This window comes from Ahaetulla prasina, chromosome 1 (assembly GCF_028640845.1).
Source record: "Ahaetulla prasina isolate Xishuangbanna chromosome 1, ASM2864084v1, whole genome shotgun sequence".
NCBI classification, from domain to species: Eukaryota; Metazoa; Chordata; class Lepidosauria; order Squamata; family Colubridae; genus Ahaetulla; species Ahaetulla prasina.
This window is the reverse complement of record NC_080539.1, coordinates 29,410,784-29,669,209: the sequence shown is the minus strand read 5'-3', so window position 1 is coordinate 29,669,209 and position 258,426 is coordinate 29,410,784. Positions and strand designations below refer to the sequence as shown.

At 41.8% G+C, this 258,426-nt stretch overlaps 13 protein-coding genes across 29 annotated transcripts; 6 read left to right on the top strand and 7 right to left on the bottom strand.

Moving 5' to 3' along the window:
• Window positions 1–2,634: 2,634 nt before the first annotated feature.
• Window positions 2,635–34,713, bottom strand: SLC5A6 (solute carrier family 5 member 6). 4 transcript variants are annotated; one of them, XM_058164662.1, is made up of 17 exons: window positions 34,573–34,682; window positions 34,273–34,385; window positions 26,021–26,630; window positions 22,924–22,989; window positions 21,675–21,726; window positions 21,369–21,436; window positions 21,039–21,193; window positions 20,481–20,621; window positions 20,135–20,264; window positions 19,628–19,716; window positions 19,409–19,521; window positions 19,237–19,304; window positions 16,769–16,855; window positions 15,780–15,952; window positions 11,067–11,170; window positions 10,108–10,229; window positions 2,635–6,472 (listed from the first exon to the last, which is right to left on the bottom strand). In XM_058164662.1, exons 3-17 carry the CDS (start codon window positions 26,348–26,350, stop codon window positions 6,296–6,298), a joined length of 1,875 nt encoding a protein of 624 aa, XP_058020645.1. In that variant the 5' UTR covers window positions 26,351–26,630; window positions 34,273–34,385; window positions 34,573–34,682; the 3' UTR covers window positions 2,635–6,295. The 4 variants fall into 4 exon arrangements, with proteins under 4 accessions (XP_058020645.1, XP_058020642.1, XP_058020644.1 ...); XM_058164659.1 differs by lacking the exon at window positions 34,273–34,385 and having other exon boundaries at window positions 34,573–34,713; XM_058164661.1 differs by lacking the exons at window positions 34,273–34,385; window positions 34,573–34,682 and adding an exon at window positions 34,422–34,566.
• A 5,588-nt stretch (window positions 34,714–40,301) lies between these two features.
• On the top strand, window positions 40,302–46,976 carry ATRAID (all-trans retinoic acid induced differentiation factor). Its single transcript, XM_058164658.1, has 7 exons — window positions 40,302–40,437; window positions 40,517–40,641; window positions 42,562–42,633; window positions 43,577–43,648; window positions 44,197–44,318; window positions 45,457–45,557; window positions 46,188–46,976. The coding sequence occupies exons 1-7, from the start codon at window positions 40,345–40,347 to the stop codon at window positions 46,290–46,292; spliced, it is 690 nt and encodes a 229-aa protein (XP_058020641.1). The 5' UTR covers window positions 40,302–40,344; the 3' UTR covers window positions 46,293–46,976.
• Window positions 46,977–55,054: 8,078 nt separating this feature from the next.
• Window positions 55,055–103,041, top strand: CAD (carbamoyl-phosphate synthetase 2, aspartate transcarbamylase, and dihydroorotase). Its single transcript, XM_058164657.1, has 44 exons — window positions 55,055–55,290; window positions 57,820–57,959; window positions 58,676–58,805; window positions 61,698–61,840; window positions 62,503–62,644; window positions 63,800–63,971; window positions 65,356–65,541; window positions 67,301–67,413; window positions 67,627–67,769; window positions 68,967–69,098; window positions 69,692–69,925; window positions 70,311–70,532; window positions 71,399–71,587; window positions 71,953–72,077; window positions 72,493–72,626; window positions 73,665–73,777; window positions 73,902–74,155; window positions 81,384–81,630; window positions 82,614–82,712; window positions 84,246–84,470; window positions 84,911–85,093; window positions 85,353–85,571; window positions 86,364–86,531; window positions 87,131–87,313; window positions 87,725–87,829; window positions 88,845–89,096; window positions 89,288–89,369; window positions 93,092–93,258; window positions 93,897–94,061; window positions 94,313–94,444; window positions 94,672–94,873; window positions 95,098–95,288; window positions 95,922–96,062; window positions 96,348–96,434; window positions 96,589–96,730; window positions 96,853–96,897; window positions 97,860–98,014; window positions 98,128–98,202; window positions 98,293–98,505; window positions 99,307–99,432; window positions 99,523–99,678; window positions 99,777–99,878; window positions 101,053–101,147; window positions 101,567–103,041. The coding sequence occupies exons 1-44, from the start codon at window positions 55,206–55,208 to the stop codon at window positions 101,667–101,669; spliced, it is 6,717 nt and encodes a 2,238-aa protein (XP_058020640.1). The 5' UTR covers window positions 55,055–55,205; the 3' UTR covers window positions 101,670–103,041.
• Window positions 103,042–107,167: 4,126 nt separating this feature from the next.
• MPV17 (mitochondrial inner membrane protein MPV17) lies at window positions 107,168–120,072 on the top strand. Of its 2 annotated transcripts, XM_058164655.1 has the most exons (8): window positions 107,173–107,474; window positions 108,649–108,738; window positions 113,045–113,160; window positions 113,392–113,484; window positions 114,333–114,428; window positions 117,723–117,755; window positions 118,040–118,092; window positions 118,220–120,072. In XM_058164655.1, the coding sequence occupies exons 2-8, from the start codon at window positions 108,666–108,668 to the stop codon at window positions 118,287–118,289; spliced, it is 534 nt and encodes a 177-aa protein (XP_058020638.1). In that variant the 5' UTR covers window positions 107,173–107,474; window positions 108,649–108,665; the 3' UTR covers window positions 118,290–120,072. The 2 variants fall into 2 exon arrangements, with proteins under 2 accessions (XP_058020639.1, XP_058020638.1); XM_058164656.1 differs by lacking the exon at window positions 113,392–113,484 and having other exon boundaries at window positions 107,168–107,474.
• Window positions 120,073–123,625: 3,553 nt separating this feature from the next.
• UCN (urocortin) lies at window positions 123,626–124,126 on the top strand. Its single transcript, XM_058174510.1, has one exon. The coding sequence runs from the start codon at window positions 123,716–123,718 to the stop codon at window positions 124,124–124,126; it is 411 nt and encodes a 136-aa protein (XP_058030493.1). The 5' UTR covers window positions 123,626–123,715.
• A 1,016-nt stretch (window positions 124,127–125,142) lies between these two features.
• TRIM54 (tripartite motif containing 54) lies at window positions 125,143–146,818 on the bottom strand. The gene is made up of 10 exons (XM_058164648.1): window positions 145,893–146,818; window positions 139,641–139,813; window positions 132,448–132,619; window positions 131,461–131,556; window positions 130,697–130,930; window positions 130,443–130,465; window positions 129,018–129,142; window positions 127,753–127,860; window positions 127,268–127,321; window positions 125,143–126,567 (listed from the first exon to the last, which is right to left on the bottom strand). Exons 1-10 carry the CDS (start codon window positions 146,058–146,060, stop codon window positions 126,557–126,559), a joined length of 1,164 nt encoding a protein of 387 aa, XP_058020631.1. The 5' UTR covers window positions 146,061–146,818; the 3' UTR covers window positions 125,143–126,556.
• A 670-nt stretch (window positions 146,819–147,488) lies between these two features.
• Window positions 147,489–159,285, bottom strand: DNAJC5G (DnaJ heat shock protein family (Hsp40) member C5 gamma). 4 transcript variants are annotated; one of them, XM_058164654.1, is made up of 6 exons: window positions 159,154–159,285; window positions 155,020–155,138; window positions 154,077–154,290; window positions 153,774–153,927; window positions 152,008–152,112; window positions 147,489–150,720 (listed from the first exon to the last, which is right to left on the bottom strand). In XM_058164654.1, the coding sequence occupies exons 2-5, from the start codon at window positions 155,130–155,132 to the stop codon at window positions 152,033–152,035; spliced, it is 561 nt and encodes a 186-aa protein (XP_058020637.1). In that variant the 5' UTR covers window positions 155,133–155,138; window positions 159,154–159,285; the 3' UTR covers window positions 147,489–150,720; window positions 152,008–152,032. The 4 variants fall into 4 exon arrangements, with proteins under 4 accessions (XP_058020637.1, XP_058020634.1, XP_058020636.1 ...); XM_058164651.1 differs by having other exon boundaries at window positions 152,029–152,112; window positions 159,154–159,282; XM_058164653.1 differs by having other exon boundaries at window positions 152,029–152,112; window positions 159,150–159,226.
• Window positions 159,286–163,210: 3,925 nt separating this feature from the next.
• LOC131188952 (uridine-cytidine kinase-like 1) lies at window positions 163,211–173,296 on the bottom strand. 5 transcript variants are annotated; one of them, XM_058164650.1, is made up of 13 exons: window positions 172,585–172,757; window positions 171,615–171,785; window positions 169,607–169,678; window positions 169,201–169,390; window positions 168,608–168,669; window positions 168,163–168,179; window positions 166,808–166,906; window positions 166,455–166,548; window positions 166,177–166,239; window positions 165,170–165,292; window positions 164,957–165,064; window positions 164,567–164,723; window positions 163,211–164,307 (listed from the first exon to the last, which is right to left on the bottom strand). In XM_058164650.1, the coding sequence occupies exons 4-13, from the start codon at window positions 169,379–169,381 to the stop codon at window positions 164,234–164,236; spliced, it is 978 nt and encodes a 325-aa protein (XP_058020633.1). In that variant the 5' UTR covers window positions 169,382–169,390; window positions 169,607–169,678; window positions 171,615–171,785; window positions 172,585–172,757; the 3' UTR covers window positions 163,211–164,233. The 5 variants fall into 5 exon arrangements, 2 of the variants coding, with proteins under 2 accessions (XP_058020633.1, XP_058020632.1); XR_009152872.1 differs by lacking the exons at window positions 163,211–164,307; window positions 164,567–164,723; window positions 164,957–165,064; window positions 165,170–165,292 and adding exons at window positions 171,948–172,054; window positions 173,142–173,296 and having other exon boundaries at window positions 166,171–166,239; window positions 166,808–166,901; window positions 172,585–172,784; XR_009152873.1 differs by lacking the exons at window positions 163,211–164,307; window positions 164,567–164,723; window positions 164,957–165,064; window positions 165,170–165,292 and adding exons at window positions 171,948–172,054; window positions 173,142–173,296 and having other exon boundaries at window positions 166,193–166,327; window positions 166,808–166,901; window positions 172,585–172,784.
• A 22,815-nt stretch (window positions 173,297–196,111) lies between these two features.
• SLC30A3 (solute carrier family 30 member 3) lies at window positions 196,112–205,903 on the top strand. Its single transcript, XM_058163789.1, has 7 exons — window positions 196,112–196,309; window positions 196,612–196,758; window positions 200,341–200,494; window positions 201,310–201,514; window positions 202,521–202,626; window positions 204,861–204,995; window positions 205,593–205,903. Exons 1-7 carry the CDS (start codon window positions 196,159–196,161, stop codon window positions 205,736–205,738), a joined length of 1,044 nt encoding a protein of 347 aa, XP_058019772.1. The 5' UTR covers window positions 196,112–196,158; the 3' UTR covers window positions 205,739–205,903.
• A 2,455-nt stretch (window positions 205,904–208,358) lies between these two features.
• On the bottom strand, window positions 208,359–227,762 carry GTF3C2 (general transcription factor IIIC subunit 2). 2 transcript variants are annotated; one of them, XM_058164646.1, is made up of 19 exons: window positions 227,661–227,762; window positions 223,950–224,353; window positions 222,917–223,289; window positions 221,674–221,953; window positions 221,382–221,476; window positions 219,388–219,465; window positions 218,675–218,773; window positions 218,117–218,344; window positions 217,136–217,247; window positions 216,391–216,508; window positions 214,145–214,176; window positions 213,548–213,677; window positions 213,299–213,443; window positions 212,848–213,009; window positions 211,455–211,542; window positions 211,219–211,347; window positions 210,400–210,546; window positions 209,871–209,975; window positions 208,359–209,679 (listed from the first exon to the last, which is right to left on the bottom strand). In XM_058164646.1, the coding sequence occupies exons 2-19, from the start codon at window positions 224,293–224,295 to the stop codon at window positions 209,464–209,466; spliced, it is 2,883 nt and encodes a 960-aa protein (XP_058020629.1). In that variant the 5' UTR covers window positions 224,296–224,353; window positions 227,661–227,762; the 3' UTR covers window positions 208,359–209,463. The 2 variants fall into 2 exon arrangements, with proteins under 2 accessions (XP_058020629.1, XP_058020630.1); XM_058164647.1 differs by having other exon boundaries at window positions 222,917–223,286.
• A 3,307-nt stretch (window positions 227,763–231,069) lies between these two features.
• EIF2B4 (eukaryotic translation initiation factor 2B subunit delta) lies at window positions 231,070–237,680 on the bottom strand. 2 transcript variants are annotated; one of them, XM_058164645.1, is made up of 12 exons: window positions 237,585–237,680; window positions 237,316–237,463; window positions 236,955–237,158; window positions 236,788–236,870; window positions 236,393–236,484; window positions 235,748–235,862; window positions 234,716–234,792; window positions 234,525–234,627; window positions 233,909–234,036; window positions 233,030–233,204; window positions 231,940–232,143; window positions 231,070–231,302 (listed from the first exon to the last, which is right to left on the bottom strand). In XM_058164645.1, the coding sequence occupies exons 1-12, from the start codon at window positions 237,624–237,626 to the stop codon at window positions 231,285–231,287; spliced, it is 1,389 nt and encodes a 462-aa protein (XP_058020628.1). In that variant the 5' UTR covers window positions 237,627–237,680; the 3' UTR covers window positions 231,070–231,284. The 2 variants fall into 2 exon arrangements, with proteins under 2 accessions (XP_058020628.1, XP_058020627.1); XM_058164644.1 differs by having other exon boundaries at window positions 231,963–232,143.
• Window positions 237,681–239,187: 1,507 nt separating this feature from the next.
• Window positions 239,188–245,222, top strand: SNX17 (sorting nexin 17). 3 transcript variants are annotated; one of them, XM_058164642.1, is made up of 15 exons: window positions 239,188–239,374; window positions 241,205–241,279; window positions 241,684–241,801; window positions 242,065–242,129; window positions 242,206–242,316; window positions 242,560–242,650; window positions 242,804–242,891; window positions 243,007–243,049; window positions 243,172–243,264; window positions 243,400–243,603; window positions 243,827–243,949; window positions 244,281–244,358; window positions 244,479–244,553; window positions 244,636–244,677; window positions 244,769–245,222. In XM_058164642.1, exons 1-15 carry the CDS (start codon window positions 239,309–239,311, stop codon window positions 244,886–244,888), a joined length of 1,392 nt encoding a protein of 463 aa, XP_058020625.1. In that variant the 5' UTR covers window positions 239,188–239,308; the 3' UTR covers window positions 244,889–245,222. The 3 variants fall into 3 exon arrangements, with proteins under 3 accessions (XP_058020625.1, XP_058020624.1, XP_058020626.1); XM_058164641.1 differs by having other exon boundaries at window positions 243,007–243,076; XM_058164643.1 differs by having other exon boundaries at window positions 239,191–239,296; window positions 243,007–243,076.
• A 279-nt stretch (window positions 245,223–245,501) lies between these two features.
• Window positions 245,502–249,084, bottom strand: ZNF513 (zinc finger protein 513). Of its 2 annotated transcripts, none has more exons than XM_058164638.1 (4): window positions 248,618–249,084; window positions 248,074–248,223; window positions 247,023–247,604; window positions 245,502–246,563 (listed from the first exon to the last, which is right to left on the bottom strand). In XM_058164638.1, exons 1-4 carry the CDS (start codon window positions 248,946–248,948, stop codon window positions 245,911–245,913), a joined length of 1,716 nt encoding a protein of 571 aa, XP_058020621.1. In that variant the 5' UTR covers window positions 248,949–249,084; the 3' UTR covers window positions 245,502–245,910. The 2 variants fall into 2 exon arrangements, with proteins under 2 accessions (XP_058020621.1, XP_058020622.1); XM_058164639.1 differs by having other exon boundaries at window positions 247,023–247,672; window positions 248,618–248,899.
• Between the last annotated feature and the right edge of the window lie 9,342 nt (window positions 249,085–258,426).

Below are 258,426 nucleotides of genomic sequence, written 5' to 3'. Positions count from 1 at the left end.
TAGCAAATATACTCATTTATTCCCAAATTTAACTGAGAAGAAATTACCAATTTTTGATCTTTGTTAAAAAGATAAAAGTATCTGTCATGTCCAACTCTGGGGTGTGGTGCTCATCTCCGTTTTTTGGCTGAAGGAACCAGCATTGACTCGACATTTTTCATGGCCGTGTGGTCAGCATGGCTATACGTTAAAGATATACTGAACTGTTTTTTGTATCGTCTTTATTATTTTTCACAAATAACTGAAGGCAGCAAACCTTCCACCTCCTACTTTCCTCACAACAACCTTGTGAGGTGGCTTGGTGTGAGACAGTGTGACTGACCCAAAGTCACCCAGCTGGCTTTCATGGCTAAGATGGAAGTTGAACTCAGGGTCTCCTGTTTTGTGGTCTGTGCCTTAACCACTAAACCAAACTGGCAAACCGAATAAATTGGTTTTTCACCCACAGCCGTCTGTCCCTTCCCAATACAAAAGCAGCTCCCTCCCTAAGCATATGATGGTATTAGATTGTTGGGATTCCATTTCTGCCCTACAATTAGTTTATCTTTTACAGAAATAGCCCATGGAGGTCCAGTCTTTTTTGGAGAACTTTTCTTAAAAGCTACGTGGCCTCACCAGTTTCCTTGGTCAACTTCCTCCAGGCCAGGTGTCTCCAACCTTTCGGACCTCAGGGACCACTAAATTCATAATTTTAAATCCTGCAGACCACTAACATGATCTGCTTAATGACCGGCTGGGTGGGCATGGCTAGGTGGTTATGTGATTGGTTGGGTGTGGACAACTCGCTGTCACTCACATCAAACGGCGGCTCGCTGGCTTCTACTAGCCCCTCCCCTCCCAGCCACTCCTCGCCTGCCCGCCTGGGCTCCTTAGGGCTCCAACAGGAAGCATTTGCTGGAGCTAAGCAGCCACCACAAGAAAGAGTTGGCAAAACAGCCAGCTCAGTTCAAATTGGGTCTGTCAGAGAAGGAGGCTCAGCAGAAACACCTCACTGAGGACTATGAGCATAGGCTTTCCAAGCAGAGGGAAGACCTGCGGGAGTGTAAGGTACTGTTGCCTGGAGGCTCAGCAGGCTGAGATGGCAGCCAGTTCCAGGCCATGACACAGTCCCACTGGAACAAGGCCCTCAGGCTCTTCGCCGCCAGCAGCACTTTCCTCCGGCCTTCGCCCAAAGCCCCCCTCCGACCCGCACAAAAAGACCCTGAAGGGGAAGACTCTCTGCAGTAACACAAACGTTCATTGCACATATCTGTCCCAGGGGCTGTACATATCTGTCCCAGGGGCTGTAGTTTGAGGACCCCTAATTTGGTGCAATATAAAATATGTAAATAATTTTTCTGTGCACCACCAAAATTTTCTCCCGGACCACCAGTGGTCCACAGACCACCAGTTGATGACCGCTGCTCCAGGCAGTATCAGCCATGGAAGGTCTGATAGTCGGGAAGCAGAAATCATTGCTTTTCAAGACAGACAAAATGATTATGTAAACATTTAAAAAGAATAACCAAGCATCTGCTGGTGTGTGTAGCCATATACTTCCTGGATTTTGCAGTAGGTACATCTGCATCTATAGGACTTTTTCATTTCTGTAATAAAGTAACTGATTCAGCCATATCAAGTCTTTGAAATTTCTTCTGTAGCTGAATACGAGGGGTTAAGAGATACTAGACAGTTTATACTTATCACATGTTTGGTAAGTCTGAATGGCCATGTAGCTTGGACATTAGCTCATATGCCTGGAATTATTTGCCTCGGTGAAGCACTTTGCTGTCATCATCCAAATGGCACATAGGAATAATCTGAATGAATAAAAACTACTGGAGAGTCAAGATGCAAGCAATCTGATTGTTTATCCAGCTGTTCATCAGTTATAAGAATGTGATGGGGAAATGAATGGCAACCAAATTTATTTTGACGGTATCAGAGGCACAGAATCCCTTTAGATATACAAGTGCCCTGATTTGCTGTAAGAAAACATCTGTGGTTGTTCATACCCAACAATTGAACATGTTTTCATATGTATATTCAGTATTATCAATGGGTTATATATACCTAATGGTTATATCTCATTATTATTTCATACAGCAATTTCAATTCTCTAAACCGGCACAACAAACCCCAAATTAAAAAGTTTCATTAAAATAAGATATGCTGATTGGCTTATTTGATGGTTTCTGGACTTTTTTATCCCTGTGTTTGAAAATAGATGTTTTTCTCCAGAATATAAGAGCAAGATCAGACACTGTAATTAAACTCTATTGGTTCTTAGTCTATTTCAGGATTCAATTAAAATTGTTGATTTTTTTAAAAAAAATATGTATCCTAAATGAACAGTATTTTCCACATATTCCTAATATTCATCATCCTGTGATAATTGCTGAATGCAAATCCAGATTACTAGGCAGCTATTAGAAATGGAAGCTTTTCAATGAAATACTGTTTTCAAAGATTGAATCCATGTATCTGTTTTTAGTTCTAGGCAAATAATTTCCCCAGTTTTGTGTAATATACGGCAACCTTAGATTTGTTTAAGATATTATTTGTCTGTTTTTATTTTACTAAAATTATTTTGCCTTTTAAATTTTGAAAGACTTTATAATGCATACTACAATTATAAAATGTGTTATTTCAGTATTTTTTATTTCTCTGATTTGGGAACTTGTAAAATAGCTCAAAGAATTTCAATTCCTACATAGTATAAAAATACAGTTCATTTAATCTAAATCATGCTAATAGACTTACATAAAATTCTCCCCTGCAAATCATAAAATATTAAAAAAATATCAACATGTTTATTTATTATTTATTTATTTATTATTTAAATTTTTATACCGCCCTTCTCCCGAATGACTATTTCTCAAAGATAGTTTATTAATGAGTTTTTCAAACCTTTTCAGGCTGTGAAATGAAACCTGCTTGTTTAAAAAATATATCCTGGATTCCCTGATTAAATATGGTGAATGTCTGATTAAATATTCTGAATGTCAGCTAACATCTCTGTTCTTTCTTCTCTACCTTAGTGACCAAGAGGAAAGAAACATCTGCAAGGGACAAAGACTGGGACCCTCATAGAGAGATGTATCTTCCCCCACAGTCTCACAGAACTCTAGTGACTATTCCTAACCAATATATGAAAAGTCATGCTTTCCAACCTGGCACTATCTCATCACACTGCTTAATTAGATGTATGAGACACAAGCAGAATATGAATACTGCATTGCACTGTTTGTGTCCCAGCTGCCTCCAACAGTATAGATAACATACAGGTAGTTCTCGACTTACAACCATTTGTTTAGTGACTGTTCAAAGTGACAACAGCACTGGAAAAAATTGTGTTATACTGTTTTTACACTTACAACCATTGCAGCATCACCATGGCCACGTGTTCAAAATTTGGACACTGGGAAGCTGGCATGTATTTATGACAGTTGCAGTGTCCCAAGTTACCTTTTGTTACCTCCTGACAAACAAAGGTTTATGGGGAAGCCAGATTCACTTAACAACCATGTTACTAACTTAACAACTGCAGTGATTTGCTTAACAACTGTGGCAAGGAAGGTGTAAAACGGGGCAAAACTCACTTAATAACTGTCTTGCTTAGCAGTGGAAATGGGCTCATTTGTGGTCATAAGTCTGTGACTACCTGTATTCTTCTGCATGAGTTTGCCTAATCCTGTTTTGAAGGCCACAACTTAATAATATCCATCATTTAGCATAATTAAATGGTCCCAACTTCTAAGATACAGAAAAAAGAATCCTCACTTTTCCCTACAATTCTCAATGATTTTGGCCTCAAAATCTGAGGGATACTGGCTCTCCCCATATCTTTCAATAATCATCACCTTAGAAAATTAATATTTGTAGCTTTTTTCACTTAAGTGAATTGTTTTGGATTCTTGATAATTCTGGTTGTCATGTTTTCCTTGGTTTTCTGAGAAAAAACAACCAGCCCTCTCACCTTTCCTTTATTCAGATGTGGAGAAAAAAGGATGAAGAACTAATAATGGAGCATCTTTGGAAAAGGAGCTGCAGCCAAAGCTGTATTTGTAAATCCATTTTGGGCTGCACAACAGTCTGTTACAGCACTAACAAGCTAACCTCACTGAGGTGCAGACAAAACCTTTTGTAGGGAGTGGAACTCCATCCCTGCTGTATTTCAATATTCCATCCTTGCATTCTAAGGTTATTTTAAAGGATTAAATCACCTTTTACTTTCTCATACGTTTGTCAAGTCACTCTTATTCATGGGACTGTGGAATGAGTGAAGAAGAAATGGTTCTACAGGGGCAGGCTAGAGGCCTGAAGCTTTGCTGAATAAATTAAATTGTTGTGATAGTTGAAAGCTAGGATAGAATAATTCAGAAACGTTGTTTTAGGCCACTAAATCCAGTGTTCTGCTCCATGCAAGAATCTAAATTAAAATGCTGAATATAGCTGAAGTTGGACGGCTAATAAATAGGATTCTCTTTTCTGGCATGTTTCCTTTACTTCTCAGTTTAATCTGTAGTCCTGATATTTCCTGATTGTATTCCACTGAAGTATTAAACAGGTCTGACTCCAGGTAGCTTTCCAAAATCAGCCAGGATCTACTGAAGCTGAAACACTGAAACTAAACTTCTGAAGAGCATTTGATAATGAAGAAGCATTAGCAGCTTCAGGTCCTCTAGGTATCGATACAGAAGTCTGGAGCATCCTGTTGAAAGTACTTTAGAGCACACAATCACTCATGTACAGGATTATGACCTTCCCATTGCCTACAGCAATAGAAAGGTCAGCAAAAAGACCATCTGTTGACTTCATTTAATTGGAACAGATAACATTTATCCAAGTTTCTTCACTGCTTTTCACCCAATTCAAAGACTAGGTTTCTATATCGTGCTAAGTTAGACTAAGCCATAGGAACTTAGTCATGCTGTGTATAAATTAGGCCATCATTTAAAAGCCATAATATGGTTTGTTATATATAAAATTGGGTTTTGTTAGGATTTAGTGTATAAAGTGGTCCTGGGGTACATTCATAGCAATGCAAAAAGTGGGCAGAAGGACAACTCTTCAACTAACTACAACAGCACCAGAGAATGAAGTCTCAGTAGAAGGCATGGCGTCTGGAAGATGCAGCATTCCCGATGTCCTTCCTCCTTGAAATAGATCCATCCAAAATTCTCACTGCTTTGCCTTTTCTTAGAAATTCTGCCTAGGAAGCTTCTCCCCATTGCAATGGATGCCACTAATTCAGTGCAGAGCTTCAAAAAGATATCTCTTACCAGGAGATAAAATATGTGTGATGAATAAAAATGAGTGCAATAGTAGAACCTCACTTGCAGCCCTTCATTGCAGTATTTATTAAGCACAGTGACTCCTCCCCCTAAGATGGAAAAGGGGGGATTGAGAAAGCTGGGGGCAAGTGAGATGACAAACTCTGCAAACTGCAAATATGAAGCAACAAACATAAACAATACTCGTTTTTACTAACCGCAAAAATAATCGATGAGTATCAGAAAGACAACTATTAGGAAAATAGACATTTCTCACAGACATAAACTACAGAGTACAGAAACAGAACAAACTGGCTTTCAGGCAAAGCCTTAAAGACGAGAGGAGTCACATTTTTTGTGACAAGAAACACCAGGAACATATTAATGTCTGTGCTCCCAAAATACCCCCACAAGTGCTAGACTTAGGAATGGATCCATGTGGGCTCTCCTGTCCCTGCTGGTTGGACTTGTGGAGAGCCTGTGTTGGCTAGATCCATCCCTTCCTTTGGTAGCTTGATGCTGCAAGACATTTCAAGGGACAGAGGGATGGGACTGGGATCCCAATAGCAGCTTGATCCTATTTTAAGGTCAAATGGCTTTTTTTTTGGTGAGCCCCACTTTACACCTGACAAAAAGTATAAATACAGGTAGAAAAAAAGAGATCTAAACTTTAAGGATAATAGAAGAGGCAATAAACCATGGAAATGCCACCCGTGGCTCATTGGACATGAAGTGTCCAATGGAAGAAGTACCTAGCCATCTCTCAGAGAAATTGGCACATGCACATGAGATGAAAAGAGCAGGAGAAAAAGCTTGGAAAAAACATTCCACAAACAGGAGAGGACATTGTCCAAAAGAGATAGACTGACTGGCCTGACAACCATCCAAGGTTCTATAAGAGAACCTAGGATTCAGTAGATGATATGCCAAGATGACAAGGAGTTGGAATGTTTTTAGTACCAGGAATTCTGGGATTCCTCACCTGGATCAGAACAGATCCCTGCTGTGCCTCCCCCACTAGTCTCTTTGTTCCATACAGTTCACAGGGTAGTCTCCTGAAAGACATAAGTATGAGTTCCATCTACCCGGGGGAATCCTTCAGATGCTTCAACTTCTTCTGTATTGACTCCGGAAGGCAGGCCTTTTGGCAATCCATTTGCCACACCATTGTTGATTTTCTCCACTCCCAAAGAGGTTGGCTCTGAGCAACTAGCATCCTTTTAAAAAAAATTAGAAAGCAAAGGTCAACTATCCTCAAGGCTTCTGGAACACTGCTTTTTAACACACTAGTATCATAACTTTCCCACTGCACTATCATACCCCATCCTTCAACTTGTACAAAACTATTTTAAAAATCCCTGCTATAGGAATTGATCAAATATGAAGAAACAAGGCTAAAGAGGTCCAGCCGCTCCGAATCCGACCGAACACTAGTAAGGTCTTATATTCAGACCTATCTAGTGGCGATAAGAACGGCAAAACGTAATTATTTTTCCGCTCTTATTGCATCGGCAGATAATCACCCAGCCACCCTGTTTAGGGTGACCCGCTCCTTCTCATGCAGGGGGCTCGGGAAGATCCCTTGCAGGGTCGTGCTGAGGATTTTGTACAGTATCTGTCCGATAAAATCGCTCGGATCCAGGACGGACTGGACGCTGATTGGGTAGATTCAGGCGGGATGACGGGAATGGGTCTTGTGGATATTACCTGGGCTGAGTTCGATCCTGTGACTCTCGAGGACATGGACAGGTTGTTGGGTAGGCTGAATCCCACCACATGTTTATTGGACCCGTGTCCCTCCTGGTTGGTACTGGCCACACGGGAGGTTACACGAGGCTGGCTCCTGGGAGTTATCAACGCTTCTTTGTTGGGGGGCATTTTCCCCACCACCTTGAAAGAGGCAGTGGTGAGGCCCCTCCTCAAGAAGCCTTCCCTGGACCCAGCTGTATTGGCAAACTATCTCCAGTCTCCAACCTTCGCTTTTTGGTGAAGGTTGTTGAGAGTGTGGTGGCATATCAGCTTCCCCAATACCTGGAGGAAACTGTCTATCTAGACCCGTTTCAGTCCGGCTTCAGACCTGGATACAGCACGGAGACGGCTTTGGTCGCATTGGTGGATGATCTCTGGAGGGCTCGGGACAGGGGGTGTTCCTCTGTTCTGGTCCTTTTAGATCTCTCAGCGGCTTTTGATACCATCGACCATGGTATCCTGCTGCGACGGTTGGAGGGATTGGGGGTGGGGGGCACCGTTTAACGGTGGTTCTCCTCCTATCTCTCGGACCGTTCGCAGACGGTGTTGGCAGGGGGGCAGAGATCGACCTCGAGGCGTCTCACTTGTGGGGTGCCACAGGGGTCGGTTCTCTCGCCTCTCCTGTTCAACATCTATATGAAGCCGCTGGGTGAGGTTATCCGTGGTTTCGGAGTGGAGTGCCATCTGTACGCTGATGATACTCAGCTGTACATCTCCACCCCAAGCCACCCCAACGAAGCCGTCGAGGTGATGACTTGGTGTCTTGAAGCCATGCGGGTCTGGATGGGGAAGAACAGGCTCCAGCTCAACCCCTCCAAGACAGAGTGGCTGTGGGTGCCGGCATCCCGGTACAGTCAGTTTACGCCATCGCTGACTGTTGGGGGTGAATTATTGGCCCCCAGGGGAAGGGTGCGCAACTTGGGCGTTCTCCTGGACGACTGGCTGTCCTTAGAGGAACATCTGACGGCCGTCGCCAGGGGAGCATTTTATCAGGTTCGCCTGATTCGCCAGTTGCGTCCCTTCCTAGACCGGGACTTCTTACGCACGGTCACTCACGCCCCTGTCACTTCCCATCTGGACTATTGCAATGCTCTCTACATGGGGCTCCCCTTGAAGAGCACCAGGAGGCTCCAGCTAGTCCAGAATGCGGCTACGCGGGTGATAGAGGGAGCACCACGTTGCTCCTATATAACACCTATCCTGCGCGGCCTGCAGGTAGCCTTCCGGGTGCAATTCAAGGTGCTGGTTATCACCTTTAAAGCGCTCCATGGCTTAGGACTGGGCTATTTATGAGACCACCTTCTGCCACCGATAGCCTCCCATCGACCTGTGTGCTCCCACAGGGTGGGCCTTCTCAGGGTGCCGTCGACCAAACAATGTCGGTTGGCGGCCCCCAGGGGGAGAGCCTTCTCTGTGGCGGCACCAGCCCTTCGGAATGAGCTGCCTCCGGGGTTGCGCCAACTCCCCGACCTCCGGACCTTCAAACGCGAACTTAAGACCTTATTATTTCATCGCGCGGGACTGGCCTAAGCGAAATTTTAAATGGAAATTTTAAAACGGTCTATGACCGTTTTAGTTTGATTTGGCCTATTGTAAACATTTGGTTTTAATTTTGCTTTTAAATTTGTTGCTTGTACTCTGTGTTGGTTTAATATGGCTGTAAACCGCCCTGAGTCCTTCGGGAGAAGGGCGGTATAGAAATTAAATTATAAATAAAATAAATAAATAAATAAATAAAAGACAAGCAGAGACTAACCAATGAGATATGCAGCCACTAAATCAAGAGGTTACGGGATCTGAAAAGGGTTTGCTGAAAAGAAGGAGGCTCTGAGGAGATAGGAATTGCTGGAGGATTCAAGAGAAGAGTTTTCTGGGATGGGTGGAGGGAGGAAATGATCTAAATTTAATGAGTTAATTGGAGTTAGTTGGAATTTTATTGGTCTGAAAGTGAACTTTAACCTGTGCATGCCAAGAGGAAGTTTAAAAAAAGATGTATTAGAATGTTTTAATTTTGGATATGTTTTTTTTAAAAAGCCTAGTGTTTTAAAATGGATGCAAAATATTTTCCCTTTAAGGTTAAAGAATCTGAAAGAATACAGTGAATTTTGTTAATATAAATGGTGATAATTTATAGATTATTAAGTGCAAATAGAAACACATATTAATTCAACAGCAAGGAAGATAAAGCAGTAACGGTTAAATTGATTGTTCTATTCAAAGAGGAGAATATACTGTTTTTATTTGAATATCACTTCTGGACTTTGTGCTTGTGATGAAAAAACAGTGAAACTTGGTTTTGCTGATTAGATAGATTTGATGTTATAGAAATGGCCATTTATATACTAATGTGTAAAAGTAAAAAGCTGAGGTAGTAATATTATCATACTGTGCTAAATAGAGTCGAAAGTCAATCCCTTTTTCTTTCTTCCCTTGTACCTCATATTTTCTTTCCCCCTTTTTCCTTTCCTTAATTTCCTATTTTTCTTTGTATTTTATACATTGTTTAAAAAAAAAAGTTGCCAAAAACTGCCAAATATTGCAAAGCTGGCTGAGGAATTCTGGGAGTTGAAGTCCACAAGTCTTAAAGTTGGCAAGATTGGAGACCCCTGCTCTAAAGCTTTTCGGCAATGAGTGCTGTCCACTAACAGGGTCATGTGGAAGAAAAACATTGCATTGTATTCAGGACTCCAAAGGAGATGACATCCCAGGCACATCACTTCAACAGCCCACATTCTGATAAATTGATGCTTTGTAATTATTTCATTTCCTAGTAGGGAAACCCAAATGACAGCCATTTTGTGGGAGCACCCCCAGTATGTTTTCAAAATTCCAAATGTATTCATCAGCACAACAAATGCCTGGGTCCCTGAGCCTAATTTTAATCAAGTCTCTGCTCAATGCAACATCTGAAATTTCAGAATCCTCATTAGTGGCCATCCAGCCTCTGCTTAAATACTTTCTCAGTGAAGGAAAGCTCTCCCTTTGCTTGGACTGCCAAATTGTGCTTAAATGATAGGACGTTTCTCTTAATGTGGAACTAAGATTTGCTCCTCCATAATGGCCACTGTTCCTCGTCTTCTGGGTTAACAAACTTAAATCTCACCTCTGCAGGGTCACGTACTCCACAACGGAGCATTTCGTGGTACTTTGCAGGCAAACAGCAAAGTAATCGTGGCAGCACTGGAAAAATCGTTTTGGGATTTACATCCCTCCCACGTGTTGGACCTGTGAGAGAAAGAAGATGGCGTTAGCAAGGGAAGTGAAGGGAAGCAGAAACCTTGTAGGACAGTTCATCTGCCTGCTGAGTCCAGGAGTAGCATTAGTAAGGTTATCAGGAATGGAGAGCAACTCTTCGCAGAACTTAGATTTACATCTCCTAGCAAGGAAAACAAAGAACCCTAATATTCCTGGTGTCAACTCGTAAAGCATTCCAGGCCTGCTCTTGAGTTGCAATAGGCCTCATAACCTCACCTGGGTAAGGACTAAATAGAATGCTATCCCAAAGCAATCTAACATTGTAAGACAAGATTTAGGCAACCTAGTTTCCCTTGATGTTTTGGATTTTTATTCCCGTCAGATTCAATGACATGACCAGTGATAACAATTTGTGGGAGTTGTAGACCAGCTAGGTGGAAGATACTAGCTTTCCTATAACAAGGTGTACTGACTGGAAGACCAAACACTTCTTCCTTGCGTTTTAAGCCATCTCTTAGCACTGCAAACATTCAACTCCGATCTTTACCAATATCAAAACCTGATTTTATTCACTTTATTTATTCCTGACATTTGCATCCTTTATTTATCATAAGTAGTTGTGGCATGGAAATAAAAGGAGATACTTCCTCACTCTTTTCAGGTTCTCCACTCTGCAGATATAATGATACTGTGGTAAACGATGGCAAGCTATGTTTGAATATCCAAGATCAATTTCCCAGCAAGACCTACTCTTGATGGCCTCGCCATGCAAAATGCATGGATATACATATAGCCATATATATTTGGGGCTTGTTTTATGTTCTGGATGGTAGTTCTAGATCCTATGTATTTAAACATGTTACGTACCAGTGAGAAGACTGACTAGCAGTCCTACCACAATAACTGTGGTAGAGTTGTGTGCGCTGTACCACATGTATGATAAATTGTAAAACTTCCGCAACCCTGTCAGCCTAGAAAGAATTCAAAGAGATACATGTCAAGAGCTATTCCATTTAAACATCTCCTCAGGCTAAGAGGTGGAACAAAGCCAGAATCCCAAAGAGGCAATTCCACAACCTTCTTTTAGCTTCTACAGCAATCACTGCATTCCCTCAGTTCCATTGCAGTCCCTGGTTTTCTGTCTCTCAAGAATTAATGTCCCAAAGCAAACATTTGAGCAGCAATTAGCTCAAAGAAGGCAGATTGATTTCGAAATGCAGTAGGGGAGCAAAAACAACATGCTCAATGAAAGTCACACATATTTAACAAAAAAATGAGAAAGAAGCTCAAAAGGAACAGATCTATCAGTGTCTGTTAGCTAAAGTGATAGATGCAGTCTCCAAGTTGAAAAATGTTTTGAATCCAGTTATTGCAGAGCAAATACACGAGAGAGCGCTGGTCCACCTTATCATTGAACTTTTCTCAGTTGGTGATTGTGAAAAACAAGATGGTGGATTAGATGACTCTTTAATCTGGTCCAACTGCAACTTTTAATAACATGTTCCAATTCTTAAAATGACCTTATAAAATTGGCATTTCTAAGACTTATATATTACAAGAAAAGCAGTCAAAGGCTTCCTTCCCTCCATAAAGTTTGATCAATGCAATTCTCTTCCAGATTTCCTCATTTGATTCTGGCCTCTCAAGCCTGAGGGTAAGTGGATAGTAATTATGATAAAGATGGTAAAAGAGACGCTTAACCCTAATTCATGGTAACATAACATAACATAACATAACATAACATCAGAGTTGGAAGGGACCTTGGAGGCCTTCTAGTCCAACCCCCTGCCCAGGCAGGAAACCCTACACCATCTCAGTCAGATGGTTATCCAACATTTTCTTAAAAATTTCCAGTGTTGGAGCATTCACAACTTCTGAAGGCAAGTCGTTCCACTTATTAATTGTTCTAACTGTCAGGAAATTTCTCCTTAGTTCTAAGTTGCTTCTTTCTTTGATCAGTTTCCACCCATTGCTTCTTGTTCTACCCTCAGGTGCTTTGGAGAACAGCCCGACTCCCTCTTCTTTGTGGCAGCCCCTGAGATATTGGAACACAGCTATCATGTCTCCCCTAGTCCTTCTTTTTGTTAAACTAGACATACCCAGATCCTGCAACCGTTCTTCATATGTTTTAGCCTCCAGTCCACTAATCATCTTTGTTGCTCTTCTCTGCACTCTTTCTAGAGTCTCAACATCTTTTTTACATCGTGGCGACCAAAACTGGATGCAATATTCCAAGTGTGGCCTTATCAAGGCATTATAAAGTGGTACTAACACTTCACGTGATCTTGATTCTATCCCTCTGTTTATGCAGCCCAGAACTGTGTTGGCTTTTTTAACAGCTGCTGCACACTGATACTTTCACATGAGCCAGCAGTGTGCAGCAGCTGTTAAAAGCCAACACAGTTCTGGGCTGCTCAGAGGATAGAATCAAGATCACGTGAAGTGCTGAGTGGTGGAGAACAGCCCGACTCCCTCTTCTTTGTGGCAGCCCCTGAGATATTGGAACACAGCTATCATGTCTCCCCTAGTCCTTCTTTTGTTAAACAAACATTGGATAATGTTCTGAACTGTAAATAAGTCAACAATTGAAATACCTGCTAAAAAGAATCAGGGCAAGGTGAGAACTTTTCTCAGTTGGTGATTGTGAAAAACAAGATGGTGGATTAGATGACTCTTTAATCTGGTCCAACTGCAACTTTTAATAACATGTTCCAATTCTTAAAATGACCTTATAAAATTGGCATTTCTAAGACTTATATATTACAAGAAAAGCAGTCAAAGGCTTCCTTCCTCCATAAAGTTTGATCAATGCAATTCTCTTCCAGATTTCCTCATTTGATTCTGGCCTCTCAAGCCTGAGGTAAGTGGATAGTAATTATGATAAAGATGGTAAAGAGATGCTTAACCCTAATTCATGGTAACATAACATAACATCAGAGTTGGAAGGGACCTTGGAGGCCTTCTAGTCCAAGCCCCTGCCCAGGCAGGAAACCCTACACCATCTCAGTCAGATGGTTATCCAACATTTTCTTAAAAATTTCCAGTGTTGGAGCATTCACAACTTCTGAAGGCAAGTCGTTCCACTTATTAATTGTTCTAACTGTCAGGAAATTTCTCCTTAGTTCTAAGTTGCTTCTTTCTTTGATCAGTTTCCACCCATTGCTTCTTGTTCTACCCTCAGGTGCTTTGGAGAACAGCCCAACTCCCTCTTCTTTGTGGCAGCCCCTGAGATATTGGAACACAGCTATCATGTCTCCCCTAGTCCTTCTTTTTGTTAAACTAGACATACCCAGCTCCTGCAACCGTTCTTCATATGTTTTATCCTCCAGTCCCCTAATCATCTTTGTTGCTCTTCTCTGCACTCTTTCTAGAGTCTCAACATCTTTTTTACATCGTGGCGACCAAAACTGGATGCAATATTCCAAGTGTGGCCTTATCAAGGCATTATAAAGTGGTACTAACACTTCACGTGATCTTGATTCTATCCCTCTGTTTATGCAGCCCAGAACTGTGTTGGCTTTTTTAACAGCTGCTGCACACTGATACTTTCACATGAGCCAGCGGTGTGCAGCAGCTGTTAAAAGCCAACACAGTTCTGGGCTGCTCAGAGGATAGAATCAAGATCACGTGAAGTGCTGAGTGGTGGAGAACAGCCCGACTCCCTCTTCTTTGTGGCAGCCCCTGAGATATTGGAACACAGCTATCATGTCTCCCCTAGTCCTTCTTTTGTTAAACAAACATTGGATAATGTTCTGAACTGTAAATAAGTCAACAATTGAAATACCTGCTAAAAAAGAATCAGGGCAAGGTGAGAACTTTCTCCTGGAGAAAGATCAAAAGGCAAGTAGGTTCAGGCTGTGACCTTTGATGAAACTTAAGAAATTGAGTAACATTTTGGAGAGGAATTTCCTCCCTACATGCCATAAACATTTGCTTCTCAGGCAAGGCTTCTTCTGTTACCACTATCTTAACAAAACAATATAGACATCTTCTCATCCGAGAAGCGAAACATCTTCAATGTTTGTTAAACAAACATTGGATAATGTTCTGAACTGTAAATAAGTCAACAATTGAAATACCTGCAAAAAAAAGAATCAGGGCAAGGTGAGAACTTTCTCCTGGAGAAAGATCAAAAGGCAACTAGGTTCAGGCTGTCACCTTTGATGAAACTTAAGAAATTGAGTAACATTTTGGAGAGGAATTTCCTCCCTACATGCCATAAACATTTGCTTCTCAGGCAAGGCTTCTTCTGTTACCACTATCTTAACAAAACAATATAGACATCTTCTCATCCGAGAAGCGAAACATCTTCAATGTTTCGGTTAAACAAACATTGGATAATGTTCTGAACTGTAAATAAGTCAACAATTGAAATACCTGCTAAAAAAAGAATCAGGGCAAGGTGAGAACTTTCTCCTGGAGAAAGATCAAAAGGCAAGTAGGTTCAGGCTGTGACCTTTGATGAAACTTAAGAAATTGAGTAACATTTTGGAGAGGAATTTCCTCCCTACATGCCATAAACATTTGCTTCTCAGGCAAGGCTTCTTCTGTTACCACTATCTTAACAAAACAATATAGACATCTTCTCATCCGAGAAGCGAAACATCTTCAATGTTTGTTAAACAAACATTGGATAATGTTCTGAACTGTAAATAAGTCAACAATTGAAATACCTGCTAAAAAAAGAATCAGGGCAAGGTGAGAACTTTCTCCTGGAGAAAGATCAAAAGGCAAGTAGGTTCAGGCTGTGACCTTTGATGAAACTTAAGAAATTGAGTAACATTTTGGAGAGGAATTTCCTCCCTACATGCCATAAACATTTGCTTCTCAGGCAAGGCTTCTTCTGTTACCACTATCTTAACAAAACAATATAGACATCTTCTCATCCGAGAAGCGAAACATCTTCAATGTTTCGGTTAAACAAACATTGGATAATGTTCTGAACTGTAAATAAGTCAACAATTGAAATACCTGCTAAAAAAAGAATCAGGGCAAGGTGAGAACTTTCTCCTGGAGAAAGATCAAAAGGCAAGTAGGTTCAGGCTGTGACCTTTGATGAAACTTAAGAAATTGAGTAACATTTTGGAGAGGAATTTCCTCCCTACATGCCATAAACATTTGCTTCTCAGGCAAGGCTTCTTCTGTTACCACTATCTTAACAAAACAATATAGACATCTTCTCATCCGAGAAGCGAAACATCTTCAAAAGAAAAAACAAGAAAGTCCAGAGCACCTTTGGGACAACTATGACCAGGATCAGGGGTCTCCAGCCCTGGCAACGTTAAGACTTGTGGACTTCAACTCCCAGAGTTCCTCAGCCAGCAAAGCTAGCTGAGAAACTCTGGGAGTTGAAGTCCACAAGTCTTAAAGTTGCCAGGGTTGGAGACCCCTGACCTGGATGACTGAAAATCTCTATAGACTTAGCTAAAACAATATAGAATTTTGCAGTGAACCACTTAAGATTTCTGGAGTCAGGCATAACCTACTTGACAAGGAATTGAGTATGAAAGTTGGACTTTACAGCATGTTCCCAACCTGTTAATTCAGCCCAGATGTTGGAACACAGAACACCTGTTTTACCTTTCTGGAGCTGTTGTTGAGGTCAACAATGTTGTCATGACCGCAGTAGTTAGATTCCCATCAGTTGCTAAAACAGTAGGATCAGGAGACACAGACTGGTAGTTGATAACCATGCTCCCAATGCCCACCCAAAATGCCATGGCCAGCCCAGCAATTAATCCAACTACAGCACCCTGTGGAGAAACAAGGAGTAAAGTATGAGGGGCTTTCCCACATGCAAAAAAAGGCTTTTTCCCCAAAAGGTCTGAACATAAACTGGCTGGGTTCACCCAACATGGCAGGTTGAATCTACTGCAATCCCTAAATAAGTCCTACGAAACAGTGGCAGATGATCAAAAGAATTAAAAATTGCCCTTATTAAATAGGAGGCAGCCATTTTCACCAGTTTCTTTGAGGAGACTGGGGAAGTCTTGGTTTATTTTTTAAAATTAAAAAAACTAAAAATAATCACCAATGATAACCAAATCAGATAGCAGAAGACATTCGCCTTCTGTCTTCTTTTCTCCCTTCAGGAACTGAAAACAAACAAAAAATAATAGAATGTTCCCAGACAAGCTCTATTTTATAGGGCTTCGCTAGGCTCTTGCCTCTGTGATCAGCAGCTGGGACAGAAGGTGAACATCCTCTGTAAAGACGACACAGATCATTGAGACAGGGCAGTTTCATCCAAGCCAACTCCAGCTAGATGAATACTGATCTTCTCTTGCCCCATTGCTGACTCAGCCTTTTTTCTTTCCATCACATGCTAACTTCATTCTTAAGTAGTAGCAAACAGGTTCCCTGAGTATACCAGTTATGCGTAATACACACCAAAGTCAGCACTTCTGTAAGCTTGTTTCTTTGGCAATACTATTAGAAACCTGTCTTGCCACTATCCTCCATCAGATGTATGTCCAGGTGAAGGGTGTATGTGCGTGCGTGTGTATGCCGAATCTGACATTGGGCATAAGTATGAGGATCTGCCCAGCCACTGGGGTAGCAACACTTACCACAGAGTTGGCACAAGGAAAGAACATGCCCAGGCAGAATAGTCCCAGCAGTGGTCCTCCCACCATGCCAAAGATGCTGATGGCAGCCTTAGAAGAGGGGAAAAAAAGGAGGAGTCTGATTTGGGGGTTTTCCTATGAAAAACTGCCTCTGCTGAATCAGATAATTCGTCTATCTAGTGCTCCTTATTGAATCTGGGACTTCCATGAAAAACAGATAGCTGAACTACAGCTTCCCTTTACTGCTTATCCTCAGTAAATATGATAAGGTATCTGAAGTACAAAAATGCTATACTTTTGTTAAAATAAGCAAATCCAGTCTGGCCCACAGGTTCCAGAAAAATTGAGCCAGAAAAATTGTTCAATGCACAATGTTTTGATAGGGCATCAGGAAAGATAAATTCCCCCATTACCTCCTGAAAATTCTGGCAACTAATATCACTGGAGAACTGTATTTGATTAAGATGCATTTGGTGCATTTGATGTCACCTATGGTCCATACAGCAACCTTCCCCGAGTTAGGGTGCCCTCCAAATATACAGAACTTCAATTTTTAGAACTCTCAAGCATGGCCCTGCTGGTTAAGGGTTACACCTAACAAATTCTGGGAAATCATCTTTATATAGTGGCAGCTACATAGACAGAGAAGGCACAATTATAATTCTCCAGGTAAAATATCAATTTGGCGCACTGAGCACAAATGTAATTAATTTGTGGTGACTGCACTGAAAAAAGTATGTAATGTAATTTGTAAAATATTACATTTGCTACACTTGCATTATATCTTTGGGATAGAATCCTCCATACCTTTAATTGCCACAGATTTTGCAAGCACTTGCTATGTGGCAATAGGCTCATGCTGCTGTAGTTCTTTCCCAAAGTTGCAAGAAAGTAGATTGTAAAGATGTGGTTGGGCAATTCAGGGAATAGCAACAGAGGAGGAGGGGAAAAAAGATGAAGAGCATCAAGTAGCTGGCCAGTTGTTCAGCCCCTAGGTCCTTCATGTCAACTCAAAAAGGGCCGGGGGTGGTGGTGGAAGGCAAAGAATAGCAAGACTAAAAGTAAAAGAGAATGAAAAAAATAAAAAAACAAGTAACAAAGAAGGCAAAAGAAAAGAAGAAATATGGGAGGGAGGGGCAAGAATTATTCTGAGTAGAAAAAGTGGGCCTGGAAGATTGACTTGCTACTTTGACAAGATATTGCCTATCAGCATTCCAAGTGGAAAATCAGTGAAGAATATATTATTAAAAAAGCAGATGATAAGGCTAAAATGCTTCTCTCCTTTCTGGGATAATGATCTGGGACTGCATTACAATAAAATCTTCTTGATGAAGAAGCCGGAGTTTAGTTTGATTCTGCACTGCAGATGATATCACCAACAATAGAAGGCCAACAGAGAAAAAACATCATACTCTTTGACAGATGCCTAAAACTGAAAGTGATTCTTTCCAAACACAGTTTCCATGGTTCTCTTTACCAAGATTTCTTAAAAAGACGAAAAGATTAGGATTACAATAATCCTATTATTTGGAGAACAAATTTATCCATATGTACATTAAGGTAAAGATGTTTTAATTTTATTTCTACACCTTATGATCCAATGAGGAGACAGGTCTTTTCAATTATAATGGGAGTTATGTTAATTAACAAAGATAGATTATGGGGATAGAGTGCAAGTTGCTATAGAAGAAACACATCCTTTAAAATTATAAGAGCAAGCTGGCTCTCCAAAGGGGCATTATCTACTGTTGAGTTAGTTAATTTTATCATTTGTTAACAGAGACTCCACCCTGTTATGAGGATTTAATTTGCTTTATATTATTAGGTTGGAACTTTAACAGTCTAAAAATGAGCTACCACAAAGAAAAACGCTATCAATTTTACATTTTTGTATCTATGAAAAAAATATGCCTTTCATATTGTTTTATATCTTTTTGCCGTGTATGATTGGTCACTGACTGCAATGAAGTATATACTTATTGATAATGGAGAATTTTGCAGGTGGCTGATTATGTAACCTTTATCAGTCTGCAAACAATAATTACAAAAGGCTTCCTTCACTCACAAAAAAGAAAACTACAGAAAATCTCATATCCCAGGGAAAGAACCACATTTCTATAACACCTTCAAAGCAATGAGCTGCTTTGAAGCCATTGAGATGACCTTGGAGAAGGCATCCAGAAGCCATTAGAACAACAAGAGCAGAAAAAGCAGGTGTTAAAGGTGGGTGGGGGGAGAAAGTATTTTAAAAAAGACTGGGTCCCTCCTGACTTCCTGGATTACAACAAGGAGAGAGGCGAAAACAGAGGCAGACTTGCATGAATCTGTTATTGTAGCCTAATCTCAGTAAAGCATAGTTCTAGTCTTCCTGATCGGGTTTATCTTGTAAAGCTGACAATTCATAATGCCACATATCTTTTGGGGAGACACCTCTTCTCCACATGCTTTCCTGTCTAATGATCACTCCTTACCTGTAGCACTGGACCCATCATGGAGGAGATATAAGCCATGCCCAGGCAGAGAAGTCCATAGCCCAGAGCTGGGAAGAGAAAATGTCAAGACAGTAGAGCCAAACTGAATGCTGGCAGGTAGAGGATGCCCTAAAACTGCATTTGACCACAAACTTTGACAGGCATCACTCACCTAACAATTTGGAGTAGAGTGTGGCACGTCTCTCAGGAATGTTGGCCACATATGGGCGAATCAGGTCTTCCATGGTCACTGTTGCCAGTGAATTGAAGGCTGAAGAGATGGTGCTGTTATGATGAGAGGATTGAGAAAAATAGGAGGACTATGTACAGTAAACCAGGCCCCCTTACATCAAGCCCAGATTCTAGGTCCAAAAAGGAAAGGAAGGTTTACCTTAGGGAGCCACTGAAGAGACAAGCTACAAAGAGACCAGGCAAGCCAGGCACTTCTTGAAGCACATCCATCACAAAGTAGAGGACCATCTGCAAAAAGGAGGATGTGGGGTAAGAAAAAAAGATGAAAGGACAGAGGATCAGATCGGTGCAAAGGACTGCCACAGGCACTGTGTGATGCAAAGCAAGCAAGCAAGCAAAATGTTTCCAGGAGCGCACACAAGAGAAAGGACATTGCAAAGTACCTGAAGATATCACTGTTACCCATCATCAGATTTCAGGGTGAACACATTCACTTTTCATCATGCATGGATTTCTGCCAGTCTCTGTGAAACAAGACATTTTCTCTTACCCACTAGGCTGGAGGTTGCATGCGCATGTGTGAATATGGGAATGGAAGGAAGACACCCTTCAGCAAGTGCAGAGAAGAAGGCTTGAGTAAGAGAACAATGGAAGCTTTGTCCCACATGCTAGCTCCAAATTGTGCACATGTAAGAATTTGGTCAACCTGATCAGGTGAAGCGTTGAGCTGCTCCTGTGTCAATTGATGGTCTTGGTAGTAGGCAAACATGACTAAGCCAGTGAGGCAGCTGAGGCAGAGCACAATTTGCTGGCAGGGAAACACTGCATAGCAGGACCTAAAAGGAACAAGAAAAGAAGGAACAGTGCTAAATTAACTAGTTACACTTTTCAACCACCTGCTTTCTCTTAGCTAAATGTATCATCTTCCCAGCCCAAGTCCTTCGCTTGGCTGAGCATACTCAGCCAAGCGAGTATGCATCTATAGAGCTTCTTGAGATACCCAGCACTGTAATTCCCCAACCCTCCCAGTAGCCCACAAGTGTCACACTCACAACACAGCCTGGCGCTCTGAACGGGAGCTTAGATACCGTTGGACCTGAGCCTGGTTTACCCCATAGAGAGCCAACATCATGAATACGCCCCCAAAAGCCAGAGTCCAAAAGGTGTGTCGTTCATAAGGGTCAGGATTCAGACTATTGAAGAGAAAAGTCAAGGGTCACAGGGACATCAGGCATGTGTATGCACATGAACTAAATTGCTTGCAGCTAGGGGAGCACAAATATGAGTGCTGAGAGGGAGATCTTCAGTTACTATTTTTTTTTTTTGTTTACATTTATACCCCGCCCTTCTCCGAAGACTCAGGGCAGCTTACAGTGTATAAGGCAATAGTCTCATTCTATTTGTATATTTTTACAAAGTCAACTTATTGCCCCCCCAACAATCTGGGTCCTCATTTTACCTACCTTATAAAGGATGGAAGGCTGAGTCAACCTTGGGCCGGGCTTGAACCTGCAGTAATTGCAGGCTTTGTGTTCTTAATAACAGGCCTTACCAGCCTGAGCTATCCGGCCCCTTCTGTAAAGAGGAAAGAAAACTCGTTCCTCACTTACTCAATGCCTGATATCTTGCCTTTCTCAGCAGCCAGCTGCCAAACACGACCTATGCCGCCAACCTTAATAGTACCCACTACAATCACAGCCACCTGGCCTGCAAACATGACAAATGTCTGGAACACGTCTGTCCAGATCACAGCTTTGAGTCCACCCTACAAAGAGAAAGTATCTGCTGTCAATAAGGGTAGGTAGCAAGATGAAAATAGTGAGAATCTGGAATCCTCACAAGAAAAGAAGCTGGATTTCCATCAAGAATAAATAGCAAGGATTTGGGGTGATATAAGGGGGAAAACTGTCCCATCCCTTTTTCTTCAAGAGATTACTCACCAGGGCTGTATAGAGGGTACAGACTATGCCTATGGTCAGCACTGAAGCCCAGATGTCAAATTTGGTCACTGCAACCAAGAAAGAACTGTCAGGGAAGGGCCTAATTGCTGAAAGCCTCTTCCCAGCAAGCTAGAAATGTTCCTCATCTGTTCACTTTGAGGCCAAACCAGGCTTTTGGGTCAACGAGTGCTAGCTTTCTTTGAGCAGATCTTTGTCCCCCATTCGTAGCTCAGAAGAAAATTCCCATTGTGAAAATGGATCATCATGTTCCTCATTGGACCCTCAAGAATGTGGCACTTTACTCACCTGCATTGAGAGCCAAGGCTGGGGCATAGAGGACCACTCCCATGTATATCACCTATGGGGATAAAATCAGTACCAATGTTGGTGGGCCACAGCTGGCTCTATGACCCTCTGGTCAGAGGAAAGTAGAAGAAAAGACAAATAAGGAGACCCATGTCTATTGCCTTCTCCTTCCAATACCTACATAAGTTCAAATAAGATTTCAATATTATTCAAATAATATTCAAGGTATATCTTCCCCTGAGATTTAGAGACAGGAGAGGGAAAAACAGACCTCAGGGACCGTTTAAAATATATTATTATGTAATGCACTTTAATGCAACTTTTCCATCAAATAGTCTAACTTTTTGCCTTCACAAGAGCTATGCAATTATTTGACTGAGAAAGTGACTTGCCCTAGAATTTTAGTGAGAGATTTCAGGAGTTGTTAAATTATGCTACGTTGGATTTTCTATGCAATGTTTACTTACTCTCTACCTCAAAATGTCAGAAAATGGTTGTCATTTCTTAACAATTATACTTTGAACGTTCTTCAAATGCCATACAAGAGAGATTTTTAAAAAACATATGCTGCACTACAGTTACAAGTTAGCAATAGCAATACCACTTAGATTTATATACCAGCCCATAGTGTTTTACAGCACTCTCTGAGCTGTCTACAGAATCAGCCTATTGCCTCCAACAGTCTGGATCCTCATTTTACCAACCTCGGAAGGATGGAAGGCTGAGTCAACCTTAAACCGGTCAGGATTGAACTCCTGGCTGTGGGCAGAGTTAACCTCCAATTCTGTATTCTAATCACTGCACCACCACAGCTCCTTTTATTTGTTACTCACCTCTGTTTATTTGTAAAAATAATGAAGGTTGGTTATAAATAAAATAAACAAACTGACCTTCACAGCAAGGCAGATTTGAATCCACATATTCCCTATACTGTGGAGCATAAGACAACAGGAAGAGGATGAGGCCTTGGTACTCCAGAAAGAGTTTAATAAAGCCAAAAATGTCACGAGGAAATAAAGTTTGGTATCTGGACTCGAAAAATGCACAGGATTTGAATAGGATAGGAAGTCTATCCTTGGCTAGAGATGCAAATGAATTTACAAAGCGAAGAGAGAAATAAGAAACGAAGAGATGAGGGGGGAAAAGCCAAAACACAGACTTAGGCAGGAAATCTAGCACCTAGATCAAAAAAGGAGGAAAATATTATTTTCATTACCCAAAAAACAATGTAGATAATTTCTGTACTTACCATCTGGAAGATGAAGGTGGCTGTTCCACATAGTCTCACCACCTTGTTGAAACGCAGCTCCAGATACTGGGTGGGCAAACAGAACAGGCAAAATGATGGGGTTGTGGAAAGACAGGTAGATGCAAACCTAATAAACTTTTCTTGCTCGAGACTTTGGCTCCATGGAAAACAAGGTAAGATCAAAACACAGGTGCTCATCAGTGTTCAAATGCCTAAACTTCTTGGGGTGGGGGGAGGCATATAACTATATCTCCTGATATTCCTCCTAGCCCATGCTAAAATTTTGCCATTTGGTGTAGCTACTATTGCCCCATATTTGTCTTCCAACCCAAATGACAGTTTACTTCTTCTGATATTCCTACCTAGAGGGAGAGGGAGATGGGATAGAATAATAGGATGAGCTGCAAGAGTATCTATATTTGGATTGGGTTTGTGAAGATGGGAAGGGGGGTAAGTTTGTCTTTAGACATACAGCCCATGGCATCCTTCCCCAGGCTGAATTTTGCTTTCAGTCTAAAAACAATGTTTTCAACCAAGATTTCAGTTATTTTAAAGATTTTCTGTTATCATGGTCTCCAAAGCAAATGGAAAAGTACAAAAGCTATGCAACTTAAAAAGCTATGTGCAAATGAATTTATTTCCTGTTTGGGGAAAATTAAATTAGTAGTGTTCAATTTAGAACAGATTGCAAGGAAAAGACTAGAACTGAAAGGTTTTTTACACTGCTGCTTTTATACTATCTATAATTTTCAATTTTTCCCTTTTGTAAGGTACACTATCCAGAGTCACAAACTGTGAGAGGCAGTTTAATAAATCATTTAATTACGGTAGGTACAGTTTTGATTACCCGTATCTGTCATCAAGCCAGTGTCGATTCTTATTAACCATACAGATAGACTTTCAAATAATTAATTAAATAACTTCCTACAAGCCTGTTCAGATCAAGAGGTCAAATAGCAAAATGTACAAACACTGAGTACGAAGATGAGTTCTTAAATAATAAACTCAACCCCAAACCTGCCCACATTTGTTTTCTTTTTCCTTTTGAACTGCTTTGACAAGAGGGATAAAGAAAACTCCATTGCAAATAGGGAACCTGCAGCATTTGGCCTGGAACCTGCTATTCCACAGGAAAACTGGAGGAGCTGCTGGTGCTTTTCTTGGTTTTAAGAACCAGTTGTGCTTCTTTAATATTAGGCACAGTAACATCCGAGGTAGCAATCTTCAAATTAGTGGGATCTCCTTTTTTTCAAAAAAATGAAGAATACCGAGTTCCACCAGCCAAAGAACACAACTGGATACAAAATAATGGCTCAGGGATCAGAGTCTCGCCTCACACTTAATGAATTTCAGGAGTCATTTATAAGATGAGCAGGATTCTCAAGCAAATCTGATTGTCTAACTCTAATACAAAAGTCCAAAAACGATCATAACCATTTTAAAAGCAGCCAACTTATATTCTTATTCTCATTGATAATTATGGCAAACATATTATAGGTATAGTATTATTATTATTATTATTATTATTATTTATTCAATTTTTATACCGCCCTTCTCCCGAAGGACTCAGGGTGGTGTACAGCCAGGTAAAACAAACAATATAATATACAATTAAAATACGAATTAAAAAACTTATTACATAATTGGCCTAAAATTTTGGAACATGAAAACTAAAACCCACTAAAAATTACTAGTAAAAAATTTAAAACCAATAAAATTTAAAACCAATAAAATTTAAGCCCCGCGCGAATAAATAAGTGTGTTTTTAAAAGTAGTTCTAGGAAGAAGCAAATTGTCATCATTTTTAAGAATAAAGACCCATTTTATAACTTGGCAGCTTTCACATGTAATTTGGCCATAAAACGGAATAAATTTATGGTACTTGTCATTGCTATATTAAATAAATCTTGCCATAGATGCTTCAGAGCATGCCAAGTCTGAATGCAGGACATTATCTATTTGAAACTCCTTAAAACTCCTCTAAACATATATTTTCTCAGGATCACAAAGCAACTACTTTTGATCTCAGAAAAGTACATGGATACTATAGGGAGTTACTGAAAAGCACTATGTTGACATCTCCAGGCAGTCCCAAAACCCTTTTTGCCTTCAAAGCCAAAGCCAAAGCCAAAGCGAAGTACAGTCCCCCTGGGAGCTATTTGCATATCAAACAAACAAATGGTTTTATACCTAACAAAAGGGCTAGTATTGCCAAAGACTAGAAAGTACAGGGTTCAAGAAGGAGGGTAAACAAAGATAGGTAACAAGCAGCAGATTTTTCCAAATAATTTCAAGGCTGAAACATTCATTCCATCCCTGAAATAAAGGTTAGTATAATCTGTTTTAGATATCCGATCCCTTCTGCCAAAGTAAAGGTAGAACATTTTGTGTTGGAATATTTTGCCCACCTCTAAAACATGGTTATGCTTATTATTTATTAATGTATTTATTTCAATTTATATAGCCATCCATCTTACTTAGATAACATTGGGCAACTCACAAGTTAAAATAACAGACTCATATAAATAAAAACAATCAACCAAAAAATTAAAAATGAAGAAAATGCCACCCTACAATGTATGGACAATGCCACCATCTTGCAGTCTGCCCACATCCATGGGATTCCCAGGTCTGATAGCACTACCAGATCCTTCAGGGAATTTCTAAATGCCATCCCAGCAAAAGGATGGGAGTTAGAGCAAAGATGAGCAATTATGAGCAGTACACAGTACGTATCAACAGAATTGCACCCCATACTTCATTTAACCTCCAAACCTCCACAAATGTATCCTTGTTCTGTTTTAATGAGTTTGTAACAGTAGATGTTGCCAACTAAGCCACAAGCATTGATTATCTTTTAAGCATTTTCACTCTAGGAGAAAACACAGAGTAAGCTATCGATGACTCTAATCCATTGTGCAGTATTTTTATGCATTTAATTTGTATGTTACCCTTTTCAAACATTTTTCTCCCTGAGGCAGCTTATAATACTCTAAAAATATTATTTGTTTCTGTAAAGCTAAAAAATACAATATATTAAACATGCTGGTGCCAATTCTCATATTCTATGTCCATAGAATCTATGCCCAACACTTACCTCGTATGTACTGGTAAGTCGTAGGCGATAGAAGATTGGGATGAAGACATGAGCTGGGATAAGAAGACCCAAAAAATAGGAGCAACCAAGGAACCAGTATTCAGTCCCAAAGCGATAGATTTCAGAGGGGACACCAAGAATGGCCACAGCTGACTGGAAAGTGGCAAGTAATGAAAAAGCCAGAGGTAAGAAGGTCATGCTACGATTGGCCAGTAGAAATTCTTGGACAGTGCGCTGCTTCCCACCACTCAGTGCATAGAAGAGTCCTATCCCTGCAGAGAAGACTAGCAGCAGCACAAAAATAGCATAGTCTGCCACAGTAAACTTCATTGTTGGTGTTGGTGTACAATTGCTGACACCTTTGAAAAAGTAGTGGCTGGTGGAAACCGTTGGCGAGTCCAGCTGTTGGAGAGTCCAGCTTGTTAATAACTCTTGTTCATAATGTAGAAGCACCCATCATGGGTAGAATGGCTAAGCTGAATTTTACCAGAGCACCAGGCTCTGCTTTGTCCACTGCTGGAAATGCAGACAGCAGCCCATTACCAAAGTGCCAAGCAAGTACTTTACACCCAGGATCCTGTTGAGGCTGGCATGATCAAGAATAGCCAATCTGGAGGAAAGAAAAGAAAATGCAAGTGAATAGAATGCCAGAGCATACAATGTCCAAGGAGACATTCATTTCAAATTCCAAAAAAAGCTCAGCTTACGCACTCTTCTGACCTTCATTCAGTCACCTCAGAGTCTCAAGGCCCAGGACTGAGCAAGGAAAGTTTTCTTGACCCAGCAAGGGTTGGCAGGCTTCCAAGCAGGGTAAATGCTGGCAACCAGCTGTAACCCCTTCAAACCAAAAACACTTTTGGCCTTTTGCACAAAGGTCCATCCATCTCCTAACAACAAAGGCAGGGTGGAGTTGACAACTTGCACACCAGGGGTGAAGGCGTCAGAGCAAAGTACTCAGTCTGGACAAGCCAAAAACAGCAGTCAGAAGAGTCAGCAGGAGATACATTCAACAAATTTTTCCTAATAAAATATGCCAGGGCACACACCAAGGCAGCCAACTATGACACTAGCAACCGAGATGCTAAAAGAAAGATCCAGCGGAACAATTAATAGACAACTGGTATTTTGGCGTACCATTTAGTTGTACATGTGAGGTAACTATCTTTAAATTATAACCCTATCAAATCAAGGCTCCCTACCCTAGAATGTTTTTTTTTCTCCTTCCTTCCTTCCTTCCTTCTTTCCTTCTCTCTCTCTCTCTCTCTCACACACACACACAATTCTCAAGCCTCATTCACACAAGCAGAGGAAACAGTCTCTCCCCCTGAACTATAGCACTTTGAAATGCATATTTGAGTTTGCATTACAAAATATTCTTTCCTACAATGAACCCCCCTCTCCATTAGAAAAAAGGAGTTACAGGTATGAAGAATAAACTAGGACAGTGTTGGTGAACCTTTAGTGTTCTCACATGACGGCCCGCATGCTGGAAGTGGCACGCGAAACTGTCCCATGCCGAATGCGTGGCCTTGCCGGCTCCCGTCACATTCCTACACACAAACATGCCCCGGTCACCTGGCAGTCACGCGCACAATGCCGCTGACTCCGAAAGTGCGGCGGTCCATCACGCATGCGCATGATGCCAACCCAGAAAGCCGGGTGCCGGCTCACGCATGCACAATGGACCACCGCACTTCCGGGGACCGCCGACACTGCGCACGCGACGGTCAGCTGAGCGGCGCACGTCTAAGTGCAGGAATGCGATGAGGAGCCGGTGAGGCCGCACATTTGGCACGGGGCGGTTTCACGTGTTACTTCCGGCACGTGTGCCATAAGTTCGCCAACACTGAACTAGGACTTCTATTCCTGACAGATTAATTTTCTGTGTGCGGAGTTTAGGTGAGGTCATCTAGAAATGGAGGAAGTTATATTATATATCCTTTATTCAGAAGATCAATTAATTATAAGCAATTAAAACAAGTTCAGCAATAATGCTGTAGGCAAAGTTAGCAAAGGATAAAAATTATTTCTAGTTTAGAGGCAGATGAATAAATGTCTTCTAAGTCTTTAATATAGAAAGGTTGGCATAAGAAACATGAATGCTGTTCCTTTCTTTTCTACAGTTTACACAACTTATCTTTTTGTGTTTCCTTTTCTCCTTTGTCCACATCTATGGTTTGTAGTCACCTGCTGTGATTATGTTGAACTGAGTTTTGAATATTGGTTTTAAAATGGCTGTATGCTTGCTGTTTCTATTTTAATATTTTAATTGTTTTGGTTGCTTTTAATTTTTGCAAACTATGCAGAATCACATATGTGAGAAGAACAAATCAAATAAATAAAAATGTGTTAATTGCCTCTCTCTTCTGGTAATCCCTCCATACTCTTAGTTTTCTGAATACTTTCCTTGTAAGCAAAAAAAAAAAATCCAATTCAGTTTTACTAGCGTTAATAGATTGTGTATAAGCCTACTGCATCAATAAATATGAATAAATATTAAATTATGGGAGCCTCCATCTTCAATCTGTATAGCCGTGACACACAATTATCACTTCATCTGAGAAATTCCCGAGAAAGAGATGTCAAAAACTTTTTATATGCATACTGTATGACAAAAGAAGCTGGGCTTTTTTTATAATTACAAAAAAAATATCCTATGTGTAAAAAATTACAAAAATGTAATTGCCCTGTTTGAAAAACCTTCTGACAATTTGTCTCTAGCTTTTATCACTGAGGGACATATGATTGACCTCAGAGGTGTACAAAACATTTCATCATCCATCATTCCAGTTTCAAAGCAGATAAGCACAGTGCTGTAATTTGGAGCCTACAAAATACTTTCCTTGGAAAGAGAAGCTATGGCAATTAATGCTTTGAAATTACTCTGATGGAGAAAGATGAATAGGCCTTCAGATGGCTCAGCGTTTACAACAGGCAGGAAAATTGAACATTCTCTTCCATACTGCTTCTTCTATGAATCCCATCAGAAAAACTTCTTTTGAATTATTCTGTGAGTCCAGATAGCAGGAGATTTTCTGAAGCCATTCTCCAAAGCCTATTCTTCAGCCAACTTTCACCTGATAGTTCATTAATATGGAAGAGATTTCAACCTCATGAAATAAATGAAACATCCAGAGATTTTTTAAAAAGCCTTCAGCAGAATCAGGATAGAAAAACTGTGATGGCAGGTAGCCTGGATTCCCAGGAAGGAGGGGGTGCATTCCAGAGGACAAAGAGGCAGGGTTGGCAGAAAAAGGGTTAAAACAATTCCTCTTTAGCGCTTCCTAGTGTATATCTGTAGTTATTCAGAGTTGCTTTAGTCTGGCAAAATTCTGTCATTAAAATAAAGGACACTATTCTAAAGTAACTTGTGTCATTTATGGCTCTTGGGGCCTACGAAAAAACCAGGCAACTTTCTCTCACCCATTAGCAATCCCTCAGCATCAATGAAGAAATACGCAGTCAAAAGGAACCCAAGGAAGAAACCCTTGATGCGCTGAGGAATGACATGCAACATTATTGAGACAGAAGCATGGCCTGATCCAGGTTTAGACAAGAGCTGCTGAAGGAAACTAGATTGATAAAAGAGACAGTGAAAAAAATGACTTTGAGGCAGGAAAAAGTGTAAAACAAAGATGGGAAAGCAGTATTTCCCATCTAAATATAGGGCTTAACCTATAACCCAAATTTCCTTCTCAGATAATGTGAGAAAGACCAGGAGAAACAAGAGCTCAGTGTAAATGGAATACAGGTAGTCCTTGATTTACGACCATAATGGAGCCCAAAATATATGTTGTTAAGTGAGCTTTGCACCATTTTACAACCTTTCTTGCCACAGTTAACTGAATCACTGCAGCTGTTAAGTTAGTAACACAGTTATTAAGTGAATCTGACTTCCCTATTGACTTTGCTTGTCAGAAGGTGATCACATGACCCCTGGACACTGCAACCATCATAAATATGAACCAGCTGCCAAACATCCAAATTTTGATCATGGGGAATACTGCAACAGTCATAATTGTGAAAACCCATCATAAGTCCCTTTTTTCAGTGCTGTTGTAACTTTCAACAGTCACTAAACCAGAGGTGAAATCCAACAGGTTCTGACAGGTTCTGGAGAACTGGTAGCAGAAATTTTGAGTAGTTTGGAGAACCGACAAATACCACCTCTGGCTGATTGCCAGAGTGTGGTGGGAATGGAGATTTTGCAATATCCTTCCTCTGGAGTGGGGTAGGAATGGAGATTTTGCAGTATCCTTCTCCTGGAGTGGGGTGGGAATGAAGATTTTGCAATATCCTTCCCCTGGAGTGGGGTGGGCATGGAGATTTTGCAGTATCCTTCCCCTGGAGTGGGGTGGGAATGGAGATTTTGCAGTATTCTTCCTCTGCCACGTCCACCAAGCCAAGCCCACCAAACCATACCACACCCACAGAACCGGTAGTAAAAAAAATTGGATTTCACCACTACACTAAACCAACTGTTGTAAGTCAAGGACTACCTGTAATTGCCATCCTTTGAAATCACAGCCTCTGCCCATTTATTATAAGACAATTGCCTTAGCAATTCTGAGCCCCAAATGGTACAGCAGTCCAAACATGGCAGAGACAGACTGCAGATTTCTTTTGTATAACCACATTGTGAAGAACATCACAGGTTCCTTGTATGGGAGAGAATCTGTGGCTTCCATGGTCGGACTGCAGCACATTTAAGGACACCAGACAAAATTTGCCAGCCAGCTATTGTTCTACCAGTCTCTATCAGTAGAAAACAAGCTTGCCCAGTGTGGATGTTAAGAATCATAGCGAATTGATTGCAGAACTAATAGATACCATCCTATACAGAGGTGGGTTTCAGCAGGTTCTGACCAGTTCTGGAGAACTGGTAGCAGAAATTTTGAGTAGTTCAGAAAACTGGTAGTAAAAATTCTGACTGGCCCCGCCTCCATCTATTCTCTGTCTCCCGACCCAGCTGATGGGGAGGAAATGTAGATTTTACAGTAATCTTCCCTTGGATTGGGGAGGGAATGGTTATTTTACAGTATCCTTCCCCTGGAGTGGGGTGGGAATGAAGATTTTACAGTATCCTTCCCCTGCCACGCTCACCAAGCCACACCCACCAAGCCATGCCAACCCACCAAACCACAGAACCAGATGGGGGAAGGAGGGAGGGGGAGGGAAAGGGTTAGGGTTGTGGGGAGGGGAGGGGAGGGGAGGATGTATGGGGGGGGAAATTTTGTATTATTATTTTTCAATAATAATAATAATAAAAATTTTTGAAACCCACCACTGATCCTATCCTTTGTGGAAAACCACAAATAGTGGCTCCTCTCCCTGACCCTGAAGCCTCCCCATAGCAATGATAAAATGAAGAAAAACATAACCATATTGTTCCAATATAGTTAATATTTATGTAGCCTGGTCTATTTTAGAATATGAACCAAGTGTTAACAGCTAACTGAATCTTTTGTTATTTTGGCCTTTGGTTACATTCTCATCTAGGCATGATTAATAATTGTTAAGTAAACTGAGTTAGGCCTGACCCAACAGGCATACAATCTATAATAACAAAAGGGGGAGAAAAGAAAGTAGAACCATAATATGCTAGTAACAGAGAAAAAAATCCAAGTAAATGGAAACGGCTTAGTAGCTTGAAAAATGTTAGGTCCAAATCGCCTCAGTGAGCTAGAAGTTCAAGTTTAGCCAAAAATAGGCTCCCTTGGAAAGTAATGAAGAGTCAGAAAGACTGCAGAGAAATAGATTTATTCTGTAAAGGGCTTTACTTTGTGCAATCAAGATCTCTTAAATGAGCAAGACCTTTAAAGAAGACAAAAAGAAAATTAGCTTACACAACTAATTTAACTTCTCTTTATATGAAAGTATCAGCAGGCTTTGATGCTGCAAACAAAATTGGGGAGGGAAAATATCATGAAGGAAAGTATTCTAAACAGAGAACAAGAAGTCTGGAAAATAAGCAGGATCAGTAGCTAATTCTGGCTAGGGATATTGAATGCTTAGTTAATGGGATTAAGGCAATTGCAAAATAGGCAGTGGCTTGTTAAGGGTTGCCAACCAAAGACTGAAAGTTTGAGGATCAAGGAAAAAGTACCAAGGAAGGATCCTACAAAGAATACAGAGTCATAGGGTGGAAGGGACATCAGAGATCTTCTAGTCCAACCCTCTGCTCAAGGCATGAGACTTAATACCATCCTGTTCAAATGGTTGTCCAGTATTTTTGAAAACCTCCAGTGATGGGATATGGTGGCACAGTGGTTAGAATGCAGTATTGCAGGCTAATTCTGGTGACTGCCGACTGTCAGCAATTTGCCAGTTTAATTCTCACCGGCTTCAATGTTGACAATCTTCCATCCTTCCGAGATGAGTAAAATGAGGACCCAGATTGTTGGGGGCAATATGCTGGCTCTTTAAACCGCTTTGAGAAGGCTGTAAAGCACTGTGAAACAGTATATAAGTCTAAGTACTATTGCTAGCATAACCCTGGAAGGCAAGCTATTCCATTGATTAATTGTTCTGTCATAATATTTCTCCTTACTTCTAGGTTGGAACTCTTTTTAACAAGCTTCCATCCACTACTTCTTGTCCTGTCCTCTGGTACTACGGAGAATGAGTCAATCCCCTTTTGTTGGTGGCAGCCCCTCAAGTACAAGTTGAATCCCCTACACTAAATAAGTTGCTTCAAGAAATTCCTAGATCATTTTGCTCTCTATTAAATTACATATTCTGAGATGGAGAACTGGTTTTCTTCCAAAGACAGCTCGTGGCCAGATACATAGCCAATTGTTTTTGTGCAGTTGAAGAATTTCAAGGCAAATGCTCCAGATTGCCTGTCTCAGTAGACTGACCTTCATCCAAGAAAACCCAATTTTTAATCTCACAGCTATAAACACTATTTTAGATTAATACCAAACCTGTGCCCACTCACACGGCTATAAGTCCACTACACTAGCAGTAGCCACATCCTTTTTTAATGTCACATAGCGTCTCCAATATTACTGTATATTAATTGCCTTGATAACCATCGAATTAAGTTCATAGGTTACTTTCACCCATTCTAAGGATAACATAGGCCAAAAAACAGAACTTCAACTGGAGACAAGCTGCAAGTTCTTAGTCAAGGGCACTCTGCACAAAACTTTCCATCTACACTAAACATGTCAACAAAGTAGGGCATGAGATATGTAGGCTTCTCTTGAGAAATCTCTATCATTTGCTGACTTAGATAAGAGTGTCCCTTCTCAGAGATTCACTCTCATAATTGCCCTCTGACCAGGAAGCGTCATCTTGCAAGCTCCAAATCGCATATAAAGAGGATAGTAACTCATTGGGGAGGATACCAAAGCTCCCTTTTGTTTGTCAAAATTAGGCTACAAGTCTAGCCACCAAATCCAAATCTGGCTCAGCTATATCTCAAGATTTGCAAGATTCTAGGCATTTCATATCAAATGCAATAATTCCAGGCTGATTGCTGGAAGCATTAACAATGAAACTAAAGGTTAAATATTTTGGACACACAATCTGAAGTTTGGGATCAGGGGAGAAGATCATGATTTCAGAAAAATATCAGAAATAATTGTCAGAGATAAGTAGCTAGATCTTATTGATGACACAAACATGAGCTTACAAGAATTCAAAGAAGCAATTACTAACAGGCAATTCTAACAAACTGAAGTTGATCCAGTCACAAAGAGTCACACATGATTGAACACAAACATCATAGAGCTTCTCCTCTTTAGAGTTTGAAAAAACTTGCTGGCCAGTGAAACCTGAATCTCAATCAACTTCTCCCCTACAAGTTCACTGGATGACCTTGGTTTACTGTATATCCTTCTCTAAAATTAAATTATTATAAAGATATTGCAAGAAAAATATGTCAAGGTTTTCAAGAGAATGTCCTGAATGCGGTTCAGAGCACTTTGAACAAAAACCTTCAGGAGCAGCCTGTGACCTTAGCAAATGTGGAAATCTCCTTCTGTGCTCATTTCAAAAGAAATTACACCTGTTGACAAAATTATAGGGACAAAAAGTTACAGATGTAGCAGAGACAATCGGAGCTAATCAGAATATGTCAAGTGTATTTTATATGTGTCTTAGGAAAAGTTTGGCATACCAACAGTCTCACCCCATACGCACCCAGCCAGAAAAGGCAGATTATCCATAGTACGGGAATGACATATGTTCTGTAGCCTCAGGGGCTCCAGGCAATTGCATAGATTCTCACTTAGGGTGCACAGTACCTTCAGCAAAACGACCTGCTACCCAACTTTGCCTGGGGCGCCTTGTACTTGAACGGAAAAACAATACCTCCCATCTAGATGGAATTCCCAACCTCACCTCTCCGTGGCTCTACCTGTGGCAGGAAGCAAAAGGTAGGGGAGGCACTTACCTAGATTTCCTGCTCGTGAGAAACGCTCAAAGAAAAACAGCCCTAAACACGTGTAGCATCTTTGCCTATAATCCGGGAAGTAGCGGGGAAAGCCTTTTGTTTTAACACTAGAAAAGCAGCTTCTGGCCGGGGAGGTGTTCCTCCTACTTACCACGAGGCCAGCGATGGATGAGAGGTAACTGCAGTTAATCTCTCCGCAGTTCGGCGGTGTACCCACGTGCAGCTCTGCTGCCGCCGACACTTCGGGTCTCACCGCTGGGCTGACATTCCCAAGGACAAGCGCCGCCCACTTCGCGCATCAGGATGACATCAAGCCGCCCATGCCGCCTACCGCCATGTTAATATCTGGCACTGGCTGCGTTATTACTGCAGGCATGCGAAACTACGGCTTAGCTTCATTCTACAACAATAGGATACAATCCGGCATGTTACGAAAACCCAACCAGCGCCGTTGCTTTATAGTTGCATGACCCGTCTACACTCAGAGAATGTATTAATTCCTAAACTGTTAACCGTGGACAAACGTATCGTGAAACGCAGCCAAGCAAACAGAGCTTGCTTAACCTCTTTGCTAAATGAGCTCATTTTTTACATAAGCAAAATACGCTGAAAAGCCAACGAATCAAACGAGACGAGTTTGCGAAACAGACTAAGCCATAACCAAGTTTAACAGTAACCATTTAAGAAACTTGATTCAGTACATTGTGCAAACCTTAACGATGTCTTTTCAGCCCAACAGGTTCTCAGGGCGAAGCAGGGTCTTTCTCAGCCAAGTACAGTGAAATACCATAGCTGAGATGTATTTATACCCCAACTTTCAAGTTACAAAACGTTCAGGTTAATAACCATTTACAACAGGTGAGCAATCAGATATTGCTCCGTGAGATATTTGCTAATTCACATTACTGAACCATGTCAGATTTCTAAAAACAGATGGAAACTAAGTACAATTGGTTCACTCATTCTAGACCAGTGTTTCTCAAACTTTAGCAATTTTAAGATGTGTGGACTTCCTCTAGCTAGGCTATGGAGCCACTAGGAACATTAAGATCCTTTTTTCCATAGAAATTGATAATTGCTTTTTAATTCCAAGAGGAAAAGGGCTGCACTTGAGGAGACACTGTTTTTTAATAACTTCATTCCTTAAAATGAATTCCCAGCCTTTTATGCTGGGCATGATGGCTTTGGGTCTTCATACGGAGTATCCAAGACAGCTCATGGCATTTAATCCAGGTCCTTGTGAAACTCAAAGTTTGACTTTCACTTTCTTCCTGTTTATATACACAAAAGAATGGGTGGCTTGCTAATATAAGCTAAATAAACTGTATTTAGCCGATATTACAACTAATTGCTGAATGTTAAATGAACTGGTATGGCTTGTGGAAACTGATATTCATCTTTTTCCCCCCTACTCATTTAAAAAGGCAAGAGATTTAGCAGTTGCTCGCCCAAAATACAGTCTGTTTTATTCCCAGTAGTACTAAAGAAACCCTTCCCCAGAATTGTCCAAACTGGTATTTCAACAATACATCGTTGACCCTAAAAACAATGGTTTGTAGGAGTTCATTAGCACTATAGAACTTCACTATTAATAAGGAATCACAATCTTATTAAGGCTTTTTACATCATTAGAAAATTGGAAATAAAATCTGGACTTGGGCTGCACTCTTAGTGATTGAGTCTATAAGAGGTTGCAACCAGGGAAATATAGAAGAAGGTGGCTGGCTTAATTCCAAATTGAAACAGAAGACAACAGCGAGTGGAGTTAACAGAAAATTCAAAAGCTGATTAAAAGCTAGTTTCATCTAAGAGGGCTTGATATTTTTTATTTTTGGACTATCTTTTTTAAAGGGTAAGATAAAATTCAGATGATGACATGTAGTTAGCTTTTGCAAAAATGGTTGAACTATTAGTTTTATCAGAGTTATTTCTATTAAACTGGAAATATGCTGAATTTAGATCATGGGTACTGCCAGAACCAATTACTGTTCTGTAATTGGTCATTTAGGGCACGTCAAAATTTTCAACTTTCAATTTCCAAACATTAGGGGTGCTCAAAAGTTGTAACCTGCCTTGGGAACTGTAAGTATATTTTGGTTATTTTAATATAATTTAGATGTGCTTGATAAGTAACTACATAAATGTCATAACTTTTTAACATTTTGTTTCATTTGCCATTCCAAAGTAGATGGATTGTGCCAATACATTTATTAAGAACAATGTTGGAATGGTCTTAGAAACAGTGTGGTTAGTTAGGTTAGATGTTTTTAGTCTACAGTTGACTAGCATGAGGTTGGGCAGGTTGTAGTTCACTGTGTTGTGAGAACCTAATCATTGACTTAGACTTATCAACTAGGCTATCACATTGAGCCATAACAGGATTAAGTTTTATTTAATTTTTTATCACTTCATTTATACATTTTCTCTAAAATAATTAATAAAATGTATTAATTGAAAAATAAAGCATTTCAGACAAGTGGCTATCTTTAACATATTTCCATATATTTAACATATTTTCATCTCTGAGTTGTTTTGTGAAATGTCAAACTGTTTTTATGTTTTTCAAATCCAGTGATGGCTGATTTAACCATTCTTTCCTCCATGTTTTCATCCTGAAGATGAATGTAAAAATCATCTACTTGAATTACAGTCCAAACTGCTGAATCCTTTAAAACTGAGATTTTTTATTCATTTTCAGTGTCAACTTCTAGATTTATTTTATAGCTTGATTGCAGCAAATTTCTACAGGATCAAATTTACTGCTGAATTTCAATCTAGATTACAAGTATAAGTGATAGCAATTTCTTAGACTTCAAATATCACAAGAGCAAGTGGATGGCTTAACACAGTAAACAAAAGCATGAGACACCAATTAACATTATTCATAAATCTGCTGTGATTTCTGAGATGAAATGATGAATTGATATCAGATGCACTTTAGTCTGGACTTAGTCTGGACTTAGTGTCAAAGTATATTGGTGCAATTATGTGTCTTTAACAGTTTATTATACAGGCATTCAAGGTCAAGGCAATAAAATGGAGTGGCTTTTAAGAGAGGCAGAAATCCTTGGAAAAATGATTATCAGTCCACTAGTTTATTCTCTGAAAACAACAAACAGCCTGGTTAACCTTGTACATTAAAATGTAATTTTGATTTCAGTGAATAAGAATGGTTTGTTCTTATCAAATTCAATTTAACCATGATGTATTGAATAAATCTAAAGCTAAGTTCACATAAAATACTAAGCTATAAACTGTCATTTACAAATCACAAAGGCTGGGTTTATATAATTTACTGAGTCTAAACCAAACAATCTATTATGATTTTAAAAATTGTATGAGTAAGTGCTGGGGCTAATTAGTATTTTATACTTTATGCTTTATTCACATTCTTTCCAAGGAGATAGTTACAATTTTCTTGGAAATAATATATGGTTTGCTTCATGCATTTAACCTCATGTCTCAAATATGACACGCAAGTTTGCGACACAATTTTTTTATAACACTCAACTCTACGTACACAAGAGCTTGAAGTCTCCATTCAGAAGGTTTTAAAAGAGGGATTATATGAATGTCCTTCAGAGTCATAAAAAGCAACCAGCTGTGTGGAGGAGGGGGAATCCTAAAATCCATAGCTATGTAATATTAAAACCAACCCATTTTTTTTCAAAAGGATATGAAAGTTCTTCAAAGCAAGTAATCAGAAAATACGTTACAATTAATAGGCTTGTGAAGAAGCAAGAAAGCCAAAAATACGAGCTTAATGTTCAAGACCTAGGGTCTGCAGCACTGGTGGGTTTCAAAATTTTTTTACTACTGGTTCTGTGGGTGTGGCTTGGTGGGCGTGGCAGGGAAAGGATACTATAAAATCTCCATTCCCACCCCACTCCAGGGGAAGGATACTGTAAAATCTCCATTCCCTCCCCAATCCAGGGGAAGATTACTGCAAAATCCCCATGTCCTCCTGATCAGCTGGGACTTGGGAGACAGAGAATAGATGGGGGTGGGGCCAATCAGAATTTTTACTACCGGTTCTCCGAACTACTCAAAATTTCTGCTACCGGTTCTCCAGAACTGGTCAGAACCTGCTGAAACCCACCTCTGGTCTGCAGTTCATGAAAATGTTATAGACAGAATGCAGACCATTAACCATCAAGCAAAATAAGCAAAAGCTTGGGGTACCAAGGGAAAGGGAGTACTACAGAGTTGTTTGTTTCCCCCATGGCCTGGAATAAAGCTGAATTTTTAATGTCTTATTTCACTTTCAGCACTTATTGAGTGAATCTTTACGGCTTGAGTTAACCAATGGAAAGGCGAAGAGATACCATTGTGGTGCTTAGGGCATCTTGCCCTGTGCCATGAGGGAAGCCAGAAAAAGAAAAGTTCAAAAAACGGGCTAAATTAGAGAAAAATGCAGACGAGATGAGATTCATCCGATTATTCATAATCAGTCCCATTTCCTAGTGTAAAAGAGCGGTAGATCTGTCCCCATATTCAGAAAGCATGTTTCTCTCCTCCAGCTTTGTTCTACACCCAGGCAGAGAGCTTCAGTGGCCAATCAGACACACAGGTCTGGTCACATGTCACGGACTACATTTCCCATAATGCAATCTCTGCCTACATCTCCCACAATGCAATTTCTTAAGGAGACAGCTCTTAATTCTTAAAGTAACTAATTTACTGTCTAAGCCAGGGGCCTCCAACCTTGGTCCCTTTAAGACTTGTGGACTTCAATTCCCAGAGTCAGCAAAGCTGGCTGAGGAACTCGGAGTTGAAGTCCACAAGTCTTAACTACCTGACTCTGTGGTCTCTTCTCAAAATCCCCAAAGCTTTAACCAAAAACTGTCTACTATTGATCTCACCCCATTCCTAAGAGGTCCGTAAGGGGCGTGCATAAGAGCGCAAACGTGCCTACCGTTCCTGTCCTATTGTTTTCTTTCCTTATATCCAATCAATATAGTTATTACATACTTATGCTTATATATATATGCTTTTTTTTAATTTTGTCACAACAGTATATACAATCATCAACATAAAAATAACTCATCATGAGAGAAAAGTATATATAAGTAAAAGTATAAGTAAAAGTATGCATATAATATTATAATGAAGAGAACAATAGGACAGGAATGGTAGGCACTTTTGTGCTCTTATGCACGCCCCTTATAGTCCTCTTAGGAATGGGGTGAGGTCAATAGTAGACAGTTTTTGGTTGAAGATTTTGGGGTTTTGAGTAGAGACTATAGAGTCAGGTAGTGCGTTCCAAGCGTTAACAACTCTGTTACAAAAGTCGTATTTTCTGCAATCAAGTCTGAAGCGGTTGACATTAAGTTTGAATCTATTGTTTGCTCTTGTATTGTTGCGATTGAAGCTGAAGTAGTCTTTTACAGGAAGGATATTACAATAGATGATTCTGTGTGTTAAACACAGATCATGTCGGAGTCGGCGGAGTTCTAAGTTTTCTAAACCCAGAATTTCAAGCCTGGTGGTATAAGGTATTTTGTTGATTTCGGAGGAGCAAAGAACTCTTCTAGTAAAATATTTTTGGACGCGTTCGATAGTATTAATGTCAGAGATGTGGTATGGGTTCCAGACGGATGAGCTGTATTCAAGAATAGGTCTGGCAAATGTTTTGTAAGGTCTCTCTATATATAGATATATACATATAACTATATGTATATAGTTACTTTCATCCTTACGCTTATATATACTGTTGTGACAAAATAAATAAATAAAATAAAATAAAAAATAAAAATAAATAAAAGTCTTAAAGGGACCAAGGTTGGAGACCCCTGGTCTAAGCAGCACATGGGGACAGTATCATTATTGTGTCTCTTTCTCTCAAGGGACGGACTAAAATGCTGTTCGGAGTTGTTTTTTTATACAGATTCACGTGACTAAGATTGCGATCATGTGACACATCATGGCTGCGCCCAGCTGGCTCTGGGTTCCCCAGCTGTACCTGTATTTGGTAGTCCCTTCCTTTGCAGGGTTCCTGGTAGACACGTTAGAGCAGGTAAAGCGGCAGGAGGCTTGTCCGGGAGGGGGGAGATTTATGAGCGGGTCTTTCACAGTTTCCATCGACCTTCTTTCAGGTCTGCGGCTGCTGTGCTGGGCCCATGCGAAATGAGTCCGCAGCAGCCGTTTTCTGCGGTTCCCGGGTGGGTACGATTCGGCGGGGCCGTTGCTGCTTAGAGAGGGACAAGAAGATTGTTTTGGGGTGAGTCGATTCGAGCCGACATGATCAGTTTCTTACCTTTATTCGGGCTCCTCCCCGCTTGGGGTTAGCCAGGTTACACCCCGGAATTGCAACGCGCGGATGGCTCAGGCTTTTTTCCCCTTTCGCTTAGGGGGAAAATAATTCAGCGCCTGACGCAAGCTGGAAACTTAACAAAATACGTTCTGTAATACAGCACTTGACGCCAAGTACGTTATCTTTTGCTTAATTGCGGTAACAAGGCAGTCCAAATGTAGCCCTTGGCATCTGATATCTGATATCTGGTTTTGGATTCCAAGATGCGTTGTCTAGGAATGTATTTTAAATGTGCCATTGCCCTGAAGAGATCGTGATCTGATTAAGGAGGCTTAATTTGTTTTGTTTTTTAAAATAACCCAAAAGTATATTATGAGAACGAATAAAATGAGCTTTCCAAAAAATAATATTGTTGCTGTTTTCAAAATCTTTGTTTCCTTCCTTCTTTCTATCTTTTCTTCCTTCTTTCTTTCTCAGTGGTGAGAACAGTGACATAGCTAGATATTATTTAAACAAGAGAAAATATGACAACATTGCAAAAATTCTCCCAGGAAGTAAGGGGTGTAAAATAGAAGGCAGGTCCTCCTTTTCTATGGAAAATGCTGCCTTAAATGTATTTGCAGTTCTGGCATTACATTTATATGGGTATTTAGTTTTAATTTAACTTTAAAATTATAGTGGAGTGAGGTTGATGGGATTTTAATTGTTTTATGTTAAGGTTTACTGAGAGTTGAGTCTTGTGAATGTATGTTGTTATACTTCTGTAAAATAAAGTAAATATACTTTGGTTACTGAGAGTTCTAAATATATGGTTATTGAATTTGTATGCTAATTTTATTTTTCCTGAATTGCTCGGCATTTCATTATGCATGATTCCTAGGACAGTAATCTGAAAAATACTAATTAGAAAATCTGTGTATTATTATAACCTGAATGATAATTTCCACATTCTCTTAGTATTGGCTATGATGACAGGGTAATTTGAGTTGTTTTTTTTATTTATTTATTTACATTTATATCCCACCCTTCTCCGAAGACTCAGGGCGGCTTACAGTGTGTAAGGCAATAGTCTCATTCTATTTGTATATTTACAAAGTCAACTTATTGCCCCCCCAACAATCTGGGTCCTCATTTTACCTACCTTATAAAGGATGGAAGGCTGAGTCAACCTTGGACCTGGTGGGACTAGAACCTTCAGTAATTGCAGGCAGCTGTGTTTTAATAACTGGCTTCTTACAGCCTGAACCACACCGCGGCTCAGGCTGTAAGAAGCCGAGTTGAAGTTAAATGTTAAGTAGTGTAGCTTTTATTTATTACTTCATTTTCCCAATACATTAATGTATGAATGAATTTTATGGTACAGTATCATCCTGAAATATTTTTTCTCCAACATCATTCATTGGATAAAACTTAGGATCAGAAATTTGGTGAAAGATAAAACTGGGGGGCTAGCTGCCATGAGACATAAAGAACATTGTGATATTTCCTCCTTTATGCTGGGAGTATAAAGAACATTGATATATTTCCCCTATATCCTGCTCAACAGCCAACCTTTACGAGCAATTTGATATGTCACCCAATATCCAGATTTGTGCAGCATGTTAGGATTGTTAAACTCAGTGGTTGTTTTTTTTCTTTGTTCCATTTTAATTAATAAAGGTACCAAAAGAATAAAAAATGTTGTGGGAATTCAGTCAACAAATGTAATTAACTACTGCATCTGTTCAAAAAATTTTATACCAACAGAAATATAATATTCCATAACTGATAAATCTTGTAATAAGTCTTACCTAGCTATTGTGAAATACGTTTTCTATTACTCCCCAATATAAAAATAACATTAGCCAGTCCTTTACGCTAGAAGTAAGTATCTCTCTTCATCTATAGGTTGGATTATGGGAACTGCTCATTGCATCAGCTGTGCTCTGGTTTCCAGGAAGTGAATACAGCTTTTGTCATGTAAGTTTAATTTGTTGGACCTGTCACAGTTTAAACCTCTAATTAGAAATGATCCTTGGCTCCATTTGTTGAGAAAGGTGTAGTTTATTTGTATTGTAGTAAAGCAAAGCCAGGACTGAAAATCACATTCCAAAATCCCCAAGTTCTATTCTTCCCTCCCTTAACTGTCTCTCATTGCTCCCCCCAGTATAACCAATCTGGTTCAGGCAAGATATTTTCTTAAGTCAGTTCAAGCACAGATTAGTGTGCAGCCCCCTCCTTTCTCCAGCTGGGTAACCTTGAGGCAGCATATTGTGGAGATACTGCACTTAATTTCGTTTCCCAAAGCATTCTCCCCCCCATCTCCCCTCAGCTCAACTCATGGCAGTCTGTCACAACAGTGAAGCACAAGCAAGCATAAGGTGGCAACTGACAGAATTACTGGTACCATCATGTTCATAATTCCCCATACAAGACATAGAACTGAAAGACTTTTTTTTAATAGTAGAGCTCTTTTGGGTTCTTATTCACTCTGAACACTGAGCCTAGGGGAGACAAAAGACAGGCTTGTCGGTTCTGGCTTCCCTTTCTGAAATACCAGCAATAATTGTGAGTAATTTGTGCTCAGATGCTTGTTAATGGTTTATGTGTGAGTCTTTGATACATACAGACATGACATTTGTTATGTAAACAGCCATGGAATCTCTCTTCTTTGTCTATGAGCAGCTGTTGGAGAGTGCTTGAATTCTGCATTTGGGCATTTGAATGGCACAAGTAATATCTGTCTTCAAGCTGGAAAGAAGGAAAACCTCGAGATTGAGATACTTGTTTTTAAATGTGAATTGTCCCACTATAGCAGACATGGCATCAGAGTGATGTACTACACTAATCATCATTCACAGCATAGAGGAAGCACAACATTGGCCTTGAATGTATTCTCTTCATTATCTTGTTCTTAATGTAGTGATCTAACTGACAATCCACTGGAAAGTCTCCCTGAAGACCGCTTCCGAGGATTCATTCAGCTGCAGACCCTGTGAGTATTGTAAATGATTACAGATGCAGAATGAGTGGATGCTGCTGACTTGAGTTCATTTATCAAATTTATATCTACCTCACAAGAAGTGATTCTGGCTAGCATATAGCGTAAAAGTATAAAAACATGTCAAACCAAAAGACATAAAACACATAAACACACCCACATACCCAATGAGATTTGATCAGCAACAGAGCCACCTCAAGATCTCATTGGTGCTCTTGAGGGACTTTCAGAAAATAAGGAGGAATGAAACTGACTCTTAAGGGGAAAATGTTCCATAAGGTGTGGGCATCACAACAGAGAAGGCCTACTTCCTGGAGCCCATCAAGAGAGGTTTACCAGGAGATAGAAACTGCAGGATAACCTTGCCTATTATGCCACATTCTCATTAAAAGGATTCAGTAGAGATCCAAAGTTTTTCTTGGTTGTTTTCACAACATTACACATTTGGGATGTAGTTTTGAGACTTTATTCATTTGGGGGGACGGGGACCCTATTGAATCTGCCTCTCACCTGTTTCTGATGTAATTTATGTTAATCCCCAGTGCTTTGCCTCAGAAGCTGGATTGTCCTGGAGGCAGTGAAGTATGGAAAAATATCACCATCCAAGGGAACAATCGTATCTGTCAAGACCAGAAGAGCTCCTGCAATGGCTCATTGGGACTTGGTATGGATATAGTTAGGCAAGATCTTGTGTGCCTGGGCTGTAGACACCTAAGAAGAGGTAGAGAAAGGTGGGGATTGGTAACGAGGACCCTAAAAGTAAATTGTTTACCTCCAAACTCCAACAAAATTATCTTCAGTCTTATGAAAAAACAGTAAAGAAGAGTGGCTGCCTGTTGGACCTCTGGGGCTGAGGTGTTCCACAGGATTGAGGACCCTCAGAGAATGGTTGTCTCCAGGGCTAGACTTCCTGAAACTCTATCAGGAATGGGGCCATTAATATTCAGTTCCTGGAAGAGCATGAGAGACAGCCACAATCATATTGGAGGAGGTGGTACTAAAAGGTCAAAACCAGAAGATTGATTTGGAAGCTTCTTAGCAGCCAATGTGGTAACTGAAGAATAGGAGTTAATTCTACAGTAATGGTTCGTATCTGCTAAAAACCTACTCTATATTTTGACCCACTGCAGTTTGGGTCATGTTCAAAGGCAGCTCCATAGGCTACTACATTGCAGTAGCCTAGCCATCAATTAGTAAAGGTGTGAGTCACTCTTACCACTGTAAGTATTGCTGCAGTCTGCAAACGTAGAAAAAAGTCTAGAATTTCCCTTAATAATTTTTGGGCAATTCTGTTAAGGGCAGCAAAGGATTATCCAGCAGGAAGTTCTTTTGCGTTCTTGCTTAGCTATTATTTCTGAAATTTATTTTTCAAAAATGAACTACAGCTGGGGAAAGAGATGGGTTTTCTACACATTTCTCCAGTGGAATCTACTTCTGATTTTAGCATTAGCATTTTATGGGCTAGTCTTAGTCCTGAGTAGATAGAGCAAAATATTTGCTATATGAAACACCTGTACAAAAAGATAACATCAGTAGTAATAGGAAGCAAAAGACCTGAAGTGAGAGCAGCAAGATCCTCATGTCCCAAATCTTAGGAAGATAAAAATAGGTGGTTTTGGCAGAAAGGATCAAGGTGGGCAGAATAAGGTCAGCTCTGCAAATGGAAGGCACAGTATTAATGGTGTGGAAGAGACTGAAAGAAAACTAAAGACAAGAAGCTGTGAGTTGTGCTGTTTGTGGAATGAGATTTGAAAAGTGAGAGGATATCCTCACTCTTTCCCCTCCACTCTCTTTCTCTACAGTTTGGGTATGCCCAGAGGGATCGCTTTGTACTTCTGATGGACCCGGTTTGTCCCAGTGCCTCTGTGTAGATCCATACCATGGCTATAAATGTTTGCGCCAGGTAAGTTGATCTTTGATTACAATGGGATTTGTGCTTCTCCTCTGGTACAAGGAGATGGGTCTCTTGGGCATGATGGGATGGAAAATCCAAAATAAAAGCTCTTAAATTAAATAGATCAGGGGTGTCAAACTCGATTTCATTGAGGGCTGCATCAGGGTTGTGTTTGACCTGGGGTGGCTTGGCCAGCTCAATGTCACTCATGTTGGGGGCGCCTGTGGCATGCTCCGTGTTCGGCTGTGATGGCCTCCTGCAACCCTCTGCCAGTGAAAACAGAGCTCGGGAGGGCCACCCACAGCCCTCCTGAGTTCCGTTTTTGCTGGCAGAAGCATCATGGGCCAGTCATTCACTGTTTCCAGGGCAGCCCCACGGGCCAGATCCAGCCCCCGGGACTTGAGTTTGACACCACTGAAATAGATTATTTCAACCGGGAATAATCCTTACATTATGTGTTAGGTCTGCCGCCTTCTCACTGAGGATGTTGGAAACTAATATCCAACAGCATTCGAGGACTTCAGTTTGGTAAAAGCTGCGCTAGAGCACATTTGTTTCAAGCCTTTGAGGCTAATGAAAAGGAAACTTTGTGAGCTAATCAAATTAGAAGAAGCCTTCTAATTTACCTTTACCTTTCAGGGCGATTTTCCATACCTGCTGTTCTTCGGAACTTTGGGAGCCATCACTATCACTCTCTCCACCTTCCTTTGGATCACCCAGCGGCACAAAGCCAAAACCGTTTAGTGGCCTCTCCATTCTCCAGGCCCACCAACACTACACAAAGGAGGTGCTAGTTTACAAGTCTCGTCTGCTGTCTGTTGTTAGTTACCTTTGTTTTTGGAACTGGAAGTTCCCAATTTTTCTGGGGGAAATAATTTTTGGATTAGAGCCTGTCAGAGTGGTTACACTCCATTACCTGTTTGGGAGAACACTGCAGCAGTTATTGTACAGGAACACATTATTTTCAATTGGTTGCTTTGCCAATGCATGGAAATTGGGACTATCAATAAAATAAAATATAAAAAGAGAAGTGTGGAAAATTAATGTCTAATTGGATGTTAGATATTCTTTGGAGTGTACATTTAATTTCTAATAAAGTAAATACAAGTAATCAGGGTTGTGTCTGGATATGATGAAAACCAGTGCTTGTGTGATTCCTGATTCCTTAGAGCTTAATACAGATTTCTTTCTTCTACTATTAGAAGCAGGGAGCCTGAGAAAAAGTGCTAGTTAGAAGCAGTATATGGGTGCTCTTTTTCAGGGGAAGTTTTTCTGGGTCTGGAACGTTTAAAAGAGAGTTTATGAGACACTCATCCCCATCCTTACTCCTGTTACTTCAGGACACCTCTTGGATTCTACCATTAATGGACCCTGTTGTTTTCCTGCCTTAAAATGTAAAGGTTTATTTGAATAAATAACTGAAGCCTATTTCTTTCTCTAGCCTTTATTCTTTTCTGGGACCTGATTACTCCAAAACCCCATTTCCCCCCATGCCTATTACAGAAAGCTTGCAAGTTTGCCTTTTCTTTCTTTCTTCAAATGCCTTCTACAAATCATGAAGCCATTGGAAAAACTATCTGTCTGCATTCCAGGCCAAAGTTGAACTAGTAATGTGATTCTGTGTTTGAACAATACTCATCCTTGAACGCTTTGCTTCTTTCTCTCCTTCATTGTTAAAAGACTGATATTTATTCAGCCCACTGTCCTCTGTTCATGCAAGATTCCCTAAGCCTTTAAATCACCTCAATGCTGTATACTAAGTATTTGAAAAGGACCCAATGTGATTATTTTAAACCATTGTTTTCATTAAACAATTATTCATTTAGTAACTATTGATTATTTAAATTAAAGCATTAGCTTATCAATTTAATAACTGATTTAAACTGTGTTTTTTAAAAAAAATCAAATTTCCTTAAGATATATATTTTTGGGACACAATGTTCCAAGGATTTGATCCATGTCTACTTCCCATTTACAAAAATAAATAAATCCAAGCTTGGCTCTCTGGAGATTGTTAAATTAGGCAGAAATGTATATACCGTATATACTCGAGTATAAGCCGATCCGAATATAAGCCGAGGTACCTAATTTTACCACAAAAACTGGGAAAAACTATTGACTCGAGTATAAGCCGAGGGTGGGAAATGAGGCAGCTACTGGTCAATGTAAAAAATAAAGATAGAGCCAAGTAAAATAACATGAATATTTATTTGAACGAAAAACAATAAAAGTGCAAAAGGGGGTCCCCAAAAAGAATATGGTATCAAAAATACAGTATCTTTAAAAGTAACAGCAACCAAGCTAACGAGAGCTAAAATCCCTCAAAACTGGAGTTCTCCTCCTCATCATCTGTTTGTCCAAACAGAGCTTCAGCTACTTCAGCTTCTGTGATGTTATCCGCCTATCGTTGTCGTCATCACTGAGTTCACAGTCGCCATCATCACTGCTGTCACTCTCATACAATGCGCTGTCTTCACTGCCATCCATAGCATTACTAATGCCACATTTCTTGAAGGCACGTTGCACCATGTCCTCTGGAATATCTTCCCATGCATCACGAACCCACTGTGCTATTAGTTCTATGTCTGGCTTTCTCAGATTTCCAACTTTTGTCAGACGAGCTTGACCAGATGTCATCCATTCATGCCACATCCTTCGCACATGGTCCTTGAAAGGTTTATTTAAACTGACATCTAGGGGCTGCAATACAGATGTAAGCCCACCTGGAATAACGGCCAAAGTGACTTGAGATGACTTTGCCAATTTTTTTATGTCATCAGATGTGTGGGCTCTGAACATATCCCAAACTAACAGTGATCTTCTAGTCCAGTCCCCACTCCTCAAGCAAGAGATCCTATACTGTTTCAGACAAAGGATTGTCCAGTCTGTTCTTTAAAAACCCTCCAGGAATGAAGTGTCCAATAAGGTTCAAATTGCAAGTACCGGTAGTCCTCAATTTAAGACTGCAATTGAGCCCAAAACATTGTTTTGTTATTTTCCCTAACTGTATGTATCCCCTGCCCCCATTTTACGCCAGGCTGCCATCAAAGTAACGGCTGAATATTATTATTATTATTATTATTATTATTATTATTATTATTATTATTATTATTATTATTATTATCATTATCATCATCATCATCATCATTATTATTATTATTATTATCATTATCATCATCATTATTATTATTATCATTATCATTATCATCATCATTATCATTATTATCATTATTATTATTATCATTATCATCATCATCATTATTATTATTATTATTATCATTATCATTATTATCATTATCATCATTATTATTATTATTATTATCATTATCATTATTATCATTATCATCATTATTATTATTATTATTATTATCATTATTATTATTATTATTATATGATGATGATGATTTTTTTGCATTGGACAGAGCGAGCTTCAGTTTACCAAACTTTGTATCTTTTAATGAAACGTGTTAGTCTGGAAGGGACTGTTTGAACTCACAAAACACTTGCAACTTTTAGTTCCGTGCTGAGGATTTTTGGAAAGCAGCCCAGCAATATTTATTTATTGCTCGGACTGCTCTTATTTTCACTCCCCCTTTTCTTTTCTTTTCCTTCCTCCTCCTCCTTCTCTGCCTCTCTTCGTCCCCCACCTCCCGGGATCCTTGCGGGTCGAAGGTTCTGCCCTGCCTTACACCAGCCGCCCACCCATGCCAAGGTCTCCTGGCTCTTTCGCCTCTGTAAGCAGCGGCTCGGCAGCGCCGCCCCTCCCTCCATGGATCGGCTCCTTCCCCAGCACTGAAGGCATCCTTAGGAATACACCTCCACCTCCAGGAAAATAAAAGAGGCAGAGAAGGTAAATCGCCCGCCTGCTCGGAAAGGAAGGAGAGGACTCCAATGGAAGAAGGAGAGGAGAATTACCAATAACAAACACAAAGCGCTGGGTTAGAGGTGCCTTGTCATGTACAAGGAGATCAGAGAGGGCAACCACCATGAAACAATAATCAGACTCAAAACGGGCTGCTTATTTGCCATTTGCTCTGGGTAGAACGGGTTTTTTTTTTAAAAAATTGGTTTGGAGAAGGAAAGCTAATTTGCTGATCTGCGCGAGGGTCGGTTTCTTTTGCCTCCTTCTTCTTCCTCCTCCTTCTTCCCACCCTAGCTTGCAATGCCCCATCTCTCCTCCTCCTCCTCCTCCTGCCCCCTCTCGGGGAGAAATTGTTTTGTTCTTGCCGTATTTCTCCGCTTTCCAAGAGGCTTTTCTTTTCACCTCTTTCTCCCCACCTCCCCAATTTCCATAGGGGAAAACCCTGGGGAAAACTTGGCAAAAATAAAATAAAATAAAAAGTACTGAGTGCAAATGTTTTTTTTATACTGTAGTTGGAGTTTTCCACGTTTCTTTTCACATTCAAGGCAGCATTCTCCCCCATCCTCGCTGCTTTTCCAAAACATGCTTTGAAACCTTTGCATTTTATTGGGATGTATTCAGGACAACGCCTCCGCCTCCGAGGCGAGAGGAGGACGAGTAAGAGGAGGCGAGAGTGACAAACAAATAAAGAGAGTTCTTCTCGCCTTGGCGTTTGACACACTCGCCGTCCTCTCCGAAAAGCCGAAATTGAGTGCGGCGGCAGTGGGGTGGGTGGGTGGGTGGGGAGGCCGCCGTGAAGTGCCGGCTGGGGAGCCCGGATTGAAGTGCCGGCATGCTTTGCCAGCTCGGCCGGCTCGTTTTGGGCGCGGCTGGCCTCGGCGTTTTCTTCCGCCGCTTTTGATGGCGGCGGCGGTGGTCGGCGGAGGGGCGTTGACATTTTCGCCTCTCACTCGTCCTCCTCTTGCCCGCGGTGGGGCGGAGGCGTTGTCACCTCGCCCTCCTCTCCGAAAAGCCGAAATTGAGTGCGAAGCGGCAGGGGGGGGGAGGCCGCCGTGAAGTGCCGGCTGGGGGAGCCCAGGAGCCAATCCCGGGCTCCCCAGCCGGCACTTCACGGCGGCCTCCCCACCCCACCGCCGCCGCACTCAATTTCGCCGGAGAGGAGGGCGAGGGTGACAAACGCCAAGGCGAAGAACTCTATTTGTTTGTCACTCGCCCTCCTCTTGCCCGCGGTGGGGCGGAGGCGTTGTCACTCGCCCCCCTCTCCGAAAAGCCGAAATTGAGTGCGAAGCGGCAGTGGGGGGGGGGGGAGGCCGCCGTGAAGTGCCGGCTGGGGGAGCCCGGGATTGGCTCCGGCCCCCAGCCGGCACTTCACGGCGGCCTCCCCACCCACCCACCCCCACTGCCGCCGCACTCAATTTCGCCGGAGAGGAGGGCGAGGGTGACAAACGCCAAGGCGAGAAGAACTCTATTTGTTTGTCACTCGCCCTCCTCTCCGAAAAGCCGAAATTGAGTGCGGCGGCAGTGGGGTGGGTGGGTGGGGAGGCCGCCGTGAAGTGCCGGCTGGGGAGCCGGGATTGGCTCGGGCTCCCCAGCCGGCACTCACGGCGGCCTCCCCACCCACCCACCCACCCACCCCCACTGCCGCTCGCACTCAATTTCGGCTGGAGAGGAGGGCGAGGTGACAACGCCTCCGCCCCCACCGCTGGCAAGAGGAGGACGAGTGAGAGGGGCGAAATGTCGAACGCCCCTCCGCCCCGCCTCCGCCGACCACCGCCGCCGCCATCAAAAGCGGCGGAAGAAAACGCCGAGGCCAGCCGCCGCCCAAAACGAGCTGGCCGAGCTGGCAAAGCATGCCGGCAGCATTTGGGCTCGTCCTGCCGGCCCAGCTGTTCCCGAGGGCAAAAAACCCTCTCCCTGGGTCGGCTCTGCAAGGGTAGACTCGAGTATAAGCCGAGGGGGCGTTTTTCAGCACAAAAAACGTGCCGAAAAACTCGGCTTATACTCGAGTATATACGGTAATCAAGGCAGCAGCTCTGTAAGGAAGAATCAGCTTCAGTTAATCAATAAATTAGAGAAGATTTCATAGCATTTCTGCTCTTGATTGTTTTACATTCCATCCGCTCAGTTATGAGGCTTAGGAATGTGCTCAGATAAACAAGAAATTTGGTTTCACTGAGTATGTACAAAGGTGGTCAGATGTACAATGTAGTTAATTTTGAAAAGTCAACAAGAAAGAAATATAACAAAACAACCATGTCAAATTATGGCAAGAAATCAAACCCTGAAGATGGAAGAATTTAATGGTATCTTGGGTAAGATCAATTACAATTATGAAAATGAATATAGTTCTTTATTTTATTTATTTATTTATTTATTTATTTAAATTTTTATAAACAACCAACAACCATGGCGGAATGAAGAGCCAGCAAATAGATCCTCCTTATGAGGAGACTTCAACACAAAGTCTTCTGCTGGTTTAGACCTCTGGGACAGGGGTCTCCAACCTTGACAACTTTAAGCCTGGCGGACTTCAACTCCCAGAATTCTCCAGCCAACAAAGCAAAGCTGGCTGGGGAATTCTGGGAGTTGAAGTCCACCAGGTTTAAAGTTGCCAAGGTTGGAGACACCTGCTCTGGGAGACCATCTTGTTCAAACCATGGATGGTGCCTTTAAAGAACACCAGGTTTATATACTTCATTTTACTAATCATTTTCAGAAATTGGTTAATTGCTTTTCAGCTATTAGGAACATTTTGGATGTACTTTGAAATCAAACTTTTCTTAAAAGACATATAACAAAACTCCAACAAGAAACAATTTGATGAGATATAAGCTCACAGCAGTAAGAATAAATTTTGACCAAAATTTATTAGAAAGAAGATATAATCTTGACAATATTTAATTGGGAATTTAAACTTAGAGAATATGCAGTAATGATAAAATTAGCAGCATAACAGAATTTAAATTTAAAGAAGAATTGCTTCCATCCATGCAATATATCACACAGCATGGTAAATATAATTACAGTCTGGCTTCTAAATATTTACAAATGCTGTAAAGTAATTGATAGGGAAAGTACAAAAACAGAAAAGCTAGTGATCTAATTTTCCCCACTTTTTTCTTTATTGACATTCTAATTATTAAGACAGTCAGTTTGGTATAGTGGTAAAAGAACCAGTACACAAATCGGGAGATTGTGAAATGATGGGTCTTTCTAGGCAATGAATAAGTAATGTAGGTATTTTTTGGATCCACAGTTCGCTGTCTCCTTGCCTTGTTATTACTGCTTGGTTGTTATTGTTCCATAACTAATATGGAGTTATATAAATAAAAGTAAGAATTGGAAAAAAATTGAAATGAAATATTTTCTGTAATACAGCACACACACACCCCAATTTCAAAAGCAACAGTACATGAATCCTTTGCAAAAATACAAAGTTCTTGCTAGGCCACAAGATGGTGCTGGAGTGCTATAATTTGTGTTGAGGGACACTGTATTTAAATTATGAATTTACATTTAAACAGAGATATAAAAATCAGATGGCTTTTAATACACATAAAACAAAATAAACATCTAATAAAGATTCCTAGCTAAAAACGTTTATTTATATACAAATAATTTGAATCTTGAAACAAAATATTTTCTGCAGATCTGCCCTAGTCTCTGGGGGCTAAATTCAAACATTACTTTTAGCTTTATATCATTTATCCCAGATTAGGCATAGCAACTTCTAGTCTGCATCTCCAGGATTCTGCCCTTTGTCTTTATATAAGACAAAGCTTTTTCCCAGCTAGAAAAATGGATTACAGGGAACCTCTTTATGTTTATAGGCCCAAAATTCAGCCTTATCTTTGTGAATGTATGATTCAACTCAGATATTGGTTGGCTGCAAACATGGCCAGGCTCAGAATCTACCTCTGAACAGAAGGCAATTGATCCAATCTGTATTGGGACATCACGAGGTAAACTCTAATCTAAACCTTACATACTTGATGAAACTGGGCCATCTCTAATCATGTAGCTTATTTAAGCAGCAGTGTTTCACATACTAATGCAATTTTAATTTCAACTGAGTGTAAAACACTGAACTCTGAATGGGTTTCCTCCTGGATATCAAAACCAGGAGCCCCGAGTTCTAGTCCTACTTTAGGCATGAAAAACTAACTGGATGACTTTGGCCCAGTCACTCTCTCAGCTCAACTCACCTCACAAGGTTGTTGTTGAAGGGGAAGATAGGAGAAAGGAATATTAATGTGTTATTAATAATGTGTTCTGGCCCACTCATTTGTAAAAATAATAAAGGTATTAAATAAAATCTAGAAGGAAAACATGATTTCTGATCCCAAATTCAAACCTATTTGTTCATCATTGGCAGCTTTGAAAGCCTACTATTTTAAAAAGGTCATATTTCCATTTTATATATACACGAGCACACAGTAGATACAAGCTTAAGGTTAACTGCTCCAAACTCAACTGCAGAAAATATGACTTCAGCAACAGAGTTTTTAAAACCTGGAATGCACTACCAGACTCTGTGGTCTCATCCCAAAACCCCCAAAACTTTAACCTAAGACTGTCTACTCTTGACCTCACCCCATTCCTAAGAGGTCTGTAAGGGGCGTGTATAAGAACACCAGCATGCCTACCGTCCCTGTCCTAATGTTCCCTTTAATGGTATTCATTTTATGTATTCAGTTCATGCTTATACTTATATATATTAGCTAATATGTACTCGACAAAATAAAATAAATAAAATAAATAAATAGTCCCATCCCAAGAACATTCTTACAAAGTAAGGCAGACTGGCTCATCCAATCACAAAAGGCAGCATCAATTGGAAAACAGATCAAGGTGCTACTTTTGAGATTCTGTTCTTTGTTGCCAAAAAACTTCCTAAGGAAGAGGAAAGCCACTGCATGGAAGCCACCAAGACTGGGCACCTTTTTCCTGTGTGTGTGTGTGGGGAGGGGGTCCTTGGTGCTCTCTGAGGTTGGTTGTTTTCTTGCAAACATTTCACCCCCATGAAGGGGGAGGGCGTATTGTTTTTTATTCCTTTATATTGGACTTTTATTCTTTGTAAGCAACCCAGAGTCACTGAGAGTGAATGGGCAGCCATATAAATCTTCTAAATAAAATAAAATAAATAAAATAACCAAACCAGGTAACATCAGAGTTAGCATGAGTGCTTACCTTACGGTTTGATAATGAAATCTCTTGCAAGAAACCAAGCGAGAGCATCAAGGACCCCGCAGTTCAACCCCGAGCTTACAAACATTCTCCTCTTATCGGTAGCTTTTATCCTCCCGCAATTACTATTTGAGTGCGCCAAAGGCAACCGGCCCGCTGTCAAAAAATCTGCCCAAGGAATGCATTTTTGTTTTGTTTTTGCAAGCGCCTTTCTTCTACAGCACGTGCCGACCGGGCCTGGCGAGGCGTAGGTACGATACAACCGTAAAGGGAATCGACGGCAGAAGAATCCCACCAGGGCGGAGCTTGGGAAAAAAAAACGTGCCCGGCTCGGTTCGTGCTGCGCCGCCTCTCGACAGGTCATTTCCTTCCTCCGCTCGGCTCCGCCTCCCACTAATGCGCTTTTCATCGCTTCGGCCACATCACCTCCCCCGCGTGCGTCCGGCGCCGGCCGCATCCTCTGCTTCCCCCCCTTCCTCCTCCTCCTCCTGCTCTTGTCTCCCGGTGTCTCTCTGTCGCTCTCTTCCCACCCCACTCCACCCCCGCCGCCGGCGGGAATTCTGACCCATCCCATCCCGCCGTCGTCCTCCACGTGCTAAAAGCCAGCTATGGGCAGCCTAGTGCTGGAGGATGGGACGGTGTTGCGCGGGCGTCCCTTTGGACTCGTGGGGACTCCAGTTGCGGGTGAAGTCGGTGAGTTTCTATGCAGGACCCTTCCACTCTGTTGAACTGATCTGGAAGCTCTTTGCTTGACCGGGCGCACTTCTGCCTTTCCGGCAAACGGAAGGATGGCGGTGCCGCCCCCCCTCCTTCTAATGTGTTGGGGGGAGTCGAGATATGGTCCTGCCTTCTGTCGTTATGACCCTTTGCTCAGCAGGCGCCTTTGACCGTTGTTGGATTTCCAAATGTGCCTAAGGCTACTTATAGAAGAGTGCCTTTGAAACATGCACAGGCTTGGTAGCACAGCTGTCTGTGGTAGACCTGATAAGACCACATCTGTTCTTGCCTGGTCAGGCCTCTAGACTTTCTCCCGCTTGTTACATTGCTGATCTTGGAACTAGATCAGGCTCATTCCCAGTTCAGGTAAATTAGAAAGTATCCTGTCTAGGGTCATCATTCTGCTTGCCTACACCAGTAGTTCCCAAGGTGTTTTTAAAACATGATCACCCGAAAGGTTGCAAAAGAGCAAATAAGGAATTATCACTCCTTATTCTACGCCCTACGATGATGATGGCCCTCCAGGGAAAAAAATCTATTTTTTTTTTAGAATAGAGAAGTGCTAATTCATGAAGACCAAGGCTCTTTGCTGCAGGTCTTCAGCAGGTTCTAACCAGTTCTGGAGAACCGGTAGCGGAAATTTTGAGTAGTTCAGAGAACCGGTAGTAAAAATTCTGACTGGCCCCATCCCATCTATTCTCTGCCTCCCAAGTCCCAGCTGATTGGGAGGAAATGGGGATTTTGCAGTAACCTTCCCCTGGAGTGGGGTGGGCATGGAGATTTTACAGTATCCTTTCCCTGCCATGCCCACCAAGCCATGCCCACCAAGCCATGCTATGCCCACCAAGCCACACCCACAGAACCGGTAGTAAAAAAAATTGAAACCTACCACTGCTTTGCTGGCTTTCGGAATAGTGGCAACATACACCTCTTGGTGCCATATGATGAATAACACAAGGGAAATGTGCTGTTGTGTCAGACTTTTAGAAGATATTGAATCAGCTAGTTGGCTATTTTGAGGACAGGCTGCTGGACAGAACAGATCAATGTTCTCATCCAATAGAAGGGTTCTTCTATTGCTGAGTGTAGCCACATCTGGTTTGCTGATTGCTAAAAAGTATAAAGTATCTTGCCGAGGCCAGTGAATCAAAGTGGATCTTCCCATCATACCCTTTCTATTGAAGAAGACAAGTTCAGAATCTGACAACATGTCACTACCAAGAAGATAAGCCAAGCTTTCATAGGACTCAGCAATAATAAGAACAGAACAACAATAATACACATTTGTGTACTAGTTTTGAGTGGTCAGAGCACATCAAATGCTTTATTTAGTTGCAAGTCTTGCATGGATGAATTTAGAAACCTGAAGCCCTTGAATGTTGATCTACAATCATGATCTAGCCAATGTTTATATTGGCTAAAAATTCAGCACTATCTGGGACACAGATTGCTCACTTCTGCTGTAAGAATAATCAATATTGGTACCCATAGAGAATAAGATTTAGTTAGGCCTTTAGTTTAATCCAGCTGCAGCGCCTCCCATGTACCACTATCTTATTAATAAAAAGCTATAGCATGGAGAACATTTTCTCCTGGGAAGGCGACAGCTGTACTGGTAGTAGAAAGCTCATATCAGGAATATGATGAGGAAAAAGCAGACATGATAGAAGAGTGTGCCAAATGGTAAGAGGTGCTTTGAGAAGGCTGTGTATCCTACAAGATCTTACAATCATGAGAATTCAGCTTATTCAGTGGGAAAAAAAATTTGTGCTAAACAGGAACAGCAGCATTCTTAATGCTTCTGTAATAGTGTGTTCCTCCATTTTTGAAAAGTCCATGGCACTAGAAACCTGATATTGAATTGCTCCATGTGATAGACGTGACTGGAGTTCAAGCAATGTGTGTTCAAGATGGGTTTTCTGGATGTGGAAATTCTGAGAATGGGGCAGTTGCTGATAATTGTTTATCTTGGCTCTGCCTTTTTTATGTTAGGAATATTGTGCAGCTGTAGAAGTGAATATAGAATAGAATAGAATAGAATAGAATAGAATAGAATAGAATAGAATAGAATAGAATAGAATAGAATAGAATAGAATTTTATTGGTGAAGTGTGATTGGACACACAAGGAATTTGTCTTATACAGATATGGTCTGGGATTCCACACTGCGTAAACTGCAAACAGGGATAAAAAGGTGACAAGCTCAGTACATCGATCCCTGCATTTGCTTTGATGTTTCCTAGAGAAATTTGGACAGGTCAGCAGTCCACTCTATCCAGTCTTCTGGAAAGGCTGCTGATGTCGCATCTGATTTCTTTCCCTTAAATGCTCCTTTTGCCAGATGCAGCAGAGCGCTAAAGGACTGTAGTAACAGCTACGAATGGGCTGGAGAAAGATTACTCAATTCTTAGGCCTGGTTTGCAGGAGAGAGAGTCATTTGCCAAAACCAATATGGTTTTTTGCCAGGGTCACTAATTCAATTTGTATCATTTCTTGGAATCTACAGTGTTCCAGACTGGCATGGTGGGTTATCCTGAAGCTCTGACAGATCCCTCCTATAAATCCCAGATCTTGGTACTGACTTACCCACTGATCGGGAATTATGGTGTTCCTCCAGATGAGTTGGATGAGTATGATCTCAGCCGGGTAAGTATAGCATTGGCAGAAAGAAACCCATTCTTACATGTTGCAATAAACATTTCAGATGGCTTAGCATTGAGATTTGATTTCTGAATGCCTGGAGATCCAAGTGCCAGAAATTATCCTGGCCTAGTTGAAGAGTTCTAGGAATTTCTGGCATAGCCAGCCTGGTGTTCACATACTTCAACTGCTCTGTCAGTGCAATGCTATAAAATTGACAGACAGCATATCTAAATGTGGATTATTTGCATCTTAGAGGTAGAGATTTGATTTGATTCATATTTGATAAGATTAGATTGTTTTCTAAAATAATCCAGTGTCTTGAATTAGATTGATGATTCATACCAAATAATCAAAACACATTGGATACCTTTGAATTGATTGGATGAAATGAACTGGATTAGAAGTTCATGCACTTCTAATCTGCTTGCTGAATTAGTTCAGTTTGTAGTCTTTCTTAACTACCGTATATCCTTGAAGTTGTGAAGAGTTTCTAAGAAAAGGAGAGAAACATATTTTTTCTCTCTGGGAATGACAGCTGAAAGTCAGCTGCAGAATTTCTTCTAGTGAGATTGTTGACACAAATGATGGATATAAATATATATAATGTACATATTTCAAATAAATAAATAAAATGTTTTGGGGACTTGAAAAGAAGGCGATTAGAAAATTCTTGTGATGATGAGATATGTTTCTTTATTAATTCTTTGCTTCCCCTCTAGTGGTTTGAATCTAGTGGCATTCATATAGCTGCACTGATTGTCGATGAATGCTCTAGAAATCCCAGCCACTGGAGTGCTACACGCTCACTGGATCATTGGCTGAAAGAAAAGGGGATTCCTGGTTTGGAAGGTAAGCACTTCCTATCATAAAGTCTTGTGCTAGGGTATGCCTCTAGAGGACTTGGTTGCAAGTTGAGTTGCAATATCTCTCTTATGTGCTCCTTGAAAGCCATAGTGGGGTGCCGCAAGGCTCAGTCCTTTTTCCTTTCCCATTTAATATCTACATGAGAATAGAATATAGAATAGAATAGAGTAGAGTAGAATAGAATTGAATCAAATCGAATCGAATCGAATCGAATTGAATCCTTTATTGGCCAAATGTGATTGGACACACAAGGAATTAGTCTTGTGTACATAAAAGAAAAGAAAAGATTCGTTCATCAAGAATCATAAGGTACAACACTTAATGATAGTCATAAGGTACAAATAAGCAATTGAATCATTAGGAAACAGTCAACTTAAGTTGTAAGGATACCAGCAACAAGTTTACAGTCATAAGTGGAGGAGATGGGTGATAGGAACGATGACAAGATTAATAGTAATAGCAGTGCAGATTTAGTAAATAGTTTGACAGTGTTGAGGGAATTATTTGTTTAGCAGAGTGATGGCGTTCGGGAAGAAACTGTTCTTCCCGAAACTGTTCTAGTTGTTCTGGTGTGCAGTTCTCTATAGCGTCATTTTGAGGGTAGGAGTTGAAACAGTTTATGTCCAGGATGTGAGGGGTCTGTAAATATTTTCAAGCCCTCTTTTTGACTCGTGCAGTATAAGGTCCTCAATGGAAGGCAGGTTGGTAGCAATTGCTTTTTCCGCAGTTCTACAGTTCTGCAGAATGGGCATGCTCTGGGTCCCGCCAAGGAATGCTGGCTGGCAGTCAAACAAAGTGTGTGAGTGAGTGAGTGAACAAACTCTTCATTATGCAATCACTGATTACATTCCCATAATATTTTCACTCGATTACTGGATCTCTCACTTTTTTTTAGTTCACGCATTGCACTGAACCATGAACTAAACAAATTGGGTTCCCACAATGAATTTTCAAGGAAGTTAGAAAAGATAACACTATTCAGTACATCCAGGAATCTAAAATCTAAAATTCTGTTTTGTGAATAATTGCAAACTTAACTTAAGAGTCCAAGAGTGGACAGACTGATTCTTTTAGCCATTTGCCCCTTGGCTGGAGGCATTCTGGCATTTGGCAGGTTCATAGCTTTTTAGAAGTGGATGCAGTTTGAGAAATCTTCCTCCTTCTAGTTCAGTGAATTAGAGAGCCTTCTGTTTGAATTGCTTCCAGATGTTATCTGGTTGTTCTGGACTTAACATTACTTCAGCCCCTTTTGTCTTGGCAACAGCTTCTGCACATATCCATTAAGGTAATCTTCCAGTCTCTCTACACAGACAAAAAATTATCTGCAACAACAATCTGGGGAGGTAGGTTACTCTGAAAGATTGTAGGAGAAGTTGTGTCACTCTGTACAGGTGGCCTTGACTTATGACCACAATTGGGCCCAAAATTTCTGTTACATAGTGAGACATTTAATTGAATTTTGCCTCATTTTATGCCTTTTCTTGCCATAGTTGTTAAGTGAATCACTGCAGTTGTTAAGTTATGACATGGTTGTTAAGTGAATCAGGCTTCACCATTGAGATTACTTGTCAAAAGGTCACAAAAGGTGATCACAAGACTTCAGAACACTGCAACCGTCATAAATATGAGTCACTTTTCACTTGTGAAAAATGTTCCTGTCACTTTTTCAATTCTGTTGTAACTTTGAATGGTCACTATATGAGGTGTTGTATATCGAGAAATATCTGTACTAACAAAAATCAGAACCAGTACGATAGCACCTTTTCTGATTACCAGCATCTATTAAAAAACATAAGCTTTTCTGACATCAGATAGGACTTGATCGATATAGGATTTAAATTGGGAGGAGAAGACAAGTTGGCTCTGTGGATGCAGCTTACATGAGAGATAGATTACCTGCATCCATGAAGTCACTCTGCAGTGAAGTGAGATGCAGCTCATGAAAGCTTATGGCTTTTAATAACATCTGTTATTTGGAAAAGGTACTATCAGTTTCTTCCTGATTTTTTTTTTTGCTGGGAATAAGAGTAACTGACCCAAAGTTATCCACTGAACTCCATGACTAAGTGAAGTCTTAAACTGGATCACCTTGCTTGACATCTAACAGATTAGATGGAACACTTGGCCACATAACTGTATTTCATCAGAAATGCAGGGAAGCAAAATTGTGATAGAATCAATATTATTGATAACTGTCAGAATATGAAGATAGTTCGCTTGTTCCAAAGTTCCCAAGGTTGTCTCAGCATAGATAGAAATGGAGATTATCCTGTCTGTGAATTCTCCTGGTGATCGCAGAACCACATAGTCTACTGATACAGTCTGTCGTGTCCCACTCCTCCGCTGACGGCTGGGTCAGGGAAATCCGAATCAGGCTTGCCTCTGCAGCTCTGCCCAAAGTCCTAGCAAAGTCCTCAGAGCAGGCAGGAGACCAGAAAGTGACTTCAGCAAGATAAGTTCGACTTTGCCTGACTCAGAGACTGCCAGAAAGCAGATCCTTTATATAGGCCCTGGGGTGTGGCTCCATGACTCAGCACTCATTAAGGCCTGCCCCTCCCTTCCTTCTGTTGCCTCCGCCTATCCAGTCTTCTGATGCGAGGGTCACACCAATCAGCAGCTGTTGGAAATAAACTTTCCTCAGGCTCACATGCTGTGGAGGAGGGGGAGGGGTCTAGCTGCTTTGTTTGCCTGGGCATGGAGCCAGGGCTGGGGCCGGGGGATGCTCCCTCCTCTGCAGCCTGCTTGGGCATGGAGCCAAGGCTGGGGCCGGGAGGACATTCTTCAGCGTTCGGAAGCAGATAAGCAGACCCCGGCTGCGGTGAGAGCGGGCAAGACACAACACAGTCCATCCTTTCTAACAGTTCATTTCTCGTGCAGGAATTGATACACGAGCATTAACCAAGCGGATCCGGGAAAAAGGAAGCATGCTGGGAAAACTGATACCAGAGAGTGTCCATAATTCACAGCAGCCATTTGATGATCCAAACACACGGAACTTGGTGAAGGAAGTCTCGCTGAAAGTAGGTTGGAAGGGAAGAGACAATGTGGGCTAAGCAAATTGGAAGGGGCAAGCAGCAGCAGCAATGGATATACTGTATAACATTCAGAATAGGAGAGGGGTTTCTTTAACTATTGCATTAACACATGGTTTGGGAAAAAAATAAGTCCATTTAAGATCTTATTTGTAATGAATTATTTTGAGACGCAGTTCTCTGATTCAGTGCTCCCTCCTTCTGCCTAAAAATATGCACCCTACCGCTTCCAAGTGGCTCAATTTTTTTATAGAACCTTTCTGCACCAAAAAAGTTACTATGTTATAAGGTTTCTATAGACGCATAACTTATATGGCATAACCTTGGGTGGCTCACAACAGTAATAAAAGCAGTTAAAAGCATAAAGACCAATCAGTTTTGTTATTGTTGCAGGATTCCACCTCTGCTTTGTACCAATACTTGGGCAGGAATTTAAATTAGATATGCAAATTGTTTGGGGGAAAGCCATGCATGACTGCAGCAGTTTAAGGAGGAAGGGGATTATCCCAAGAGTTTACAATCTTCCAAACCATCACTCATTGCTTGCTTGGTCTGTATCATTAACAATAGAGGTATAGGATTAAGTGTGATTTATTGGCCATTGTGCTATAAACTTCAGCATACCTGCTTTCTCCCTTACGACTCCATAGAAACCCCGCTTATTCAACCCTGGTGGGTCTGTGAGAATCACAGCAATTGACTGTGGCCTGAAATACAACCAGATCCGGTGCCTGTGTGCTCGTGGGGCAGCTGTTACTGTGGTGCCCTGGGATCATCACCTGGATAGTACAGGTAAGCATAACTGAGTGATGAGTATGGAGTTCACAGCTCCAGATAGGTGGCTTGTTTCAGCTTGGGAAAAAATAATAGTCCATTTAAGATCTTATTTGTAATGAATTATTTTGAGACGCAGTTCTCTGATTCAGTGCTCCCTCCTTCTGCCTAAAAATATGCACCCCACCGCTTCCAAGTGGCTCAATTTTTTTATAGAACCTTTCTGCACCAAAAAAGTTATTATGTTATAAGGTTTCTATAGACACATAACTTATATGGCATAACCTTGGGTGGCTCACAACAGTAATAAAAGCAGTTAAAAGCATAAAGACCAATCAGTTTTGTTATTGTTGCAGGATTCCACCTCTGCTTTGTACCAATACTTGGGCAGGAATTTAAATTAGATATGCAAATTGTTTGGGGGAAAGCCATGCATGACTGCAGCAGTTTAAGGAGGAAGGGGATTATCCCAAGAGTTTACAATCTTCCAAACCATCACTCATTGCTTGCTTGGTCTGTATCATTAACAATAGAGGTATAGGATTAAGTGTGATTTATTGGCCATTGTGCTATAAACTTCAGCATACCTGCTTTCTCCCTTACGACTCCATAGAAACCCCGCTTATTCAACCCTGGTGGGTCTGTGAGAATCACAGCAATTGACTGTGGCCTGAAATACAACCAGATCCGGTGCCTGTGTGCTCGTGGGGCAGCTGTTACTGTGGTGCCCTGGGATCATCACCTGGATAGTACAGGTAAGCATAACTGAGTGATGAGTATGGAGTTCACAGCTCCAGATAGGTGGCTTGTTTCAGCTTGGGAAAAAATAACGTTCATTCTTGTGCAGCCCAAGTGGCTAGTTCAAGAGGAAAAGTAATAATAGTTAAGGTCATAAAGAGAGCCAGTGAGGTCTGGTGGTTAAGGTGCTGCTTTAGAAACCGGGAGACTGTGAGTTCTAGTTTCATCTTACGCGGGAAAGCCAACTGGCTGAATTTGGGCCAATCACGCTCAGCACAACCCACCACACAGGGTTGTTGTCGTGTGGAAAAAGAGGAGGAAGAAGGAGGGTTACATATGTCCACCATCTTGAATTACTTATAAAGTAATAAAGGCAGGATAAAAATGAAATAGATAAATGGATAATGCCTTCTGATACCTCATTTCTTCCCCCAGAATTTGATGGGTTGTTTGTTAGCAATGGTCCTGGAGATCCACAATTCTGCCAAGAAACTATTTCCAGTCTGCACCGTGTGCTGGAATTGCCAACTCCAAAGCCCATCTTTGGCATCTGCTTGGGTCATCAGCTGCTGGCTTTGGCCATTGGAGCTAAGACTTACAAGATGAAGTAAGTGTTTGTGTGGATATTTGAAATAGCAATAGCACTTAGGTATATACTGCTCCATAGTGCTTTACAGCAGGGGTCTCCAACCTTGGCAACTTGAAGACTTATGGACTTCAACTCACAGAGTTCCTCAGCCAGCAAAGCTGGCTGAGGAACTCTGTGAGTTGAAGTCCACAAGTCTTCAAGTTGCCAAGGTTGGAGGCCCCTGCTGTAAAGCACTCTCTGAGCAGTTTATAGTATCAGCATATTACCTCCACAATCTGTGTCCTCATGTTACAGACCTCAGAAGGAAGGAAGGCTGAGTCAACTTTGAGCCCATCAGGATCAAATTGCAGGCTGTGGGCAGAGTTAGCCAACAATACTGCATTCTAACCACTCGCCATCACAGCTCTTTAAATAACCAATAGATTCCTCTACAATGATGTTGAGCAGTCTTATTCTTTAGTACTATAGTAAATGTCAGGTAGTCATTAATTTATTTATTTTTTGTTTACATTTATATCCCGCCCTTCTCCGAAGACTCAGGGCGGCTTACAGTGTATAAGGCAATAGTCTCATTCTATTTGTATATTTTTACAAAGTCAACTTATTGCCCCCCCAACAATCTGGGTCCTCATTTTACCTACCTTATAAAGGATGGAAGGCTGAGTCAACCTTGGGCCGGGCTTGAACCTGCAATAATTGCAGGCTACTGTGTTCTAATAACAGGCTCTAACAGCCTGAGCTATTCCGGCCTATAATTTATGACTGGTCATTTAACATTAATTTATGACTGGTCATTTAACATAAAGCATGTCTGGCTGTTGTAAAATATCATGCCAGTGCACCTATTGCCCCAGTCACATGATCACGCATCTGGCAGACCAATTTTATTGAATTTATTGAAAACACTGGTGTTTGCTAGTGTTTTCCCCTCCAGCAACATTAAATGCTAGCGAATGCCAGCATTCTGAAAGGCTGAGAATGCTGCCATTTCCTGGCATTTTCCCCTCCAGAGGGACAGAAACATTTGCACTCAGAAAGGCTCCTCCAGAAATTCCTTGGCACACTGGAGGAATGGATCTCAGATCTTGTGAAAATGTTAGCAAACATCATCATTCTCACAATTGTTCTGCCTATCCCTACCATGCCCAAGAGGCCCAGGCCCTCTCCCCAGCATCCTTCCACTTAATGATTGACATGGTTGCTTAATGACTGCAACTGGGAGAGCCAGGATGGCAGTCATTGAGTGAAAAAGTCATGTGATTCTCACTTAACAATCACTTCGATCAACAACTGAGATTCTGGGCCCAGTTGTGGTTGTATATGGAGGACTACCTGTAGCTTGAAACAGAAGATTTTTTTTCCTCCTGAGTTAAACCTTATTCCCCTTCGAATTCCTCCTCAGATACGGAAACCGTGGACACAACCAGCCTTGCCTGCATGAGGGATCCCAGCGCTGCTTTATCACATCGCAGAACCATGGCTTTGCAGTAGATCCAGATAGCTTGCCATCTGGCTGGACTCCTCTCTTTACCAATGCAAACGATCACTCTAACGAGGGACTTGTGCATGAATCAAAGCCATTTTTCAGGTAAGGACAAGCAAGAGAAAAGGAAGTTAAACAAGTGAGTTGGGGCGCCCTTCTTTATTCTGATTTGATGGACCCATCCAAAAGACCTAAGAAGAGCCTTTTGGATCATCTCAAGGGTCTGTTTCTTCCAGGCTTCTGTATTGTATAGTGACCAAGCTGGTGCATTCAGCAAGCTCCAAGCATTATGAGGAATGTGATACTCTTCTCCACTGTTGCATCCCAAAATTTGATATTTGAGATGTCCTGGTTATGATTTGTGTGTGTGTTGTCAAGTTCTCCTAGTAACTACATGCAGTTTTAAAGGCAATGTTTTCAAAAGCGGTTTGCCATTGTCTTTCTATGGCTGAGTGAGAGTGACAGGCCCAAAGTCACCCAGCTGGCTTATGTGCAGGACTAGAACTCAGTTTTCCCTATTCTTTTAGCATCTTAATCACTAGCTCAAAGACAGGAAGTAGCTATCAGATCTAGTTGCCGATAGTAGCCCAGTCTTCCATCAGTTTCTCCAGTCTAAGACCATCTCCCTATCAGATGGCAAAGAATTCCAGGTTCTTTTATCAGCCAAAAATCCTCCTTCATTTACTTTTGTTGAGACTTGGAATTCTCACCTTGTGTTCTGTTTCCCTTCCCCCAATACTCCCAGCAAAGAGTCAGTCAGAGGCCTCCTTTTCTGATTTATTTACATATATATAAATGTCCTGGCTACGTCTACCCACGGGCCTGCCAAGTTTCTGGAGATAACAAGGAAATTACAGATAAGGCCAGAATTACTCACGAATATATTCTTCCCTCCGTTGATACAGATTGCCCGCCCAAATTCATTACTTTGTCCAAGACAAAAAACCAGGAAGTCCCGCCTCCTATTTATAGTCTCTGCAGATGTCACTGCATGACAATTATGACTTGGCTTTGTCCCAACTCTTCCGCTGCTGCGCACGCCGATCAAGTCTATGTAACCTTGCATCACTCCAAAACTGTTCTTGGGGCATTGCCAAATCAGAAGGAGGCTCCATGGAATCAGGCTTTGCCGGCCCCTCCTCCTCCCTTTGAGTGGGTGCCAGGGAGGGAAAGGGCTCAAGAGAAGCAGGGCTGGCCAGGTCTTCTCCCTCACTTTCTGAATCATCCAAGTCCAGGAGTCCGGGTCCAGGAACCTGGGTCACAACACCTTGGGGTCATAATGTGCACACTTCTGTATTCCTTGCATCATGTTTCCACTTATCTGCCTTTGTTCTAAATAAACAGTCCCAACTGCTATAGGTTTTTGTTACAGGAGAGCTGCTCTAAGAATTTTGATAGACTACTAGAAAGTGGTAAGATAAAGGTAAAAGTAAAGGTTCCTCTTGCACATATATGCTAGTCGTTTCCGACTCTAGGGGGTGTTGCTCATCTCTGTTTCAAAGCCGAAGAGCCAGAGCTGTCCGAAGACATCTCTGTGGTCATGTGGCCAGCATGACGAAACACTAAAGGTGATGGAAAGCTGTTACCTTCCCACCAAAGGTGGTCCCTATTTTTCTACTTGCATTTTTTTACATGTTTTCGAACTGCTAGGTTGGCAGAAGCTGGGACAAGTAATGGGAGCTCACCCCGTTACGCAACATTAGGGTTTCAAACCGCTGAATTGCCGACCTTTTGATCAACAAGCTCAGTATCTTAGCCATTGAACCACCTTTGAAGAGAGTGGCATTGCATTGCATTGTCTCAAGGGGCTTGGATTGCAGCCATAACGTTTCCCTTCTTGTTTTCTCCCCCTGTCTGATCCCAGTGTGCAATTCCACCCAGAGCACAATGCGGGGCCGATGGATCTTGAATGTCTTTTTGATGTCTTCCTGGAGACAGTGCAGGACACCCTTGCTGGAGGGCAGAGCCCTAAAACAGGTGGGAGCTCTGTGACTGAGTTGGCTTCTACAAGCCTGGAGATATAGGCCTGGCTTTACCTCCATGCTGCCCCATATAGTCAGCAGGTTGGGCCCCTTCTATAGGGTGCTTGCTAGTCTTCTGGCAGGGTTGAAGCTTCGGTGAGTCCACATATGGGCTGTAATTACTGCAGTGATCATCCGGGCATCCCTTTCTCTTCTCTCCCACCTCTAGTGCGTAAACGGCTGCAGGACTGCCTGCACGATTCAAAAGTCCTGCCTGCCATCAACCTGCCCCGCCCTCACAAGGTGCTCATCCTGGGCTCTGGGGGCCTTTCTATAGGGCAGGCAGGTGAGTTTGACTACTCTGGCTCCCAGGTGAGTGAGTGAGGAAATGGAAAGTCAAAAAGGCAGTGGGGAAAATTGCAAAGGGGGTTGGGGTTGGGTGGAATACACACAAGCAAAAAGAACTGAGGGCTTTTGTCGATGGTAAAGTCACTAGTGTGCTTCAGGTATTTTTGGTATGGAGGAATCATTTCTTTTGTACTGATACAGGGCAACAGCTGATCTCAGTTCACCTTGGGCTGCATCGTAGAGAAGCAAGGATTATTATGGTTGGTTGCACAGTCAGCCAGATGGCTGGATCTGACATTTTTATCCATCTTTTGAGTCCTTCCCAAGGATCTGGGATAGGCAGAAGTTATTTTGATGGTATTAAAGGTATCATAGCAGGATGTAAGCTGTTCCGCGTAAATCTATCTTTTGTAATTGACTGATGGCGATTTTGTCAGTGCTGATGGTTTTCCAAGATATTTGGGGATTGCACCCAAGTCATCCATTACTATTAGTACTATTTTTGCTTTCTTTTATCATTATTATGGTTGGTCATACAGGTTTTACACAGGACTTGGCTTTTTTAATCCACCTATTGAATCAGTATTGTTTTAATGTATATGTTTCATAACTCCCAGTAACTTCAGATGGTTTACAAATTGTTAAAAACTTTTTTAAAAAGTAACAATACAAGAAGCACAAAACAAAGATGGCAGAGAAAACAATGAGAACAAGGAAAGGGAAGAAAATGAGATGGTAGACAGTAACAATTTGGTGGCATTTGTTGTCCATTCATATCATAAAAATGAAAAAAATATATAGAGAAGGCAATGGGTCAGGATTAATCATGGTTTATTTCAGCAAATTATTTTCCCAAAGAAGAAAAATGTCTTCATTCTAAAACTTTATTCTCACATTTATCTTGACTACTGAATTCACAAGAGTTAATTTCCTGGTTTTGCATAATATATTTAGCCATAAATTAACTGTAAAGGAACCAAATGGACTGAGTTTGCCCAACACGCTGGGCCCAAATTCACATTAGCCAAATTTTCCATGGTGTGCCAATTCAACTGCTAACTCTTTAATAGACCTGGTTAATACATTTTTTTGTTTTGACGGTGTTGCCTTGTGAGTGGTTTTACTACATTGTCAGGCCTACGTGCAGATTTTGACATGGCTGGTGTTGTGTTGCAAGGATGACAATTTATTCAGTCATAATCTCACTTCCCACTCTTCCAGGCCATCAAAGCTCTGAGAGAAGAGAACATCCAGACGGTGCTCATCAACGCAAATATTGCCACTGTTCAGACCTCCAAAGGTTTGGCTGACAAGGTCTACTTCTTGCCCATTACTCCTGACTATGTTACCCAGGTGAATTTACTATTTCTTTCCCCCAGATTCCTTGTTGCTCATCTGCCGCTTAACATTCCTATTCTATTTGGAAACCATGAATGTCCTAACATACAGGTAGCCCTCAACTTATAGCCTTTTGTTGAGTAACCACTTGAAGTTACAGCTTCATTGAAAAAAAAAAGTGATTTATGACTGATTTTCACACTTATGATCGTTGCAGCATGTCCCCATGGTCACATGATCAAAATCCGACATTGGCATGTATTATGACCACTGCACTGTCCTGGGGTCATGTGATCATCATTTGTAACTTTCCCAGCTGGCTTCCAACAAGCAAAGTCACGGGGGGAAGCCAGATTTTTCTTAATGACCACATGATTTGCTTAACAACTGTGGCAAAAGCATCATAAAACGGGGGCAAAATTCACTTAGCTGTCTTGTTTAAGCAATGAAAATTTTGGGCTCAGTTGTGGTTGTAAGTCAAGGACTACCTGAACGGTTAAGGGGATTGGGGAACCTCTCTACTTCCCTTACCAAATTCAGGGGTGGGATATGACTGGAATTGAGTGAGGGGGACATTCTCAGTCTTCCACCTTCTTCTCTATGGTCAGGTGATAAAGAACGAGCGCCCGGATGGGATCTTGCTGACATTTGGAGGACAGACAGCACTCAACTGTGGTGTGGAGCTGACTAAGGCTGGAGTGCTGGAGCGCTACAATGTGCGTGTGCTGGGCACTCCCGTGGCCTCTATTGAGATGACAGAGGACCGCAAAGTCTTTGTGGAGAAGATGGAGGAGATAGGAGAACATGTGGCACCTAGTGAGGCTGCCTGCTCCATTGAACAAGTATGTCATTCTGCTTAATTATAGCCATACCTCTTTTGGGGGGAACCCAAGACAGTGGAGGGAGAGTTCTCCTTCAGGTTCCAGTGGACCCAGCTCTTGAGTAAAACATCCTCTTAAACATGGTGTTTCTTTTCCAACAATAGAAGAATCCATGCAAGAATATATGGGAAGAGGACTGGATTTGCAGGGTAGAATCAGTGATTCATTTTTCTATGAAACATGGATAGGAACTTTCTCTGACTGACAGAGAAAAGAAATTGGGCTTTCTGAAGTGAACCTCATATTGGCCACTTGGATCTGCCAGAATTGCTGGCCAAAGGCATGAAATGTCTTCTGATAACCACCACTAGGGATAATGGATTTCCTAAATGCTGTCTCCCAACAGGCACAGGTTGCTGCAGAACGACTTGGCTACCCAGTGCTTGTGCGCTCAGCCTATGCATTGGGTGGGCTGGGCTCTGGGTTTGCCAATGGGCGGGAAGAGCTGATGGCACTGGTGAGCCAGGCCTTTGCCCATACCTCGCAGGTACTGGTGGACAAGTCACTCAAGGGTTGGAAGGAGATTGAGTACGAGGTGGTGCGTGATGCCTATGACAACTGTGTCACGGTAAGCCAATTGGGTTAAAGGGGTAGAGGGAGGTTCATCACTGAAAGGGCACATTTAAGCTTGTTTTGGGTGCTAGAAAAAGGATAAGCAAAACTTTCTTACATTAAAATTAAGCACCCAAATTTTTGATTAAAGGTAGAGGTAAAAGTTCCCCTCGCACATAGGTGCTAGTCGTTCCCAACTCTAGGGGGTGGTGCTCATTTCCGTTTCAAAGCCGAAGAGCCAGCGCTGCCTGAAGACATCTCCGTGGTCATGTGGCCAACATGATTAAACATCAAAGGCGCACAGAACGTTGTTACCTTCCCACTAAAGGTGGTCCCTATTTTTCTACTTGCAATTTTTCACGTGCCTTTAAACTGTTAGGTTGGCAGAAGCTGGGACAAGTAACAGGAGCTCACCCCATTACGCAGCACTAGGGATCTGAACCGCTGAACTGCTGACCTTTCGATTGACAAGCTCAGCATCTTAGCCACTGAGCCACTGCATCCCTTAGCAATTTTTGATTTCAGAATTGCTATTTGCTGCTGGGTGTCCAAGGTAGCTAGACCGGTCTCAACCTCTGAATTTGCCAACAAGCACATTGCAAATCATATCTATGCAAGGAATTGATTTGGAGCAGAAAGATTAAAAAAAAAATTCTAACTGGAATAGTTAAAAACAAATGTAAACTGCCTCCGTGAAAGGCAAAATGAAAAGACAAAAAAACAGGATCATGACAAAGGGTCCTTTAACAATATGTTAGTGAGGCACAAGACCTAACTTGGGATCTAAGAACTTGGAGGCATGGATTTGCAGGTTGTATTGCAGCAGTGATGATGGCCACCTTCTCATCTAGCTGACCTTCTCGGTTCAACAATCCTGAACAGGTATGCAATATGGAGAACCTGGATCCGTTGGGCATCCACACTGGTGAATCTATAGTGGTGGCCCCCAGCCAGACACTCAACGACAGGGAATACAATCTCCTGCGCACTACAGCCATCAAAGTGGTTCGTCACCTAGGGATTGTTGGAGAATGTAATGTTCAGTATGCACTGAATCCTGAGTCTGAGCAGGTGAGATGCTCTTGGGTTGAGATTACAAATGTGTGGGAACCTATGCCTGATTGTCGTTGTTGAGCAGTGTATGCTGACACTGTGAGCTTACTTGGCAGTTGCTTAACAGCAGCTTTCTGCTGATGAATCAGATCAGGTCCACCTAATTCAGTATTGTCAACACTGACTAGGATTGGCTTGCCAGAGTTTCAAGGCAGTCTTTCCTAGCTCAACTCAACCTGGGACCTTCTGCATGTTAAGCACATGCTCTGCCTTGAGTCATCATTCACTCCCAGGAAATGTGGAAACTTTCTCATTCTGCTTGCTATCCTAAAGGATGGTGGAAATATTGGCTGGGCTGCATCTGTCTGTTTCCTGTCCCACAGTACTACATCATAGAGGTGAATGCTCGGCTCTCGCGGAGTTCAGCTCTGGCAAGCAAGGCTACTGGCTACCCCTTGGCCTATGTTGCCGCTAAGCTGGCTTTGGGCATCCCGTTGCCTATCCTCAGGTAATGCCTGCACGCTCTGGGGTGGAGGGTGCATTGCTTTGCTAGAACTACCTGGGGAGGGGTTTGTTTGCTCATTGCCCCCACTGTGTCAACAGATTATGTGCTTAAATATTGTTTCAGCTTTTATGGAGCCAATCCCTTATATATTTTTAATCTTGCTTAAAATATGTGACTGATAAATTGTGTCTTAGCAACTGCTGCCACCTTGGATGGCATCTCTTATACAGTCTTTCTAAAGCAGGGGTCTCCAACCTTGGCAGCTCCAAGCCTTGGCAACTCCAAGTCCGCCAAGGCTTAAAGTTGCCAAGGTTGGGGACCCCTGTTCTGAAGGAATGGCAACTATGCTGATCATAGATTTAGTAAGAGATACATGGCTCTCCATCTTAGCCTTCTCTTTCCCTTTACTTCAACCCAGGAACTCAGTCACTAATTCCACCACAGCCTGCTTTGAACCCAGCCTCGATTATTGTGTAGTCAAGATTCCACGCTGGGACCTCAGCAAGTTTCTGCGTGTGAGCACTAGGATTGGCAGTTCCATGAAGAGCGTGGGTGAGTGTTGAAAGGAAGAATATGGTGGGAAGTGCATATTGGAGTCAGGCTCCAAACTTGCAATCAAGTTTGATTTTCATTTGTGCTTTGTGCGGTCCAGGTAGCAGACTAGGTATTGGGATACCATGATTTGGGTGTTCCATCAGCTGAGAATCTTCTATTTTTCTGTTTCCTCTTTTCTTACCTGTTGCCTATATAGTAATATAGAAGGGATGCAGTGGCTCAGTGGTTAAGACGCTGAGCTTGTTGATCGAAAAGTCGGCAGTTCTGCGGTTCGAATCCCTAATGCTGCATAATGGAGTGAGCTCCTGTTATTTGTCCCAGCTTCTGCCAACCTAGCAGTTCGAAAGCATGTAAAAATGCAAGTAGAAAAATAGGGACACCTTTGGCGGGAAGGTAACAGCATTCCATGCGCCTTTGGCGTTTAGTCATGCCAGCCACATGACCACGAAGACATCTTCGGACAGTGCTGGCTCTTCGGCTTTGAAACGGAGATGAGCACCGCCCCCTAGAGTCGGCAACGACTAGCACGTATGTGCAAGACGAACCTTTACCTTTACCTTATGTAGTGATATATACTATCAAATTGGCTTTACTTCCACTGCCAACTATAAATTGATGCTGATAATTATGTTCTATTTTTTATGTTTTTCCTTCAAAAATCCTGGACAGTTGGGCCCCTCTTAAACATGTATCAATATCACATGTGTATCCAGAAGAGGCAAGACTTGGTTTTGACACTACTTCTGCCATTTCCCCATTTTTGACACACACAAGACATTTAGGATGAATTTGAGACTATAATGCAGACACATTTGTGAGTGTCTCTAAAAAAAAAGACAAGCTAATGCTTGAGTGATCCTGGCATTCCCTGAGTTATGGTCTGTTCATTCCTCATGTTTGAATCGTGTTTCTTTCTACATGCTAATTTTATCTGCCTTTGAAAGAAGCCCAGTTTGTTTATTTATTTAGTACAAAAATCTAAACTTAGTCATTTTCCCCTGGGTAAATTTACTGTTGTTCTTGTCGTTCTTTCAGGTGAGGTCATGGCCATTGGAAGGAGTTTTGAGGAGGCATTTCAGAAGGCACTTCGCATGGTGGATGAGAATTGTGTGGGCTTTGATCCCACAGTAAAACCAGTCTCTGACATGGTAGGCCTTCCTGGTGAGGTGATAAAACATGCTGAATTTCCAGTAGCTGCTGTCCCCAGTCCCATTGGATTAAGGCTCAGGGCTGTGCTGTCCACAATTTTCTGTTCCCTCCCCATCACTGCAGGAGCTGGAGACTCCCACCGACAAGCGGATCTTTGTGTTAGCAGCTGCACTGCGGGCCGGCTATTCCATTGAGCGTCTCTATGAGCTCACCAAGATTGATCGCTGGTTCCTGCACAAGATGAAAAACATAACTGATCATGCACTCTGCTTGGAATCATATCGCCAGGCAGAGCCGGGCTCCATGCCATCTCATGTCCTGAAGCTGGCCAAGCGGTTGGGCTTCTCAGATAAGCAGGTGGCTCAGGCTGTGCTCAGGTACAAGATCAAAGCATCAGTGTGTTTAGCATGTGTCTAAACTGGTTTGGCTACTTGACTGTTTGTTGTTTTATATTATGTTATTGTATGAGTAAATAAAAAGTAACCCAAAGGGGCTCCAGTGACGTCACCCTCCTGCTGGGTGCTCAAACAGAGCACTCCGTGTTAGAAGATTGTAAAAGTCAGTGAAACAGAAAATAAATCACTGTTCACTGAGCTTAGCATAATCTCTGGGTGAAAGAGATTATCAGAATTGTGGAAGAGTGGCAGGTCTGACAGGGGGTTTGCTCTTAAGAGCGAATTTTCCTGGATTTATGACCCCACCGAATTCCCTCCTTCCAACTTCAACACGCCCCTGTTTTTATCAGGAAAAGGAGAGGAATGTTGCTTCTGCTCTAGAGAACTTATTAAATTGATTGATATTCCAAGCAGACGGAATTTCACAAGCGTTCGAACTTTGATGTAGAATCAACACGGCAAGTACCGACTCCTTTTGAAATTTGAAACCTTTCTTTGTCTTTGATTAATTGACTTTTAAAATGGCGTCTAAAAGTGAAAGTAAAATTTTTAGTACGATGAAGCAGCGTTACTTGTGGATTGTTACAAACGGAGTTTTTATACTGAAAGGAGGAAGGAGAGTTATTAAGTTTGAATTCCTGATTCTTTTGAAGACAGAATGGCAGCTAAACCTTTAAAGCCTTCTGGAAGAAGGGATCTGAACCAAGTCTTGAGGAAATATTGAAAGAACAATTAAAACTTTCTGAAGATAGGCAAAAGAGATGATGGAGAATTTTAATGCAAAAATAAGAGAAGATATTCTTATGGCAGTTCAAGGACTGAGTAAAAAATTGAAGGATTGGAAGTGGAAATGCAACAGATCTCTCAGTCAAATAAGTATTTAGAAGATGAAATGAAAGGTGTTCAGAAAAAAGTGGATCAAAATGAAGATCAGGTTGTGATATTACAATATAAACTTATGGAAGGAGCTCTTAGAATTCGTGGTATGCGAGAAGAGCGTGGAAGACTTAAGAAAAATTATATCAGAAGCATTGGCTGAATTTATTGAAGCGGACCCCAAGAGGTAGCTTACCAAATTGATAAAATATATAGAGTTAATTCTTGGATTGCAAGACAGAGAAAGCTTCCTCGGGACATTGTGGTTTATTTTGTGAAAAGGACTATGAGAAATCAAATTCTGCAAGTTTCATATCAGACAACTTTAAAAATTGGAGAACAGGAGTTGAAGGTGTTGAAAGAGATTCCTTCAAAGATGTTAAGAGACAGGAAGAAATTTGCTTTTTACACAAGAACTTAAAAAACATCAGATTCAATTCAGATGGGAGGTGCCAGTTGGACTGACACTATTCTATCAAGGAAGGAGATATAGAATTGACACGGTTTTAAAGGCAAAGGATTTTCTTTCTACAGTTTTGAAAGTCGAAATAGAAGTGATAGAAAAACTTCAAGAGACTCAAGAAGGCGTGGTGACCCAAGAGCCTTTATTGCTGCCAGTATTAGAGGAACCACAAGAGCAAAGGGTGACAAGAGGAGCCCTTAAGCGTAAAGAAGAGCAACAGTCTCAAAGTAAAGTCAGGATCCCATTATGGAAGCTGTGGGAGGAGCTAGACGGAAGATACCGGAGGAGGAGCTTCCGTTGTCTGCTTCAAAGCTTCAGGAGGCCAATAATGGCAAATAGAATCTTGTCATGGAATGTTAATGGCTTGAATTCAGCTCAGAAAAGAAGGAAAATATTTCACTACTTGAAACAATTTAAAAATGATGTGATTTGTTTGCAAGAGACACATATAAAATTATCAGACCAAAAATATTTAATTAATTCAAAATTGGGTAACCATTTTGTTGCATCAGCTTTGGAAAAGAAGCATGGAATTGTTGTATATATCAGGAAGGATATACCAGCTAAGCTAATTGAGGCAGATATTCAAGGAAGATTTATTGCTATTGAACTGGTGATAGATGCAAAAAAGACTTTGTTGATAGGTATTTATGCACCTAATCAGCAACAAGAAAAGTTTTACAAAATGTTACATGAGAGGTTGACCCTCTGGGATTATAGTTCGTTTATTTTATTAGGAGACTGGAATGGAGTAATTGATACAAGAAGGGATAAGAGAACCTCCTCCAAGAAGATACCTATACATGCAAAATTACCAAAATCCTTTTTTGAAATGATGGAAGACTTTGAGTTTAGAGATATATGGAGGTTACGGAATCCAGATGAGAGAGATTTTACTTTTTTTTCTGATAGGCATCAATCTTTTTCACGCATTGATTTTATTTTAATTTCTAATGACTTGCTTTCTAGGGTGAAGAAAGCGAAGATATTTCGAGGTGTTTAACTGACCATAGCCCAGTATGGATGGAATTATTACAAGGGAAAAAAGGTGGTAGAACATGGAGGTTGAATGAAAATCTGTTTAGATATGAGGATAATGTAACTTATTGTAAGAAACAGTTAAAAGAATTTTTTGATTTTAATATGTACAAAGGGACACCTATAGGAACTGTGTGGGAAGCGAGCAAAGCGTTTATTAGAGGATATTGATTTATTTGGACAACAGGCAAAGGAATAATAAACAAAAGCAGCGTAGATATTTGGAAGAAGAAATTCAAAGGAAGCAACAGTTATTAATTCAAAACCCACAAGATCATAAACTTAAAGAGGCTATAAAAATATTACAGAGTCAATTTAATATGTTAATGGCAGACCAGGTGGCAACGAATATACAATATACTAAACATAATACCTTTTGTAATGCAAATAAACCTGGGAGATGGTTGGCATATAATTTAAGGAAGAAACAGAAAGCACGTGTCATACAAAAATAGAATATAAAGGTAAAGAGACATATCAACAGGATAAAATTAAAAGGCATTCTCAGAATTTTATACTGCACTATATACAAAAGACAAAATATTGGATAGGGACATTTATGATTATTTGAAAGATTATAAGGTGAATATTCTAACATTAGAACAGAGGAGGAGCTGAACGGCCGATAGCTACTGGAGAAATAGTGGAGGCAATTAAACAATTAAAAATGGGAAAACCCTGGTACAGATGGTCTTACAGCAACTTATTATAAAAAACACAGGATGAAATATTAGGCCCACTTAAAGAATTATTTAATCAGATACAATTAGGGTGGGAATACCCCGTCATGGAAAACATCTTTTATTTCACTGATACCGAAGAGGAGCAAGACTGCTCTAAACCTGGTAACTATAGGCCGATTTCACTTTTAAATAATGATTATAAGATTTTGTAAAAATAATAGCAAATAGATTAATGTTAGTTTTACAACAAAGAATTCATACTGATCAATCTGGTTTTATAAAAGGGAGGCAGATGAGGAATAATGTTAGACAGATTATTAATATATTGGAATATTTGGAAAGAAGAATACTTCAGCGGCACTTATTTTTTGGATGCAGAGAAAGCCTTTGATCGATTGCATTGGGATTTTTATTTAAATTAATAGAAAATGCAATTTGGAGACTGTTTTATTAGAATAATTAAAGCGATTTATGGAGAGCAAACAGCACAGATTATAGTAAATGGTAGTTTGACAGAAGTTATTAAGATTGCGAAAGGAACAAGACAGGGATGTCCCTTATCACCATTATTGTTTGTTTTGACTCTGGAACCATTATTAGATAAAATCGAAATTAATGAAAATAGAGAATTAAGATTAGACAATATGAGTACAAAGTTAGAGCTTTTGCAGATGATGTAGTGGTTACGTTAATGAATCCTATAAATTCAAGTAGATTTTTGTTGGAAGTAATTGATAAATATGGAAAGGTATCAGGATTTAAAATAAATCAGAAAAAAACAAAAGTGATAATTAAAAATATGTCTATACAACAGAAACAAAAACTAGAGGAAATGACAGGATTTGAGGTAGTAAAAAAGGTTAAATATTTAGGGGTCTATATTAGCTCATCGAACAAGAAACTTTATAAGAATAATTATGACTTGCTATGGCAAAAAGTTCAGAATGATATGAATGGCTGGAAGAAATTGCAGTTATCCCTATTGGGAAGGATTGCGGCTATTAAAATGAATGTGTTACCTAGATTTTTGTTTCTGTTCCAGATGATACCTATAATTAAAAGGATAAAAATTTGGAAGATTGGCAGAGTGGGATTAATAAATTTATATGGCAGGGTAAAAAGGCGAGGGTTAAAATGAAAATAATACAGGATTCACGGGAAAGAGGTGGTTTAAGAATGCCTAACTTTAAACTATATTATGAAGCAGTAACCCTTTCAGTAATAAGTGACTGGTTTAACTTAACAGAGGAAAGAATTTTGAATATAGAAGGTTATGACTTGTTATATGGATGGCATGCGTACTTATTTTATGAAAAAAAAGTGGATAGGGCTTTTAAGAATCATGTGTTGAGAAGTGCTCTTTTGCGGGTCTGGAATAAATATTCCTATAAATTAGATTATAAGATTCCTATATGGGCGAGCCCTAGACATGCAATAGAGAATATAAATATAGAACAGAAACAGGAAATGATTACATATAAAGAACTTTTGTATGCTGAAGGAGGTAGATTGCAATTAAAATCATTACAGGTATTAAATGAAGAAGGGAGGAATTATACTTGGTTTCAATATGGGCAAATAAGTGCTAGATGGAAAGAAGATCAAAAAATTGGTATAATGCAAAGGGAGGAAAATTTAATAAAGCAAATTAGAAATCAGACCCAGGAGCATATAAAGAGATTGTATAATGTGTTGCTTGAAATAGATTAGGAAAAGGATTTGGTAAAGGATTGTATGATAAAATGGGCACAGAATATTCAGGAACCAATAATGTTGGAAACATGGGAGAAAATTTGGGTTAGAAATGTTAAGTTTACACAAGCACAGAATTTAAGGAAAATTTTTATAAGATGTTTTATAGATGGCATTTAGATCCCAAAAATTATCATGTATGTATCCTAATATCCAAGCGAAATGTTGGACGTGTGATTGTGATGATGCTACATATTTTCATATTTGGTGGACTTGCAAGAAAATTAAGGTCTTTTGGATAAGAATTTGGTGGATTATTCAAAATGTACTGAAGAAGAAGATAAAGTTCCTGCCACAATTTTTCCTTTTGGGAATTATAATGGATTGTACAGGGATTGAGACTAAATTGATTTTGAACTTAATAACAGCAGCAAGACTGTTGATTGGACAATACTGGAAGAAGAAGAGATACCTACAATAGAAGAATGGATATTGAAAGTTATTAATTTGGCTGAGATGGCTAAAATCTCAGCGTTTTAAAAGACAATACGCAGGAAAGATATTTAATTGAATGGAAAAATGGATTGATTATCTACAAAACAGATATCAGATTAAGAAATATCAGATTGCCTTTGAATAATTAGAAAGTTATTTTATGTAATGGGGAGGGGGTTGGGAGACGAAAAGCTTTGGATGTGGTTATTTGGATTGGACTTTACCTTGTGATTGACCCGGGAAGCCGGGGGTGGGGGAGGGAGGGGGGTGTTTTGTTTTGTTTTTTTTTTTTGGGAGGGAGGGGGAAAAAAGGGGGAAAATGTTTTTGTTTTTTTTAAAACTCTTTCAATAAAAAAAAAAAAAAAAAAAAAAGTAACCCAAAGGCAGAGGTGGGATTCAGCTGGCTCGAACCGGTTCGGATGAACTGGATGCTAATTTTACATCTGGTTTGCCAAACCGATCTGGTTGCAAGGACTGGGTGGCCCCTCCACTCCCAGGAGTCTCCACACGGCCCATTTTGGATGCCATGTAAGTGCAGCACCCACATGGAGGCTCTGGGTGGGCAAAAAAACAGGCCTCCTGGAAGTCTGGAAACAGGCCTGTTTCTGGCCTCCAGAGCCCAAAAGAGGCCATTTTTGCCCTCCCAGAGGCTCAAGGAAAGCCTCTGGAGCCTGGGGAAGGTGAAAAACGGGCCTCCCGGATATTCCGAAAATCTGAAAATGAGCCCGTTTCTGGTGTCCGGAGGGCCTCTGAAGCCCGGAGTAGGCTGTTTTCGCCCTCCCAGAGGCTTGAGGAAAGCCTCCAGAGCTTGGGGAGGGTGAAAACGCCCCCACCCCCCGCTATGGTGCAGGAAATCGAGTAGGCCACACCCACCCAGCAACTGGGCAGAGAACCAGTTGCTAAATTTTTTGAATCCCATCTCTGCCCAAAGGGTTTTAGGTCTAGGTGGTCCCAACCATTCGTCAAAAACTGGAAGCAAAGTAATACCATCTGTTTACTAAGAACAGGCTGTAGAGATGGAGACCGTTAAGAGAGATGAGATATGTGGGGGAAAGCTGTAATGCTGACTGTGCAAAGTGGACAATACAGTCCTTGTCCCTTGGTAACTTGTTCTCTGACAACATACTGAGTCCAGGCTAAAATAAGGTAGCTAGTTTTGATTCAGCACGTTGTGAGAAGCTAGCCATTGTTTTAGCTTGATTAATATAAATATGCGATTCACATCATAAGCTGTCATGTTACCTGAATTTAGCAGTGGTGTGTAACAACTGAAGTTCAGTCTCTGTTTGAAAACAAAATCTCACTGAAGTCCTGAAAATACATAGTGTAAGCCGCCCTGAGTCTTCGGAGAAGGGCGGGATATAAATGCAAATTAAAAAAAAAAAAACATCTGTCAGTTGGAGCCAGTACTCTGACTCAACATAAGACAGCTATTTTATTTTGTTATTTTGATTTATTTTAAACATTTATATGGCCACTCATCTTTCAGCCAATTCTGGATGGCTCCCAATCAGAGACAAAAAAACACATAAAATCATGTTAAAACTATAAAACTAAACAAATTACAGGTAGTCCTCAACTTACAACAGTTCATTTAATGACCAAAGTTACATCACTGAAAAAGTGACGTATGACCATTTTTTTACCCTTATGAGCATTGCAGCATGGTCATACGATCAAAATTCAGATGCTTGGCAACTAACTCATATTTATGACATTTGCAGTGTCCTGGAGTCATATGATCCCCTTTGCGACCATCTGACAGGCAAAGTCAATGGGGAAATCGGTTTCACTTAACAACCATGTTACTAATTCAATAACTGCAGTGATTCACTTAACAGCTCTGGCAAGAAAGGTCATAAAATGGGGCAAACTCATAAATCTTGGGCTCAATTGTGGTCATAAGTCAAAGACTACCTGTAAAACACTATAACATTAAAAACAAAAGCCTTTTTTGTTTCAGCACGGAACTGGCAGTGAGGAAGATGCGCCATGACCTGAAGATTTTACCAGTGGTGAAACAGATTGATACGGTGGCTGCAGAATGGCCAGCCCAGACCAACTATCTGTATCTCAGCTACAATGGCACCGAGCATGACCTGGCTTTTCTTGAACCACATGTCATGGTCATCGGTTCTGGTGTCTACCGTATTGGCAGCAGTGTGGAATTTGACTGGTGTGCTGTTGGGTGCATCCAGGAGCTGCGCAAGGTGAATGCTTGGATGCTTCTTCAAAGGCATTTCCTAGCCATGTTAGGAGTTTTCCGTGTTAGCTTTTTAACACAGAGAGTGTCATGCCCCAGTCTGAATCTGAGATGGAAGACGAACAGCTGACAGAGAACAAGAGAGTGGCTGTGTTGGCTGTGGAGGAAACAGGGGAAGGGCAAAGTCAAGCTGGGCAGAGCAGGGGAGAGGTAGAACAAGGGAGAGGATGTTCAGATGGAGACCAAGGCCCACACACACCCCATCCTAGGGCATGCAGGGAAGAACGCAGAGAGCAACATGGGTTGTGTGGCTTATGAGGAAGGAAAGGACCCCAATTCCCTTCAAAAGGCACACCTGGGGATGGAGTTTAAAGGAGAGGCAGTTGGGAGGGGCGTTTGTCAGGACAAACGCTGAATTAATCTGGTGTTGAGAGTTGTGGCCTGCATTCCTGGCATTCCCTCCTGACTGTTTGAATTACTGCTGTGCTACTGTGTACCTATCTTGTCTTGCTGGGATTATTCTTCCCGTCCGGGATTTATTATCTTGCCCTGCTGGAGTGACTGATTGCAGTCATTCTGTTTACGGCATTGGGACAGAAGTATCTTCAGGTTTGTGGGAGAGCTTTTCTCCAGGCCGTGCCAATAAAGGGATTCATTCTGGTTCTTTGGCTGTGTTGCCTTCGTGCCACCACAGAGGGCTTTCAGTTCCTCCTTATGCCTTTCTCCTCTGCTATTCACAATCATTGCATCACTCTTCTCTAAATGGGTGATAGGATGTCTGGTACTGGAGTATTTCATGCAATCAACATCCAAATGACTGCAAGAAGTATCAGCTTCAGATAACCCTTCTGAAGTAATGGCTGGTCACTGAATATACCTGCAAATTTCTGGATTGCTAATCACCTGTTGAGTCCCAAAACTATAATTAGGCAGATGTTGCTACAGGTGTGAGTTCGGGAGATATAAGCTCCATGTGCTTTTCTCCAACAGATGGGCTACAAAACCATTATGGTGAACTACAACCCTGAGACCGTAAGCACAGACTACGACATGTGTGACCGGCTCTATTTCGATGAAATGTCCTTTGAGGTGGGTCCTATATGGTTCGGCTGCTGCTGCACTAAGATTTGGTTTTTAAAAAGGGAATGACTCTTGGCATGGGGATGATAATCAAAAGTTTGTTTTCAGCTCTCTATTTTGAAATAGAAGTCACGGCAGTGTCTACTAAACTATAAGGGAACTCTAGGATGAACTGGTCTCTTCTTGACAGCATTGAGTTTTAAGCTCTGGATATTTAAGAGATGTTCTAGGAATCTTAATCTATGGCAGGTCTGTGAAACTGGCAGCCAGCAGGCTGGATGTGTCGCGTGCAGGCCACGCCCACCTGCATGCTCCACAAAGGCAAAAAAGTCATGATACGTCATGATACATCACATGATGCGATCGAGTTTGATGTGGTCTAGGGCCTTTAATGCTGGTCATGAAAGATTCTAGCAGCACATCTCAAATCAGTGAATTCTGAGCCTGCTGCTGTCGGGTGGAGGGGGGTGGAACAGTGGAAATAAAGTCATTTACTTCAGATATTACTCACATGGCCATTTCTTTCCTTGAGGATAGCACTTATGTCTCCATTCCCACAGATGTTTCCACAAGTACACCAGCATTTTTCTTACACCTGTCCTCTTTTTAGACAAGCAGTTTACGACCACAAAAAGGATCAGACTCTGCTCAGGGCCTCAAAATAATAAGGTTCAAGAAGAAAGAGGAGGATAGTCTTCAAGGCAAGGAAGCAATGGTCTGCAGTGCATTGACAATCAACTGCATTTCCTGAAGGGCCACTTTGAGGTCCTTGAGTTTTTTCCTGAACGGAATTTTTTTTTTAACAATAGGCCCAGCATTATTTTTTTTTATTTTTTTTTTATAAAAAAGTTTTATTTTTACAATCATGTCAAACAACTCATTCAATGTACAGTTATATACAATTAGTCGGGCTTGCCCAGTCACCACCACCCCATAGGCCCAGCATTATTGTGACTAATGAATGAATCAATATATACCAAGTGTCAGCTGAAGCTCAGGGAGCTCTTTACATCTGGCAGGGAGAGGCAAGGCAAGCTTCCTCTAACCATTCCTCCCCTTGTTGTGGTCTTCCTGGGAAGCAGATGCAGTCTTTTATCCTTGCAGGCCTCTGTTCTTTGGCCAATAAATAGGATCAACGCGTGTTGCCTTCCAAGTTATTTATAAGCTGCCACTTGGGGCAACTTTCCTTCAGGCAGAATATAATAAAAGCAGAAACCAAGTTGGTGCCCATTTAAAGTCCACAGTAGAGTCAGAACCAGAAAGTTTTTTTTCCCCCTTGGCAGTAACTCCATTATTGCTACCACCAGACTGAGTGTGTGTCATTAGCTATGATTGATTAATTTAAATGGAGTATTGCAGCAAACAGATAGAATAAGGGAGACAGCAGTTGTCTCTTTATTTGGTTGCCACAAGAAAAAAGTATCTGGAGCTGAAGCAAAGATACGTTGGGAGGGGGAAGAACCTGACCTCAACTCTAGGAAGTATCATATGGCATCCGCTTTTTTCCTACCATTCTTCCCCATTCTCAATTTTGCTCTTCAGGTGGTGATGGATATCTATGAGCTGGAGAACCCTGAGGGTGTAATTCTGTCCATGGGGGGCCAGCTTCCCAATAATATTGCCATGGCCTTACACCGGCAGCAGTGCCGGATCCTGGGCACTTCCCCTGAAGCCATTGACTCCGCTGAGAACCGCTTCAAGTTCTCCCGTCTTCTGGATACCATCAATATCAGCCAGCCCCTCTGGAAGGAGCTCTCAGACATGGAGGTAAATAGAAGGTGCTACAACTAAAGAGAGTGAGTGGGTGGGAATAGGGGGGAAACCCCAAAGTGAGACCACCATCAGCTAGGTCTCTTTCAATTTATACCATGTCAAGTCAAGGAGCTCTAGAGCTGGTTTTGTCACGGCAAGTACATGAGGAAGTATAGTCAATTCCCAGTGTCACCCCCTTTGGAAGTTTTATTTTTTTTCTAATTGCTAAATGTAATGAACTGCAGACTGGCATTTTAGGGTAAGAGAGGAAATTAAAGTCCATTTGTCATTGGGACTAACCTGTTTGGACATTTTAGGGAAGAGAGGATGTGGACGATTTGATGCTGGGAATTACTGTTACATCCTGGGAAATTGGCAAAAGAAACAAAGATGGGACCGAAGGGCTGTTGCTCCAGATATAGCCTTTGTAACCCTTTGATATCTCTCCTCTGCAGTCAGCCAAGCAGTTCTGCTGCAAGGTGGGATATCCTTGCGTGGTGCGTCCTTCCTATGTGCTTAGCGGTGCGGCCATGAATGTGGCTTACACGGATAACGACCTGGAGAGGTTCCTTAGCAACGCTGTTGCTGTTTCCAAGGAGCAGCCTGTGGTTATCTCCAAGTTCATCCAAGAGGCCAAGGTAGGCAGGGCTGATGGGTGGGTTTTGTGTGTCACTTTGGAGAATGGGACGGGCTCAACTGATCAAAACAAGCACAGGACTGTTGCAGAAGGTCACCCTTGAAAGTAGTCCCATGGTGTTCAACCCAGGGGCTTACGATTTGTGTGCTCAGAAAAATCACAAAAGGGGACGCCCTGCTTTCTTTGACATTCAGGAAGACAGGCACGAGGGAGGCGTTATTGACAGGGTGTTTGAAGCTCTTGTACTTGCCTCCCAACAGGAGATAGATGTCGATGCTGTGGCCTGTGATGGACAAGTGGTGGCCGTTGCCATTTCCGAGCATGTGGAGAATGCTGGTGTACATTCAGGGGATGCCACACTAGTGACGCCCCCACAGGACATTACACCCAAGACCCTGGAGCGGATCAAGGCGATTGTGCATGCCATTGGACAGGAACTGCAGGTCACAGGACCCTTCAACCTCCAACTCATTGCCAAGGTAATCTAGGAAGTGGAAGCAAGAAGTCAGTCTAGCAGTCATGAATAGATTTCTCTGCTCTAGTGTGCACACATGCTGTCTGTGTGTTTGACTTTCGATTGTGGCCTGTCGGCCGCCAGCCCCTCCAGCAGCCAAATCAGAGGAGGAGGAGGTGTGAGAGTCAGGGTCAGCATCAAGGCAACCTGAGAGCTCCCAGGGGAAAGAGGAAATGCAGCTGGCAGAGAGAGAGCAGAGGCGGAGCCTGGGCTGTCCATCAGCCCTCAGATGGAGGGTCAACGACCCCAAGTCTGGAAGTGGCTGATGAGGAAGAGGAGGAACAGCTGGGTCCAGTTCCTGATGTGCAGAGGAGAGGAGAGCAATGGAAATCTGCGGGCCGATCCTTGGGACGGAAGAGCCACCACTGTTAGCAAAGCCCCACCCTAGTTCTGGGGATAAAAGGCAAGGGGTGGAGATGAATAGATGTGGCAGACAACTATTCATCTCCTGGCTGGACAGACTTTTTAGCCTGCGATGAGGGAGAAACTTTTTGCCAGGGCTCCTGATAAAGGAACCTTTGAGTTAACTTCAGAGGGTTTGTCGTGTTTGCGGAGCTGGGTCAGAACACTTTTCTTTATTAATTGAACAATAACAGAGATTGATCTTACTTAATTGAGAGGTACTGTATACCTCCTAATGTCAATGTGAAAAATGCGATGTAGATCAGAGTCTCTAGTATAATTTGGAGCTAACACCCTCTTAATCGTGGCTGGTGCTCCATGAGCCGTCCTGCCAACCTGCTTCTCTTTCCTGCAGCATGACCAGCTGAAGGTGATTGAATGCAATGTGCGAGTTTCTCGATCCTTTCCGTTTGTCTCCAAGACGCTGGGTGTTGACCTAGTAGCTTTGGCCACGCAAGTGATCATGGGAGAAGAGGTGGAGTCGGTTGGACTCATGACAGGCACAGGCATTGTTGGTGTCAAGGTAAGTAGTTGAATAGCTTAATAGAGGGAATCACATTCACATACAGTAGACAGTGAAGATTTGAGCCCTAATATACCTTTTCCAGAGGGAAGCGGTGACTCATTGGCTAAGACGCTGAGCTTTTCAGTAAAAAAATTGGCAGTTCAGTGGTTCGAATCCCTAGTGCCGCGTTACAGGGTGAGCCCCCATTACCTGTCCCAGCTTCTGCCAACCTAGCAGTTCAAAAGCATGTAAAAATGCAAGTAGAAAAATAGGGACCACCTTTGGTGGGAAGGTAACAGCATTCCGTGCGCCTTTGGCATTTAGTCACACTGGCCACATGACCACGGAGACATCTTCAGACAGCGCTGGCTCTTCGGCTTTGAAACGGAGGTGAGCGCCGCCCCCTAGAGTCAGGAACGACTAGCACATATGTGCAAGGGGAACATTTACCTGTATCTTTAAGCAGCTGACTAGCTTAATAGAGGGAATCACATTCACATACAGTAGATAGTGAAGATTTCAGCCCTGAAATACCTTTTCTATGCTTCTTAGAACAGTCACAGCTTGGGATATGAATGACTTGACCTTTAATTTTGTTCTCTTGTTTTCTTACTCAGGTGCCCCAGTTTTCATTCTCACGACTGGCAGGTGCCGATGTGGTGCTGGGGGTAGAGATGACCAGCACAGGTGAGGTGGCCTGCTTTGGGGAGAATCGTTGTGAGGCCTACCTGAAAGCCATGCTGAGCACTGGCTTCAAGATTCCCAAGAAGAACATCCTGCTAACTATTGGGAGTTACAAGGTCAGTTGGGTGGAAAGGGTGATGACTTTGCCAGGAGGAAAAGCAGAATAGTCCTGTTGGTGTCACCAACTCAAAGCCTATTTTTCAGGTTAAACGTTCCTATTTTAAATGCCCCACTATCTATGCTTTTGTTGTAATAGCAGAACAACAAATGTTTCTTACCAAGTTTTCATTGTTCAACCCTTCTAGATTATTTTGAGGTTTGCTTTAAGGGTTTGTATAGAATGAAAAATAACCCAAGTATTCTTGTTGTAATAAATGTTGGTAAGATTGGATTTCGGGAACAGGATTTCGGGAGTGGAGATTGCAGGAATGGGAAGGATTGGGGAAGGTGGCTTATAGTAAAAGCAGATATGTTTATGATGTGTCTGAACAGGTGTGCCTAGCCTCTTTACTACACATCTCTTTTAGAACAAGAGTGAGTTGCTGTCTACAGTGCGTACCCTGGAAGGCTTAGGCTATAATCTCTATGCCAGTCTGGGCACTGCTGATTTTTATACAGAGCATGGCATTAAGGTAGGTACAAGGATGGTCATGACACAACATGGTATCTCTTCTACAAAGGCAGGTTAATTAGGTTAGTAATTAGCCTAAAAATTATTAATTAATTAATCTTTGAAACCAGAGTTGTTCTGAAGTTGGGTGACCTAGAAATATGATAAATAAATACATTCCCAGAATGCTGGTTGGGAATTCTGGAAGTATGTTTATTTTTTTACAATATTTGTAGACTGCCCTAGTTGTAAGTCTCTGGGCAGCATACAATAAGGCAAGCAAATAAAACAAGCAAACAAGCAAACAGGAATACCGAAATGGAACAAAACTTGCATACAAGGTGGAATGCCTACATTAAACAGGTCATTTAAGACCAAACACACAGTGGAAGGAAAAGCAAGATTGCTACATGTACCTCACAGGGAAGCATATCCATCCCATAGTATATAGGCAGTTTCAGAGAAGGCCTGTTGCCTCATGTAGGTTCTGTGTATTTCCCAAGAAGGAGAAATTTTCAGTAGACCTTTTGTGATGTTCAGTCTGGATGGGCAGAATTGACCTTGACAAGGTGATTCTGATGTAACCCAGTGTTACGTATTGTCAGCCCCACTAGATAGACCAGACCACGAAATCATCTCCACAAAAAGGCTAAAACTACTTTTATTGAGATCAGTTAAAATAAAATAACAGACTCTTATAAGATTCTATGCTGAATGTCCTCCTTCTCATAGTGTAATGAATTGGGAGATGGTTGAGTTGCTTCCAAATGTTATGTGAACATTCTGCCCTTAAAAATGCTTTAGCCCCCTTTGTCTAAGCAATTTTGCATGTTCTTCCAGCCTAATTCACTTTTGCACTTCAGAGCCATCATTATATAACTTATGGAATGTGTGACTCACAAAAGTGTGTCTGATGACCCCGTCTCTATTTTGCAATTGTTTGGGCTAATCTGCCAAGACCATGACTGGCATTCTGCATTGTCTTGAGTGTCTTGTATCCTGATGGCTAAAGGGCTCGCTGCTTCTTTTTGTGGCAGGTGATGGCTGTGGATTGGCATTTTGAAGAGGCAGATGGCAATGAAATGCCATGCAAGGAGAACCAGCAGCGCAGCATTTTGGATTATTTGGCTGAAAATCACTTCGATTTAGTGATCAATCTGTCGATGCGCAACTCGGGCGGAAGGAGGCTGTCTTCATTTGTCACGAAGGGCTACCGAACACGACGGCTGGCAGTTGACTACTCGGTGCCCCTCATCATAGACATCAAGTGCACCAAGCTTTTTGTTGAGGTTTGTGAAGGGTGGCAATGACCAAATGAATTGGAGAGGGATTGGGCAGTGATGAAGAGAAGCATGGGATCCAGCTTCAGAAGAATGCTCAGATCTCCAGTCTGCATTGTGTGTATGTTGGATGGGGGATGTCTTTTGCTATGCTGAGAGATTGAGTCCTTCTCTTTTTCTCTGTTTCTGTTCTCCATTAGGCTCTTGGGCAAATTGGAGGGCCCCCTCCGTTGAAGATGCATGTGGACTGTATGACATCACAGAAACTCATCCGCTTGCCAGGTAGATCAAATTTGGAGCACCTGCATAGAGGGAAGATTTATCTAGAGAAAAGAATGCAGTTAGCTGGTCTAACTTGATCTTGATCTTTTTAGAAAGGCTCACTTATTCAATTTGGAGCCCTGCGAGGTAGGATTTGTTCCTTTGCCAACCCTTGAGAACCGGAGTGGAGAGCAAGGCTATTACAAAAAAGATTCCTGAGTCCAAGGAGAGGGGATAGGTGACAAAATAGCTATGAGCTATTTAATATGGCTTAATATGACTAATTGCAATAAATATTACTGATGAGAGTCTAAGACAGTGATGGCTAATCTTTTTGCCGTCATGTGCCAAAAGCGGGGAGAGCACATGGGGTCGCGCATGTGCATGCCGACACTCATAATTCAATGGGCTCTGCCCCCTGCGCATGCACGCACGACCCCCCCTACACTCCCCCCGCTTTTGGCATGCGATGGCACGGTGGGCCCATTTTTCGCCCTCCCCAGGCTCCAGAGGCTTTCTTGGAGCCTGAGGAGGGTGAAAATGGCTTTCCCCACACACACCTCGGAGGCCCTCTGGAGGCTGGAAATGGCCCATTCCCCAACTTCCAAAGGGCCCAAAAATCAGCTGGCCGGCACACACATGCACACTGGAGCTGAGCTAGGGCAACACTCGCATGCCCACAGATATGGCTCCAGGGTCCACCTGTGGCATGCGTGCCATAGGTTTGCCATCACGGGTCTAAGAGATTTTGTTGACTTCAAGATTAACAATGTAGTTAAACCATGTAAAGTCGGGGATCTGTGATTTATAGCTTTGTCCAGGTCCAGAGCTTGATAGACAAGAAAACTGAACTTGCTACCAGCGGTCATCTATTTACGATCACAATTGTATCTGCAATTTTGATAAGTCATTGCGATCATGAGTCGAATCACCATGTGACCAGACTCATTTTTACAGCAGTTTTTACAATGATTTTAAAGTAAGTCATCACAGTCCACCAATAAAGGAGAATATTTGTAGCTCAGGGTTGAAATGAGGGATCCATGGTGCTCTCGGAGCTTGTGTGTTTTCTTGCTGATGTTTCATTACCCAAACTAGGAAACATCATCAGTGCTAGAAAGGAGTCCTTACTAGCACTGATGATATTTCCTAATTTGGGTAATGAAACCTTTTGTCATGTCCCACTCCTCCTCTGACGGCCGGGTCTGGGAAGTCTGTATCAAGCATGGCCATGAAGCCTCTGCAGCTTTGCCAAATTCCTGTCAGAGTTCTCAGGGCAGGCAGGAATCCAAGGTGTGACGTCAGCAACCAGATGAGACTTTGCTTGACTCAAGGAATGCCAAAAAGCAGATCTTTTATATAGGCCATGGGGTGTGGCTCCATGACTCAGCACTTATCCAGGCCTGCCCCTCCCTTCCTTTTGCTGACGTCGCCTCTCCATTCTCTGGAAGTGGGGATCCGTCCACTGTGTCTTTCCGTCCTCCTGCTCTGCTGCCGGCACTTCTAACACGTGGCTGGCTTCGTGCTCACACGCTGTAGGAAGGAGGTCAAGCTCATTCTGTCCGGGCATGGTGCCAGGGCTGGAGGCTGGAGGCATGCCAGGCCATTATTCTTCACTATCAGCCTCTGGCTCAGATAGCAGGAGATGGGAGGGGCCCGGCTGAGGAGAGGAGGGCGGGCGAGGCACAACACCTTTGCAAGAATACAAGCAAGCTGAAAGAGCACCAAGGACCCCTCACCACAATCATTAAGCAAACCACATTAAACCAGCTTTCATGCCTAAGATGGGACTAGAACTCAGTTTCCTCATTTCTAGCTTGGTGCCTTCACCACTGGACATACTGGTTTACCCACTGACTGCGGATGCAGTTTATCACAGTTTTTCCATTGACTGTGGGTTGAGTTCATTTATTACACGGGAAATTCCTGTTTTAGAGATTGACTGAAAACAACCACATTTTCCCCTATTCAAAGGTATGAATGAGCTCAGAGGAGTTAAACAGAAAATGATTTTCCTAGTTGTTGAAAGTGTAAGAATTTAATTTGCTCAACTTTATTTTTATTTATTTATTTGTATCCCACCTTTATTATTTGTACAAATAACTCAAGGTGGGGAACTTAGCCAACATACCTTTCTTTTCTTATTTTCCCTATAACGAGCTGGTGAGGTGTATTGGGCTGGGAGAGAGTGACTGGCGCAAAATCACCCAGCTGACTTTCATTGCAAAGGCGGGACTTTGAACTCACAGTCTCCCACTTTCTATTCTGGCACCTTAATCACTAGACCAAACTGGCTCTCTTAATCCTTGAGAGCTGCAGAGTATTCCTTTTTGGTCCTTAGGGCACCATAATCAATTTTGGCTTCAGGCTGGGTACACCAGAGTTCTGACAGGTACGGTTGAACCAGGAGCAGAAATTTTGAGTAGTTCGGAGAACCGGCAAATTCCACCTCTGGCTGGCCCCAGAGTGGGGTGGGAATGGAGATTTTGCAATATCCTTCCCTCAGGAGTGGGGAGGAAATTTTGCAGTATCCTTCCCTTGCCACGCCCACCAAGCCACGACCACTGGGGTACACCTATACTGTGGACATGAGATATACAGAAACTACACACTTCACATGAACTTCAGCAGTCACACTATGTGTGTAGGGATATACAAGCAGCAGCCCAGTACATGCATTTTCAGGGGTGAACCTTAATAAAAGTGACACCTCTAGGTTCACATTTACAGTGTTCTGTAGTAAACACCTGGGTTTGTACAATAGGCTAGATTTGGCTTAAAATGAAATTGACTGTTTTTTAATTCAGTGTACTACTGGAACCCAGCGTATTGCATGTTAAGATGTAACATCGTTTATTATTATTACTTGTCTGTGAACATAGCTGTTGTGCTCTAAAGCACACACATTGTGCAAAGGAGTTTAACTTTATCCTCAGGTTTGCCATCTGTTCTGTTTCCCTCCCCCCAATACTCCCAGTAAAGAGTCAGTCAGAGGCCTCCTTTTCTGATTTATTTACATATATAGATGTCCTGGCCACGTCTACCCACGGGCCTGCCAAGTTTCTGGAGATACCGAGGAAATTACAGATAAGGCCAGAATTACTCACGAATATATTCTTCCCTCCATTGATACAGTTTGCCCGCGCAAATTCATTGCTTTGTCCAAGACAAAAAACCAGGAAGTCCCGCCTCCTATTTATAGTCTCTGCAGATGTCACTTGGCTTTATCCCAACGCTGCTTCTGCTGCGCGCGCCGGTCACGTCTGCACAGTCTTGCATCACTCCAAAACTGTTCTTGGGGCGTTGCCAAATCAGAAGAAGGCTCTGGAGAATCAGGCCTTGCCGGCCCCTCCTCCTCCCTTTGAGTGGGTGCCAGGGAGAGAGAGGGCTCAAGAGAAGCAGGGCTTGCCAGGTCTTCTCCCTCACTTTCTGAATCATCCAAGTCCAGGAGTCCGGGTCCAGGACCCTGGGTCACAACACCATCTTTTGTTAAAAGGGGTCTGAAATAGACCTGCCTTGCATCCGCATGGTTTCCTGTGAGCATAATAACACTCCCTTTTTATGACCTTTAATTCCCTTAATTCAGAGTAGAGTTGGGACAACTGGATGGATGCCCATTTACTGGCCGGATGCCCTTCCTGATGTCACACGGAGTTTGCAGCTTTGAGCACAATACCACTGTGTGATCAAAAACAAGGACAGTCCTTTCCCCCCGCTGATTTCTCCTCTTTCTCTTCCTTCAGGTCTAATAGATATCCATGTGCACTTGAGAGAACCAGGAGCCACCCATAAAGAAGACTTCAAATCTGGTACGGCTGCTGCTCTAGCTGGTGGCATCACGATGGTTTGTGCCATGCCAAACACCTCACCTGCTATCACTGATGCGAGTTCTTTTGCCCTAGTGCAGAAGGTAAGGGCTGCCCAGATTATGACTAATGGGGGCAAGGGAAGGATCAGACTTGTTGATAGTGGTGTCCAAAGTAGCAAAAGATTTCCGAAGAAAGATATCTGGCCCTTTATTACTTGTCTTTTGCATTAGGAGAGATTGTTCAATGTGCACATTGCTGCTACTTCTGATGTCCTTTTTGATAAATTAGCGGGATATTACCAATTCAGTTTGTAATCAAATGGAAAGGCAATACCAGTCAAGAAAATAATTTCATTGCTACAAGTGGAATTAATTATTAAAATCATGTTGCCTAAACCATCTAGAAGAAAGTTGTCTTTACCATGATATAGGAGACTTAACCTGTAGTCCTATTAAAACTAGCAAAACTTCAGCATGGAAATGTTTAATGCATTTCTCAGCAAGCATTTCAAATTATGGTCTGATTGTTGCCTGGACTAATGGTTTGTTGTTGTTGTTACGCATTTTGTTATGTATGTGTTTATTGAATGCTCTTCTGGTCAAGATGAAGCTGTTCTGAGTTTGGCAATTCTCAGCTTGGTATACGATAAGAGCAGCTAATCAAAATGTTAAAAAGGAGAGTAAACTTGTCACACGTTTTGAGACTGACTTTTTCTTTTTCCATCCTTGCCTACCTCTAGTTGGCTGAGGCTGGAGCCCGCTGTGATTTTGCACTGTATGTTGGAGCTTCATCTGACAATGCTGGTTCTCTGGGGCCAGTGGCTGGAGCTGCTGCTGGTCTAAAGATGTACCTGAATGACACTTTCTCTGACCTCAAGATGGACAATGTTTCTCTCTGGATGGAGGTGTGTTTTATTTTCTTCAATCTCTTGTGCTTTGTTTCCTTAGCAAGCAAGGGGAAATTGTGTTGATGTGGAAGATTTTATTGTCTTCCCTTACTGCAGCCTTGAAATAGAATTTCTACTATCCCATCTGCCAATATTTCAATAATTTAATGGGTGGGCTATTAGAAGGCATGCAAACGATCTCTGGCCTATGTTAGTGCATATTTATCCGCTGTATTTAATCTTTCTTTGATCTTTCCAAACCACTCCAGCACTTTGAAAAGTGGCCCAAGCACCTTCCAATTGTAGCACACGCTGAGAAACAGACGGTGGCAGCCATTTTGATGGTGGCACAGCTATACCAGCGTCCTGTCCACATCTGCCATGTGGCCCTCAAGGAAGAGGTATGTAATTTTTGCGAAAAAGCTTAAAGGATAAGGGTGTAAGTTTAGGGAAGGTCCATGAACCAAAAACAAGGAAGTCTCCCTTAAGATTTTTCTTCTTCCGACCAAATAGAGCCTAATCTCTGATATGACTAGCAAATGACTTGCAAGACTTCCTGTATTTTTATTAAAATCCTTGATATGAATCTGGATGAAAATTCCGGGGGTAACATTTCATCTCTTCACAGATCCTGATCATCAAAGCAGCAAAGCAGAAGGGCATTGAGGTGACCTGTGAGGTGGTTCCCCATCACCTCTTTCTCTGCCAGGAAGATCTGAGGCGTATTGGGGAAGGCCGGGGTCAGGTGCGCCCCATGTTGGGCACTCGCGAAGACATGGAGGCTCTTTGGGACAACCTGGACACCATTGACTGCTTTGCTACAGACCATGGTAAATGTGGCTTTAGTTTAGATTGCTGGAAAGCTTCAGCATCAGGACATGTCCAAAAATGGTTTCAATCGTTGATAGCCCCATCCTCTTATTTCTGAGAGTTCAGAAGAACGTGTGGGACTAGAAGCAGGGAAGGCAAGCCTGCCTATTATACCCAGTACCGGTTGGCACAGATGCAATATGAAAGCTTTTCCTTTGCCATATCTTTCCTTTTCTCCTTCCAGCTCCACACACATTAGAGGAGAAGCTTGGAAAGGAACCTCCCCCGGGCTTCCCAGGTCTGGAGACTATGCTGCCTCTGTTGCTTACAGCAGTTTCTGAAGGGCGCCTCACCGTGGAAGACATTGTCAAGCGCCTATATGATAATCCTCGGCGCATATTTGGACTCCCTGTGCAGGAAGACACATACATTGAGGTGAGGCTGTTGTTGCAGGAGAAGGGTCTTGAGCAGGGGTGGGCTTCGAAAATTTCAACAACGGGTTCTCTGCCCAGTTGCTGGGTGGGCGTGGCCATGGTGGGTGTGGCCTCTTGTACCACAGCGGGGGCCGTTTTCCTCTTCCCCAGGCTCTGGAGGCTTTCCTCAAGCCTCTGGAAGGGCGAAAACTGCCTCCTCCGGGCTCTGGAGGCCCCCATTTCTGGTCTTCCGGAACTTCCGGGAGGCCTGTTTCCCCACATCCCCGAGTCTCCACGCAGGCCCTGCACTTACCTCATATCCGAAACGGGCTGCGTGGAGACTCCTGGAAGGAGAGGGGCAGGATGGGAGGGGTCAGCCAGAGGTGGGATTTGAAGATTCTCCAAACCAGCCATTATGTTAGCTATGAGTTCTACCAAACCCAGGCGAACCCGTAGCAGCCCACCCCTGGTCTTGAGGAGAGAATCTAAGAGCCCTTTCCAAACTGAAATCCTTGCCTTAACTCTGTTTTGTCAGAAAAACTGTTGCTAGAAAGCTTCCTTTGGCCACAAAGCCATGACTGCTTACTCAATGGCATAGCCCTCTCACCATCAATACCAGCAGCTGATCTTTCTAAGTTGTTATATCTTCTGGCAGGTGGATCTGGAGCAGGAGTGGCTGGTACCAACCCATACAGCTTTCAGCAAATCCCAGTGGACACCTTTTGAAGGGATGCGAGTGAAGGGGACTGTACGTCGTGTTATTCTCCGTGGAGAAGTGGCTTATATTGACGGCCAGGTAAATACAAAGCAGCGAAGGAAGGAGTTTGGGAAAAAAAATTTCCCTTTATCTGGTTAAAGGAATCCTCTATGGCAGGGGTCTCCAACCTTGGCAACGTTAAGACTTGTGGACTTCAACTCCCAGAATTCTTTGCTGGCTGAGGAACTCTGGGATTGAAGTCCACAAGTCATAAAGCTGCCAAGGTTGGAGACCCCTGCTCTATGGACCTTTTGGCTACCTCCTTTTTATGAAGTTTTGATGCCAAAGGGGTTAGGACTGATTTGAGCGTTTTGTGTTGTATAGGTTCTCGTATCCCCAGGTTATGGGCAGGATGTGCGAAAGTGGCCATGCTCAGTATCTCTCCCAGCACCAGCCAAAGAGATCCTGAAGGTAGGTACTGGAACTCAACCAAGAAGGGACAAAGGAGGAGGATGCTTGGGAATAGATGGATAAATGGATAAAGGTAAAAAATTTGGGAGATGCTGTTAGTGAAAAGGGAAGTTATTCCCTAAATTTTTGTTGCTCAGTTCCTCTTATCTTGCAGACACCTGAGCGTCCTCATACCACTGTGCAGACAGAGAACTTTCGTGGCCGTGCATCTAGTCCTCGGCGAGCTGCTCCAGTGGGAGAAGCTCGATTCTACTTGGCCCCCCGCATCCATCGTGCTTCAGATCCTGGGCTGCCAGGTGATGGATGAAAGGGTACCTGGAATGGATTCCTTTCTGGGGCAGGTGTTTAGGGAAGGAGGGCTGAGCCATGGCAAGCTGTCTCTATTAGTCCGTAATTCTTGTCCCCTTCCTTTGACCAGCTGATGATCTCAGAGAAAGAGCTATCAAAAAAGCACCTGAGCCAGGTGAGTTCTTCTTTCCCCAGATTCAGATTGCTGCTATACTCTCTCTGTGTGATTTAATTTTCAAATCTGGTTTTTTATTCTAAGTAGCCTTATGGAAAAGAGCTTCTTGTTTAAATTCAGTCTCTTACAGCCTTTCTCCATGGGCCAAGTTTGTTGAAGGAGAAATGGGGAGGGACAAAATTGGTTGCTATAGTTAACAAGACCAGAAAGGGATTCCACTTTGGATTTTATATCAGATGGGACTCGGAAGCAGGGAGGCCAAGGTATTAAGGGCCAATGGCATTACTTTTTTTTTAAACATAGTAAGTTATGTATTATTCTTGCAACATTGCATATCAACTAATGAGAGACAAGTTAGTTCAAAACCATTGATTTACTAGAGATCTTCTATAAACTTAGAACAATCTTAATCCTGGCTCAGTTAAAACAACTTTATTCCTCTTCTTATGAAGCCAATCCATTAAATGTATCCCATTGTCTACTATCTCATTTGACAAAGATAGTTTAGCCACCATGATCAAATTTCAAAATTGACATTTTAATTTTTAAATAATATTTCAGGTTTGATTATTTCTTATACTTTGCTTGTTGCATCAGTTAATTGAGCCTAATCTGAATATAGGCAAAACATTCTGCCTTTTTAAAAGTTCAGGTTCCAAAGAGTTCTGCTGGTGTTCGTCCTATTGCCAAAAAATTTCTTCCAAACTTTTCCTCTCCATTTTTTGGCTGGAGACCTGTGCCCATGTAGGGTTTGGGCAAACAGTCGCTTCTATCCTGGTTACTCTAATAAATGATAATAGCTTAGAATTTAGTCTTGCAAGGTTATGGAAGGAAAGAATTAGAGGAACAACCCCAAAAGCAGAGCAGGATAAGAAAAAGGCAAAAGAGAGACAGACAGATCCCTTACATCTTCTCTTCCATATTCCGCTTGAAGTACTGATCTTTTTTTTTTATCCCTTCAGACTTGTCCATGGTCCAGGATGGCCCATTATACCTTGTTGGCCCATTACCCAAACAGGCATCTCTTCAGAGTCTGCCACATCCTCAAACCTCACCATTACTCCATCCTCTTGTGGGGCAACATATACTGTCAGTCAAACAGTTCACAAAGGGCCAGGTATTTGCATACTAGATTTTTTTCTTCCTACATTCTGGTATCTGTGCTCATGGAATTCCTGTACTCAAATTCCTAAGCTGCTTCTCCACAACGTGCTCCTGTTTTTTGTGCAGATGTCTCACTTGTTTAATGTCGCACACAATCTGCGCATGCTGGTGCAAAAAGAGCGTAGTCTTGACATCCTCAAGGTGAGGAAACAATTGAATTGGGACAAGGAGAATGAGGTTTGGGGAGGGCAGGAAAAACAGCAATACTAAACCAGAGCTACTTTTGCACAGGGGAAGGTGATGGCCTCCATGTTTTACGAGGCAAGCACACGTACCAGCAGCTCATTTTCTGCAGCCATGTACCGTCTGGGTGGCTCTGTGCTCCCCTTTTCCGAGGCCACCTCATCCTGCCAAAAGGGAGAATCTCTGGCAGACTCGGTCCAGACCATGACCTGCTATGCTGACGTCGTTGTTCTGAGGCACCCCCAGCCAGGTGCAGTGGAGGTAAAGATGGGCAAGGGATTAAAGAAGAGGTTGCATGATGAAGAAGTGATGGTGGGTTATGTTCATGGCATGGTACAAATTCAGAGAAACTTGCAATGCTATCTCCCCTTCCCTTTCTCACCTGGGATTTTTTTTTTCTTAGCTTTTAAATGGATGCCTCAGAAATCCATGACCAATTTTATTGATTGTAAATTCAAGCATCTGGTTCTCAAGATGCCTGCTGTAGAAACTGTTCTCTTTTTTTACTTCTCTGGATTGCTTGATCTCACCTTCTGGCTTCCAATAAATCCTCTGATCTGTGAGCAGCAAGGATCTATTTCTCTGTTTCTCTGGATTGTGCTAAATATAAATATAGTTTTTTCCTCTGATACAATTCATACACTATAGTCATAGGGAAAACATGGTTCTGTCAACTGCATCCATTATCTGGTCTCCGTGGACTATGGTCTCACCCAAATCATTAAAATTATGATAGTGGCAAAGAAAGGAGAAGCTTGACCTGCTGAATATAGCTGGGTGTGGGTGGGAATTTAGGTAGCATGACCAAAATATGGAGACCTGAGGTTGGGTCTAAAAGTACTAGTGCACAACAAACACCATCTGTGACTTTAGGGAGATGATTCCAGACAGTTTGAGTTTAGCTTCCCAGAAGAAAATATTTGGGAATCATTGAGACAGATTTGCCAGTTTCTGATTAAGAACAGTTTACATGGAAGCCACAAAGGGTTTATGAAGTGACTGAATAAAGAAATGAGTCAGATACTCACTTTAACGGCTTCTTCCTCTCCCATTTGATACCAGCTGGCTGCCAAACATTGCCGCAAACCTGTGATCAATGCAGGAGATGGAGTTGGAGAACACCCCACTCAAGGTCTGCTGGACATCTTCACAATCCGTGAAGAGTTGGGTACTGTCAATGGCATGACGGTAAGGAAAGTTGCAGGCTTATTTCCAATATTTTTGTCTGCATGCTTACTTTCCACAGGAAACCTCATGATCTTCTTCGCTCTTTTCCAGATCACCATGGTGGGAGACCTGAAGCACGGGCGCACAGTCCACTCTCTCGCCCGTCTTCTGACCTTGTACCGTGTCAGCTTGCGTTATGTCACTCCACCCAACCTGCGCATGCCCCCTGATATCTTCGACTTCGTAGCCTCCAAGGGAATCAAGCAGGTGAAGATGGGAAGGGGGGAGTTTATCATCATGGGTTCTTGGTTCCATTGCTTGGACCTTGATGTTGACTGCTTCCTTCTTATGCTCTTCTTTCTCAGGAGGAGTTTGAGAACATTGAAGAGGCTCTACCAGACACGGATGTTCTTTACATGACTCGCATCCAGAAGGAGCGCTTTGCTTCAGTCCAGGAATATGAGATGGTAGGTGAAAGCACCCAGATGAACTGTCCTCCAAGTCATGACACCAAATGGCTAGATTCACACATTGCCCTTAGTCCTGGTTTATTTCAGCATTCATTTCTTGAACAAGCTATAATTAAATAGCTCCCAGAATTATTTTCTGAACCTTAGAAAATAACTCTATATGTATATGTCTGTTGTCCCAACCACCAGTGCAAGATGCTATGTTTCCCCTCACCATCAGATTAAATTCTAGTAGAAGAGAAAGAAAGAGAAGATTCTGTTCTTGCCCTTTTATTAAGAAAAATACCCTGCTTTCTAGCTAAGAACACACATGTTGGATTCACATAACATACTAGGCTAATTTAGTTTATTTATTTATTTATTTTATTTATTCGAATTTTTATACCGCCCTATCTCCCAAAGGACTCAGGGTGGTGTACAGCCATATAAAACATAAGAATAATACAAATAAAAACAACAATTAAAAAACTTATTAATTAGGCCGAAATTAAAATATCACTAAAATAGTATAAAACCCCATTAAAACTAAATTTAAAACTAAAAACCCTAGGCTAGCCCTGCGCAAATAAATAGATGTGTCTTAAGCTCGCGGCGGAAGGTTCGGAGGTCGGGAAGTTGGTGCAGCCCTGGGGGAAGCTCGTTCCAGAGGGTGGGAGCCCCCACAGAGAAAGCCCTTCCTCTGGGTGTCACCAGTCGGCACTGCCTGGCGGACGGCACCCTAAGGAGTCCCTCTCTGTGAGAGCGTACAGGTTGGTGGGAGGCAATCGGTGGCAGTAGGCGGTCCCGTAAGTAACCCGGCCCTATGCCATGGAGCACTTTAAAGATAGTGACCAAAACCTTGAAGCGCACCCGAAAGGCCACAGGTAGCCAGTGCAGTCTTACTATGTTGTTTCCGACATCATTTATTTGTCTGAAAATTGCCTAGTTTATATGTCAGTTTGGCAAATCCTGGGCATGGTCACTTCAGTGGGTTGAATCCATGTTTTCTTGAGGGCTCAAAATGTGGAATCTCTAGTTAAATTGATTTTCTGGATCCTGACTACTTGGAGCAACACAAGGGCTGAGTATTTTGAAACTACCTGAAAATTGGCATTGCAGAAATGGGCAGTTTCCCTGAGCATGGGATAGAGCCGCTAACAACCAAGAACTCATCCAAGTCTTTTCTCTCTAGTGTTTTGGGCAGTTTATCTTGACACCGCATATCATGACCCGGGCCAAGAAGAAGATGGTGGTGATGCATCCAATGCCCCGCGTCAATGAAATCAGGTGCGAAGGAGCTAATCCTACCTCAGCTCATTTATGTTCTCCTGGAATACAAAATATGCTACACTTGGGTAAGACTTTCTTCCAGGTGTTTTCCACCCAGCCTGTATGCACAAAAGGCTCAATCCTTGATGCTGGGGGAATGGTAAGCAGCAGCTCACATCTGTCTCCATCTGGAAAGTAGAACAAAATGTTACTTCTGGTCAAGTTAAAACTCCTGGGTTGTTAAGGTTGTTATGGACATCAAAACTCTTAGTTCAGAAAGTTCTATCAAAAAACAAGCACTTCTGTTTGATCAAACTACCATTCTTATTGAATAAAGCAATGGTCTCTCTTACGAGATTATGCATGGGAGGAGAGGGAAAGCTTCTGTAAATTTGGCGATGGTGAGTGATAATCCTTATCTTGGCATCTCTTTCTAGTGTGGAGGTGGATTCGGATCCCCGTGCAGCCTACTTCCGGCAGGCAGAGAACGGCATGTATATCCGCATGGCACTCTTGGCCACCGTGCTTGGTCGGTACTGATCCTTGTCTATTGCAGCCCAGACTGGACATGAAAAGGGATTACATTTTGGTCCCTCGGTCAGCTGTCTCACCTCATATGCAAGTTGATACTATTTGACTGGGCTTATGCTCACTTTGTGCTACCAAAGACCAAATAATACTCTTGGTGGGATAGGCTTTCTGCCAAGGACATCAGGAGTGATAGAGCAAAAATCAGGAGCTCAGGAAAGGTAGCTTACTTCTTTCTTTCTCTTCAGTTCTTGTCTTCCACAGTCCTGTTTCTGGAATTTGTGCTAGGGAGATGCTTTGTCCAATACAATTCCTCATTCTCTAGTTCTACTTTTATTCGGTCCGCGTTCTCTCAAATTGCTGCTCCTCTCATTTGGATCCTATCCATTAGGCGAAAGGAGGGGGAGGGCTATTTGTTTGTCAGTGGCTATGCAGAATACCACTACAATTGTTTTTCCAAGGCTGAGAAAGCAGTCTTGGCTATCATGTGAGCATTCTTCTCATCTGTGAACCAAACTGACGCCTTCGGGATTTTTTTAAAGAAAAATTAAAGTATTGAATACAACCTGTGCTGATTGCTTGTATATTGGGGGGACTATTCAAAAAGAAATTGAATACATGTCCTACTGCAAATCAATGAAAGGAGAAGTAATCCTTTCATACCCAGAGAGACTCTTGCAGAGAAAGGCAGGCAGGCAGGTAGGTAGGTAAGCATTGCTGGATGGATAGCAGCACATTGGATCCCTGAAGGGCAAACAGAATATAGCCTTACCTTATAAGTAGAAAAAGAGAAGAATCATAATTGATGACTCACTGATGCAGGAAGGAAATGTATTACTAATTGATTCATTAGATGCAGTCATATGCTGTTTTCCAAATAGTAACTCAAAGTGGTATACAAGCACTCTCTCCTCTCTTTTCTCCCCACAATAACTATTGTACCATATGGGATAGGTAGAGCAAATACTTGGCCCAAGGTTACCCATTGAGTCCCTGTGCTAAGGAAACACAGCATGGTGACAAAACTCACTGGTTCATAAGGTGTGCTGTTTTAACCAAGAACAGGTATCAAGGGTGTGACAGTTTTCAAGATTTATCAAGTCCATTGATGATTATAAACCCATCCTGCTAACATATATGAATACATGATACTACATGAAAAAAGTTAAAACTGTATAGATTTTAACCATCTTGGAAGGAAGTTCAAAACCTTGGGGGCTCAGCTGGTACCTATCCTTCAATCCATAGGGGAAGGAAAAGAAGAATACTGCAAGTCAATAATTCATGATGTTAATGGAAAGATTTAACTTTTGGGTCCCTGGTCTGAGTTAATTAGATGAAAGATTGCTGGGAACGAGAATCATATAGCTAGTTTGGCTAGGAAAGACATTTCTGAGAATTTACTTAATATTGTAACACTAGGCCAGGGGTCTGCAAACTTGGCTCTTTTAAGACTTGTGGACTTCAACGCCCAGAGTTCCTCAGCCAGCTTTGCTTTGCTTTGCTGGCTGAGGAGCTCTGGGAGTTGAAGTCCACAAGTCTTAAAAGAGCCAAGTTTGCAGACCCCTGCACTAGGCAATTTAAATCACAACAAATACAATGCTTAATCTGAATACTTCTATAAGATTATGGTAACGATTCTTTTGAAAAATTAAAAAGGTGATCAAAGTTGAAATTTTTCAATAACAAGATTGTTTAATTTAGGGAAAAAATGCTAATTTCAGATGACCTTTCTGAGCAATAACTATTATTTCATTGTTTCTAAACAACCCATCAACTGAATTGTAGCTATATTCTCCACATATTCCTCTAAGCCATGTTCATAAACGAATCAGGAGTTTCAGAAGAAGATTTAGTGATGGCAACAGTGCAATAGGAATTATATACTTTTTCTACAAGCATCCTTTAAGGATGTGGACTTCAATTCCCAGAATTCCTCAGCCATCTTATAGTTACCAAGATTGAGAAAGACTGCTTTATAGGAACATATTTCCCATTATTTATCAAGGAATTTTATTTGTTTTTATATATTTGCCCAAAGTCATCCAGCTGGCTTGCATGCCTAAGCCAGGACTAGAACACATAGCCTTCTGGTTTCTAGCTTGGTGCCTTAAACACTAGATCAAATTGATCAAAAATCCTAGTGGTTCTTGGTTGGTTGCACCAACAGCTAGATAAGAAACAGTAATTTCATTCTATCTGGGTTTGAGTAAGTCTAATCTTGATAAAAGACAACTGAGAATATATTTAAAATAGCTGAAAGGATGTTGCATTCCAGATGATGGACACAAAATGGCTTTCTGGTACAGCAAGGGAGGTTCTAATGGATTTTTTCTTCTAAGAAAACTTGTACAGAGCAATCTGACAGAAACCATTAAAGATGTGGTGGGTGCCTCTTTATTGGGATGTGCTTAGGCAGAAGAGAGCGAGCCATCTTTTGGGGCACTTTAAATTTAGGTTCCTTTAATGGATTGAATAGTTTAAAGCAGGGGTGAAATGTAAAATTTGTTAACTACTGGTTCTGTGGGCGTGGGTTGGTGGGGGGATAATGTGACTGGGTGGGCGTGGCCACCTTTTTTTACTTTTAAAAGCATTTTTTCTACCACCTCTTCTGCTGAAGAGGTTGTAAAAGATGCTTTTAAAAGCCTGTGATGTTCAGGCAACTCAACTGGGATCACCAGAGGAAAAAACGCTTTTAAAGGGTTCTGACGATCCCAGCTGAGTTGCCTGATTGCCACAACCCTTTAAAAGCATTTTTTCTACCACCTCTTCAGCTGAAGAGGTAAAAAAATGCTTTTAAAAGGTTCTGATGATCCCAGCTGAGCCTGCGATCATCAGAGGCTTTTTTTTTTACTTTTAAAATCATTTTTTCCGCTGAAGAAAAAATGCTTTTAAAAGTAAAAAAAAAACCTCTGAAGATCACGTGGCTCAGCTGGGCATGGGGGGGGCAGGGATTTTTGCTACAGGTTCTCCGAACTACCCGGGTTGTGCCATCAGGCGATCCGGTCCGAACCGGGAGCATTTCACCCCTGGTTTAAAGTGCCTATTCCAACCCTTGATTCTACCCATTTCACACTAGAAATGCAGCAGTTAACTTTAATTGTTATGCAGACAATAGTGCTTTTGCTTAAGGCTAGTACTCTTGGGTTGGGTATTCCTTGGTTCATCAGAGTCTGCAAGGGAACCAAGTAGTTCTGTCACTTCTATGCAATTGCATCTGCCAAGCTGTTAATACCGGTAGTACGAGTGAGGACTCCCTTCTTACTGTTCTACTCCAGCATTGTCTGTTTAATCACCTATAGTGTCTTCATGCATAGCTGTTCTAGGATATAACCAGGGGTGAAATCCAGCAGGTTCTAACAGGTTCTGGAGAACCGGTATTGGAAATTTTGTGTAATTTGGAGAACCAGCAAATACCACCTCTGGCTGGCCCCCATGTGGGGTGGGAATGGAGATTTTGCAATATCCTTCTGCCATGCACACCAAGCCTCGCCCACAGAACCAGTAGGGAAAAAAATTTGATTTTACCCCTGGATATAACTCTTGCCCACTGGAAAAGTAACAGCAAGGTACAAGGCCCAGTCTATACTACCTGTTTTTATAAACACCCGGGGACTAAAAGTGCTTTTGAATCTCAAAGCAAATTTTAAAACATGTATCAATAATTGACCAAGGGAAGGGGAACCCAGATATTTGGTTCAGCTGGAAACATCCCACACCTCTGTGCATGTGAAGGACAGGCTCTGGTCATGTTTTGGTGCTTTTAAAATACTATCAGCTTAAGCCAATTTGCTGGACACCTGCCTTCTTATGTAACAAAAAGTACAGGTAGTCCTTGACTTACAAGAGTTCATTTAGTGACCATTCAAAGTTTCAACGGCACAGAAAAAAAAGTGACCTATGACCGTTTTCACACTTACCACCTTTCCAGCATCCCCATGATCATGTGATCAAAATTCAAATGCTTGGCAATTGACTCATACTTATGATGAATCCCAAAGTCATGGGATCCCCTTTTGCAACCTTTTGACAAGCAAAGTCAATGGAGATGCCAGATTCATTTAACAACCATGTAACTCAGGGGTCTCCAAACTTGGCCCTTTGAAGAGTGGTGGACTTCAACTCCCAGAATTCCCCAGCCAGCAACTTGCTCATATTTATAGCTCATGCTGGCTGGGGAATTCTGGGAGTTGAAGTCCACCACTCTTCAAGGGGCCAAGTTTGGACACCCCTGATGTAACTTATCAACTGTGGTGATTAGCTTAACAACTGTGGCAAGAAAGGTGATAAAATGGGACAAAACTCAACAAATGTCTCAATAGAAATGTCGGGCTCAATTGTCATAAGTCAAGAACCGCCTGTATTGGACTGAGCGTCTGGAGTCTTGCTGGGAAGAAGTGAGGTGAGGAGTGGTCATTTCAAAGGAATAGCAGGAAGTATCTGCTACTGGAATCACAAATCAAGAGATTTTTTTTAAAATGTTTCAAGAGCCCTAATTTCTGTCTAGAGAATTTTTAATTCTTTAAAAGAAGCCAAAATTAAAAGAAGGGCAAAAATGCAAACTGTCTATAAATGGGAAAGGGAGAAAACTTAATGAGCGGAGGTACATTTGGGAACAGGAGACAACTGATTGTGTCATTGTGTCCAACTTACTCTTTTGGTCATAAATTCCAAGTCTTTGCTGTCTTCATCAAAGGCCAGTGTATTTGAATGATCTCTTCTAGCTTAGAACTTTCTTATATTGAGCTCGTCATAAAAACAGAACTAGGAGATTGCCTGCAGTATCAGCCCATGCAAACGCAAACAACTTATTTTTGGTGTGGGGGATACAAAAATCACTGATGTTTACAGCCTGGGGCATTTAAAGCGTCTTTTGTATTTTTTCCTAACTTTGCGACAGGTCATATTGAAACAGTTACAGTGAAATCTGAAAGATGCTTTTTCAGGAAGCAACTGAACTTTCTTGTTTTTTGTTTTGAAGTTGTTTCACTTCTCATCCAAGAAGCTTCTTCAGCTCTGACAGGATGGTGGGAATGGAAGGATTTATATTCCTTGCAGACAGATGGTCATTTGCATCCTTTCAAAGGTTCGTTGAAGCACTTGGAGGTTTAACTGTGTCCTCAGGGTCACCTGAGTAGTGCTCCTGGTTCCTGTAGTCTGCAATTTTTCCAATGGAAATCCATTCCTACTCCCACACCATTCAAAGGGTGTTCATCCCAAATTGTATAGCTAAAAGTCTGTAGAGATTCTCAGTCACACAGGTCATGGTTGTCTCAAAGGTTCTTTTTCAGGAGGCAACTGGACTTTGTTTTTTCTTTTGAAGACCTTTCGCTTCTCCTCCAGTATGCAAAAATTATCAGCTGTCTTCAAGAAATATAAATCCTTCCATTCCCCACTATACTGTCAGAGCCGAAGAACCTTCTTGGAATAGAAGCGAAACGTCTTCAAAACAAAAAACAAAATCCAGTTGCCTCCAAAAAAAGCACTTTTGGGACAACCATGACCTGGATGACTGAAAAGCTCTACGGTTGCGACGATCCCTATATACGAATCCTCTCTTTAATTCGTAGTTCTACTCGAGTTGCGAGGCGTATATATTCTTCCCTCCGCCCCCTCTGTTTCTTTCTACCAATAGGCGCTTCAGGAACGTTGTGCGTCATCACTTGCTGCCTTGAGGTCGGCGGAGCCACGTGCCTGCCCGTACCGGGGTTATTCAAAGCCGGGAAGGCGTGAGAAAATCGCTCTAAGTAATACGTGCCTGAGGTTGGGAAGTATATATCCGGCGGCTGTGCGGCTTCCGGCGGCTGATTTTGCGAGGTGCGGGCGGGGAGTGGATGTTTTTCTTTGCTTAGCCGTCGCGGGGGTTTGTAGTGTGCCTTGCTCAGAGGCATAATGAAACTGGAAGGGAAGAGGCGAGTGTGCACATAAAAAAAGCATCCTGGTTGGCATGTTCCGGTGCAATGTATTAAAATAAGAATGGCATGAGATTCCTTCCTTCCTTCCTTCCTTTTTCTTCCTTTCTTTCTTTCTTTCTTTCTTTCTTTCTTTCTTTCTTTCTTTCTTTCTTTCTTTCTTTCTTAAAGCCTGTTTGCGGGTTCCTTGGTGCTTTCGGAGTTCGTTTTCTTGCCGACGTTTCACTACCCAACTAGGTACCTAGTACCAACATACCATCAACACGCTTCCTGAGAACTAGTAACTAGGTACCTAGTTGGATAATGAAACATCGGCAAGAAAACAACCAAGCTCCGAGAGCACCAAAGGACCCCAACTCTTCTACTCTAAGCTACAACTAGTCTCTTCTGACAGTGTGCAAAGGCAGAGCTGAGTTACTGAGGCAAGCCCCATGGAGCATGAGTGACAGGGTCGGTCAGATGTCGCATATCATAATTGTCTTTTTCCTATGGTAATTTATTTTCTAATAAACATATAATTATTCCCAGGAAAATACACATACCATCAACATGCTTCCTGATGAGAACAAGAATAACACTTTCTTTTTATGTATGCAGGCATGATAATCGTGCTGTTTAAACACATTTAATGTATGGAAAGTGCAGACACTCTGAATATTTGAACTAAAAATATTAAATAATAAATAAATAATAAAAAAAATTACTTTACCTTTAAACCACACAGCATGGCATTACAGATAGAAGAGAAGTATTTCATGGAATTCTAGAATTGGAAGGAGCCATTTGAGTCATTATAACAAATGTCATACTCAGTGAAGAATCCAGAGTGAAGCTGTTTGGCTTCTGCTTGGGTCCTGCTTCACTGGTTGTGCTCATTAGTTCCACTGTCATTTTACTGCTCCAACAATATGAAGTAAAATATATGACCTTCTGAAAAAAAGAGGCAACTTTTTACAGGCCATTTTGATCATTAATATTTCCTCACTGCAATGCTATAGAGAATGGTGCTGCTTCTAATCATAATGTATTGTTGGGCAGAACTTGTGCTCCAATGTCTTTTTCACTTCTCTGTACTACAGAAGCTGTGTTAGGTGATATGGCAACCTTTTGGAGAGCCTACCAGAGATTGATGGTCCAGCACCCCTGGAAGGTGCAAATCATCACAGCTGGTAAGAGGAGCTAAGGCACATTAGCCCTGGGAAAGGAATAGGGTGCTTCCCTACTTCTCTGGCTGCTTGCTGTCTTCCTTTGTTCCTCTAGTTGTTCACTACCACTGGCCGATCACACTCATTTCCTTTTGTGGTAGTTCTCATAACAAGAATCTGACATACATAAATGTGCCTCTAATTTATCTGAAAAGTTTGTATGCTTCTGTTTTCTAGAGAGTGGCAGCAGCATAAACAACATTTTTGTTAGTTTCTACATTTATATTCAGTTTTGGAATGTCTTTCTCACTAAATAAATTACATAAGACACATAATGTCTATGGAGATTTTCAGTCATTCAGGTCATGGTTGTCCCATGTCTCATCCAAGAAGCAAAACATCTTCAAAAAAAAAACGAAGTCCAGTTACCTTTTGAAAAATAGCACCTTTGGGGTAAGACACATAAATGATTTAACAATTGCTAAAATGAAAAGCAGGCAATCATAATACAATAAAAGAGCAACTGGTATATAGTTAAAAATTACATCAATAAACTGAGATCACAAACATAATAGGCAAATAAAATCCTTACAATTGTAAACCAATAAAATGAACAATTTTCAAAAGTCATCTAATGACGTCTGCAAAATATAGAAGAGGCTCGCAAATTATGAAGAGCCAGGAAAAAGACATTGCTATTGCAAAAACCTAAATGGTTTTTACTCAACCTTTTCTAAGGATGGAATCTCACTTCACTGCTTATTCAGAATTTAAAGATTGGCAGGGTGTGAAACTTGGAAATTAGATCTTGAAATTGAGGAGGATTTTCTAATTATTACATTGATTTTATGCCACTCCTCTGAGGAGTCATTTTGTTACTACCACTTCAGCCATTTGCTAAAGTAAAATTATAGTTATTTTTAAGATTATCCTACAATCCTGAAACTAAGTTAACCCAAGAAGAATTGATTGTGGCTTCTGAAAGACTGATGTTAAGATTTTGCTGATTGTGTCTAAGAACGTACTTAATGTGGTCATTTAAATCCTAGCAGCTTTTTGTAAATGACATGGAAGGCTTAGTTAGTTTTACACTCTCCTTCTTTCACATGCTGTGCTTTGTAGACTCATCATTCTTTAGTTTATGATTGCATGTATTGTATGAACACAGAAAAGGAAAATTGCTGAATCATTAGGATTTGTCTCCTGGAAAAGTTTCTAATGCCTTTTGTTGAGGCCACATTTCTCTAGCACATTGTATAAATGGCTTTGACCTATGTCAAGGATGCTGTTCTTCATATGTGTCATATTCCCCTTGCAAAATCCCTCGCTACTCCTAGCAGAAAACTGAAACTGAGAGAAATATCCCCAATATGGATAATTTTTCAGAGACTTTCGTAATTCAGCATCTAAAGACCAAGTTCAAGATTCACATTCTGGATAGAGAAGGCCACTGGTTTGAAAGAGGAGTCATAATCTATATTAATATCCTCCCTCAACAGAGGGAACAATACATTACCACCCATCTCCTGTTTACAACACAGGCCTTTCAGTAGTCCCAAGAAAGTTCCATACTTGTTTGCACTCTGTTTCAGATGACCCTGAACCCCCAAGTGGCCTCAACAACTCTCAGAGTGCTAATAACTGGATGACTGAAAAAAATACAAAACCATTTTCATTCCCCATCAGTTAGTTAGAATGAAGAAGCTTCTTGGATGAGAAGTGAAATGTTTTCAAAGAAAAAAAAAGACAGTCCAGTTGCCTTTTGAAAAAAAGCACCTTTGGAACGGATACTAATTTATTGCACTTGTTGGGTCCTCAGTGGCTATGTACATGCAAACCTGGTTAATAAATTAATCTATTTTCTGAGTTGTATAATTCACTAAACTATAAACTAACCAGTGAACTGATTTCACACAAGCAAAAGCAAGTAACCAAGGTTAACATTAAATAAAAAATTAGCATTTTACAAAGCTATGTGCTTGGTCTTTTCCTGATCTGATTAGGTCTGAATTTGCACATTTAATTTACTACGTTTAATTTCATTAAATTAGGTCTTTTCCTGATCTGATTAGCTTTGGATTTGCACATTTAATTTACTACATTTAATTTCATTAAATGTGAACATACGCAGTCATTGTGGATTTGCTTTTACTAAACGAGTTCTGGAATCATTGTGCTAATGCTTGTGTACTTGTTTCTGCATCTTTCCCCTCCCTAATTTTTCTTGCTGACAACTCCGTCCCAGGGCCATCCATCAGGTGTAATGGAATCTGCCTGTTTGTTGTAGGGGTGACTAGCAAGCAGAGTTGGCAGACCCCCAAAGCTCCATGTAGGTGAAGTCATCGCCCAGAGAGTCGTCAATCTCTGTGATGTAGCTGGCATTGAGAGAGACTCATCCCATTACACTCAGCAGGCTTGCCAACTGCATCATTCAGGTGCCACCCCCACCTTGTATAGAGGAATGAATGAATAGATCAGGGAAAGTGCATTTGCTTCCAGTAGCTGTGTATTTATCAATGAATGAGTTAGAAACTGAGCCAGCGCTATGATGTTTCTGATACTTCAGCCAGAGAAAATGGTTCCTATCTTTTTGGGAGAACTATCTTAACCAAGGAAATGTTCTCTGAACAAGAGAATCTTAAATACCAAGAATTAGTCCTTCATATGGTCAATGTTTGAAAGACTGATCCTTAGTTTCCTAGCAACAATCAAATTACCTTGTCTTCATATTTTTTCACCTAACAGTATATGGCTTCTTCCTCAACTTAATTCCACTTCCTCATAAGTTTCTCCTGTGCAAGAGGAAACTTGCCCTGACTGTCTTTAATGGTTTCATAGTCATATATGCATGGTATTACTTCCCTGTGTGGTGTAAATTGTGTGTGGTGTTACATCCTCCAGACAAGGCTTTCTGAAGCACGTAACAATTTTTATCTGAGTTTGTTTTTCTGGAATGTGATGGCTCTCATTTAATGGAACTGATCAGTAACTGAAACAGATGCATTCATCTGGAAAGCCAAGAAATCACTTTGTATTTTTGGCAGATTCCTGAGAGTCTGGAAACTCATAGAGGAAACTGAGACAGCTTCTGTACAAGTGGTACTCTAGCTGGATCTCCTCTTTTGCCCTTGACTCTTAGCACTTGCTGCACCTTTTCAGTCAGTTCCAAGGGAAGGAGAGACTGACAGCTCTTCCAAGCATTGTGGCTTATTTCTCTGCCAGCTGGCTGAGTCTTACCCAAGGAGGGAGGTTTGACGTCAAGAGTTGTTGGCAGAGACTTTTGGAAGTCGGTGGACCAAATGCTCTGCCCCCTTCCCCAGACTAGACTTCAGAAAAAAGAAAAAAAAAAAACGTGATTTGGACTCAGGTTGTCTGTTGTCTCAATTTCTGCAATGAGTAGCTTCCCATATTTAGTCCTGGGTGTTAGCAAGAGCCTTTTAATGTCTCCTAGGTAAATCAAAAGGAGAGTTGCTTTAATCAGATACTCCTGCACATTTTTTGGGATAGGATCTCGAAACTCCCCCTGTCTACCAACTGACTGTCAAAGAGGAATTGCTTGAGCTACTCATTCCCATTTTCTTATTTACGCATAAAAATTCAGCTGTGTCTGGGACTTAGAAACACAGAGAGTAAAATATAGTTATGAACTCACAAGAGTACTATTAGGAATCTTCTTTTGGGATTCAGGTTAGAACGTTGAAAAGTACTGGCAAATTCTGTTTTCCCCAAACAAGTAGCAACTAATTGAATTAGAGTACATGAAATGAGAAGACAGCAGAGATAATATAGATCAGGGGTCTCCAACCTTGGCAACTTTAAGACTTGTGGACTTTAAGACTTGTGGACTTTAAGATTTGTGGACTTCAACTCCCAAAGTTCCTTTGCTGGCTGAGGAACTTTGCTGGTTGAGCTTTGCTGAGCTTTGCTGGCTGAGGAATTTTGGGAGTTGAAGTCCACAAGTCTTAAAGTTGCCAAGGTTGGAGACCCTTGATATATATAAGAGAAAAGTTAGAGCAAATTTGGTGCAGTAATCCAGTTTGGTGTAGTGAAGGCATCAGGGCCAGTTGGGTGACACTGAGCCAGTCATTTCTTCTCAGCCTTAGGAAGGAGGCAATGATAAACCATGTCCAAAATCTTGCCAAGAAAACTGCAGGAATTTGCAGGAACTTGGTCAGGCAGTTACCAGGAGTCAACACTGATTCAAAAGCATAGACGCATGCGCGCACACACACACATTTAAAAAATGAAATCAGATATTACCTTAAGCTTTAAGGTTCTCTGGCATTCAGAATATTGATTGGATCAATACTGAATTAATGCTGTATTATAGGGACCCTCATGGGTGCTGGAGATGTGATTTCACAGCAAGTGATTGAAAGAAGAGGGCTGTCTGGGCACAGTGGCTGGCGGACCCTAAAAATGATGAGCATTGGTTTTTGCTTTGTGGTAAGTGAAAATTATGAGTACTGAGAGGGAGGGGCACTCATCTTAGAGCTCAGTTGGAAACATATGCTCCAGCTGTTCTGATATACATGCAATGACCAGATCTATTCCTTGAGCCAATAAAGTTGATTCTTCTGAGACATATGGAAAACAGAAATTGAATACTTAAGCTCAGGATGGGAGCAGAAGCTGCTTCAATATCGTCTCTGACGGCTGTCCATCAAACCTCTTCAGGGCCCAGTCATTGGAAGATGGTACCAGATCCTGGATCGTCTAGTGCTAGGCAAAACCAGAGTGGCTGCACTCCAGAAGATGCTGCTGGATCAGGTTAGGGAAACCCTCGTGAATTCAAGTGATGGGAGGGGCGCACACAAGCATCCCTCCAAAAAATGGCTGCCTAACTGCTTGTTAATTCTTTTTCTGTAGATTTTGAGAATCGAAAGAGCAAACCATGACTGAATTGCAATCTCTGCATTTTTGCAACTTACCTTTTGCAGAATTTCCCTTTTTGCTTGATATGTGCACACGTAGCTCCATTCCCTATATTAGTGTGTTGTTTACTAAATGCTGCACGTCAAGTATTTAAGCTGCAGGTTCTCAGCTATCATCATCATTTTGGGCCTAGTTTTCTTATATTAGGTGGGGAAGACCAAGTTCTACTGGAGCCCCATGGTGTCAGGGTTCCAAGGAACACCCCCAACAAAATAAAGCTCTAGGCTTGAGGTTCCTCAAAGTTCCAATTTATTAGAGATGTCATGTTGCCACAGTTGGGAAAACCTGAATCTGAAAGCTTCCAGGTTTTCCACACCCAGTTGATAGTTCACAGCCCTGCCCCACACTCACAAGTTCATCACATTGTCCAATCAACTCTTCATACTCAATTGGATACAATCTTCAGGCAGTCTCCATCAGACGCAGGCAAAATCCTTGAATATAGAATGTTGTTATGACTAACCTTCTACCACTCCAACAACAACTCCCTCCCAACTTCCCCAGCTAAAATATGTGGCAGTTAAGAAGCAAAAAAGAAAATTGTCTTCCAAAACTGACAGATGGTATCTATATCTTCCATCTTGAGAGATCTTTTTTCTACTCCTTTTCTGTTTTTATAGGCCAAGAATACTTTACTTATTTTTCCTGAATCTCCCTTGTATTCCTATCTATATTTCACACAGGTTGGATTTGCACCCTGCTTCCTGGCCTGTTTTCTGACTATGGCGGGAACACTCAACGGCCTATCCTTGAAAGAGAACTGGAGCAAGCTCAAGGAGGTAAGTTCCAAATTTAGCATCAAGATAGATGTGTGGGTACGGAGATTTCAAAGAAGCAGAAGAAGCATTGCTTACTGGGTTTAAAACCTTTGCCGTTTCTTCAGCCAATTTGCCTTAAAGAAACAGTGCAAAAACTTGCATGTTTATCCATCACACTGTTCCACTGCAAATAGACAGCATACAAAGTGCAGGAAAAAGTAAGAAGACATGTGCAAAAGAAACTAAAGGCTGGAGGTAAGAGGAAAGAAAAGAAAATACACTATAATTAAATCTAACTTATACAATCATTCCTTACGCATTTATCTGTATCTATAAATACATTCCAGCCAAGGTGTTATCATACATCTTTATCTTATGCTAAATGTATTTATTCATACATGCATATTTATTTATCAAAGTTATTTGCCGCCCATCTCAAGTTCAAGACATACATACATACACTCTGGGAGAGTCACAATATAAAACACAACAAATGCTAACACAACAAAATAACTAGCAATACAGTATGGTAAAGGAATAAACAAATGGGGTATCCAGACAACTTATTTATTTTTATGCATGGTTTACTCACATCATATACTAGTCTTATGTATTTAGCAACCAACCATCTATGTTTTCGTGCAAAACATTCTATAATTCAAGCCTATTTATTTTCTCTAAATCAACAAACCTACAATAGGCATCTTTGTCACATTCATACATTTTCCAGTGACTCTGGAAAATCTGGTTTTCATAGTGTCCCTGTTGCAGAGCTACTTTGCAATTCCACGTTGTTGTTGTCACTTTTGATTAGACTTCTGCCAAATAAGCTTCCCAAGAACATGTAACAAACTAATCGTCCCTGAAGTTGTGTATTCACTTGGCTGAATTAATTAATTGGCCATCCATGCAAATGATTCTTTGAAAGTAGCACAAAGTCAAAGTAAAGAAAGCTGCTGCTCTTAAATTTGCTACAAGAGCAGGTAAGCATTCTTGATCTGGAATATAGAAGAAATTCTCTAGGACAGTGTTTTTTCAAACATTGCAAATTTAAGCTGTGTAGATTTCGACTTCCAGAATTTCTCAGGTAGAAGTTGTCAAAAAAAATTTGTTTGTTTTTTTAAACTGCTCTAGGCCAATCTCCTTTTCAAAGACCACCCAACATTTTTGCAGAGTAGTCGCAAACAGAAATGTAGCAAGAAGAGGAAAACTGGGCCACCAGCTAGGCTTTTATGCACTCTCTCTCATAATATAGTACTTTATCATCCCACGTCATTGGGATTTCAAATAGACAAAAGAAACTACTAATGAAAATAGAGCATGATTAAATTGTGGAATTCAATTCATAGAAAAGTAATTTAATTTTCCTCTACAGCCATCAAATTGCTTTCTCCTTTATGAATTTCCAAATTGTTACTAGTCAATAGTAACATATTCATCTCTTCATTATCTTAACCCTCTCATTCTAAAGTTGTTAAAGTTCTTTAGAATGTAGAAGCAGAATGTTAGAAAAATATTTTGGTTTTCATCAATGCTACATTGAAAATCTTTCTGGAGAATTTAATACTATTGCCAGTAATCACCATGCACTAACAGCCACACAAAAAAAGATCACTTATGTACAATATTCTTTATATCTGATGGATAGAAATTAAAAAAAAAACAGAGATGCACAGCTTCCATAGCATTCTGTAGCATTTCATTCCCACAAGGCTGCCTCAGATACAAGATTCTGTCTTTTGAACTGTGCCAACTTCTGCCATACTCTTGAATGGCTTTTTTAATGTCTATTTTTGTTCCTTTGTTAATGGTCCGTCATATTCTGCAATTTGAGATGCCTGCCTGCCCCTCTCAGGGTGGCTGAGTCACACAGTGCAGGTTTGGTTAAGGGGCAACGCATCTCCAGCATGTTATGACGATGCCTTAGCAAGATGCTTTCTGTTTGCTCTTCCTTGTTCAGCAAAGAATTCTCATGTCTTATGTTTGCATGTACTATAACACTTTGTTTGTTAAGCAATGATGAGTCATAAAGAATACATAATCAAGAAGTTTGATGGAACTCATTCTTAGACGGAAAGAAAAGAGCTGATTGAGAAAGACCAGCCCGATACAACTCTTACTTCTACTTTTCTGAATTCACTCCCAGTCACACAGGAATCTGTCTGAGATGTTTTGGATGATGGTGGAAAAGTGATAGGTAGAAACTCCAGCCATTGTAGTTTGTGGATATGTGGGTGGGGTTTGTTATTGTTGTTGTGAATATATTTGTATGGATTAGCAATTATTTCTTCAAGACCATTTCATTTTGTAAAATAAAAATAGTAAAATAGTAAAAAAAATACATAATCTCAGAATGAAAAAATCCAGAAAAAAAACCAATGTAATTTAAGTCACCAAACATCCCATAAAGGGGCATTACCAATTCTGGTCCAAAGACAGCAGTAGAATCAAGTTTTAAAGGCTTGTTTAAATAAGGTTAGGCTGGAAACCATATGAATCTCGGGGTAAATGTTTTTTTTCCAGAGAACAGGCACCATCAGGGGCCGTGATAGCTCAGGCTGTTAAGAAGCCTGTTATTAGAACACAGTAGCCTGCAATTACTGCAGGTTCAAGCCCGGCCCAAGGTTGACTCAGCCTTCCATCCTTTATAAGGTAGGTAAAATGAGGACCCAGATTGTTGGGGGGGCAATAAGTTGACTTTGTAAAAAAAAATATACAAATAGAATGAGACTATTACCTTATATACTGTAAGCCGCCCTGAGTCTTCGGAGAAGGGCGGGATATAAATAAACAAAAAAAAAAAACATGACAAGAGAAGGCACATTCCTGGGGCCCATCAGATGATACAGTTTTATTGATGGGACCCAAAGCATGCCTTGTCAGTATGTTGTAGGAGTAAGGCCAGTGATTCCTTAAATCAAGAGTAAAACAAACCCCATCTTAAGACAGTTTGGGAATGTAATGCAGTGTGTGAACTCAGGCAGTGAGAAATTAGATGGTTCAGGGAGGCAGATTTAGACTTGACTTTAGGAAGAACTATCATCTGGCCTTAGAGCAGGGATGTCAAACTCATCTCATCATGGCGTCGTCATGTGATGTATCAGGACTTTTTCCCCCCTTCACTAAACCAGGCGTGGGCATGGCCAGCGCGTGACGCATTTGGCCCACGGGCCGGAAGTTTAACAGCCCTACCTTAGAGCCTCAAAAACCTCTCCCTGGGATTTTTTTTCTCTTTCAGGACTGTCAATATAAGTCCTTCAAAGTTGGACACGTTCAACAACCCTACCTACCTGTCTCACCTCTGCTTTCTTGCAGGACTACCCTGATGCCCTGATTACCAACTACTATGTGAGTGGCCTTCAGATACTATTGCTGGGACTTGACAGCCTTCCTCTGGATAGTCTTGCAGAGAGATTGTCTAGGCAGACTGGTGGAAGAAAAGACTACCTTCATATTTTCCAGAGACCGTATAGACTTGCTTGGCCATTCAGTTGATCCAGCCCTGTTACGGTTGCTTCAAACGTCAGCTTCTCCTTTCCTATTGGGTGGGTGGGATGAAGCAGATATGGCTTTCTATTGGGTGGCTGTTCTTCATCAAACTTTTTTCCAATGGTGCTGTCTTTGTCTTTCAGATTTGGCCAGCAGTGCAGGTTGCCAACTTCTACTTCATCCCCTTGAACTACAGGTATAAACTGCCTTTCTTGCCTAAATTCCTTTACTTCTGACACTGCTTACAGGCATTTGCACCAACACTCAAATCCATAATTGGCAATGTTGTCATCCTTGACTTTTTCTTCTTTTTTCATCTCCAGACTTCCTGTGGTCCAGTGTGTTGCCATTATCTGGAACAGTTATCTTTCCTGGAAAGCCAATAAACTATAACCTGGCATGGGAAGACACGAGAACTATGCTTAATCCTATTAGAACGCCTGCAGATTCTCTTTACTCTCTGTTCATCATGAAATGCCAACAGATGAACAACCCAGAATACATATCATATACATATCATATACCAACCACAAGGATGCCCAATCAACCAGCATATGCAACTGCACAAAGACGTATTTGTGAAAAAGCTCCCAAGTGTTTCCTGAAAAGGAGAACTGGGCAAAATAAACCTTTACTCTGCATACTCTGCTATTAGCAGTTAAAGAATCAGACCAGCTATCACAGCTGCTTGACGGAACTGAAGATATACTGCGTTATAGAATACATGAAATGTTGCAATCATCTAGGTACTTGACTGTAGAATGTGGTAGGCCCTTGTAGGAAAACTACTAATTCCTCTGAGCTATGTTTACTATTCTTTAGGAACGCAAGAAGCTCTTTTATACCTGGCCAGAATACACTTGGCTCTAATGGATACACTTAGCATAAGTAAATTTCAATGTTCTCTTTTCCAGTAGTTCTCATTTAACAACTGCCTTATACAGTTAGCAGTTATAACAATGATGAAAAAGTATCCTTGCAACCAATCCTTGCATTTATGAACTTCGCAGGTCTATAAAGCAAAGGAAAGCCGAAGTAAGACCATAACTACAATTGCAGTTTCACTACCAACTCCTTTGCTTAATGATCAAGTTACCAGTTCCAAGTGTGGGGCCAAATGAAAACTACCTGTATTTAGCTCTTTGGTAGCTTACTGTGTCATATAACCCAATTTTCAATTAGTTTATGGTTTAATGCATTATTTTTAACTCGGTGAGAATTCAGTAACCAGACCAAGCATCTTGTGTAACTGAGCCATAGAATAAGACATTTGCTCCATTTTGCCTGTTACTGTAAATAATTACTGTAGTGGCTTTTTAGTGTTTTAAGGCTACTTTTCTGCTCTTGCTTTGGCATATCAAGAATTAGATCTGAGGCCACCTGAATGCAAAGCATGAGGTCTATTGCTGAACTCACTTTTGAAATATTGAGATATCCAACTGATACCTAGCTGAGTTAATTTTGGAAAGAATTTTGAAAATTGATCAAGGAGAGATCTATTAGTGGCACTTTGCTATGATAACTAGAGGGCATCTCCATATATTGAACCAGTCTCAGGAAGCTTCTATTGTTGATTTATTTATTTGTAGTAGATGGCATCTACAGAGAACATCAATCACCAATGTACAAATTTAGTTTAAAGCATCAGCAAATATGAGTGTGTACAGTATTTTTTTATTTAACAGTTTTATAAGAACTCACAAAATATATTGGATCCCAGATCCATATTTTGCAACTAAACATAGATGGCTTAAATAAAAGTCAATGGAAGATCCAGGGACCACAATTGGAGCAACAATAATGTCCATTGTTGATGAGTATCATGTAAGAATGATTGACTTTGATGTTCCGGTTGATTCTAAGGAATCAAAATGACGACTATGAAAAATAGAATATTTAGTCCAATCCAACTGGAATCAGTTCTTACAAAGTAGGTAATCATATAGAATATATACTGTATGTGGTGCAGTGGTTAAGGTTTTAGACTAGGATCAAGGAGACCCATTTCTAGTCTGCCATGGAAGCTCACCAAGTGATATTTAGGTTGGTTACTTTCATTCAAGCCAATCTACTGATCAGGGTTGTGGTTATGGGAGAAAAATAAGAGGAGGGAATATTATGTATGCTATCATGAGCTTCTGTACAAAAAGTGATATATAAATCAAATGAATAAACAAAAAAGTTTTCACTTTGAACTTCAGTGAAGTCATATCTAGTAAGCCCTGGGTATTATTGTTCCTCAGGAAACAAAGAATGTTTGCAAGCTCGGGAGCACTGAGTTACAAGGCTAAATTGGTGCATCTGCACTGGTAGCATAATGACAATTGCACCCCTAATTATTCAGTGTGACAGATTCAAAACTGGTTCAGATTGAATTAATTTAATGTACTGTTGGAAGTCCCTATCCTGCTGACAACAGGCTTTTAAAGAGAATGCGACAAATGCATGGAAAAAACCATATGACAAATGGCCATTCACTTTTCATTCTGATAGATCAGTATTTCTCAATCTCAGCAATTTCAAGATGGGTAGACATGAAGGCTAGGGGATTCTGGGAGTTGAAGCCCACAGATTTTGAAGTGGCTGCGAATGAGAAACATGGTTGGCTGTACAAGTAGTCCTCAACATACGACAATTGAGCCCAAAATTTATGCTGTTAAGTGAGAAATGTGTTAAACTTTGTCCCATTTTACGACTTTTCTTGCCACGTTTGTTAAGTGAATCACTGCAATGGTTAAATTAATAACATAGTTGTTAAGTGAATCTGGTTTTCCCCTTGACTTCGCTTGTCAGACGGTCCCAAAAGGGGATCACCTGACTCCCGGACACTGCAACTGTCATAAATGTGAGTCAGTTTTCAAGTACCCAAATGTAAATCATGTGACCATGGGGATGCTACAATGGTTGTAAGTGTGAAAAAGGGTCCTAAGTCACTTGTCAGTGATGATGTAACTTTGGTCACTAGTATGAATTATTGCAAGACAAGGACTACCTGTATTTGGGGAAAGCCATATCCGTGCTGCTGGTGGAACACTGCCCCTTTGCAAACTACTACATGGTGCTCGAACAGGCCAAAATTCCAGAGGGCCTGCATTTAAACCAAAATTGCCCAACCCAGCACTGAGGAGACCTTGATGCCCTCCCATACAGCTCCTCTGCTTTGCCTGGCCAGGCTGTAGCCATGTTGAATTTTAGTGAATGGCTCCCCTCTACTCCCATAACAACTCCGGGATGAAATAACCGGGCTCTTGTGCTTTAGCGTCCAGAAGAAAGTAGGCTTCTCACTTTTTAAAAAACTTTTTTTTTTTTTTTTTGCGGGGATGAGTAGGTGGGCGCACCTTTCCAGCGCCGCTTTACCCTCCGAGGATGAGGGGAAAGGCTGCTCAGCAGAGCCCCGTCTCTCCTCACAGAGCTGGAGTTTTAAGTCACGAGCGCGCTCTTTCTCATGCCCGCTATTTACGCAGGCCCAGAGCACCGGACGCTCGCTCGCCCTCCCGCAGTCGAGCCTCTCTGCAGGGCCGCCCCGCCAGCCAATCATCGCCGCTTCCTCGCTTCGCGGCGGCGGACCCGGCCGGTGTTTGCCCAAAGGATGGCATTCGCTAGCGGATGTTTGTCTTCCTATTGCGGCCAAGCAGCACGAGGAGATGAATGGGAAGCGGGGAGGGAAAAGTAGAGAGAAGCTAATTCAGCTCGGATGTCCGGTGCCAAATCTGAGTGCACCCGGCCAATGGAAGAGAGCCTGAAATAATATCTGGGGATTGAAAACAAAGCGCACAGAACCTGCCAGTTTCTATAGCAGGACGGAGGCAATGGGTGCCTAATACTGTTGCAAGACGATCACCTCAGAGAATTGGGTCGTTTATCAGATTTAACACAAAGCTCAAGCACAACAGCCTAACAAAATATAATTGTTGTGCATGCATAACCAATATCCAAGCAAATAAACTATATTATTGCTCAATTGCGTTAAGACATAATGACTAGCTTCCCACAATATGTCCAACCACAATTTTGTGCACTTAAGGTGGTGTCAGCTCTTAGTGACATCAATAGAGTTTCTCCATGATATTCCGTCCCTAAGCTGGTCCTTCAGCGTTACCAAAGGCACCTCCATCACCGTTGTAACTGAATTCACCCACCTTGCTGTTTTTCATCCTCTTCTCTTTCCTACCACCTTTGTCAGTATTAGAGCCTTCTCAGAGAAGAAAACTAGATCTTCACATAGTGTCCACAGAAGGATAATTTAAGCTTCTGGACCTATATTAGATGGAGTCCTTGGTGCTTTCTGAGCTTGGTTATTTTCTTGCAGACATTTCATCACCAAACCAGGTAATGTCATCAGTTGTAGTAGACAGTGGGATTTACTCTCATTTTATATACTAGTGGGTTGCCCTGTCAACGTTGGTGGAAGTAGTTTTGGTGGTTCCTTGATTGGACTGTTGTTTACTGTTAGCTTGTTTGTCTGACTCACTGGACAATTGTTTTTGCACTTCCAAATCCTGATCAAGAAATAGGTAGCATTTATAGTCCAGGAGGGTTTTTGCCTTTGATCTTCAACTGATGTGTCAAATGATATGTCAATTGTATCTGCCCCTGGATCAGGTGTCTCTGATCCTGATCATTTAGATCTTAGTACCTTCTGGTTAAATGACTGCAATGCACTTTAAATGGGGCTGTCCTAGAAGAATAGCCAGAAACTAACTGGTTCAGAATGCAGTGGGTCAGATGGGTGCGCCACAATATGCCCATTTAACATTACTATTTTGTGCACTGTTTGTTTAGAAAATAAAATAAAAATTATATATAAAAAAGAATTACTTGTCTGACAACCAGTTTGAACTTCATCACAGCTTTGGCTTATATTAATTCATTTAAGTGATAGAGACAGCATCTTCTAAACTTATCCAACCCAAGGTTGAGATTCATGCATGTTTGAAGATAGAGGCTTTGCATTAAGACTGATTATATGAAGAAAAAAAACCATGAAAATATATTTTAAAAGTTGCTCTATATGATAGAGCTCACACACGGAGGGGATAGGGAATCACAAACACTTTCAGGGGGCTCAGCTGGTCTCCCTGGCAAGAGTGCCTTGAGAATAATAGCTCCAGCATTCTTAGGACCAGAGTCTTAGAACCTGGGAAGCAGGTGAGAAAAACTAGGTCTGGAAAAAATGAATTTACTCTAAGACGACTTGCAGGAGTGCTGAAACAATCCGGAGTGTGGAGAGCAGGAGGCACCCAGTAACAAAGCACAAGGACACCTTCTCCCCACCCAGACTGGGGTCCCAAGGGGGTCTATCGGGGGGACACCGCCCGCACCATCAGCAATCAGTCCATGTTCCTCACTGACGTCAATGGATCTCCCGGCTTGCTATATATAAAGAACCCGCCAGCGACTCCGAGCACCCTTTTCCCGGCTCCGCAAGGACACATCGCGGTAAGTTGCTTCCCTTCCACCTGAGGCTGAGGCAGGAGGGGAGCGGGTGGGAAGAGCAAAAGAAGCGGAGGCTAAGACGATCCTCCAGGCAACCCCGTCAGCCCTCGGGTGCTGCGACTACCAGCTCAGTGTCGCCCCCTACTGGCACTGGATTGCCAAGAGAGGACTGGAGATGTCCTAGGGATGTTGTCCTCCGTCCGGTTGCTTAGGAGAGCATCTCTCAAGTAGACCTTAGCCAGGTTCCCCGGGTTCTCCTCAACTTTAGGGGGAAGGTCGGTGGCTTTGCTCCCTGTCCTGGGGGATCCTGGCAGTACCAGCTGTCCGGGTCTCGCTCTCTCCAAGACTTCCCTGTCTCCTTTCCAGGCCCGGACCGCCTCAGCATGAGGCGGGCGCAGCTGCCCAGCCTCCTGGCCTCGCTGCTCCTTCTGGTCTTGCAAGCGTCCCTCGGAGCCAGACCAGCGGTCGACCTCGAGGGCAGCGCAGAAAGCGACCTGACCCTGCGGCTGCGGTTCCCCGAGGAAAACCGCGCCGGATCCCGCCAGCCGCTGCAACCTGTTCCCGAGCCAGACGTGGCGAGCCTGTTGCTGCGATCTCTCCACCGGCTCTCTCCGGAGGGAGAGCTGCGTCGACGCCTCGCCGAACTGAGCGACCGGCTCAAACGCCACGAGCCGCCGCTCTCGATCGACCTCACCTTCCACCTCCTCCGCCACATGATGGAGATCTCCAGGGCGCAGAGCCAGCAAGCCCAGGCAGAGTTGAACCGTCAACTCTTGGACTCGGTAGGCAAGTGAAGGCGACAGCGAGGGCGCGCAAGAGATCCTCGCCTTTGTGAGCCAAATCCAGCAACTGAATCGCCCCGCACTTCCTTCGGCATCGCCTGCCCCAACTCCGGCGCCTTCGCAGAAGACATTTGTTTATGAAATAAAACTTATTGGGCGTCAAACGGTTTCCGAGTGCGGGCTGTTGATTTAGGGTGGGGAAGGGGTGAGGTTGCGTCCTGGACTGCACTGGTGGTCCTACCTGAACTGTGAGGTGTCAGGGGTTTGTTGTCTTGATATAAACTGTTGGATTCACTAGAGGGTCCCAAAGGTGCTTTTCCAAAAAGCAACTAGACTTTCTTGGTTCTTTTCCTTGAAAATGTTTCGCTTCTCATCCAAGAAGCTTCTTTAGTTCAGTAGAAGGGTTTACACCACAATACTTGGCACTGCTTTATTGAATTAACATACTTTCTGCGGTCTGCACATTACATAACCGATATTAACAAATCATCTGGGTTTGAATAGAGCAAACCCAGCAATCAATCAAATCAAAATTAAATGAGCCATGCTATGCGTGTATTATGAAGTTTAATTGATCTCCCGATACTGTAGGTCAACCCTACCAAAAGTTAATGAACTTTGGAGAAGTAAAGGAATACTGATGGAGGAAAGTAAAATGCTAGTCTTGGTAACAAAACTTCCACAGATTCAGATGTGTCTCTATTTAGATCTGCTTTACAGGAAAGAAGGCAGAACTTGGGTCTTGAGGCCAAAGGAAGCCTGAATCGGATCGTTGGTTCTCCAGGTCAACTTTGGTCAGACCCTATGCAAAGCTAAACTCAAGTAAAATCCAAATGCTTTCAGAACCAGGGTACTCTTTCCATCTAAGGGAACATTGTATTGCACCCCAAAATATAGGATAGAATTGAGCATTTTCATATCAACTAGACTGGGAGATGGAAGCACCATATATACTAGCTATAGGGCAGGGGTCTCCAACCTTGGCAACTTTAAGCCTGGTTGACTTCTGGGAGTTGAAGTCCTCCTGGCTTAAAGTTGCCAAGGTTGGAGACCCCTGCTATAGGGGATGTCTCAATTCCCCATTGAGCCTCCCTCTCCACATATTCCCTTAACTCCTTTGCCGTATAGCACTCGCTGCACAGTACTCAAACTTCAAGAGTAGCACCATGGACAGCGGCACTGCCAAGACCCACTAAAAATCCTAAAGATCCAATGCAAAAGATGGTTTCCAGGCCTCATACATAAGCACCTTTCAAACCAATCTTTTTGCTGATGCTGTTGAGCTGGTTGCTGATACTAACAATGAGCAACATTTTGCCTTTTCCCTAGTTGGAGGTTGCTCTGATCAATTGAAAACAGCAGGTCAGGAAGGCAGATTAGACTGCATTCCTAGTTTTTTTTTAATGTAAATAATGTAAATGGTCACACATCTCACTAAAGTTGTATCTACATAAGATGGAGTTCCACTTTTGATGTTCTCCTGCTCCAATGTACCTCCCATCCATGGAAGAACTGGACTTTTCCACCAATTCTTTCTGTCTAAAGCCAAGTAGAAGACATTTCAAGTAGAGCAGGACTTCTCTAGCAAAATGAGGTCTTTTTCCTTTTGGCAGACTGCCAGCTCCTTCTTCCTATGTTTGTTTGTTTTTATACTTCATCACTGTTTCCATAGTCAGTTCCAGCCCAGTTAGACAAGGAATTCTATTCCTCTTCTGGTATCCTACTTCTTTGTTTCTAGTTCTGTCCTCCCACCTCCAGTACATGAAGCCTAGAGTCAGCGCTCAAAATGTAGAGATGTCACTTTTTCTCACTCAGTGTAAATTTGCAACTGGTCAAAGTAATTTTTAGATTCATCCAAGTTCAAAGGGTGGGACAAATTACCCCTTCCTTAACCCCAGAATTGGATGGGAAGGTTGAGAGTGAAGTGTTTCTAAACCAGGCTAAAACCATGCCTATGGCTGACCCTCTTTTTTCCCAACAAAAGAAAACATTTTAGCCAGCCCTTGATGAATTGGAAAAAAGATGTTGTTTGTGGTTTTTTAAAAAACCCACAGCTGGTAGGGAGTGAAGAACTAGCACAGGTAGCCTCTGTGAATGATAAATGCAGAAGTTTATGAATGAGCATCCTATGGAAAATTTCACCAACCATACCTATGGATCTCATTTTTTTCTGCCAAAGAAAGGGCTCCAACAGAATCTCTCTTACCCAATGAACCTTGCCAGAATTGCTGTTAGCAAATAACTCACAATTTTATTATCTCCATAAATTAAAAAGCCAAATGGTATAGGGGGAAGAGGAGCATAGAAGGAAGCAAGAAAAAGATGCACAGAGAAAGAAAACTTAGTGGGAAGCAAGAAAAACTTCTGATGGAGAGGAGGAAGTAGCATAGGATGAGGCTGACTGGAACATTCTCCAGCTGCTTTTGTCTTCAAAGTGACTTTTCAGTGTTGTCCTGATGGAAGAAATAAGAAGATACACATCTAGTGGGAAATAAAATATGCCAGAGTACCAGCTGATTCAGGTCTTGTGAATGTCCCAGTCAAAGCAGGAAAGCTCACTAATGGGCACACTATCCTTTCCTGGTAACAAACCCTCTTCTTTTAATTCCTTTATACACTCTGAAAGCTAAGAGTTGGGGGAAGGAACAAGAGGGCAAACGCTGGGAGAAACTTTGCCAGGAAAAACCCAAATGCTCAGAAGCCAGAAAGAAGATCCAAAATAGCCAAAGATCAACATTCATAAGTTACCAGAATTCTGCCCACTTTTTCTGGGTTAGGAAGCAAAATTATTTCCTGCTGCTTTGGAAACAGTAGAACCTGCTCTATTCCCTTCCTCCAATTCTGGCTGACGGGTGTATTTCTTTTCATTGTGTTTCTACCTCGCCCTTTTTCATGTCATTGAAAAAGATTGTGATAAAAGAAGCTACGCTATTGTCTTCTCTATAGCACAATGCCAGGTAAAGTACACAAAAGAATCAACAGCATGGCAGAAAATTCCAGTGACATCATCCCTAGAAACTTTCTGTGTAAGCATCCTATCAAGAGAACATCTGGTTGTTGGGACTCATTCATGAAGATCCCTTTTCATATTCCTCTCATGGTCCTCTCATTCTTTGCCAATTAAAGAAACTGTCCAGGAGAAGGGGGACTTACCCCGAGATGGTATATTAGGTGGCTTTGGTCTGAATCGAGACAGGTTCTCTCCATCTACAGAGAGAAAGAGATATATGACATTAGGATTCTACATTTCACAGCTAAGGCTGAGGTTAGCTCAACAGGAAAAGACATAATTACTCAGAACTATGATTATAAAATCACAGGCAAAAATAACCCCACTTCCATTATATGTGACTCCATCCCTCAGGCATTATTTTAATTTATTAACTCACTTATGCTTAAGTGAGCTAAATATATTAAAATAATTTCTGAGGTTTCTTCTGCAGGTTCTTAATATTGAGTAGATTATAATGAAGACATTTCTAAGAAAACTGCGGCTCAAACAGAGCAGTTGGGAAGAAAAAAATTATTCGGACTTTCTGATCAAAGCCTTGCACTGGCAAAATCTCAATGCATCCCCAGCCAAGTCAAAGGTACTCATTACAACTCTACCCATCTCTCATTTCAGCTTTTCAACTCACCTTCTGCTCCTTCAGGCCCCTCCGATCCTTCTGGATGGTCCTCCTCTCCAGCTTCACCACTTCCTTCTGGGATAATTCCTTCAGACTCAGTTTCCTCTCCAGAAATATCTGAGAGGGAAGCGGAGTGGGGCGGGTGGGAAGCAGACATATGTGAAAATGACAACTTTGTGTTATTCATCAATCTTGAATCTCTAAACACAGATTTTCCAACATGCTTTCTGAATGTTACCATTATGTAGAAACACCTTTCAAAAATAACCTTCAGTTCCCCATACATGAGACATAATTACTGTATAGATTTTGTATAATTTCCTTCCTAAGTCATATGCTTCTAAATATATTTTTCAGAAAACAACTCTAAGCTACAAGCAAAAGGGAAACCAACTCCTTTAATCTTTCTAAGTAAAGAAAGTTCTTTAGTCTTAGTATAAATTTGTTCTCCAAATTAATATTCTCTCTAGCTCACGACATGGAGGAATTCACTTTGAAGAGAGACTGTGATACACATTTACAAAAAAAAAAAAAAAAAGCAGGTTAAAGTAAAAAAATAGTTATATTTTTCCCAAATATACCAGTACTAAGGATTTAAACTGCATGTATTATTATTTGGTTACTGATCCATTTTCTGGATTTGCATAATATGCTAGCTTTATATCTTGTGCAAATATAGACATTAGGCTTTTAGCTGACTCAGGTATGTTGTCTGAACAAGTCACAAAATTCTGTAATGGGTTTATGTTGCTGTTGATTTTTACACCATGAGCCAAATATGCATTTCCTTCAAGCCCCAAACTATATACTGTAAATGTTGTGGGTCTGCAGAATTACCTGATTAAACATCAGTCTTGCTTTCAAATGTCTGCTGTTTAACCACTGAATGGTCCAGATTCCAGACAATGACTTGTCATTTTATGCTATTTCTACTTAGGAGGCTGAGGGATTTTGTTGAGTCAAGTTCAAAATAGTTTGGGTCGTTCTCTTTGAGATAATCTAAATAATTCCATCTATCCCCATCCACCAATAATACCATGGCTCCTCCTTCTTCACTCTTCAAATACCCCTCACTGCAATGCCCCCTTACAGGCTTTTCCACCCTACATATTTAAGAGTTAGGGTTCAGCTCCTCAGTGTCAAATTCCTTCTTAGATAGGGGTCGTGTAAATTAATGAAAAAAATTAAGGAGAATGGCACCCAAATGGAGGAACAGCAGTGGATGCATCCTCTCCCCTCACTCCAGCAAGATGTTTCAGTCCAGCCATTCTCACCTGTCTGAAATTCAATAGTTCTCAGCATTTCAGCAACGTGATCTACATTGAGAGAGAAATGGTCCATGTTTTCATAGCCAGACTCAGGCCGGCTACTCATGGATACCTTGGACATGTCTGTGATCCTGCAGAAAATAAGATGCATGATGAAATCTATCTGATGCATGTCTCTTTTCACCAAAAAAAAAATAGAGATGGGAACCGGCAGTCAGCAGGAGAAGAGTCTTTCTCTCCAAAATGAGACCACAGTGTGAATGTGTTTGACTATTTTTGTCTCCTCCCTTCTTTGTTCATTCTACTTCCAGCAAATAATGACTTAAAGCCATCGGCTGAAATGGCTTCCAAAACTGTCCCCACCAAGATCCTGGAAAGTATGCATCCCAGCTGTGCATAGCATTTTTGGGGAATTGAGGAAAAGGCCAGGTATCATGACTTACTGCTGCCAATTGTGACTTCCATCGAAATGTTCTATAAATCCAAGTCTCTTTTTAAGTTAAGTTAAACTGAGGTAGGGAAGAAGCATAAGCAAGAGCTCTCTATTATTTCAAAATATATAAAGTATATGTTTATGTGTTTGCGTAGGATACAAATATTTGAAAGCCGTAAGAAAATGTGCTTTCTGCTGTTGTTTTCATTGCTCTGCCCTATAGAGAAATTGTGTGGTTTGATCTAAATACTAACTTACAGCAGCATCTTACTGAAAGCAAACAGAAGCGGTTTCTTCAGTCTTGGGCTTAATATCTAGTTGACAAAATCTATGTTGAGAAAGACTCCTGTGTGACTCGGAAACTGGCATGGATATGATTCGGAATAACATTAACATATCAACCTGAAAAATCTATAGCACTGACTGTAGTCCTGAATCCAGAAGGAATCCCACTGCTGTGGTTATTTAAGAAGGAGAGGAAGATTCCAGTGAGCCTAAAATAACAAATCACAAATTTGTGGGTTTTGGGGAAACAGACACTAGCCTAACTTGATCAAAGAACAGTGTATGGATAAATCAGAAGTGAATCTCTGTTTAACTTTGCTGTTGATTAACCTGTTAACTATTTTTTCTTCATGTTCATAATGTATGACACATCAGATTGGGTTGCAAATGGATGCGGAAGTGTATAAATCTTGGACCTGTTTTTCAAGAGGGAAAACTATTTCTGTTGCAATATATTTGTCAGTGTACAACTGGGAGGGGATAATATGTGGTTTTGTTTTTCTGTCCATTTAACTCCCGTTTTTAAAATGCTTTTGTCTAGTTTTGTTTTGCCTTTGTTAATTTTTGGGGGATTTTGTATTTTAATCTGCTGAATAAAATAAAAAATATGCAAGAAAAAGTGGATCTCTGATATCTCGAGTGCTACTGTTGAGTGCCAGTTCGGCCACTGAAGGCTCAAGGGCTGGACCTTTGCTCCTCTTGCTTCTACTCACTTTTTGATCAGCTCCTTTGACTGCTGCAGGAAAAAAAGAGAGAATCTTCAGCGCCAACAAAGCAGAAAGCAACTATATCCCCAAGTTTTAAACCACTGAATCTTCCAAGTTGCAAGCAGGGTCCTGAGTCTCTCCTCTCCTTACTTGTCCATCCTTAAGAAAGCTGACAGTATATCCTGCTTCTTGCTGATTGATTTAAACTGGCTCCAGGCTTACCCTGCTCCCCCACCCTGTATTGTCACACCTGTATGCACCTGCAGATAGAGGGCCATCTGGGGTTCCTCCATGGACTGGATGGCTGACTCAACCAACTTAGAGGAGACCTCAAGGTGATCTCCATATTGCCGGATGAGCCCCCGCACCCTTTGGACTTTTTCCTCCTGCTCTCGTCCGATTTCTTGCAACAGCTCTTTTTTGCGTTCCTCCAGGATGCTGTACAAAGAGTCAAAGCGCAGACAAAGATGCTGCTTCTGTCTCCGAGCATTATCCTGCCAGGGAGGAAATAGGTGAGCTATTATTTTAAAAGTACTATTTACATCAGAGATTAAAGTTAACTAAATAGCATAACAAGATCAATAAGTACTGCAGGTGTATTATTTCCTTGCTTTTCCTCTTATTTGCTCCCAAAGGGCTCTAATTTTTCTCCAACTTTCATATAGGAGAAAGAAGGAAGCTTAGAGATAATCCTCAATTTATGACCACAATTGAGTTCAACATTTTCATTGTTAAGCAAGGCAGTTGTTAAGTAAGTTGCACTCCGTTTTTCAACCTTTTTTGCTAAAGTGAATCACTGCAGTTGTCAATAATAATACCAGTTGCCAAGCACCTGAATTTTGACCATGTAGCCATGGGGATGCTCCATAACCAGTCATAAGTCACTTTTTCAGTGCCATTGTATCTTTGAACAGTCACTAAATAAATAGTTGTAAGTCAAAGATTACCTGTATTGGCATATCCTGCAGAAATAAACATTGCTTGAGAGCATCCCAAAAAATAAATTGAATGATTTTATGCTCACTTCAATAGTTTTACAGATCTCTTCCATCTGGGTGATGATAGCTTGGATACGGTCATTCCCTGCCACTAACATGGCAATGCCATCACTCAGCTCCCCCTGCAGAAATAGGAAGGCAAAATGTAATGGCTGGGCTCACACTACTTAAGTAAATGCAATTATTAAAACAGGTATTCATAAAGCCTGTCATGCATTAGCAAATATACATTACACAGTACTACTCCACTACTCCAAACCACAAACTACTCAAATTCATTTGAGACTTGAAATGTCTCACTGGAAGATATACATAGAGGCTAGCCTCTGAGGCTAAGCCTTGATGAGCCATATGCTGCATGAATTTATCTTATGGCTCATCAGGGCTTAGCCTCAAAATCCATTTCCTCCAAAATCTAGCCTCTATGTAGGTCTTCAAGAAGAGAGGAAGGCTACAGTGCAGTGCCTGTGGACATGTTTCTGCTTCTATTGCATGATTGTGCAGCCAACAAAATGACTAACTGGTCAGATGGAGTAATTCTAGGGAATCTTTTCCCTCTTGAGATCAAGGAAGAGGATAATGCAAGTCATAGGGCAACTGAAAGCCCCACCCTGGATGGGCTCTTGTCCAAGAAAACAAGGAAGTAGCATGGAAGGGAAGCAGCAGAGAAGAGGAAAACCCCCAGTCAACACCACCTGGATGCTCATGATCCAGGCATTTTCTTCCAGAAACACACCTGATACATGAATAGGTCATTTGTGGTGCCGGCAATTCCCCTGTGTGACAGCTGACTTGGAAACCAACATTCTTTCTAAGCCATAATATCAGGCCAGGATCACAATGCTGTTGTTAAATTGGACACCTGCATCTAACATGTGTCACAGTTTCTCCCCCACAAGATTCTGCACAACTCCAGTTTTTGCTCTAGTTATCCAAAACAAAAACTATGAGTAGAAAGAAGACAGGATCTTCTTTCATTTCCATTCTTTCTCTCCCACCACCACTCCTTGTACCTTTTGGCGCTTATAAATGTTGGTCAGAGGAGCCACTTCACAGTCTTTGTGGGCTCCAAAGACTTTGCACATAGAGCAGGTTGGAACCTCACAGTTCAAGCAGTATATGTTGATTTTTTCCTCTTCATGTTCTTCACACATCAGCTGCTGCTCTGCCTTGGCATGGAGAGGCCTGGCCACAATATAAACAAAGATTGAAAGAGATGTTGAATCCCCAGAAAATGGTCTACCCTGGCTCAAAAACATTTCTATTTTTCTTAAGGTCATCATGTCAAATGAGAACAGATGTACTCCTTTTTGAAATACAGTGCAGCATGCCAAGACGCCCAATTTTTATTTTCCAAAGAAAATATTTTAGCTCTTCGTGTTCCAAACAGAAGTTTAGGTAAAGGTGGGCAGCAAGGAAGTTTTAGGATTTGAGATGGAGATGGATTTCAGCTTGGTTCCATGAAAGACGTGCAGTGACTAAGAGACAACCAAGCCTTTGGTGCTACCATCAACACCTAGCTACCATTATCCTTCCTTTGGTTAATGGCAATGTAATGTTAGTGTAATCAGCATATTTATATCGTGTTTCCCCAAAAATAAGACCCTGTCTTATATTTTTTGAACCCCGAAATAAACACTTGGCCTTATTTTCAGGGAGGTCTTATTATTTTGGGACGCATGGAGCAAGATGGGGCTCCTCTTGCTGTCTTTTTTTTATTTATTTATTTATTTATTTATTTATTTATTTATTTATTTATTTGCATTTATATTCCGCCCTTCTCCGAAGACTCAGGGCGGCTTACACTATGTTAAGCAATAGTCTTCATCCATTTGTATATTATATACAAAGTCAACTTATTGCCCCCAACAATCTGGGTCCTCATTTTACCTACCTTATAAAGGATGGAAGGCTGAGTCAACCTTGGGCCTGGTAGGACTTGTACCTGCGTAATTGCAAGCAGCTTTGTTAATAACAGACTGTCTTAGCAGTCTGAGCCACCAGAGCTCAGTCTCCCTAACCCTAACCAGAAGAAATGGCAGGGACCGGCTGTGCATGCGGTTAAATATTTTCGGGGAGGACTTATTTTCGGGAATGGCTTGTTTTTTGGGGGGACTTATTTTGGGGAGGGGGCTTATTTGAGGACATGCGCTCAAAAGCCCGATTGAGCTTATTATCAGGGGATGTCTTACTTTTGGGGAAACATGAGAGTGACATGTGATTCAAATTATTGATGAGATTAACTATTTTCTTGGTACTGTGTTTAGATTAGGTTAAGCATTTAAAGATTTATATTCTTTTTAAGTGCATAAAGAAGACCAAGTCCCAAGGCAATTTTGAAAATCACAATGTCACCAGAAGCGAGGAACTACTGGATTAAAATTAGAACATGGCTAGAGGAAATGATACAACAACGTATTGATTTAAAACCTGAACTGTTCCTATTGGGTATCTTACCAGAAAAATATAGTAAAGAGAATACTTATTTGATTATACATATTGTAACCTCTAGGAGCACTAAGCTGTAAACACCTAGCCTGATGATGACGAATGGGATTTCGTCGAAACGTCGCCAAGACACTTCCAATTTTACGCGGGAGAAAACCCGAATAACCAAAGACCTACATACAAACACCCGCGAAAACCTCAGAAAACATATATATATATATATATAAATTTAGATAATTGATGAATTAATATAAACATAAGAAATTTGGGAAGAATGATGTAACAATCTAAATGAAAATATAAAAGTATGATAGAAATATAATATTAAAATGATGGAGGAGGGAGTACAAGATACAAAATATGCACTCAGATGAAACACTGAATGATTAAGGATGTATTGTTTGTTTGTTTGTATGTTTGTTTGACAAAATTAAAAAACTTTTATTAAAAAAAAAGAAAATCACAAAGTCTGGGGAGCAGAGTCTTTTTGAAGGAGCACCCCCAAACATGGGCTCTCTTCTCCTCTCTGCCCAGCATTTTATGTAAGCCTCGTGGTAAGCGATGAGTTCCATTGAGGACATCGCAAACTAGATATATACTGTATGAAGGATCGGCGATGATATTACAGAGCAGCAGCCAGAGGTTGAATTCTAGCCAGCAAAAACTCTCTGGAGACAAAGTGATTGCCACATCAACCAATGTGGACAGCTGCTCCTCATGAGTAAACTGCAGCAACTAAGATTTCTTCAGTTAGCTCACAAGTTGAGTGGCTGGGAATTGAGGGATTTCCACCAAGCTGAGAGCCACAATATAGTCTACCTCAGGGGTCTCCAACCTTGGTCCCTTTAAGACTTGTGGACTTCAGGCTTCCATGACGGCCTTGGACCTGATTCGAGTAAATGATGGCCCTACGCACTCGGGGGGAGGCACGCTGGATCTGATTTATATCTCTGGGCAGTGGCTTAATGATCTGGTGTTAGATGATTTAGTAACAGAACCAATGTCATGGTCGGATCATTTTCTCCTTCGCCTAGACTTCCGAACCGCCATTCACCACCGCGGGAGGCGGAACCTATCGGTGGTTCCGTCCCAGGCGCCTGATGGACCCGAGAGGTTCCTGACGGAGCTTGGGCCATTCCCTGAGGAACTGGCCCACGGCACGACTGAGGAACTGGTCGCGGCCTGGGAACAGGCCGCGGCCGGGGCCTTGGACCGTGTCGTGCCTTTGCGGCCTCTGACCCGGCGGAGATCTCGTCCGGCCCCTTGGTACTCCGAGGGGCTGAGGGAGATGAAACGCCAGAGAAGACGCCTGGAGAGCACCTGGAGGTCCAGTCGCTCCGAAGCTGATCGGACACTAGTTAGGTCCTATTCTAGGACCTACCTAGTGGCAATGAGGGAAGCGAGGCGTTTCTACGCCTCCACCCTCATTGCGTCGGCAGATAACCGCCCGGCCGCCCTGTTTCGGGTGACCCGCTCTCTCCTACATCAGGAGGTGCGGGATGACCCGTTGCAGGGACGAGCCGAGGAGTTTAGCGGTTATCTATACGATAAAATCGCTCAGCTGAGGGACGGTCTGGACCGAAATTGGGATGATCCAAGCGAGGAGAGGAGGCACGTCTTGTTGAGTCCATTTGGGATGAGTTTGACCCTGTGGCTCCGAGGGCGTCGACAGGTTGTTGGGGAGGCTGCACGGCACGACATGTTTACTGGACCCGTGCCCTTCCTGGCTGGTACTGGCCACTCAGGCGGTGACACGAGGCTGGCTCAGAGGATTATCAACGCTTCTTTATTGGAAGGGGTTTTCCCTGCCGCCTTGAAAGAGGCGGTGGTGAGACCCCTCCTTAAGAAGCCCTCCCTGGACCCAGGTATTTTGGGTAATTATCGTCCAGTCTCCAACCTTCGCTTTGTTGCGAAGGTTGTAGAAAATGCCGTGGCGCGACAGCTACCCCAATACCTGGATGAAGATGTCTACCTAGACCCGTTCCAGTCCGGCTTCCGACGCGGATACAGCTCGGAGACAGCTTTGGTCGCATTGGTGGATGATCTCTGGAGGGCCAGGGACAGGGGTTATTCCTCTGCCCTGGTCCTATTAGACCTCTCGGCGCGCTCGATACCATCGACCATGGTATCTGCTGCGCCCGGCTGGGGGATTGGGAGTGGGAGGCACCGTATATCGGTGGTTCTCCTCCTATCTCTCCGACCGGACGCAGACGGTGTTGACGGGGGCAGAGGTCGACCGCGAGGGCCTCACTTGTGGGGTCCCGCAGGGTCGATTCTCTCGCCCTGTTGTTCAACATCTACATGAAGCCGCTGGGTGAGATCATCAGTGGTTTCGGGTGAGATACCAGCAGTACGCTGATGATACTCAGCTGTATTTTCCACCCCGGCCACCCCAATGAAGTTGTTGAAGTGCTGTCCCGGTGTTTGGAAGCCGTACGGGTCTGGATGGGGAGAAACAGGCTCAAGCTAAATCCCCCCAAGACGGGGGGGCTGTGGATGCCGGCATCCCGATTCAGTCAGCTGCAGCCGCAGCTGGCTGTCGGAGGCGAGTTATTGGCCCCAAAGGATAGGGTGCGCAACTTAGGTGTCCTCCTGGATGATCGGCTGTCGTTTGAAGATCATTTGACGGCCGCTCCAGGAGGGCCTTCTACCAGGTTCGCCTGGTCCGCAGTTGCGCCCCTTCCTTGATCGGGATGCCTTATGCACAGTCACTCATGCCCTCGTTACCTCTCGCTTGGATTACTGTAATGCTCTCTACATGGGGCTCCCCTTGAAGTGCACTCGGAGGCTTCAGTTAGGCCAGAATGCAGCTGCGGGTGATAGAGGGAGCTACGCGTAGCTCCCATGTAACACCGCTCCTGCGCAGACTGCACTGGCTGCCTGTGGCCTTTCGAGTGCACTTTAAGGTGTTGGTTACGACCTTTAAAGCGCTCCATGGCTTAGGACCTGGGTACTTACGGGACCGCCTGCTGTTACCACATGCCTCCCACCGACCCGTACGCTCCCATAGAGAGGGACTTCTCAGGGTGCCGTCCGCCAAACAATGTCGGCTGGCGGCCCCCAGGGGAAGGGCCTTCTCTGTGGGGGCTCCCACTCTCTGGAACGAGCTTCCCCCTGGTTTACGTCAAATACCTGACCTTCGGACATTCCGTCGCGAACTGAAGACCCATCTTTTTATTCGCGCGGGGCTGGCTTAATTGGATTTTAAAAGGGAATTTTACCAATTTTAAATGGGGTTTTAATTGATGATGATTTTTAACATCAGGCTAATTTTGAATAAGTTTTTTAAGGGTATTTAAATTGTGTATATTTGTATTGTTGTTTTTATTTTGCCTGTACACCGCCCTGAGTCCTTCGGGAGAAGGGCGGTATAAAAATCAAATTAAATAAATAAATAAATAAATAAACTCCCAGAGTCCCTCAGCCAGCAAAGCTGGCTGAGTAACTCTGGGAGTTGAAGTCCACAAGTCTTAAAGGGACCAAGGTTGGAGACCCCTGGTCTGTATTATGGACACAAAGTTCTGGCAAAGCTCATTTCTTAAATACTTATGGAAATTGCTTTTTTTTTTAATGCTTTTCAACTATTAAGAACCTTCCGGTGGACAGGTCTTATAACACGCACCAGGGGAGTTCCCTTTAATCCTCAGCAAAATAAGTTTGAAAGATAAGCTTAAGAACATAAAAACTGTGGTGGGAGGGAGGGATAATCAGCAGAACAGTAATTAGAATGTTATACAGTGAATGGACTAAAGGTCCAGATGGGTTTGAAATCATATTTTGAAAATAGTTATAAGAATCCTTCCCACAAGAAAATACTGTTGTTTTAAATTCTTAAAAGAAAATATGATAAGATGGGAATTTGAGGACACTAGAGGTAACCAAAGGCAACTAAAGATTACAATTAAAGGAGAAGAATGCTTCAGTTTGACTTACTAATACAGAATAGCAATAGCACTTAGACTTATATACGGCTTCATACTGCTTTTACAGCCCTCTCTAAGCAGTCTACAGAGTCAACATATTGCCCCCAATAATCTGGGTCCTCATTTTACCCACCTCAGAAGGATGGAAGGCTGAGTCAATCTTGAGCCTGGTGAGATTTGAACTGCCAAATTGCAATCAGCAGGCAGTCAGCAGAAGTAGCCTGCAGTACTGCACTCTAACCACTGTGCCACCAGGGCTCAGAATGGAGTAAAATACAAAATAACATTAAACATATCAAAAGATATTTTTGAACAATGGATGCAGAAGTTAATTTTAGAAGTGTCTGCCACTATAGATAGATTGTGGTCAGATATTAAGGAAAAGGCACAAGTTGTACTGGACAAGATTGAGATCGATCTGAAAGTGGATTTTAAAATCATTTAAAAATAATTCAAGAAAGATATGAAAAAATATTACATTATACAAATTAATTCAGTTTCTCAATAATTAAAAGGGATATGCAAATGGCAAATAAAAAACAATTTGGATAAATTTGTTATATTAGAATTACAAAACAGACCTGAAGGGTTTTATGAGAAGCAGCAAAGAAAAAGAAAACAAGCCATAGGACATTGTCTGATGGGATTATAGATTAAGATTGTTAAAAGTAAAAGGAATGGAATAGAAGGTTTTATTTGATCGAAGTTAAAATAGATTTGTTATTTTTTGTAATCTTTAATGGACTTCTGCTGACTAGAACTGACTGACAAGGTTTAAGGATATGTTTATAATTAAAATGGATTTATCTGATCAAGGGTAAAAGAGATAAATTGTCATTTCTGGTAATCCTTGGTGGACTTTTGCTAACCGAGACTGAATGAGGCCAAAGGATTTGTTACAGTATGAGATGAATTTTGGAATGAAGAGATTGTTTGTTGTGTTTTAAGAGAAGGTGATAAATTATTAAAATTGTTTATACTGATTATGACAAGAGGGGAAGGCACTGGTTTATATGTTTCTTTTTCTTTGCTATATTTTTTCCCCTCATTTTCTATTTTTTCACTCTTTTAAGTTCTGGTAGTCAGTTTTTATAGAATTGTAATTATTTTTTAAAAAAGAAAGCCTTGTAATACGTCATTAACATGACAAAAGGCTAACAGAAGTGTGCCTTCCTTTTTTCAAAAATATCACATATTATCTTGTATTATTATTATTACTGGTTTCTCCCTTTTTTGGAATAGTGTATGAAAGAGAAAATATGTTTGCAAAAGTGAGAAGAATATTTTGCTTGCCAGGAATGTGAGAGAAACCTAATCTTTAAACTGGTCTTGCCACCAGAGATTATGAATACAGTAATCCAATAATATTGAAATCCCATGCAAATAAAGAACTGAGAAACGATATCAGTATTAGCATACCTTTCTGAAAAACAAGTTCTAGCTTTGGGGAGATGGCTCTATCTAACTTTCTCAGACTTTGAACTCTGCCCTAGAAAGAGCCAACAGTGTGTTAGATGTACTGGCTGACACACATCTGGTTGTATTAAGTAGAAAAATGCACATAAAAGCAAGGAAAGCATTTAGGAAGGAAGATGATGAGGAAGTAGAAAGGGTAAGACCTGAGAGGTCCAGGCAAGGATTCAATTTCTGACAGGCCTTGGAGGAGGAAAGAGAGTTGAAGTAATCAGAAGGAAAATTCTGGTTCTGCTTCTTCATTTGGAAAACAAAGATTTTGGAGCAACAGAAATGTGTGAGCACATATGCATGTCTTAGGTGCAGGATGGCCAACCACCAAGTGTTGAAACAGAAATTGTGGGATTCTACACGTAACTTACCGAGAGGATTCTTGTTTGTAGATATCAATTATGTTTTCCACCAAAAGGTTGCGTTGCAGGCCATAAACTCCATGCCGGTCCAGCACCACTTCATGCCGACAGGATGGGCACCGGAATCGGCCTCCTGAGGACACTGAAGTAGATCCACGAGATTGCCACAGGGGGTTGGAGGCCTGGCAAGGAGGCGATGGGAAAGTTGAGTTTTTTGCCGAGGTTCAGTACTGCTTACTTACCCATTTGTTAGAAATGTGGCTCTTCTAGGAAGCAGTAATAGAAACCCAGGAGGGCATTTTGAACTCCAATGACATTCCTCTGTCCCAGGACAGGTCATGCAAATAGGTCCTTTACCAGCTACTATTACAAGAGTTGGCAACTGCAGAGATCACTGCTATAGGCAGACACTGGCAAAGGATTATTCCCAGCCATCCCATGTCCAACTTGCCAGAGTAACTCATCACATGCATAGCACAGTAACTCATTCTCCAACTCACATATGAGTTCTAGGTTATATTAAGATAGCTGAATGATGGTCTAGTCTAGTGACTAAGAAGTACAAAAGTTAAATGGGAATACCTCACTCCTCCAATCGAGGTCTTTAAATTTTGGATAAGATGCAGCCACTTGAAGAGAGAGCTCCTCTAAATAATGAATAAACGTCTAAATTAGATAACATCCCATCTCTTCCCCATGGGCACTTTGCTCTCTTCTTTGCTCTCCATCTTGGTCACTTTAATTTTGGCTGAATTTTAAATTTAAAATATCTATTTATTGTTTCAATGTTTTATATGGCATTTTTATTCATTGATTGTAAGCTGCCTAAAATCATCTTTGATGAGATGGGCAGCACATAAGATAAATAATAAATAAATAAATATAAAAACAAATAAACAAATAGGAACATCCTGAGAAACATTTTAATGCAATTTTTATTTTCATTTTTTATATTTACCGGAGCTTTTGAAGAAATTTAATAAAATGTATTTTTTAAAAAAGAAAATCCTAGTCTGAAAATCACAACTGTTGTTGTTTACACTGAAAACGCTTGGATGCCATACCAGGCCTTTCAGGGATGAGTTGGCTTCTACAGACTATCCTGCTCCAATATTCGAGCAAAGAGCATTGAAGTGAAACTTGAGCCAGGAAACAGATTTTCCTGGCTCAAACAAAACAAAACAAAAGCACTGATTTGTCAACTTGAGGTCTGTAAGGATTTTTTTTAGGTAAAATGCATAGGACTCCATTTAATTAAAAGCAACAAATTAATACATTTTCTTTCTGAGGTTCTGAAGTTTTCCTACTTACGGGACCGCCTGCTGTTACCCTATGCCTCCCACCGACCCGTACGCTCACACAGAGAGGGTCTTCTCAGGGTACCGTCCGCCAAGCAATGCCGGCTGGCGGCCCCCAGGGGAAGGGCCTTCTCTGTAGGAGCACCTACCCTCTGGAACGAACTTCCCCCTGGTTTGCGTCAATTACCTGACCTTCGGACCTTTCGTCGTGAATTGAAAACGTACTTGTTCATCCAAGTGGGACTGGCTTAATTCTTAATTTTTAAATTTTGAATGTTTTGAATTTTAATCATTTTAAATTGGGTATTCTGTTTTATTGGGTCAAATTTGATGGTTTTTAAATTTTCCGGCCATTATGGAATATGTTATTTTAATTTGTTGTTTTAAAATTGTATATTGTATTGTTTTAATCTGGCTGTACACCACCCTGAGTCCTTCGGGAGAAGGGCGGTATAAAAATCTAAATAATAAATAAATAAATAAATAAATATAGAAAGAGTGCTCTAGGACTTTCTCCAGGGTAATACAAAATTCAATCTTTTTTTATAAATTCATGTGCTGAGGGCCTATTTAAGTGCAAGGAAACTTTGTGTGGATTTTCCTTACTTGTGAATGCTATAACAGGGACTTGGGGGAAAAAGGTAGGTAGTCAATTCATTGCATTTTAACACAATGTAGTTAAAAGTGAATTAAATGCAATGAGTGTAAGAATGTCCCATATATTCAATTCTCCCTTGTTACTTTAAAAAAGGTACATTCAGAAGGTCTTTAACCTAGACTAGAGATTGAGCAAGAAACTGTCATCAAAGCAGATCTTCACATAGATGAGAAGAACAGATGATACTAGAGACACCCGAATTCTGATTCAAAAAGTTATTGCATTCACAAGGAATTAAGGTCCCAACCAACGGAGTGAAATCCACCAGATCGTTAAAGAACTACATTTAGGTGCAAAGGAATAAAGTCATAAAAAAATGGGGAATTGGTTTGGTAAAATACCAAAGATGAGTCGTAAAGTCACACAGCTGCTAAAAAAATGCTTTAAAATATTATTGTGTGTCCAGATCACAGACCAGTTCTACTTTGCTCTGCATAGTCCACTCGTGTTGCTTGGGTTGCATTTCAAGCAGAAAGCAACATATTTGAATAGGTTAAAAAACAGAGACTAGAATACAGAAGTCAACTTTGAAAGAATTGGGCATATTAATATAAGGAAGCAAATAAAACAAAAAAGCTAGCATTTCTTCCTGCAACACAGTGAATTTGGTTTATTTGTGGAGTAAACCCAACAAAAGTTAAAAATCTTACACAATATATTTTATTTGTGGCCTCTAGGTGGCACTAGTCACGCACAGGTTATTCTTCCTCCGCAGAGAAGCAACCTTACTCTCATTCTAATTACTTCTTTCCTTCTTTCCTTCTTACTTTTGTAAAAGTGCAAAACATGCACTTTTGTTAGTTTTGTTAAAGTTGTTTTGTTTCGTGAACTTAAAGACTATATCTTGGTGTCTTGCCTTTAGAAATGGCCTACATTGCTTAGTTTTCCTCAAAAAAGGATTTAATTCTTTAGCCTTAAAGGGATCCCACAACTCAGATGGTGTTGATGGGCATGTACACAATAGGTTTTAAAGAATCAAGATTTAGATTTTCTAGAATTTGTCCAGAGATACACAAAATCCTAGTAATGATGGTAAGGATGGCTTTTCCTTACTAGAATCTAGCCATAAACAATGCCAGCTAACCTCTTTTTCTATTGTGTCCCCTTAATGTGGCTTTCATCTCACACACTGCCCATACTCAAGGCAGATTTATTTTTTATTTATTTATTTATTTATTTATTATATTTGTATACCGCCCTTCTCCCAAAGGACTCAGGGCGGTTCACAGCCAATAAAAAACACAATACATAGAATACAAATTAAAAACTATATAAAAAACTGATTCAATAACGGCCTAAAAATTTAGATACAATTTAAAACCCCATTTAAAAACCCCAATTAAAACCCATAAATTAAAAAAACTAACCCAGTCCTGCGCAGATGAATAAATGCGTTTTAAGCTCGCGACGAACGAATAAATGCGTTTTAAGCTCGCAACAATTTAAATTGTTGTTTGCTGCTTAAAGTAGAGGGTTCCCTTTTAAGTAAAAAAGAAAAGCCCTGGCTGTTTTACTGTGGGTACAATTGACTTGCAACCACAATTGGGACTATGATTGTTAAATGAGTGCACCCAACATTATGATCTTATTTGCCATGGTTAGTAGGCAAATCACTGCAGTTGTTAAGTGGATTGCATGGCCATTAAGCAAATCCGGCTTCCCCCATTTGCCTTTCCTTGTTGGAAGTCAACTGGGAAGGTGAGAAATTGTGATCACATGACCCTGTGATGCTGCAACCATTGTAAATAAAATGTCCAAAGTTTGATCACATGACCATACAGATGTTGCAATGGCATAAGTGCAAGGACTGGTCATATGTCACTTTTGTCACTTTTTTCAGTGATCTGTAACTCTGAACAGTTTCTAAACAAATGTTTGTAAGCCGAGGGCAGAGGTGGTTCAGACCGGTTTGGGTGAACCGGTAGTTATGACCCGCGGGTGGGCCCGCCCCCGCCCCTACCCCCCTGCCTTGGTGTTATTCCGTCCTATATTGCTGTGTTTTTGAAGCTGCAAGCATGCGTGGAAGGCCACGCGCATGCGCAGAAGGCATGCATGCATTTTCAGTGCTGGGCAAACCAGTTGTTACAACCAGCAGCAGCTCACCACTGGCCAAGAGATATCTGTATTGCATAAAACGTCCTAAATATGATTTATCTTTAGAGATCCAAGATGCCTTTAATCCTATACATAGCAGCTGAACCTGTTCAGATGGGTCTCAGTCTCTCCCAGTGAGCTACAGAAAGCTATATTAATAAAAAAAAAACGGTACAAAACTCTGTTGGGATAGCAAACACCAACCGTTATGTACTCAGCCATCACTCCATCAATACAGTACTAATTCCTAAGGGCAGAGACAGCAGGAATCCTTCTCTTCCAACAATAGCAATTTTTGCAGGAAAGCAATGGGCAAGCTCGCGCCATTTACCAGGCTTGGCTCAAATCAAAGAATCATCAGCCAAGCATGACGAAAATGTTTAGTTTTACAACTAAATACCCATACTAGACTCAGAACTGACATCAATTGTCAGTGTCAAGGCTCAGTTTTAAAACAAAATAAAGGCTCTCTGAGCTAGTGAAAAATGTATTTCATTGTAAAGTAACTAGTGTCTTCCCCTCTCAGATATTTAGAACTGTTATCTTAGAACTCACTAAGTCTTGGATAGCTTTCCATTAGGAAGCCATCTGGTTTAGATCAGTCCAATTATGGAATCCCTGACAAATGCTTGTCTTCGTTGAAAGAGAGCCTATCGCTTTGAAATAACTCTTATTAGAACATTTATCCTCAGGTTGAGATAAAAATCTATGACATCATAACAACCATCCCATTACTTCAAAAGGTCTGCTCCGTTTTCTGTGTGGTAAATCATTATACTATATTTGCAGACTTTATAAATCTCCCCATAGCCTTTTCTTCTCCAAACTACTTAGCACTTTCCATCATTCTTTGTAGGACATAGTTTCCAGATCTTTTAAACCAGCCTTTCTTCTCATCTGGAAGAGCAACAGTTGATTATGGTCTTATTTTCCGTTCTGCTGCTCTCTGATAAAAATGGCTGCATTTGCATAATATAGGCTAGTTTTAAGGGTTAGTTTCTTGTGGGTTAGCAGGATACACAAACGTAATCCATCTGAGTGCAGTATTGTGTGAACCCAGAAAAGGGATTATAAATTTTTATCCTGTCTTTATTATTTTTACAAATAACTCAAGACGACAAACATATCCAACACACTATCCTTCTTCTGTTTTCCCCACAACTCTGGGAGGTGGATTGGGTTGAGAAAGAATGACTGGCCCAAAGTCACCTAACTGGGTTTCATGGCTAAGGCGTGACTTGAACTCAAGATCCTGCTTTTGAGCCTGGTGCCTTAACCACTTGACCAAACTGTCTCCAAGTTCAGCATAGTTATATAAATGTAGTCAACATGTAACTAAATGAGACTGAAGATACTTCCTTTGGTTAAAACTTTCATTTCCCACCTCGTGTTACACTTTCTTTAGATCAAACTGCCAAACTGTGTAACAAAACAAGTGATAACTGCAGCGGCCTCTTATTTAGACAACTCACAAAAACCATCATACACAAATCCTTTAAATCAGTAGGATATTTTCCTCCATATATGTTCCATTTCATCATCCAGCTCACAAGTTCCATTTCTGTCTTCTTTTTCATATTAGCCATGTGAGTACAGGGTAAATGGGAATATAATATCTCATTGTTAATGTCTCCAGAAGGTTGGAATGTATAGAAAATGTTCTGTAGGAAGAGGTATTTCATTGCATCAATTTTATACCCCTCACTGATGATACATATAAAGGCAACAGACACTCCTTCAGGTCTGCTTGTAATGGCCTCATCCTATTCTGAATCTCACAACCAGTCTTGTATTCCTCCCATTTTGGAGCGCCTGATCGACACAACACACAATGCCCTTCCTATCCCCTGCCTTCCACACCCTCCCTTAAACAACAAACACCTTGATACCTCAGTCTTTTTCCACGAAACAAGATGTAATTGGCATTGCAACTATTCATACTTCCAAATTCTCTATTGCTCCTCCACCTCCCTCTCTTGTTGGCCTTTTTAAGTTTTGGGAGGCAGGTATTTCCCTTTATTTATGTTACTCATGAAGTCCAATGAATATTAATCTATAAGCAGAGAATACATCATACCATTTATTACATAATTAACATAAACTCCTTCACTCAGAAATGGCTCATATTTTAGAAAGGCATCACCCAGACTGACCTGAATCCCTTTCATGTTATGCTTATCCAGGGCATTGATTCCTGGGCTTCTTGCTCACCTGAAAGATGTCGTTGGCACACTTACGACATAGGTTGTGTTGGCAGGGCAGGATGACCACTGGTTTGGTGAACATCTCCAAACAGATGGGGCAGATAAGCTGCTTCTCCAGGTTATCCATGCTCTGTGAAGTCCCCAGCATCGGCTTGAAGCCCACGGCAAAGTTCATCCCCGCAACACCGATTCTTGCCCACAGCACACTCCAATCGGCTGGATGGATGACCCCCTCAGCTTTCCCTAAGTCTCAATGCCTGCCTTGCCAATCTCCACTCTCTGCCTTGTTCTGCCTGCCTGCTCCAGCTCTCCTGCCTTGGCAATGTGGCCTCTCTCCTTCCTGGCTTTTACACCTCTTCCTGTTTTATTTCCACTTGGGGAATTTCCCTCCGTCCACCAAGCTTGCTTCTCTTTTTCTAGTTTGCCTATCCAGATCTTGACTTCTTTCTGACATCATTCCCTGTCCTGAGCCTACAAGGCTATTCTTAGTAGGTCACATGACCCCAATGGAATCCCAGCTGCCATTTTTGTCTCAGTAAAGGGTGCGGGGCAAAGCAACAGCTGTCAACGGGATCAAGTGACACTTAGTCATTACTCCACAACAAGCTATGACACCTTCAAAAGATGGCTGTCAAGACTGGGGGGAAGCAGTCAGTGGCATACTTCTGTGCTATATCCAAAACAGTAAGATTCAAGTATTGTTGGGGAAAAGAATTAAAACTTTTCACATATTGGATAAAAATAAAGACCTTCCACTAAAGTATAACTGGATGTTATGTAACTGACTGGAACCAGATAATTCAAATTGCAAGCATCTACTAAGGAATAAAATGAATTCTCTTATTTGCAGTTCTTCAGACAGGTTCCATGAAATATTACAAACTGAGTTTGCAATTATGAAGTCAAGGAATGCTGTGAATATGTAACTGGCTGCTCAGTCTCTTTTTTTTTGCAAGTGCAATTAAGCTGTTGGCTTTTGGTTTGATTGTACTTGAAACATTAAGCAGCATATTCTTCTCAACATTCAAAATGAATCATCAAAATATTAAGGAGAAACATGTAAAATTACAATAGACTTAAAGGTAACCTTCATAAATACTTTGCAAAATAAACAAGTCTTACAATTTTGACATTCAAAGCAATTTATAGCCATTAGCCAAAGATACTTAAAAAACCACCGCTTTGAATCACACCAACCAGTCTTAACAACATAAATATCTAAAGCAGCCTTGCAGATCCTGGAGCTTTCCAAACAGGATTTCCTGCAATCGAAATCCAGATCTGGATGGTTTCCAACTGGAGTTGGAGCGAGAAGGCTGCTTAAAAATAATTGGGATCTCTAGGATAAAGAAAAAGAAATCGATATTGTGTGCTCTTACTCATTAAAATGGACATTGTGTAGTTTGGGAGGAAAGTATTCTCTGCTAATAACACAATAGTTTTAAGCCTCTAGCTGAATAAACTTTTTACTGGGGAGACCAATTGGAAAATGGGCTATATATTACTAATTATATTTCCCAAAGTTTTAACTACTAACTGACTTAAATGTAAGCTGACTTCAGTTGTAAAGCCTGATAGATGGATGGAATAAACATTTGAGTAATTATGTTTAGTATAGGACAATTTTATTTTTGTATAGGTTTTCTTCTTTCTGCATATTTTTTTTAAAAACAAAACATTAATACCTATACAAACATTTGTTAAATTGTCTCAGGTTGAAACACATCATTTCCATCCATTGTTGCCTCTTCAGATGGATCATATTTCTCCAGGATTTCGGTTTTCCAGCCCTGCTACTTGTTATCCTTTTAAATGAAATGCCAAAAGATGGATTTGGTAGTTTCTGCAGGAAAAGCACTCACTCGCTGACTGAATCCATCCCACTGAAATGCTATATGGGATTAGAATACTGGAAAGGCTTCTTAGAAAAGATTTGTGTGGACTTAGTGCAGCAGCTAAAAGGCTTTCAGCTTACAACAGAAACAGAAGATTTTATCACAGATGTCCAGGACAGCACAAAAAATCACCAATAATCATTATTAAACACCGCAGAATAGTGGTGCAATGGTCAGAGCCTGGAGTATGCTTGGGATATGCAAGAAAAAGCTAGAACTTTTTGCATTAAAATACATACATCAATTAAGATAATCTTAAAAGATTAATGTACAATTGAAACCAGTATTTTTTTTTCTTTTGGGACTGAAAGACAAAGGGTTGGAAAAGAAATGGAACTTTGTATATGCAGCAATATTATTGTATGCATAAAGATGGAAAGAATTCAGCATTATCCCCAATGGAGGAATGGTTGGTAAAAATGATATAACTGTCTAAGTTCACTTCTTTGGTTAGGGAAAAATATATCTACAATTATTGCTAACTGGAAATCCCTTACAGACTTTTTGCATGAAATAGAAAAAATGGACATGATTTATGGTTTTGATGATTAAACAGAATAGATATAGAAAGATATACAACTCTATGTTGTAACCATAGAGGTAAAGTTATAGCAATAGCACTTATATACTGCTTCACAGTGCTTTACAGCCTCTCTAAACATTTGCTTTATATTTTTTCTATGTGTTTCTTTCTTGCACCTCTCTTTGATTTTTTTTTCTTTCTTTACATTAGTTTATGTTAGCTTTTTCTATTCTTTAAAAGATCTTTAATAAAATGATATATAAAAGAAAACATTTTTTTTGAGTAGCTTGGACCTAGGCCTGATTCTCAAAGCAAAAATATGTGTCTGATTATATCTTCCTGACCCATTTATTATTCTCCCAACTGTGGAGAATAGTCACTTCTTAATACTTATTTTTCTGCTAAAACAGGGAGTCAAATTAGTACCAAAGTAATTATTCTTAAGCCATATAATACCATTAAGACTGAAGAGACTATACAGTTTTTAGGCAAGGCTGAGTCAAGCATGTTAGTTTCTAGAATAGTGCACATCTGTAATTAAATTATAAAAACATACAATTTCAAAAGTTCAAGTTCCTGCATATACAGATACCCATTTGTTATACTTCTCTTGACAATAATTCAGCCTCTGCTTCTATTCTATTGTCAAAGAGTTCATATGATTAAGATACATTCTTCGGAGCAGGATTTCTCAACTTGGCTATTTTTAAAAGTGTGGAATTCTGGGAGTTGAAGTTCACACATCTTAAAGTTGCCAAGGTTGAATGACACTGCTCTGAGGCAATGAAACAAATTAGCTTCATCTCCTATGTGAGTGTCTTTTAAAAAATATTGAAGTATTTAAAGAATAAAAGATGACTGCAGCAAAACAGGTCAGACATGGAAGAGTGGAAATCAAGCTTCTCCTCAGAAGCCTGAATTTTTACATACTGGTACTGGCTCACATATGGTGGTTCCTGCTGGCATTATTTATTTGTTGTGGGCACTTTATTCCACTCCAATGTGTGTGAGAGAGAAAGGGCCCTTACAACCTGTGCTGTCTAATGATAAAAGATAAAAAAAGCAAATTTCTGTAGTATCACTTGCTGATCTTATAGCTTATGACCATTCCTATCAGTTGTATACAATTTGATCTATAGCTATGTATTTCTTGTAATTTGATTTAGAGCTCTTGATCATTTAAATATCAATATTTAAATATTGTTTAAATATTGTTTTAAATATTGATTCTGTTTTCCAAGGTACCCCCCCCCCAGGGACTAGTTATTTATAAAAATGTTGAATAGGATAGATCTAAGATAGAACTCAACATACTTCACACATTCCCATTCAAGTTAATGTGCAAATTAAATATCCATTGTTAGTATTTGCAAGGCCAGCTATTGATCCTTAAATAGCATAATACAGCCCACAAATATATTAAAAATTGTAATTTGTTACTTGCCTTGTTCAACTAAAAAATTCCAGCATAAGGGGAAAACTAGGATGTCCTTGAAGGTCCAAGCAGAGATTGCATTCAAAGTACATAAGACCTACCCCAATATTCCCAGGAATGTATGAATGAATACATCCTAAGGAAACATGAACAAAAAAAATCCGGCTCTTTCCTTCAGAAATATTTAATTGTGCTGATAAAATCCTAACAATTTTTTTTTTAAATCACAGTGTGAAAAATGCCCTTGCCCAGTACTGCCCCACAGAAAAGGATTTGGGGCAGCTTAAGGGGCAAGATGCTACACAGCAACTAAAGCTCTCTGGAGCAGCAGTTCATCTTGGGAGATGATGGGCAACACCAATTTACCAGGCAGGCACTCCAAATCCCACCATATTTCACACTACACCCTGAAATGCAGCTTGGCACCAATGCATAGGTCAGAAAGGGCAGTCCCAGTTGCCAGGCGACAGTCCTAGCAGGGCAGTTTGCCTCCCTGGCACTAGGAGGCAGGGAGCCCAATATCCCCTCCTCCATCATGAGTTGGGCTTTGACAAGGGCACAATATGGCTGGCTTAAAAATACAAAATACCAAGATTGGAAGGAGAAAGAATGACCGGGGATAAAGACTGCTGGGCTGGCAACATTCATCCGTTTTCTTTTCCTTCACTGCTGTGGGAATACAGGCTAAACAAAGAACTGTTCTGTCGCTGGAGAAGGGGAAGCTGTTCCTTGGGCCTAAAGAGGCGGAGCTAAAGTGTCTTTCCTTCAAACCAGCTCCTTGCAAGTCTGTGGCCATGTTCCCTGAGAAGATTTATGACTCTGAAGCAGGCGTTCAGGCACCCTCACCAAAGTCACTGCACAGCATCACAACTGGAGAGGGAGCACTTCATCAGAGTCCAAAGGATTGGTAATTCAGGCCTGGTCAGAATGTCTCTGGAATGGTTGCTGGAATAGGAACTGTGCTGTGACTGGAAACCAAACTCTGATGGAGGGAAGAGAAAGTGATGTTAGAAAAAAAGGAGCAAGATAGAAAGCTTTAAAGCGAGTTTTCCTACTAGAATGGATAGATGTTTGTACCGGGCTTAAGAAATGTCTGCTGTTGGTCTGTGCCCAGCATTCACGACCTGGAGAAAAGGATGTCTCCGCTTCTTCTGAATAATCTCTTCCAGTGCTAACCAGTGGATCAGTCACCAAAATAGAAGAGACTGAGAGAGAGCCAAAGCAACTACCGACACATAAAATAAGACAATTGTTCAGAGTGACCTTAGCCATAGAGACTTGTCTAGAGTGATTTCCGTCTAAGCAGATATCAATATTGCTACTAATGTGGAATGACAGCATCTGCTGCAGGTATCCTTGGCCTTGGCTCCCTCACCTTCTACTTTGCCCATCTCCACGTGCAATCAGCTGCATCAATCATCCAGATAAATCTCAGGCATGTAACTATCACTTTGTGAACTGGCCAACAACTAGCCAACTCAACCTATCCACATGGCCTCTGATTGGCAAGGGATTTGTTCTCTGAAAGTGTATTCAACAAGCCCAGTCCTTACAATAGTAAGTTGCTGAGTGTGTATCCTCAGGTTGTAGTACAGGTAGTCCTCGACTTACAGCACTTCATTTAGCAACTATTCAAAGTTATAACAGCACTGAAAAAAGTGACGCATGATCACTTTTCCCACTTACAACTATTGCAGCATTCCCATGGTCATGTGATCAAAACTCAGATTCTTGGCACCTGACTCACATTTGTGTGTCCCGGGGTCACGTGATCCCCTTTTGCAACCTTCTGACAAGCAAAGTCAACGCAGAAGCCAGATTCACTTAACAACTGTGTTACTAACTTAACTGCAACGAATCACTTAGCAACAGTGGCAAGAAAGGTCGTAAAATGGAGCAAATTTCACTTAACAAACGTCTCATTTAGCAATGGAAATGTTGAGCTCAATTGTGGCTTTACGTTAAGGACTACCTGTGTTAGAACAAAAAGCAGCAGAATTCCATTCCACAGCAGATTTTAGCCCACCAGCTCTTCCACAGATCAGTGATTTCTGGAAAAAGCTCATCCTTGATGCAAAAAGATCCTAGATCTAGCCAAGGGTGTATTACATTTCAGAAAACAGAGGGGGTTCCACTGAAAGGACTGCTTCACAGTAGCAGATGATGGTGAGGAAAAGGACCACAAACTCCAGTAGCAAAAAGTTTCTAAATCTAGACACCAGCTACCAAAAGATTCTTGTAGCTTCCCCATGACTTTCCCACCACACACCAGTGATTGTGCCCTGCTTACAAGGTCATGGCCTGCGGGGCTGATTCTCATCTGTAGTGTGCAATGTTGCATTTGCTGTTGGCTGCATTCGGATAGCATCGCCACCTAGGGAAGATAACATAGTCACTCAGCTTCATGAGTTTGCAGCAGAGGAACAGGAGGAAAACACAACCCTCAACATCCCATTAACAGTAATCACTTGTCTATGCCCTAGACCTGAGATTGGCTACCTTACAGGGGGAGGGGAGAGGGTCTGAACTTAATAGGACAGGGGGGACGGGAAACTTTCAGGTTATTATTTATTGTATGGAGCATTCACATTACATTTTGATACAAAAAACCATAAGAAATAAAAATATGAAACATAAAATCTAAAATATTATAAACTTATGTCTAGATTACAAATATAATTTTATGCTTCACTTCTTGTAGCCAGAAAATCAGCAAATTCGCCATTATAGGCTTTATTTTGGCACTCTGTCACTATGTTGGATAAACTGCTGCCCTGCCCCCCGTTTTCGGCTTTGGTGGCCTCCTGCACCACCCTGCTGGCCTAAATGGGACATAGGGGGTCTTGCACCCCATCCCTGTGCCCCGCTTTGGCTGGCAGAGTGCTGCAGGATGACCAAGCTAAAAATGGGGCATGGGGGGGCCACGTGAGGACCCCCATGCCCCATTTCGGCTGCCAGAAGCACTGCAGGCTGGTCCTTTGCTATTTCCAGGCCGGCCCGATGGGCCAGATTTAAGCAAGGGCCTTGAGGTTGACAATTCTGATCTAGTCCAACCCTGTGCTATATGTAGAAAAACCAATTAAACTATATTTGAGAGATGACCATCCAGCCTCTTCTTTAAAATATTCAGGGATGGCAAACACACAATGTCAGTAGCCCAACTGTTGTACAGTTTTTACTCCCCCCAGATCTCTTTAAGTAAAAAATAATATTTATCAACACATTCTGAGGAGATGTAAAAAGTATGAGCAAACCACATGAGGGTTTATACTGCATTCGTTACACCTCTGTCTTAATGCAGATTACTTTTTCAGTTCAAATCACTGAAAAATAGTGCTGACCAAGTTTGGGTCAGCATTGTATGCCATTTTCAGTCATACAAAGAATAGTCTGTGTGGAATATTTCCCATTTTTCCTATTAAATCAGAAAACTAGCAGAAATCCCAGCAGAAAAAGATTACTGATTTCTTCCTGTCATTAATTGCAGAAGTTAAATGATTTCTGCCTAATAGGCCCAGCCAGCTAAATACTTGATCTCCTGGAGATCAGAAGCTAGCAAGAAGTCAGTACTTGCAAGAGATCCCTGGAAGACAGGAAATGAGAGAACGAAAGGGCAGAGTTCATGTGAACATGCTCCGTGCATGTGAAGAGACATACAGGCTGCAACTGACATACCCTAGAAATAGCAATAGCATGTAGACTAATATACCACTTCATAGTGCTTTACAGCCCTCTCTAAGCAGTTTACACAGTCAGCATATTGCCCCCAACAATCTGGGTCCTCATTTTACCGACCTCGGAAGGATGGAAGGCTGAGACAACCTTGAGCCTGATGAGATTTGAACTGCCAAATTGCAGGCAGCCAGCAGAATTAGCCTGCAGTACTGCATTCTAACCACTGCACCACCGCGGCTCTGGAGGAGAAAGAGGCGCATATGCCAAAAATTCCACTAACATTTCTCTTGGCTCTGGGGGTCAGCAAGTGCATGAAACTAAACTCCAGCCTCATCCCAGTGTTTGCCCTAACAATCTCACCATTGTCTTCTGCACGGATCTGGGCCTCCAGGTCTTCAGGATTGACATACTTGTATGACTCATCATCTTCAGGTGGGCGGCATTTCCCACAACAGAAACAGCAGCAGCAGCAGCAACAGCAACATGTAAAGATGCCACAGCATGCTACTATTGTCTGGAAAGGGGTGCAAATGACAAAATTAGCCTCCTCTTAAGAGTAATCAACAACAGACACTCATTGTCAGAGAAATAGCTGACAGAAAGAAAAAAAATAGCTGGAGAAAGGAAAAAAACCTGTCTGTTCTTCTTCTATGAGCCACCTACCTTGAACCAACACTTGGACATGAGGAAGTAATACTTCACACTTTCTTCCCCAAACTGCTCAGACACATAAAGTCCCATGGAGCCGTATTCATCATAGAGACGCCGCTTGTTCTCATCACTGAGAATTACATTGGCATTATTGATCTCCTTGAACTTCTCTGCTGCTTCTGGATTATCAGGATTCTTATCTGGGTGATATTTCAAAGCCAGTTTCCTGGGGAGAAAGGTGTGGGAATACATATTTAAGCCACATCAGCAAACATCCTCCACAATGTTAATAGATTATGAACCATCAAAGCTCAGGGAAGTCAACAGCTTCTTCTATAGTAAGCGCTATTGACTAGGCTCATAGTCTTTCCTTCTGTCTCCTAGTAAGACCAATAACAGGTCACATGCGTGGAAGGAAACTGAAAGAATGGGGCTGAAAACTAATTGTTTCTGCACGCAGCTTGCAGAGCACAGATATAACAGGTGCCAATCTAGGAACACAGATAATTGGCCGGTCCTGCTGCATTTTGCATCATCATACAGCTGATAGCTCAGGACTACCCTGCAGAAGTCCAGCCTGTAGAATAATGCAATCCCAGAAACTTGATTTTTATTTAAAACCTTAACCAAGAATATGCTAGTCAATTTTGTAAATTGTAAATATGTAAAATGTAAATTGTAAAATGTAAATATACCCACAGAATTTAGCAATGCTAGCTTGCTAACGGGTTATCAGAGACCTCTAATGTTAGATGATGGAAGTTCCCCTGCTTGGCTTTTTTCTTGGGCACTTTCTCTGTTTGTGACTATCTGTTCATTGTTTTATATGCAGTTTTTGGTTACCTCCAACTATCAAAAGGACCAAAACAAGGGGACTCCTGTTAAGTCAAACATCTTGGACATAAGGAAAGCAAACTTAAAACCCAACCGGAGAAACACAGAATAGATACCCAACCTGTACGCTTTCTTGATGTCTTCTGGGGAAGCACCCTTTTCCAAGCCCAGGATGTGATATAAGCTCTCTCCAGCCCGTGACATCTTCCTCTGTGGCCGGCCTCCTTCCGCCATCTTGTTCTAAATTAAGCAGCAATACAAAGGGCTGAGTTATAGCACAAAAAGGGTGTCATTGTAAAAGAGAGTAAATGCCTATTGATCAGAATGACTCTTGCTACACAGGGGTGCAGATAACTGCTCTGCATCCCACTGTGAAGGAAGCAAGAATCTGATTAATATTCAGGGTATGCATCTTATTTATTTATTGTTCACATCTTGTGCTGTGGAGAATTCTTGCTCATATCCTTTGCTTGAGGATTATATCTTAGTCTGCTAAAAGGATGAGAAAAGAAATTTTATTGCAATAGGACCTAATTTTGTGGCCCTTGGTAAACTGCCTTGGTATGGGGGGAAAAAATGGGGAAGTTGCCAAGTAAACAGATACCTTATTCACCAAAAAGTAAAGAAAAATATGAAGCAAAAACCATGCCAGGTTTTGCCCTGCTGCTTGAACAAAGCAATGCAGGCCAACAGGAGGGAAGATATGTTTTGCCCTCCCGCTTTGGTAAATAAATATTTTGCCTTTAGTCACTGAACCTGTGCATTTTGAATCTCATTTCATTCAGCTATAAGAATAGAAACTGTCAATTCATTGCCTAATCTTCAAATAAGGCTTCAGCTCTTCTTGGCGCTTTGAGGCTGCTTATTTGTAGAACCAGATGACAAAACTGGGCAAGGTTCAGTTTTGGTTCTAGCCTTGGTCTTTCTGCCTCAGTTGAACTGGCTCAATAGAGAAAATAATGACATGGCCATCTGAATCAACCGAAACACCTGATTTGATTTATGGCAATGGTTATTATTTGGGGCCAAAATGGATAATTGTTTATTAACCCTGCAGGGCAGTGGCTCAACTTTTTTCCAAGTGCTGTGTTGCAGCCTCACCTGGTTTAAATGAGGATTTTCCTCTGAGCCCAGCCTCACTCGTAGTACACAGCAAGGCCCTCCTGTCGTGCTACCAGGCCAGCAAAGTTAAGACAGCCTGAGCAGGCTCTGCAAGACTGAATGTCTTAGTCAGATTAATCCCCCAAAGGCTGAGTCATTTCATTTGAAATGCCAATGGAATGAGGCTGTCCTGCGCCAGGTGTAGGGTTGGGTGAGTTTTCTGCAATAGCCATTAGCCAGCACTGAATTCTGCTAATAGTTCCTGGCCAACAGAACAGTAAACAATGAGTATTTGCTGAGCAGAAGTTAAGGAAAGTAAGATTCTATTATTTAACTTCCTAAGCAAGAGTTGTGGTATATATGTCTAACAACTTTCAAGAAATTTTGCTGGTTGCCTTGTTTAATCAGTATATGTAAAGTAGCTTGTTTCCTTTATGGTAATTTATAGGCCATGAAAATATTTATTCACAGGCAGAAATCTAATTAACTGAACAGAAAGGTCCTGGGAAATAGGTATCCTTTCTCCTTCAAACCAAAGTCTGAGCCAACATTATAAAATGTTGATGCTCAGTTTCAAAAGCTTGTGGAGAGAGAAAATCAAGATCTGTAGGTTATAAGCTTTCCAATTGACTTCATTTTCCAGAACAGCTCCAGTTTCAAAACTCAAGGGAGGAAGTAATACACCTTTAGGTCCATCCTGTGTGTGTTTTCAACCTCAAGGGCTTACTTTATCTTAACAACCCTTTAAGAAAAGACACAGCACAACTCAAATTGTTCCCTACCACCACAAACTAAAACCGCAACTAGCAATGTGACAAGGCATTCCCTGTTTGGAGGCTTTAGTGTGTCCCGAACAGATACAATCAATCCTGTCACTTGAGGGTCTCACTTGAGGAACATCATCATCATCCTACTGCATGAGATCTCCACATAGGGCTATAGAGTTTCCTTCCTTCCTCCTCTTTTATTCCAGAGCAATCAATATATACAGTAAACTTTACTGCCGTTTACTAAAAATCCCATAGTTTTATTTAATAAAAGTATACATTACAGAAGATCACATTGGTGAGAACTGGTACAAATCCCCAAATGAGACTTATGTAAAAAGCTGCACTCAGTATTTGAAATGTTATTTCTGTAAAGCTGCCTAAATAAATAGAAGTGTCCTCAATAACAATTCAAAAAATTATGTTTGCATTCTGCATGCTAAAAACATTTCCTGCCTCCTTTTAAACAATTCACATTTACTCCTGGAGAAGGCCCTGTCTATTTAGGAAATAAAACAACCTACTTTCCGTATCTAGACTGAATTGCAAACTTAAGTTTCTAGCACTTAAACAAATTTGCTAAACAATAGCAAGTTCCCATTAAGTGGGGATTCTGCATATCACATTTTCCAAAACCATCGCATTCTCAATATACATAGATTTTTTAAAACCCAAAACTGACAAACAGCAACCTCTCCAAAAGATATTTTCTTCCATTATTCCCTGTATAAGATCACAAAGAATAGAAATAAGCACTTCATAAACCAATCTTCAATGATCTAAACAGTGCTCAAGTTACCTAATAAAGATGCTGAAAGAGATTATGTTTGATAGCTGAATTTTTTAAAGGGACAAATTAAACATCCATCATTCTGTTATCAGCCCTCCTTAGTTTGGTAAGAAAAGGGGATGCACCAAAGCAGCCGAATCTTTATTTATTTTCTTGCTGGCATTACCCAAAGAAATCAGATATTTCCATGCTTAACCTGCTTGTTCAGGATATCCCAAATTGATTAGTTATTATGCAGCCTTTATAATTAAACTGTGATTAGCTTCTAAATTGCAATTGCAGACTGGAAAGGTTTATCCATTACACCGTTAAAAATATGCAAAGTTTCCCATTTGCTACACCAACTCCATAGAGAGCTCCAATATTTTGGTTGCAAGATAGGCAATGGCTTGACTCATAATAGGTTGAAAATATATGAGCTACAAAACTGCTGTTCTTAAAGTAAATTATACAGCAATGGAAAGCCTCAGTGCCTGTTTCTCCTGGACAACCTGCTTCCTGGCTCATTCTCTACGTCAGGAACTATTTAAATTATGCTCCAAGGCATAATTTACGGTACAGTTTTTCAAACTTATGTTCCATGGCATTTCCACTGGAGAATAAAGTTTTTTTAAAAAAGTTTACTGAATCACAGGAGCTTTGCTTTTTGATCAGAAGTTCTGGGGATTTTTTCTCCCAAAACAGGTTCCACAGTCTTTAAAAAGAGTTGGAAAACCCCTCATTTACCAGACTCTATTCTTCCACCACCCTGGGTATCTTAACTTTCTGTTGTTTGCAGCTTCAATAACTTTTCCTATCCGATTCCTGTTTTTAATGCTCTGGCAGGTCACCTGCCTTCCTCCTTGCGTTTCATTTTCACAGCGTCTGACCTATTAAATCCGCTCTTTCAGCGCCGAATTATTGCGATAGAAAGCAAGTCAATAAATAAACTTTTCCTATGCGATTCCGGTTTTTATGTTCTGGCAGGTCCCTTTCCTCCTTGCATAACACCATTTCATTTTCACAGCATCTGACCGGTTAAATCCGTTCTTTCAGCGCCAAATTATTGCGGTAGAAATCAAGTAAATGAATAAATCAAATAAATAAAGCAGCATTCTTCCACTTTCGCTTCCGTCAGCCATAGGCTGGGGAAACCATAATTCCCCAGTCTTACAAACCTGGGTTTCCTGGGTTTCGCCCTGGATCCGCCTCTCCTCTCTCCTCAGTCGCGTCCTTTAAAAGCCTACTGTTACCTTTTACCTACAGCTCAGAAGCCGCTACACCGTCATTCCTTCGTCCGGCGCTGGCTTAATCTCTTGGGCCTAACACCGCCAGAAAATCCTATTATTTCCGCCCGTCAATCAAACCCCACCGACATTCAAGAGTTTGCAACTCCCTAAACTGCACGGCGCGCGTCCCGCGACCGACAAGGAAAACAACAACAATAATAATAGCAATAATAATGAAACTGTTCCTCCACCCTCCCGGAGATTCAGAGAAAGTCCAGAGCGCGAAACCGCGGCGGGAGGTTCAAGCCACGTCTCCCTCCGCCACTCGCTGTGCTTAACCCCCAACCCCCCCCCCCGGCTCCATCAGATCGGCCCTCGAGCCTACCTACCGCTGGCTCGTTTCTTCCGCTCACGGAAAGCGACCGGCCGACCGGCCTTCAGGGTGCTCAGTGCGCAAACGCGGAAGTGTTCGGCTGAAAGACGTGCCGAGCGTTGAATTTGCGCGCCGGGAGGAATTCCGCCGGAGCACGTTGGTAGGTCGTAGACGTCCGGTAAGAAGGCTCGCACGAGACCCGTCTGTCTTATTTATTTATTTATTTATTTTATTTGCATTTATATCCCGCCCTTCTCCACAAAGACTCAGGGCGGCTTACACTATGTCAGGCAATAGTCTTCATCCATTTTGTATACTATATACAAAGTCAACTTATTGCCCCCCCAACAATCTGGATCCTCATTTTACCTACCTTATAAAGGATGGAAGGCTGAGTCAACCTTGGGCCTGGTGGGACTTGAACCTGCAATATTGCAAGCAGTTGCTGTTAATAACAGGCTGCATTAGTCTGTTGAGCCACCAGAGGCCCCATCTGAGGTCTTTTTTGAGGTCCCTCCCCCCCCTTGCTTCAGGCTGACATGGAGAGAGAGAGAGAGATGAGACTACTTTTGGTAGCTTGGCACTTTGTTGTAGGTTAGCCCAGTGGTGAAATTCAATTTTTTTAGTACCGATTCTGTTGGCTTGGCTTTGTGGGCATGGTAGGGGAAGGATACTACAAAATCTCCATTCCCACCCCACTCTGGGACCAGCCAGAGGTGGCATTTGCCAGTTCTCCAAACTACTCCAAAGTTCCACTACCTGCTGAATTTCACCCCTGGGTTAGCCTGATTAGGTGGCTCAGTGGCTAAGACACTGAGTTTGTCGATCAGAAAAGTCGGCCGTTCGAATCTCTAGGACAGGTCTCTTGCATGAGCAGGGGGTTGGACTAGATGACCTCTAAGGTCCCTTCCAACTCTGTTATACTGTTATCCTGGCTTAATATATGTGTATGAACAATCAAAACTGACAGTCCTTTGTCCCAAAGGTGCTTTTTCAAGAGGCGACTGGATTTTCTGGGGTTGTTTTTTTTAAAGACATTTAGCTTCTCATCCTTCTCATCTTGAAGAAGCTGAAGAAGCATTTTTGGGATAACCTTGACCTGGATGACTGGATGTATCATGTCTCCATTGATATTTAACAGCCTTCAGATTTGACAAATTGCAAATCCAAATGGGGTGAACTTTCAATTTACTCGAGAACGACTTCCCTAGATTATAACTTTGTAAGCCTGTAACATTGCGGAATAGAGGTAGTCTTCGATTTACAACAGGTCATTTAGTAACCGAAGATACAGCGACACAGAAAAAAAACTTATGACCATTTTTCACACTTACGACTGTTGCAGCATCCCCTTGGCCACGTGATCAAAATTCAGACGCTTGGCAACTGGTTCATATTTATGATGATTGCTGTGTCCCAGGGTCTTGTGATCACCTTTTGTGACCCTCTGACAAGCAAAGTCAATGGGGAAATCAGATTCACTTAAAAACTGTGTTAGTAACTTAACTGCAGTGATTCACTTGCCAACTGTGGCAAAAAATTGGGGCAAAATTCACTTAACGAATTTTTCACTTAGCAACAGAAATGTTAGGCTCAATTGTGATCATAAATCGAGGACTACCTGCACAAACCTTTTTATTGTATGTTAGAGATCTCCTATAAGCAAAACAAATCAGTCATAACCCAAAGGAAACAATTATCTGCAATAAACTATAATTGTAGGTATATTGCTTGGTATCACAATATGAGGTTAACCATCCTTCACTATGTTGTGGATTCAATCTGTTGAAGGAGCACAACATTGAGAACTACTGTATGTTTATTGTAAGGATCATTGGGAAGCAGCTTTACAAGAGAAAGATTCTGAACAATGGAAATTTTTGGTGAGGAAATCCCAGAAGCTGAGAGCTGGTTGGCTGTCCAGTTGCAATTCCCTTGTTAAGGGTTACTCTTGGGACTTGGTTCTATTCTTTGGTTTGATGGGATTACAGGGGGCCTTTATCTGGGACTTCTTGTCCCATTGCGACCCCATGGACAACGTTCCTCCAGGCCTTCCTGTCCTCTACCATCCTCTGGAATCCATTTAAGCTCATGCTGACTGCTTCAGTGACTCCATCCAGTGACTCCATCCTCATTTTTTGTTGTCCCGTTCTTCTTGTGCCCTCAATCTTTCCAAGCATTAGGCTCTTCTCCAGTGAATCCTTCTTTCTCATTAGGTGGCCAAAGTATTTGAGTTTCCTCTTCAGGATCTGGCCTTCTAAAGAGCAGTTAGGGTTGATCTCCTTAGGACTGACTGGTTTGATCACCTTGCAGTTCAAGGGACTTGCAGGAGTCTTCTCCAGCACCATAGTGCAAAGGCCCCAATTCTTTGGCGCTCAGCCTTTCTTATGGTCCAACTGTCAGGCCTGGAAACCTACGGCCTAGTATGGTTTGAAAGACTTTGAAAAAAGACAATGGCTTCAGAGTTTTTTTTTATGCAGAAGTTTTTCTGGAACCTTGACACCAACTTTCACAGCCATTCATTGCATCAAACCATAGCCTTGACTATACTCACTTTTGTTGGGACAAGATGGGTCAATTTGGGTCTGATGGAATTGGGCAGGGAGGGTTTGACTTTTATCATATCCATTTTATCAGTTATCACTGACTTCACAAGGGTAGAAGTTGAATAACTTTTTCTAGTCACTTTATGGATTTTTTTTAAAAAAATATGCCTGGGAATTATCCCATAAAATCTGGGCAGTTCCATCACAAGACTTGTCAATCACTAGAATGTGATTATGAGGATGTCAGATGCTACTGCCCCCAAGTGGCCTCTCAACTGCAGATCCTGGAAGGTTCCATGTTTTACTGAGCAGCTCTGGGATACATGGCAGCAGAAGTGATGCATTGAACATTGCTGGCACAAACTGGAATTTGATGAAACACACATACAGGCATAGGCCTATACCGTAGAGGTAAGAGCAATTGAATGCCCGTACATCTCCATTTACTACACTGGTAGAATGCCATCTGATCACATTAAGATCCCTCATACCTTACTAGAAAAGAATGGGCGGTGACCAATCTCTCTTCAAAATACTTTAACATTTTTGCATGCCATTTGCTAACAAGACCATTTGTTTTACATTGGCAGGAACAAGTGGCATAACTGGGACATCTTGTAGGGTTACTTTGGCTTCTTTAGATCTTATGGACAAGATTCGTAGTAGTACCAGCTCTGCTACTGTGGGATGGACCTGTGCTGCTCTTGGCTTTTCAGGCAGCTAAGATGTGTGTGTTGAATTTGAGAGGTGGTAAGTACCTCAGTTTGAAAGCAAGCAAATGCAAATATACAAATAAGTACCACTTTGGTGGGAAAATAGCAACATTCTGTGTACCTTGGCATATAGTCAGGCCAGCCACATGATCACAGAAGCATCTTTGGACAATGCTAGTTCCCTCGGCTAGGAAATGGAGATGAGCACCGCCCTCCAGTCAGACACAACTGGGCAAGGGAGTTGTCCAGTTGACAGGTTTTTTTACCTTAAATATCTGAGGAGAGAATTTACTTCTGTCTTGAGAACAACAGTGATGAATCCCTCACCCCCTTCTGAAGACAGGTTTGAAAGTCTCTTTTTGAGGCCATAAAGATTGCATCTGTAAATAATCCTGAAGCGGGCTGTTTTGGTCCTTTCCCAATTTGGATATGGAACTGAAAATATTTGTTGCTCCAATGAATTACTCATCTGTACTTGAATAGAGGGTGTTGCCGTCCTGGCACTTCATACAATGACTTCCTTCTGGACCAAGAGGGTAGGGATTGGAGACATAGTTTTGCAATGGTTTTGTTCCTACTGAGCAACAGATCCTGCTAATGTCAATCTAGTAACTAAGCTCTTCTAAGATATTCTATAATTCAGTTGTATTGCATGATTTAATTTTTATTCTGATACCATGGTTCTTTCAATCTTTTTGTGAAATTAAATACTTAGGAAATAGGATGCAAATGACATCCCCATATTTCCCTCTCTCTACCTGAAAGACATCCAGTTACAAAGAGATAAAGCCAAGTAGCACTGTAAATCTTTTATTATGGCATTTAAAAAAAAAAAGCAAGTCAGCTGAGTACAGTACTGAAAAACAGATCAGGATAAGGGAATGCAGGTTGGGGGCTTAATGTTACGCCAGTAGCCACTTTTGGTTTGGAAGGCAAACGTAGCTCTGGCTTTCAGTAATAGTAGTATTGACTTTAGGCGTAGAGCACTTGCCTCTAGCATGAGGTCCCTTATAGCAACACTATGGTCCCAAATGCTTGTGCAGCCACAAATTAGGGAGAACAAGTGCAATTTACACACAGCTGTCAAGATCACAGGATCCTGAATAAGTCAGCATCCAATTATTTTAGAGAGGAACCCCAGGCCAACGTGCAGAAGCCTGCTTGCATTGCACATCAGCCAGTGAGGAAACACATATAAAAGGGCACAAGTAGCTCACCAGGTCAGTGAAAAAATCCAATGGATTTGCAGGGATACACTTTTCTTACAGCATCCTTGATAGGGGGACAAGATGCTGCTGAAGCTACACATGGAAGCTGGACGAAAGCAACCAGATGACTCAGAGATCCTTTCATGGAGCCTCCTGAAGTCAAATCCAGGAGAAAGATCCCTGAAGGAAGAATGGAGCCGGACGACTTAGAAGCCTCCCAGAACAACGCCGCATCTCTCTTCCACTGCTTGCGCCTATGATGCTGCTGCCCACAATGAAATCACATTTCCTATGAATTCTTATATTCTCTATACTATTTTATAATAAAAGTATTGCATTAAAAAAAAGAGAAAGCATGGGAAGCAGTACTACAGTGGAGTGAATGCCCCAATAAATACCAATAAATATGAAGGAGATTGTGAATGGGAAGGTAATAGCAGCAGCACTGTTTCCATCCCAGTTGGTGTATTATAGCAGGAAGTGCTATCAAAATTGCACCACTACTGAGCAGTCAAGTAAAGCTTGTAGTTATGAAAAGAAAGGACCAAGGCAATAGCATTATGCCTGTAGTCAAGCCAAGAAGAGACACCCAATACTCAAGAAATAAAGCCTTGTCCAGCAGAATCGGGTCAGCAATCCATGTCGTCATTCTCATACCAGGGGATGATGCCATCTGTGCCAAAATAACGGTCTCCAAAGTTCCCTAATAAAACATGAATTACATGCTTGTAATAGATGTATTCTGGCCCATGGAAATTACCCACAATATTGCATCAAACAATAAGTGCTAATCTTGCAGACTACAGTGTCCTCACCCAAGACAAAAATGATTGCTAAATCAGCCGAACGAAATTACTTATCAAAACATGAATGCTACAGCTAGACAATGCCTGAACCGTGCCACTCGGGCTCACCAAACCAGCCAGAGCAAAACAGAGTGTCAGAAAACCACAACTGCTTACCAATGCCAGGGATGATGTGGAATTCCTCATTAACTCTCTTGTCCACAGCTGTGGTGATGATACGCACACGGGGAAAAGCATAAGCCACAGAATGGACTCCCATCTCTGCCATCAGCAGAGACAGTAAGAAGATCCTATCCTCTTGTACATCATGATCCTGTGGGATACAGCACTTGTGAGCAGTCCCTATATGACTCCATCCAGACTGCAGGTCAAATTGTTCTGAGTTTTCCAAACCCATTTTCGGTGACACCTTTAACCGTCAATCTCATGTATGCAACCCCAATCCGTATTAGCTGTATTCATCAGTCTGTCTTGGTTTACAACATCAAAAACAGAAGAATTCCAACCAACCAACCACTCATGTCATGTAACGGGGCCTCAACATACCAATAGCACCCGAATAGCCATCATGGCAGCAGCTCCTGTAGACACAGTGCTATCCATCAGGATGACATAGTCTTCACTGATCTCTTTGGGCAGCCTGAGATAATGCAGCTGGCAAGAGCAGAAAAGAATTCAGAAGAATAATATTATCCACAACTCAGCCCCATCTCAAAACTATCTAACTCCCTCCCAAAAGATCCCATTCCATTTTTTCACCTCAGGTTCCCCTGTGTCATGGTTGGTTTGGATGAGAATTTTTCCCAGGCGAATATCTTTGCAGACAGCTGTAAGAGCCTGCTCCATGGTCTCACCTGCTCTCAGAATGGAGACTCCAGTGATCTATAAAAGCAGAAAACAGCTTTCTTCCAAGATCCTTGTTAATAAGCAACCACTTAAATCTAATACTGCAAATCATTGCTATGTGTTTGTAACACAGTGACAAAAGCCTTGATTGCATGAAGAACATCCCAGCTGCATCCACAGTCTTAAAGGGACCAAGTTTGGAAACCCCTGGCCTAATCTGTGAAAACAGACTGATCTTCATCAGTTTAATGAAAAGAAGGACTGGGGTGACATGATAGCTGTGTTCCAATATCTAAGGGGCTGCCATGAAGAAGAGGGGGTCAATCCTGCACCTGAAGGCAGGACAAGAAGCAATTTCTTGAAACTAATCAAGGAGAGAACCAACCTAGAACTAAGGAGAAATTTCCTGACAAAACAATGAGTGGAACAACTTGCCTCCAGAAATTGCAGATGCTCCAACACTGGAAGTTTTTAAGAAGAGATTGAACAATCATTTGTCTGAAATGGTATAGGGCAGTGATGGCGAACCTACGGCACATGTGCCAGAGGTGGCAGGTAGTGCCCTCTCTGTGGGCATGCAAGCCATTCCCCCAGTTCCGCTCCACATGTGCATGCACCTCCCGCTGGCCAGCTGGTCTTCCGGGGGGGGGGGGGGGTGCACGCACATTGCATTTTGGGGGTTTGCGCACACACATTCACACACCTGTGCGCGCACTTCGGGCACTTGGTCTGGAAAAGGTTCACTATCACTGGTATAGGGTTTCCTGCTTGAGCAGGGGGTTGGATTAGAAGACCTTCAAGGTCCTTTCCAATTCTGTTATTTTATTATTATTTATTAGTCTATTCACCACCTTTTCCTTATTCTGTCCTACAAAGGACGGACCCCTTTCAGGCAATTAAAAAAAAAAAAAATCACTCACCCGCTGCCTGTGAAATCTCTTTCCATCATAAATTGTGCCCTGTGGTGTCTCTACAGTTACTGGCTGAAAAAGTCAAGACAATTGTCGGTTGGAGCAGTTGCAGTTGACAAGGCCAAATCGGCAATCACGCAAGGCTACTTGCTGAGGCATGCTTGAACCAAAAAACACAAGAATCACCCCATATGCAGAAAGAAGGTTAGATGGTCTGTGACATCTCTGTTGGCAGTTGTAAGATAAGTGTTCGTGTATGATCTTAAATGAATGGGAGAAGCACATACCTTGAGTGGTAGAAAGGAAAGGGCGTGTTCAATCAGCAGCCGCATGAGGCGCTTGGAATAGAATATGAATTCATCCCTGCTGGTGTCCTTGTTCCTGCAAAGCAAACAGAAGTAAAAGTAATATTATCCCATGCTAGGATTCCATCCCAGCAAACGTCTTTATCTAAAGCGAGCCTGTCCCCGTTGACTTTTTGACAGCCCTGAATTTGCCTATGAAACCCCTCTTTTCCTTAAGCAGCTCTGATGTTCCTCTGTAACTGCTAAAACCCAAACTGTTGGACTTTTCCCTCTCCAAAGGCCTATAGCCTGTCTCAGAGGCAACCATACCCCCACTGATATATCTTGCCTAGTACCTGATAATAGTGTGCATCCCCCGAACCTGCGGTGTGCTCTCCAAGACACTTAAGGTTGTTGGCAATGGTTGTCCCTGATGAGCAGAAGCCAAGGCTGCTCTGTGCAAAAATAAGAACGACGAGTCACATGGAAGAAAAAAACCAATGTATCTGCTGGCCCTACAATAACAGCTCTGCATGCAAAACATCATTTCTGCTCATATGGTCCCTCCCCCCACCCACAAGATTTGTGCACAAAGAAACAAAATTGGATCCAAAATAAATTCTGAAAATTCAGGTTCCCCTCCCTGCTTCTAATAAGACAAATAGTGTAACCTAGGACATGAAACTGCTTAAAAGCAATTATAAATTGCTCTAACTTCACTCAGCAATTACAGCACATCAAAGTCTCCAATGCCCACTCTTGAAAGTCGGGCACATCTAAATTATCTTTCTACTACTGGATTAAAAAACAGAAGCACAGGCGCAGAAAGACACCCCGCCCCCCACCACCTTGCTCCATTCCCACCATCCCCTCAAAATGGAACACAGTACACAAGGAGAGGAAGGTGCAGCAGGAAATAGCCAAAGGAGACCAAGTGTCCTCACATATGCCAGCGTAGCTTCCTCTGATGCAGGTGCCCAGGCCCAGCGGGACAGAAGAGAGACAGATAGACAGAGTGCGTTAGGAGGGGCAACAAGGCAGCAGCTTCCTGCCTGAGACATGGGGCAGAGGAACAGCAGAACGCTCCCACAGTACCAAAACAGGGAGAGCAGCTGGGATCCAGTAGTTCACTGCAAGTAGTCTTAAATGACTGAATGAACTTCCTCTTCTCCATCCCAACCTCGCTGAAAGGTATACCATTTTGGTATGCAAATTACACTTATGGAAATGTGGCTGGAATGTAAAATGTATTGCAACTCCATTCAATGCAGCCCCATATATTATTGTGTATATTATTATACACAAAATAATAGTGTTGGCAATAAATATTTCCTTGACATGGAAGAGAAAGTGAGACTATCAAGCAGCACCCTTCCTGAGAGCTCTACTTAGAAGTCTGATTCTAAAGAAAGACGGCAAAGATGAACTCTCAGTAAAAAGAGCACAAATCTTAACATGTTCTAGTGAGGTTCCAAAGCGGTCAGAGGTTTGCACATGCCCATTAGCGAATCTTTAACCTAAACAATTGCCTGTATTGACCTCCTTGCATATTCCCACCAGATACTGCCAGCAATTCTTCCCCAACACCCAGCTGCTCTCCCACTGGCTGGCTTGATGGGTGTCAGAGAACAATACTAAGATGAAGAAGGTGGGGGAGAGAAGAGAAGAGGAGGAAGGATCTAACTCTATTTCTTTAAGGGTGCCACCATACCTGACTGTGATTTCACGCTGGGCGGTAGGAGGAGGAGCCCACACCAGGAGGCAGTATTACAAGGCAGGGAGTAGTGGGAAGTGAGACAAAACAGAACAGCCGGTCACTGCACACAGCAACATTTGCCCCAAGGCCAAGCCTAAAATAATAAAATGGTGGCGCCATTCTTCCCCATCTCCCTATTGCTTACTAATTTGGGGACAAAAACCATGTGGTAGGTGGGGCTATCGGGAGTGGAAGAATTCTAGGGACACCCATGAGCCACAGCCAGGAATTGGATGCCTTTCCAGGATATGGGGAAAGGATAAGTTCTTGGCAGGGAGTGAATAGTCCTTTGGGCTATAATAATAAAAAGCAGATACTGGGCAACGAGGAGTAACCACGTGGGAATGGGGCTTTCTGCAGCAGTGATGTTTTCTCTCTCCCCAAGACTACTTCTCCTCACCTTTTCCAATTGGCTGTGAACATGCTGAACAATCAAGTCCAGAGCCACAAAGTTCTCTCCACCTGTCAAAAAAAGGAAGTTTGAAAAACCAAAGAGGTTCTGAAGAATGGATATCTGCACTTTAGGTCAGGGGTCTCCAGCTGAGGAATTCTGGGAGCTGAAGTCCACAAGTCTTAAAGTTGCCAAGGTTGAAGACCCCTGCTTTAGGTAATATTTCACCATTCCCATTCATAGTTCAATGGCACGTCTCATCTTTTTAAAATTTCCTATATGCTATAAATCAGTCTGGTTTCTTTAACACTCCTTAAAGGTCTTTAAGGTGCAAACAGTTCTCTTGGTCATAGAGATTAATATTTGCTTTTAATATCTAATTAGTTTTCTGATCTTTTATGAGAACCATTTTTGGTGTGGTGGCTAAGGTACTGGGCTAAAAACCAGGAGACTAAATTGTAGTCATATTTAGACGTGAAACGGGCACTCTGTCTGTGTTCATACTCAAAATTCCTGAGTATACTACAGTGAGTATTGGCACATAATCCAGCCCAATGTTGCTCCTTGAACAAATCAACAACCATTCCTCTTCCTCCTCTCACCTCGAGGCACCACAATGTCTGCCGCCTGCATTGTAGGCTCAATGTACTGCTCAAAGGCTGGCTTCACAAACTTGCTGTACTGCTTGATGACACCTGCCACATCCCGCCCACGTTCCATGATGTCCCGCTTCAACCGTCGCACAAGCCGGATATCTGAGTCTGTGTCCACAAAAACTTTCATGTCCAGGAGCTGCAGAAGTCACAAGGAAGGAAAAAACTAGAGAGACAAGGCATCTAGCCAAAGTCTTATCTTAGAACTTATTCAAATGCCTGCATCTTTGAGGGACTCGTTTACAAGTTACTTCCCACAAAAAAATGCATTTATGATACAAATTAAATAGGGAGCCCATCTGCCCAAGCTGGTCCATTTCCTACTCATGTGTGTTATCTTTGCCCTATTTAGTACCTGTAGAAGCTCCTTATTGGCAAATGACAGGATACCTTCAAATACAATTACATTGGCCCCATAGATAGTTTTCTGCAACAAAAGGAGAAAAGAATGTGTCAATTAAAGCCAGGGAGAGAAATCAGAACCCAGAAGAAAGTCAGATCTAAGACACTCTTCCTGGATATAGGGAAACTTCTTACTTACAAGGAACCAAGCTCAATTCCAATATGATGCCCGCCCTCCCTTTCACACCAAGTTCTTTCTCGTACTGCAAGACAATCTAACAAAGCTTTCAAATGTAATAGTTGCTAATGGAGTAGAGATACAGCCCTCAAATCAACTATGGAGATAAAAAAGCCTCTAGCAGCACCATTTTCATCCTGTGACCATCGGCTTTCAGGAAAGGGCAATAGTCATTTCTCTTAGACAAAAATGGAATGGTCAGCTATATTCCAGAAATATTATTTATTTGCCACCTTTCTTGTAGTAAATGAAATATATTCATCCTCAGGCTGCTAACTTCCTCCACCTACAGACCCCCTCCACTAGCAAGCAGGTGAAATAAGATTAATGAGCAGAAATATAATTCTATTAGCTGTTTTCTGTCCCCAAAATGAAACAGATAAGTCAATCAATGAATACTACATTACCATGGCAAAAACAACATAGCCTACTCCAGATGGACTCAGAAAATCAACAAATGACATCAGAAAAATATTGGTGAGCTTTCTTTTCAGATCATATTACAATTCTATTCTTCTATTTTGATATTACTTAGAAACTGCTTCAGAAAAACTTGAATTTCAGAAACCAAGATGGAATTTTAAGTAGAACAGAAAATACAAAGTGAGACATTCTCTGAATAGGTAAAGATTCACCTCGCACATATGTGCTAGTCATTCCCGACTCTAAGGGATGGTGCTCAGCTCCGTTTCAAAGTCGAAGAGCCAGCACTGTCTGAAGACGTCTCCGTGGTCATGGCCAGCATGACTAAACAGCAAAGGTGCACGGAACGCTGTTACCTTCCCACCAAAGGGAAGTCCCTATTTTTCTACTTGCATTTTTTACATGCTTTCGGACTGCTAGGTTGGCAGGAGCTGGAACAAGTAATGGGAGTTCATCCCCTTACGCGGCACTAGGGATTTGAACCGCTGAACTGCCGACCTTTCGATTGACAAGCTCAGCATCTTAGCCACCGTGTTCCTACGGTACCGCATACACCGGTACACCGCGTCCCTACTGTATTCTGTGAATACAGTTAGTCAAATGCAGTTTTCCTTCCAAAGATCCTGCAGCATTTAAACCTCATCAGGCTCCAAAAGAAGAAATGTCTGCCAATTTAGGCAAACGTAGTAGCTAAGATAAAGAACAAATGTTTAATTTAAACACTGTATTATTTTCATCAACTGAAAAAAGTTGTAATGAAATAATTGGGAAGTGCATGAATACTCCTTGTTTATAAAAACTGGTTAGAATCAGGTTGCATTATTTTTCCTGATTGTGAGAAACTCCTTTTTCCCATAGCTGGAGAAACTAAACTGATAAGGTAGACCAAGAGTTTCTCAATCTCAGCAGTTTGAAAATGTGTGAAATTAATGGGGAATTCTAGGAGCTGAAGTCTGCACAGTTGAGAAACATTGAGGCAGATCAATTTAATGTCTTTATGTAGAAAATATAGTCATTTTAGGGAGATATTTCAGTTCCACATTAGAATAGAAAACCTACCTCAGGAATGAGGAATCTAAGGCTTCCACATGTTGACCTATTCTTAAGAAATTTTCACTATTGGTGATCCTTGGAGCCATGATTCTGCAGTCTCTAGAGGAGCTTGGGTGACTTGCATCTGGCCTATAACAACCCATCCAACCGACATTCTATGTATTTGAGCAGTTTTACCCAATTGCAGCATACCAGGTCATGAATACTTTATGGAGCTAATACAGCCTCAGAGAAAAGAGTGGAGGGGAAGCCTTTTAATTTCTAAAAATTGCTAGGAATAGCAGGACATCCTTCTGCACCTACATACCCACTCCTTGCTACGTCTATGTATGGTAAAATCGTAAACAGGAACTTTAACACTCTTGCCGTCTTTCAGCTTCCGTAGGACACTGATGAGCAGGTCAAAATCAAAGGCATCAGGATGGTCAAAGTTGTATTCATTACAAGCAGCTTGCTCTTGCTGTTCTTTGTTCAGCACCTGTAAGAGCACCAGAGACATCAGAAAACAGGGAAGAGAACAGACTGGATCAGTACTGTAAGAGGTGGTTTCCTAGACTTCAATTTTCTCACTTCTTCCCATCTCTGCCTTTGAGAGGGGTGGAATTGAGGGAATTGGGCCAAGATATTTTAACCAGCCCACCTTGTAGAAGCTATCCATGGAGAGGAGCACCACCCAAGGCACATCTAGTGCTTCAATGATTTTGTTGGCCACTGTAGTCTTGCCAGATGCACTGCCACCACACAAGCCTGGGAAAGATGAAAACACCACTAACACAAGCTAATGAGAAGAGGACAGTCTGGAGGAACAGCCCTAAGACAGGTTCCCACTCCTCTTATTCTTTACTGTCTAGTGTGCCTGGATTTCCAATGATCTCAAACACCCTAGTGGGAAAGAAGCCAGCATGCAGATCTCACCAACAGCCTTACTCAGAGTGGCAAGCATAGATGTGGCCCACCTAGCACATTACAACTAAACCCAGCAGGCGTGGTACTATCAATATGGCCAAAAACAGCAGAATACCTGATTCATTTATTTTTTAAAAAAACCTTATTTCAGCATAATAATTCTATGCAAGAAGCTGCAACTTTTCAAGGAGGGAGGGTACAGAAATATGGTACAGAAAATTAGAAACCAGTCGGTATCTAAAGGCAGGGAAACTGGCACTTCCACTTGTCAGCTGGAAGCTCCAAGTTGCTGGATAAATTTCATAAGGATTTTCAAACAGACCCCCCCCCCCACCTAGCAGGGCAAAAGGAGCAGCCACCGATTCCCCTACCAATGACAAAGGCTTCTTTGAAAGGCGTGCCGGTCTCGTTGTACCAGGGCGGCCGCCCAGCCGTGTAAATGGTGCGCTTGCTGGTCCGAAGCAGCGGCGGCTCCGTTTTCGACTGGCTGGTGGTCCTTTTCCGTGGGGAAAGCGACGGCGTGAGCGGCAAGCGGCCGACAAGGCTGTTCAGGGCGGCTCCTCTGCTCCCGCTGAGCCGGAGGGGAAAAACCGACACATGATTAGGGAAGACTATCCCGCCCCGCCCGACAAAGCGGGTCAAGCACGGTGCAGCTCCTTCTGCACTTCTTCACCCCAGCCACCTGCAATCCGCGCCACCCTGTCATGGCCCAGGTCTCCGGAAGCATCCGGGGCTGGGCTCCCAACGCGTCTCTCCGAGCTTAGGAAGAACTACTAAGCGATGCAATGAGAGGCGGAAGAAAGACGTGGCCGTAACTGTGGAGAGGAAATTTTAAACCGAGAGCCGGGAGGACGGGACTTTCCAAGGGGAGGCGGACAAGGGACGCCTGCGATGCCCCCGGGTCGCTCTACCCGCACTGATTCCTCACCTGCTGCGCCGCGCAGCCGGAACAGCTTCCTCCACCACGCCGTCGGCAGACGCCATCTCGGCCACGCTCCCGCCAGTCCTCTGCCTGCAGCCGCACAGCTTGCCGGGAGAACGCCGAGGCGTGGCGCGCGGTTTTTGGCACGGTCGACACCGCCCCTGCACTGCGAAACGCCCAGGAGGACCATAGAGAAGAAAAGACGAGAGAGAAGGAGAGAGAGAGCGGGGTGGATCTTATTGTCGACGAGGCTCTGCGCTTTCCTCCCTTGGGGAAGCCATATTTCCAGATCCCTCAGGAATGGCAGGGCCCTCGTTATGGAGGGGATTGAGATAACCGATCCTTTTTCATCTGCCGACTATCTTGAGTGACAGCCAGAATGAACCACATAGACCCATGGTGTAACTTTCCTGGGTCATCGTCCGCTTTGTCTAATTCACGAAATAAAAATTTTAAAAAGTGTAATGTCACAGCTAGGTGTTGAAAGGGAAGGGGAAGAAGACATGTGACAGCTAAGTATGAAAGAGAGGGAAGGAAAGGGAATGAAGGTTATCTGTAATAGGGGTCTCCAAGCTTGGCAACTGTAAGCCTGGTGGACTTCAACTCCCAGAATTCCCCAGCCAGCAAAGCTGGGATTCTGGGATTTGAAGTCCACCAGGCTTACAGTTGCCAAGGTTGGAGACCCCTGATCTGTAGTGTTAGCCATAAGTGATGATCAGTAAAATAAGAAATATTCACTATTCTCTCCATTTTAACTGCTTTCCTGAAAGGCAGGATTGTGCCATCCAAATCTCCATTGGAAAAATGTCCTCCAAATTGTTATTAGGGGAAAGTATAAATGTCCACTCTCTCTTGGTTATTTGAGGCATATAGTCCTGCAGGTACCCGGGTGCTAAGTTGGATAGAGTTATAACAGTTGTAGCTTTGACTTTGGGTTTTATAGATTAGATTGATAGCTCCTTATAGAAATGACATGTTCATATTATGGAAAAACAAAAAGCTGTGATCTGATAATTATATAAATTTCTAATAATGTAACTAAGGCTATTTCCCTGCTAGCAACTTACGATGTCTTCATAGCACCATCCAGTCATATAGAGCAGTGTTGGTGAACCTTTTCAGCACCGAGTGCCGAAATGTGAGCACGCACGCAGGGGGAGGTGCACCAGAAACCAGAAGAGCAGTTCTGCAATGTGTACGCACAGGAGCACTGCAAAATGGAAGAGCAATTCCCCAGCGCGCATATACATGCCAAGAAGCTGAGCTTCCATTTTCCGGCGAGCACATGAGCACCGGCAACCTGGTCTTCTGGTTTCTGGCATGCATGCACGCACAAAGACAGCTGGCCAGTGCACAGACATGTGCCAGAAACTGGAAGGTCAGTTTCCCAGTGCGCCCATGCATGCCGGGGAGCTGCTCTTCAGTTTCCACCACTCCCGCATGCACAAAGACCAGCTGGCCAGCGCACATGTATGCACATGTATGCACAGGAACCCAAAAGAGCGATGGTTGGCGTGCCTGGAGAGATGGCTCTGCATGCCATTTCCGGCACGCATGTCATAGGTTTGCCATCACAGATATAGACTGTTATAAAGTCTCCCTTCATTTTGGCACAACAAAGCATTCTTACAAACATTGAATCAACATTGAATCAAACATTGAATCACTAATGGAAGAATATCCTAACTTACGCAACATTTAAACTAACATCAAGCAAATGTGTGAGGGCACTGTTTCTCTACCTCAGCAACTTTAAGATGTGTCATCTCCCAAAATCCCTCAGGGGGAAGCCGCGGATCTTATGGGCATTACGGAGACCTGGTTGGGTCCAGAGGGGGGGGTTTCCCCTCGTGGAGTTGTGCCCTCCAGGTTTCTGAGCATTTCATCAACCGAGAGCCCAAGGTAGGGGTGGGGGGGTAGCAGTTGTTATTAGGGAAAGTCTAGAGCTGAGGGAGGCCACTGTACCTCAGATTGCCGGTTGTGAATCCCTCTTTGTGAAGTGGGGCCATCGGAATCAGCTGGGTCTGTTGATCACGTACCTGGCTCCTTGCTGCGTGACTACAGCCCTACCCGAGTTGTTGGAGGTGCTCGCCGGGGTGGCGGTTGAGACCCCCAGACTTATAGTCATGGGGGACTTTAACCTGCCATCGACGGGCTTGTCATCGACGACGGCTCGGGAGTTCCAGGCTTCCATGACGGCCTTGGACCTGATTCAAGTAATTGATGGCCCTACGCACACAGGGGGAGGCACACTGGATTTAATTTATATCTCTGGACAGTGGTTAAATGATCTGGAATTAGACAAGTTAGAAACAGAACCGGTGTCATGGTCAGATCATTTTCTCCTTTGCCTAGATTTTCGGACCGCTACCCACCACTGCAGGGAGACGGAACCAATGTGTTGGTTCCGTCCCAGGCGCCTGATGGACCCGGATAGGTTCCTGATGGAGCTTGGGCCGCTTCCTGAGGACCTGGCCCACAGCACGGCTGAAGAACTAGTTGCGGCCTGGGAGCGGGCCGCGGCTGGAGCTTTGGACCGTGTCGCGCCCTTGCGGCCTCTGACCCGGCGTAGATCTCGGCCGGCCCCCTGGTTTTCTGAGGGGCTGAGGGAGATGAAACGCTGGAGAAGACGCCTAGAGAGTGTTTGGAGGTCCAGCCGTTCCGAAGCTGACCGAACACTAGTTAGGTCTTATTCTAGGACCTACCTAGTGGCAATGAGGGAGGCGAAGCGTTCTTACGCTTCCACCCTCATTGCGTCGGTAGATAACCGCCCGGGCGCCCTGTTTCAGGTGACCCGCTCTCTCCTGCATCAGGAGGTACGAGATGACCCGTTGCAGGGACGTGCCGAGGAGTTTAGTGGTTATCTATACAATAAAATCGTTCAGCTCCGGGATGGCTTGGACCGAAATTGGGATGATCCGGATGAGAGGGCAGAGTCGCGTCTTGTGGAGATTGTTTGGGATGAGTTTGACCCTGTGGCTCTTGAGGACGTGGACAGGTTGCTGGAGAGGCTGCATACTATGACATGTTTACTGGACCCGTGCCCTTCCTGGCTGGTGCTGGCCTCTCGGGAAGTGACACGAGACTGGCTCCAGGGGATTATCAACGCTTCTTTGTTGGAGGGAGTTTTCCCTGCCACCTTGAAGGAGGCGGTGGTGAGACCCCTCCTTAAGAAGCCTTCCCTGGACCCAGCTATTTTAGGTAATTACCATCCGGTCTCCAACCTTCGCTTTATTGCGAAGGTTGTAGAGAGTGCTGTTGCACGGCAGCTACCCCAGTACCTGGATGAAGCCGTCTATCTAGACCCATTCCAGTCTGGCTTCCGACCCGGATATAGCACGGAGACAGCTTTGGTCGCGTTGGTAGATGATCTCTGGAGGGCCAGAGATAGGGGTCATTCCTCTGCTCTGGTCCTGTTAGATCTCTCAGCAGCTTTTGATACCATCGACCATGGTATCCTGCTGCGCCGGTTGGGGGGGTTGGGAGTGGGAGGCACCGTTTATCGGTGATTCTCCTCCTATCTCTCCGACCGGTCGCAGACGGTGTTGACAGGGGGGCAGAGGTCGACCGTGAGGCACCTTACTTGTGGGGTGCCACAGGGGTCGATTCTCTCGCCCCTCCTGTTCAACATCTATATGAAGCCGTTGGGCGAGATCATCAGTGGCTTCGGGGTGAGATATCAGCTGTACGCTGATGACACTCAGCTGTACTTTTCCACCCCGGGCCACCCCAACGAAGCTGTCGAAGTGCTATCCCGGTGTTTGGAGGCCGTACGGGTCTGGATGGGGAGGAACAGGCTCAAGCTCAATCCCTCCAAGACGGAGTGGCTGTGGATGCCGGCACCACGACACAGTCAGCTGCAGCTGCAGCTGACTGTTGGGGGCGAGTTATTGGCCCCAAGGGAAGGAGTGCGCAACTTGGGTGTTCTCCTGGATGCACGGCTGTCATTTGAAGATCATTTGGCGGCCGTCTCCAGGAGACCCTTTCACCAGGTCCACCTGGTATGCCAGTTGCGCCCCTTCCTTGATCGGGATGCCTTATGCACAGTCACTCATGCTCTCGTTACCTCTCGCCTGGATTATTGCAATGCTCTCTACATGGGGCTCCCCTTGAGATGCACTCGGAGGCTTCAGTTGGTCCAGAATGCAGCTGCGCGAGTGATAGAGGAAGTTCCACGTAACTCCCATGTAACACCTCTCCTGCGCAGACTGCACTGGCTACCTGTTGCCTTTCGGGTGCATTTCAAGGTTCTGGTTACCACCTTTAAAGCGCTCCATGGCTTGGGGCCTGGGTACTTACGGGACCGCCTGCTGTTACCTCATGCCTCCCACCGACCCGTACGCTTGCACAGAGAGGGACTTCTCAGGGTGCCGTCCGCCAAACAATGTCGGCTGGCGGCCCCCAGGGGAAGATCCTTCTCTGTGGGGGCTTCTACTCTTTGGAATGAACTTCCCCCTGGTTTACGCCAAATATCTGACCTTCGGACCTTTCGCCGCGAATTGAAAACATACCTGTTTGTTCGTGCGGGGCTTTCTTAGACTGTTTAGATTCTGAATTTGAATTTTATTTAGTTTTAAATTGGGGTTTTTTAGATTTTAAATATTTTAATTTTTCAGCCAAATTGTATAAGTCGTCTTTTAACTTAATTTTTAATTGTACATTGTTCATTTTTATCCTGGCTGTACACGGCCCTGAGTCCTTCAGGAGAAGGGCGGTCTAGAAATCTAATAAAATAAAATAAATAAATAAATAAGCCAACACTGCATTATTGCATAGAACAGTGTTATGATCCTATCCAATATCATTTTTGTTAATATTTCAATTAATTACAAGAAAAGATACTTTTGGAAAAATCATGTTCATTCTTCTTAAGCAAGACTTGAGCTTTCATATCATTTACATACTAACCATGATAAAGCAGGGCAAGTGTGAACTATCTAAATCCAGTGGTTTGATTCTCACATTGGCCAACCAAATGACCTCTGGAGTACTTGCAAGCAGCAGACTGAGATATAACCCTATTCACCAATTGTTCTCTTGCAATTAATTGTTTAAGGCAGAAGTGTCAAACTCATGTCATCACGTCATCGTCACATGACGAATCGGAACTTTTCCCCCCTTTGCTAAACCAGGTGTGGGCATGGCCAGCATGTGACGCATCCGGCCCGTAGGCTGTGAGTTTGACACCCCTGGTTTAAGGCATGCTGGCGTCAAACTAAAGGCAAATTGAATTTTCAGTATCCATCTATATTCCTGGGAAGTTTCAAAACATTCTAAAGGTTGGTGAGACAAGGCTTTTTCCTTCCTGGATACAATTCCAGTTTTCTTTCAGCAAAGCTTATTTCTCTGGATGTCTAATTATTTTATATCATTCTCGTGCATTGTCTTGAGGAGCTGGACATTGAAGGTGCAGCTTTGTTTTTGTACACCTATTTCAAAGGTTGTTTCCTGAACTTTGTCTTGAATATTATGGCTGTGTTCCATTTATTGAGCTGTTAAGTGTCACAAGGTTTATTTCTATCCTCCGCATTTTTAATAGTGAAATAAAGTTGTTAAGATTGATTGGGATCCTAATGGTGCTGTTCAAAAGACAACTGGACTTTGTTTTTTCTTTGAAAATGTTGTGAACTTCTTGGATAAGAAGCGAAACATTTTCAAGGAAAAAAACAAAAAAGCCCAGTTGCCTTCTGAAAAACACATTTGGGACAACCATGATCTGTTGGATGCTTCTCAACATTTTCATTTATTTTGGCAAAACTATATTGCTTACACATATTTTTCCAAATTAAATTCAAGGTGCTTGGTTTGACATACAAATCTCTAAAGAGATTGGGTGTTTTTTTCTTAGAAGAAGTGGCTTTTCCTATACGTGATGAATAATAATCTTCCAAAGATTTCTTGTACGTGCCAATCCAGAAAGAGGCTTAGTTAGAATTTACTAAGGTAATGAACTTCTTGGTAAATGCTTGCAAACCATTTGGACTTGCAACTTCCTATTAGCCTCCCCACTGATTTTGGTTCTTGGAAAATGGCAACAAGTTGTGAGATAGTTATTGCTTAATGAACCACAATCCTCGCTTAATTTGCTTAATGGTAGCACAGAAACTGCAGGGATTGTCATTTGTAAACAATGCGATCACACAACACCACACTTTAGGACTGTGTTGCTTAGCAATGGAAATATCTTTCTCAACTGCTGTTGTCCTGTAGTCCTGCCTTAGGCACAAAGCCAGCTGTGTAATCCTGGGCCTGTTACTCTCTCACAGGCCTAGGAAGGAGGCAGTGACAAACCACATCTGAACTCTTGCAACAAAACTGCAGTGACTTGTACAGGCAGTCACCAGGAGTCAGCACTGACTTGAAGGCACAGGCAGCATCCGGTATCTATTCAATTTTCTGCCTAATTTTATGCTTTGAATATATTGAGAGAAGTTATTATTATTCCTCTAATGTTGAAGCTGATAGAATAGAATAGAATAGAATAGAATAGAATAGAATAGAATAGAATAGAATAGAATAGAATAGAATAGAATAGAATAGAATTGAATTGAATTGAATTGAATTGAATTGAATTTTTTATTGGCCAAGTGTGATTTGGACACACAAGGAATTTGTCTTGGTGCATATGCTCTCGGTGTACATAAAAGAAAAGATACGTTCATCAAGGTACAACATTTACAACACAAATGATGGTCAATATATCAATATAAATCATAAAGATTGCCAGCAACAAAGTTACAGTCATACAGTCATAAGTGGAAAGAGATTGATGATGGGAACGATGAGAAGATTAATAGTAGTGCAGACTTACTAAATAGTCTGACAGTGTTGAGGGAATTATTTGTTTAGCAGAGTGATGGTCTTCAGGAAAAAACTGTTCTTGTGTCTAGTTGTTCTAGTGTGCAGTGCTCTATAGCGTTGTTTTGAGGGTAGGATTTGAGGGTAGGATTAGGTAGAAATCTCTAATTTTCACATCAGTAACAACCATTTTGTAAACAAGGGACACATGGCACTGGAACAAGTCTTCAAGGTTGGTAAACTAGTAGCCACATGTTTACTGACTCAGAAAAACAGGAGTGGGGGTGAGATCCAGAAAAGACGACATAATTTCAAGGATAAAAGTGGTTCTTGCAGAAGGAATTGGACTTTGGGGGATGAATCCATTTGCATTTATACTGTTATAAACTCAGAATGAAGAATTTTTTATTATGAGTGGTTTGATCATCAACATAGAGAGATGGATCTTTGGGTCTGTCATTGAATAGGGTTCAATGTGTTATGAGAAGGTTAAAGTAAAGTAAAGATACAATGCAAATACAATTATTAGGTTTTGTATTGGTCTGATTAAGTGTATTATCTGAAGCCAGTCACTAGATATGATTTTTTTGAGGACCAAATAAGGTTAATTTTTGAATACTGTATTAAAAAACCATTTCTGGACAAAACTCTTTATCATATCATACATATCCAAAGCACATGCAAATCCTTTTGTCTAGCAACCGAGTGCTATTGTTATTAATGGTGTTCTATGAAGTATTTACCTATGCTTAATACCTATACATAAAGTACCAGGAAAAAAATACAACAGGTCATGTCACTCTCAGGTACAATGCCTGGGGGGAAAACTTGATCAAAGGGGATGGTGGATGCTATTCTAAAGTTCACTGCCACTGTATAATGAACTTAAAGAAATAAATAACAGTATTTCATCTGAGCAAGATCATGGTAATAGAACAAATCAGTGGGGTCTTCCTCAAAGTCAGATTAGCATGCTTTTTTCCATCTTTCATTCAAAAGAAAACTATATTGGCATAAATTGCCATGCCTCAAAATCTTTACTGCACCTCAGCACCAAGCCAAGTAGTGTTTCTGGACTTGCATAATTTAATTTTACAGTAGCAATTGATAGATTGACTGCTGTCCTCTACCCTCCAAGCCTGAATTACTTGCCAGAGGGAAAACCAGTCATTAATTGCTCCCTTCAATGTATGATAGGGTAACATTGAGGGTTCAACTCTTTAAAAAATTTATCTAGCTTTAAGAAATTAGTTACTGTCTGCTGCTTCTGATAGGACTCTTGGGATTTCACAGATTACTGTATTTTATTTTCTTTGAGTGTTGGTTTTGGCCAATTCAAGACATACTATATATATTTAATGCATATTTTGAGATGGGTGGCCATATAAATTTGATAAATAAGAAAATGCTCCCATCTCTTAATTTACCCACAACAATCTTCTGAGATGGGTTAGGCTGAAAAAGCATGACTGGCCCAAAATCACCCAGCTGACTGCTGCCAATGATAGATTCCTACTGGTTTCATTCATATGATAGTCCAATCAGAAAAATAGAAGATGAATATATTTGTTCTGAATGCCACCCCGCCACCCCAAAAGCCCTACTGATCATAAAGCATAAGGGAGCTCTCAGTGTTTTTTGGATCTTTGATTTTGGTCAGGAAAATAGTCCTCACCCATCCACTCACATTTTGCATCTCTGTGTATGCCTCAAACACTCTTCACACTTTACTTTCTCCAGCTTTCATATAACACACACACACTGAAAAGCTGAATTCCTTGATGACAGATGTATCTGGGAGTTTGCTATTGTAGTGCAAAAAAAACAAGGCTAGATCTCCAGGATCTCCTACCCAACGCTAAAAGGGGCATAGGACTACAGTGTTCAGCAACTAGACAGGTTGAAGACATTTCTGCCACAGTCTTGGCCACTTATATTTGAAGGATTGTCTCTTTCCAATTACATCTGCCCATCCCATTAGATCTAGCAGAAAAGGTAAGTTGCAGGCCCCATCTGTTAAAGAGTTACACCTGATGAGACTCAGGAGATGGACCTTCTCTGCCATGGCACCTACCATGTAAAACATCATTCTCCCCATCTACTATGGTCTACCACCAGAAGTCCCTCAAAACATTGCTGTGTCAACAGGATTGGGGGTCTCAAGAAAATGGTGATTGATGAGATGGTTAATACGTTTTCTGCTAGCTTTTTAATAATATTGATGGGTTTTTTAAATTACGGATTTCTTAAAATCTGCACTACTGCACTACTATTAATCGTTTCATAGTTCCCATCACCAATCTCTTTCCACTTATGACTGTATGACTATAACTTGTTGCTGGCAATCCTTATGATTTATATTGATATATTGATCATCAATTGTGTTGTAAATGTTGTACCTTGATGAACGTATCTTTTCTTTTATGTACACTGCGAGCATATGCACCAAGACAAATTCCTTGTGTGTCCAATCACACTTGGCCAATAAAAATTCTATTCTATTCTATTCTATTCTAAAAGATTGTTCTTTCTTCGATTTGATTTTATTGTATGCCACCCAGAGTCACATTTGTGAGATAGGCAGCTATATAAATATCAAATAAATGCATAAATAAGAACTGAACACATCTCTGCCCATGACTTCAACACCCTCAAGTTCATCCCTGAAACTTCCTACATGCTTTGCATGGAAGGTTTTGTGTTGGGAGAAAAAGGGAAAACAGGATTCTAGAGTGAAAAAAATAAACGCAACTCTTGGCTGACTCTGCAGCTGGCTAAGAATGAAAAGAAGACAACATCACAAGGACAGGTCCCTCAGAAATTTTTAGTAATCTTTGTGCCATAGCAGACAGGACACAATGAAACCAGTAAGTGAATTGTGATGTTTTTAATTTAATATCTAACAGAACAATAGAGTTGGAAGGAACTGTGCAGGTCTTCCAGTCTAGTGCCCTGTCCAAGCAGGAAACCCTATACATTTTTGGATAAATAGTTGTCCAATCTCTTCTTAAAAACCTCCGGTGTTGGAGCACCAACAACTTCTGGAGGCAAGTCATTCTAATTAATTGTTCTAGCTGTAAGGAAATTTCCCCTTCTCTCTCCTTGATTAGTTTCCATCCATTGCTTCTTGTCTTGCCTTCTGGTGCTTTTGAGAGTAAGTTGACCCCCGTTCTTCTTTGTGGCAGCCCCTTAGATATTGGAACACTGTTATCATGTAACCCCTAGTCCTAGACTTTTTTATTTTAACTGATTCATTCATGTTTGGATTCTTCTTGCAAACATTATGATTAATTTACTTGGGCTTTTGTTTGATATCTCTGGATTTATATTTATGTCATTTGTCAGTTTTTTACTTAGAAAGTGCTCACCCATCCTGCCATTTGTTAGTTTAAATACATAATTGTTAGAGTTTATTTTAAATATATAAAACTCCATAAATCATCTATCTGGTATCTGGCAGGTTTTATCCCTGCAGAAGGGAGAATAAGTTTAATCTAAATCTGTCAATAGATCTTTCTGTAGAATTGAGAATTGACTGAGTTGCACTGCCTGAGTAGATCTTCATTATTGTCCAAAGTTTGGAAACTATTCCCAGCCTTCTGCTGTCCTGCGTTGACCTTTCCCAGATGAATTATTACCCGCAGCTGGTTTGTATATTAAAAAGCATTTTGGAAGCTTTCTTCCAATAAGATAAGGCAACCAGCCATGAACGGGTGTGAACAATAATTCTGATCTCAAATAGCCTCCTCCTTTGCTTTATGTTTATTTTGTCTTTACAGTATGCTGACTATTGTTTGGAACAAGACAGAGTAGTTATATTCTCCATTAAAAGAGCAGGCATCATGTAATAAGAAGGAGCTTGCATCAACATAAATTGGATTTGGTAGTCCAACACTCCTTTAATATCCCGTGTAACCAGTGTAATGGATATAAGTTTTGCCCTTCATTCATAATTCACTCTGCTCCTTTTATTGTATTCAATTCTTCCTTCCTGATTTCAGTGTTCAAATGAATGCACACACAAATCAGGGGAATATTTAAAGTGGATAATTTAAAGGGATTTTTAAAAATACAATACATTTTGTTTTACTATTTTCACATTTATGAGAAGGCAGGATGTAACATAAAAATATGTCTACTTGGATAGTATCCTTGATTACAAACCTAACAGAGAAACCAGATATTTTACACAAACTTTCTGGATATAAATAATAGGAAAATCTAAAAGATCACCTATTAAGCTGGGTGTTTGTAAGAGAGCAATCCAGACATTGGCACCTTAAATGCAGGTGTTTAGAATGGGTTTATTTAATGTTTTTCCTAGGTTTCTCTATCATTGGGGTAAATATTTCTTAATTATTTTAAAATAGGCTATTACTGGTTTTTATAACTAGGATCCCCTGAATCCCAATAAAAGTGCTCCTGAAAATATTTATATTTCTCTTACATAGCTTTTCACAAAGACATTGAATGAAGCCCAGTCAAATACTACTGCTTAGGTATTGAACTTTAAAATCCTGAATTCCAATTCCAAAGTCACGGATAGAAAACATTCAGGGATAAGAGAAAAATACCAAATATCATATTGTCTTATGATTCAAATTTGGTGAAATAGCTTACCTATATCAAACTGTATCACTACAGAAGAGATGTGTCTAGATATAGTAAAATGGCCAGATGTTTAAAGGCTTCAAATTAATGAGATGAAAAATATAATTGCAATCAATTTGCTAAAGCACAAAGAATATAATTGCCAGGCATTCCCCTTGTGTCACTAATACTCTTATGTCAGACCTGGAAGCCATCTTTTGAATTGGAAAAGAGTTTCAAAGAATAAGATATCAAGGAGGTTTCAGTAACTGGAGAAAAGAATTGTCATGATCTTTTTAGGAAGCTCATAGTCTAAGACATAACCAGAAAATATATCAATTTATTTTGCAATGTAAAAATTAGGTATTTTATGAAAACGTTGCATAAAGTATAAATATGAATAGATTATTTATACTTTTTTTTAAAAGATTGAATTTCTAGGTAAGTGTAAACTAGCACTAATATCAATATATAAAATAACTATAGGAACCATGACAGATTCTACAAGGAGCTGCTCCGCATTAGATATAAAAATGTCCAAAAGTATTAAAAAAAACTAAAAGAGGTACATTTCCCTGCTAAAAGTATTCCCAGGCTGAACAATATTTCTTGAATTAATTTAATATCCCTAACAAATGTTAGGACAAAAAAATTTAAATTGCTTCTGAAATTATGCTTCAACAATATTTTACGTTAAAATATATATATATAAATTTTGTTCTATCTTTTATCAGCAAAAGCATGGAAATTTCTCATGGTCTCTCAGGGGAAAAATTTATCTGAAACTAGCTTGTAAGGAACAAGATCTGTGCCTAGAACGTTTATGGAAAAGAGGAATTAAACTAAAATTGTTTAAATAGATTGGCATTTATTTAACTAAAAGTATGATTTTTGTCACTCCTTTGAAAGGAGTTGGGTTAAATTATTCTTTTACAGATGGACTTATGGTTTATGCTTGTGGGGTTTTATTCATTAACAAAAAAAGTGTTATAGATAAAAACCCTACGTTATTCGGTCGCAAGAAAAAAAGACTAGCTTTAAAAGCGGCAGGACATTCCTCTTTGAGAAATCTCTTTTCGCTCTTTTCCTCATTTATAAAGAATTATTATCCGATGGCAACGATCGTCGGATTTCCCAAGGTAGGGAGGAGGACAAAGGCTGCTGTGTGCTGAAGCCGAGCCTCGGCGGTTGCAATCCAGAACCGGACTTCCCGTCTTCTTCGCCGTCTCCGGCGCAGGGAGTCACAATGGCTTTCGTGCAAAGACAATGCGCTCGTTCTCCGAGACGCTTCTGCAGCCCAGTCGCCCGTGACCGCACCAGAGGTGGCCCGGATCGTTCGCGCCACGGGGTCTGGAAAGGCCTCCCCGCCCTGGCCAGCCAGGTCTCCAGGCGCTCGGGCTTAGTCGATTGAGGCTGTCCTCCTAGTCCCCCCAGCCGCCTTTGGCTCTCTCCAATATGAAGTCTCTTTAAGACTGGCGGCCTAAAAAAATGCCCCTTATTGCAGGAAACTTCTTGGCACTTGCCCAGCACGGCCGCTCCGGCCGGCGCGACTCCTCCTGAAGTGCAATCGGACTGAGGGTTGTAGAAGGAATCAGCCGAAAGCCCTTAAAAGCTTTGGGTTTGGGCACTGCTGCCTGGAGATGTCCAAAGGTTTCTGTCTGCCAAGCTGGCTCAACTTTCACAGGCTGGTCCTATTCGAGTCCCAACCTTGAAGGAGGGTCGGCCTCACGTCCTCTTTGGAGGAGTGTAGTAGAGAAATGCGGGGCCGGTCTGACTTGGTGTAGAAAAAGGAAGCCGTCTTTCCTGCGTGTTATCATGAGGTGCGGTGGCATAACGCGATTTTCCTGGTTATTGCATCAACTCAACCTCTGGATTCGCTCAAGGCCTTGCTTGAACCATTAAAAAACATTACACACATGAGATTCGCACCACACACTTACGTACCGACGATGACGATAAATAATTAAAAAAAAATAAAAACAATTGGCTTACGCCAATTAAGTTCAGCACATTCTGCAAATAAGGCTGCTAAGACTGGGTTAAGCCTGCTGTGGGAATGCAGCCGCCCAGAAAGCATCGACTGCTCAGCTTCATCCAGCGCGGTTGCCTCACCAAAGGAGGGCTCCGATCAGTGAAAGATTGCTTGGTCCATTAATTCGACCAACTAACGGGGCAATGCCTTCCGAGAAAGAGATCGCGCCTTCTCCCAAGCAGCCATGCAGAACTGGCGGGGAAGGCTTAACCGAAGCACAACGGCCCCCTGATTACCAGGTCCTCCCCACCGCCACAGCCCCCCTGCTTCTTCCGTCAATGGCTTCGGTACCACACTGCTGCCTTTCCATCGGTAAACCCTTCTCTGTCGCGCCCGTCTGTCCTCGCCCGAGTCCGATCTTTTCAGAAACGGCTCGTCAAACCATCTCGGCCCCAAGTGCCAGCAACCGCTCGTCGACTTCCCAGCAAGATCGACCGCTCTATTTTGTGGCAAGAAGCTTTTACTCACCTCGGATGCTCGGCTCTTCTTCCAGCGCTTGGCTTTCCTGCTCAGCCGCCCGACTCTCCAAGTCCTGGAAGAAGGGCTTCGTGGCTCTGAGTGGAATGACAGGATTTATGAAAATCCTGCTCGTGGGTGCCCGATGATCCGTGCCCCTTGTTCGCAGCTGGGAAGGAAGACCACTGAGCAACTTTGCATCTGCCACCACCCCCAGTGCCAAATGCTCCCTCATCTCAGCCTTCCTCCAGAGAACAAACGAAGCCTTGCTCATCCACTGCCTGTCCTTCTCGTGTCCCACTGTAGGGGCTACGAGCACCCAGCTGTGGGGCTTCTGGATTGATTAAACTGGAAATAGAGGACCCAAGGACCCTTCCTCTATGGGGAAGGGAAGCCCAGCTGTTTCCTGGAGGTGAAGGGCTACTGCCCCAGCCGCCTGGTGCAGAGAACCGCAGAAACGATCCTGGAGTACTGTAAATATGCAGAGACCTTAACCCCGGAAATATAAATGAGTTTCACACTAATTCACTGGAGTATCAAGTGGTAGGAAGGTGGGAAGGAAGGAAGGGCAAACGCATTCAAGCTTTCATGATTCTGTTACTATAGTCTACTACTCTATAGTTGTAGTCAAACTTGTGCAGACGGTTTCCTGTCTTGGTCTACCCCGCAGGGCTGACACTCGGAATGCTTGCCTTAGAGGCAAGAGAAGTTGAATCCATAAAGCACCTCCGGCGAATTCCTCTATGGCTCAGAGAAAACTCTCGCTTCGGGAACTTGAAGAAATCCCGATCCCCTTGATTTATCTCTTATACAAAAAGTGATCTGCTTCTCACTCGCAGAGCGATCGTCGGTTTCCAACTCGTCCTAGCTCTTCCCTTGGCTTTTCCTTCGACAGCGACCTATGGTGGGTCTCGTTGCGGTTCCAATGAAAGTGAGAAGACATGTCTGTTAATAGCTAACCCTGTCCAGCCGGCATTCCTCATCTTCTCCGCTATTTTCTGGGAAGACGGCGGCCGCGGTAGCAACTTTTCCCATTTCACTATCCCTCTAAGATAGGCGGCCGTTCATCGCCGAGGAAAGGCTGCGATGTTGTTTTGTATCTGGAGGGCTGCATCCACCTAGGGATCGGGGTATGGCTTTAAAGGCTCTCCGTGCGGTCACGGATGTCCTTCCGCTATATCAAACAGGAGCGTTTTTCCAGGGAAGCCTTTTCGCAGCCGGGCTGGTCTCTCTTCGTATTCTGCGGAGGAGTCGACACGATATTGCTCGGCTTTGCCCCACAAACCACGGAAGGTCGGCTTAGAGGATAGTCCGAACGTTTCCCGGGAGTAGGAAGGCATGGAGTGATACTAACCCGGGTCGGAAACTTCCTCCGCTTCCCCGATCGCTAGTTCTGGCAGGCTCAGTGGGAAGCACCTGCGCTAGATGGGAACGGCAGGTCCGGGGGGGCGGGGGCGAGCAGAGGACTGCCTGCAGGGGGAGGAGTTTGCGGGCGTTGGGCGGGGCCAGCCCCAGCCCTCCTTTCCACCCACCTGTGTCTGCTGTAGTCCGAACCTCTCGACGGCGAAAACAGCGGCAGCAGAAGCCCAAGCGAGAAGAGCTGTCGTTGAGGGCCCAAGTTCAGCCCGCTACAGCCAACCTTCCTGGCGATGGAGCCCCCTACCTTAGCCAATGGGGACCCCTCCGAGACCGCCCGCCTGGTGGGCAGCCAAAGCAGCCGCAGCTCCAGTAGTCTTCGCCTGAAGAGGTGAGGCAGCCCCGCAGAGCAGCCCTTCCCCTTCTGCCACCGATTCTCCTGCCCGCTATTCCCCCATCTAGCCCTGCCGAGTCCTGTCCTGACAGGGAGCCCTGGACAGAGCCAAGCGGAAGGAAAAGCCCTTGATCTTTAGGCAGGCCCGGAGTTCTCTGAAGGACGTTCGGTTTCATTCTTGTTCGGGGAAGCATCGCTCCCTCAGGAAGATCGTGATTTCCAACAAGCGGCCGGTTATCGAAGCCTGGCTTCCGCCTGTCCCCCTACCGCCCCGTGCGTGCATCACCCTCACTCTGAGCCCCCTCCTCTCTTCCAGCATCTACGGTGCGGTTGCTCCCCTCCGCTTTTCCTCGATGGCTAAAGACAACTTTGCTCGCCCAGAGCTTTTTCCTCTTCCCACGGCAGCTAACTTCCCCCACCCCCCTCTCCGCTTGCTCCCTTTCCTCTCCTCCTCTGAGATCCCTGAAGCCCTCCGAAGCCAGGACGTGCTTTTTGATTCCTGCTGTTCAATCCCCCCCCTCCTCCCTTGATGGCTTCCTACTTGTGGGATGCAGGGAAAGGGAGCGTCATTTCATTACAGGTGGGAGAAGAACTGGTCCAGGCAGTGAGAACGGAAGAGATCAAGGGAGGAGGGCTTTGGAGATGAACGCTGCTTTGGGTGGATGTTTTGATCTGCAGCTTGCGCTTTCTTTATTTCCTAGTGTGTCCCTTGAAAGGCAGGGGCAAAATGAATCTGCTCCTAATGTGGGGTCAAGAAGCTCCAAGGGGCCTTTTCTTCCAGTTGCTGCAGTAATGCCCCTCATTCTTCCTGCCCTGGCTGCTGCACCAAAAGCAGTTGATTATTGCTCAGTGGAACCGGAGTGGGGTGGGTGGGAGGAAGGAATGGATTTTCCCTGCCCCTCTGCTGGCCTCTGCCCTCACCTCAGTGGACAAGACCCCCTTTCAAAAAATCTCACCTAAGATTTTGGCAGGCACAGCTCCAGAACTGAGCTGCTGACTGAGCTGGGGTGAGGGTGGGGGGAGGAAAGAAGGAATCCTGTTTGCATGCTGCTCTGTACAGAAGAGGAACCACTGACTAGGATGACCAGCTGAAATGACTCATTTTCTGAATCACATAATACTAAAAGTGTAAAGGGGCTATATTTGCATAATACACTAAGACTGCACAAAGCAAAAACAAAAGCAACATTAACATCAAGTTTAAAGTAACTAAGCTCCATAAATGCAGTCATTTTTAATTCAATCTGCTTCGGCTATTGTAAACACAGATCTTCAGTATAACTACTTTGGAATGGAAGGCCACCTGGAAAGGCTTCCAGGGATAAATCTGGGGAGGAGGTTAGTGAGTTATCCCTTACTTGTTATCCCTTCTTTTGCTGTTCCGGTTGCTCCTTTGGCAGGCGAGGTGGCTGCTTAGCTTTCTACCCATCTGCCTCCATATTTCTGTTGGATGCCAGGCACAGCTGAGCAGTGGGCTGGTAAAGTCTGCTCTTTGGGACTGTCACTGTTTCCCTTCTGCCTTCTTTTGTTGCTTGCATTTGAGGAGGGGGCAGGCGCCTGAACCCAACAACAACCTCCATCCTTTCTTCAGATTAGCTGGGCCTAGTCAGAGAAAGAAGCTCTGAAGGTCATTGGGGTCATTGGGGTTAATTGTCCTGGAAGGACAGGACCATCTCTTGCATCTCCTCAGTGAATCTCATTTGGAGGCAGAAAAATGGGTTGTGGCTCAGGCTGAGGAGGCAAATTGCGTAGGCCACATCACATACATGGACATTTTCTGTTTCCAGGGTGTTCTGAGGAAAACTCTATGGCTTTCTAAATCCTTGAACAGCTAATGCCATTTTTGTAACTTCCTGCCTCAAATTAGGAGCAAGTTAATTAATTAATTAATTAATTAATTAATTAATTTAGTCACACAGTATATATAAGCTAAGTTTATTTATTTATTTATTTAGTCACACAGTATATATAAGCATAAGCATGAAATAACTATACAATATATAAGCATATATATGAGTATGAGTATGTAATAACTATATTAATAGGATATAACGAAAGGAAACAATAGGACAGGAACGGTAGGCTTTTATTTGTGCTCTTATGCACACCCCTTACAGACCTCTTAGGAATTGTTGGTTTTCAACAATAATGACTACAGGGAGCCACAAAAAAGGAAGCTTTACAAAACATGAAGATAATAGTTTGTACACTGAACTACCAGCTATCCAACCCCTCTAGCGGAGACAGCCATTGTTATAAGCCATGCAGAACATATAAATTACAGTATTGGCTTTCTAGTGCAAAGAACCCATTAGGAACCTAGGATTTTCTGCAAAAAGTAACATTGACTGTCTGCTTTCTTTTCCCTTTTCCAGTTGTACTAAAATCCCAGACTGGATGTGCTCCGTTCTACTGGAGGAAAATGTTGAATATTTTCTGTCCCTTATGGATGTCTTGAGCCACTGACACAATTGTATCAGAATGTGACCAATTTGCAAGGCATGGTCTTTAATTAGATGTTGAGAAGTTATGCTTCACAGCTCTCATCCCGATTAACGCATAGGACCTATTGGATAATTAGGCACATGCTTGCATTGGAGATGTTGGGGGGGGGCTTGAAAAAAGTTTTTTTAAAACAATGTCTACAAGTGTAGCTCCCCTTGATTATCACCTCAAATAATATTTTTTTTCCCCTCCCCCATACACAATCATATGAATTTTTCACAGGTCATGCTTAACCTAATCAGGCAACTTCAAGGGCTACATTTAATTACTTCTAACCTTGGTTAATTTGTTGTTAAAACTCCATGGGCATTAAATTGTGAACTCAGCCAACTGAGTTCAGTTATGGTCCAATATATGGTGCTGTCTCCAAAAACAAGTTAATTCAGGAACAGGTTAATTGATGCATTTCTTTATTTGAATTTATTATGTCCAGGTAGCTATGAAGAAAAACTAAACTATGGACTTGGAAGTAACTCGAATCAGGCCTTTTAAAACTGTTCTGGGGCTTTGAAGGTAATGGAATTTTGATACTTTAGGCACTATGTACTTCCACTACTTTTTGGCTACATACACACAACCAACAATGGAATTAATCTATGGTATGTGTGTATGTGAACCCTAAGTTAACCAATTTTAAGTTTAAATTTAAGCAGAACTTCAAAATAAACGAACGCTGTCAGCACATTTAATATGCTAATGTAGCTGATGCCAGGCCTTTAGCTGAGGGCCTCACTACGTTACCCGCCACTTATTCATTTTTTGGAGCGGTCTCGCAGCCTTTAGCAACGAACCTGGAAGGGGGAGTTCGTCTTTTAACGTCAGCTGGTATGGACCGAAACCGGCAACGGAGCTTTTCCAGTCCCTGAGCCAGGCTTCTGCCCGTCGGATGTTCGGCTTCGATGCAAAAGGAGCAGGCGGGGCGCGGGGGCTCTCCTTAGGCGCTGCTTCTTTGCCGCCTGCTGCGGCTCTTCCGACCGGTTGGCTGTGGAATAAATGGCGTTGGGAACTGAAATGCCGTGGTCGGTCGTTGCAGGAAAGGTCTCCGGAAGAAAAAGTGAGGCTGCGGGGGTGGAGGGGGGAGACGAGGGAGGCTTTCTTCCGCAAGAGGACCGAGCGCAACTGGGCTAACCCGCCATGGGGATTTCTGAGCATTTCTGAGCGAGGATAGGATTTGAACCTGGGTTTCCAGCTCCCTTCACTAGGCCGCTCTGCCTGCGAACGCAGGCCCTGGGCCCTACTGGGCCCATGAAAACTTCCGAGCCTGAGCCGCGAAGCCTGAGGGAAGGAAAGGGACGATCTTGCTCCAGGGATACTCGGGGAGGAGGCCTCTTCCGAAGTATAACTATCTGAAATAATCAGAGGGAATGGGAGCAATTTAAAAAAACCCTATTAAGCTTTTAATGACATTCATTTTAGTATTTCTCCACAAATTCCCTACTATTGGACCATGACCATGAGGGGCAAAAGAGCTGAACCAAAAAAGGGCAAGAAGCCCCCAGCAACCAATACAAGCAGGACAGTTTTGGTCTTTGTTGCTGATCTGTGTCCCGGCTTCCTTTAAAGCAGGGGTCTCCAACCTTGGCAACTTGAAGCCTGGAGGACTTTTTTTTATTTCTTTTTTTATTTTATTTTGTCACAACAATATACGCAGACATTGACATAAAAACAACAACGTATCATATAAACATATAAACATGTATATAGGCTAAAATATAGGCTAAAATATGTATATATATATAAGCAAAGTATTAATTTGATATAATGAAAGGGAACAATAGGACAGGAGCGGTAGGCACTTTTGTGCTCTTATGCACGCCCCTATAGTCCTTTTAGGAATGGGGTGAGGTCAATAGTAGACAGTTTTTGGTTAAAGATTTTGGGATTTTGAGATGAGACCACAGAGTCAGGTAGTGAGTTCCAAGCATTTACAACTCTGTTACAGAAGTCATATTTTCTGCAATCAAGATTAAAGCAGTTAACATTAAGTTTGAATGTATTGTTTGCTCTTGTATTATTGCGATTGAAGCTGAAGTAGTCTTTGCTGGGGAATTCTGGGAGTTGAAGTCCTCCAGGCTTGAAGTTGCCAAGGTTGGAGACCCCTGCTTTAAAGTGTACGCATACACCATGTGCCTTCATGTAAGTGTTGACTCCTAGTGACTGCCTAGATTAGTCCCTGAAGTTTTCTTGGGAACATTTTCTGAAGTGGTTTGCCATTGCCTGCTTGAGGGTGATCAGCTCAAAGTCACGCATTTGGCTTTGTGCCCAAGCACTGGAACTCATGGTCTCCCAGTTTCTAACCTGGTGCCTTAACTTCTACAAACTGGTTCTCTCCCTCTAAAGTTCTGGGCGAACAAATCCTAGCAGATATTATGCCTTGAGTCTGATTTTTTTTAAGCCGTTGGAACAAGGGAGAAAATGCTCCTTTAATTTGTTCCAGCTAAAGATTACTTAAGCCTGTCTCACTGAGGAGAGAAGAAAGCGAAGTTATGGGGACAGGGCAAAAAGAAAGAGGGGAAAAATTGCATACTAAGCATATTTTCATCCTCCTCAATGCAAGTAAAGAAGTTGGAGCTAATCCAAAGCCTACCCTAAGAGTCAACAAGAAGAAAGTGGGGAGGGGTGGGAGAAGTGCCTAAACTAACATGAACTGAATCAGGTCCACCTAAGCCTGATTCATGGCCATAGAAAGTCCTGGGCAGAAGACAGTCTCTACGTGACATGATGCAAATATGGTGTTGGAACTAATCCAAAACCTATCTGAGCTACACATCTTCCAATTCTTGATTTCTAAGTGAATGCCAACACACCTGAAATGTAGTGAATCTTCTAACCGCACAAGTATGAGATTGGATCCCTCAGATGTTACCCCTGAGTACAGGACCATATGAATTGCAGTTCCTTACTCAAGTTGCCTAGAACTTCCTGTGGTGTGAAAGTGATTGGATAGAGTAGACAGAGGAATGCAAAATGTGCGGTTTCTGAGTCCTTCCACACCCTCTTGACTGCTCAGGTGGCCTGCTGTTGAAGCATGTCCAGCTGAGAGTTTTGCTGGAGGGTTGCTTGCATCTGCTCCTGAGTCAAACAGTCTTTAAAAGAGCAGCTGCCAATTCAATCCAAATCTTTATTGTCAGTGCACAACATACGTGCAATGAGATTGGTTGAGCTCCCTCAGTGCATACCCCCAACACAATACAACTCACAGTGAAGACAGAAAACCCCTAACCCAATAAATCATATTAACAAAACACCCAGTCCTATTGCACCAGTGTGAATATGTTACACATTGCGCCGGCCCTGCAGTCCATCATACTACATAGTTATGATGTTATTTCGTATTCAGGAGTATGACAGCCCATGGATAAAAACTGTTCTTCAGCCTGTTTGTGCAGCTGGCTATACTTCTATATCTCCTTCCCGATGGTAGAGCTATGGTAGAGCCATGGCAAAACCTCATAAGATGTATTGGGGATTTTCAGCTCTTGTTGGGGCACAGAACTGAGTTGGCTCAAAATTGGTAGAGATGCTCAGTGCTTACTGAGCCATCCCTTGCTATTAATTATCCATCTGGGTGACTGAAATGTATTATTAGCATCTGTCTTCTCTGGCTGAGTGCTTATGAAAGACACTGCCAAGTTCCAAATAAATATAGGGTGGTGAATATCAGAGCTGAGTTACATCACTGTTGTGATATTGTGTTATATCACTATTTCTGCAGGGATCAGGTCAAAATCATTCCATGTTATCCAGCATTCTGCCTCCTGCAGTGGTCAGGCTAATATCTCCAAGAGCCTCACAAATAGGGCAGGAAGTCAAGAATCCTCCCTCACTCTTTGTTCCTTACAAGCAACTCAAAACCAAGGGGAAATTTGCTGTGCTCAGAAACCAGTAAAGATCTAAGATGCAGGCACATATTTGATAAATATTAATAGTATTTATTTTTTTTCTTGTGGATTGGTATAGTGATCAAATCTAATCCATTTGGTTAGTTTAAATTTCAATATATTGTGTGAACTCACCAAATTGGATTAACTGAGAAATAGGGATTAGCAAGTTGCAATCATTTCCATGACAGTTTTGTTTAACTTTCACAGAGAGTACATAAAAAATATGTTGTTGATAGACTCTTCCTTGGTCACTCCACTGCCAAAGATGTATGGTCAGGAAGGTCATTCTCAGTAAATTTGTTTTTGGTGTGCATCCATCTCCTTCCTAATTGGTTCAATTTGCTTGGTACCTTAACTAGCGCAGTTAAAGATCTAGTATAGTTTGTAGTACATTATAATTTATAAACTTGTTGTATATGTATCTGTGGATGGAGGGAGGGAGGGAAGGAGGTAGTATGTTATTCAAATCCATCCTTTTAGCTATCTTATTATTTCATATATTATGCAATCTCATAAAATAAGTTAATTCTATCAACAGGTTAACCTGTGCAACCAATATGTATTGCTCATTTGTTTATGGTTTGTTCTTGGTTTTAATCGACACAGCTATTTCTCCATAAAACCAAAATGTGAACATGTATCTTTACTACTCTCACCAGAATCCAGTGGGCTGCACCTTCATGATTTCTGCTCAAGCCTGTATCGTATTTTCCTTGCTATTTCTATTCTTGCTGGGTATTAGATTAACACCATTTCAACATTGGAGGGGGTGGGGAATTGATGTGGACTTCTGGCATCAGGATTCCTTGGTGCTCTTTGAGCTTGCTTTTTTTCTTCCAAACGTTTCATGTCAACCCTGAGCTACAAATTTTCTCCTTTATTAGTACTTCTGGCATCTGACCCAGATGGAGAGTTCTTCTGATGGCCCAATATTTTTTCAGTTTGTTTGCAGGTTCTCAAGATGTCTTTCCCAGCCTGCCCTCAGAAAATGGCCATGCAAATATATCTATGGTGGGTCTCAAGATGGAGCCATGTGTGGTCCCCCATTGTCATCTTATGCCATGCTCCACCACTCAAAGTCAACAGAAACATCAGGCTCAGCGGAAACTCAGCATTGCCTGTCTGGTCTGCTTTCTCTTCATGGTTGGAGAAGTTATAGGTCAGTTTTGTCAAAAGATACAATAGATTTGCCCAATTTATTAATTTATTAATCATCTGCATTCATCTAAACACATTTAACCTGGCTGTTGAACTAACTCGTTTTCTGGATTCATCTAACTCATTAAACCATAAACTGACTAAAAGGCTTTTGTCTATGTAACACATGAAGTGATATACAATAAAACATGATTATCATCAACCAGTTTAACAAGTTGTGCACATACTTATGCTAGGTTTTAATTGACCTGTCTCCATCTATGCTTTTAAAATCTCCGGGGGACTGTCTTGTTTGCTTTCCAGGTGGATACCTGGCACATAGCCTGGCCATCATGACAGATGCAGCCCACCTGTTGACAGATATGGGCAGCATGGGTGTCAGCCTTTTTTCACTCTGGGTCTCTACTCGCCCAGCCACCAAAACCATGAGCTTCGGCTGGCACCGCTCAGGTAGGTTCTTTCAATAGCTGACCAGTGAAAACATTCCTATAGTATCTCATCTCCCATAATTCCAGCAGGTTAGAACCCTTCTCTGACATAACAGAAAGCTGAAGCATGTTTTTTACACGGGAAGCTAGAGTCCTCCACAAATTGACACACAATCTAGAATAATTTGTTTAGATTTAACCAGAGTTGTGGAGAGATAGTTGCATTAATAAGCAGCTACACATGGCTTTCAGCACATATCCTGAGAATTAAGGTTACAAATTTTGCCTGACGAGATTAGAGAGGACATTAGAATAACTGAATTGGCCATTTACAGGAAATGGATGGAATGTACATTTCTAGAAAACTCTAAAAGATTTGTTCATGAAAAATTCCTTAGACAACAGGACATTTGTCCCTGATTTCATTTGTGCTACATCTGAGGGCTATTCACACCAACCTGTGCCTGTTTTCCATTGATAAAATGAATGAATGCTGAAAGATAATCCTGATCTTGTGGTATAAGATTTTCCTCTGATCAGAGTCTTTTTTTAAGATTGGTATTGGTTTGGGACTGAATGTTTGCAGTATTCCTTCCTTCTCATGCTAGCCTATGTTAAGATATCTCCATCTTATCTAAATAGTGTACCATATCTTTACATTTATTTGTTTTACTTCCTTAAACAATAATAGAAATCCATTTGAAACATACTTTTGGTGAGTATTGCCCTCCCGTGCGTGGGGTCTGGGATTGTTGTCCCCTTCTTAAAAAAATACATGTTAATACAGTGTCTCAATAATGCAACTTTGGTACTCGCTTCTCTATGAATGCTTTTTTCCCTATTGTCCCCTCTGGTTTTTTCTGTTTTCTGACAAAATAATTACACCAATTAAAATAAAAAACAGCATTTGAACATACTGTGAGACATCTTCAAAACATATCTTTGTGTGAAAGACTTGAAGGAATGAATTACTTCTCCTTTTTGAACCATTGCAAAGTAGTATGAGGGCAAAATGCTTAGAAAAAAACAAGGTAGAGCTTGTTCAGTAACCCTACAGTTTGGTTATTTGTAGTTAAGTAATTATTACTTTGTTTTTATTTACAATTATATAAATTATTAATTGAGAACCAGTTGGTTAAGACATCAGGTTAAAAACAGGAGACTATGAGTTGTAGCCTTGCCTCAGGAACAAAATGTCAATGGATAGTCTCATTCTGGTTATGATTGTTCCAAAAGTGCCTTTTCCCCCCAAATGGCAACTGGACTTCCTTGTTTTTTTTCTCTGAAAACTTTTGCTTCTCATCCAATAAGCTTCTTTAGTTCTGAAGGGAAAAAGGTTTATGGATGACCTTGGACCAATTACTTTCTCTTAACCCTAGGAAGAGGCAATTACAAACCATTTCTGAAAAAAACTTGCCACAAAAACTGCAGGGACTTCTCCAGGTGATCTCCAAGAATCAGTCATAATCGAACAGAAGAAGGAAAAAAGATTATCTATAAGCTGCTTGAGAGATTTGTTATCCTGAAAGGCAGGATTTAAAATAAAGAAACTTAAGTTGATGAAAAGTGATTTCTATTTTATCTCACATCAACTTTATACCATAGGATGAAGAAAATCGATGGGCTCAATTTCACCCAATTAGATTTATAATAAATGTTATGTCTTCACTATTCCCCACTCTTTTGTCAGTACAAAACAATGACATCATAAACTTGGTTTCCTCCCCAATCCCTTTTCTATTTTTATTTCTATTATCTCTATTTCTATTTATCAAATTTAAAAACCACCCATCTCACAGTGACTCTATTATGGCAATAGAGTCAATACTGAAATATGTTGCCCAACTGTGGGAGTGTGTCTATTACAGGCCCTCAGAATTATTTTCTCCTCAGGTTTTTATTGTTCCTTTTTGGCACATCTTCTACTAACTCATGTGGCATGGATAGGGTAGATCTGGTGTCATTGTGCCCTGTTGCAGTTTGGGGACTCTGTAGTGGCTTCTCTAAAATTACTAATAACTGCTTCTTTGAAGTATATAGCTTATTGCAAGTATATAGCTATAACAGTGATAGTATCTAGATAACTTATTTTCTCTTGGTTTTTTTTCGTATTGCCTTGATTTTTCCAACTATCAGGATTTTCTCCACTATGAGAAAGGTCTTTTCACATTGTGTTATCTATTTCAAATTTTCTTATTAATCTGTGTCCAGTGTTCAGTCTGATTTTACTTCCTGTGGTATTGAATGATGTGTTCTTACTACCCAAAGTATTCCCAATCATTTTTACAGCTTTCATAGCCATATCACTGGAGAGCTATGGGCTTGATAATGCAGACTTGTTATCTCTTCACATTAATATTTTGCCTAAACTTGTCTTTCTCCCAAGGAGGTTATATCTCTTGATTTCATGGCTATAGTCACCATCTCTGTACATTTTTGAGCCTAGGAAAATAATATGCTATTACTTCAATTTCTTCTCTATTTGCATTGTGTTAGCATTGCCTCTTGACAAAACCTTAGGGGTTTCTTATATTGAGCATTGAGCCAACTTTTGTATTTCCTTTTTTCATCTTTAACAAGAGATGTCTTCCTCACTTCAAGACCTCAAGGTATCATTAACATTTCTAAGGCTGTTGATGTTTCTCCCAACAATTTGAATTTCTATTTCTATTTCAACTGGTCCAGCATTTCTCATGATATATTCTGCACGAAAATTAAATAAAGTCTAGTACTTGGTACACTCCTTTTTCAGTTATTCCAATATTGAATCATTTACTTGCACCTTATTCTGTTTCAATTGTTACTGCCTAATCATCAAATAAATTCTAAAATAGTGAAATGAGATGGCTGAATACATCTATATTTTTAAAATCTATATATACATTTTGTTATGGACTGTACAGTTAAAAGCCTGAACATAATAAAAATGCCAAAACGGTTATCTTTTCGGAGCTCCTTTGCGTTTTTTGCTATCTATTAGTTATTATCAATGTAAACTCAAGTAACCCTGCCTCTTCTGAATTATACATCTGGCTGTTCTCATTCCATATATTGTTAAAACTCAGATTTCAAATCTTGAGCATTAGCTAATAAATGCAATTGTTCACTGAATACAACTGATTAGAGAATGTAAGGTTAAAGAGGAAAATCACAACACAAGGCTGTTTAAATCTTCAACTACGGGTAGTAATAAAATGAGTGGTCATTTTTATACTTGTAATTGTACTAGTAGCATCACCCAGCCATTGTAGAAGTGATATAAAACCTGCTTACTTCACTGTTATTTTGACATTGTGACTAGGTGACACTAAAATATCATGCAAATGATCTAAGGAGAACATGGCACTATAAAACATTTCTAAATACAAGTAGGGAAAGGGCCAATGTGAAAATTTAAATTAGCCTGTAGATTCTCCCCAATTTTTCTCCAAATAATTTTGAACAGAGCCAAGATGAGATCTAGGTTTTGCCCTTTTGGTGTGCAATTAATGCCAGTCTAATGCCAGTCTGCGTTATTATTCCCCGAGCAGCTTGCAGAAAGATCAGGAAGAAAATTGTCAAGATAGTCAGGGAACCTGAACAGCAGCTTTCTTTTTTCTCACAGAAACACTGGGTGCCTTGGCTTCTGTCCTCTCTATCTGGATCGTTACAGGAGTGCTGGTCTACTTAGCTTCAGCCCGCATAATTAGCAACGACTATGAGATTGAAGCTTCTGTGATGCTGGGCACTTCAGCCTGTGCAGTGGGAGTGAACATCATGTAAGGATTACTAGGATGGGGAAAATATTTGACTACTAACTCTGTGAGGAGGTAACTTTGATTATCAGGTAGAGTGTCTATGTGGGGCCGATTAAGCAAGCTAACTTCTATTGCAAGCTGTCAGCCATATACTTCCACTGATCGCATGTTGAAGGGGTTTATTATGAGCAGACAGGCCCTGTTTGTGGTCATAAGAAATTTTTTCTGCTTCTTTTTAAAATGCCAGTGTATTTGAGGGGTTTTGTTGATATTTCCAGAATTATTTGGTTGGTTTGACTGAAAATAAACTTCTACTTCAGGTGGTCTTTTGATCTGATTTTGCTAGAATCCACTTCCCTTCACTGGTCATCTTTACAAAATGACTTTTCCCAAAGCTGTTGCTTTTTAATCCTTCAAGATACTAGAGATTATGTGGAAACCATTGCTGATCCTATCAGGCAGGATTCTACCTAGCCTGTCTGTCTTTTTGCAAAGCAATTCTAAAATATTAGATAAACAATTAAGTATCCAAATAAAATATGTGCATATTTGAAAGATTTCCTATTTTGCTTGGTTGCCCTAAAAGCACTGATTAGGAGATGTCCTTAAGGATCTATACTATAGCTGCTACATTTGGCTATGATTATTTTGTAATTAAACTATATCACCACTATGAATATGATATATATGCTAATCCAGTTGTCTGTACTGATTGGTGAAGGAATAGGAACTATGGGCAGAAGAGGGTTTGCTGTGATGGATGGGATTTTTAGAATTGTTTGGTGAGAAATAGAGACAAAGATGACCTTAGTTACCACTCTTGAAATTCTCCACAGCATGGCCTACCTTCTGCATCAGTCAGGATCTGCACACAGTCATGGATTCAGCACAAGAGGCTATGAACAGATTGAGGACAGCCCTCATGGCCCCTCCATTCCCACCCATGACAACACCAGTGTCAGAGCGGCTTTTGTACATGTGGTGGGGGACCTACTTCAAAGCATTGGGGTCTTTGTGGCTGCCACTGTCATCTATTTCAAGGTATGAAGGATCAGGGTATGATACTTATTTAATACAATACGTCGTTTCTCTTGTTATCTAAATGAAATGCTCCCTTATGAGCATTTTCCTCCATTATTTCTACTTTCCCCCCAGCCTGAGGTAGTAGTTGTGCAGAAAAGTAGATGTGGAATCCCAGCACAAGTAAAGTCACCAAGGAGATAAATACTGTGAATAAACAACTGGTGGAAGAAGTAGCTCTTCCTCACACATTGCAAAAGAAACTATGGTTGGGCCAGATATCTTTGCCCTAATGGTGGGCCTGATTGGGAGATCAAACTTGGGAAAGAGAGATGCAGGTGTCTGATCGTTAAAACAAGGCACATTTTTATTCCAAAACTTAACCACCATTTCATTTGCTGTATGTGCAAATGTTTAGTGGAAGAGATACCAAGTTCCTATCCAGACTATTTGGGAGAAGGTAGACCAAGAAACTTCTAGAATTATCCTCATTGACATATAATGGAAATACTTTCTCTGTGTGCGTAGAAAGTAGAAATACTTTTGGAATTTTAAGGTATTCCCACAAAATGTGCATCCATGATTGGCTGGCCAGTAACAGAATATCAAATTGCATGAAAGAAATCTAAAAGAAAACAAACTTACCAATGAATTTAATGTTGGATGTGTGTTTAAAGAGAGCAAAATATTTTCAATCAGAATTAAAATAGCCATAAAACAAAATTTAAATATAGCATAGAAAACCCAGTTACCTTTAGAAGAATTGTCTGTGCTAAGTTTAGGCCTACTGTACTCTATCTGGGCTACCAGTCCATCAGAATGGTCATATGATTTTTATAGCTCAGATATAACAATGTCAACAAAGATCAAAATATATAAATATTCTACTGAGAACTTTGGCTATAAAAAGAGGGATTGTGTGACTACTTGTCCTTTTCCTTTGCAAAACCAACTCAAGGTATGAGAATTGGGAAATAAGTACCAGGATGCTTCATACTATCTGCCATTCCCTCTCCTTTTTTTGCAGCCCCAATGTAAGATTGCTGACCCAGTGAGTACTTTCCTCTTCTCAGTCTTTGTGCTGGGCTCCACTTTAACCATCCTTCGTGATGTCTTTCGAGTACTGATGGAAGGTAAGTTGACTTTCACAGCTGCAAGGGGGCTACATTACAGCGGGACAGACATTGTTAAAATAATTCTACAATTATTCTTGCAGATAATTGGTTTTATTATAGGAAGTTATTAATTAACAATGGTTTATGTATAATTAACAGTGTAAGTGGATGGTATAAGTGCATTTAAAGCTATGGGCAATGATGGCAAGAGCAAAGGAATTTTCCTTTGTACATTGTACAGATGTACACTGAGGAAGAAAAGAATGATACAGAGCTTTTTAGTATGTATATCAAAAGGTGAAGAAATGAGAAACCACCAGAGGGTTTGCTCATAAATTGGCCTTTAGATATCTTGCCTCAAGTGGCAAATGTTTAGAAATAAACTATTAAGACTTTTGAAATAAGAAAATAACCTAGGCAGAGTCTGTGTTGATCAAATTAATAAGATCTTGATCATGATGGTGAGCAACTACCTACAGTTAGTTACCATACGATGTGGGATAATTTCCAGTCAAATCTGTAATAAAACATTGCATCTGTGCTGCACACAATCAAATTGAAATGCTCCACTTTATAGCTCTTGGCAATAAGTCATACCTACTGCAAGATATTACAGGCTGCAAAAAAATCATACTGGCAGTCTATTCCTGCTTCCTGTTTTTTTAATTTTTCACCTGGCATTTGACATTCTGTGGTACCAAAGGATATTCATACTTGCTGTGCTGTTTTTTAGTTGTTTATCCATTTAAATATTGCTGGAGATTCTCAGTCATCCAGGTCATAGTTGTTTCAAAGGTGCTTTTTCAAAAGGCAACTGGACTGTTTTTTTCTTGAGGAAGAAGAACAAAATGTTTTGTTTCTCATCCAAGAAACTTCATCAATTGTGATGGTGGCGGGGGCGGGAATGGAAAGATAGGTACTGAGAGTTGTGACTGTCCATTTAAATAAAAAATCCTTTATCCTTCTGCAAACCTTGAAGTTTCTCAAGAGCTCCTCTTATCTTACATTTGTCCTGATATGGCTCAAATCCTGTTTACACTTGCCACTCATGTCGGCACTTAGCTGGCATTGATTTGATTGATTGGTTAGATGCCATCAAGTCAGTCTTAGCAACCACATAGATAGGTTTTCTCCATAATGATCTGTCCCTAGCCTGGTTTTTCAGGTTTTCCAGTGGTACACCCATAACTGAGTCCATCTGGATTGTAGATGGCATGATTACAGCTAAAAATTCTGAAAGCATTATGGAATTTACTGGAAATGGCCAAGACCCCATATCAGCGTAAAGGAGGCTCACATATAGCTTGGGTTTCAAGGAAACACTAAGAGTCTGACAATTAGCCATGGCTCTTTTCAAACTGCAGTTACAAACCAAGAATTGTATAATGGCTTTTAGATTAGTAACAGCATCAAATGTCCCTCTGTTCAGGAACAGTGTTTTTAGATAAAAAGACCATCACAGATGTGTATGAGCCGCAATTTTTTAAATACGGGCATAAGCATACCTGAGGCTTGTTATGCTGTCCAAACCTGTGCAGCCAGCATTAGTTCATGGAATCTAGAATTTGAAACAAAGATTTCTAATTTCCACAATTCAGCAATGCTGGATGCTCAGGATCTCAGGTAACTACCGGTACTTGTCTTTGATAAAAGAGCCACATAGAATCAATTGTGTGTTTTAGATAGTATCCTTCATACTCTCATTAATCATTTATTCAGTTTTGATCATTCACACACTCATTAATCATCAATTGACATATGTGTTATGTGAAGCCAATCTAAGTTGGACTTACTCAACAAATTTTAACTAAATCAAGGCTCTGTGCAACTTGTATGTATAGAAAGTGGTTATGCTCTCCATTGGGGGAAGGGCAGAACTGGAAGGTGATTTTTCTGATCAAGGCAAAAAATAAAATGATGTGCCAGGTATACTAGTCCTCTCAAATTTCATTAGAAAAATAAATGGAACTATGTTTTCTCAAGACTGGTTTTGGATTAATGTCTCCGTGCTGAGCTACACAGTTGATGTGACAGTGCTTTCCTTAGCTTAGGAGGAAATTGCATAGAAGATACTTCTCTTCTTCTGCATCTTGTGTCTTCCTCTCAGGATCTGTGCATAAAATGACTGCTTTATGGTACGTTTGGATTACATTAGAGGCAGTCACTTTGCACAATTCAAGCAGGGATCTGAGGCTTCTAAATGGGGATTGAATTGGGCCCAGTTAAATGTGTGCCATTTTTCTGTCCTTCAGGGACACCACGAGGTGTGGAGTTCCAAGCAGTTAAGGAAACCCTGCTCTCTGTCAAAGGTGTGAAGCAGGTCCATAATCTGCACCTCTGGGCTTTAACTCTCAGCCATCATGTTGTGGCTGTACACCTAGCTGTTGGTGAGTACTTTTTTTCCTCCATTCTGAGCAGCTGCAGACCATGCAGGAAATCTGCAGTGTTTCATGGGCTTTCAGACTTGGTTTATAAGGACCATACGGGCTTTAAAAAAAACCCAATTTTTGAAAAAAAGGCATGACCAAGAATACATTGGACAGAACCTTTATTTTCTCCTAGTGTGTGGGTGGTTGCGGTAATGTTATTGCTATTGTCGTTACCTCCAGGAAAACCAAATATCTGAATGCTTTTGAGATTCTTTTTCAAGTTTTAAAACTATCTCAAATCTTGTTTGCAGATGTATAAGGCCCCCATTTCATCTTTAAAATTTTCAACAACACCCCCCTCCATGGTTCTTGGCCTTATAAAATGGAACCCTTTACTTATCCCAAACCTGTGGTGTTCTTGAGCTTTTTCAGAAAATTGTCTTTTGTATTCTTACTTGGAGATGCAGAGGACTGAATTCGGGATGTGAAATAGGATCTCTGCTATTCTGGCCTGGGAACTACAAATAATAGCTTTTATTTCCCTTGTAGGGGAGGGAATGCATGAGATAGTCTGAGCCAGTTTACAACTGACCCTACTTTGACCTTTGCTTCCAGAACCAGATGCTGACATGGAAGTTGTCCTACAAGAAGCCACAGCTCTGCTACAAAGCAAGTTTGGCTTCTTCTCATGCACCATTCAGGTGGAGCACTACCTGGATGACATGGCCACCTGCCACCAGTGCCAGGACCCACAGGACTAAGGGGAAAGTGCTACCCCATCTACTTTTCTCTTCTCTTCAACTGCCAGTCCCAGGAGGTGCCTGGAAATCCAGAGCCAGAAGCAGGGACCAGCCTCTTTTGCCATTCACAGCAAAAGCCTCCTCTCAATGCATGTTTAACCACCATATGCAGGAAATGGTAGAGCACCAGGGATAATTGTCTGCCCAGCCAAGAAAGTCTCCATGGAAGACTTGCATCCCTCCAAGCGCAGTCTTGCCTCTTCATACTGCATTCCGGTCATGTGGGGCCACAACTGTTTCCCATGTTCATTTGTTAAGTGTGTTGATGTACAAATCACAACAGAAATGGGGATCTGGTGGCAAGGCCTTTAAACATCTTTGCTCTGAGATGAAAAGCAATCATTTTTTTCAATCTGGAAGCTTGGTGCTTGTTCAGGGCTTTTATTGTGACCATCTCTGTTTGCATGTGTTGCAGGAGTAACAAAAACTTTTCAAAATGAATGTGAATGATGAAAGCATGGGTGGAGCATCATTATTCCACTCCACCTCCTATTGTGACTAATACTGCAAAAGTAGAGCAAGCCCAATTTTGCCTGCAGAACAAACGAGCAACAAAATTAGCCACAAAAATGTCTTCTGACCCAGTGAACTCACCATCTCACCCCAGCTGAAGTTATCTTTATTCCTTTTCCTGGAGAAGTTGAAATTTGCATAGTTTTGCTGTCTAAACCAAGCTTTAAAAAGTCAGTTCTCATGGGAGTCAATCTCAACTCTTGGTGATTCCATGGATCCATCTGTGTCATTTTCTTAGTCACAGTATAGAAATGTCTGTCTTCTTTCAGGATTTTTTTTTACATGTTCTCTACTATGGTATTCCCTGGAGGTTTCTCATCTAAATAACGAACAGAACTGATCTCAAAACCTATGCATATAGAAACTACATGCTATGACAGCCAGGATGCTGTATTTGCTTACAGATTATGGTGACCCAAGCCTCACTTAGAGGAGCAAAAGTGTAGATTGTCAAAACTATTCTATTGGATTGTTGTTCTATTGATCTGAACAAGAAAAATAGGAATTAAGTGCAGACTGGTGATAATATTGTTAATATAATATTAATATAATATACCAAATGAAAGGATGCCTGAAGAACCACTTGACTTGGAAGTTACTACCCATTTTTATGATTCAGGGAAGATTGGGGGTGGAATCGAAAAAAATATTAAGGTCATTGCAGCTGCTCTTCAACATGCACACACATCTCAGCAGCAAGGGTAGAGATAGTTCAATGAAATCACCTAGCCCCAGGCTCCATCTAGCATGACAAGAGTAAGGTAGCTGGTTAGGTGAGAATGTTTACTTTAGCCCCGGTGGCAGTTTGTCTTTTCTGCAAAGTAGCTTAAGCAGTGGTGGGATTCAAATAATTTAACAACCAGTTCACTGCCCTAATTTCTCCCAACCACCAGTTATTTATTTATTATTTATTTATTTATTTACATTTATATCCCGCCCTTCTCCGAAGACTCAGCTTACAGTGTATAAGGCAATAGTCTCATTCTATTTGTATATTTACAAAGTCAACTTATTGCCCCCCCAACAATCTGGGTCCTCATTTTACCTACCTTATAAAGGATGGAAGGCTGAGTCAACCTTGGGCCGGGCTTGAACTGCAGTAATTGCAGGCTGCTGTGTTCTAATAACAGGCTTCTTACAGCCTGAGCTATCACGGCCTTTTGCCAAACTGCTCAGAAAGTTAACAACTGGTTCTCCTGAAGTGGTGCAAACTGGCTGAATCCCACCACTGAGCTCAAGGTACCCATGTATTCTCCAAGCAGCTACCACTAGAGCTTCTCTTGAACCTCCAAAAATCTTGCTGAAGAGACCAATTCTTCTCTCTCCCATAGTTCAAAATTAAATTGCAGGATACATTATTATTGAAAAGATGTCAATATTCTATTCCCAATCTAATAGTGGAGTCTAAAAGTATCATTTTGACTGTTCACTAGCAATTGGTATCAGAAATATACTATTTCCAATACTGGTGATTAAAGAAGCTGCTCCTCACAGCCACTGTTCCAGAGGCCGAGTAAAGGGCCCCAAAATCTTAGTGACCAATAGAAAAAGGTTTCTGCTACTGCTATCTGAATTTGTTTCCACACTACCACATGCTCAGCCCAAGTCATTTTTGCATTCACAATGAGTCTTATTATTTTGTGTTGTGTCTGTCTGTCTAATGTATGTATATTTTTACTGTATAGTGTTTTTTAGTGTGTCCAGATGGTATTTTAACTATTTTAATTCAATGCTGAAAATACCTGCGATTCCAATAAAGTAATCTGCTCAACCACACCAGGCTAGTTTACTGGGGCTTGGAAAAAGCATGCCAGTTGTGCAAGCAGGGGGTTGAAGGGAAGGCGATGGTCAAACAAACCCTAAAGAGCTGTAGTTTTGGCTCAGAGGTCTTAAAACAGCTTGTGTGAATGTATTCTATTGCTGACTCGTCTCTTTATGCTAGCTAGAGTTAACAGCTTGTTTGATACTAGAATTGTAACAGGCAATGGTAAAACAGAGTGAGAAGATCCATATCACATGAGTTGGCAAAGATGAAATTTTCCAGAATTTAGTGGTGGTGGGGGAAGAGATCAATTTTATTAAATACTCAGAGTTCAAATAGCCTTTTTACTCAGTTTTCCACAAGAGTGAAAATTATGGGTGACCACTAAAAGTTGCAGCATAGTTGGAGAGTCTCTATACGATTTATGAATACCTACTTTGTTGTTTGAAAGAAGTCCTTGGTGTTGGCATCTGATGGAGGAATGTGAGTAGCATTTGTCATGGAAGACAGAAAAGGACATGGATTGAGTCTTGTCCAAGATCTCCTTAGAAACAATATACCACAAACGTGCAATTTACCATGATAAAGGAAATGGTACAAATTTACTCTTTAAAACTAAAACAAAATGCACTACTCTTAACTCATTTTGAAGACAAAGATGCACATAGGCTTATCAATCGCACTGATGATGTTACCTAGTTAGGTAATGAAACATCTGCAAGCAAGCAACCAAGTCAGAGAGCACCAAGGACTCCTTAGGCTTATTTTCTTATTTATCACCACAGGCAGGAAGGGGACATGTGAAGCCCTTTCCAAAGAAAGAAAGCCCTTTTACAAATCAAAACACATTTTAATAATGGTTAAGACAACAAAATGGCTCAATGTGAGCAAAATTATTGTCACCAACAAGACTGGGAGAAGCAGGATGAGCAATGGGGCAATAAAGTCTTGTTGATGCTTTAATCAGAGCAGATCTAGGTTTCAGGGAACTCTCCAGATCTATGCGGGAAGAATATGGGATACTATTCCACCAGACTGGCTAGAGGGAGATCAATCCCTCCTTCCTTCTGAAGTTTGTGCCATGCAGGAGAATCTCGGGAGAGAGCTCAAAGAGAGAAGTATCACCACATGGCAGAGATACAGCAGGACGGACTATTCCTCGTCACTGCCCTTTTTCCCACAACAGGAGCTGACTTCCGGTGCTAGAAGCTCCAGTATATTCCACTCATCTGGCCAAACCCTGCCTTTGTCTTTCTCTTCAGCTTATCTGTTTCAATATGGCCAACATCCTCTTGTATTTGATGTTTGGTTGTGTTCTGTATATTCTGGTAATTCCAAGATTCTCACAAAAGGCCTTCAATTTGTCAGCCATGTATGCTGATGCCCCAAATTGAGTTGCCCCGGGTGATATTCAGCTGACAGCACTGTGCACCACAGATGAGATGGTTGTGGGGCAGTCGATCTGTCTCTCTGAATCAAACATGGAACTGAAATGGGCCTGACAGTCAAGGAGAAGCTTGTGGCTGCGGGGGAAAACCAATGCCCGAACACAGTGAAGTCGCACAAGGCCAGACTGACCACCAGACGCTACCCAGCTATGGCTGTCAAGGTTTGGGCTGAAGCGCACCTGCCAAGAAAAGAAACAAAAGGGTGAAGGTGACATTAACCATTAACCGACCCATCTTCATCTCCCTCATAAATCCATGAAGCTTCAGAGGACGAGAGAGCCACAGTTCGACACAAAGGAAGAGATACTGTGAAATAGCATTTGTTTTCTTTCCTCTCGAATTGTACAACCTTTTTCCCTTTTATGTTTACCTTATGTACAGTCTCTAGCTGCATCCGGCCCAGGACCGCTCCTTCTTTTACTTCTTTTGGCATGCGTTTCAGGGGCTTCTGCCTAAAGAGGCTCTTGAAAGATGTCTAGGAAGGACAGGGAAAATAAGCATTAAAAGCAGGCCTGGGTAGATCAAGAAAACGAAGCGCTTCATCCATTAAGGCTTTTTGATTACAGTTGTCAACTAGTGATTTATTGGCTTGGGATGGAGCCTTATCACTCTGAAACACACCATAGAATGGGTAGGCCTTGCTACATAGAAATCGGAAGTGGGAACCCTGCATCTTGACTTAGTACAGGGAGGAGAGTAGAATAATTATAACCACTGTTTCTGCTGCCTTTGTTAGCATTCAATATATTCAGTGCCAGATCCACATCAATCGTTCTCTCTGGTCTGATAGATAAAGGATCCTGCCTGGAATATTTACGAAGCTGAAATGGGGCCCTCTGTTCCCATGTTGTTACTGCTATTGTCCTTGAACCAGAATTCTGGTATTTCCAAGCCCTCACCAAATCAGCATCCTGGAAGAGAATGAAATTCTGGGCTACCGATTCATTGCACGTTTTGCCCACTGCCTGTGGCTTCTCACAGGCTGTTCCCTCTGTTGCAATCTTGTTAAGTGGGTCATTTGGCTGTAAAACTGCTTTGCAGATGAGCTGAAGACACAAAGAGAAATAGGCGTTAAGGATAAGAAGACAATGGCCTCAGAGACAAGAAATGTTGCATTCAATGGTTTAATACAGAGGACAAGTGCAATGACGATTAAGAAGCAGTGATGCAAAACCTAAACCTAGATAGTGAAGGAATTGATCTGACCCAAACTTTCAGAGACCATAAACCTCTTTGCTGCTGTGACTGACATTCTCATTGTCATTAAATCCAGGGAAGGATGGGTTTTTTTTTGGCTCATTCATATGCATTCATTTGTTTTCTCAAGTCTCAAAGGCATTACAAAACTAATATTTGTGATTTGGAGCCCAGAACTGAACTTCTTCACACCCCCAAATTATGTGCCTTAATTTTCTCAGGAAACTAAATACCCACACTATTAATACCAACCAGACGTTTCTATTTTTCTTTCTCCTTTTCAAAAGTAATAAGAGAATATGCTTCCACCCAAACAACATGCTTCTCCTGGAAGACATTCCTCACTTTGCACAACTGGCTACAGTTACTGCATCAATAAGCTTCCCTTTCCTCCACTCAGATCCAACCTGGATCTAGAGAGTTGACAGAGGGGTCCATTCTTGTTTTCTACCCTGTTTGGTTGGAGATGAAGCTTGTGGGCCTGCACAGCCTTCCCATTACTCAGTGGCAGCAAAACCTACAAATCGACGGTCTGATGGCCGCTTGACATTTTGTGGGTTGACTGAAAGATCAGGCATCACTGCAGCCACCAATTCCCCTGCGATATCACCAGCAGCCACTGTGTTCAGCCAATCAGATCCAGAGATACTCTGCAAAAGGGATAGAATCATAAGCCTCATTTCCACCTTTCAATGACTCTGGGATAAGTCATACACTATATATCCCCTCCTCCTTTACTTGGGGATGCATAACTTACCCATACAGTGCCTTTGCGAGGGAGCACAAAATAGGCTCGAAAGTCACGATAGCCAGCATCCAAATAGTGGATCCCACCTAGTCCATACCTGCAACATAGAAATGTAAGAAAAATGCATGATACCTGACACTTGCAATAAAGAGCAGCATCAACGTTGCCCATAGACAATAATACATGTTATGGAACAATAGTGCCATTTGATCTGCAATGTAAGATTCCTGAATGAGAAATATAATTGGCAAAGTGGAAAAACTGTTTGTCCAGTTCTCTGGATTTGCTGCTTCCTCTATTGCTGCTTAAACTTTTCTTGTAAGAAGAAATGAATCCTGGTCAGTTGAGCAATCCGAATGTCTGGAACCTCAATTTCAGATATATATATCTGAAAACCCATCACAGTCTCATCTAACTCCTGGTTACCTGTCCACTGCTCAGAATCTTTCCTGACACAATTAATGAATGCATGATGTATAATTCAAGTTAGACCTTGACATTTAAGATGTGTCCCAAAATAGTTTAAAGGACCAGGTGAATTGCTACTGTGATAGGTAAATCTATTCTGCATTACTTAGCAAATGGCCCAAGGCCCTCATAGTTTCCAAGTTAGGAGCCCAAATCAAGTTAGGCATATGTAAAAATATCAAAACATTACAAGCTAGAATGTGACACTAGAGTAGTGGATGTTGAGTTGGAGGATTTTACAAGTCACCTCTTCTGGGGAAATCACATTTTGCGAGAACAGAGCAGCTATTTACCACATCAGAGAAGATCTGAAAGTCAGTAAAGTTGTCGTATTTCCTAAGAATGTGCTAGATTCTACAGTAAACATGCTAAACATCTGTAGGTATACAAAGCATTTAATTTTCTTCTAAGTCAAGAGGAAAAGAACTGCAAGAAGTTAGGATGAAAAAGACTTGGGTCTGGTTCAGAGAAAGCCAGGATGGATAGGACTGGTCATCTGGAGAATTCAGCAATGACTGATCCTTTGGTAATCAATATGCCAAAGGACAATATGCCAGCAGGGTGATATTTCAGATTGTTCTGCAAATGGATCAAAGGGTAATTTAGAACTGAAAATGGCAATGAATTAAACAAGCCATGACCCTTTATTCAATCTTGATTTGATTTAAAATAATAAGAGAAGTGGGACACATGAGGATTTGGTTAATGCAACTTTTTAAAAAATTGCTCACATATCTTTTTAAAGACTTCAGGAACTGATTGATAATTCTTCTCTTTCTCTATCCTCAAGGAACCCATACTATGTTAAGTCCATCTATCTGATACTCTGGAGAAGCAAACTCACATCAACTTTGGTAACAAGAGGCAAATTGGAATTGGAATACATAACAGTTAGTCCATTATTTTAAGAATAACAGGGTATACACACACTCACGAGGCATAGCAGCTATCTTGTGCAACTGTGATCCCACTGTAGGGTAGCAGCCAGGCAATCTCTGTGCTCAAGTAACGCTTGATACTGTTGATAGGTTCATGCAGTCGGCGCAAGTCCCAAAATTTGATTTTGCGATCATTGCCTGTAGTCACCATGAAATTGCTAGGAATAAAACAGGCAGGCCAGAGCTCACTGGCAGAACACATCTGACACAGAAGTCCCAGATCCCTGGCAGAAATATCGGTCAAACTACACCAAGTAAATGCCTTGGCCCAAGACTGTGACCCAACGACAAACAGTATGTACAAGGAAAGAGCTGTCTGGTCCAATCTGCAGCCATAAATTTTGTGGGGAAGGGAGAAGGAAAAAAGCACGCCCAGGATGGTCAGAAAGGAGCCAGAAACTGAGAGACCAGTTCTCATCAGTCAGTGATATTTCACATCCTTCCCACCTGTTTGCTTTGCACCACTGGATGTTGCTCACAGCATGGTCATGGGCCAGGAAGCAATGGAACGGATACAGTTTGAGGGAGCCATCAGGCTGGCGTACCCTTTGTAACAGAGACTTGGTAAGCAGATTCCAGAGAGTCACTGTACCTGAGAAGATGGGATTACAGGCATTACGCTAGATTTGTGAACCAATATAATTATTCCCCAACTTCTCTAGGTTTATTCCATTCCAAGGATTCCCCCGCCCTTACCATCATAGAAACCTGCAGCCAAATGCTCATGAGGCTTGGTTGGCATCCAGGCCAAGCTGAAACACTGCCCACATTCGGAGGAATTCCCAGCCTGAATGGAGCCTACCTGCAAAGTGGCCACATACTGGACCTGTAGAGAACAAGGTAAGGCTAATATTAAGAAAAGACAATAATGGAAGACCCCAAGCCATGGTAATCACTTATTATAAATGCATAAAATCCCATAACTAATTTCACACATCTCATTTTCAATGTTACAAGTAATGAGGAAAAACCCAATTTGGTTTATCTGAGGCCTTACAGAACTAATGTCAATCAGAATAAATAAAGTTGCTAGATATCAAAGAATAGAAAGTGGGCTATAGCAATATCTTACATTAACTTCTTGGGTGGGCTGGGGGAATGAAAATGAGTTGTTTTCAGAGCATCTTTTTTTTAAAGTATTTATGTAACTATCTAATGAGAAAGGATTCAGATCTGGGAAGCCTTCAAAATTGCCTTGACAAGTGGGAATCTGAACGATCCATCTTGGAACTCAATACAGTATATATCCTGCTTTTAAATGATTTTTTCCCCCAAGGAAATAATAGAAGATACCTTGCAGATGACATGCCGAGGGGAAGGTCCACCTAGAAGAGAGGACAATCAAATAGTACAGAAATACCTATACCTCATTCTGCATTTTCTCTTTGAATGTAATTGGACAAGGGGAGGTATCCAGGGGGAAAGGTGGGGAAGAAGGGAAAAGTTAACCAGATGCTTTGGGTGTGAAAAACCAGATTCGGCTTTGCTACGCTTTAATCACTTGGCTTTAGTAAAGTGTACTTTCACTAATGATGGAGTCGACAGTCTTTCTTTCCTAACAGACCAGGTTGGGACAGCCAACAGTGCTACTCACAACTCAACTTACAGAAAACTTACACACAATCGTGGAACAATTATTCCTCCTAAATTCTGACTTGCAAAGTTAAAAGTATAATAGTTCCTTAAATAAAAACCTATCAAAGCATCAGTGTAAATTAACAAAATCTCTCGATTAAGCTAATCCAATAGAGTAGCTAAGACTGTTTGTAAGGCAGTTTCCACAGAAAAAGCTTGGCTCCAAATAATCAATCATTCCTGGCAAAACTGTCAAGACCTATAAGTTTTGTCTGGCATATAAGGATGGTATGCTTTGATTGAAGGTGAGGCTTGCAAGGCCATGACATTTTTGGCATCTGTGGGGTGTTCGTGATATCGTTTTGATATTTATTAAGAATATTTAGATTTTTCTTGTTTTTTTAATTAGATACATTAGTTTTGTTACTGAAGCCCCAGCTGTACACGAATGGAAGATATTTTTCAATGAGGATAATTTTCTTAGAACACAGCAAAAGTAATGAGGCTGCTATTAAAATGTTTTGGAGAACCATGGTGCAAAATGCTACAATTTTATTACTGAATGGAACACAAAGAATCACATTACACTTATTAACTGCTCCTATTGTCTATTTCACTTCAAGCCTACTTCAAAATACTACTGGCTTACTTGGACCTAGAATTTTGATAAAATATTGTTTTGATGTAGTCATGCATAGATTCTGAGGAGCGGCAAGGAGAATGCCCAAGGCATGATTGATAGGCAGCATCTAAGAAGGCTGTATCCAAACAAGAGCTTTGTATTGTGGTGCCCTCACTGTAAGACAAGCATCTTCCAGAGTTCAAATAAAAGATAAGGTTTGTATCAACGTGTTTTGCCACAGACAGAGTTGTTCATACAGAATTTCATACATACATACATACATATATTCTAATCACTGCTGCTCTGAATCTCTACTTTAATTCTGTTAAAATCACTTTTTAAAAAATGAATAATAAATAAATTAGTTATAATTTATTTATACTAAGTAATAAATGGGTATGTCAGTCAGTTATTCATCTTTAGAATTGTTTTTACTAATCACAAGGACAAATGGAAAAATAGAAGGGTTAGTGCAACAAAATGACTTTGTGTTTCTTTCAACATAATCTGATACCAAGGAATGGGGGAAAAAAAGTAGAATCCAAACTCGACTCTCTTGGGACTAATTTCCCACTATCATCTTTGAAAAGGTCAGTCCTGCACACCCAGTCCTCATGATCATCAATCATTCTTGCAGACAGATGTAATTACAAGCACCATTAATTGATATGGTTGACTAAGCACACAGCTTGTACACCCTGCACCAGGCCCCAAAATGCATGTATCAAGATGTGGAGTAGCCTTTGTTGCCCATACAGCGCCCTGCACTGCATGCGAGAACAAAAATGACTGTACACCTCCTCAGGAACCAAAGCTAAATTAGGACATTTTTCAACAGAGCTGTAAAGATTCTTTCAACAAAAAGGCCTGATTTTTTAGAAAGAACAAGATCATAATTAGAAACCCGTAACTCTGACTTAGTGTGTTGAGACAATTTAATCTAGTGAAATGGGAAAGATATATGTTATCAGACAGTGTTGCACTGCAGATAAAAATACCTGGTGATCATTAGAAGAAAAGCATTTAGCTTTTCTTAAATGGTTTTTTAAAGAATGGTTTTTTAAAGAATGCTAGTAATATGAAAATAAGACTTTATGGGTAGCACATGGCTGTTTCCTAAGGCACCATGGAGAATAATCTCTCTCACAATTGATGGTAGGACAAAGCCTCTCGTAATAATTAATACTAACTCTTCTTCCAATCATTTAACTTAGATAGAACACCTGGTCTTTCTAACAGTACCCCTCCTTTCCTGTTTGGGTGAGATATCCTGAACAGACAACATCCAACAATGCAGGTACCTGCCTGTCTTCTTCCCGTTTTTTTTTACAGCTATTCCTACCTGTTACCTGTGTTCTTCGGTAGGCATTCAAGTCTTCCACATGGGGAAGGCTGTACAGCAACACTTTGCCACTAGAAAAGGCTACAGCCAGTAGTCCCAACCGACTCATGTGAGGGAGCTGCATGGGATATAAACCAAAGTGAAAGATAATTATGCTGCATGTCCCATTTGGGAAGCTTACATTTCCACCAGCCACAGATATGGAAGAACTGAAGTGAAGAGTCATTTAAGTGCAAGCTTCCATTTTAAAGCACCTGTAACAGACTGAAGTACACCCAGCAAAGAGGATTTCAATGATTCTCTCAGTAATAGTTTCTACCAATAGGATGTTTTATGTAACATTAAAAAAAAAAGCTTCCTTCATATAATGTAAGACTATCTGTATCCTCAGGCTAAAATAATAGAGAACACGTCACACCCTTTTTTTGAGTGACATTCCTTCAACCTCTTGGGTGAAGAATATAGACTCGGTTAAATTTCACTGTAATTTTCAGCTTGATTCTTTAATTTATCAGATCTTTTTGAACTTTGCTTTTGTTTTCAGTGAAATCATCTATTAACGTCTATTGTATCTCACCCTGTTTTGTATCATCTCTGAATCTGATAATAACTTTTGACAGAAAGAGAATGCTTAATAAAAATATTGAAGATAAAACCCTATCATATCCTAACCCTGCATATACACTAAATATCTAAAGTCTAGGCAAACTTTTGGCTCAGACAATCTCTTGGCCCCAATTCTCACCTTGCGCTGAGTGATAGGGGGTTCCCAAGCTCCACTGGGACAAAATTTCATGTCCCAAATACAACCATGATCAGTGGCAATTGCATATGCAAGTCCTGGCTTGGTAACAGACCTGGAAAAAAAATGCAGGAAAAAAATTCAAAGCCTTTGGGTCATGCCATTCCTCCACGTTACAGTATATGCACAATTCTTTTGCATATTCCCCAGTGCAGAAGATACAAGGACCTTTGAGAATTAGGCTGAAAGGATAATTAAGAGGAGATTCTTCTGCACCTTAGCTATTCCTGGTTTATTATATGTGTCTTGCTCCTTCTTGTACTATCTCATAAAGCAAATATAACATATCTGAAAGGCAGAAAATTGGCTCTATGGGAAGCAGGATAGATAAAAATCAATGATTTAAAAAAATAGATTTAAAAATTCGGATTTTTTTAATTTTTTATCAGTTATTTTACTAAAATGCTTTTGGAGTAAAAAATCTATTTAAAGATAGTTTTCTATTTAAGATGCATTAATAATTTATTTTATTCAGCATGAAATGGAGCTTAGTTATGTAGCATGAGGCTGTATGTTCTGCAATACTGGGACTATCGATGAGTCAACAGCAGGTCAGAGGAGAAGCTGCTGCAGGACAAAGATGACGGTTGCTCTTTAAAAATTATGATTTAAATCAACTTGATTTAAATTTTTACTAGTGATTTAAATGATTTAAATTGTGATTTAAATCGACTTAAATCAAATCCACCCTGATGGGAAACAATTTATCTAATACAGCTGTTCTCTGCCCATAAAGCCCTAGTTCAGGAAATTCCCTAATGTGGTGCCCCAATTTAATTGCTAGTAATGTTGGAGTCTGATTTAATACAGCCATAATTCCTACTGCACTGCTTAACCCTCAGCTACAATGCAGGATGCAAGACCTCCATAGGAATGAAAATTATGTTTTTACAACAGACACAAAGTTTGCTTTATGCAACTCACCCTTTGTCTTCCTGGATAGGTCCAAGCTCCCAGAGCTGAAGCAGAGCTGGTCCTGTATGGATTTGTGACAAAGAATGCTGAACATTCATGCTGGGATTGCAGTAGATAGCCACATACTGGGATGCCACAGAGCCTTCAGGGGTTGGGCACCACTCCAAAGCCCAGACAGGACCCCCAACAAAGAAAGTCATGTCTAAGCGGTCCTCATGAGGTTGTAAGGCATTAAACCTACCAGGTAGGAAAAGAAAGGAACCACTGCATAATAGCTGACCTTGCAAGCAGCATCTAACATTTAAAGGTTTACTGGATACTTTGGAAAGAAAAAAAGACATCACTATGGCTTAAACCATATAGAGATGATAATATTCTTCAGCGAGATGGAACAAAGACTTGTTATAATTGATGTTAAGCAAGCATGGGAAATCTCAGGTACCCTGTTCAAAGTAAGGTTCCTCCCCCTTAACTGCCCCCTATCAGTCATTTCCCCAGAGATTCCCTAAATGTAATATTTCCCATGAACTTTCCCTCATGGACAAAACTAGCTGCACAAGCACACACCTGTTAATCCGGTACAAGACACTGCTTTCTTGCAAACCTTCTCTCTTGACAGAGAAGAGTGGAGACTTGGGCTCAGCAGGAAGGAATTTATCTGCTTCACTTTGGAAGATGGAAAAGAACAGAATAGAAGCTCATTTGATGTTCACTTTGTTACAAGTAATCATTAGCATTTAAATGCCTGAAAGCAGACTAGGGTGCAAAGATTTCTTCTGTGCAGGGGGATACACAGAATCTTTCTGGTGGCAATGTTTTTGATTTTGCCATGCTGTTTTACGTGCTATGCTGCATTGATGTACAGCACAGGTATCAAACTCATGGCGTTTGACACTTGACATTTTGCGACATTTTCCCCCTTGGCAGAGCTGGGGTGGGCGTGGCCAGTGCATAATGCATCCAGCCTGCGGGCTGCCAGTTTGACACCCTTGATGTAGAGAAAATGATCACCAATGGCCTCTCTCTTAAAAGCTTAAGGAATTACTAGGACTACAGATCAAAATGGAAATGGAGGAGATGACAGGAAAGTCAAACCAAACATTCCAGAAGACAATTACAAAATGTTTCTGTATTATATCTAAAAATCTAAATTGATATATGAATGAAATCACCAGGATTGAGTCAACTTAAAGGAGTCTTTATCATTTATCGGCACATGTGCCCTTTAATTATCTATCTGCTTCTAGGTATGTCACATTTTATTCTAGAAGGCCACTCACCTCTCTGAGAGAAAAATCCACTTCTGGGCAGAGGGAATCCACTCTGGAAACTCCCAGTGGGAATGGTGCTGCTCACGTCTAAGAGACAAAGGAAGTATAATTGCATCATAGAAATTTATATAACAGGAATCAGTGTAACAATAGAACAGTACAACAACCAAGTTGTCTGTGGTTTGATTGAATACTATAGTGGGCACAGCAAAATGAGAAAGCACACTCAATAAATACTGGATACACTGAGTCTTTCGAATTTGCATCAATCTGAATGCTCAAAAATAGGAGTACTTTGGAAGATGTTGCAACAAACAATTTAGTGCTTAGATTTTCTTCTGAATTTCTCCAATTAGTCAAAAACAAGATATAAACCTTGGATTAAAAGGGGAAGGAACTCTGTTTTTTTGCTAAGTGTTTTTTAAGTGAAGAAAGAATTTGGCAATTGTCATTTCCTAGAAGATTTCCCTTTTCCAACTTATTTTGCCATAGCTACGTGAATGCAACTCTGCAACATTCATTTGGCATGGTCTAATCTTTGCCCAACTATCTAGAAGAGTGACAAGAAGTTGCTTCCTTCCCTGAAGGAACACAGAGCTCACAGAACCCAGTCCCTTCCAAGTATTTCAAGCTTTCCTAAACAAAGCCAACACAGCCAAAACTAATATATTGCTGTCTTGCACACATACACTTTATCATAAAAGTCTTGACTCTTGCAAATCAGGAACTGAATTGTCATATTTCCCTTTCTGAGATTTTTGAAACATGTTGTCAAAATTAAAACGAATTAAATTTTGGTCTTGGTAACCAAAGATCAGATTGGATCTTAAAAGAAATTAGCTTGTTTTTTGTTCTTGAATCTCTCGTCAAGATCCTTCTGTCAGCCCTGGAGGATTTCTTTGGATCTTCAGGGCTGCCACACTTAGTGCTGTGGGAAATTGGGAGAGGGGATTGCATGGAGTTGTAGGGATATCTAGCCATAACATTTTTTTCTCTGGGAGTCAAGGACATTCACCCTACACCTGGAGTGGCGTGACTGGGAGGCATTTCCAGTTGGGATGGTATATTGATGTGATGTGATAGACATATGGGTGCAGGGGAAGGGACTTGGACTTTCTTTTGGGTGGGGAAAACCTGGAAGGTTTCAGATTTAGGTTTTCCCAGATGTGCCAATATGACATCTCTAATAAAATGGAACTTTGAGGAACTTCTAGCCTCAGAGTCTTCTTTCGTTGGGGGGTGTTACTTGGAACCCTGACATTAACTCGAATCTCCTTTAAAACCTCAAGCAGCTCCCTGACATCTGGGGCGCTGTCCGGGGTCCTGAGCAATACTATCAATTTCTGTCATTACCGGTTTGCTCGCTTCTGTGCATGCAGGTGGGTGGGAGGAGCCTCCCACTGCTGTCACCAATTTGCCTGATCCGGGGCAAACCGGTAGCAACCCACCACTGGTCCTGAGCCCTGAGTGCTGACTCGACACCAGCGTGAAGACTCAGGGAAGATGACACCTTCATTATCTTCATATCCATTTAAATGAAAGATACACTTTAGACCCTATGTTCAATTTTTATCACAGGCTACATTCATCTTCAAAGAGATTTTTAAACCATTACCACCATCAAACTTGGCTCAGCATTTTTATTTCTTTAAAGAAGTAGCATCTCTTCATTCATTTAGGCAAAATATTTTTTCATGAACTAATGTGGTTTTGCTTCTAACAAGCCAGCCAGGTTTGACCATCCAGAGGCCTCATTGTCACTGTCCAATCCACACTCATTTAGACTTTAAACCACAAGATATGATGATTGCTGGAGAGCCCATTTTTTAAAACAGTGATAGTAGGTACTCGAAAGCAGTCATGTGTGCTTCAGCCAGCCAGAACTAGTTGAAGCACTGAACTTTCAGGAAACAAAACAATGCAGCAGAAACCTGCCTTTCCTCCCTCCAACCACATTCCTGTTCCTCAATTCTCTCAATTATTGAGGGAAGTCTAATACTCACAAGCGGTGAGTGATGGAGAGACACTTCCATATAGGGCCCATCATAGAATTGTGCAAGCCATTGGAACCAAATTCTCGGCGCTGAGCTTTGGACCTCTATGGGAAAAAAGGAAGTCAAAAACAGAGGCCCCCAAAGCCCACCCTCCCAAATTCTGGCAACAAGAATCTCAGCCAACTGATTCCAAAAGACCAGGGCTTTTTCTTCAGGTGGGGTTGCCTCCGACATACCACCAGGTGAATGAAGTATTCAATCCCCCCAGAAATAGAATGAAGCCATCTCAGGTTTGGGTTACCACTGGTTTGCATGAGCTGGACTCCCTCTCAGACTTCATAGCCTCATTCATCACTAGATCATAATGCTCTTCTTCTTCCTCCTCCTGCAGAAAACTTTCTTCTGAGGGGACAAAGTCCACATCTTCCTCATTTTCCAACTTCTGTTCTTTTGGCTTGCGGCCTCGTCGTTTCCTACTGGGCTCCTCAGTTTTAGGGGTATCCTTTGGGGTTTCATTGCAAGGAGGAGCCTGGTATGCAGATGTCAGTTCTTCAGCCAGTTCCTGTAGATACAGAAGGGCTCTTGGAAAGAGAGAGGGAGAAGAATGTAAGTTCATGAACTGAGCTGTGATTAAAAATCAGCTCCATTTGCCTTAAGGACAGGAACAGCTATAATCTTCATTTCCAAATCTCCAAAATAGTGGTGGGTAGGTCAGAATCACAGGCATCAAGCTCCTTGGCATAACAAATTCACTTATTCTGTACCTCTTACAAGTACCCCAAAGAGGAAAAATTCTTCATAGACAGTTGACAATTTTACTGCTGAATTTGACAATGACTAATAAATAGAGGTGGTGGGGGTTTACAATGCTGATTGGCCTCTCTTTGTTTTAAACATTTAGATTCAATAATCATCCAATTAACGTTTATTACACTAATTATAATTAGTATAATTTGTTATAACCAGTGGTGAAATCTGAACTGGTTTGCTACTGGTTCGCTGGATGCACATGCGCAGCATGCACCAAATGCAAGGTGCGCGGGTGGAGTGCACACAAAAAGGAGGCATGGGGTAAGTAGAACAGTGCGTGGGGGGTGATCAGCTGTGGCGCGCGATCGTTTATTTACCTTTTAAAAGCATTTTTTTACAACCTATTCAGCCTAATAGGTTGTTTAAAAATGCTTTTAAAAGGTAAAAAAAAGGCTCTGACAATCTCGTGGCTCAGCTGTGATCGTCGGAGCCCTTTTTTTACCTTTTAAAAGCATTTTTTAAAAGAAGCGGCAACCGGGTGATTGGGTGGGCATGGACAGGGGTGGGGGGTTGTCAGGGATTTTTGCTACTGGTTCTCCAAACCACTTGCCGCCATCATTACCGGATTGGCCAATCCAGTCCGAACCAGGAGCATTTCACCCCTGGTTATAACTACTGATATGTTCCAGCAGGGTGTTTTTTTAAAAAAAATAAAAGCAAGCTAGTTATTTCCACCCTAAAATAACTGTACTTTACCCAGCAGAATTCACTGATAGGTTCTTTCTCCCACTTACGCTTTAGCTGCACGGCGCTTTGGTCGTCCACCAGGCATGGTCTCAAGAGAATCAAGGTTCTGATTGCTAGATAGCGACTTCTGTTGGCAAAGGGCCTCGGATGACTGACTGTCCAGTCCTTGAGCTAGCCTCAGCAACAGGAGCTCTTCTTTGGACTTGCGTCCTCGCTTCTTTGGCACTTTAACAGGAAGAGAGGAGCCATTCTCAGATGGCCCAGGGCCTTCGCTTGGTCCCTTGGGAATGAAATCTTTGCGGACAGAGACTTTATTTCGGGGTTTCCGCCCACGGGAATGCTTCTTTATGGCTGGGATAGTTGATGGAACCTCTTTCGAAAGAGTGGAAACTGGAACTGGGGAAGGACATGGTTCATCTGCTTGGAAAAAAAGAAAAAAAGTATTGTCTTAGATGCCCTCCTATGCTGAGGATACAATGGGCCAGCTTGAAACACAACTTAATTGTTATCATCCTCTATTTCTTATGCAGGAAGACCCACTGCAAAATCCTGCAACTGCTTCCAGATCATCCTGCATCCTAATACACTCCTTGACTATATTCCATACTTCAAAATACTTTTGCCCCTGCAGACAATCTCCAAATCACCTTAAGAACCTGGTGAGCTCAGTTCCACAGACCTTTTCTTTCATTCTAATGGGCCAAAACGTTTTTGAAGAAACTGAAGATATCCAAGCTTTTCTGATTCTTTGCAGACTAGATTTCTCTTTAGATTTCCTCTAGCTCTGAGGAATGTGCACCATTGAAGAATGAAATGTGGCACATTCATTTCCATTCAATGAAATGGAAATCAAGGCTGTAATGTCCTCAGTGTCATTGGCTGGTGCTATGGCTTCCCCATTCCCCATCAACCTTTACTTTATATCTAATGAGGTTCCCAATACCAAGAAGAGGTTTCTTTGCTAACGCAGAAAGAAAACAGAAAGCAAAAAATTTGAGTTGTTTTATTTTGCATTTCTCTAAAATAAAGCCATATTACACTTGCCAAGACAATGCAGCCAAAATGCATCTGAAAACATACCAAGCATTTCCACATGATCTATCTCTCCTTCTTGTCCCCTCAGCTGCCTAGGAAGCAATTCTTCTTCCACGTCTTCTAGATGTCTTTTCTTGCAGCAAGAGCTTTGCTGCTCTGGCCACTCTTCTTGAAGATAGGTTTCCACTCCAGGGGCAACTGCTGGTTCTGTGTTGCTTAAGCCTATACCTGCTGAAGCCAATCCTTCCACTGCTGTATTATTCTGCCCATCCCAGTGAGGTTTTCTCAAGCAAGATGCTGTGCACAGAGTCTGACTGATACTTCCATCCTGTTGGTCTATGGCTTCCCTCACTATTCCCATGTCACAGCTTGGTGTGAGACAAGGTTCCATGAAGACACCACAGCTCCTTAAACAGGTGCCACTCTTTTCATCTTGCACATTGCTTGGCCTGCAAAAATAGGATGAGAAAAGCAAAAAAATAAAAAAAAATAGATGAGGGAAATCCTTGTTACTCATGCGAACTTAAAAAAAATTGCAGCACCCTCAAAACCAATATCAAAAATAGCTAAAAATAGAATAGAATCTCATCTGAAATTTAATAAACATCTCAATTAGTAAGAATATCATAAGGTAAAATAATATAGAAGTTGACAATGATTCAATTCATGTGAAAAAAGCCTATATAAATATATATTTTGGCAATTGGTACAAGGACAAAAGAAATGGAAGTAACCTGGCTTTCAACCCCTATCAATAGAAATTGAGACAGTCACACAGTAGAGATAAATTGTGGTTCCAATAAAAAATAAATAGTGTTTTATTATTTTAAAATACCATAAATATAGTTATGGTGATGAATTCATAAAGATGTATGTGTATACAATGTGTCAGAGTGTGGGGTGTGGGGTTTTACAAAATATGATTCAATTCAGGATTATTGTTCTGGCTAAAAGCAGCATAGCATAAGCACTGCATATTTTGTAGCTATATTATTTGTACAATTATACACTTTTAAAAGACTCAAAGTGAATAATCACAGAATCATATTATTTAAAACCAATAATATAATGAAAACAGAACACTTTTAAACCACTGATTTAAATGAAAGAAATTCAGTGTAATCAAGTAAAAGTAAATAAAACGGTCAAGTATTCATTTTAAAACACATAGAAAATGTATCAGTTACATTTTTTCCTGTAAGGAGTTGGACAAAGATGAAGCTGTCACCAAAAAGATTTACCGCATGCATTCAAGAGCAAGCAACACTTATATCTGCAAAACCTAAATCATTTTTTCCTTCTATATCCAGGCTGCGGTACAGCCTTAATAACTAAAATTAAAAAATAATTAATAGAAGAGGGAGGGATTAAAATATTTGATAGTTTAGAGAAACTGAAAATAATAGAAAATGGACAAATGTAATGTTCTTCACCAATTAACAGAATACAAGTATGGAACAATGGGTTGCCCAGCGTACTTGTGAAAAGTACTTTTAATTGTAGATGACCAAAAACTACCAATGAATCCACAATGTAGTATGGAGGCAAAAATAAATGTAACTTCTGACTGGATCAACAGAAATAGATTTCCCAAATTCAATATCTAATAGTTCCACAATACTTTCCGTTAACAAAACTCCAATCTACTTGTCTGTATTATACTTTAAAAACATTTTAGCTAACTCAAATAGTTTCAGGAAAGGGCAAAAAGAAAACTAGGGAAGAAAGCTTGAGGAATTACCAGATACTTTAACCATGAAAAACAGGAGAGGAAATAAAATATCACTTTTCTACAAATGTAACATAGAAGGTGATAATTATTTCTTTTATATTATCCCAGAAAGCAGGACATAGAATAACAGAGTTAAGATATAAGAATTTGGGGGGCGGATAGGCGGGTAAGAGTTCCTAACAGTAAAAGTAGGTTGACAGTGGAACTAATGACTAAAAGTGAGCTTTGTTTAGTTGACTCTGCTAAAGCATAAGCTGACTAGTTTTTATCATAAGTGCTTTAATTTGGATTCTTGTGCTAAGCATGGGGCTGGAGTTGATTATTTAAATCAGTCCTTCCAAATCAATGAAAACCAGGATGCTGGAAAAGAAATGCAATGTATGCTGTTATCAAATACAGGTATATGATATCTTATTACGTCCATAATGAAAGACTGCACTACTTGCCAAATGCTTTTAGAGCAAAGTTCAAATGTTGCTTTCTACAGCTTGAAATAATTGTGAATCTACCTCCTTATTAAGAACAGTAGTATCTTAAAGATGTCCACGCTTTCAGGGGCTCTTTATCAGATTTACTTGGTCTTCTCTTGAATTACTCTAAAGCTATGGAATGCATCTCTGTTGGAATGGTACTTGCCATCAATTTCTGTTTTTGGGTAAACAGCTAAGACTTTTGAGCAGGTTTTTCAATGAGCACTCCTAATAATTTCAATAGTTTTGATCAAAGCATTATTATAAGTTGTTAACCACTTGAATAACATGGGTAAAAAAGGGAGCTGAAATAAGTTTAATATTATTGATTATATTATTATATTATATTATTTTATCAGAGTCTTTCCATACGGGAGAAGGGCGGTATAAAAATTGAATAAATAAAATAAATAAATAAATAAATAAATACTCCAGTACAATACTCAATCTAGTAATAATTGAAATGAAAATAAATTATTTAAAATATGTAATTCTCTTCATAATTCAGTTATGAACTGCATATAGGCCAATTGGCCATCCTGAGGGAAGCAGCTAAGAGTCTACTTCTGGGAAGCAAAGTGGAGTGAAGTTGGGAAGAGCTGCTTGTGCATAGCAGGATCAGCTCTTTGGGCTAGCCTTCTTAGGAAATTACCCAGTGATGCCAATATGTGAATCAACATGACGGTGGTGTATGTTATTGATCGATCAGTTTTTATTTTACTTTATACATTTTAAAATAGAAACAGTGGATGTTTTAGCTATTCAGTATATCATGTAAAAATTCAAGAGTCATACTTGACTGTAATAAGACAGAAATGTAGTAAACAAAAGGACTTTGCAGGGCTTTTGTTAATAGTTTGAGGCTATCCTATTGCTGAACGCTGCTGCTAAAAATCCATGGTTTTGCCGTTAAAAGACGCAGCTCCTTTTTTTTAAAAAAAAACCCAAACCATTTGATTTCTTTTCATTTGACTTGAAAAATCTATTTATGTTAAGCCACGTTTCAACAGTAATTCTAAATTGCTGAACATTCTCCAATTCTGCCAGTTTCAAAATCTCTGGGCAATTTGCTTAGTCCCCGTGGTTTCTGGCTTTTGCAATACTTCTAATGACTGTTTTATAAAAACCTTTCCATCGTGACAATCTACAAGGCTTTAAAGTGAATAAAACGGAGGGAGAGTTGCCATCTGCTTGTAGTAGAGGAAAAAGCACGAATTTAAATCATCAAAGGGCGGAGAAGCGTCCACTGCGCAGCCGAGACTCGACCCAGATCTTTCCTCCACCCAAAGGCGCTGGCGCGGAGGATATTCTTTTTTTTCTCCAGAGGCGGAAATTGAGTTTTCGCACTTAAGAGGCGGGGAGCGGGGTGGGGGCTCCAGGGAAGAGTGTCTTTCGGACTGTCTTTGTCCCCTTGTTTCACGCCCTTACGGCGGTTTCACGCCCTTACGGCGGTGACAACAAGGGACCGTATCGTGGGCAGCTACCCCTCCCCGCAGTGACGAGCGAAAGGCTCCTCAAAGGTGGCCTGCCAGATGCAGGCGGGCTCAGCCTCACCTTGTTCTTCCCGCATGGAAACCGGTGTCTGGCCGGAGCAGCAAAGATGGCGGACGCTACAAGGATAATAGCGATGACCCGAAGCTCTGGCGTCACTTCCGGTACCTGGTCTTTCCCTCAGCCGGTGACGAAAACACTCAGTCTCCGCCCCCTGCCTGAACTCTAGAATCGAGAGAAAATTTTGCGCCGCGGTTTACTTTGGGAAATGCCGTTGTCGGAGTATTGGAGGGCGCTAGGGCCCAGAAGGGGTTACAGCGCAGTAGTCATTCGTGGGACGTTGCGGTCTCCTCTTAGTGATGGATGTCATTTCGCCAAATTGCCTGTTGGCGGATGCTGCTTTGTTTTGCTCTCCGCCTCTTCTCCTGTTGGCTTTGGTTTTTCCAAGCATCAGGATTTTCTTCACAGACTCCTGCTTCTCCTTATCTGCCCAAAAGGTCTAAGTTTCAGCTTTCTTATCAGTACAGTACAGTACTCGATTGACAACGGTTCGTTTAGTGACCGTTCAAAGTTACAAGGACACTGAAAAAAAGTGATTTATGAACGCTTTTCACACCTATGACCCTTGCAGCATCCCCGTGATCAAAATTCAGATGCTTGGCAACCAGTTCATATTTATGACAGTTGGAGTGCCCTGGGGTCATGTGATCAGCTTTTTTATTTTTATTTATTTATTTTTGTCACACAGTATATATAAGCATAAGCATGTAATAACTATACAATATATAAGGATATATATAAGTATGAGTATGTAATAACTATATTAATTGGATATAACGAAAGGAAACAATAGGACAGGAACGGTAGGCATGTTTGTGCTCTTATGCACACCCCTTAGAAGGTCCCTTTTGGGACCTTCTGACCAGCAAAATCAATAGGAAATCCAAATTCACTTAACAACCATGTTACTAACTTAACAAATGCAACGATTCACTTAACTGTGGCAACAAAAGTCGTAAAATGGGGCAAACTCACTTAGAGGTTTCACTTAGCAACATAAATTTTGGCCTCAGTTGTGACTGTAACTCGAAGACTACACTATTGGAAAAAAATCAATTGCCAATAGGAATTGTTAATGAATATTTTGAATATTTTGTCTCAATTTTGAAAACCTGGATGAAGCAAATTATCTTGACAAAAAATGGCATTGATGACTCCCTTAGATTATCTCTGTGAGGGTTTAAACCAGTGTGTTTCAAGCTTAGCAACAGTAAGATGTTTAAATTTGTTCAAGATGGCTTAAGGTAAGATCAAGTAGGCAACAATCTAGGGATACTAAATTTTAGCAGTGCTAAAATAAAAAAAGGCTACTGAAAAACACAATAAAAAAGGACTGTTGCTAATGTAATTAAAATTACTGTGTAAATAGGAAGAAAATATCCAAGAAAACAAATTGCGCAGGATTCAAAATTGTGCAAAACTCAAAAGCTCAAAGAAAAAGAGCTTTGAAATTCCTAAAATTGGAAGATGAGTCAAATCCTATATAGGGGATGCCAGAATATGATTTTCCAGAGTGGCCGAAATATCTGAAACCTACCATGGTGTGGACTCCCAGAATTCCCCAGCCAGAATTCCGGAACATAAAGTCCACACATCTTAAAGTTTCCAAGCTTGAAAAACACTGGACTAAATGTACTGCATCCCGCTCTCCCCCGCCCCGCCCAATTAGAATTCTCAACATCAGGGTCCTACAGTGTTTATGAGTGTTGAGCATAGGGGATGTTATATGGTACTTCTTTGTTTGGGTCTACCTTAAAAACCTCTTTCAATTACATCTGCTCATCTTATAATATCAGATGAGGATTACTCCTACACCTTCCCTTGGAAGGTATTAGAAGGGTAGAAATTCTGGAACCTTTTCTGTGACTCCTCTGAGTCTTTAAAATAACTTGATCCCCAAGCTCCAAATATTCATCTCTCCCCCCACCACCTCCATACTTTTAGCCTTTTGGAAAAGACAATGTCTTTTTGTTGAATGTAATTTTTACAATTAGTGTCAGCTTTTAAACTGTTTTATTCTGTTGTATACAGCTTTTGATTTTTTCTATATCTAGAGAGTATTGAATATGGTGGATACAAGTTGTGCAATAAACAATATTTAGAGGTCAAAATGCTAGGCCATGTTAGGCCGGTTACTGGATTCCTTTATTCATAATTGTTGGGCATTTTCATGAATGACCAAACTCTTTCTGCACAATTGTTATACCACCTGAAGCAGTAGGATATCCCAGTGTCATTTCCCCCAAATTAGAGAGCAGTGGGGGCAATAAATAAAAATAAATGAATCAAACTCCTTGATACCTTGCTCTAAAGTTGCTTTCACCCTTTGTTGTTTTACCAACAATATTTTGGGAATTCTGGAAACTTTAATCTCCAAACATCTAGAAACAAAAATCTAAGAAATATTTTAAATATGATTCACTTCATGACAGGTACTTCTAGGGTGGCTAGAATGAGGCACCACAGTGGTGGGTTGCTACCGGTTCAGTCTGGATCTTGCGAACCCATAGTAACGATGGGAGGCTCCGCCCACCCGCCCTGATGTCATCACAGACGCTCTGCACATGCGCAGAAGCGCTGCACGCGAGCACCCATTGCAAACAGGTAATGAAGGTAAGTGGAACCCATCTCTGAGGAACCAAATAACATCCTGTGTATGATAGGGACTAGTAGTTACATAAGAGGGGGAGAATCAGGTATATTATGCAGGCAGGTTACTGTTGCTATGAGATCAATTTCCAATTGTCCTCACATTGGTTTGGTTTGCACATTGCATTAAGCCATAATTGGTTTTAAACTTAGTTTGCTAATTAAGTTGGTTTGTCATAGATGTTAAAAGTATAAAATCATGCTTAACAATTTTTACTAGTTACATTCACATATTGTTTTAAGCTGAAACCAAACAAATAATATTTTGGCTTAGTACCGTGTAGGAACCCACTGACATCAACTCAGCTATTTCAAAACTGCCTCATGTAAGAAAACACAAATTAGTGTAAGGGGATTTTGGACAGATCTATACATTTGCAAGAAATGTATAGAAAATGAGATATTTGACAATGCCCTAGTTGCTTAGAAAAAAAAGATTCTGGTTCTCAGGTCTACTTGAACATATAACATACTCAAGGATAAAGAGAGATAATGTATCTAATCATTACTACTAGAATAAATTCTAGATTGGACCTCTAGCTCTAAACTGAGTGTTGGAATAAACAGAAAGGCATTGATAAATTCTATAATAGGACTCAATTTCTAGCAGCAACAGATTGATAACAAAGATGCCCCAAATAAATAAACAGATTAACATAAATTACTTAAGTCCTGGACAAGAATTCAGTTGATTCTCCCGGAGTTGGGAGTCCTGTTTCACTCATAAGTTCACACAATGTCATATATAAACAGAGGCATGGGACAAAGAGACGCAGATTTATTCACTCTTCCAACATTACTGCTCTACATTCTTGACACGCAGAACAACAGGAACAGAAGTGCAAGGGATCATCCCCAACTCTGTAATGACCAGATCCACCAATTCTAGAGGGGTCACATCATAGACTAAATTGAGAAGGCGCAACGATTTGCTTTCCTGCCAGTTGGATAATGGACGGCTCTTTCCTTTTGACCCAATCAGGTCATCTGGATCATCTGCAAATATAGGAATAGGGACTAGTTAGAAAAGAATTGATTCTTTCTCAAAGCAGCATGGGCCAAGATTTCTCCCTTATGCTGGACAAGTCCTGAAGAAGCTATTGTTTCCTGTACTTTCCTTCTGCACATTCTTGATGCTTACTTTCTTTACATGTTTGTGCTTTTGTAACTTCTTGCATTGAGAAGCAGTGGGTGCAATTTCAGCATTCCAATATCTGTCATGTTTCCTCTACATATTTCAAAGGTCAGTTACTAATCATGGGCTATTCACTCCCCTAAGCAAAACTAGCTCATAAAGTTGATCTGAGATAAGCATATGCTTCAATTCTCAGTGGTCTTAAAAAATGAAAAGTGACATGAAACAAAATGGAAAATGGTAGCCTGGCTTTTCTAGGCAAGCTTTTCCCATTCAAGGGATGTTTTTTGGCTCTCTTACTTGTATTAGTCCACATGTTGAGATCAACAAAAGACTACCAACTATCTCCAGGAATCTATATGAAAAATGGCTAACATTCCACAAAATAATCAAATCTGCCTTCTCCAGATAACTCAACATTTTAAAATTAAAAATGGCAAATCTTTATTTTTGGCATTTGTAACATTGTGCAATAAAGTCTGTCATCCAAAAAGATACCTGAGGCTTGATACCAGACATACCAAGTTCATTGGAGACAAAGGAGTCGGTCTGAACCCGATCGCAGAACTTATAGGTCTCACAGCAGACTAGTACAGACACATTATAGGCCTTGGAAAGCAGTGCAATTTGTGAGGTGCCCATACGTGACATCACTGACCCATTGGCTAATAGTGCATGAGCTCCTAACAGCACTTTGGAAACCTGCCAAGAGAGAGAGAGCCATTCACTTATTTTATAACCACCTGTAGCCTTTATTTACTAAAGAGATCCTCATAATTCTTAGAACTGAGCTTAGAACTTAGAATAATTTTGTCACTTTGAATGTACACTAATCGGCATACATTAAAACGAAATTTCATTGCATACAGCGCTCAAAGGGTCTCCACCTCCAATATACACTACATAAATATGACAAAATAAATAAATACAAAATTATGGATATACCCACATATATTATATGACACGGAGAAACAACACAGTATAGTTAGAATATATACATGTGCATGGTGAGAAAAAAGAATCTTGGGAGTTTACCAGACAGATGGCATAGAGAACAAAGCTGTTACAGAATCTGGTAGTCCAGGGGGAAGCAACAGAAACAGTCCATGAAGTGGGTGTATGGGGTCTCTAACAATGAGGTCTAAGCATATAGCAGTGTCCTGAATAACAGGAAGTGAGCATTCTATAATCTTCTTGGCTGTCCTTACCACTCTCTGAATGGACTTTCTCTCTGAGGCACTGCAGCCACCAAACCAAACATTGATTCAGTTTGTTAAAATGCTCTCTGTAAAAAATGGCCAGGACAGAAGAAAAAAGATGTGCTGTTCTCATCCGACACAGAAAATGTGTCACTATCCTCAATGATTAAGAACTCCCAGGGAATCCCCAGCTTAGTTAAGACACATGTTGGTAACATGGAAACCGGAGAAGAGGATGATGAGTGGGGCAGCATATAAAATTAATAAATAATAATCAGAATCTGCTGGTCTCTTTTCAGACTCCAGATTCTGCCTGCACTCCCACAGAATTCCCCTTTCAGTTCTTCTACCAACACTCCTCTATCCATATCACATTTCAAAGGTCTTACCTCAGGTAACACGTAGGAGATGGCATTGATCAGCACGTAGCTGCAGCGGATTCCCTGTTTCACCAGGCGGCACAGTGTCTCTCGGCCTTCTAACCGTGGCTGACTGTCCACTACCACCACTCTGAAGGCACGATTGGTATGAGCCTCACAGAGTATGCGGCTCACCAAGGATGAGCTACCAAGCAAACATGAGCAGAGATAAACAGATGAGGAACTTAACCCAGATAACATTTCACTTGGCCAACTTTCAGAAACCCAGGATGCCTTTGCTCTCAGACTTGGAAATCTCTGTCTTGTCTTCCCTTATTTTAACTCAAATATAAGGTGGTATTAGTTCCTCTAGTAGATCAAATCAGGAAAGTTGAAACTATTTTTGTTCAGACTAGCTATAATAACATAATTTTCCAAATTTGATCGTGCTATACTGCGCCCCCCACCTTTTATAGTTCTGTGAGTTAGGCAGATGTCTACCTGAATTACTTCTGAATGTTATCTCATTTTGGACTTAAAAAATGCTTTAGCTTCTTTTGCCCAGGTAACAATTCCTGCATATCTCCACCAAAGTCATTTTATGCTTTACAGATAAAAGTTTTCTTCCCTGATTGCTCTGAGCACAGCACAAGATCTAGGTAAGGTTGTGAATTCCACACAAACTTCCCAGGACGCAATCTATCATCTTCTGGCATGGCCGTCTTGGCTGCTATCATCCATTTTTTGCACAACAGTACTATTGCTTTATCTTGCGAACCTGCCAGACCCCTTCCTCTCTTCATTCCCACCATTATTTGACATCCAGGACAGTGGCTTAGATTCTGAAAAGTATCATTCAGATAAGAACAATTTTGTTTTTCTTCCCCCACCCCAAGCACAACTCCATACCATCCATAGACAAGGATGACGTCACCATCATTGATCTTCTCAAAGGCAAATTTGGAAATGGCTTCAGCTGCCAGAAAAATCTTCTCCCGCTCGTATTTGTCAATTGTCTCCTGAAGTTGCTCCTTGGCCTATTCCCAAGAGACAGTTAGTCATATGTGGTCAGTCCCCTGCCTGCATGCTCAGCTGAATTCGTAGTTGATATAATGAATGAACTTCCTATAACTGATATGAGCATGTTCTTTTTTGTTCTTTTATTATTTTGAAATTGTCAGTAGATAAATGAATCTCTCCCACAATATCTAAGCTGGATCTCCTCTTTATCCCTTGGAGAACAAGAAAAAAGCTCTGGTTTCCCACCCTGTGCTATTGAGCATGGCAACATCTCTTTGAAAAATGAAAGAGATAAGCCTGAACAATAAATTTTGGGGCAATAACCGAAAAGACCAAAACATAGGCAAGATGAAGGGCTAGTGATCTATGCCAACCTGAACTTATAATGACATTCCCAGGAAAGAGAGCGAAGTGGAAGAAAAAAACCATCACCCTTGCACACCGTGGATTGCATGCTACATTCAGGAATTTCAACCAGCATCCGAGTTTGTAAGTTTGAACTCACTTTCTCTTCTCGTATGGTCCCTGGCAGTGAGGAGATCTCCTTCTTAAGGAATTTGATGGCATTGCCCATGCTGGCCGAGAGGGGCCTGCACTGGGTCAGGAAGCTGCAGAAGAAAGGCAAACTCAGCTCAGCATCAAAGCACTTTTCCACCTCCAGATGTCCAAAGGGTGAAATCCCTTGTTCCTAATCACCTGATGTACGGTTTCAGCTTGTTTACAAGGTCCCGTGAAAGTTCCTCGTTGGCTGGAGTGGTATAGTCTCTAATTACCTGAAGGACAGGATAAAAGAGAAGCTGCAAACTTGCTGAGCCAACATGAACAGCAGTCCTAAGTCTGACAACTTGTTTCCCATGTTAGCCAATCAGAGGCTACTGTGGGAGCTCATCTGAAAACAATGAAGACAACTGCTATCCTTTACAGCAGGCGTCGCCAACCTTGTCATCTTTAAGCCTGGAGGACTTCAACTCCCAGAATTCTGGGAGTTGAAGTCCTCCAGGCTTAAAGATGACAAGGTTGGAGACCCCTGCTTTACAGTATTATTTGTGCTCCCTAGCAAAACATGTTCACTTAGACCTGAGAAGCTGCATATAGCCATTGATCTCTTCCTCTTCAAGAATTTATTAAATTATTTTAAACTAGCTAAGCCTATGAGTATTCCAACTGCAGAATGGCTGGTATATTCATTTTCTTCTGAGAATGTTATTTACTGAGAATGTATGTACTACTCAGGAATTTTAGTCCAGGGGTCCCCAAACCCTGGGCCGTAGCCCTCTACCAGGCCTTGAGCTGATTGGAACTGGGCTACTGTGGCTGTGGCAGGGGAGCGTGCGCATCTTCACTTGCATGAGCAGCGAGCAAATTGTAATGTATGTTTTGAATTGTGAGCCACCCAGTCATTTGCTGAGATGGGTAGCAGTGGAAATGAAATAAATGTAAAAAAAAAATCACAGAAGGTGGCTGACACACTACTTTGACACTGTTGTCAGGAAGACAACATAGGCATGTCAATGCCATCATGTGACCATACAATCAAGAGGAATGGCTCTTGACTCAAGAGAGACTATCTTACAGTCCACCACATTAGGTAAAACTAAGGAAGGGAAAGATGCTTCATACATGTTTATCATAACTATTTGCTGTTTTTAGTACCAGTTCTTCCAATGGGAAGAGATCCAGACAGGTCTAAACAGCACTTCAGCAAACAACTCCCTTCTTCAGCAGTACCTGTTTGAAAACTTTTAGGAGTGCAATACACCGAGCATTGGAGCCATTGATGATGCCCTGAGAGTACTGGAGGCCAAGACGCACCACTGCAGGGTGGATGGTGGAGACTGGGATGCTGCAGGTGAAAAGATTCTGGGTTATCACATATCATCTCAGCACTCCACTATAAAACTGACACTTCTTGCACATTGTCCATCATATCAAAGCCCAACTACAAGTTACTTTCAAGAAAAAAAATATTACTCTTTTTCTCCCATCTTTTTGAAATACCATAAAGGAGAGGGGATATGAATAAAACTATAAAGAATGATGAGTATAGATCTGGAAATAGCTGAAGAACACTTTCAGAGGAAGAAAAGGGGAAGATAAACTTTAACCAAAGCACTTTGCCTTAAAACTTTGTACTAGGATGGAATCTAAGCATGGAAACTTCCCAAGGCAGGGCAGCAGGAACAGAGCTCCAATCTAACCAGGCCAATTTCACTGAGCACAGAACATGGCTCTTGGTTTTGTGACCTCTATTCTTCCTTTTCTCTAGAAAATGGCCTAGAAAATGTCCTCCCAACATCATTTATGAACATTTCAAAGTGCCACGATAAAGCCCCTTTGGGATCAGTGCTTTTCTCTTGGTTCACAGGCACTCACCTCATCTGTTGTGTCAGCAACTCTTTGCGACTATATTGATGCAAGTGGGAGAAGAGACTAACTTTGGCACCATAATCTGGCCTCATAGGGACCTGCAGACATGGGGAATAAGCCAGTCTAAGCATGGAAATTTGAAGGAAATTAGAAATAAATATCAGAAACCAGCAAAAATATTGCAAATTGGAGTCCTGTGGCTATGATGCTGCAAATGGTTGTAAAAGCTGGTTGCCAAGCTCCCAAAATGTGACCACATGACTTCAGCAGGATGTGGCCATTGTAACTTCAAAAACTGGCAGTAAGTACCTTTGACTGGTCATTGCCATAAGTCGAGACCTACTTGTATAAGCTTATTTACCTCCACCAGCCAGTATTCCTCATGGGGACTGGAGTCCTACCTGCTGACGCTCCAACTTTTTGGCTAGCTTTTTTTGGGCAGCTGGATCATCCACCTGCACATGTTCTGAGAGCCTCTTGACCGCTGGGGAGAGAAGGGGCCAAAGCTCAGAAGATGAAGCTTCCTAGCTGGGTCACCAGCAATATTTCCTTCACGACAGAGCCTTACCTGGCTGGGCTTCGGTGGGTCCTACCCGAGGCTTGGCAGGCACGGCTGTTTGACTCGGATCAGCCTTCCGAGTTTGCTTCAACACCCGGTCGGCCTCCTGCTTGGCCCGGCGCTCAGCTCGCAGCTCAGCCTTACTTTTACCCTGGGCCGCCCGTTCGCCACCACAGGCTTTGTCAGGAGGACCCGGCGTGATAAGTTCCGGCCCTAAATCCAAAGAAGAAGAAAACGATGATGACGAGGTAAGCGGAGGCCAGCGCTGCTTTTATCCCGGCCGTCCATTCCGCTCCGGCGACCCTCTGCAGCTCAGACTGCCGGGGAAGGGAAGGGGAGACCTCCCAAGCCCCCTTCGCCCTTCTGGCACCTGGCGAAGGCAGCTGCCCAGCAGGCGTGGGACCGGGGTGAGCGAGCCCATCGGGGGGCGGCTTGGGCTCCTTCTCGGCTTCGCGGCGCTTTTTCTTCTGCTGTTTCTTCTCTTTCCGGAGCTGCAACTTGTCCTCCGGGCTGAGCGCCTGCACGGGAAGATAAGGAGGGAGCAAGAGGTCTAGGGGGAAAGAGAGAGCAGCTGTCTTCCCCATCAGCCAGGTGCTCCTCCGATCCTACAACGCACCCCCTTTTCCCCAGCCCAAGTACCTGGCTGCGATCCGGGGCCTCGCGGCTCCCCGGCTCCGCCATAGCCACTCTGCTGGCTCCGCCCTGACCTCAGCCGGTAGCAACAGCGCCTCCTGCTGCTCAGTGCGGGATCGGCAGGGAATATATCGCCTTCCCTCCGCTGTCCCGGGCACCCAGGTGGCTTAGTGCAGGGGGTCTCCAATCTTGGCAATTTAAGACTTGTGGACTTCAACTCCCAGAGTTCCTCAGCCAGAAAAGCTGGCTGAGGAACTCTGGGAGTTGAAGTCCACAAGTCTTAAAGTTGCCAAAGTTGGAGACCCCGGCTTAGTGTGGTCCCACGGAGGACGGGGATAAGTCGATCGGGCAGAGGGCCGAAGAGCCATCCCTTCCTTTGTCCAGCGGGCTGTAGTCGGGGGTGGGGGAAACATCAACTCGGGAGCGCGGCGCCGGTGGCAGCTCGCTCCGTGGGGTATTTGCGAACCGAAGGGTTTGCGCAGGCAACTCTGCTGCTGCGATGCGGAGAATTGCTGATGGGCAGGCGTGTCTTTGCCTCGCTCCGCACACCAAGCAAACGCTCGGGCTAATACATCGCAACGGCTGCGTTCGGGTATTTTATGCAGTGCCAAGCGAACTCTCATTTTGTGGCTCCCTACCCCGTATTATATAGAAAGGCAGCTGCCGTATTTCTCCGATTTGCTGAAGGAGCCCGACGCCGTTAGCACAGCTTCCGTGTCTGGTGCAATCTTACTCGTACTGATCACCCGAGCTCTCAGGCGCGAGCTTAATGGAGATGAGACATAGAGACCTGTCGGCCCCTGCAAGCTTGCTTATTGCAACTCGCAAAACAGCTCGCGGGTGACAATAGTGGCTACCCTGATTACCACATATAGGCGATCAAAAAATAATAATAATAGGGAAACCAGATGCGGGCTGCAAAAATCCGGACGACCGTTTATTTCGCCGGGTTCTTGCAGGCCGGTAGCCCTGCTCAGTCCGTCCGTCGGTCCCTAATAGAGGTTTCGTTCTTTCTGCTGCTAACCCGCCTCGCTGGACGGACAGCGTAGTGCAACCAGGCGAGGAGAGAAAAGGGCAGCTGGCCACCCCAGATACCCAGTCCGGCCGCGGGGTAAAGTAGGCTCCGAGACTTCTTAGCGACCAATATTGCCCTCTGGTTGTGCTTGTACAGCTTAACTCAGAGGTCTCCAACCTTGGCAATTTTTAAGCCTGGTGGACTTCAACTCCCAGAATGCCCCAGCAAAGCTTTGCTGGCTGGGGCGTTCTGGGAGATGAAGTCCACCAGGCTTAAAGTTGCCAAGGTTGGAGACCCCTGGCTTCTACGCGCCATGAGCTGCCTTTGGGGGGAGGGCGTGAGGGGGGCGGTTCAGCTCCTTTATTCCAAATTGGGGGATGGGGATTCCGAACGGTCGAGGTAAAAGTGAAACCGGGCAAGACTTGAGACATTTTCGCTTTCAATATTCCCTCTCTGGCCAGCACTTGGTCTTTCCTGGGTCAGACCATCCACAGAGAGGGCCGGGGGATGACCGGTGGCCAAAATAAATAAATAAATAAAGCGGGGGGAGACGAGTTTTCTCCGGTCCTCCTTCCGTTCCGCCCACAGTGGTGCCTCCCTCCCTCTCTCCGCCCGCAAGATGGCGGCTACGTCGGAGTCCAGTTCCGGCCCGAGTCGAAGGTAGCGGCGGCGGCGGCGGCGACGACAGCAGCTGCAGACGGAGGTGGAAGCGGCCATGCACTTCTCCATCCCCGAAACCGAGACCCGCGCCGGGGATGGCGGCAGCGCTGCGGCCTACGTGGCGAGTGTCAAGCCCCTGGAGGCGGGGCGCAGAGTTCCCCGGGCTCCCTCCTCCCCCCCCCCTTGGGATTAACATCTGGAAAGGGCATCGAAGTGCGATTTGCACCCTGGCCGACTCGCTCTGGTGCCTTTCGGCTGCTTCTCTGCAGCAACTGCAGGCCCCTTCGGGCTCTTCAGGAGAACCCGGAGGGGGTGGGAAGAGCGGCCGGTTGGAATGGGTGGTTTCGCTTCTCCTCCGCAAAAACTCTGCTCAGTCTAGCTCTCCCTCCGCGCTGAGTCTTGAAGCCAGATAGAGCAGGCGCCAGGATGGGCCCCGAGAGGGGTGAAATCCAGCAGGTTCTGACAGGTTCTGGAGAACCGGTAGCGGAAATTTTGAGCAGTTTGGAGAACCGGCAAATACCACCTCTGGCTGGCCCCAGAGTGGGGTGGGAATGGAGATTTTGCAATATCCTTCCCCCTGGAGTGGGGTGGGAATGGAGGTTTTTGCAGTATTCTTCCCCTGGAGTGGGGTGGGAATGGAGATTTTGCAATATCCTTCTCCCTGGATTGGGGTGGGAATGGAGATTTTGCAATATCCTTCCCCTGCCACGCCCACCAAGCCACCCCAGGGCCACCAAGCCACGCCCACAGAACCGGTAGTAAAAAAAATGGATTTCACCAGTGGTCCCAGGGAAGTTGTAGCAGCCAGCTGCGAGGCACCCATGATCTAGATCTCTCTTTCTAACTCAAAATTCAAATCAAATATATATATGACTTGGGACTCCCAAGGAGGAACTAAAGGCCATAAAAGGAGGAAAATGAGGGGGAAGTACAGTAGAGGCATTTGGCCCTGAAGAGCACTTCTTTCAGTTAGAGAGTCTCTCCTTGAAGGGGTTTTTTTTTCTGGTTAAAAAGGCTTTGGATTTTTCAAAACCATTGCATCTTTTGTTTGTGTTTGAAAGGCTTTGGGTGTTTCAGAGAAAGAATTATAAATACTGTTTTTAAGAAGAGATACTTTCTCTTGACAGACTTTTGGTGTGGGAAAGATTCCTTGCATAACCAGGAATTATGGATTCTTTAACTACTCCTGGGTACTAAGTCCAGGACCAAACCCCAAATATCCCTTCATTGTAGGTGCAATTCATCTTTTTTTTCTGTTCAATACAGAAAAGCTACTCTGAATAAAGTGCAAAGCTATAGAGGTCAATAAATGGGCTCATACATCTTATCGATACCCATTTCTTTAACTTGAGGCTTGCAGTTTATAGTACACTTATAAGTACCATGTTATCAAATCGTGGTTACAAAATTTAGTTTAAATGTTATTTAAAGGCATATCTATTTCAGGCCTAGATGCTCCTTCGCTAAGGTTTATAACTTCTGCTTCATGCAGATTTTTTGCATTGGATGGTGGATAACCTAAGAGACTGTTTTTGTTTCAACACCTACAACATTTTCTTATTTTAGCCAATCACCTCCCTTTGTAGAAATAAGGAGTAGTGTTAATGCCTTATAATTGATTCTTAAGAACCAGAAAGGGATTAGTGAAATCTTAGTTTAGAACAGGGGTCTCCAACCTTGGCAACTTTAAGCCTGGCGGACTTGAACTCTCAGAATTCTGGCTGGGGAATTCTGGGAGTTGAAGTCCGCCAGGCTTAAAGTTGCCAAGGTTGGAGACCCCTGGTTTAGAAGACCTGTCCCTTCTTTGAATCTTCATGCAGCTATGGAATTAGTACTATGCAATTCATACCAGATAGTCTGTTTCCCCATTGTATCTCTGGGAATGGGATAGCTTAAGGGCTTTCTCATAAACAGATTCCCTAATGATGTCTTTTCCTTCCATCCCCAACAGGCCTACAGCATTCATGTTAATGGTGTTCTGCACTGCCAGGTGCGATATAGCCAGCTGCTTGGTTTGCATGAACAGGTGAGGCTTGGAGGCATGTATGTAAGAAATTGCCAGAATTGCTCCTTGGTGGAAAGTTAGCAGTATTTCATGAAAAGCATTTCTACTAATGTTTTATTAATTTAATTAATGTATGTAACTAAGAAAGGTAGTTTGGTCAAGTGGTTAAAGACCAGGCTAGAAACCAGGAGATTGTTAGTTGTAGTCCCATTTTAGGCACAAAAGTTTGGGTGATAGTCCGGTCGGTCAATTCCTGTCATAGCTAATGGTACAGCGACATGTTGATTTGAAAAAAGAAAAAACTATACTTGCAGAAAAACACTAGGAAGAAAAAATGGATGTATCTATAGCTCATTACCAAAATTCTGGTAGTAGCCAAATGGGATTTTGCTGCCTGAAAATGAACTCTGCTTTTCTTTCTGCAGCTAAGGAAGGAATATGGAGCTAATGTGGTACCAGCCTTTCCTCCCAAAAAGATTTTCACCCTCACCCCAGTGGAAGTGGAGCAACGGCGGGAACAACTAGAAAAATATATGCAAGCAGGTAAGTTTTGTTGGGCAAATCAAGGAAAAATAGTATGCATGCATTTGCAAGCAGGTGTTTTCTATGCTCAGGGAGTGAGCTTTGGCTGAAAGCAAAAAAGCTGATGGTCCCTTCAGTTTATTTATTTAAAATATTTATATAGCCACCCATCCTGTACCAAACTCTTGAGTGCTCACAACCAAAGGATGAAACCTATTTACAATAAAACATTAAAATTATAAGTATTAAAAAAAACTGATATTATTTCTGTTATTAATCCATAGTACGGCAGGACCCCTTGCTGGGAGGTAGTGAGATCTTCAATAGTTTTCTGAGAAAAGCCCAGCAGGTAAGGAGGTGGGTAAATGCAGAGTGCAAAGTATATGCCAGGTGGAGAAAATGATTGGAGTCCTGTGTATTTCCAGGAAACCCAGCAGATCCCAACTGAAGAGGTACAGCTAGATGTGCTTTTATCCAATGGGCAGAAAGTGAAAGTCACAATTCTTACCTCAGACCAAACAGAAGATGTTCTGGAGGTAAGGCTTTCCGAGAAATAAAAATGGCTCATGTTAAGAAAGAAATGGAGGAGATTATATGCCCATAGTACTTTCTCTCCTTTTCTTACAGTAAGACTCAGTGTGACAGATTACTTTATTCCACAAACTAATGGCCTGTACCAAGAAGCCTCCCTGTAGTAGCAATATTTAATGTAGACTTTCCCTAACTTGCTGTTAAGAAGAAAGACTTCAGCATCTGGCTTATCTTTCTATTGTTTGTAGGCTGTGGCCTTGAAGTTGGACTTGCCGGAGGATTTGATTGGCTACTTCCATCTCTTCCTTGTGCGCGAAGCCAAGGACGGAGCATTTTCCTGTGAGTTAACCTCTTGCTGCACTTGCTATAATGGCAGAGAAAAACCAGTCTGCCTGCCAGGAAAGGCGGGGCAGGCATGTGTTTCTGTCTGTGTGTCTAGGGATAAGTTTGAGGACTGCTGCATGGTTGGCTCTGAACTGTCATCTTTTACAGTCATACGGAAATTGCAGGAATTCGAGCTTCCTTATGTATCAGTCACCAGCCTCCGCAACCCTGAATACAAGATTCTGCTGCGCAAGAGGTAAGAAATGTGCAAAGAGTAGGAGTCAATATAATCAATCCCAGCCAAATAATAGTTTAGTGAAGACCCATTAATGGCTTGCCTCTGCCATCTCTTTCCTCTTTCTCCACCCCAGCTACTGGGACTCTGCCTTTGATGATGATGTCATGGAGCAACGGGTAGGACTAAATCTGCTATATGCCCAGGTCAGGACTAAGGTTGAGTGACAGGGAGGAAGATGGGAGGTGGGCAAGCAAGCAGCAGCATTTCCTTCTCTTCCTCTATTTCTGTTTCCTCACAGACAGTTGCAGATATTGAGCGGGGCTGGATCCTTGCCAATAAGGAACAGCACCGTCAGCTTAAATCTTTACAGGAAAAAGTCTCTAAAAAAGAGGTAGGTTTCCATCTTTCCTTTACCTATGCAGTGTGAGTCAATCTACATTGCCTTGTTTCATTCGCAGCTAGCTGTTACGAAATTTATACATCCAAAAATCACAAGCTTCCCTGTGAATGTTCTCTTTTGTTATAGTTCATCCGCTTGGCACAAACCCTCAAATATTATGGCTATCTCAAATTTGACCCTTGTATTACGGATTTCCCTGAGAAAGGCTGTCATGTCATTGTTGGAGCAGGCAATAGTGAACTGAATTTCCAGGTCAAGCTGCCCAATGACCAGATCAAGGAAGGGAGTTTCAAAGTGACACGAATGCGTTGTTGGCGAGTTACTTCCTCGGTGAGCTAACACATAGATCAGATCGTGTCTCTGCCGCGTTGAGGATGGCCTGGTTCTGCTTGGAGGGAGGAGTACTTTCTCTGTGTCTCCCTTCTGTCTGGGAATTTCTTAGAGGCTGGAGAAGAAGCGTTGACACTTGCAGGCAAACCAAGAGTTTTCCAGCCTCAATTTCCCCCTCCCGCTGCTTCATTAATAAACAGTCATTAGACTGCTCTTTTTTTAGGTCCCTGTGCACAACGGGACATCAGGCACAAGTTCTGGCAAATCAGAGGTGAAATTGGAACTAGCTTTTGAGTACCTGATGAGCAAGGACCGACTGCAGTGGGTCACCATCACCAGTCCACAGGTAGGATGTGTATGCATGTTGGGGGGGGAGGGGATTATGTCCTGGATGAAATCTTACATTTTGAACTTTGAAACTAGTAAATTGCATGAGTATCTGATCTACCCCACTCAATGCAGATTCCTTTACTGATCTAATCTATTCTCCTTACAAATAATGCACTTCGAATATCACAAATGGAAACAAGCTCAATTTTATTCTTATTTGCTTCCCAATCATAACTCCAGTATCAAATTTGTTTGTTTTTTTTCCCTACCCTAAGTTTACAAAATCAAGGCTCCATCAATTGGGATAATACTGCAGAGAAGTAAGAAATTTCTCTCTCATATCTTAGGCTATAATGTTGAGCATCTGCTTGCAGTCCATGGTGGATGAGCTGATGGTGAAGAAATCTGGAGGAAGCATACGTAAGGTGAGACTCAGGATTCTTATCCCTTTGGTGGAGATGGCTAGGTCAAATTTGTTTCCTGGTCATGTACAAAAACAGTATGTTGGGACGGGGCCCTCCAAGCATCTCGATACTCTTTCATAGATGTTCCGCAGACGAACCATTGGAGCCTTACAGCGTTCAGACAGTCAGCAAGCAGTGAAATCACCTCCTCTTTTGGTAGGTAGATCCTGTCATCTCTGCTTCTTCCTTTTCCTTTCAATTGGTTTTTCTCCTTTAACATACCTATGTGTTTTGTTAGGATTCCCCCGATGGTAGTAGGGACCCTATCACAAAAGTCTCGGTGAGTAATTACTCCTCTTATCCTTATGGAAAAATATGATCTACCATGGCATGGCTCTTGCTAATTTGCACCTCTTCTCTCCCTTATCCAGAGCAAATTGGGCTCTGTCAGCTTACGGGCCATCAGCCATTCCAGCTCTTCAAATGACATTGGGGCGAATGATTTCCATGGAAACTATGCCTTTGAGGGCATTGGTGATGAGGACCTTTAAATGTCCTGCTTTGCCCAAAAGATCTTTGTGGAATGTATGACCTGCTTGCGGGTTGATCTTGATGTGCCTCAGCCCCCAGCTGGCTGTGTGTCCTTTGCCAGAGTCTCTGTCTGCAGAGGCAATTTGCAGAGCTGACTAGTAAGCTTCAGCTTCATACATGCCAAACTAGGGTAGAGTGGACATTTGCACAAAGAGCAAACACAACTCTGATGCTCACAGTAGACTTTTAACTATAACCGCTAGACTTGTAATCTTGTTTATCTACCTGCTGTTTACATTTGAACATTAACAAATATTTGTGACAATGATTAAATAAATCATGATTGGAAATAAATCCTGTGAGCCCTTCTCTCTACTGCATCCAATTTCCTGCTCCAACATCTTGGCGCTAGAGCCGCGTACTCAAACAAAAATGATACGGTATGGACACAGTGGAGGCCACATTACTGAAACCATATTATCTGTTTTCCTCTCCTACTGAAAATAAGATGATGAAAAGAGGGCATACAATATGCCTGCCGTAAACATGCTCACACAGGCCAGTTCAGCAGTAGCACAACTGCACTGTGATCAGGTTTGCCAGTTAGTTTCCAGCTGTTCTTGCCAGCCAAAATAAAGCCAGATAAGAAAACAGTTTAATGCATTAATACACCATATAAATTACACAGATTCAAGCAGCAACCACAATTAAAGGACTAGAGAGGGGAGGCACAAAAAAGACAAAAGAGGACAAAGGAGCTCCTCTCTGCAGGTTTCAGCTGTCCCGCAGAGCAACAGTTTCAGAGAATGGTCTGCAGAGCAGATGCCTTTTTCTTCCTATGGACAGAAGCACTGGATAGGGCAAGGCCCCCGAGATGCTTTTCAGCAAAGGAAATAATACTTTCTTAAAAAGTAAGGTGGTACTGCTGCTCCTGCAAGTACATACAACTCCTTCTCCTGCACATCCCAGTCAATCTTTTACATAGGCTTGACAGCAGGCAACTATAATGAGAGTCGGAAGCTCAAGAAGTCTTTCAGCATCGTTAGGTCAGGCTACTGTCTGGACCAGGCCCTCCTTCCTCTGCCAGGCCCTGCCCGTGCACCTTCTGGTGACGCTTGTAATTGTCCCAGTGGCCAGTAGTGTAGGGGCAGATGCGGCACTGAAAGGGCTTTTCACCTGTATGCCGCAGCATGTGGCGCTTGAGGTTCATGCTCTGGTTGCATGAATACGGGCAGAGACGACAGCGGAAAGGCTTGTCCCCCGAATGGATGCGTCCATGGCGCTTGAGGTTGGCAAGATTGCCACAGGCATATGGGCATAGGGGGCACTTGTAGGGCTTTTCACCAGTGTGCACCCGCTGGTGCCGCTTGAGGTTGTCCAGATGGGCTGAGGCATATGGACAGAGCGCACAGGCAAAGGGCTTCTCTCCACTGTGTGTCTTCATATGACGGGCCAGATGGTTAGGATAGGTGGTAATAAAAGGGCATAACTGGCAGGAGAAGCCTTTTGGTGAGGCTGGTTCAGCCCCCAGCACTGCTAGGCTGCAACGCCCACATACTGGCTCACCCAAGCCTTCGTCAGCTTGTAGCACCAATCCACATGCCCTGCACGTGAACGGGAAGAGCAGCTCAGGAAGAACCGTATTAGAGTCTTCTGCCTGCAGAAATGGGGAGCTAGGCAGCAATGGTGGTGGCTCTGTGGAAGAAAAATAGCAATAAGCAGAAATGCTCTAAACAGATACTACTGGCACCACATGTAACTTACTTCCTTCACTGTCATACAGAGCGCAGACCAATTTGCATAATCCTCTATCCTTAACTCTTGATGTACTACAAGCCCAATGTAGAATACTGCTGTTACAATAGAAATTAGAGGAGGGGCAATCAAACCCCTAGAGAATAAGGGTCAGTACACTTCCTTGGCACACGCATTCCATGCTCTGCTTTAGGTTAATAAATGCATACCAATGTGACAGACACAAAGAGTCTCTATCAGGCTGCAGATCCTCAACTCTGTTAGACTCCAAAAGCTGCTGAGAACTATCGGTGTATCAAGATTTGTAAAGTTTCTCCCTCTTCCCCCCACTGAAAGTTTTATGTATATTCCCTCCCTTTGCAAGGCTATGAATTCTACCTTGCCATTTCCATCATGTACCTGTCTCCTGATCTGCAATGGGTGGTCCCTCCATTTCTGCCTCCGATTCCCCCTGGATCCCCGCGCTGTGGTGCTGGAGGGAATTCCCCTGGACACAGTGGCAGCTGCAGGAGCTACAGCGCACTGGACGTTCCTGGCCATGGACCCGCTGGTGTCTCTTGAGGTTGCCAAGGCTGCTGCAAGCGAAGGGGCAGGTGGGGCAGTGGTAGGGCTTCTCACCAGTGTGGGTTCGCAAATGGCGTGTCAGGTTAACCAGCTGAGCTGAGGCATACGGGCAATGCGGACAGCGGTAAGGTTTCTCGCCATTGTGAGTCTTCATGTGCCGCTTGAGGTGGCTGGAGTAGTGTGAGGCAAAGGGGCACAGTTGGCAGGAAAAGACTACACGCCCCTTAGGGGAGCCTTCCTCATCCCCTACCTCAGAGGGGCAGCAGGGAGTAGAACCAGGACTAGGCAGGCCACAATGCTGGCAAGCCCGGCCCGGCCCTTCATTCTCTCCATCTTCGTCTTGGGCCTGGCACAGAGACGGGAGATCCTCGTCACTCAGAGTGTAAGCTGGCAGTCCAGGTGTCCCCCCGAGGGAGTCTGCAGCACACAAGGAGGGGACATCAGGTGGGCAGCTGTGGGAATCCTCACTTTGTCCTCTCCCTCGCCTGCTGGTACAATAGGGGGTTACCATGTGTAGGGGAGGCTAAACTCCAGGACCCTTTTCCTCCTAACTAAAATCCTTGCCATCATTTACAAGTCTTTCTGTTAGCTACAGGTCCCTCTCCTGGGGATGCTCTGCCTGGTGCTAAACACACCCAACTTTCCCCACTCAGAAAAGATGACACCCAAAGAAGCACTGAAAAGTAAGAAGATGGTGGAGAGACTTGTGCTGGCTTTGCACACTAGACCCGCTGACTAGATCCAGTTCCTGGCAACTCGAATGGGAGGATCCAAGAGGCCCTTTCTTTTTCCTAGAGGCACAACTCTCCCCCCCCCGCCCCCCTCAACCCCCAATCTTACACCCACCCCCTTATTCCGATTCGCCCAAGCGAGGACCCGAACCCACCTTCGGAGTCCTTTTCGAAGGCCAGAATCGGAGCGCTGCTGTCCTCTTCGTCCTCCAGGGACAGGGACAGCTCCTGCTTTAAGAGGAAGCTGGCTTGCGGCGCCGGACTCTCCTCTCTTGACGGCTCGGCCGGAGCACCAGGAACGTCCACTACAATAGACAGAGCAGAATGCGGCCGTATGAGAATCGGGGTTCCCTGCTAATGCTCCGCGGAAACCGCTGGCGTCGCCCAGACACCCCCAACGGCGTCGCCCTGCCTTCCTCTCGAAGGGGAGGGCGGGTTAATTAATTGCCCTAATTCTGGCCGGAGCCAACCCACCGAACGAGGAAGGACTCCAAAGAGGCGGGACTCCTCCCTTTGCCCAGCACAGCGGTCAGCTTAGACCAGGGGTCGGGGAGTCCGTCGCCCAAAAGCCCCAGCAGGCCGGAGCCTCGGGGCAGGGAGAGAGACGTACAGCCGGAGCCCCCGCCGCCCAGACACAAACGAGGCGGACGGAGATGCGGCACAGCGTCCCCGGGGTGAGCCCGGCAACCCGGCGCTGACCTTTGACGGGCTGCGGGTGGCGCTGCTTCCGGCGGGGCATCTTGCCCCGCAGCACGGGGGGTTGGGAGCGGCTCCAGCCCTGGATACCTTCCCCCCGTCCTGGCCACTCGGCCTCGATTGCCACCGGTGAAGCGGCTTCTTCCTTCGCGACGCCCCGACAGCCGCCGCTCCTCCGGCGCTCCCGCCCATCCGCGGGGCGGACGGCAGAATAGCCAACGCTTCCGGCTCCGGTCCCTCCCGTGCTGCATGACGGGACGTGGAGTCTTTTCCTCGGAACTACAAAGGGCAAGAAAGGCCGCAAGGAAGCCTGACCGCCCAGATTGGCTCTCATAATTAGATCCGTCTTTATAAGCCTGTCTTCCGAGATGTCTGCGAAGACGTGACAATTGGTTTTACAAATGACTGCAGCTTAATTGGACGTTTATTTTAAATTTCTGTCTGCCATCATTGGATAGTGGTATCTTCCTGCGGCCCCATTTTTTTTTCCGAACAAAGATTTCAGCAAATCTGTAATGGAATAGCTCATTCTGAGTCCTGCCTGCCAAAATGTTTAAATAAAAAAAGAACATATTAACATATTTCCAGAAAAATATTATGAAGCTAATACTTTTTTAAATGAAAACGTGGAACTTAATGTAGCCTGACGAGTGCCTCTAAATTAAACAAGCAAACAAAAATTCCCTAATCATTTGAATGAAACCTTAGTTGCCTGAACTGGCACTGGCAAATTTTAAAAATGTAAAGCAAGCATTATATTTATATTGAACGTAAACAGTACACTGTAAAAAAGCAAATAGCTTTACTTTGCAACACTGTTGCCACTGATACATTTTGGCCAAGGTGGAGTCAATTATAGAAAACCAGTTTGGTGTAATGGTTAAGGGGCTGGCCTAGAAACCAGGATATGGTGAGTTCTAGTCCTGCCTTAGGCATGAAAAACCAGCTGGGTGACTTTGGGCCAGTAATTGTCTTTCAGCCCAACTCACCTCACAGGGCTGTTGGAGGAAGAGGAAGAGGAAGGAGTACTGGTATATATGCTGCCTTGAATTGCATATATAAAAAAGAGGAGTAAAAATCATAGTTCCATCACCAATCTCTTTCCACTTATGACTGTATGACTGTAACTTTGTTGCTGGCAATCCTTATGATTTATATTGATATATTGACCATCAATTGTGTTGTAAATGTTGTACCTTGATGAACGTATCTTTTCTTTTATGTACACTGAGAGCATATGCACCAAGACAAATTCCTTGTGTGTCCAATCACACTTGGCCAATAAAAATTCTATTCTATTCTATTCTAAAAAAAAAGTGAGGACAACAAGAATAGCCATTTCCCTTCCCTTCTCTTCTCCTCATTTCCCTGAAATTCATGAAGTTTATTGAACGTTGCAATTTCTATCTTTAGAAATGCACCTATATTAGGACTGTGAGAATTGCACAAATCTGGATGATCAACAATAAATGGCAGCACAGAACTAGTTCTCAATCTCTTTCTTGTCCTCTCATAGTCATCTTTTTGTGTATGTGTTCCAGTTTTTCTATTCAAAATAACAAAATAACAAGAGTTGAAAGGGACCTTGGGGGGTCTTCTAGTCCAACCCCCTTGCTTAAGCAGGAAAACCTGTAGCATTTCAGACAAATGGTTGCCCGATCTTTTCTTAAAAACATCCAGTATTCAAATATCTCTTGATATTCCTACCCACACTGTATCAACAAAAAAGATAGAAAAAAGTGCTATGGATAAAATTCCTTCAAAGCTCCCATCCAGATATGAGTTGCACAGAGAAATAATAGCAATTCCTCTTATCATCTTCCCAAAAGCAGAGCTGAGAATGTCCTATATAACAGGGATCTTCAACCTTGGCAACTTTAAGACTTGTGGACTTTAACTCCCAGAATTCCTCAGCCAGCGAAGTTGGCTGAGGAATTCTGGAAGTTGAAGTCCACAAGTCTTAAAGTTGCCAAGTTGGAGACCCCTGCTATATAAGACAATGGAAAGTTTATTTATGCTTCATACATATAACTAAGCAGGTACATCTTAACCACATATTCACAGAACACAGAGCTTTACAGAGCACATAGAACGTAACAGTCCTGTTTAGGACAAGTAACGTTCTGCTTGAAGATAGCAATAGAATAGAATAGAATAGAATTTTTATTGGCCAAGTGTGATTGGACACACAAGGAATTTGTCTTGGTGCATATGCTCTCAGTGTGCATAAAAGAAAAGATACATTCATCAAGGTACAACATTTACAACACAATTGATGGTCAATATATCAATATAAATCATAAGGATTGCCAGCAACAAGTTATAGTCATACAGTCATAAGTGGAAAGAGATTGGTGATGGGAACTATGAGAAGATTAATAGTAGTGCAGATTCAGTAAATAGTCTGACAGTGTTGAGGGAATTATTTGTTTAGCAGAGTGATGGCCTTCGGGAAAAAACTGTTCTTGTGTCTAGTTGTTCTGGTGTGCAGTGCTCTATAGCATCGTTTTGAGGGTAGGAGTTGAAACAGTTTATGTCCTGGATGTGAGGGATCTGTAAATATTTTCACGGCCCTCTTCTTGATTCGTGCAGTATACAGGTCCTCAATGGAAGGCAGGTTGGTAGCAATTATTTTTTCTGCAGTTCTAATTATCCTCTGAAGTCTGTGTCTTTTCTTGTTGGGTTGCAGAACCGAACCAGACAGTTATAGAGGTGCAAATGACAGACTCAATAATTCCTCTGTAGAACTGGATCAGCAGCTCCTTGGGCAGTTTGAGCTTACTGAGTTGGCGCAGAAAGAACATTCTTTGTTGTCCTTTTTTAATGATGTTTTTGATGTTAGCTGTCCATTTTAGATCTTGCGATATGATAGAACCTAGAAATTTGAAGGTTTCTACTGTTGATACTGTGTTGTCTAGTATTGTGAGAGGTGGAAGTATGGAAGGGTTTCTCCTAAAGTCTACCACCATTTCTACGGTTTTGAGTGTGTTCAGTTCCAGATTGTTTTGGTTGCACCACAAGGCTAGTCGTTCGACCTCTTGTCTATATGCGGATTCGTCATTGTCTCGAATGAGACCAATCACTGTTGTGTCATCTGCGAACTTCAGTAGCTTAACAGATGGATCATTGGAGATGCAGTCATTGGTATACAGAGAGAAGAGAAGTGGGGAGAGCACACAGCCTTGGGGGGGCCCTGTGCTAATTGTACAGGTATTTGATGTGATCTTGCTTAGCTTCACCTGCTGCTTCCTGTTTGTTAGGAATAGCAATAACAAATAGCAATAGCACTTAAAGTTATATACCACTTCACAGTGTTTATCAGCCCTCTCTAAGCAATCTAGAGTCAGCATATTGCCCCCCTCCAAATCTGGGTCCGTGTTAATTTAATAGACACTACTTTGCTAATTTCATAGATAGATTAGAGAGAGAGAGAGAGAGAGACAGACAGACAGACAGATAGACATAGATGTGTGTGTGTGTATTTAGCTTTTATAAAACGGATGTTTATCCAGATTAGAAGCCAAGCTAATGAGTTTTTATAAAACAAGGTTTTTCCCTCCAGATTGATTCTTAAAAGATACTGGTACATTCGTCACTTTCCAGTTCTTTGCTATATAAGGAATATACAATTGATTATGTGCCATAAAGCCAATGTTAACTCTCAGCAACTACCCCAAAGGTGTTTTCCAAAAGGTGACTAGATTTTCTTGGTTTTTTCTTTGAAAAGTTTCACTTCTCACCCAAAAAGTTCTGAAGTTTCTTGAATGAGACACAAAAGGTTTTCAAGAAAAAAAAAAACCACAAGAAAGTGCAGTTGCCTTTTGGAAAGCATCTTTGGGACAATCATGACCTGGATGATTGAAAATCTCCATAGACTCTTAGCAGTTAGATCAGAGGTCTTCAAACTTGGCAGCTTTAAGACTTACGGATTTCAACTCCCACAATTCTCCAACCAGCATAGCTGGCTGGAGAATTCTGGGAGTTGAAGTCCTCAAATCTTAAAGCTGCCAAGTTTGAAGACCTCTGAACTAGATAGATAGAGTAACCTGGTCTTCTAATAGTGTACCCATCATCACTGTAACTGAGTCCATCCACCTTGCTGCTAGTCAATCACAGTACGATACTCCAGGTAAAACCCCAATTAAACAATCCAAATAATTAGTTTCATTCAGAGAGAACTTTCTATCAGACCTGGTTATAGTAAGGTAGTACAGGTGCAGTGTTCTTTTAAAAATGAAATGGGAAGATTTACATCTGTAGTTTATAAGTGAAATTATGATTGAATCTGAAAACGAAGATGTAGGCAGTTATTGTAAATAGCAGTATCTGACTGCAGTATGAATTCTAGAAATATTTTTTAAAAAATATAATAGGGCAACAAATTATGTATTTTTAAACTAATCATTTTCCTTTTAAATACTTCTGTGGGGGGAAAGTTCTCCATATAACCCATGTTAACCTAATAAATATGGACTTTATATTAAAGAGCAGCTCAAGTTGAAACACAGAGATGGGCATGGGGAGTCCGGATTGATTAAGCATGACTTTCAAAGAAAAAAGTCCTAATTGTAAACAGAGGCAACAGCAGGAAGCCCAACAAGCCATACGTAACATCAGAGGACCAGGGCTACTGTTTGGTTTCCTATTTTGGAAAGTATACTATATTGATAACTGTTAGAAGTGTATTATTTTTCTCATGCATAGGTGTTGATGGAATTGTTGCATGGGGGGGAGGAGATAAAATATAATACATAAAAATGAGTACAGGGTTTTTGTTTCCAAACCTTTAATTTTTTGATATTTTTACCTATTGAAAAATCATGGCAATTTCATATTCATACCCAGAGGAATTATGAAAATAATTAAAACAATGTGGAGGGGGGCATTAACCTGTCATACAAACATTAAACAACACCCATGTATAATGGCTAACATAAGCTGTGCAGGATTGAATAGTTCTCGTATGCAAGAATTGCAGGCTATCAATTACTACATAGCAAATTATTATAGTACATCATTTGATTTATAGTTCATTTATAGTAAAAACTATGTAGATTGGATATCTCCAAGCAACAGTGTTGACGGATTATTGCCAGGCAACCATGGAAAAGCTGAACTATTATAGACTCCCACAAGTTATTTTAGACCTGGGCAGAATAAATGGGGATTTTATGAAAGGGTTTGCAAAAAATACAAATGCTTTTTTCCTCCTGAGTCCAGGCTTCTAATCTTTTGTTTTGGCAAGAGTTAATTCGAGTTCTCCTTGAATAATTTGAAATGTATAACAATTAAGAAGGCACAAATGTGTAGCAATTAAAAAGGCACAAATGTATAGCAATAGAACAGCAAGGCACATGCTGTTCTGTTGTGGGGCATTTACCTTTAGATAAAATAATACAGTGCTTCTAAAGATAGGTACTGTATTACAATTTGGGAAGCCCCAGTAATGAACATATGGGCAGATATGCTTTCAAGGTAGAGCACCAAAAGCAATACAGGGGGGAAAACCCTCTGCAATTGTCATAGATCCAGGAGAAATGGCCTAAACAAAGGCTTGCTAGATTGTGTAAATACTATGAAGAATGATATTGCTAAGTCTCTTAATCAAAACAGTACAATAATTAGTCTCTGCTACAAAACCCATGAATGCTGTTATACATACTATTTTATACTGAAATAATTTTATTGCAGTGCACACAAAAATAAAGCATTTATATCTTAGAACATAAGCTTTATGCAACAGCCAGTAGAAAGGACTCTTGTTATTTATATAGTGATAAGAGGGAATAGTATAATAGACTATATTAACTATATATAAGCCAATTAATTAATCAATTATGTATATTAATACCAGTATACAGTATACAGTCACTAGCATATATGTGGATATATTATGTGAAGACCCAGCTCCCTTAAGAAATCCATAATGGTGCAAAAGGTGGAAGGAAAGAGAAGAAGAAAATGACTTATAGCAAGCTGGATGGATGCAATTCTGAATGAGAAATAACATCATAACTACGTAGTATGATAGACTGCAGGGCCAGCGTAATGTGTAACATGTTCACACTGGTGCAACAGGACTGGGGTTTTTGTTAATGTGATTTATTGGGTTTTGGATTTTCTGTCTTCACTGTGAGTTGTATTGTGTTGGGGCGGGTGCACTGATGGAGCTCAATCAATCTCATTGCACATATGTTGTGCACTGACAATAAAGATTTGAATTGAATTGTAGCAGTGAGGAGTACATTGCAGGAAGACATGAAAGGCCAAGTGGAGAAGGTCTATCTGTTAAGAGTCAACATTGATTTGATGGCATATAATCAATTAATCAGTATTATCACCAATGCATAATGCCAGGGCAGATTTTTCAGCTATTCTGATCCTGCAGACAGTTTTTCCCCTATTTTTAATGGTTCTTTTCTCAAAGTATGTTGTTTACAGTGAAAACAGATGTGAGTAATTTGTTTCTCTGTATTTTTTTTTATTGTGATGTTCAGAATTAAAGATAATTGTCAATTTGAAAATACCCACTTCTAAATACTTTCATCCTTCAATATTTATCTTATGTAATGGGCAGATGGAATAACTGAGGAACTGGAGGAAGAGCTATAACCAAGATAATGGTCAGATAAAAGAAATCTGAGTCCAGGGCAGAAATGTAATTTGAGAAAGCATCTCAGACATGACTATCTCACAATGTAGGGAGACCAGCTCATGATGTGGAAGGAGTACTTTCAAGATTCTGTTATTACAGGTAGTCCTCAACTTACAACAGTTCATTTAATGACAATTTAAAGTTACTATAGCACTGAAAAAAGTGACTTATGACCATTTTTCACACTTATGACCATTGCAACCTCCCCAATGTCACATGATCAAAATTCAGATGTTTGTTACATGACTCATGTTTATGACGGTTGCAGTATTCTGGGGTCATGTGATCCCCTTTTGCCACTTTCTGACAAGCACAGTCAATAGGGAAGCCAGATTCACTTAACAATGGTGTTACTAAGTTAACAGCTGCAGTGATTCACTTAACAACTGTGGCAAGAATGGTAGTAAAATGGGTCAAAATTCATTTAACAATTGTCTTGCTTAACAACGGAAATTTTGGGCTCAACTGTGGTTGTAGGTCAAGGACTACCTGTATACTCTTATGATAATAACCGCACTGTATTAGCTTGCATGTCTTCCATTTCCAAGTTTGGGTTCTCTTGGAGGGCTGACACCAAGAGAATATTAATCAAAAGGACAAGAGTATATGCCTGTTACTTGATTTACCATTTTCTCTGGGGATGTTTGTTTCTGACTGTGCCCTCTGTGTTTGATACGAAAATAGTTTCATAACTTTTTTGATCATGTGGGAATGACCTTTGGAAACAGGAGGAAGAGCTGCAGACATTCATCATGCAAAAGGTATTCTAGCCTGACTAGGTAGCTCAGTGGCTAAGACACTGAGGTTGGCAGTTTGGCAATTCATATCCCTAGCACAAATCTCCTGCGTGAGCAGGGGGTTGTACTAGATAACCTCCAAGGTCCCTTCCAACTCTATTTAGTCCACAGAAGTAGAAGCAGAGGTGGGTTTCAGCAGGTTCTGACCAGTTCTGGAGAACCAATACTGGAAATTTTGAGTAGTTCGGAGAACCGTTCTCTCCATCTATTCTCTGCCTCCCATGTCCCAGCTGATCGGGAGGAAATGGGGATTTTGCAGTAACCTTCCCCTGGATTGGGGAGGGAATGGGGATTTTACAGTATCCTTTCCCTGCCACGCCCACCAAGCCATGCCCACCAAGGCACACCCACAGAACTGGTAGTAAAAAATTTTTGAAACCCATCACTGAGTAGAAGGTGTGTGAGAAGTATAAACGAGAAGAAGGAGAAGAATACTTTCAGATTTGCAAGACTCTTGTCATGAAACCTTACAATAAAGATAGAACTAGCGTGCATTGTTGTGCCTTTTGTCTGGGCTACCTCAAAAGGGTAACAGATCATAGTACGGTAAGCCTGGATCTGTTTTCTGACCATTATCCCCAAATATTCTCTATTATGCTTATTAGTGAACAATGCTTAGAGCTTTTAATTACATTAGAAAAGGTGTTATCAGATTATTGCTGATTTTTTTTGCCACTGCAAACTAAGATGTCTGTCCTCCTACAATGTCTTTTAGTAAAGATAATTAGGCACTGTGACTCCCACAGGTTTCCTCCTTGCATTTCAGCCTTGGATTGAAACTCCCCCCACAAGATTTTCCTGCTTGTGTTTCCACTGAATTTCTCCTACACAGGCCTTTAGTCGAAAAAGCAAGCTAAATAACAACTAACTGCTAGAGGATGATGATGGCAGTGGTGATATATATGCCACTTGACTCCCAGCAACTCTTACCAATGAATAAAAGATAACAATAAAACATTTCTAAAGGGTAATCATGGGAAAACATAAAACATAAAAAGTCTAAACGTTAGATATTCACAGCTGCCAGATGCCCAAGACAGAAGAGCAAAATCAAATCAAAACAAAACAAAATAAAATAGAAACTTGTAGCAATAATTGAGAAAAGACAGCTGTGGTTGCTAATTTTAATAAGCTTTCTCTGGATAGAGACAGGTACTATAATGAAATGCGAGATCTTCTTTTGCCTATTAGAGGTGAGAGGGTTTAACACCATAAGTTTTCATACTTTAAATTCCCAATGGACGTTTCTAGAACTCAGGAGTCTACAAATTCCCACAAAATGATGGTTTTCTTCTCACCTAAATACTTGTAAAGTTCTCCAGGGAAAAGATGTATCTATCCATCCATCCATCCATCCATCCATCCATCCATCCATCCATCTATCTCTATATCTCTCCTTCATCTGGTACCCAGAAAATTTATTCTATTTTAAAAATACATAAATATGTATTTAAAAATACATAATATTTATGTATTTTTTAAACTGAATAAATTTTCAGGATGCCAGATGAAAGAATGACATAGGCTGCTAAACTGTATGTAAGTGCCAATCCTAACTGGTGTTCTCCAAAGACTTTAATTATGATATAGCAAAAGGCTGGGAATTGCTGCATAAGAATTGGATTATATGTACAATAATTTTAGACACAAGGCTGAAGTCTAACATCCAAGTCTAGACACAGGGCCTTTCCACATATTTTCCTGTAAGTTTCCTCCAAGTGGCTTATCAATGAATGGCATATCAGAAGTAGAAAAGCAGGTTGTAGCTTCTTTAGAACCAATGTTGACGATTTTTAACATTTTTCGCACTGGAGTAACACATTTATTCATGCACTAACCTCATTATCCAATCCAAGTCCCTTGGATTTGCACAAATAAAGAGGAGTTTGGGAGCTTCTGGCTTTCAGCGTATTCACTATAGTAACTTAAATTCCAGAATTTCGTGTCCATATTTTCCTTTGCAAAGGTATTAATATGCATTATGACCATTGACTTCATCTGCTAACAGGGAGTATCTGTAACCTTTGCACTAGACCAGTATTTCTCAACTTCAGCAATTTAAAAATGTGTGGACTTCAACTCCCAGAATTCCTCAGCATGTTCGGAGTATTTGATAATTAAGTCATCATGCTGTTTTCATGTTTGTCAGAAAACCAGCAGTTTTCAACAATGAAGAAGACTCACAGGTCTTGAAGATCAAAATTTCTGAAGGAGGGTATACAGCAAGTTACCTGTTGTATACCCTCCAAAGCAGTATTTCTTGCCCATAGAAAACAATATGTTTAGCATGTAGTAAGAACTTAACTATAATTTTAGCACACAGTGGGAACTTTGTTATCCTTTTTAAGCCACAATCTGGT

Excerpts from the sequence above, each read along its gene's own strand:
- GTF3C2 (XM_058164646.1), bottom strand. The coding sequence starts at position 224,295 with ATGGAACCTTGTCTCACACCAAGCTGTGACATGGGAATAGTGAGGGAA. Across the intron at positions 223,290-223,949 it reads AGATCATGTGGAAATGCTTG|CAGATGAACCATGTCCTTCC; the intron begins GTATGTTTTCAG and ends TTTTTTTCCAAG. Across the intron at positions 213,678-214,144 it reads CTCGGCATGTCATCTGCAAG|GTCCAGTATGTGGCCACTTT; the intron begins GTATCTTCTATT and ends TGTTCTCTACAG.
- MPV17 (XM_058164655.1), top strand. The coding sequence starts at position 108,666 with ATGGCAACCTTTTGGAGAGCCTACCAGAGATTGATGGTCCAGCACCCC. Across the intron at positions 113,485-114,332 it reads AGAAGATGCTGCTGGATCAG|GTTGGATTTGCACCCTGCTT; the intron begins GTTAGGGAAACC and ends TATTTCACACAG. Across the intron at positions 117,756-118,039 it reads CCCTGATTACCAACTACTAT|ATTTGGCCAGCAGTGCAGGT; the intron begins GTGAGTGGCCTT and ends TTTGTCTTTCAG.
- SLC30A3 (XM_058163789.1), top strand. The coding sequence starts at position 196,159 with ATGGTGGGTCTCAAGATGGAGCCATGTGTGGTCCCCCATTGTCATCTT. Across the intron at positions 200,495-201,309 it reads GCAGTGGGAGTGAACATCAT|CATGGCCTACCTTCTGCATC; the intron begins GTAAGGATTACT and ends AATTCTCCACAG. Across the intron at positions 202,627-204,860 it reads CTTTCGAGTACTGATGGAAG|GGACACCACGAGGTGTGGAG; the intron begins GTAAGTTGACTT and ends TCTGTCCTTCAG.
- UCN (XM_058174510.1), top strand. The coding sequence starts at position 123,716 with ATGAGGCGGGCGCAGCTGCCCAGCCTCCTGGCCTCGCTGCTCCTTCTG.
- ATRAID (XM_058164658.1), top strand. The coding sequence starts at position 40,345 with ATGGCTGCGCCCAGCTGGCTCTGGGTTCCCCAGCTGTACCTGTATTTG. Across the intron at positions 42,634-43,576 it reads GTGAATACAGCTTTTGTCAT|TGATCTAACTGACAATCCAC; the intron begins GTAAGTTTAATT and ends TTCTTAATGTAG. Across the intron at positions 43,649-44,196 it reads TTCATTCAGCTGCAGACCCT|TGCTTTGCCTCAGAAGCTGG; the intron begins GTGAGTATTGTA and ends GTTAATCCCCAG.
- LOC131188952 (XM_058164649.1), bottom strand. The coding sequence starts at position 173,197 with ATGGCGTCTGCCGACGGCGTGGTGGAGGAAGCTGTTCCGGCTGCGCGG. Across the intron at positions 171,786-171,947 it reads CCATGGATAGCTTCTACAAG|GTGCTGAACAAAGAACAGCA; the intron begins GTGGGCTGGTTA and ends GTGCTCTTACAG. Across the intron at positions 166,549-166,807 it reads GGGATGCACACTATTATCAG|GAACAAGGACACCAGCAGGG; the intron begins GTACTAGGCAAG and ends TTTGCTTTGCAG.
- SNX17 (XM_058164641.1), top strand. The coding sequence starts at position 239,309 with ATGCACTTCTCCATCCCCGAAACCGAGACCCGCGCCGGGGATGGCGGC. Across the intron at positions 241,802-242,064 it reads AGAAAAATATATGCAAGCAG|TACGGCAGGACCCCTTGCTG; the intron begins GTAAGTTTTGTT and ends ATTAATCCATAG. Across the intron at positions 242,317-242,559 it reads AAACAGAAGATGTTCTGGAG|GCTGTGGCCTTGAAGTTGGA; the intron begins GTAAGGCTTTCC and ends TATTGTTTGTAG.
- SLC5A6 (XM_058164659.1), bottom strand. The coding sequence starts at position 26,350 with ATGAAGTTTACTGTGGCAGACTATGCTATTTTTGTGCTGCTGCTAGTC. Across the intron at positions 19,717-20,134 it reads TCAACGCTTCACCTGATCAG|ATGGTCCTCTACTTTGTGAT; the intron begins GTTGACCAAATT and ends TCCTTTTTGCAG. Across the intron at positions 19,305-19,408 it reads ACTCTACTCCAAATTGTTAG|CTCTGGGCTATGGACTTCTC; the intron begins GTGAGTGATGCC and ends TTCTCTTCCCAG.
- TRIM54 (XM_058164648.1), bottom strand. The coding sequence starts at position 146,060 with ATGAACTTTGCCGTGGGCTTCAAGCCGATGCTGGGGACTTCACAGAGC. Across the intron at positions 130,931-131,460 it reads AGATCTGTAAAACTATTGAA|GATAATGCTCGGAGACAGAA; the intron begins GTGAGCATAAAA and ends CCTCCCTGGCAG. Across the intron at positions 127,861-129,017 it reads AACTATTGAATTTCAGACAG|ATATTTCTGGAGAGGAAACT; the intron begins GTGAGAATGGCT and ends CTTCCCTCTCAG.
- ZNF513 (XM_058164638.1), bottom strand. The coding sequence starts at position 248,948 with ATGAGAGCCAATCTGGGCGGTCAGGCTTCCTTGCGGCCTTTCTTGCCC. Across the intron at positions 248,224-248,617 it reads CCACCCGCAGCCCGTCAAAG|TGGACGTTCCTGGTGCTCCG; the intron begins GTCAGCGCCGGG and ends TGTCTATTGTAG. Across the intron at positions 247,605-248,073 it reads CTTCGAAAAGGACTCCGAAG|ACTCCCTCGGGGGGACACCT; the intron begins GTGGGTTCGGGT and ends TGTGTGCTGCAG.
- DNAJC5G (XM_058164654.1), bottom strand. The coding sequence starts at position 155,132 with ATGGCGGAAGGAGGCCGGCCACAGAGGAAGATGTCACGGGCTGGAGAG. Across the intron at positions 154,291-155,019 it reads GACATCAAGAAAGCGTACAG|GAAACTGGCTTTGAAATATC; the intron begins GTTGGGTATCTA and ends CTTTCTCCCCAG. Across the intron at positions 153,928-154,076 it reads TGTCCAAGTGTTGGTTCAAG|ACAATAGTAGCATGCTGTGG; the intron begins GTAGGTGGCTCA and ends ACCCCTTTCCAG.
- EIF2B4 (XM_058164644.1), bottom strand. The coding sequence starts at position 237,626 with ATGGCGGAGCCGGGGAGCCGCGAGGCCCCGGATCGCAGCCAG. Across the intron at positions 234,793-235,747 it reads TCCTAAAAGTTTTCAAACAG|GTAATTAGAGACTATACCAC; the intron begins GTACTGCTGAAG and ends CCTGTCCTTCAG. Across the intron at positions 233,205-233,908 it reads GTCATCCTTGTCTATGGATG|CTCATCCTTGGTGAGCCGCA; the intron begins GTATGGAGTTGT and ends TTTGCTTGGTAG.
- CAD (XM_058164657.1), top strand. The coding sequence starts at position 55,206 with ATGGGCAGCCTAGTGCTGGAGGATGGGACGGTGTTGCGCGGGCGTCCC. Across the intron at positions 94,445-94,671 it reads ATGTGGCCCTCAAGGAAGAG|ATCCTGATCATCAAAGCAGC; the intron begins GTATGTAATTTT and ends ATCTCTTCACAG. Across the intron at positions 98,506-99,306 it reads CCCAGCCAGGTGCAGTGGAG|CTGGCTGCCAAACATTGCCG; the intron begins GTAAAGATGGGC and ends ATTTGATACCAG.